The 288,358-nt window shown below is 32.0% G+C and overlaps 6 protein-coding genes across 8 annotated transcripts; 3 read left to right on the top strand and 3 right to left on the bottom strand.

Annotated features, from left to right (window-relative positions):
* The first annotated feature begins 69,153 nt into the window (after positions 1–69,153).
* Sans (SAM_USH1G_HARP domain-containing protein Sans) lies at positions 69,154–103,632 on the top strand. Of its 2 annotated transcripts, XM_088233172.1 has the most exons (10): positions 69,154–69,592; positions 84,811–84,954; positions 94,567–94,788; positions 95,839–96,083; positions 96,647–96,804; positions 97,798–97,994; positions 99,379–99,495; positions 100,787–100,941; positions 102,433–102,711; positions 103,466–103,632. In XM_088233172.1, the coding sequence occupies exons 1-9, from the start codon at positions 69,570–69,572 to the stop codon at positions 102,696–102,698; spliced, it is 1,527 nt and encodes a 508-aa protein (XP_088089298.1). In that variant the 5' UTR covers positions 69,154–69,569; the 3' UTR covers positions 102,699–102,711; positions 103,466–103,632. The 2 variants fall into 2 exon arrangements, with proteins under 2 accessions (XP_088089298.1, XP_088089297.1); XM_088233171.1 differs by having other exon boundaries at positions 102,433–103,632.
* A 2,476-nt stretch (positions 103,633–106,108) lies between these two features.
* Positions 106,109–220,229, bottom strand: LOC148277236 (uncharacterized). Of its 2 annotated transcripts, none has more exons than XM_088233168.1 (7): positions 219,852–220,229; positions 157,452–157,581; positions 114,574–114,679; positions 113,820–113,962; positions 113,360–113,457; positions 111,928–112,093; positions 106,109–108,935 (listed from the first exon to the last, which is right to left on the bottom strand). In XM_088233168.1, the coding sequence occupies exons 1-7, from the start codon at positions 219,975–219,977 to the stop codon at positions 108,832–108,834; spliced, it is 873 nt and encodes a 290-aa protein (XP_088089294.1). In that variant the 5' UTR covers positions 219,978–220,229; the 3' UTR covers positions 106,109–108,831. The 2 variants fall into 2 exon arrangements, with proteins under 2 accessions (XP_088089294.1, XP_088089295.1); XM_088233169.1 differs by lacking the exon at positions 111,928–112,093 and adding an exon at positions 110,806–110,971 and having other exon boundaries at positions 219,852–220,212.
* A 493-nt stretch (positions 220,230–220,722) lies between these two features.
* On the top strand, positions 220,723–224,956 carry LOC148277235 (nudC domain-containing protein 3). Its single transcript, XM_088233167.1, has 4 exons — positions 220,723–220,839; positions 220,927–221,459; positions 221,856–222,053; positions 224,413–224,956. The coding sequence occupies exons 1-4, from the start codon at positions 220,733–220,735 to the stop codon at positions 224,676–224,678; spliced, it is 1,104 nt and encodes a 367-aa protein (XP_088089293.1). The 5' UTR covers positions 220,723–220,732; the 3' UTR covers positions 224,679–224,956.
* A 1,881-nt stretch (positions 224,957–226,837) lies between these two features.
* LOC148277234 ((E3-independent) E2 ubiquitin-conjugating enzyme UBE2O) lies at positions 226,838–254,882 on the bottom strand. Its single transcript, XM_088233160.1, has 22 exons — positions 254,295–254,882; positions 253,909–254,136; positions 251,917–252,180; positions 250,943–251,174; positions 249,906–250,482; positions 249,410–249,547; positions 247,464–247,671; positions 246,783–246,991; positions 245,225–245,360; positions 244,930–245,016; positions 244,477–244,645; positions 243,658–243,788; positions 243,124–243,213; positions 242,385–242,535; positions 240,592–241,224; positions 238,985–239,111; positions 237,515–237,610; positions 235,373–235,548; positions 234,726–234,925; positions 233,562–233,759; positions 230,672–230,822; positions 226,838–227,470 (listed from the first exon to the last, which is right to left on the bottom strand). Exons 1-22 carry the CDS (start codon positions 254,595–254,597, stop codon positions 227,133–227,135), a joined length of 4,842 nt encoding a protein of 1,613 aa, XP_088089286.1. The 5' UTR covers positions 254,598–254,882; the 3' UTR covers positions 226,838–227,132.
* Positions 254,665–273,953, top strand: TBC1D16 (TBC1 domain family member 16). Its single transcript, XM_088233163.1, has 7 exons — positions 254,665–256,059; positions 269,219–269,415; positions 269,869–270,370; positions 271,670–271,814; positions 271,904–272,010; positions 272,276–272,457; positions 273,255–273,953. The coding sequence occupies exons 1-7, from the start codon at positions 255,101–255,103 to the stop codon at positions 273,452–273,454; spliced, it is 2,292 nt and encodes a 763-aa protein (XP_088089289.1). The 5' UTR covers positions 254,665–255,100; the 3' UTR covers positions 273,455–273,953.
* Positions 273,954–281,052: 7,099 nt separating this feature from the next.
* LOC148277232 (putative sodium-coupled neutral amino acid transporter 12) lies at positions 281,053–286,968 on the bottom strand. The gene is made up of 5 exons (XM_088233165.1): positions 286,764–286,968; positions 285,676–285,885; positions 284,975–285,261; positions 284,130–284,347; positions 281,053–282,973 (listed from the first exon to the last, which is right to left on the bottom strand). Exons 1-5 carry the CDS (start codon positions 286,800–286,802, stop codon positions 282,195–282,197), a joined length of 1,533 nt encoding a protein of 510 aa, XP_088089291.1. The 5' UTR covers positions 286,803–286,968; the 3' UTR covers positions 281,053–282,194.
* Between the last annotated feature and the right edge of the window lie 1,390 nt (positions 286,969–288,358).

Genomic DNA, 288,358 nt, shown 5'->3' with positions numbered 1-288,358 from the left:
AAGTTGATTTGTTTTATAAGAGTTTTATAACTAGTTTGAAATTAATGAATCTTAAAAATTTTCGTTGGACTCTTTCAACATTATTTACATGAATTTTGTAAAAAGGGGACCATATGTACACTAATTGGCTTATAATATTATGTCGAGATGGTATAAACTAACATCGATATTTATTGACGGAAAAGTGTTTATTTGCATGAAAATTTAAAGTATATTTGTCGGTAACCGGTAATTGAACATGTTCACAAAAAAAAGTAAACATATTCTATTCTAAATAGGTGCGAAGGTTTTTACGGTCACTGTTATCAATATTATGTATCTTTTTTGGGTGATACCGTAAAACATCTTGTTTTCCCTGAAGATGGCTCCTGCAATGGTAGCCGAAACGTCGGATCAAATCCAACATACACGGTATCACCCAAAAAAGATACATAATATTGATATTCTATTCTTCATACTGAAAACATAATTTTACTTTGTAGATATCTCCATTAGAATACGGACCTATAGATGTTAACTTTAAGAGGGCGGTGCCGTTATCTAGTAGCTGTGATCATCTTATTTTATGTAATAATCAGCTAATTTTATCAAATTATTTAGTGCGGATAGGAGTACGAAAATTTTGTATCACATTGAAATGGCGTCGAACTAAGCAAATTACTTATACATGTTATTAATTTTACTGACAGCTGTGATTAAATAATATAGAATACTTCAATCAAAAAACATCTATTAATAATTCGATTCACCATTGTTCTTTTCACAATTTTTCTAATATCTTGTTTGAATAAATTTACAATAATTATTATGTCGAATGTCGTAAATTCGTAGGGGGCCCACCTTTCTCTTTCCGGCGCTATTATCGACCGAATTATTTTGATATTTCTCTCGTAATTTGTATAATTTATTATGCCATTATCATAATGTCAAAATTTGCAACATCGACGCCATAAGACGGTGTTACCGAGATCTCAATTAGGAGGCAGACAATGGGAGAAGTAATTTACGAGAGAAAAATGTGAAATACATTTCGTGATTATAATAAGTTTGATAATAAATATTTTTGTTTATTGCTATTCTGAAGAACGAGAGAAATCGCCTGTCTAAAATGTATTATTTATCGATATTGATTTCGTTATGTGTTTGAAAATATTTCGAGCCAAACCAACGTAACTTCGAAACCATATAAATTAAATATATGTTCATGATTCCACTAAGGAATAGAAAGATACAACATAGTACGAATACAAATTTAGAGTAAAATTTTGTGCAAAACAGAATATATACGGTGACGATTTTATTTTTTTAATATTTTTTTTTATTGCACGTGCGCAAGATAAGAAAAAAAAATCGTCCACAAGAGTCGATCTCGTTAGTAGCGCTTATATTGAATAATGAATATAAGAATTCAAAGAAGCGCTGACTGATACAAATCTCGGTGTGAAGGTAAATGGTGAAGCCATCAATAATATTAGCTATGCATATGACACCGTTCTTATTGTAGACAACATACAAGACCTTCAAGAACTGCTTGATATTCTTGACTCTGTCGGTAAACGATTAGGTTTAAATATTAATGGAAACAAAACTAAACTTATAGTTTTTAGCCGAAAGTCATCCAAACGTAAATCTCTAATTAAGGGTGTCAATATTGAGAGAATGAAACAGTTCAGGTACTTGGACAGCATTATCACTAAAAATCTAGACCCCGACATTGAGATAGAAAGCAGAATAGAAGCATCCCGAACAGCATTTAAAAAAATGAAAAATCTTCTTTGTGACAATAATATAAACCTTAATATGAAACAACGAATGGTCAAATGATATATATGGTCTGTCTTACTGTACGGTGTAGAGGCGTGGACTTTTAAAGTTAATATTATAAACCACCTTGAAGCATTTGAAATGTGGATCCACCGAAGAATGTTAAGAATATCTTGGACCGATATGATAACCAACAATGAAGTATAACGTAGAGTCAATACGAATAGAGAACTATTCACCAACGTCGAACTCCGTAAGATTTCATATTTTGGCCATGCGTTGAGAGGTGATAAATATGCCATACTTCAGCTTGTCGTGAAGAGGGAGATCGAAGAACGTAGAGGGATCGAAAGAGAACAGCTTTTCTGGCGTCGAAATATCTGAGCATGGACCAGAATTAAAACTGAGAAGGAACTGTTTCCACTGCTCAGGATAGGGAAACCTTCTTCCAACTGGTCGTCAACATTGGGGGGATCCGACATGATACGTGAAGAAGAAGAATATAGTGTACGAGTTAAATGTTGCAATGAATCTTTGTTTTTTTGTATTACATATTATTATCACATATTAATATTTTTTTAAACTTGGGAGTGCACTGCACTTATGCACATACTAAAGAACTACCTCTGATCGTGACCATAAGTAAGATAGTTTTACTATTAGTTTGTCTAAAAGCGATCGGATTTTTAAAGCATTCAAATATTTTCATTCTTGTTTTCTCAATTCCATTCATTACGGTTGATATCAGGACTTCCTGTTTTAATTTCTGCGAAAAACCTTTATTTGGCTAATTCATATCCATAACACAATCAGTGTCAACAGATTTAAAAAATATATTTATTGTACTCATTGGGTTTCTGTTTAATCCTTTTTACGGTAGTTTTCAATACATACGAGTCATTTTTTACAACTATTCAAATAAATGCATTACATAACATTGCAAAATTGATTAGGGTAATATAACAAAATGCCAAACGCTCTCAAAGGGGAACGAAAGGTCGGTTGATGTCTGTCAATAGTCTGGCTTCTCTTGAATGAGTTTTCTGTGGTTTCCTCTTAAAGCAAATGCTGAGAAGTTCCTTAACAAGGCTACAGCCGATTATCTCACCAGACCCTCACACCATAGTCAGAGAAATTAGAAGTAGCATATCTTTTGCAGTTAATATAAGCCTTGTACATAATAATTAAGGCAAAAAATAAGTAATTCCCATATAAAAAAATATTTAAAAAAATATTAGGGTTACATATTACAATTATGTACATTGTACATATTATATAATATTCGTATGTCATGTGACTAGAAGTAATTATGAGCTTTTTAATTTTGACCTTTAATTTGTTGTCAATATAATTTTTTAAGAGTTTGGGTAAGTCATCGTACAGTCAAAATTTGTCTGTGGGTAGTAGGTATTTTAGAATCCTTTATTTTTTCATGTGAGTGTTATTGTTCAACATTATATTTGTTTATGTCAGCATTATATTTCAATTTAGTTACTGTTTTCTTTTATATTTATTCTAAATGTCAATAGCAATACCAACATGTAAAAAAATATTTCAAACAAAATAACAGATATCAAAAAGAGCAAGACCAAAAGAACAAAACTAATAACATATAACCACAGAAATTCATGAAATACGCGTAAATCGTTTTCTTTGTGTGTGAGTAAATGTTTGTTTTAGACATTGGTTGTGAAGGTTAGTGTGTTAGGGTGGATATGTGTATGTGTATTATTGCCCAAGTGTCAAAAATATATGAAATATAAAAGAATAGATATAAAATTAGATTTTATTAAAATGAAATGGAGAAACTACTAGTAATACATGGGGAAAATGTGTGTTTTAAAATGCGCATTTTATATGTCAATTTATTACAATCAAAGTTATCAATAAGGGGGAAATTCAAATTATACTCGCGAGCTAAACGCATAAGTAGAGAGTTCTGGGCATAGTTCGTACGAACTGCTGGCTTATGAAATAGCGAGCTCGGCGTGTGACGGGTTCGGTAGCCTGGGGCATTTAATGTAAAACTTTTAGGTAAGAGCCGGGCTCACAAGCCGTTTTATCATCGACTTGTATAATTTCCGTTTCAATTTTCGTACATTTTTTAACAATTCAATGTTTGTCAAGTATTTAATCTCATAGAAAAACCTATGTTTAAAATGTTAAAGTTATGTAGCTCTTCCTTCGCGCCACAAATAAAGACATCAAATCTGATTCGCTTTGAGATGCGTCGGCACAGTAAAAATAACACAAGAATAGGGCGTAAATCGAAATCATTGCAATAGCCTGTCTACCCGCGATAGCTATGGGACATTACTTATACTTTTACGGCGTGATACTATGGGAAACTGGGCTTAGAACCCTATCTCTGTAGACTGATGCACGACGAGTTAACTCTCTCTAATGAATGAGTTAAGTAAGATGGCTGCTATTTGGAAACCAATAGAGTTCATGTTTATTTCACGAAATCCGTGTTAGCTGGGATTCAAATCATCCCAATCATTCCCACCTAATGGTGCATGGATGGTCATGGTCAAGGTCTGATGGATGTTACCAGACCAGTCCGGAATCCTGACTTACTGTATTTTTCAGACCATAAGACGCACTATTTACTCTGAAAATTCAACAGAACATTGGGGTGCGTCTTATAGCCCGACGTGTCTTATCGTCCGGTATTAAAATATGGTAGGTAAAAACGTTAGGAATTTCAGATTATTTACTTAGTTTGTTAGCTTTTGAGTTGAGAAATGGGAGATTCTCAGGGGTGCCCAATAATCTTCTAATTCTTCTAGGTCATTTAAATTTTACATTTTTTCCAGGGAGCCCAATGTCTCTGGGTATAGACTGAGCTAATATTAAGTACCGTCTTTTCCCATCAAAGGGAAGTAATGTTGCCACCCTTGGTGTTGAAAATGTCAAACGTAGTACCTTTCTATTAACAATCCTTTTATTGTGACTTTATTAAATGTATGTAATCAGTTTATTTTGCTTATTATGTTTACGATGATAATTAGATTAATTACGTTTTTATTTTCTTATTATTTTATTTTATTTATTTTATTTTATTTTATTTAGGAAACATACAGTACAGTTACAAAGTTTAATATTTTACACAATTAGACTTAATTCTAATGGACCAGTAAAGTTTCCATATTATAAAGCAATTACGTTTAAGTCTTTGTGGGCATTTTTTCCAAATTTAAGGCCATGTTTATTTTTAGAATATGTATTTTTTCTCTTTTTCTCTTCTAATGTTTAATAAATATAATGTATAAAATATGTAATTTAATACATGCATAATATGTAACAGTATGGAAAAAAAAAATTTAAAAAAATATATATATATATATATATATTTATAAGGTTAATTATGAAAGTTGTTTAAAAATTAAAATTTAAGTGAAAAAAAGATATTAAGAAAATTTGTAAGAGTAATTAAAAATTAAGAATTGAAATAAATAATGAAAAACATGCACAGATGTAATGATTTTTTAAAAAAAAGGAAAAACATAAATATACACATATTTATTTTAAGGGATTCAAAGAAACGATGAGAAGAATCTGAATTATGTTAACTATGTTAAATAACTAATTAAGGATTAAGGGCATGTTTCATTATACTTATTGCCAGTGAGTAAACATTATACTGTAAAAAAAAAAATACAAAAATAGTAAAAGTATAAATAAAATAAATAACCTTTAAATAAGCTGTGCTACATGCATGATTATGGGATTTATTTTTTAATGACTTATATGAAATGCGTAATGGTATTCAATTTATAATATTACTATTGTAGACATACGCTTTTGTGATATAATTAATTGAAGTTTTAGCTACCATTCGTATTAGCAATAATATGGTCAATAAGAATGAATGACAATATCCGACAAAGGCCCTACATATAATTTGCCAGACTCATAGAAAAGGGGGCAATGAAAGCAGTAGAGTTCAATTAAAATCGCAATATGTGAAATTAAACATATTAAAAAAATACCTTTTTTATTGACAAAATCCATTTATTTTTTGTATGAGTGAAGCCAATAGGAAGACCCGCGGTATTTAAAACGGTCTCGGGTATGTGGAGGAATGTACTTATACACAAAAGTCACAGTGTATCGAAATCTTTTTTACATGAAAAGCAAGATTATCAGTCTCGCTTCAGGCTGTATCAGATAAAAAATATATGAAATCATGCCATTATAAAGGCTGTTATTTCAAAATCGCGCAGTTACAAAATAAAATAAATTAATATCAGATAAAAACAATCGTTTTCTAAAATATTTTTAATTAAAATACATTACTGTTAACATTAATTGTGTCCGTATTTTTTCAAACTAAGAGAACAAAAAATGCAACAAATTGTCAAAAATATTTTAAGTTTGACCAAATTTTTATAGACAAGGATTCAACTCCCAGAGGAGCTGTTAACTATAACAACAACAGATATGAAGAAAATTTTAGAGAAGGTAATACAGAAGTCTAGGCAGCTACAGGGCTTATGACCTGTCATTGGCTGGTTTAAGTGGCCACTTTACATACTGTGCAACATTTACCATTCTGCCCAAATTTGAACTCACAACTTCACAAACATCAACAGATGAAAGAATTGAAGGAATACACTCCTACTACTAATACTACTAACACCACGCCATTTCCCCGTAGGGGTAGGCAGAGTAAATGGACCGCCACACACGTCTATCCTGGCATATATTCCTAACTTCCTCCACATTCATACATCTTGTCATCCATGCCCTTCGGTTCTGTCTGCTTTTGACATGACCAGACCTAAGATTTGGTGCCGGCGTGGGATTCCCCGGTTCGGCCGACACCGGACGACAGTAGGCGCCGCGATTCTAATAGCAGACACACTTTTACACGTTGCTTTATTCTATTACCATGTACGCGAGCAGCATATTACGTGTGTGGAATTGTTTTCGAGTTAGTTTTCGTTTAATTTTTAAGAAAAATAAAAGGTATGATTTTATTTTTTATTTTACTATTATTAAAATTAAGAGAATATTTAAGTATTTGTAGTTTACGCTATAATTTAGAAAGAAAGGAAGCAACAATCAAAGCAAATGAAATTGGATGCTTTTTTCAAAAAAGTGTAAAAATTTAATTTAGTACCGAAGTGCAACGAACTGGTGAGTTAGTATTTATTTTAAAAAAAACATTATTTATTAGTCATAATTCACGTTCGCTTCCTAGTTGGAGCATATGGTGTCCACAAAGATCCTCCGAGCATCTATATCGGCTGCCAGCTCCTGTGCATCCTCCCAAGTCAGGTTCGCGTTCCGTAGTTCTGACACAAACTGCCGACGAACAGTCAGCAGTGGACGTCCAGAACGTCGAGAACCTGATGCCTTGTAAAGTAGGGAAGCGTTTATTTCAGGAGATTATTATTTATTTAAAAACGAATTTGTACTGTATTTATTAAATTTATTTATAATTTATTTTGACTATGTACGATAGATGCACAAATTATCGACAAAATCAAGAAAGGAGCTCTGCGCTGGTTTGGACATGTACAGCAAATGGACAGCGAAAGAACGGCTAAGAATATTTACAATGCGAATGTTGATGGATGCAGAAATAGAGGAAGACCGAGAAAGACATGGCATGACCAAATCCAACAAATACTTGAAGATGGACATGTCAAAAGTTGAAGTAATCGGCGCGCGTGCATGAATAGATGTATGAATGTAGAGGAAGCGAGATCTGGATGCAAAGAAAGAGTAATGTGGCGTTCTATCTTCTCTGCCTACCCCTACGAGGAAACAGCGTGATGGTTTTGTTGTTGTTGTTATTTTGAATATATATAGGATATGTTCTTAGAATTTTGACACGGAACCTAACCTTAAATCTTCCATTATATTTGTGTTCATTTTACGCCGGTGTCTCTCGGAACGTAAAACGATGTTTACCTGTATTTTTCTTAAATTCTAGAATAAATTATTTATCCCTTCATGAAAGAAAATATTTTTTTCGAAATCTTTTTTATGGAATTGTGTGTTTTTTTGTTTTAAGAAGACTATTTTTGCTGTGGACATTTCATTTCTACAGCATGGTTTAATCATGTTTTCGAAATATCAGCATATGTATTGGCAAATACGCATTTCATAGATACATATTTTTATTTCTTATTTTTCGTGATAGTATATGCTTGCTTGTTTATTAATTTAACTTAAAAATGTCTTTCTTGCTTACCGTAACACTTTATTTATTGTTTGCCTTACAGAATTTATTTCATAAGCTTATATTTTTGCATTTTTTGTTTATATGCTTACTGTTTTTTCTTGCATACCTTTGTTATTATTGTTTTTTTTTTTACTTTATAATTTTTTTTATCATATCCTTTTTAACTAATTTCACAATTTTTTTCTGTATATTCTGTTTATTATTTAGTATGTTAGCATGTATTAAATTTTTGTAAATGCCTTTTGGCCGTTAATGAACAAAATAAATAAATAAATATGTTATTTTGTTTTTTTTTTCTTTTTTTTTTCTTTTAATTTATTTATTTTATTAGGTAAACAGTGTGTTCACATATATTGCCAATTTCTTTGTATATTAGTGTAAAAAACTCATGCACGCACCGATAAATATTTTTACACTTTTTTTTTTTAGAGTCTTTATTCAATAAAATATACATATTATTACAATATTATAAAGAAAACAAAGTATTGAGATATATTTTGTCCCGATAAACTATTCAATAATAGTTTGTCATCGGGTGCTCAGACATTAGTTTTAATTAATAATCAAATAAGAAGAGTACAGACATAATACTGTATACGTATAAAATAATAAACATAAAAATAGTTTAAAGATTTTTTTTTTTTTTAAGTAAGAAAATAGAGTAAAATAATACAATTAAAATTAAAGAATAGTAATTTACTTAAATATATTTTAAATATAAGAAAAAAAAATAATAAAACACATATATAATAATACAATAATTTAATATATGTTCAATATAATAAATGTAAAAGCAACGAAATGAAAAAATATGTATATAATGATAATAATAAAGTTAAATATCTGCTTCTCTCAAAATTTCTATAATTTTTGACCTAAATTTACGTACATTGTCATAAAAAATATCAGCCTCGGTAAATATATTGTTATATTGGTCGCATATTCTAGGTATTGTAGATTTTTTCAAATAGTTTGTTGGCGCGTTTTCTGTGTAAAACAGAAGATTTTGTCTTGTCGGTCGAGATGGTACACGGAATGAAAGTCTTTCAAGTAGGTTTGGAGAATCAATTTTATTATTTATCAATTTGAATAAAAATAACTCTTCTAACATTATTCTTCGATTTTTAAGAGTGTTTATTCCATGGTACTGCATACTTTCATGATTAGAAAAATTAATGTTTAACCGGTAGTCGACCTGCTTAAAAAAAAAAATTGTACCCTTTCTAGTCATTAATACTTTATTACATTATAGTAAGGTGACCAAATAGGAGTACAGTCTTCTAGCTGGGGACGAACAAAAGTTTTGTAGAGTTTTTTATATGTCTCTGCCTGTTTAAATGGTTTCGATACTCGCATAATAAGTCCGACCCTTATATATGTTTTTTTCAGGACTGATTCAATATGAATATTAAACATTAGTTTTGTATCAATAATAACACCTTAGTCGCGAATTTGACTATCTGTTATGGAGATCGGGGTGTTATTAAAAGAGCAAGGAAAGCTGATCGTCATTAGTTTGCGCGAAATACAAAATGAATGACATTTACTAATATTTAATTCCAGTAAATTTTGATTACAATACTGAAAAAGTCTGTCGAGATCTTCTTGCATTTTTGCGTTTTCTTGGTCATGTTATACCATATTTATATGCTATAAACTTTTTAATAATTAAAAAAGGAATGGCCCACGCGCAGACGCTGAAGTCTTTGTGGGCATTTTTTCCAATTTAATAATGTTATACCTTTATTTTTAGATGTATTTTCTAAAGTGTATTTTAGTCATTTTATTTCTTTGTTAATAATATATGTATGGATATTTTTTAAATTTAAAAAAAAAAATGCGTTATTAATATCGGCCATTGCATGGCGTTAGGTATTGTATTGTTCGTTTTTTACCAATTAAATCAATTTGTCTATCTAACTCCATATGACAAACAATTCAAATAAACATTTACCTACAAATTAAAAATATACTGATTTAAAAAAAACCCTTTTCGTATTACATTTTTTTAAAAATATGTTTTACACAAACTTGTAATAAAATTGCTGGCATTTTGTTTAACTTTGATTAAAAGATTGAAAATATTTCGTAATGTTATTATACTGTTAAGTCAATTAAACATTTTTCGTTTTATGTCTCAGTTAAGCTTATTTTTATTGTAAATTATGACGTCATATGCGTCTTCATAAATATGCCATTTGTGGACCGAATGCCGCCAGCAAATATTTACATCCAACAAAAGAAACCACTTTGTGAATGGACATAAAAAAACACATTCTTCTAATAGTTTTTTCATAACACTTTAATATATTTATTCACATTTTTCAGATACAAAAAAGGTTTTCCAAAGGGGTTCAATGAGAGATGGGGTAAACATTTTTTTAGATGAACTTTATTATTATTTATAAATCTTGAATTAACATTTCGTCGTTGCCACAGCAACATCCTGTAAAGTTTATTGATAGCAAAAAACACGTAAATTTATTTTGAAAAATTTTGAGTTCATTTTGTTGAAACAAGATTTTGTAACGAATATTGCCAATTTTAAAGTGTGTTGATTATTTTTTATTAATAAAACTAATTTATTTTATAGCAGCCAACAAAATATCATTACATTATACCTACTTACGAAAACGATATATCTTATTTGAAAATAAAATCAATCAAATAAAAAACAAACAAAAAAAATGCCGTTTTAATTCTTTTTTTTTAAGTAGCTACAATTGATTATTGTTAAGGATAAATGATAATGTCCCATTTTTTATATAATACTCAAGGGCGCTTTACAAAGTGAATGTAAATATTGACTTTAATTTTATTTGAAATGTATCTTTTATGTAAAACTTTTTGGTAAGACAATTCATTTTGTCATCACATGCTACGGATTTATTAAAATGAAGCGCAAGTGTATTAAAGAGATTTGTTTTGTTTATAGTAAGTATCTGAAAATATAACCAATTTAATACTTTTTCACACTTCTTACATATATTTCAGATCCACGTGGAATAAACCGAATTAAGTGGATTGATTTTTATTGCATTACCAATAATTATTTTTTTTCGGTCCGTACCCTTGTCCCGTGGCTAGTGTTGCGGACTCACGGGTCAGATATCCTAGGTTTGAGCCCCGCTCTACCAAAACTTGATTCCCAATGTTCTAATTGTGAGTTATTTTGAATTCGTTAAAAATGGGTCAAAAATTGACATATTTTGATTTTATTATTTATTGTTATTTTATTAATTTTTCACGCCCGTGAGGCTTTTACATACATGAAAGTTATATAAAATCTGAGTATATAAACAACATTCAATTTAAAAATACAATAAAAAGTAATGACACAAAGAACTGTGTTTAGAAGTTAATTTGAAAAAAAAAAAAATTTTTTAATATATACATAATAATATTTTTCTATTTTTTATTTTTAAATGAGCTAAAGAAACGCAGTTAAAGGTTTAAAGCAGCTAGGTACATAAAGTTATAAAATACAATATGAACAGAATATTATACCGCGTTATCTTTATTTTTATTATTTTTCTACCTAAGCATGTTAAGTATCAAAATCCCAAAGTTATTATATAGAACATTTATAAAACAACTGTGTAATATGTATAGATATATTGTTATTATGTTATTTCATCATTTTGTCATAGAACACTGTATGTTAATTGTATTTATTATTATGTTTATAAAAGGCATTTGTGCCGTGTATACACTAATAAATAAATAAAATAAATAAATATTAAGTTCTATTTGATATGGAACATATACATTGATATTTAAAATTTACAAGACTCACGTTAAAGACATCGATGTTGTTAGCATATTGGTTCGCGAGTACATGCACCCGCACTACTGGTGAATTAGCGCTGTAATTGGTCGATGATGGACCGCAGTAGAACAGAGTATTACATCGGGTAACTCGACCAGGCACTCGCACATAAAATTACCGATTAAAACGCAAGTACCGATTTCGTTTTTCAATTTTTTTTATTTTTTGAATGATATAGTACTCCATAAGGTCAAATAATACATATTTTTATTTATAATATTTAAAACCCGTTAGGGTTATTTAAATATACATGTTTTATAAAGTTAAGTCATGGGATGTATCTGGTTAGTACAGTCATAATGTATTTTTTAATTTACGTATTACAACAGAGATGAAGAACATTTAAGAGAAGGTTATATGGAAGTCTAGGCATCTACAGGGCTTATGACCTGTCAATGGCTGGTTTAAGTGGCCACTTTACACACTGTGTAACATTCACCATTCTGCCTATATTTAAACATCTATATTCCTTCAATTCTTTCATCTGTTGATGTTTGTGAAGTTATAGAGCTGAAACCTTTATTTATGCGGGTGAGATTCATCTAATTGAATTATTTCACCTACATACTAGGCAACGCCTGAAAATATTATTTTTTCAATTTCTACACTTCTTCATAGACCAGGTAATTTATCAACAATATTTATCAACATGAAGAAGTATAGAAATTGAAAAAATAATATTTTCAGGCGTTGCCTAGTATGTAGGTGAAATAATTGAATTAGATGGATCTCACCCTCACAAATAATTGAAGGAATATAGATGTTCAAATATAAGCAGAATGGTGAATGTTAAACAGTGTGTAAAGTGGCCACTTAAACCAGCCATTGACAGGTCATAAGCCCTGTAGATGCCTAGACTTCCATATTACCTTCTCTTAAATGTTCTTCATCTCTGTTGTAATATGTTAATATAAACAGCTCCCCAGGGAGTTGAATCCTGTCCTTGTCTACAAAAATTTGGACAAACTCAAAATATTGTATTTTTTAAAGTTAAATTAAATTTAGTCTGCAATAAAAAAAATCAAGTGGCCAGGTAAGTCATTGTAGTGTTTAGGTCCACTGTATAGTATTTTTGCCTGTCCTGCATATGTCCTTGTTTTTTTAATGTGGTAAAGATGTTATCATCTGACGAATTTAACATGAAATTAGTCAATAAATAAAAATATATATATATGTGTTTCCTTTTTTGATAAATGATAACCAGGAATATATCTAGAAACCAGAAACAAATACTCTTCTTCTTTGTTTAGATCTGTTGATCCGTTCTGACAGAGATCTGCTACTCATGGGGCGTTGAAATTCAACTCTCCATACATCTTTAAAGCGGTTTACCAGGAAAACGACGACCAGGTGGAATTTCCTTAGCTACGATGTAAGGAATTCTGGAGTTGTCCATTCTGTTTACATGATCTCTTCAGAATCTTATTACTTCAGTGCGGATTCAACCTCTGAGCGTTCTTCCTGTAATTGCCCTTACAGTTTTTGAATACTCAACACATTAAAAATGACGGGATCAAAACCACTAAAAACGAATTGCGCTTTCGTATTTGAAAAAAAAATATTTTAGATATTTATTTACATTTAATATTGCGTAGAATGAGTCAACTGTTTTCCATGTATTGAATTAGACATTTTATAAAAAAACAATAATACCATTACGATATCAAGAACTGAGATCTTATTATTGAATCTTCACAACGATAATATTATGACTAATGCTATTAAAATTTGTAGGTGCAACAATCAAGACAATACAATCAATAAAAGCAATCTCATATTTTTCAAACGCATTTTAAAAATCTTTTTGTTGACGGTCCGAAATGTTATAATACTTTGTTGCATTTAAACACGTAATAGAGAATAGGGGTCATATTATTTATTATCTTAGAGAAAATTTTCAATGTATTTTTTTTTGTAAAGCTAAGAGCTTACGAGAAGTTGATCATAAAATTTCGTGTACGAAGCCAAAAGTTTCATTAGTTTAGTCCCACTAACCATTCTTAATAATAAATAAAAAATTGAGGAGTTAAGGGAGAAGCGCTTTAATTGGTAAAAAAATATCTGAAAGGAAGAGAACTGTACAAATGTTTACTTTAAACCCAGAAACTACAGTGCTCAAATAACAAAAGGCAATTGAAATACACAGACACCCAAATAACATAAAGAAAGACGACGGGCTTAAAATAAACTCCGCACGGTTCCCGATACTTTATGTGACAAAAATGACACTGAATGTTCAGACTGCCGACTGCGACACGGTATAAACTACTAGTATATAAGCACATCCTTTATGGGTCGTTTACATGTGGACAATACAATAAATATGACAAAATTGTCTTGCTCCTTCACAGCGCAGGACAGAACGCTGTGACAAAACGATCATTCAGAAGCAGTTCACACGTAAGCGCTGCAAACGCAAGTTCCTGTCCGTAGTCCGTACGTGGTCACACGGCCACGCGCGACATTGTTCTCGGAGATGGCCTGCCCGTCTATCTCGGTGGCGATGTCTCGGGACAAGTCCTAAAACTCGCAGGTTTCACGCGAAAAATGGTCGAGTCCTGGGAAAAAACGATATTGTATTGTCCCTGTGTAAACAATTTGTTTGTATTACTACGTTTTTCTTCCTTTCCGAGGCGGGATCTGGAGCGTGTCATACTGGGAAATTAGAAAAGGGTGATTGTGCTGACCATGTGTGTTTGATTGATCACAAATTGACAATACTGCAGCGAGGGGTACAAGGAAAGTTTTTGAAGTTTCTTTGTTTTGTTATTTTCGCGGTTTGATTGTAAAGAAATATTAAATTTTCGCTTAATTAGTTTTAAAAAATTGATATTGATATGCGCAACTGAAGAAAGACTCAAGTCTTTATGAACAGTTTCGGGAAAGGGGTGGATGCTTTTATTATGTGTAAACAGCCTTTTATTTTCTACACAACACAATGTTTACGCTGAAGATGGTTCTAGCAATGGTAGCAATAACGTCGGAACAAATACAACCAACCAAAAAATTACGACACATAATGAACAGTTTTTTTACGCAAAATAGGAAATTGCTGCTTTTGATAGCACCGAGCGAACAAAACCATTTATCCGAGTATGCTAATTTGCAAATCCATTATGAACGTTTTAAACTAATATTTTAGAAATAAAGTATTCCTTATCTAGAATTCCCCATTTCGCAGTACATTAGATTAAAAATGATATAATTTCTTCGGGCAATAAACGTAAATTATGCGAGATTATTCAAAACTTTATATTAAAAACATTTGTGTTCTTATTAAGACCAATAATTCTAATGCGTGAGTCGAATCAGTTCGGTCGGACTAGAGAAAAATATTAACATACGAAATGATAGGTTATTATTTTTCCAGCGTCCGTTAATCAATTTGGTACAAATGATTCTAACAAGATATAAATTCACTTGTCAAGAATTATTAATTCTTCTATTCGAATATTTTCTCGAGCAGTGGTGGCGGATATCAAACATTAATTTTAATCATATTCCTTCGTATTTACCTACGGTAGGATTACGCAATAAATTAAAACAATAATATGCTTCTGAAGAGCCTTAGATACTCCCCTTAGGCCCAGTTGAGATATAATAAATAATATATGCAAAAAAAAATATTATATGAAGTCTTATAATAAAAGATATTTAAATCTAATTGCAGATATTATGCGCGCTCCAGATGTCCCCGTCTTTCTGTTTTTAAAATTCATTTAATTTAAACCAATGTATTTATTAATACAATTTTATAAGGTAATTCAACAAAGTTATCTACTGGAAAACAGAAAGTTTAGAGGTATTTGTCGATACAATTTCACATGCATACGTATATCTTCAATTACAGAATTACACAAAATAGATAGAACAACATTTGTTGTTTTGTTTTTTCTTCTTCTTTGTTTAGGTCGGTTGATCTGTTGTTGGCTTGAGGGTGATTCCTGAGACGTTAAGTTCCAGCTGTCTTTCCATATCTTTGGTGGTCTTCCTGGCAGACGGCGACCGGCTGGGATTTCATGGGCCGTGGGTCTGGAGCTGTTCATTCTATCGACGTGATCTCTCCAGAATCTTCTCCTTGTTCTGCTCCACCGTACTATATCTTAGGTATCGCAAGTCTGTCTAATTACTTGATTCCGGATACTGTCCCTTGGAGTTTTTCCTGCTATGCCCGAAGTATTTTCATCTCTGACGTTCTGAGCATTTTTTGAATTATAACTTTTTAGTACTTCTTGTATTCCCATAACTATACTATGATTGACAACCCCCTGCTTTCACTTGTGTATAATATAACATAGTTATTAGTTTAGTCTGCTGCCAGTCTGACAATGTTGGAAAAATTTAAAAATAAAAGTGGTCAAAACAAAATTCGTATTTTTTAAATTACATTTAAAATATAATTCCACCAAGGAATCTTGGTAGAGAAACACAAAAATAATAATAATAATCATGGTTTATTAACAAAAAAATACAATTTCTTTATCTACTACATACATACTTGAAATGGGACAAGATATTGTGGTTTCTCGTACAATGACTCTTGTCCTAAATCTTGGAAAATTTTATTTGCAATTGTAAAATAGTGTAAACGGGGCAGTATCTGAAGTAAAAATTGCGCTTTAGCATGCGCATCACGTAGATATTTTTGGTGTCATGACAGATAACGGGCCTTTTCATAGTTGACAAAATTAGCTCTCTTGTGAGGACTCCTCTAATAAATAATAATAGTAATAATAATAATAATATCATGGTTTATTAACAAATATTACAAATTCTTTAACTACTACATACATACTTAGGTAATAGATTTCTCTGGATTATGTCTAGTCAGCCTTACTAGGTACAATCTCTTTTAAGGCAGACATTTTTATGCATAAATAAACAATATCATGACTACCTACTAGTTAATTTATTATATAGTTATACAATAAATAAATATACTATTTATTATTTCAGAATGTTTTTAAGTAAGTTTTCTGATTTTTCTCTACCCAAATTGAATTCGGGTCATGGTTTTGTAATGTTTGGGTAACATATTGAATATTTTTGGTCACAGAAACCTGAAATTTCTTTGCCCGAATTCAGAGTTTGTGGTAGACCCCATGACCCATCCTTTAGTTTGGCATTTGGTACTATGAGAGTGTTCCTTTTAGGATTTGGTAAAATACAATATATTATAATTTGATTGTTGAATACCATATATTAGTAGAAGAAAGTATCATACAAGTTTTTTTTAAGTTTTAAAAACCTAAAACATTATTTCTCCGTCCTTGGAATATCTCCACATATGATAATGAAGACATCAAGACGCGTGAAAAGATTTCTTTTATTAGTATCGACTAGCCCCTACATCATACCTCCGGTTAGTCAGCCGCAACCGCGGCCGAAACCGCGACCGCAACCGACAAACTCGCGCGCCTGTGACCCTAGCACAGATGACATAAAAGCTTCGTTCGAAAATAATTATTTCAGAAGTACACGTGGTATATCGAAATCAGCCATTTTAGGAGAGCAAATATAAAAAAATAAATATTATAAAATTTATTGATGCTCGTAAGATAATGCACACAAACATTATTCTCCTCCTTCTATTACTCATTACATAAAAACATCATCATCATCATCATTCCCTTTCGCACCTAATGATGCATAGGGCACTGCGTTGGTGCACCAATCGCAGCGTATATTGTTTTTTTTGTTACATGAAGATAAGATGATAATGAATATGAAATATTCTGGTGACCGAGACCTCTTGAATGGTAGGCAAACGCGCTAACCATTATACCACGAGGCCGACAACAAGACAAACAAGAGTTACTAAATACTCCACCCTGATGCTGTAAAAACAACTTAAAATTAATACAACTTTCGGTCAAAGAGAATTAGCCTACTACTCGGTTAAAGTGTACAATCTACTCCCATTGTCCATAAGGACAATTAGTCAGTACTCTCAATATAAAATTGCTATTAAGAAATGGATAGTGGAGATGGGTTGCGCACGGATCGATAAGTGGATCAAGCCAAATAGGTGAAAAATTGTTTCCTGATTATGAAATTTTGTCTGCAAGTTTATATAAATTTATTGTGCTTTTTACTATATTTTTTTTTTTGTTGCTTATTATGTTTAAGATAATAATTAGATTAATTACGTTTTTATTTTCTTATTATGTTATCTATGTTAAATAACTAATTTAAGGCATGTTTCATAATCTTATTGTAAAATGTTTCCCTCGGCACGGGACACTCCAGTGAGGGAACATTATTCTGTATAAAAAAAAATACAAAATTTTAAAAGTTCAAATAAAATGTATATTGTATATTTAAATAATAATGTCCAGTTTTTTGTAGTATTTGCTCATTTGACTGTTAAAATATATGGTTAAAAATATTAATAACTCAAAACAGACAAATTTAGACTTACAACAGTGTAATTTCCTTGTGGTGGTGCAATTTATATGGAGTCAAAAACGAACGCGAATACGTGTCAACAGCATAAAATGTCATGCGTTTCGCAAAAGTCTTTAAATTCGATCGCGTGCCATACTAACACAATTTATTCAAACTCGTATCATGTACGACCATCCTCAAAACGACAAAAACGACAAAAACGACAAATGCTTTTTACGTATTGCTTGGTCTTGTCAAAGTAAACTGTCAAAATATGGCGTATTTATTTAGCAAAATTACCTCGTTTCCTGGTTTATTGTAAATGTACGGCTGCGACACATGGTGCCTATACGAGAGTCAAAAAGAGACCAGAGACTTTCGAGATGTGATCCTGTAGAAGAATTCTGATAAATCTTTGGAGAGACCGCATAACAAATGACTAGGTTCTTAGTGGAATCGAAGAAAGACGGCACCTGTTTATGACCATATCCGAAAGGCGTTCTAGATAAATTGGACACAGAGCGTCACGAAAATCTTATACATGAGATAATAGAGGAATTTTCTGAGGGGAAAAACTACTGGGGTTGCCTTCGTCGAGCATACATCGAGGATTTATGCATATCATTTCAATTCGCCGCATATCATATGAAAACCTTAATAAAGCCGCACATGTCAGACCGGAGAAGCAGCGGAGATAAGAACTTTGCTGTAAACTAATCCATATTCGAGATAAAAACCAGAAATAGAGAGAAAGCAAATGGCGACCTCTATGGTGAAGTGGTTAAGGGTTCCGGGTGTGATTCCCGATGAGATCACAAAATTTTTGTATAATTTTTCTCATGCCTGGGTGTTCTGTCTTGCAATTCACTACTGTAGTTGGGCTTCTTGGAATTTTGTAAAAAAAAATTGACAAAATGTCGGAAAACACTTTTAACAAAATATTCTAGCTTGTTGGTAAAAAATGTTTTCGGTGGAAGTTCATCGGAGTTTATCGAAAAATTTATTAAAACAAACTTAACATTATACCACAAGAATTTAGACACGAATTTCAGATCTTTTGACATTTGATTTCGCTAATTAAGTAGCGAAACTTCGTTGAACCATAGAGAAAAATCAAAATTTGAATAATCCACCTTTCGTTCGAACGATCGTAAACACCTTCGTTTGATTTAATTCATGTTTACTACTCCCCCTGGAGCCAAACAAAACGCCGCAAAGTGATTTGTACCCGAAACACCTTACATATTCAAAACATCGCCCATATTTTAACATTTTAATACTGACCCGGGCTTAACAAGCGTATATCTACATTTATTTTTATTGAATTAATAATATAAATTATCATGTAATCCCCGCGCCGCATAAATGTCAGAATGTCGAATGAATAAAAATATATATCCTGTGGTCCTAGTTCTATCGCTTCCAATATTCGTTCGCTGATCATTCGTTTTCGTCTAGCTATTATTTCAATTATTTTTTGAATATTTTTTTATCTAAGTAAATTAAATAACCCCAATCAATTGTAATTTGGGACACGGGTGAAAATGTTTTTAGAAATGAATTATCCAGAGATAAAATATTTCATTATGAGGTTTTATTTTATTTTCATACTTTTAGTAAAGATAAACTGCTATGTACATTATAAACAGTTTGCCACTGATGACAATGGGGTTTATTGATGTTGAGATATGATTCAATGCTAAATTATTAATATTTTCCATAATTTTATTTTTCTTCTTCTAGTGCCTTGCCGGGTCCCCCCGACTTTGGCGATCACTACAGCGAAAGCATATGTATCTGTCCTGCGCTAATTTTACATTTCGCAGCCAGGACGACTGCTTATTGATGTACTCGCCGTAGTGATTCCTGAGAAAAGATGACCAGAGTGGTTTCCCGTTGCCTTCTCTGTTATAATTTTATAGTCTTATTAGTTATCTAGAATTATATAGGTTATGATTTTTAAACGATACGCGATTTTTAAATGAATTTACGGTGGTAAGAATAATTAACAATCAATAGCTTTAGAGACCAACGTCACACATCAGTTTGGAGGATTTCGGCGTGGAAAAGAGAACAATTTCTCTTGTGCTCTTCTTTTTAATGTTTTTACAGAGCACTCTGTTGGCTATTTATTGTACGATGTTCATGCATTTAAATGATTGGGAGTGCCACAATAATTAGTGAATAAATTATATGTATTCATCAACATGTGTATTTTATTTCAATATAATTAATTTTTCAACTCAGCATTTGACAATAATAGTCGAATGTACTTGTAACAAAATAAGTTCTTAAATATAACTCAAAATTCCGGTTCCTCGTTATATTTGTATAATCTGAACCTTCAATAAAAAAAATTGGATTCCGTTGATCAAACAACAAAAATGTGAATATTCGTTCAAAAGTATTAAAATAGTCCCGACGATAACGATCGTTTCACGAACAAATTAAGATCCGAGTTTTACGTTGAGCTCATCGTTAGCTTTTAGACATTTTACATCTTAATGCGCTCTGAATAAGGTCAGGTATTTATTATTGTTTTTTTTAAATAATATATTACGTAAGTTCTAAATGAAGAGAGTTTAATTATTGAGATGGTGAATTTTGACAGTTATGAGAAATTTTGGAAAGCATAACTTTGAAATTCAATACGTATTCTGTGATGTTAATTGCCAACAATTAGAAGGGTCGTTAGACTAAAAGCACCTTTAATTCGGGTTAATTATAAAATACGAAACGTAGATTTATGAACTAGCCAGACAGAAAAGAAATGCTCAAATAATATAATTATTCTTCAAAAATATTTTTTCAAAATAATTTTTTGACAGTAATTTTATTTCAATTTTAAATGAGAAAATAGTTTATTCAAATATAAAAATAAAAGACGTTAAAAAAATGCTGAGTTTTTCAATTAATAATGACATTCAGTGCTACGGGAAATTGGGTACAAAAAATGTTTGAAACAAATATTAAAAAAGATTTTTATAAAAAATAACTACTTTAAATTACGTCACAAGTTCTTCTAAATCAATCAATGATAGAGTGTTGTGAAAGATTTCCGGTTTCTGGGAAGCCAACCCACCAATCAGGACAACTCACCGAAGAGAACTAGTAAAGTCACGCGCGGAGTAATGAAAAATATTTTAAAACTTTCAAAATGTCGTAGCGATGATAATACGAAAATTATAAATATATTTGTTTGTTAGTTTAATACTTTTTTTTTCAAACCACAGAACTTCCTCATTATCACTTAATACTTTAATAAAGAAAATTGTTTTAAATAAAAATGTTTTTCCGTATAAAAATATAAATATATGCGTTTTTATATATTTTTTTAAAGTAAAAAAGAAATATTTGCGTTCTTATAATTTACGCATATATTTAATTTTGAGGGCCATTTTCAACGAGTTGTAAATAACTCACTATTAGAAAATGGGAACCAAGTTGGGGTAGAGCGGGATTCGAACCACGGATCTTTGATCCGTGAGTCCGAGACACTAGCCACGGGACCACAACCCGATTCGAATATTAGTTTATCAAATTATTTCAACTTAAAACCATTTTCTAAAAGTATTAAAATAATTGCTAGAAAAATGGAAGAGGGGTTCATATTCCAGAAAAACGCTTTATATTCCAATATACAAGACTAATCTGCCAATGGTTATGGCGGGTTGAAAAGGGCTACCGCTATGCTGAACAAAATCGCTCTGGACGTTGATCTGTACCGTGTATCCGAAGGGGTTTTTCGATGCAGGACTCTCCTACTACTTTGTAAAGATTCTCTTTTAAGTATTTAATTATTTTCATAATACAGTATACGTCTTCATTTTAGTTTTTAATGTAAATGTTATTTTAAATAAATGAATTGAAATTGAAAAATTAAAAAAAAAATTGTAAAAATTCGATTAACAATTTTTGTTTTTAATGAATTTGATTTCGACGAATTTACCAGCCCTTGATTTGTGCTTTGTATTACACAAAGGAAATAATAAAATAGCTGTTGCTGACGATGCTTTGTTAGTGAGGACTGTGTATCTATATTATCCAGAGTACCAATATTCGATATAAATTGGTGCACATTCATCAAACAATCAATTAAAATCTTCTTTCAGTTCAGACATCTTCATAATATTCCTTGCGGCTCTGTTCCTGATTTCGTACAGAGAAAACTATCAAGGATGAGACTTGAAAGTTCTTAGACTGACACCGAATATAAGCTTATTTTATTTTATTTGGGATTTTTACAGATATTACATAAAAAATAAGTAAAAGTATATTAACTATTAACAATACTAGAGCTAATTTAAAAAATCCACTTAAATCTAATAATACATAATATATAAGAAAAGAGTTTACGTAATTGTACGTGTGAACGTTTGTATTCATGTGTGTGTATGTGAATGTGTGCATGCGATAATAAATGAGGGAGAGAAGAAAAATATTTAAAAAATTAAAACTTTTAATTATATTGAAAAGGGTACAGGAAAGAGCTTAATAAGAAGTTTGATTATTTAAAAAAAAATGGTTTATACTTTCGAATTCTTTTTGTTAAAATTTAAGTCAAGAAATGTTATGAATCGATTTTTTTTTAAAAGTATTATAAATATCAAAACCTCATTCTGAAAAAAGCATTTTATTTTAAATTTAATTGATACACACTGAATGAATAATGTGCAACGAGTCCCATACAATACGGTAGTTATTAAGAACATTTCATTATTTCGTGCGGAACAAAACAATATTAACGATTTTATTAACTTAAATGTCATATTATTAAGTATTTCAACAGAGATAGTAAACCTCTTTAAGATAAAAATGGGAAATCTAGACATTCGAAAGGTTTATGACTTAATTTATAATCATTTTACCACATACTCCCTTCTTATACACGTTTTCCTTCTCTGTTGCAACAAATTTAGATCTAAATAACTCCAACCTGTCTACAAATATTTGGATATACACTCAATACATTGTTGACAATATTAATATTTTATTAAATATTAAATGATAAATGTTACACCGTGTGTAAAGTGGCCACTTAAAACAGCCAATGACAGATCATATGCCCTGTAAGTGCCTAGACTTCTGTATTCCCATCTATGACGTGTTTGCTATACGTCTCTGCTTTAACATAAAATATTAATATTGATCAACTCCCATGGGGGTTGAATCCAGATCTTGTCAACAAAAAATTGCACTAACTAAAAATATTGCTGTTAAAACCAGCAACCATAAAATCAGCTTCAGCAAGTTCCAGAGTCTCGATTTTTTTATTTTAATCATGAGTATACATTGTACATATCTCATACATTAATAACAAAGTAATTCAAATTTTGATAACAAACATTTTATTATGAGCTTATTGAATAAAATTTTTTTTTTAAAAACTCAATAGAGAAACATTAACGCAAGAGCTTTCATTGCACATAGGTTATTATTTCAGAGTAATGATTTGCTACCCGCTTAAAGATAAGCCTTTACGTTCTATTGCATATACCACAAGCGTTCCAAATGTTTGACTTGGTTTTCGGTTTAACAACAAACGTGTAACGGACAGTTTCGGTAGTCGCTTGCAATTTACCTGCGAGTACCTACGGCCCGTTGTATTTCTGTAAACTGAAGTTAATTTAGTGATTGAAAGTTATCAAACACTGTTTTTTGCCCGTATGGGCGCCTCTGTAAGTGGGTGGCGTACTCTGGGCAATGTCCCTTGGTCTCATTTATTGTGATCTCTATTGATATGAGTGAGACTAATTCACATTATTATTCACTAAAAAACATTTTCAACTTTTTAAATACAAGTAATTTTATGACTGTGACATGTAATTTATTATTTGCATTTAAAAATTTAAAAAAACATTTATTCGTCCCCAGCTAGAATACTGTTCTCCTATTTGGTCGCCTGACTATAATGTTAGTATAAATAAACTTAATCTTAAACCTTAACATTCTCTACCTATGCTGAAAATATGCAGACCATGGAATAAACTCTCTTAAAATAATGTCAGACCAGTTATTTTTATACAATTTAATAAATAATAACATTGATTCACCGAATCTACTTGAAAGACTTCCATTCCGTGTGCCATCTAGACCGACAAGACAAAATCTTCAGTTTTACACAGACAACGCGTCAACAAACTATTTGAAACAATCTACACCTAGAATATGCAAGCAATAAAAATATAGATTATACAAACATCACTCTGTCAGATTTAAAATTTACACTAAAAATGTATTATGTAACTTAGTAGACATTATAATAATAAATATGTACATCTCCCCCCCCCCCTCCTTATCCTCTCTTCAAGCATTTTTGTCCTTATCCCGCCCAATTTACAGTAACTTAATGTTCTTAAAATTAATATTTAAAAAATCTTTGATTATTGAGTACTTGAAAATAACATTTTTATATGTATAAAATGTATGTATTTATTTGATATGTAATATATATTTTCTTTACCAACTTTGTATACTATGTGGAAATCTGTTATTAGTTCTGAGTTTATACACTATATCTGTTTGTTTACTAAAAATATGTATGTAGAACTGTTGATTTCCCTAATAAAATAAAATAAAATTAAATTAAATTAAATATAACAATAGATTTACCCAGGCTGATATTTAAAAATCAAAAAAATCATAGAATTTTCGGGAAAAGCAGACATTAAATTATTTTTACTCTAAAGCTAGGGTTTCCTAGGACAGCGGTGCCCGTAGTTTAACGGCCGTAGTGAACGGTGATGCAGTGGACAGCCGTCGTAACGGTGAATAGAGTGTGGTTTCCTAGGAAAACGGTATTATCAACACCATTTAACACCGTTTACCTCGGAAACCACTCTCTAGTCGACGTTACGACGGCTGTCCACTGCATCACCGTTCACTACGGCCGTTAAAATACGGGCACCGCTGTCCTAGGAAACCCTAGCTTTATATACATATTTTTTCGTTTATTATTTTTAACATTTGTTATATTTAACATAATTTGAACTATTGTCGTAAGTGTAAACATTTTTTTTTGGTGTGTGCATGAGTGTCCTACACTAATATACAAACAAATTGACAATATTTCTGTACATACTGTTTGTTTACCTAATAAATTAAATAAGTAAAATTATAGAAATAAACGACGAGAGATACTCAAATACACAAAATTGTAATAATATGTGACCGCTTTTAAACAAAAATCATGATACTTATTTTATTTTTTAGTCTCAGAACTTAACAGCCCAAAGTATAAGATTACAAGAACGGTAACACCTGTGCTGGTATAAGAGCGCCCGTTCTCATACACTTAATTTATACTAACTTAACACCATCTACAGACAGCTCCAAGAATTGAATATAACAACTTGTTATTTATGGCCTATTCTGAACGGTCCCGGGTCCGGATTAATCCAACAAATGATACCCGCAGACCGCAGATGCAACCAAATATCTCCCTAACAATGATTACACCGCATGTACGTACATTGCGTCTTTAAATTAAAAAGTTTATTTATTATTTTGATAAACCCATTAAGCTTATATCATTTAAGAAATATCATAAGATCTAGTCATGTTATATCGCGTCTGTAGCTTAATCACAAATAACTATCGACGTTTTTAAAAACTAGCTCAGCATTTGAGCAAATCACAATGAACAATAACGAACATGCTTAAGTTATCGCAGTCATAAGACAACGCGTGTGTAATCTCTAAGTCAACGTTCGTGTCGGTTTTTTTTTTGTTTTCTTCGTAAATAAATACTAAAAAAAAAATAAAACAGTAAATTGCATTTGCAAAAAAGTAAGGAGTATCAAATACAAAAAAGTGAACATTAAATTACAATTACTATGGCGACTGCTTTTCTTGACATTTGGCTTGCCAACCACCGGCTAAATGCAGTAAATAGCATAATAAGTAATAAAAAAATAAAAATAGCAGTTTTGGAATCTTTTCCATATTTACACTGGTGAAATTCAAATAGGTGATTGCGCAGCAGGATTATACGTCGCAAAATGTAAATACTTTTACATTTAATATTAGGTGTTCACAGATGTTCCATTGTGATTGCGAATACGATAAACAACCATTGTGAGAAATTTTCATCACGTAGCAAGTCGATAGTTATGTGTGATTGAGCTACTGGTTAGTTTAGTTATCGTGTGCTTTTTTAGGTTAATTTGAAATTCGACTCTTGTGTAATTTTTCAAGAGGTAAGGTACGTCACTGTAGTGTTTAACTGTATAGTATTTTTTACTGTAGTTTGCCTTAGCTTTTTTAATGTGTTTTTATCTGATATTATATTTGTGTATGTCAGCAATTTGGTTAATGTTATGTCATAGTATTATATGTTTTCCAGTGCAATTATGTGTTCAATTTTAGTAACTACTCTCAATTTTCGTCCAATTTTTTATGTCAATCAAGGGTGCAATTATGAATCTTCTCTATCCTCTAGAACCAAGATAGTGGTTAATTTAGGTATATTTATTTTTTCCAAGCGACTAATTTTTGTTTCATATAAGGCCACTCTGATGATTAAATGTCAAACAATACAACAGCTAGAGGCGTGATTCAGAAGCCTGGGTGAAGATCTATGCGACATCCCATCGGTGGTAGGTAATAAAGAACTCACACGAGAGGTAGTATCATACATGGTCAGGCAATTGGTAAAATAAACCAAAGTGGGGAACAAAATGCCTAACACTCTTCTAGTGGACCGGACGGTCTCTTGACTACTGTCAACAAGCCGGCTTCTCTTGAAGAGCTTTAAGTGGTTTCCTCTCCACGTGAGCAAATGCTGAGAAGTTCCTGATTGGCCCACTTTAGTATATCCTTCCTGATCTCAACAGGTTAGCTAAATTTAAAGTAATATATTTTCAGAAAAATCCACTTTTTGGAATATAAACCTTGTACATTAAAAGGAAGGTAAAAAATGAAGCAATTGAAAACCGTTTTAACAAAGCGAAATATCTACAAAATGTAAATTTTTCAGGAGAAGGTTTTTTCATGTTAAAAATAAAACCATTACGATTTTAAATAGAAAAAAAATTACATTTTATAGATACATAAAATCCTTATACATGTATTTAAAATCAACAATATAGAATCAGTAAACTTATTTATGAAAATGTTCTAAATTTACGAATTTTTCACAAAAAAGAAATATCTACATATTTTTGTGATAGGAATGTATAGAAAATTGATGTATGTAGGGAATTGAATACGTTTACTTTTGCGTGAAATCACTTTAAACTGTTTTTTTGTGAAATTATATGTCTACTGACATATCTAGGTTTTTACCTCCTATGTATTTTTTACATACATAATAGCACAAATAAAATGATAACAAAATATATTAAAAATAATATCATTTTATTATTATTATACAGTAGGCCAGAAGTTTCTTCACATCTTCTTTTTTTTTGGCCAAAATCATGTTTTGTTTTGTGATTTTTTTCGATTTTAAAAAACTTAACACCCCAAGAAATATGTAGATATTACGCATCTTGAAATGGTGTGTTGATATTTCGTTTTGTAAAAATTCACGATATTTAAACCGCTACAACGTTGCACATAGATCGTTTTGTTAAAATTTTATTTCACCAATCGATAGAGCTCACATGGAAGAACTCATTTCAATATAAAAACGCATTTGTTTTTTTTTATTTCACTTTGTGAAAACGCTCCTCAATTCGAGAGAAATATTTTCGTACATAACTTTTTTTAAAAGTATGTCCCTACAAAAACGCGACATGTTTGACCCTGATAATTGCGACGTCAAGATTTGTGACGATGATATTTAAATTTAAACGGTCAAAACCAAAGTTCTTAATTCACCCAAATTATGACGCATTAGGGGCGGAGCCAATACAATGAACTAATTTTAAATATTTTTTATTCTACTAATGAGTAGGTAGTAAAAAAGGTGAGTCGGTAGTTTTTTTTACTCGACATTATTTCATAGACCTTTATCAATTTAAAAATATTTTTTTAAAAAACGTGATATTTCCCTATTGGACTACCGATTCAGTGCTTATGCACTATTTGGTGACAGCGAATAATTTGTACGAGTATTTACCTATTTACTTTAATGTTTCCCAATGATTTCTCTGTCGCATTCAAATTTTTTCCTCCAAAGTCTTGCAAGTTTATTAAAAAAGAACAACAATTCAGAAGTTAAAAAAATATATTGACACTGGAAAGGTTTGACACAAACGTTGTCGTTATTGTCTAGATATGTTCTGTGCGCATATTGGTTTACAGTTAAGCTTTCAACTTTCAACCAGCATTGCCGGTTTTGGTGCAACCATCGATTTTGGTAGCAATCTACCGATCAGCGAATTCGAAAGAAATTCTACCGATTGTTAAACATTTTGAACAATGGGGAAATATCAAATACTACGAATACCGATAAAAATATATGAAATGGATGTAGAACAATTTATTGTATTTTCAAAATCAATACAGATATCGTGGAGAAATGTTTTCATATATAAATTTAAAAAAGAAAATATTTAAAAAAGATGTCACTAGAAATACGTGACATGTTTGGCATTGATAGTTGTGACGTCAAGATACGTGACGATGTTCTATAAAATATTGGGAAAAATGTTAAAAATGAACATCAATGGTGACGTATTAGGGGCGTGGCCAGTGCAATGACCGTTTTTGCGGGAATTCAAAATTACAAACTTAAAAATATTTTTTATGCTATAAATAAGTAGGAATTTTTTATACTGGACAGTATTTCATAGACCTTTTTAACTTTAAAAAATAAAAAAAATGGGTTATTTCCCTATTAGTAATTATTCTGACATAATAGCAGCTACCCCTTCCCCCGCCGCTCATCGCGGTTTTTGAACTGTTTCTTCTATACATATGCCTATTGGCGGCCTCCGTGCCGTAGTGGTTAATACCCTTGACTCACAAACATAAGGTTCCGGGTTCGATTCCAGGTGTGACCACAAAAATCTAATATAATATTTTTCAGCCTTTTGATGTAATTCACCACTAAAAAGAGCCAACTAAAGTTTTTTTTTTTAATAATAAAGAATCACGTATTTTTATTTAATTTATGTAACAATTACATAAAAATAACACATATGTATGAGATTTTTTATTAATAAAAAAAACATAAAAACTTTCACAACATTATTTTGGTACGTGTATTTGTACATACACAAATCTGGATTTCTCCCAAGGGGGAGTAGGTATATATTTTTATTTATATCCCTACAGAGATGAGGTAGAATTTTTTCAAATTCAGGATTATGGATATTTGAGCGTTTACAGGGCTTATGACCTGTCATTGGCTGGGTTAAGTGGCCACTTTAAGTAGGTACTACAACATTCCCCATTCCGCTTATTAGCGAATATCCACACAGGTAACATTTTTTATTTTTGTATATATGTTGCTAAACGAGACACTAGGTTTCTAAAAATAAAAACTTTCATTGGGTCCTCCGCAAAATTGCCACATGCCGGCTTGGTAATTTTTTTCTTTCAAGCATCGACATATATTGTAAAGAATTTTTAAAAATGCGGATTTTAACCGTTTAATTTTACTCTTATTTCACACGCTAATTTAAAATGGCATATAGTTAAAAAATAACGTAGATACTAACTATCCTGAGTACAATGATACAGAAGCGGGAAATTAGATAATAATACAATCTATCATTTTTGACAGATTATTTATTATAATTGTATAAGTTTCAAAAAAATAAGGCATCCATCTTACTTATGTACGCCTTTTCTCTATTACGTTGATTTCCCGCCTTTTGTTTAGTTCTCAATTCAAACAATGATCTCGATTGTTCTAATTATCTAGTTAGTTCCCAATTCCCAGTTCCCAGCTTATTATCACTTTTCGTCACATTGAAAAGGAATTAATTTAAAAATTGTTCGTTTTTTAAACTGACCGCTCGTTACCGAAACGGGCGGTGTCCGCGTCCGCCATTATGTCTGTAGATGGTGTGAACCTCGAGGCTCGAATTCCAAAAGCAGAGCGCTTATTCCAATTGCATGTATGTCTAAAAATTTCGAGTTTTCTGGATTTCGTCTTCTGAGGATTTTTAATATATAGATTGGAAAATATTTTCAACATAGAAATATACTCTTTCTGATGGGCTTGTGAGCCGTCATAAGCTGTTTTTTTTAATTAATAATTAAAAAAACGTTAGGGTTATACAAGAAATATTATTAGGTTTAGTCATATTATGTCTCGTCATTCATATATATCTTAAATATAATATATTTATAAAAATGGAGAATATTTTAGAGAAGGAAATGTGGAAGTCTGGGTATTTACGGGGCTTTTTACATTTCATTGGCTGGTTTAAATAGCCACTTTACACACTTTGTAACATTCATCATTTTTGCTTCTGTGTGAAAATCCATATTTCTACAATTCTTCTATATGTTGATTTTAGTGAAGTAAAAAAACAGTTACCTTTATTGTTGTGAAGGCATTCATTTGACTGAAATATATCACATAAACGCAACGGCAACGCCTGAAATCAATTTTTCAATTTTTGTACTTCTTCTTGGACTAGTTGGTTTAATATAAAAATTACTGTTTTTCGATTGTCTTAAAATGTTTGTATACAAAATACTGAATTTCACTTTTTAGGGAGTTATTGAGATTTACAAATCATAATAAAGATGGAGAACATTTATGGGAAGGAAATGTGCAAGTATAGGCATATATAGGGCTTGTAAACTTTTGCCATTGCCATAGTCATTGGCTGGTTTAAGTGGCCATTTTATATATTTATTTATTTTTTGCTGAAAAAGAAGTTCCGTTCTTATAATTAATCGAAAGATTTTAATATCAGGGAGTCCATTTTCAACGAGTCGTAAACTAAATATTAGAAAATGGGAATCAAATATTTTAAAAGCATGAAACTTATAAGTAATTTTTTTTACAAAAATGAAAACCTTAGAAAGTTGTTTTTTGTTGAATGAAGGGTGTATCGAAATGGTAAAATCGTATGATTTCCTTACTTTTTATTAGACTGTAGTCTTTTTCAAACTGTCAGTAGGGTCACAGTGAGTCACATCTTGCTGAAGGATGTGATTCTATAAAATGCTGCGAACGCCCAGATGCATTCCACCGGCAACACTACTGACTAGTCCTACTCGTTAGCGTCTACGGCGCAAACCCCGTGCAATGGGATAACACTCATAACGGTGTGATCACAGAAGATAACGAGAGGATGAAAGGCGAGTTTTTGGAGCCTCCAAACCTGAACTAACGAGCTAAGGAAGGTAACCCCGACAGAAAAATCCACCAGAGAAGGCAATAGAAAACCACTCTGGTCATCTTTTTCCAGGAATCACTATGACGAGTACATCTAATAAGCACTTGTCCTGGCTGTGGAATACAAGAGTAGCACAAGACCAAGATGCTTTCGCTGTAGTGATCGCCAACGTCGGGGGGACCTGACAAGGCACCGCAAGAAGAAGTAGCCTTTTATCGACTGGGTCCCTATTTAACTTCAATATTTTTTTAATATAACTTATTTTAATGCAACTGGCCCTAAATATTCTATGGCATTTCTCTGAAAGAGGAGAAAAAAAAATCGACGGACTCGTTGTGTAATTTCCGCCATTAGAATGAAATTATTGGGCGCGAGAAGTTTCCTTTTTTCACAACAGGGGGCGACACATTCGCTCCATAAATCATGCGCATTATCACCGCCATCACCGGCCAATGGGAACAGCCTTCCTTTTTCAAATCCCCGTTCCCTTTACGAATGTGATGGTATCTCGTTAATGCTATCATCTTTATTTAATAATTCGATTCATAATTCTGATATATGGCCGTACAGCTATACCTTCAGCCAACTAACGCATAGCGCCCGGAGCGAGGTAATAAAGACCATAAGCCGATTTGTTTGGTCCGACAAAACTACTAAAACTTTATAATTGATTCGATTTTTTAACCAAATTGCTGGAATGAGAATATTTTATTTAATCTCTAAGCCAACCCTTTTCCAAAGAACTCAAAAATATAACAAAAGTCAAAAATTTTATGTTAAAAATAAACAGAAAAAAGATTTATTTTGCGTACTGCTAGGGTTTTTAAAATACCTGCATACTGAGAACTCTTTACAACTCCTTGGTGCGAAGTAGACTCGAGAGTGGTTCGATGATTTGGGGGCCACATGTACTGAAGAACTCTCTTATGATAGAGAAAATCCAATAGAAGTTTCTGAGATATCTCTACATGAGAGAGTCCGGGTATTATCCTTGGCTCTACCCGACCGAGCTTCTCCGGGGTATGCATGGTTACAACAGTTTAGAGGCTAGAAGGAATTTGTATTTGACTACACATTTTTATCGATTGTTGCGCGGTGTGGTTGATAATTCTGAGATTATGATGAGCATCGGTTTGTATGTTCCTGATAATTACCTAAGACAGCGTCAGCATAGATTGTCTCATATTCCGATATACAGGACAACCTGCCGATGATTATGCCTGTTGGAAGGGCTACCGCTATGTTGAACAACATCGCTCTGGATGTTGATCTGTTTCACGTATCCGAGGGGGTCTTACGGAGCAGGATTCTTCTAATAATTTGACATAAGTCTCTTTATGTATTTTTGGTATTTTTATAATTTGTACGACTTGAATTTTATTTTGTTTAAAATAAATAAATAGAAATTTAAAAACGGTGGTTTGATAAATATCAAATGCCAGTATGTCCACAACAATATATTACAATGTCCATGTAGACCTACTAGCTTCTGAATTGAAACATAGTTTTTTGACAGTGTTTTCATTGTAATAATGAGGACTTGTTTTAATTTAAATAGTAGTGAAATTAATTTTTTGTTTTCTCTACACTTTGTAAAACAAATGTCAAAAAAAATGGATGTACTTACTGGCGTTTGATATTTATCAACTAAATTTATCAATGACATATGTAATAACCGGGTTGTGGTCCCGTGGTAGTATTGTGGACTCACAGACCAAAGGTCCCAGGTTCAAATCCCACTCTACCACAACTCAATTTCCATTTTTCCCGCACAAGTTATTTACGACTTTTAGAAAATGGCCTGAAAATTTAAATATTTGAGTAAATAATATAAATTCTAGTAATTTTTTTTCTTTTTAAAAAAAAATAAAACATTTTTATTTTATTATTAGTATCCTTTTATTTAGCATGAAAAACAAAACATAAAGAAATAAAAAATAAAATAATGGATGTTCAAACATGGCAAGGCAAAATGGCGAATGTTACACAGTGTGTAAAGTGGCCACTTAAACCAGCCAACGATAGGTCATAAGCCCTGTAAATGACTAGACTTCCATATTCCCTTTTTTAAGGTATTCTCCATCCCTGTTGTAATTTGTTAATCGTAATGACTCCCGAGGGGGTAAAATCTAGTCTTTTGTCTACAAACATTTGGACAAACTCAAATATTGTAATGAAACCAACTGGTCCAAGAAGAAGTTCAAAAATTGGAAAATTATTTTCAAGCGTTGCCCTGTTTGTGAAATAAATCAGTCAGATGAATCTCTTCACAACAATAAAGGTTTCAGCTCTTTAACTTTACTAAAATCAACAAATGAATTTGAGGCCCAGAAACCTGAAATTTCTTTGCCCGAATTCAGAGTTTGTGGTAGACCCCATGACCCATTCTTTACTTTGACTTCTTAATGCATCTGTGATTTGAATTAATTACGTTTTTAAAAGAGATATTCGGGTTTCTGTGATTTAACTAAATTGTTTCATTTTGGGGACATTTTTATCTAGTAAGCACCTTCCTAATTCTGTTTTTTTCATTTTTTGCCCCTCAACAGGCCAAGAAGCCCAATTACAGTGGAGGAAACCCACTTTTTTTTGCCACCAACTTTCTCCACTCAATTTCGACCTGAGAGTAGCCATCGAGTCGAAAGCACTAATCCAGGATTCTGGATTTATTTCACTTGCAGAACCGCATTTTTAACTCGCTCAAAACACAGAGTTGTTCAAATACAGGCAGAGTAAAAAAAGTACTAATGATTGATCTCAGTATTTCATGCACTGTTGTCCAGAGCTCCAACAGGTACGCTACCACAGACATATTAATTAAAAGCTCACAGGTTGATAAATCGGAAACATAATGAAAATCTTTTTTTATTTATTTAAAATCCTTGAAGGTTCAACTGTCCGCTCCTATTAATTATGAATTCTCTATGGTCAATGGAACTATTTTACATATTTGAATAAACAATTTTCTCTACCATAAATAAAAACACCCCCGTATATATTTTGGAGCGTGTTTAAAGAATCCGTATTTCTTGAAAATTCCCTTTACTCTTTATTTAACATAGCGACTCAAAAAGAGAGGTAGAATCACTACAGAAATTTAAATTGTTTATTTATTCAATTTGTTTTTATTTAGTTAGTTTGTAAATTTACAAAGTTACACGAATTTACTTACACTATACCGTTTGACAGTCAGCCAAAAAATGATCGCGACTTATCAAAATACTTAAAATATAAACAGGAATCAAAAAATAGATCAATAGATGGAAATGAAATTGATCTAGAAACTATGGTCACCATATAATCCAAGCTACAAAGATATTTGATTTGATGCTTTAATTCTTTTGAGTAAAATAATGATTTTATTTATTTTTTATTAACATAAACGGCAATCTGCCTTTTACAAACATTTATAATACTACCTATTTGGCTTAATTAAAAAAATTAAAAAAAATATTAAAAAAACATAAATTTCCTTATACACAAGATTTATAAAAATATAAAAAATAACCTAAAAATTTTACAGCATATTCAGTAGAAAGTTTAAATAATAAAACATTCTATAGTAATACAACAAGAAAATCGTAAGCACTGTTTCATACAGCTGGGCAAAGTGAACAAAAAACTGTGAATGTTATGAAATGCATAAATGAATAAATATAATTATCATTCACCATCTTATGATACAAGATATTGGCGGCCTTCGTGGTGTAGTGATCAAGACGCTCGATTCACACACGGAAGGTTCCGGGTTCGATTCCCGGTGAGAACACAAAAATTAAATGGGATGTTTTTAAGCCAGGTGTTCTGTTATGTAATTCACCACTGAAATTGGGCCTCCTAGCATGTTGCGGTACAAAAAAATGTAAGAATAACATTAATAATCAATCCATAAAATAAAATGATCATACTACACAGAGTTGAGATTTATAAATATACATTTGAATTTTGAAATAAATTATTTATTGTATATTTATGTAAAAAATATATTCTTAAACTATTTTTATGTATAAAATAAATAAATCCAAACTGAACTAAATTAGTAAAATGGTACGGGTTTTCCCAGTGAGGAATACATTTTTAACTCAGTTACAAAATTAATGTACGACTTTAGCTTAGAGACATCTCTCCTTTATCACACCGAGAGTGTTCAATACTTTGGAAAAACCATTTTCAAGGGCGGAGTTAAGGAGTGGATTTACCTTAGTGGGAGAGATTCAATTGGGAAACCTCCAGTTGGGTAGGAGCTCTCATGCATCTACATGCATTAAATCCTAAATAATCATAAAATTTGGCTCCATCCAAGTTAGGAATAATTTTAGAGTTTGTAACAATGATTTAAATAAAAAATATACATTAGCCTTGCTTATGACTCGTCATTGCTTCACCAGATTACACGCTGTGTTACATTCATCATTTCGCCTATGTTTGAATATCCACATTGCCTAAATTCATCTGTTGTCTTTTTGTAAAGTTAAAGAAACCTTTTTTGATGCGGATAAAATACATCTGACTGAATTATTTCACTAAGTACCTACTAGGCATCGCCTGAAAAAAAAAATTCCACTTCTTGAACCAGTTGGTTTTAATCAACAATATTTAGAATTTGTCCAAATTTTAGTAGACAAGGACTGTATTTAACTAGCAGTGACCGACCGAATTTTCGGTTTCCGTTTTGGTTTCGGCCAATAAATCGAGTTTCGGCTGCGGTTACGGTCAAAAATTGACAGAAACTTCGGCTCAGCCGAAACCTGCTGTCGGGTTGAGTCAAATTACGTTCATGTGTGTACCTAAGTAATATGTACAATATAACAATGAACCAAAAAGCGCTAAAAATTAACAAATTAGCTCATTAAATTTATGCCTTTTATTTTATTATACATTTTATTTAACGGTTATTTTATTCAACGCGTAAGGCTAAACAATAAAAACGTCTGATTTTAGGCGTTTTAATTTTATTGACTTAAACCAGACAGGTCACTCTTTGATGCGCCTGAACTACTAAGCTCAATAAAATTAAATATCCCAACTAGAAACCTCAGACAAAACTTACTAATTCATACCGATAACTATAGAACTAACTATGGTTTTCATACCCCTATGCCCAGAATTCTTAGGTCTGCCAACAAACATACTAGTCTTGATTTCTTTGAAAAAAAGTTCTCTTCTTTCAAATGATCACTGAATCAAATTCAATTATAAACACCTCTCTCCCGCTTCCATTCTCACCAAGTCTACTATATACCATTGTGTCTTTCTACTTTCCTTTAAAATAATTTTCCATGTAAAAATATGTACTTAAAAATGCCTATTGGGCGTATATATAAATAAATAAACAAATAAGCCCAATAAATGCCTTAACTTCTAAATTCCCTTCTCAAAAATGTTTTCGCTCTCAGTTGCAACAAATTTAGCTTATAATGTTTTATATCATCTCAAACGGTATTATTATTTATACTAAAATACTTCCTTTCAAGGTAATGGCACTGTATGACATCACTAACACTATTTCAAACATCATAAACTTTTCTGCTCACACAAATTTAAAACTTACATTTAATCATGAAATTCACAACTATAATACACGACATGCAAAAAATCTTCACATTTCTAAATTTTGTTCCACGAAGTTCGGCAAAAGGTCTCTGGAATACATTGGTCGTATACAATTTAATAAACTGCCTGATGACCTTAAAAATGAAATGTCGAGTGGTAAATCTCAAAGACCAGAAATGAAGACCTATTTCTTGAATCTTTTTGAAAGTGATAGTTTTTAGCTCAGTTTCTGTGAATAGTCTATATATTGTGTTTTAGGTTTAAATGTTTTTCTTTTCTTTTTTTAATATTAAGTTCACAGAATGTTTAAATGTTTTTATTTTCTTTTTTAATATTAATTTCACAGAATGTTTAAATGTTTTACTTTTCTTTTTTAATATTAAGTTCACAGATTGTTTGAATGTTTTTATTTTCTTCTTTAATATTAAGTTCACAGATTGTTTAAATGTTTTCTTTCCTTTTTTAATATTAAGTTCATAGATTGTTAAAATTTGTTTAAATTTTTATTGTTTAAATGTATACTATGTATTGTTACAAGAAATGTACTATTTTTTTTATGTACCGTCCCAAATGAGTTTTCTCGTACAACTCCTGGGAATATAATATCATGATTTTCATGTCTTATATGTTTTATTAATAAATAAAAAAAAAATATATAAAAAAAAATATCGCCCTTTTTTCAGTATTTAACTGTCATCCACCCTTTATCCCTGTACACATTTGTTTTTTGTTCAAGTATCTTGGAAAATACTTCCTTAATCTCAAATTTTATTCAACAGAAATGTAGTTCGTGTGAACTGCCGTCAAATGCCATTATTAATTTAAAACACATAAAAATGTATGTACATTCGTCCTTTATATCCTGTACCATTTACATATATATGAAAGTAAACGTTTATAAGAAAGATAAATCAATAGATATGTCATAATTAGCATTACATAACATTAAACGGACAATCTTGGGTCATCCGAAACGACTTCTAGTTAGATTTTAGCAAATTTATTTATCACTATCAAAAACTATAATTTAAAAAATCACTAGTGAAATACCTTAGCACCTTAGTCATATTACTGCCTAATACATAAGTTAGTACCCCGCAAGGAAAAGGTGCATATTAAAAAATGAAAAATGGCCCGTTTCGGTACAACTATATTATTGTGAAGTTCCGACCTAGGCGCTTTAAACACCGTCATCTCCACATTTAATTTCATGCGAAAACCTACCCTAGCGCGGGAGAAATAGAAGCCGTTTTCCTTCGCGTGGGTGTGAGGACTTTGGGTTTTCTGGCTTCAGGAGTCACAGTCAATTTTGAAATAAGAACGCGCGTTACAAATCCTCTTGACAGATAACAACGTTATTATTATCACATTTTGGCGGGAATATAACAACTCTATAGGCCGCTCGGAGCGGGGAGGTTAACACAAAGACATTAACCGCGCACAGGACTGAATTGGTTTATGAAGAATATTTTTATTAATTAAAATTTATTATGCCCATAGTCAGTGGCGCACCCAAGGAGATGTTTTGGATGTCATAATTCCCCCCCCCCCCCCCAAATTAAGAAAGTGATTAATAAATACCAAATAAAAATTCATAAATTACCTAAATGCATATGCGGACGTAAATAATCATTTAAGTGCAGTTTTGTATCATTTATTATGCATCATCATTCCCTTTCCACATCTAATAGTGCTTAGGGCACTGGATTGATACACCAATCGCAGCATATCTCGATCAATTTTGTTACATGAAGGTAAGGTGATCAGTTTTACGCCTCAGGTACCAGTACAGGTACAATGAAATTCTTATGTAAAAACACCCTTTTTAAATAAATATTTCATATCAACCATGTCGAAAATCGAACCCGAGACCTCTTACATGGTAGGCAAACGCGCTGACCACTACACCACGAAGCCGACGATTTATTGTGCACTCGACCTTAAATCATTTTATTTCATGGTAACAAATAATTGCATAGAGTTGCACTAAGTGCGCCTTTTAGTCACGTATAACCTAGCTTTATTATTTTGTATTTATAACAATTGTATATTATGTTTTAAAAAAAACAAAATAATAATTATAATTAAACCCCCGTTCCTTCCCCCGAAAAAAAATCCTGGGAGCGACACTGCCAAAAGTGTTATTACAAGAAAGGTTAGTTTTATCTAAAAAAGTTAACTTAAGTCCAAACTCATTTCTAAGAAAATGTAAGTTATTTAACCTTAATTTAAGCTTGGTTCGCCCAACAGGAATCCGTGATCTATTCCCGGCGAAGTTTTTATTTTGCTTTATTTAATTTGTTTTTAAAACCGTAACGAATTTAGATATTGAAACTGGAGTGAGTAGCGGGAACAGGGCGAACGTCCACTAAAAACAACCTTTTGTACGCAGTACTTGGCGGACTTATGGCTGCATATCAATTTCATCCAACCATACAACCGAGACAATGACATAATATTGAGCAAAAATTCTGACATACACAAATATAATAGCGGACAACAACAATACTACCACATTTAAGAGCAAAGACAAACATTGATCAGGAAAAATGTTAAAAAATAAACATGAACCGTGTCGTATTAGGGGCGAGGCCAATGCAATGACTGTTTTTGCGGGAATTCAAAACTACAAATTTAATTTAAGAATTTTTGTGCTAGGTACTAATAAGTAGCAAAAAAATATTATTTTGCTAGACAGCATTTCATAGACCCTTTTTACTTTAAAAGTGTAAAAATAAAAAACCTGATATATCCCTATTATCATGGACAACTTATACAGCCCATTTTTTTTGTAAAATAATTCTAATTACAAGTATAATTCTATGCAGTATAATATAAACTTGTCCAATCCAATTACAACATTATATGAAGAAACATACGTACAAGAAACTAAACAAAAGGAACTTAAAACTATGTATGTAGGCAATAAAATAATGGTATTAAATATTCAAGAACACGATTAACATACAGGGTGTTCTTTAAACCCTGTCATATCCGAAACCACGATGATCAGTATAGACAAGAAGACATATTGGCATATTTCAAAAAATATTTAGAACGAAGAAAATTTGTAAAAATTAAATATTAAAAAGAACAAATGGTTGCTTAGGGAAGAAGCGAGGGGAGCGCGGCGGCGCGGTTAATGGTGTATCAGACTCATTCTCCCCCCTCCTCGTTTCTCCCCTACAGAAGTAAGCAACCATTTGTTTTTTTAAATATTTTATTTATGTAAATTTTATTCGTTATAAAAATGTATTTTAATGTGCCAATATGTCTTCTTGCTCATACTGATCATCGTGGTTTTAGATGTGACAAGGTTTAAAGAACAACCTGTATAAGACTTCAAACTAACCGTAATGAATTTAATTTAAAATGATGTTTAAGTAAATAGGGGTATTAGGAGCAAACTTTGAAATCTCCACTAAAGACTGAAAATTAGTTATTGATACCAAAATAAACTATACATAAAAACCTTCCTACTTAAATAATAGCGTAATTTAAAACCGTCTCTAAATCTTACAAAAACAAATTTCAATTATACTACTTGACACCGCAAACTTAGCATTCTCCATTGAGTAAGTCAAGCATAATTAGAAACCTCACAATTCTTTTTTCATAGTTTATCGCAAATATCTCAGGAACTTCTTCAATGGAGATTTTTAAGTTTGCCTCTGATACCTTCAAATCATAGAATTATGAATAGTACAGAAACCGCATCAAACAGAAGACGACTAAACTACTCATAAATGAGTAGGTTTACGTTTTGACCGATTAGTTTCTTTGTAGACGTCGCTCACTACGCAACTCCTGATTTGAATTCAACTATGCCGTGTTGTGTCTTTTTAAAGTGTAGAAATACTGCTAGGACCTTAAAGAAACAGGATGCAATCACATTTCATGTGTAATTAGCAAATGAATGTGTATGTAACAAATGAATTACTTAAAAATTAAATTATTTTTACGTCTGTCAGATTGTCGAAGAAACAAAATGAAGTAAAATTTTTTTACCCTACTTTGCTCATCTAATGAGAGAACTAATGAAAATTGGATCTCGGATTAAACCACTCTATCGTGGACATTTGATCGACATTATCTTTAAAACGTCAAATATTATTTAACATAATATAAGGATACGTTGTATATAAAATAAAATTTGTTTTTTATTTTAAGTTTAAAGTTCATCAATTCAATTACTCTTATTAAATGACCCTTTACTTATCTACTCTGTTGTGTCAATCAATATTTCCGCGTACACAATAAAATTTTAAAGAAATTAACATATTGCTTTTTTTTAAGCTTACATTTGTGTTATAATTATATTTTTTCCCATCGTGCAACATTACGCGTCGGCATCACAAATGCACGCGGCGATAGTGAGGCATAGTGAGGGAATTATTGGACACAGTCCGATGTATTTAAATATGATTGTATCGAGGGGTAGAGACCACTGTATGAGATTGCTTCGGGAATAAATATATAACATCGCTGCTGTCTTAATTTTTATCCTATACGTATATGTGTATATCATCACTGTCATACGTATTATTATACAACTTTTCTACATTCCATTTTTCGACATGTATAAATTTTAATTATTTATATTTTTCTATTATTATTTTGTATATTGTTTTGATTAGTTTGCATATTGTTTTGATTACATGTAAATAGTTTTAATATGTAAATAAATATTTTTGATTTATATATCGAAGAGTCCCGACTTAACACCGAATTTTCTATCAAGTCGGGACATAAAAAACATATAATTGTGTCTGTGTAAAATTGTGTATTTTGTGCATTAAATAAATAAATAAAAAATTCTACGCTCCTTCTGGACTCTTCTTAATTCTATGCCTCAAATATTGGTTTTTTGTTGAAATATCTGGCAATAGTGAAAATATTTTCTTATTTTCTAATACGCCCCTGGACTCATGTGTGTATACATATTCACCCACACACTATTGTTAACGCATATGTATGAAAAAAAGCAAAAAAAAGTGTTTTTTACATTTGAGAAAAGATCTGTCGGCATGACTAAAAGAAGTTTGTAAAGCACCTTACGTTTCATAAAAGGGGCCATTCAACAGCACGTCTTTTTTAATTTGATCACACATCCAAAATGCGCATTTCAATTCGGATATTTAATTTAACCAGTAGTTCAAAGATACCTTGTTTTGTGGGCAATACAAAAGGGCGAAAAAACAATAAACGGTTTTAAAAAAAACATTCACGTTTCTCATTTAATAAACTGTTTGTGATTGATTTTCGACCAAGAGTTATGAGTTTTTGTTATTATAAAATTACTTAATTATTTAAGCAACACATCCCACGTCCATTAGCAACCCTGGAAAATATTAATTAAATTGGTAATCGAAAATCTTCGGAACAGAAGTAGAAGGATTTATTCCTGACGAGTTAAATTGTTTATTTATTTGAATTAGTCCGAATGATATTTATAGCGCCATTTTTGTTAAAAATCAACCCAAGGGCGCTGTACAATAAACATCCCAACACGCCTTGCAGCTACAGAGCGCATAGGCGGCTGGGATTTTAGTTCTCCGTTTCCATTAGATTATTTTTAATTTAAATCTTTATTTTTTTTATTTATTTTAAAGAAACAACCAGTCGACAATGATAAAGTAACATAAAACAATACAGTTTAAAGACAGACCAGAAAAGTTTCTAAATAAGATTCATACATATTATTAAATTGTGTTACAACAAAAGGGTGTGTTTATGTGTATTAGTGTAGGAGTAAGTGTTCAGGTGTGTGTAAGTGTGAGCATCATTAAATAGTAAGTGGTATCGTATCGCAGCCAGAAATAAGGAGTCTTAATTTATTTTTGAATAAATTTAGGAGCATGTAAAATATATCACTATGTAAAAAAAAAGCATTATAGTTAGAGCAAGAACGATAGAGGAAAGAGTGTTGTGCATAGTTAGTGTTACAGACTGGCAGATGGAACAAACACTTTTTTCTTGTCACGCAAAAGGGAACATTAAGATTAATTTTGGAAAGCAGGTTAAAATAGTATACTTTATTATTTAATAATTTATGTAAATAGCATAATTTAGATACAGTGCGTCTATTTTCAAGGGTAAAATATCCATTTTGTTTGGCAGATTGGCTGTAAGTACAAAGCGTTTTATTGTTTTTACAATCTAGGTATTTAAAAATTTTTCGTTAAACATTTTCAATCCTTTCAATGTTTGTTATGTATTGTGGGCTCCACACAACGGATGCAAACTCCAAATTACTGCGTACAAAAGTGTTGTATAAAGTTTTTAATTTATTTGGTTTTTTAAAAGGTTTGGAAATTCTCAAAATGAAGCCCAGCATATTTGGTAAGCTTTTTCAACAATAGAATTTATGTGAGACCTAATGAGAAATAATACATAGGAACTAGATAAAACATGTCTTGCAGCTACATAGCGCACGGATAGTAACAATCTACTCCCATTTATATTTTCCAAAAAAATACGTGTTAAACAACAACAAACCATTACACAATTAAAAAAAAAAAAAAATGGAGTTAAAAAAAACGAGAAAATCTTTTAATAGTTTTTAAGCTAAATAACTAACTAACTTCTTTTCTTAAATATTATGTGTCATTATATTTACAGTGGATTTTTTAAATTGGCTTTAGTATTGTTAAGATTTTTCTAATTATTTTGTTTATGTAATAGCTGTAAAAATACCAAATAAAATAAAATAAAATAAATAACAGAATTAAAAAAGGAAAAGTTCGAAAACTCCACTAAATCAACGTTCAGGGATCAAAGGGTTAAAGGAGGGAATATCATAGGTCTAGGCATTCACAGGGTTTATGACCTGTCATTAGCCACATTACAAACTTTACATCCACATTTCCTATTTTAATCCACATGTTGATTTTTGTGAAGCAAATATTTAAAACCTTTATTCGTGTGGGTGAGATTCGTATGACTGAAATATGTAATTATTTATGATACTCGTATGTGGGTACGTTGTAATTGGCAGGTTTGCTGTAATGTAGCATTTAAGTTTTCAATAAATAAATTGCACGTAATCAAAAATCGACAGATGGAAGAATTGAACAAATTTAACAAACATATTTTTTTCATAATAAATGCAACCAAAACAAGATAAAAAATAAAAATAAAACACCACAAATCATTTTTTTAATAAATATCTATAAAAAAATCTAAAACAAGTAAATTAAAAAAAATTGCAGAAGAAAAAAGGTTAATAAGAAAAAGAATATGTGCTGACGAATGATAAAAATATTGATTTCCTTAATAATTTTCTTTTTTTTTTTTATCAATTTTAAATCGAATATATTTTATTGTGATGGAAATTCTTGAGTCACAAGAATCACAATAAAAAATCTGTTGTCTGTAATGAAAATAACTTGTCGACAATTCTGGCAAAAAATCGTCAATTGCGAGGTTAACACATTTTTTCAATATTGTTATTATGTTAGCCACATATTGTTCTTTCACAACAATAAGTTAGGCATCTTAAAGCAGTGCTACATAGTTGTTAGTCCAGTTGCATGGTTTTTGGTCACATCGAGGTATTACAGAGAATTTGCAAGTTGAAATTCATCGAACTATTTTTTCAAAGTAAGACTATCACCTTTGGATTTTGTTTCTGAGACTTACTATTTTTTTTCGATTTTGTGGCTTGACAAAAATGTTTGCATAACACCTTTCTTTAAATACCAGATTTTTTCCTTTGCCACAAAAGTCACAAAATATAATGTTTTGCTGATTTGCATATTTCATTCTTGCTCTTACTCTTAATGTTGTACACAATTCGACACGCATTTAGTACGCCATTGTTTCGAAATTAGTTGATTGTTTTATAAACAATTCATAAAAGTTACAAAAAAGCATCACTCAAATTATATGGCGTCATTTTACGTGCAAATTTGTGAGGCAAATTCCAACCGTGTTTCGTATATTTATTGCGTTACAATCAGTGGGTAATTCGAAAAAGAAAATACGCTTTTCCTAATACGTCTTTAAAAGCGTTACCTGTAAGAATATTATTACCTGTGTTCCATGTCAGTCAAGTTAAAGTTGTCTCTTGTGATTCCTAGTTTGTAAGCTTTTTTTCTTATAAATTTAAACAACTAATTCGATGCGATTTATATGAGTAACATATGAAGGAGACCATATTACACAGGCGTATTCAAGAATAGGACGAACCCAAGAGCAGTAAAGTTTTTTTAGGGTAAATATATTTTTTAAATCGGATGTAGTTCTTACTCTAAACGAACCCAAAGAGTTTAAGTGGTTTTTGCGTGATATAGTCAATGTGTTCATGAAAATTAAGTTTTTTGTCTAGAATCACTACGAGATCTCTTATTAAATTTACAACGGAAAGGATATGGTTTTCGGTTTTTAATCAAAGGCAATCTATTATTTCTACGGTATAAATGATTCAATGGGATCGCATAATATTTATTTTTTTTGGGAAAAAAACAGGAAATAAGAATACATGAACCAAAATTGTGAAAACAGTCAGTAAAATTTGTCCACAGTGGTGTAAGATATTGATTAAGTACATTATCGGTATCAAAATAAAAGCAATTAACAATTGTTAGGCACTTAGAAGTTGCAAATAAAATAAAAATACATGTACTTATATACAGTTACAAAAATAAAGTTATTAGAAACAAGATAAACTTAAATTTAAAGAATAAGAAAAGAAAAAAGTTATATAAAAATAATGTAAAAGATACAAAAATATAATAATGAACATACGAATACATACATAATTACTGACATCGTAAAACTAAACGGGTGTACTGTCTATAAGGATTTTTCTATATTTCATATAAGAGAGATGAAAAATGTCTGCGTGACCGGAGAGAACAGTATTTAAATTATTATCCTTAACCAATTTTATGATTCCTTACTTCGCAAATCGCATTTTTTTTTTCAATACCGTTGATTTTTTAGATACCAACCGATGCGGAAATGGAATGATAATGATAAGAAAAAAAACCTTAATTAAATTTATTTTCCATGCGTTGAATTCAAGACCAAAGGGCTAATTGCCGCTTATTTCCACAGTACATCTTACTTATACGCGCCATTATGATACTAACGCGGAATTCCGTGGCTCAACATCGCGAAGGGCGTAAATGCCTCGTAAAAGGGCTTAACGTTCGCCCATAATGGGGCAGGCCGAAACAATACGGCCGTATTTTAGCCACGGCCCAAATCGTCTCGGGGTGAGAATAAATAATAAATAAGAATAAATAATAAGAGTGAATAATCCCCGAGAACAATAAAAATAAAAACATTGAAATAAGTTGTTAAAATATTGTAGTTTATGTCAATTTCTTTAGGCGCGTCGTAAATAGTATTGTACGCCCCTTTCGCCAACAATAGCCAATAACTGAATGAAATAACATGCCCAGCTTGCGAGCAGCGAGCGAATATTAGCAATAGCAGGGCTGACACATGGCACATACTTTTCAGACCCCAGAAAAAGTTTATTTTTTGCGTTTATTTACAAACTTTTTTTTTTTTTTAAAGAAATATTTGCGTTCATATGATTTACCCAAATATTTAATTTTGATGGCCATTTTCAACGAGTTGTAAATAACTCACTATTAGAAAATGGAATCGAGTTGGGGTAGAGTGGGATTCGAACCGCGGACCTTCGGTCCGTGAGTCCGAGACACTAGCCACAGGACCACAACCCGATTAAATAATAATTTTAAGAAAGATTTGATTTATTTTTGTGCCGTAACCCTGGGTGACTTTACGCCATAATAAGCGATGATCGTAAATATAGAAAAATCCTACCCAATGTATCATGAATAAAATAAAACATTCATATTTAAATGGAAGAAAAGTGTATGTATTCTACATTTATTGAGTAAAAACAAAAAAAATACTAGCAGAAAAAAACAGAAAATGCGAAATTTGAAGCAAGTATGATAATGATAAGAAAAAAAGCATATATGGCGGGGATACTTTGCGTCAGATTACATAATACACCAAAAATTATTCAAATAATATTTTCCCACAGCGTATACTTTATGTCAAAACATTTTCTATAAAAATTGAACACACAAAAATGTCATAGCGATAATACTATTAAAGGAGAAATGTTGAAATTTTACCATAGACAACTAACAATCTCAGGGAAGCCAGGGTAAAAAATATTTTACTTATCATTACATACACAATATATATACATATACAATATGTATACATATAAGGGTGGGCATATTGCTTTAAGGCAACTTCTTCCTACCTATCCAAACCGTTCAGTTTGAGAAAATTATAAATACATGGACATATTGAATCTTACAATTTTATACAAAAATTAAAAACAAATATTAACAAAATAAAAATATATTAAAGAAATTAACACTATTTATTGTTTATACGTAAAAAATATTCGCAGCAAAGTATAGTTTAGGCGCAAAGTACGCCAGGCGGGCACAAAGTATACCAGGCAGGCGCAGTCACCTCGGTTTACGGTATTTATTGACAATTTATGGTGGAATTCTAGTGTGTTTAGGTAATAAACTTTTGATATACCTAATATATGCTAAAATGATTCTGCTAGACAGATTTGGAGATGGACATCGTCATGCCCCAACTCGGGGACATAAATTTATATAAAACAAGTGCAAAAAATAATATCATAGTCAATATTCATCCTCTTACATAACACTTGGTCAAAGGTGCAAACCAGTAAATTCACAATTTGTTAGCTTCAGGACAGACTATTGTCTAATTGGGCGACAAATTGTGAATTGCAAAAGTTTTCAAAAAATCTAGGCATACGCAAATTGTTAACTGTTTCATCTTGTTTATCTTCTTTTCAATGTATATAAATAGGTTTGTATATTTGTAAATCTAAATAAAAAAATGAGACGCAAATAACCAACGTAAGTTTACATAGATAGGATGTGGCGAAATGGCATAATTTCCAAACCCTTATTTTTTTTTTAATATTTAAAAAAAATATATTGATGAAATTGTTTAGGCACAAAATTACAAAGATTTTGTTTGTAAATAATTAATAATAACGTTTCTACCTCGCCAATAGAGTTAAGACTTATGTTTAGACTTTATATTCCTTTGTATGATTTTAAATAAATTCTTTAAAATTAGATATTATATTCTAAAAGAAAATAAATTTTCTGCTCTACGGAGTTCAGGATAGGGTAGTCTCTTGTGTTTTTTTGATTTCAAGATTTCTGGAAGATTATCAAAGGTTTTTTCCCCCTCAATAATGATTTCAAGCTGCAGTTTTATTGCATCTATGCAAAATTAAATTATTTAAATAACTATGGTTGCGAGAATTTCTTAAATTAGTGTTTTTTTCTTTGGAAGTTTGTATTTATTTATTTTATTTATTTATTCATATTTTTCGCTTACAAACTATAATTAATAATAAAAATAATGTGACCTCACTGGGGTTTCCCGTGCCGGGGACACTTAACAATTTAGTTTTTTTTATAACATTTGAGAATAAACAAAGAAGACTCTATATTATTTATATTACAAAACACACAATGAAAACAACAAAAACCTAACATAAGCCATACAGTTGTGGAGCAGTTGATTCAGCATTGGTATGGGCGAATGAGACAATCCATTTTACTTCTACCTAGCTCCACTATCCATTTTTTTATAGCCTTTTTAAACAACTAATTGCTTTAATAGATAGTGGAAGTAGGTTATAGATTTTAATTGAATAATACTCAAAATCCCTTTGTCTGAAAGTGGTATTAGTTTGTATTTGTTTAAGTTGTTTATGTGTTGAGGATCTAGTGATTATATTATTTGTATGTGATGTATTGTGGGGGTTATGTCTTTCATTTGAGTAAGAGTAGTTTTTGAATCTATAAGTGAGTATTGTTTTAGCGTATAATTGTTTTGGTGTCATAATATATGCCTTTTTAAAGATGTCATCAATTGAGGGTACATCTAGCTGTTTAAAAGCTAAATTTGAAGGGTAAGTTCTAGGTTTTTTTTATATAGATTGTTTTTGCTCAATCAAAAGCAAACGTAAATTTGACTTCTAAGCTCCTCCCCAACCTAGAACATTTTTCTTTTCTCTTCGTCCAGAAGCCAATCGTCAATCTTATGTGAATTAAATTTAGTTTAAGCATGTCGTAAGATAATAAATAAGTAAGATTTACAGATTTTTCTGCTCGTCCTGGAAGGGTCGCCAGAATTTTTTCACGTAAAGGGGTCGCGTATTCAAAAAGGTTAAAAAACATTGTTCTATATTCTTATTCTTATTATTATTCTTTCACTGTTCCTAGACATAATTTTATACCAGGTTTATAATTAAGGTCTCCATTATTGGAGGAGAAATCTTACACTCTGAATTTTAGATGTATCTAGGTATTAGGAGTTAAGTAATTTCATACACGGGTTTTAAAGGCCATTCATATGAGAAACATTCTCAAAGTAGGTACTTTTAAAAATATCCAAATGTTTTTTTTTTTTTAAATCTCGGTTTTTTAATTTTATAAAATATGTAATTAAAACGTATTTGACCAACGGTAAATTGTGATCAGGGTGAGGAATATTTTAAGGGATGTTAATCCGAGAATTGAAGGATTGTATTTATTTTCAAATTAAAATAGTGTTTTTTTCACAAGAAAAATAAGAGTATTTGGAAAAACAAATATTACATATTTTTTAAGGTAACCATGAAGAATGTTCCTCTGAAGTTTTGCGGGCTTGCCCTGAAACACCGCGTATTACCAGGGGTGCTATTCTGAATCTTCTCGCGGGGGTAGAGAAGAAAGAAATTTAAGAATTTTGTTTTTTTTTATGATGCGAACTGTAGTTGCATCCAAAAAATAAAAATGGCTTGGCTTCTTTCTTTAAGAATATTTAGTTTTAAAAAAAGTATCAAAAAAATTGAAGTTATGCAGTATACGATTTTTCCTGCAGTTCACTCTTTACAGGTGTATTATTTATTTATTATTATTAAAAATATTACAATATAGAACAGTTAAAAACATTAATAAATAAGAAAAGAAGCATTGACAAACATGAGGGACATCAAGACAAGATTTGGACTATTTATTTAGTGCTCGTTTAAATTTCTGTAAACTTAAACCAAAAAAGTCCAGATCTTGTTTTGAGTTATTAATATGAAAAAGACGGGTCATTGGAGAATTAAGGCCATAGTTTGTTCTATGCTGATCGATGAACAGTAATTCATTGTTTCTCAACCTACGAGTTGGGATATGGAATTTTACATGTCCCAGTAATGATGGCACATCGATTATACCATTTAGTATGCTGAACATATATATGAGGTCAATATTAGTTCTACGTTTTTGTAGACTAGAAATATTTAACATTGACTCTATATCAGAATATGAATATTTAATTCTTTCTAGTCCAAGCATTCAAGCAATTGCAGAATGAACTCAGCAATCATCATTTTGATCAGCGATAGATTAATTTATTATTAGTTATCCTTATTGGCAAATCAATCTGAATACTAATAAATACGCTGTAATTATATTTAACCAACCCCGTTATTATTTCAATCCCATATAAACTATCGGCTAGTCAAACAATATCCTATCTCTGTCTTCTTCTAACGGACGCGTCGGTAATGGAGGCGCGTGAGATGGAGCTTGATTGATTCGTGGGTGTAAGGTGGCAACGAAACAATGGACAAAATTTAATTATTATTTTTAATCTGCATATTAATACGGAATTCAAATTAGTCTGAAGACAAATTGATACCTACATGCGTTATTAAAATTTCAAGAAACGGTGATTAATTTAAGAAACCCGTTTTATAAAATGCTTTCGCAAGTTAATTTTACTAGTCATAAAATCGTATCAAATAGATAATCTAAAATATTTTTAAGGAAAAATATTGACCTTCTGTTTTAATTACTTAACTTAAGGTGATTTTATATCCCTTAAAATATTAGACTTCATTGTTTAATTGTTAAAAACATTATTTGAACAAAATAATTGGTTTTGTTCAATTTTACTCTCAATAAAAAAAATTGTCGGAAAAAAAAAAAAAAATTATGAACATTTTCATTCTTGATGAAATTTGAATAACTGTCATAAAAATAATATTTTGTTAAAAATATTGGTAAGAATTCATTATTGAAATCTGAATTAAACAAATTTTAATTTTAATTTTACCTTTTGACATTATTATAGATGTAGTCCAAATAGCAATCACATTAGTTTTGTTTCGCATATTTTTAAGGTATTTCTTTTACCATTTTAAATGCTATTTTATAATAATATCCATATTCACGGACGTATTTGTTAACTGGACTGTTTTGTCGACAGTTTATATCAGAATTATGGGACCTGGGCCTGGTTTGGAAGGATTCCAGGAGCTGGCAGTCGACGGAGATACTTGAAGGCTTTTTTGGACACTTTATGCTCCAACTAGGAACATTTAATGATGAATGTTTTTTTAAGTACATATCATTAAGGTAAATGTCAAAAATTCATAGCAGGTACGTGTGGTGCTCTCAAAATCAATTATATCTAATCGACTGATAAATTATACCAAATCACGGGAAACTCTCCACCACACATTCGACGAAAAACACCCACAGAAGCAAAGAGGTACAAACAAATCTATGATCTTAGACATCCCCTATACCACCACCCACCAACAGCCTCGCGTCTGAGATCTAGAAACAGTTTTATCAAAGCCACCTCCCCTATTAAATCCTCACAACAAAGGAGAGAGGAACTGTGGAAACAGGATCTTGGAGCGAAACTGTGGATGGATCCACACGAAGGTATGCAAAGAGGTGAACGTCTACCCTATTCCTAATGGATCGCCCTCAACAGACTAAGGGTGGGTGTTACACAATGTAAAAACAATATTCAAAGTAAGGAGTATCTCTCTGGTGATGATATCTTGTGTGACTGCGGCGTAACTCGGGACGATAGCCACCTACTGACATGCACCATTTTATTGTAGCAAATGACACGGCGATATGCGTCACCGCATATAGGAGTCGTAGAGTATGATTCAGCCCCGTGTTAAGTAAGGAAGTATATTCAGTGTAAACTCATATTAAAAGGGGGGAGATTAACCCCCCTTTTATACGTTGTTGCCTGTATTACCAAAAAAAACGTTAAAAATCATGTTTCTGAAAAATGAATGCATTTGCCATATTAATTTTACTGCAGAGAAACTTTTGACAACAGAAAATTTCGATTCAAAACTAAATTGAATATTAAGATGTCACAGAAATTTTCTAAATATAAATCGTACAAAAACTCTTTCAAGATCTACAACGTTTATACAAAAGGAAAGATATAATAATAAATTATCTGCCAGCCTCGCACTCAAGAGGAAAGTGACTACTAAAAAAGAAATCTAGAGTTCGATTCCTGACATGGTTAGCTTATTTGATTGAAAATATGATTTCAGACTGCAATATTTCATTGTCTGTAGAACAAGCACATGAAGCGTGAGAACAATCATTTTGCCTAATTGAAATACGCTGCAATTTGTGTACCGTGTCAATTCCCTTTGCACCATTCGGTGCGAATATTAAAATAACGATAGTATGTCTGCATATAAAACTAATGCAAAACGTAAAACTTTCTGCATCCTGGGGGATAAAGAATACAGTACTGTATGTCAAATAGAACCCTGGACGAGTCTTTTCAACTCGGTGGATGGTCTCTAGTGAAAATCCTGAAATGGGAAATCGAGTGGTGAAGTCCACCTCATAGTGTCGTGGTTGTCGTATTTTACTACCAAGCTTAGGTCCCGGGTTCGATTACTTGCTGGGTCATCGTGAAATATTGCTTTAAATGTGGTTCTAAACGGCAATATTAAATTGTTTCTGACATGGCACCTGGACTGGTATTCTAAACGTTCTTGAGGCGGTAGATAACGCGTTGCTAGGACTTTATTTGTGTACTTTTAATAATAATAAAAAATAAACGCTTCAATAATTATTGTACAAGAAAAAAAAACTTACGGACATGATATTTTGTATGTAACAAAATTATTGCGTTTTTGCCCCATGCTGTTAAACGTTCGTAAACAAAATATCCTCTTAAGTCAAAACTGACTGCTTAACGTGCAAAACAACTGTTAAAATTATTTACTCGCAATAATAAATAATTAAAATGGATAAATTTTTAATTAAAAAACACACTTAAATAATGTTGTATTTAATTAAGCCATCCATTACTTGCACACCTTTTAAACGCGCCCGAAGTGTATCTAATTTCATATTCCGCTCAAAGATCGCGATATCGCTTTATCACTCTCGCACTCTTGTATTCATTTGTAAAACATCACATTGTCGTCTCGCTCTGGCGATGGTTTTATTTCATGCAACGCATAATTAGTAGGGGAATCATGAATCAAATGAACGTGTGTTTTTTTATTTTTCTAACTTTTCAAATCTAAAATCTTTTTAAAATTGCAAAATTAAAATACAAATTTAAAATCAATATTAAAAACCACATAATGACTACTAACCGGACGAAACATAATATGACTTGACCTAGTATTTTAGTATTTTTATTTTAGAAGGTAAACATGAATAGAAATATATATATACTAAAGTAAAAGTACTAAAAGCATACGTATTTTTTCACAAAATTTATATACAAAAAAATAAATAGATGACTGTTAACATAAAATATTTATACAGCCTTTATATAATAGCCATTATAATATAAAGCCTTGTTACATATAAGCCATTTAATTTGTTTTTTCCTTACAAGTTTCTTCAACATTTTCTTTTAAGATCTGTTTAGGAATCTTATTGAAAATTTTAGTAATTATATAAGGAAGTGTATTGTATACCTTATATATTATATATTATACCTCATATTTGTATTATACATGTATGTAACCCTAGCGGGTTTTTAAAATTGTAAATAATTTTTCATAATATATCTAAATACCTACTGTTTAATGTTGTATATTATAATACGTTGAAAAATGGTAAAGATTGGAGAGTGCAAAAACATAACTTAACATACCTTTTATTAAATTCATTAATTTATTTGACAGTTTTATGCAATGTTATATACATATGTAGGTTCTTTGTTTTAGGAAGTTGATTACAAGCGCTATCTTCATTGGTATGTATCGAGACAATATACTATTCTACTACCTCTATCCACCTCGGTATTACGAAGCCGGCTCTACCGCAGTGGTGAGCAGTGATTTTTTTATAAGTTGTCTACAAAAATGTCTATCAATTTGTACCTGCATATAATTATATAATATACAAGTATAGCTATTTTTTTCTGTGGTTCTATGAAAATCTACTTAAAAAAATAACTTTGCGATAAACATAGCTCTATTCTACACTATTTTAACACAACACTTGTTCAAAAGTTAATTTAAAAATACCACAATGACATTAGCAGATATTTTCATTGTGATTAAAATGTCAACACCAAGCACTAGCCGATTCCCTTTTAAATGAATAATGACAAAAATGGCCACTTCGAACGCCACATGTCTTATGTGATACGTAATATTTTAACGGTGTTCTATCAAAGAAAAACAGTCCCTCGGAAATAATGTTTGAAATGTTTCTAAATAGAGAATCTTCAAATAACATTTGTACTCTGCATGCTTTTTCCAGTGCTAAAATACCGCGACTGGGTAAAATAAAGTGTATTTTTTTATGGAGAAATAAGCTGAGTTATCATTCAATATTTTTTTTTTATATATCGTTAATGTACCAAACATTTTATAAATTTATAATTATTATACTTAAATATAATTTATTACTATTGAGTTTTAAACCCTTGTACAACGAGTTTTGAGAAACTGTTTTCCTCTTATTGGTTTGCCATTGTTATTAAAATTTTATATTGGTTTTTTATTTATCTTATTAATTTGTTTTTGAATGAAAATTTCCACAAATTTATTTCAAATTCGTTACCATATCATTACTAATTAAGACTTCTTGACCGGTTGCATAAAAAGTTTATTTTTCTTCGAAACAGATCGCATGAAAAAATTTGGAAAAATTAAGCAATTCTTCAATTTTCTATTAGTAAATAAACTCAAAATATTCTTCATGAATATTAATATTTTTTCATGACAAAAATATTTTTTACTAATTCATTTTTACCTCATTCCCCTATTTAATCCCCGTCTCCCTCTCTAAAGTGTTAATAAAGACATTAACGTCACAAATAGCCCGCCGCAAGTTAGCTAATATTTTGGTGGCACTCAACAAAAAATCGTGATTTGAAAATATCGGTTATTACCTTTAATGGTTCTAATACCGTCTCTCTTTTGCTAAGAAAACACTTCAGTAGTATGGCGTATTAGAAAAATCTTGGCAAACATGCTAAATAATCATCAAAGTTGCTTTCAAACTGCAATATAATTTGATGGATAGATAAACTTGTTTAATAAATTATTGACATAAAATATTAATTATTAATTCTCACATAATCGAATTAAAGGCTTTAAGATGTTTAACTAGATAATCCTTTACATCTACCAGGCTATGGATATGGTGTATAAAAAACTATTAAACGGATAATTAAGATTTTTTTTGTAACTTTTTGTCTGGAATGTATGGATTATTGATTTTTTTACCCGGCTTTGCTTTAAGCTCACCCCGATTTAAGTTCAATTTTCATTCGTTATAAAAAAATAATCACATCCTGTCATTTTTTTTTTTTTTTTTAAACATCTTGTTATGTAATTTTATCCCGGAAAAGTGAAAACATTTTTGAAAATTGTAAAATTATTCGTCGAACAATTTACCGTTAGTGGATTGAATTTCATGCCGAAGATGTGACTTTTAACTTATTTCTATAAGTTTTTATTACGGTTTCCACCAAAACTAGAAGAGAAGCCGAAATTCTGTTTCGGTTTTAGCTGAAAATCTTGTTTTGGTCCATCACCACTTATTTATCATCATTCCTGGACCCCGATTACAATGAGAAGTTAACAGAGTTATCTTCGACTGTCTTTAAAGAAAAAGCTATATTTGTGTACGAAAGTTATTATATTTGCGAGAACATTTAAAGTATCTTCATCGGTAACCTATAATTGAACATGTTTAGAAAAAAAAGTATGCTTATTCAGCTTTTCATACGGAAAACTTAATTTTACTTTGTAGATAAATGTTAACTTCCCTTTGTAATCCCTGGAGACTGTCGGACGTCGTGAAGAGCCTAGTGATAAGGTACAACATACTTAAATTAAAACATGTCATTTTTTGAAAACTTTAGCATCGCCAAATTCAAAACATTTTTATCATTTAAAGCTTGTCAATCTATAATTAGATTCATAATTTTTTCTCTTTTAATTTATCTACCTGTTCTCTTAAAAAATCAAATGGTTGTGTCTTTCATTGATTTAACTTTTATTTGCTCAAACGTGGACGTCTCCCGCGTTTTTGATGACATTTATCTGTAAGCTCATTCTTCTGACTGAAGCTTAATGACTTTTTTGGTGCAAATGGCCGTTAGAGGTACAATGTGACAGTCGTAAAAAGGAGCATATTTTTATGTTAAATTTACTTGTTAAATATAATCAACTCCCACCCAATGACGTATTCCTTTAAAAATCTAGTATAATCTGATTCTACTTTAGAAGTATTTACTAACGAATGAAGTACTACTAACGCATTTTAAATTATACGTCCTAGTATGATTGTGAAAATAAATGTATTTTTCCCTTTTGACCGCGGTCGTTGGGCGTGTCCCCTCACGTTGCAATATTACACCCGATAAATTACGACCTCTAAATACGATATAAAAATAAAAATATAACCCCTAACTCTAGGCGGGACCTCTGTAATTTGTAATTTAAATTTTCTAATTATTTTTTAATTAGCAAACTTCGAGGGGCAAGCGCCCGACGCCAAATTATGGCAGTTGAACTAAATGATTTTTATATGGTTTTATAATTTGATATAAATAATTAATAATTTAATTGATTGTGTTTCTAATTCCTTCAAACATCAATAAGTATAAACTGGTCATACATTTTGAAAACCTACTTAAAATACATATGCATTTTGTACACTATATTTTCCGAACCTTATCTTCCTTAGTTCTAGATTACCGCTTCCTCTATTATTTGAATACAGTGAAAAATTTCAACCCTTATCAGTTCATGGTTTACCTCTTCGTTCTAATTCTCAAGGCACTCTCTTAATACCCATCCACAATTCCTCTTTCTTCTCTAACTCATATAGTGTCCATGCGGCTCGACTGTGGAATCATCTCCCATCCACCATCAAAGATGTTACTACATTATCTCTTTTTAAATCACGTCTGAAGAAACATCTCCTTTCTCTTCCTTAATCTCTCCTCCTTTCCTTTTTCCTCTTCCCTCTTTTTTCCTTTTTCCCATTGAGTAATAGTTTTGATTTAAGGTAATTTATAAACAAATACGTTTTTTTCTATTTTTATATTTTTTTACTTTTTAATCTTTTTTTTTCTATTGAATATGTTCTGTAACTTGATTTATAAAAATAAAACTTTTATTTCATTGGTTGGTTGGAAGAAATTGCCATTCGGCAATAAGCCCGCCAATGCAAAAATAACATTACGTACAAAAAGTTAAATAAATAAAATAAATAAATTATTGAAAGCATTTTTATATATTTATTTTGTTTGTGTAAGAAAAGGTTTTTGGCTTTTATATGTTACGATGTATTTACTTATAAAGGTGTTAAAATATTGCATTTATTAATCCTTTCGAGAAATATCGCAACCAAGACGAAGAAATTTTCTTCTGGTTGTATTCACCATTCTGTATACGTTTGAACTTCAATTTCTACAATTTAAGAACCGTGTGATACTTATTGTACGTGTTCGTCTATTTCTGCGTATGCGTGTTTGCATCTTAACTCCGGGAACTGAACATAGGAGGAAGACTAACATCCATGTGCGAGAAAAAAATCCTGCAGTTCTTTAGGCATATTTCCAGGGGGAACAGTTTGGAGAAAACTATTCTTCTGGGAAGTGTCGAAGGGACAAGGTCGCGTGGACGTCAACTGACAAGATAGAGCGGCACAGTCACTGAATTATCAGAATCATCACTGACGAATGCCTATAGAAGAGCACAAGACCGTTCCAGGTGGAGGGAGACTGTCCACAGACGAGCCATTTATTTATTTATTTATTAACGGACATTGTCCATGTATACAATTTATAAGGTTAAAATATTACAATAAAAGAATAGTTTAAAACATTTAAAAAAAGAAAAGAAGCATTGACAAACATAAGGGACATTGAGACAAGATCTGGACTATTTATTTAGTGCTCGTTTAAATCGTTGTAAACTTAAACAAAAAAGTCCAGATCTTGTCTTGAGTTAACAATAGCCATGCCTGGAGTCAGGCGTTATCACCATTCTCAGACATGAGGCACAGATTGAAGAGAGATATACTTATTAGTATGGAACATGCGTACAAGTTTCTGACAATTACTACCTGTTTTTTTTTTTAATTATTGGCTGGTTTTTGTTTTAATTTTGTTAACTTGCGAGTTATTATTCTTAAGGTCTTTTTTTCTTATGAAGGCGGATTATTAGAATTGATTTTTAAAATTCATTTTATGTTGTTATTGACTTTCCATAATTCAACCATGTTTCTGGATGAAATTATTATGTTATTTTAATCACTATAATTCACTATAACACTATCACATTACTTAAATGTTTTATTTACTAAGAGTTCAATTTGCACATACAAGGACATAATATGGCAACTTATAGGGAAATTGCTGGAAACATCGAGACAGAATTCTGCTTAAATGCATTTTCTGGAAAAGGACAAGAAACTAGGGGTGATTAGGAAAGGAAAAGATGGAGGTACTGGGAAAACGAGATGGAAATAGGTGGACAGGGGGCTGGAAATTATGTGAGAGAGGGAATTATGTGCCTTTCTCCGTCGTTTCGAAACTAGGGGAAAATTATCAGCAGGCTGCACTAGGCTCGGAAAGCAAAAAGTAGGGTTATTTTAGGCCTCAAGCAATTAATATAATAATAAGAACAATACGTAATACAATCATCATAATTTTACCTACCGCGCAAATATATGTTTAAGGGTTAGTTGCTCCATTATAAGTTAAGTTTAAAAACTTAAAATTAAATACCTACTTGTAAACAAAATACGATGTTTTATCTTCCTTTTTTGAGGCAACCCATTTTGACAAAACGCAACAATAATTCTGTGGCTTGGGTCTAAAGGGGCCAACGTCGTAAATCACAACATTACAGCAGGGTGATTTTACAGGTACTTTGTGGCGTTGTAATAAACTGTTTGAGGTGTTAGAAACTATTTTCGACTACGAAATATGTATGTGTAAATATATTTTTTAAATTATTATGTATGTCGATGACATTGGACTATTCTATAAAAACCAAACAGACGTATTAACAAACAATGACATAAACGAAGACCTTATTATGTTGAATGAATGGACAAATACAAACATACTTACACTTAATGAAAAAAAATGCAATATTATCAATTTTTAATCTAGAAAAAAATTACACAAAGTAGATGCTTACATAAATAATGAACGACTAACTGAAATTGAACATGTTAAATACTTAATACTAACAATAGACAGACAATTGACATGGACTATTCATATCAACAATTTAATTAGCAAAGTGGCGACTTTATCGAGTCTTTTTTTAAAAATCAAAAACTTTGTTCCAAAAACAGAAAAAAATCTAATGTATGAAGCCTATGTAAAAACTAAATATATGTTATATGCAACTACTATTGGGAACAGGAAATCAAAATGACATAAACAGACTACAAAGACAGCAAAATAAAATATTAAAGTTAGTATATGACCTACCCTATCTAACAGCAACTAAAGAACTTTTTGAACAAACTAAACAATTAAATGTAACTGAACACTTTAAACTAGAATACTTAAAATTTATTCATAAATTGGCCACTGATGTAATTGTAGACGAAGAATAAAAACTTCAAAAAAAAAATTGTAAATATGAACACAATACGAGAATATCAGAAAAATATCATACACAACCTTTTAAAACGAGAAAAGGACAATCGAGACTAATAAACCATGGACTGAAATTATACAATAAACTACCAGACAAAACTAAACAAAATACTCTGACAACCTTTACAAAAGATGTTTAAAATATTAATATTAACAGTAGAATGTGAGTTTTAAAGTAAAAATATTTTGTTAAATGTATGTAACCCGTAAGGGTTTATCAATAAAAAAAATAAAAAAATGTCTATTTTTTAATTGACATAAACCCTTTACAAAATGCTGGCAAAAAAATAAATAAATCTGACATTTGCTCTTTTCGACCCGGGGCACTAGTGCAACCGCCTCTAAGTAAATCGAATTATATATATTTTTAAAATATCGTTATCGTAATTTCTCTATCCGCACACATTAGTGCATAGGGCACATTCGTACTCTAATGCAATGTGTCCTGATCATCTAATACATGAAGGCAATATGTCAGTCGTACGCTTCAGGTGCCAGTATAGAGGCAGTGAAATGTCGCAGTGTTAAAGAACCCTTAACACTAATATTTCATATCGGCCCTGCCAGGAATCTAACCCGTTAACTTTAGACCACGCCCACTTACCCCAACTCGATTAGCTTTTTCAGGATTTTTATCTGAGAGTAGCTAGCCACCGAATCTAAAAAACTTATCTGTAAAACTCAAATTATCCAGATTAATAAGTGCCAGATTTTAATGCTTTTGAAATAATACGGCGAATTTGAATCACGTTGATAACTTACTTAAACGTGTTAAAAAATTAACATAAAAACTCCTGTTTATTCCCGGATTAAGATTTGGATATTTGGCAAACCGGATGACGATTTCGGATAAATGGAGTTCTACTGTATTTCACTTCACCCGCCTAGACACAGAAATATTGTGTTCCATATAATGAGGAACTTCAACCCATAAAATCAAAAATGGTCCAGAAGGAGCATAGAATTAAGAATGGTCCAGAAGGAGCGCAGTCATATTTGAATACATCGGACTGTGTCCAAAAAACCCCCCACTTTGCCACACTTTCGCCGCGCCCAAGTGTAAATTCGCCGCGTAATGTTGCCAGATCGCGAAAAATATAATCATAACACAACTGTAAAATTTTTTATTTTTTTTAAAAAGCAATTTGTTAATTTCTCTAAAATCTTATTGTACACGCGGAAACATTAATTGACACAACATAGTAGATAAGAAAAGGGTAATTAAATTAATGAACTTTGAACTTCAAAAATAAAACAAATTTTATTTTACATAAAACGGATATTTTATGTTATGTTAAATAATATTTGATGTTTTAAAGATAATGTCGATCAAATGTCCACCACGGCGTTGTTAAATCCGAGAGGTCGAATTTTCATTAGTTCTTTCATTAGATGAGCAAAGTAGGGTAAAAAAATTTACTACCCCGGCAACACTAATCAAATTTTAATTTTGTTTCTTCAACAATCTGACAGACGGAAAAATAATTTAATTTTTAAGTAATTCATTTGTTACATACACATTCATTTGCTAATTACACATGAAATGTGATTGCATCCTGTTTCTTTAAGATCCTAGCAGTATTTCTACACTTTAAAAAGACACAACACGGCATACTTGAATTCAAATCAGGAGTTGCGTGCTGAGCGACGTCTACAAAGAAACTAATGGGTCAAAACGTAAAACTACTCGTTTAAGGGTAGTTTAGTCGCCTTCTGTTTGATGCGCGTCTACGATTTCTGAACTATTCTTAATTATATGCTTCAACCCTACAGAATATTGGAGGTAAAAATTAGAGCATTAAATTATAACGCTAGTTTCTTGAAAATGCAAGAAAAAAAAATATTTTTAAAAAAAACGAACTAGTTTGAACGACGTCAACAGTTCGTTTGAATCAACCAATGTTAAGAGAGTTGCGGAAGATTTTCGATTTACTTACCGTCAACGGGCGCATCGGCAGAACTGACCGAGAAGAAGCGGCAGAGAACTTGAGAGAGAAAAAAATTCAGAAATACAAAACTTTAAAACATTTATTTATTTAACTTTTGTACATAATGTTATTTGTACATTAGCGGGATTATTGCCAAATGGCAATTCCTTCCAACCAACCAATAAAATAAAAGTTTTATTTTTATAATTCAAGTTACAGAACATATTCAATAGAAAGAAAAAAAAAGATTAAAAAGATAAAAATATATAATAATAGAAATAAAAGTAATTGTTTATAAATTACCTTAAATCAAAACTATTACTCAATGGGAAAAAGGAAAAAAGAGGAAAGAGGAAAAAGGAAAGGAGGAGAGATTAAGGAAGAGAAAGGAGATGTTTCTTCAGACGTGATTTAAACAGAGATAATGTAGTAACATCTTTGATGGTGGATGGGAGATGATTCCACAGTCGAGCCGCATGGACACTATATGAGTTAGAGAAGAAAGAGGAATTGTGGATGGGTATTAAGAGAGTGCCTTGAGAATTAGAACGAAGAGGTAAACCATGTACTGATAAGCGTTGAAATTTTTCACGCAGGTATATAGGAGCGTTAGGACTATGAAGTACATTGAACAGAAGTGAGAGAGAGGGAGTGATAGTCTCTCCGCTGTCTAATTTTGAGCCATTTCAGTTGCCTACGATAATCAGAAATGTGGTCATATTTCCTAAGACCAAAAAGGTACCTTATGCATGTATTCTAAAGTCGTTCAAGTTTATCGAGTTGCTCACAGCTTAAATCAGTCATGGAAACATCAGCGTAATCTAGAATGGGTAGTAGTATTGCTTGTGCAAGGGTGCATTTAGTATTAATGGATAAGAATTTTTGCAACATTCTAAGTGAGTGTAGACTCAAAAATATTTTGCGGCTTAATTCATTAGTATGACCTCGCCAGCAGAGGTGTTCATCCATTTGTACTCCTAGATTATTTACGGATTTCCTGTATTGAATATTGGTACCATTGACAATAAGAGGATTAAGTGAAGGTATGTCTAGCTTACTAAGCAATCTTTGACTATCCGCAAACATAATTTGTGTTTTAGATGGGTTTATTAGTAAACCATACTCTTTTGTCCATGTTGACACGCAATTTAGTGTATTAGTCATCGATTTTATTGCTTCACTGGTGTTTTCAGGTCTGCAATGAAGATATAATTGTAAATCATTGTAAAACATCATAGCGCCAACAATACAATACATTTTTTATTATTTTTTTAATTAACAAATATTTTTTTTTTTTAATCACTAAATTTTCTCATTCCACAATACATACAAATTTTTCTTATAATTTACAAAACGTGTAAACATTTTCGACCCAAAATAAAAGTGTGCACAGTACTAAATAACGCAACATGTTCCGTATAAATGCAAATATAATATTATCATACTTTTTCATATATAATGGTACTATTTGCTTATTTTTAAATAATAATACATAATTATTTAATCGTTTATTGTTATTCAAAATTGTTTCAATTCCTTTATTAATATGTTTTTTTTTACAGGTTTAGAATATTTATATTTTCAAATTATTTTTTTTATTAATATTTTCATAACTGTTAATATACTGTTTTTCTTTTCGGACTTTTGATTTTGTAAATAATTGTTTAGTATTTAGTATAATAATTTATTGTATTTGCAACTAATATGTAAAAGTCACTAAATGCCATTTATTAAAAAAAAAATCTGTGTATACCCGCAACAAAAATTTTCTTTAGTATGAGAGTCTAAAACAGATTTTTTTTTTTTAAATGCCACTAAATATCCTTGACCATAATAAGTAAGTAAATGTCTTCTAACTGGTGGATAGTGTGAAAATATCCATTACCAGCATAAAGCATTCTCCCCTCGAGGGGGCGCCTGTGGGCGGCTCCTAGTGCCAAATAATGTAAATTGATGCGCATTTGATCGCCCCCGCCCTGACCGACCGCCGCCCTACTCCTTCGCTCGACGTCTACTGTTTTCCAAATATGTCTATTATTATTATTTATAACTTATGTAGCTTCATTTTTCCCACCGACGAGATACAGCTCAGAAATAGCAGTGTAGAATTTTGTTCAAATGATTTTATTATTATCTGCAACTGATAATCATCTGTAACTATTATTGTCGGTAACTATTAAAGAAAAATGGACTGTAGCGAAAAAAAACGAGAATTTTATTCAGTTTTGTAAAAGGTTGGGAATATTTGAAGAAAGGAAAGGAACACGGATTATGGACCTACTTTTAATACGATGTGAATGTTCTTTAATTTTTGCACTGGATGATGAAATGCACTATGATTTATACATGATAGGTTAAAAGGAATTCAATAAATTACCACAAAAATTGAAAGTATCAATTTCAAAATACAGAAACAGGACGTGCGAATTGAAGAATTGTTTTTATTTTATAATTGAAGAAGTACTTTGAATAAGTAATGTTAGTTGATCCAGAGAATGCGCATTTTGAACATATAAGTATAATAATAATATTTTATCGGTTTTTTTTGCTTGTATATGTAATTTTTAATACGTTTTAAATTATTTTTATGCTTTTTCGTACTTTTTTAGCTTGTATTTTGTATTTTTAATAAATTTTAAAACACTTTTCATACTTTTTTTACCTGTACTGGACACATAGGGTCAAAGCACCAGTCGGGGCCGCACTAGGCATGCATATAAAGTTTGAGTCATTATCGAGTAAAGGTTGATTAAAATTGTATTCTAAAATAGCAACGTTAACTTTGAAATTGCATCTCAAATGACGTGTCCAAATTTCAAGCCGCTACGACCCGCCGTTTCAGAGATGTGACGGACAAACCAACAAACTCAACACAGGACTTTGGTTCCATGGAGTTGGGATTTATGTCTCAATAAATGTAACATATTGTGAATGAAATGAATAAATAAATAAAAAATAAACAAAAACATGTATTTTCAGTTTTATAAAAAAATATAGGCGAATTATAGAAAAAATACATTGGAATAACCCTGCAATAATAAATGCACAGGTACATATTTAAAAGTATTTACAATGCAAATTGATATCCATTTGGCAATTCTCGACCTGAGTACGGCCCATTATTTTGCTGCGAATTGTAGCTTACTTAATACCCAATAGTCATAGAATGGTTTTCCTACGTTTAGGCTCCTCTATAGCTTGGCGCATTATTACTCTGAAGTTTAACCTGAGAGCAGCCATCGAATCGAATACTCTCGTCAAGGGTTCTAGTTTTATTTCACACATAGAACTGTATTCTTCATCGCAGAATTGGACTCGTGAAAGCCTTGGGTCAAAGTTCTCTTAGAGCTTTTTATGCTCTTTTATTACAAAATAATTATTAAAGTACGTTTTCAGGACGGTAAACAAATTATCGCGGACGCAAGAAGCGTTTGTGTCTGTTCTGGTTGAACACGATAAAAGGGTGTTCGAGAAAGTACTAACTGACGCCTACCTTATTTGTTTACGGCAAATACACTACTCGGGACTGGGAAGTGAAAAACATTACAGAAAACGTTTAAATTAGTGATGCGAAGTACCGATTGAACTGTGTTATCGAGCTATTCATAACCAGTCGTGACAATATCCGATGACCTCCCGATAATCGATTACGAAAAAACAATTGTTAGTATTTGTTACTATGATTTATGAAAATTATTTGTTGATAATCCTACATTATTTATCTTAAGGGCCCGAAATAAGCAAACGACTGAGGGTTTACTATTAGCATCGAGTATAGTAATAAAGTAGTAATATTATAAACAAAAATACTTTGTACAAATACAAAAATCGGGTTGTGGTCCTGTGGCTAGTGTCTCGGACTCACGGACCGAAGATCCGCGGTTCGAATCCCACTCTACCCCAACTCGATTCCATTTTCTAATAGTGAGTTATTTACAACTCGTTCAAAATGCCCCTCAAAATTAAATATTTGGGTAAATCATAAGAACGCAAATATTTATTTTTATAAAAAAAAAAAAAACTTACGTAGTGTTTAAAACTGTCAGCATTTTGTAATTTCTCTCTATATATTAAATCTTCCTTGTATATTCTCACATGTGAAAAATAAGAAAAATGTATTGTTAAGAGTCTTAATTTATTATTGATTATAAAGTGAAAAAAAATAATGAATAAATAAAGTATTTTAAAAATATGTACGCTAACAAAAAAAAGTAAAATTCTCCATAAACAAACGGGTTGTTGGCCTCGTGGTGTAGTGGTCAGTTAATTAACCTAACATGCAAGAGGTCTCGGGCTCGATTCCCGATATAAAATATTTCTTTTTTTATAAAGGTATTTTTACATTGGAATATTAGTCCCTGGACTGGCACCTTAAGTGTAAGACTGGTCATCTTACCTTCATGTGACAAAAAAAAAACAAATACACTGCGATTGGTGTATTATTGCAGTGCTCTATGTAACATTAGGTGCTGAAAGGAAATGATGATAAAGAAACTATTATTTCTCTCAGATTAAAGACGTGAAAATATGTTATATTATGCAACTACTATGGGAAACAGGAAATAAAAATGACATAAACAGACTACAAAGACAGCAAAATAAAACATTAAAGTTGGCATATGACCTTCCTTATCTAGCAGCCACTAGAGAACTTTAACAAACTAAGCAATCAAATATAACTGAACTCTTTCAACTAAAATTTATCCATAAACTAGCCACTGACGTAATTGTAGACGAAGAACTAAAACTTGAAAAAAATTATAGTAAACATGGACACAATACGAGAATATCAGAAAAATATCATACACAACCTTTTAAAACAATAAAAGACTCAGACAAACTTTTCAAAACATGTAAAACATATTATTATCAAACACAGAGTATGAATAAAATATCATATATTATTTTTGTAAAATAAATGTAATAAATCCATAAGGGATAGTAAATAAATTTTCAAATAAAAAAAATCTTGATGGATACAGAAAACAAAGAAGACCGAGAAAGACATGGCATGACCAAATTCAACAAACACTTGAAGATGGACATGTCGAAAGTTGGAATAATTGTTACGTCAGCGTGCATGAGAAGATGCGTAAATGAAGAGTATGAAAATGAATCAAGTATACGAGATTCGCATGCAAAGACAGACTAAAGTGGCGTTCTATCCTCTCTGCCTACTCCTACGGGGAAACGGTGTGATGGTTTTTTTATTATTTTCCGTCTGATCATTCAAACAAAATTATTATTTTATAAATAAGAGAAGATACAACCGGTTACGCGCATCACTAGTTTAAACGTGTATTGCAAATTATCTTTCTACTGGCAACACCGACCTCCCCCCTTTGAGTAATTCACCCCCCACCCACCCCCTCCAACTCCCGCTAGAGCTACCCGTCCTGAGGAAGGAATTTACTAAATGCAAACGTGGCTCGTGAGATGTTTTACAAACTTTGTTAAACACTCTATTATTAAATGAGCTCAATTTTAAATGGGAGTCCTTACAAACTTGAGCACAATCAGAAACGTATTCGAGAAATATTATTTTTGCACCTCAAGAGCAACGGAGACTCAAATAAAAAATAATGGTTAGTATTAAATTGATATGGTTTGAACTGTCATAGATAGCGGTGGCAAAAAAATGGAACAGTTGTTTTAAAATAGTTATTCTCCAGAAATAGCTGCAACAGTTTCACAAAATTAACGAAAAACTAAAGCTCCCGGAGTCAGGATATTATTAAACCATATCGATTTAAAAATGTTTACAATTATTACGTTTATATCTCTATAAAAGAGTAAAACTGGAGTTCTTTTTACATTAATTTTTATGAAACAAATCGAAAAAAAATCAAATCACTTCACTGGAATTGAGTACATTAGCATTCTTCAAAACCAATGTTTTTCAACTTTTTTAAAACGCGACCCCGATGACGAGTAGAAAAATATCTGGCAATATTCACGAAACAATTTAATTTGTGCAGCGGTTACTGTTACTGCTACTCTTATTAAATAACCGAAACTTCTATCTCTAGTCACAGGCAATCGATAGCTAAAGTCGTTGCCTGATAAGTATGCCTACGTTAACACATATTTTACACTGCGGTCACTGTGTGAGCGTAGGCCTTCTTATCTGGCGGGAAGTATACCTAGTTGTTTAGATTTTCATATTTACTGTCTTCAAAAATTTCCATTTCCATTGAGAGCTATCGTAATCAATTTTTAAAGTTCTGTATTATTTTTATTAAAATGTTGTTATAATATAGTCTAAAAGGGCCAATGTCGTAAATCATAATATTAGGGTTGAGTAATTTTACAGCTATTTTGTGACGTTATAATATGGTGTTTAAGGTGTTTGAAATTATTTTCAATGAAAAAACACTATTACATATGTATGTTAATATTTTTTTTTAATATGTGTGCTTTTTAATTAACATAAACCCTTTAAAAAATGTTGGCCAGAAAAAAATTAAATCCATAATACCCAAGACACAAACATATGACATGATGTATATATTTATTATATTTATATATAATATATTCTAGAGCCCGGCATCCAACTGGAGCTGTTATAGAGTCCTGAGGCACTCTATCAGCTGCGCATAGAGGAAATAAAGTTTCCAAAGGAATTGTTATAATATATAATAAAGTTGTGTTTTATTTTAATCGTACTTGTAAATAAAAACATTGTAAGGTGTAATAATTTTAACTAAATGGTTTGAATGTGTCTGCGAATAAATAAATAAATTGGAACCTACATAATCGAGAAAATTAATTACTTTAAAAAAAGAAAGAAAAAACAAGCAATCAAATCCCACAAATAAGAAAATAAATATTATTTAATCTAACAACATAGATCAAAATAAATATTTAACCGAAGTAAAAAACAAATCCTGTCTAAATACCTCATAATAAATTAAATAGGCCATCTTGAACTCAAAACGATACAATATTGTTCTCCCTTATAAGTCATTTTTATTTTCTGATTGGTTTCCCTTTTTTATTCGCTCAGCAACGCACTGTATAATTTTAAAACCTTGTATACACTGTGTTAAGTTTTTATACCGAATGTAATTATGGATAAAGGGTAAGCTTTTTGCATAAATTTTATTATTTTTATCAAATACATCCAAGTTTTAAACCACAGCAAATTGTACATAAATTTGGAAAAAATTGGTATAAAATTATAATGCTACTCATTCATAGGTGTCTCTAAACATAAGATGAGCCGTCTTACGATGCCGCAAGATGGCGTTGGCGATCATTTTTTATGCCGTACATTTTCAATGAAATGGTCGTTTTAAAAACGAGATGTCGTTCACGCATTCTTTATCGGACTTTTTATATTCGTCCGGTATCGTGTATCGCTAGGTAAGTACGTAGGGGGAAACGCGCTCACCTGAGTTTTGTTCAAGCAGGTGTAACTGTTATTTGTGTTCTACATACTGCATACAAGTGAGCCGTCAAAGTTTATCAATATATCGTCGTGACAACAAAACACTAGAAAAGTTACCAAACAACCCGTGCTACTTGCATTTAGCGTCATTACACATTGCAATGGACATAAAAACTTTTTATTTAGATATTCAGTGATGATTTAATGTGGTTTAATAAATGATAGTGGTGCGAACATGGACATGATACACATTTAATAAATTTCGAAGTGACTGTGAATAAGTCAATCGTCCAAAATGACTACGGACAGATTTCATAAGTAAGTTTAAAGTTTTCGTAATTTATACTCGCACCCAGCTGTCAAATACTTAGATTTTTTTATAACCATTTACGGTGTGTTATTATAATTTTTAGTGGGTCAAAATACAACAGGACCTTTTTTCTGACATAAAATACCTTCAATTTGCATCTGACGTAGATTAATCGGACAAATATTTCATTTCTTATCGATCTTTTATCAGTGATTCGAAGTATTAATATCGCTGAAACTGATAAGTTGTATTAATTATAAATATTTCTCTACATAACTACAGTCAAATAAAATTATTATTTTATTTAATGTTTGATAATTAGTTAACACCTACTTTTAATGAGACGTTAATAACTTAAAGCGTTCTAGTTTGAATCAATGCCGATTCTCATAATAAAATTGGTTTATCGAACGAAATATCAAGAGCCCTTATTATTATTTAATTATTCAAACATTAATTCATTTTAGTATTTTGTCACTTATCAGATATTTTTTTGTAGTGGAATTTACAAAAGCACCAAAGTTGTCATAAAATTAGGAATGTACCAGAAAATCAAATCATTATGTTGATTTAAGTGAAATAAAAAGTCGTTGTAAAAAAATAATTAACTTTCGCTATTTATTTTTAGTTAATTCAATTAATTCGCACTTTTGTCTAGCAGAGTTAGGCTCTAATAATTCCAATGTTTCTGTCTAATTACCTCTTCGAATGCGAGGTGAGAGTCGACATAATCGCGATCCACGATACATAACATTATAATCAATTTGTTTTTAAAACAATTTTCGGTAAATCAAATATGGAAATTAATTATTCAAGTTAGTAATTGTTTCTGACTGCCATTTGCACATTTTTGTTTGGGATCCCAAGAGAGCAATGGTCAGTTGTGCATAATTCAAAATATACAGAGTTTTTCTAAATATTTTTAGTTTTTCTAAATATTTTTAGACAAAGACTAGATTTCACTCCCTAGTTATTAAGATTCGCATATTACAATAGAGAAGGAAAAAAATAAGTCTAGGCATTTACAGGGCTTATGACCTGTCATCGGCCATCGGTTTAAGCGGCCACTCTACAAACTGTGTAACATTCACCGTTCTGCCTAAGTTTGAACATCCGCATTTCTTCAATTCTTCCATCTGTTAATTTTTGTGACCATTCGTGTTTGCAATATTGTCATGAAGATGAATGACAATATCCGACGAAGGCCCTTCATATAATTTGCTAAATCACAGTAAATAGGGCAGAGAAAATTGTAGAGTTAAAATCAGTTAAAATCGCGATATACATATGAATATTAATTTTTAAAGAGTAACTCGTTCATTAAAAAAAAAACATTGCTTTTTGTATGAGTTCAACCGAAAAGAAGACCCTCGGTCTTTAAAACGGTTTCGGGTATGTGGAGGAAGTACTTCCACTGTTGATTTTTGTGAGCTGAAACCTTTAAAGGTCGTTTACACGTAGACAATACAGTTTTGTCTCAGGACTCGACCATTGTCCACGTGTAAACAGCAATTTGTAGGACAAAACATTATCCCGAGATATTGCGACCGAGACAGACGGGCAGGCTATCTCCGGGGAACAGTGATTACCCTCCATCGCGCGTGGCTAACGTGTCGCTCCCAAAAAAATGTCTGAAAACAATCTGTTTCATTATTTAGTTCGTCCTTTAACAATTTCAATACATCTTGATATAAATCATGAATTCGCTCGTAATAAACGCCGTCGTGTATTTATTTTTGAATTTTGCCGAATTTTCGTATTGTCCCAGCGTACTGTCCCGCGCGGTCGAGGCTGTTCGCGCAGCTCGGACATGACAACGTTGTCATATCTTTTGTATTTAGAGAATACAAACCCGAAAATTGTTATTAATCCTGGGAATTTGTATTAATCCCGGGATACGATCATGTGGTTTGACCTTTATTTTTTTTATAAGGTAGTAGTAACGTAACATCGTATGAAAGACACTGACAAAAAGGTCAAAATTAGGCATTTTCTGTATAGTAAACAAAAAATATTAACTTGTTTATTGCAAATACAATAAAATATAATTATAAGACAAAACATTAAAAGAATAATCTATTGAAATTCCTAAAATACAATTGCAGAAATATCAAAGCATCTAATGTTTCATTTCTAAAGCTAGGGTTTCCTAGGACAGCGGTGCCCGTATCTTAACGGCCGTAGTGAACGGTGATGCGGTAGGCAGCCGTCGTAGCGGTGAATAGAGAGTGGTTTTATTTTTTAACGGTGTTATCAACACCATTTTTATAGGAAACCACTCTCTAGTCACCGTTACGACGGCTGTCAACCGCATCACTGTTCACTACGGCCGTGAAAATACGGGCACCGCTGTCCTAGGAAACCCTAGCTTAAGCCTGCTTCTTAGTTTATTGCCAACTCAAGCAGCAGCTGAAAACGCTCGCTCAGGTTCTACACTGGTTAGAGATATAGACAACAGATATTTCTCCTCCATTTTAAATAGGTTCATTTCACGTCTATTGCTATTTAGCAAACCTGATTCATTTCGTGCATCAGGAGGATATTGGGGTTCCATACTCTTATCAATTTCTAGTTGTAGTTTTTCTTCAGTGACAATTGGAGTTGGGGGATATGTTGCCTTGGTTCTTCATCATAAGATTTATTTGGTTGTCTTTTTTTTCGTAATAAAGTGCCCTCAATGCAATCTAGATAAGGCCATTGTCAAGGCCCAACTGAATGCAAACAAGACCTGTTTGTTGCAATTCCGAAAATCCCGAAATTACCCAAGTACAATCCCGGGTTTTTCGGGGCTTGAAAATGACCGGGTCCCGGGATTGTATTCTCTAATAAGGAAGTTCAATGGATTTTGTATATTTTTTTTATTTGTTAATAGACTATTGAACTAAGCCAATTATTTTTTCCAATTTTAATATATCATATTATCAGCGCTATGATTTTTCAAAGTGTGACGTCAGAGGTTCTCTTCTGCTTATTCTCTGTCAGTTCTGCCGATTGGTCCGTTTACGGTAAGCAAACCGGATATCTTTCACAGCTATGTTATCATTGATTGATTCATATGAATCAGTGACGTCGTTCAAAATAGTTCGTTTTAATTAAAATATTTTTTAGATTTTTTTTCGTACATTTTCATGAAACTTTACTGTACAATGTAATGCCCTAATTTTTACCGCGCGCAAGAAAACATTTTTTGTATCCAATTTCCCGTAGGGCTGAAGTTCCTCATTGTATTGTGAGCTTCAGAATAGCAGACAAATGCGCTGATCTCCACTCGATTTCCTTTTTCGGAATTCTTATTTAAGAGTAACCATCCAGTCGAAAACACTCATTTTTCATGCAGCACTGTATTCTTTCTTCCACCCGGAGACGGAAAAAAGTACATTATAATAATAAATTATCCACAACAACGTGTGAAGTTACTTTAGGTAGGCACTTCATATATAATGACCATTGTACATACTCTGTTCATTTGGGTTAAATATGGCAACACTACTTATCAAAATAAAAAAGAATTCGTGCAAAAATAGTAACAAAAAATATTATTCTAAAAAAGAGCAACGTTGCTATGAATTATTACAAAAATATATGTGAAGAATGATATTAGTGCTATGTATATATTTTTATTTTTCTAAGTAGCACTTGTATTAGGGGTTAACATAAATTGTGCCCGTTTTTTTTTCAAATGAAAAGTTATAAATGTCATTCGAAAAAAAAATTCTGCTCTACAAGAAATTGTGTCTGATTTAACGTTATATATTATTTAATCACATGCCTTCAAAGGGAAAGTCAATTGGACGACAGTGAGCATTTTCGACACCTCCTTATGTACGCGTTTAATCGAGGAAATATAGGAGAAAACAAATAAGGAGAATACATCATTGACTAGTTTGCTGTAAAATAATGGCGGTTTACAGTCATGTGACTACAATTCATGCTCTTCTTTTGCTCAGCCGATCATTCGGTGGTTTGAAGTGGATCTTCATAAAAATATGGTTTAAGCGGTCCTCATCGAAGTCCACTGGTCGTCCGGAACGTCCCATGTCTTTCAGGTCGAAATTACAGTCTTTGAAACGCAAAACCCATCAATGAGCTGCAGGCTTATTCTGTCTCAATTTCGTTTCGTAAGTTCGTTCGTTCGTCATATACTTATCCGTCTTATTCTAACGCAATCAAAACCATATTTCACTCTCGTTCCCTCTCTCATACGATACGAATAATTTTACGAAACGAATTAGCATATTAGCTTGTATTATGTTCATTTTGTAATTTTTTGAACTTTTTTATACTCTTTTAATTTTTAGTGTGTGTATCTTAATTACTACAAAATAATACTACAGTTTTCAAATATAAATACGTCTTTAAATAAATATCGTTATCTTCATGTCCCTAAATGAGTTTTTTTACAAAAACTCCTTGGGAATATTATATGAAATTAAGTGAAATTAATGTTTAAAATTAAAATTTAAAAAAAAATAAAAAAACAGTTACAGCATAAGGCCACTGTCCTTTCATTCGTTACATCTTCGCCGTACACTTCGCAAATATTGCGAGCAGCTTTATTACCTCAATTGAACGCGACAATGCTCATTTTGTCTACTTGACATTATATTTTGAAGGCTGCTAATGAAAAAAAAATATGTTTGTAACGTAACAGCAAACACAATATCTTGTAGAACAAAACATTTCCATTCGAATCACGTATAACCTTTATCATTTTGTTATGCTCTTGGTGCTCATTTTTTTTTCATTTGAAAAAAAAACAGACAACGTTTGTTGACACCTAATATATTATTCGCCGCAACTCAACAAAGGACTTAAGTTCCACGGATTCCCAATAAATTAATTTAAATGAAATAAAATTGTGAATAAATAAATAATAATAATTTATGCACTAGAGTTTTGAAAGCAAATTTACATGAAATAATAACTTTTTTTTTCTTTATTAGGGGCCTTCTACCAAAACTTGAAAACATCGCCCAAAAACAAGTTACATTGATTTACAATTGACATAAGAACAACATAAACAGAAAGGAATAACAATATAGATACAAACAATAGACAACAAAAATATAAGTACAAGAACAACATCAAAACATTAATTGTAATAATAAACATATTACTAAACTAACAAAAATTTCAAATATCCGTGCAACTGTAACTATTATTTTGTTTTTACGTTGGTTTTGTAGTACCTACTTTTACTTTTTAAGTTCCATGGATTCATTAAAAGTTTTTCTAGAACAGTTTGAACGTATGTAATTTAAAGTGTTAGAGATCGTGGGGAACAAATACACGCCCATTTGGTGTGAACAAAATCACAGTACCCTAGCCTAGCTATTAGTGGGGTGTCATGCTTGATGACATTACTAACTACCGTACCGTACCTACTAACTTACTTAACACGTAGTACTGGTGGTTTAACTTCAGCTGGCGCGTTCAGAAAACTTACACTAACGCATCATGTACTATCTGTGTACTATTTTAAGAGTAAGTGAATGTCCTAATATTAACTTATTTATAATAATTATTAAAATATATACTAATTATTAACATTTTTAAACAATACATTTACAGTTGAAAGCTATCACGAAAAATATTGCAAAGATCAAAACATTTTAAACAAATTCACCATATTACAAAAAAATCTTTAAGAATAATCCCGAGAAAAAAAAACAGATACATAATGATAAAGTTGATGTTAAATTACTTAATTAAAGGACTTACTCCTTTTAAACAAAGAAAACCCCTTTAATGCAATGATTTTCGATAAAAACATCATTAAATCATTATTTTGGAAAACCCACAAAAAAAACTTTTTTAAAGCCAACCCAAATTCGATTACTTTGAGCTAACTTATCTGCTATACACATTTTTTGTAAAACTTACATTTAAATGATTATTTTTTTTGTTCTCTTATTTCAAATGGTAGTTATGTGTCTTTGTCTTCTTACGAAATGGCAGCCTTACTTCATTTTTATTTCTAGTTTTATATCCGTGATCACATTCATTAGAAAAAACCTTTTTACTCAAGTCTTTTATTAGGAAATGTAAATCCAGTTAAGGTAGAGTGGGGCTGGAACCTCGGACCTCTGATTCGTGAGTCCGCAACACTAGCCACGGGACCCCAACCCGACTCAATTAATATTGTTAAACATAACAAGAGAGATTTTAATGATAATTTTATCAAATTTATTATTAGTACTCTTAGGTCCTGCAAAAGGAAATCGACTGGAGATTAGTAAGTCTCATGGTGTACTGATTGTTGCGTTTGCCAGGCATTAACTAAATAAATAATTGTAACACAATAAATATCAATTCGCTGTATTGTATTTTATCATGCCGTGTAGATTTTTGCCGCGGTGTGAAATGGGCCACAGCGGTCCAGTCTCCGTGAATGTTCTTTAGACATCTACCATCTACGGCCTATGGCAATATGGCAAAGTCTCGCCTACTGGTGACGGTACACCTTTGCTTACGCCCGGCCCGGCCTGTGCCCGTGTGCGGATTGCGGATATGTAAAGAGGTCACTAGTCACTATTCTACAGTCAACTTAAGAAGAGACTTTGACGTTTGCACGCTCATGAAATTCTGTAAATATTGAAAGTCGACTTCATATTGAATATTGAATTATAATGTGCGTGTTCATTTTATGGAGCTCGCAATAAGACTAATTTAAATTAATCGAAGATAATTTTGACGTTGACCTATTACGTATTAAGCTATTTAGCATAGAATTAAGAACAGTCCAGAAACCGCATACGCACATCAAACAGAAGGCGACTAAACTACTCATAAATGAGTAGGTTTACGTTTTGACCCATGACTTTCTTAATGTTTTCATGTTTGATTTTTTTTTAATACGTCGCTAGAAAAACGCGGCATGTTTGGCCTTGATAAATTTGACGTCAAGATTCGTGGCAATGTTCTAAACACATCTGAACAGTCAGGAACAAATAAACATGAATCGTGACGTATTAGGGGCGTGGCCAACGAATGATCGTTTTGCGGGAATTCAAAATTACAAATAAAAAAATATTTTTTATGCTAGATACTAATAATGAGCAAAAAATTTTTGTTTTTTACTGGACTGTATTTTATCGACCTTTATTACTTTATTTTTATTTATTTTTTTAAAAAAGAGATATACTAGAGTTCTTATTATTTACTCAAATATTTACATTTTCAGACCATTTCCTAAAAGTCGTAAATAACTTGTGCTGGAAAAATGGAAATCGAGTTATGGTAGAGTGGGATTTGAATCTAGGACCTTTGGTCCGTGAGTCCACAATACTACCTCGGGACCACGACCCGATTCGCTATTAAATATTTATTACTTTAATGTTTTAAAAAAACGTGATGTTTCCTTATCGCGAGTGCGAACCGAAACCGTCCATTACACGTTTGTTGTTAAACTAAAAACTAAACAACAAAACCAACAATTTGGAACTTTTTTGTTCTATCCAATAGAGCTTAAAGGCTTCTCTAGAGAATTATTACTCTGAGGACGCGTGTGATTTTCTTCAACTTTACATGAGAGCGGTTTAAATATTTTTTTGACACTTCATAACTCGATAAGTGATACTTAGTTTAGTTATATTTGTTTTCAAACCTGGAATATAAAACTTTTTCTAAGATCAACTACTATGGGGAACAGGAAATCAAAATGACATAAACAGACTACAAAGACAGCAAAATAAAATATTAAAGTTAGTATATGACCTTCCCTATCTAACAACAACTAAAGAACTTTTTGAACAAACTATACAATTAAATGTAACTGAACTCTTTAAACTAGAATCTTTAAAATGTATTCATAAATTAGCCACTGATGTAATTGTAGACGAAGAATTAAAACTTGAAAAAAACTGTAGTAAACATGAACACAATACGAGAATATCAGAAAAATATCATAAACAATCTTTTAAAACGAGAAAAGGACAATCGAGACTTATAAACCATGGACTGAAATTATACAATAAACTACCAGACAAAACTAAACAAAAGACTCAGACAACCTTTTCAAAAGATATTAAAAATATTATTATTAACAGTAGAATGTGAATTTTAAAAGTGAAAATATTTTGTTAAATGTATGTAACACGTAAGGGTTTATCAATGAAATTTAAATAAAAAAAATAATAAAAAAATATAAAAAGGTCAAAGTCGCATTTTTCGCACGTCCATCGCTGTTCTGATCATGACAAAATGTATATATTTCAATTTCAATTTTTTCTTTACACTGTGTTATTTCGTAACCGCGTTAAACGAGTCCGTTGTAGGTACTTAGAATTTTCCTAGGTTAAGATAGATTTGGGTTAATGTCATAATTTATCATTAAACATTATTGGAACAACAACAACTTAGATCAGTAGCTGTTATACAAGGTTCTCAAATATTGCAAGGACGGAACTTCAAATGGAACATGGAAAGCGGTGATGGGGTGCTAATCTGAACCGCTCTCGCGGCACGAGAAAGTAGTTTTTCTTGTGTATTTACATACATGATACACGATAATACGGCCTCGAGAGCGTTTGAAATATCACCCCTGTAGCTCAAATCATAAATAACTATCAAAGTGCTAAAAAACATGCTAAGCATATTTGAGCGATCACAGTGAACAATAATGCTTAAGTTATTATTAAGATTTTTAATTTATTACATTAGATTAGCTAGGCATTCATATTTAAGTAGTTTTAGTTTTTCTTTTTTATGTTATTGTTTTATTAGTATAGGACTACTGATGCTCTAAAGATAAAAAAATCTCCATCTTAGAACAGGCTGAGCCATGTTAGATGGAGACTATCATAAACAGACAATACTCCGTTTTCATTTTACATTAATTAGTTTTATATAGATTCCATGTTATTAAGTATGTATACATTTTTTTGCAATAAATTGATTAAAAAAAAAATTAAAAAATGAATAAATAAAAAAAAGCGTCTGTAATCTCCAAGTCAACGCTCGTGTTGGTTTGTTTTTTGTTTTCTTATAAATAAATACAGTTCACTGGCGAAAAATCGGCGTTTACTATAAAAAATAATACAATATACGTGTATGATTCATATCATTAATTGTAGTGCTTTCACACTTATAGATTACGCAGACAGGGTATAGTCTAAGCTTATAACCGAGTTGGAACATAAAATATATTGCATTTGCAAAATAGTAAGGAGTATCTAATACAAAAAAGTGAAAATTAAATTACAATTACTATGGCGACTGCTTTTCTTGACATCTGTTAGGGCTTGCCTAAATAACAAATAAATAAATAAAAATAGCAATTTTGGAATATTTTCCATATTTACACCGGTGAAATTCAAATATGTGATTGCGCAGCAGGATTACACGTCGCGAAACGTAAATATTTTGACATTTAATATTAGGTGTTCACGGATGTTGCATTGTGATCGCGAATACGATAAACAACCGTGGTGAGAAATTGTTATCATGTCGCTTATTAGCACGTCGGCATCGATAGTTATTTGTGATTGAGCTACTGGGTTGATATTATACACTTGCCACGTCTACCTAGATCATGTCATTACTATACCTATTGTGCATTTTAATAGATTTCGTATATTAAGTTAATTCATTGTATTATATATTATATCATTGATGCCAATCTGTTAGGGCTTCCATAAGCCTGTTGATTGGATTTACATTTAAAAATATATATATTCTATTCTCGATTATCAACACCTATGCATTGAAAACAATTTTAATTCAGTTGTAATATTCCAAAGAAGAAGAAAATGTTTTCTTACCGCTGTCATCTTCTTCACATCTTCTTGAGCCATCGAAGTACAGTCGTATCACAAAGCACAACACAAAATCACTCATAAAAAAATTCACTAATATTAAAACACAAACTGTTGAAAACGTGGTTGTTTCAAAACAGATAGATGTTAGATATTCCATCCTTTTAATTTCAATAACATTTCAAAGTAAAAAAGTAGTTTCAAATAATGTCGGTTGGGTATGTAGTTTTTAAATTTGTATTCCGAACACAAATAATTCATCTATAAACACTCGAGATTTTCATTGAACACGAATATCGCAATGATAGGGTATTTTTACTTTTTCTTAATTTTTAAACAAATGAAAAGTTTTATTGATTTAATTTTTTTAATTAATTTTTTGTAATAAGTGCGAAATCGGATAAGTTTCCTACAAAAGTTTAAAATATGCATATTTTTAATTACCCGAGAACAAGACATGCGCCCTGTGGGACAAACGGCACGTATGACGTTATGACGCCAAACTTAAACGCAATGTTTATTGAAGCCCAGTCGGCGGTCGTAACGCGTGACGTCAAAATGACGTGATGCCAACTGAGCGCCGTTTTGTATGAGCTAATTTTTAAACCAGAAAATTATAAATGAAAACTCGTTTTGAATACATTGATAGTTGTATTATTGGAATCGTAAAAATCCGCTCTAAAGGTGTATTATATTTTTAACGTTATTCCTGACTTGTGAAAATAACCTATGTCAACTAAATCAGTGGCCTTATTCTGTAACTAATTAGTTTCGTAAATTAATTCGTATCGTATGAGAATGAACGAGAGCGAAATACGATTTTGATTGTGTTAAATCAAGATTGATATATATAACATTATATTACGAAAATACATGAAAATTTAAATATTATGGTATGTTGATCAGAATGTATATGTTTATTTGTTCCAATACACTTTTAACGAAGATTTATAAAACTGACTCTAAATACGATATGCCTACTTAAGTATTTAACACCTTTAATTAAATTAAATACACGAACTGAAAAATATTACGCAATAGTTTTCCAAAATGTTAATAATCTCGTGTTCATTGTTAGTTTGCACGCCACGTGTGTTAAAACTCTGTTTTCATGCAAAAATATTCCGATTTAAATGTTTTTAACACTATTTAAAAAGTCAGTCAGTATACGAAGCACTGTACTAGAATTAGAGTATCAATTGAATTGTTAATTGCTTAATCGTAAATTACATATCCATATAATTACAAAGTTACCAAATAATAAAAAAGTATTTTTAATTGAAACTATTCTTAATTTCCCTTCCGCGCACACTATTAATTTTATATTATTGTTTATTTCTCATACCTGTAGTAACATTTCTAGGTTATTTTTTTTAAAAATAGGTTACATTTTATTGTAAGCGCTAATTTAATAAATATTTTTGGTTATTTACTATTTTGAATTACCTAATAACCATCACTGAGACTTTTCTTAGCAGTTCCGTATTTAACGTGATTTTTTATTTAAACTTTTCTATAACCAAAGACACAAAAACACTTAACACATTTATATGACTTATTGTTATGAAAGCACCGTATTTTATCATTTTTTTGTGTAAAACTAACTTTCAAACTGAGGTGTTTGTTATACATGGAAGTAAACAAATATGTATCGCATAACGTAATGTAAACGCAGTCAAATGTATAGGCTCAATGCAACAATAAATAATACGATGGTATTATAAAACAATGCGCATGCCAACTGAAAAACGAATTGAAAATTGCAACAAAAACAGTACCTACGGCAAAAACGTGTAGCTAAGTATTTGTTTTCTTGTTGCCAAAAACGTATTTTTTTGCAAATAGGGGACAGGGCCTCGATTATTATGGGAAGTATTTATATTCAATTTCTACAAAGTAAAAATAAGTTTTGTGTTTGAAAAATAGAATATATTTACAATTTTTTCTAAACGTGTTTAATTACCGGTTACCGACGAAGACACTTTGAATTTTCGTACAAATATACACAGTTTCGTATCTAAATATCGATATTAGTTTATACCGTCTCAGTATATACCGATAAAGATAGCCGTTCATAATCGCGGCCCAGGAGGCCCAATTACTGTTACGAATTACGAAACTACTTTCAAAAGATTCAATCTCTGAGATCACTATTAAATTTTATAAAAATATTGAAGAAATATGGATGGTCAGACATAGGCAGAATGGTAAATATTACACAGTTTATTCTAAAGTATTCTTGGCTACATTATTCCCTTATCAATAATCTTTTCCCATATACCTTCGTTGCGATAAATTTAAATTTTGATTTTTATGCATCTTTTAATAGAATTTCATTGAAATTGGGTAATAAAACTTTTATGTATATCCACATGTTGTTAAAAACTTGGTACTTAGACTTCCACTTGTTCATTATACCAATTGCTTCTTTCCCTTTCTTACGGGCATCTTCAAACTTGTTCAAATAAACACGGTAAACGTTATAAATATTAGTAAAATTAAATATAAAAATAATAAAATTACGTACGTATTTACATACATAATTTAATTATTTATTTAATTATTATTTAATTATAAGTACATATAGTGCGTTTGAATGTTTAATATACATATGTTAACGGTCAAAACGCACTAGCGCGGCGCGTCGCGGCAACGCGAAATATTATTTTCACTGTTTTGTACGAAAGAAATTGTAATATAGCTGCGCTTCAGTACGCGGCACTCCATACAAATTTTTGTCGCGCCGCACTATGGAAAATGGTAGAACAACGGCATATCATAAGGGATTTTTACCAATGTTGCTACTGTCACATTTCAATATACTTTTTAAATAGTTTGAGAGCCAAACTATAAAATTCTAAAAATCTTATTTATAATACATTTATTTTCAATGTCACAAACTGTATTGTTTTACGGATACCATTTTTAATATGTTCACTTCATCACTTTAAAAGTTGATTTCTTATTAAACTTTAGAGGAATAGATATAAAGTATTATATATATATCTAAAAGTTCATCTTAAACATTATAAAACAACTAAAACATTTTTTTCATACATTGAATAATTATACAAAAATATATTATTAAAAATTTAAAAAAAGTTCTTAGAGACTTTTGACAGTCACCCACGTTTTAATAAATCATAAAAAACATTTATAAAAATTAGCTGCCAAAATTTGCCTATCACGAAGTTATTATGAAAAATGTGATAAAAGTCAGAAAACCAAAAACCACTATCTATGGCGGTTTCAAATTAATGTTGACTATTCATGAAAAATACTTTCGAATTAGTTTGTTATTCACTATCGAATCATTTATTGATATTTGTGTACATATTATAATCAAATGAATACCATATTTTATGCTTTCAATGTTATTTTTAATATTTTATTGTATAAAAATAAAAATATTATAATAAAATTTATTTCGTTTAAAGCTTTTAAGACTATTTTATATTCGTGTATTATTTTTAATGTACCTTCCTCTAAAAATAAAAAAAAACTTGCTGACTTTTGATCCGAAGCCGATCTTTATTTTCCACAGTGCGCCGCCTCAGTGCGTTTTGACCTTAATCCGTTAGAATCAAGTAAACATACTAATTATGTTTAGTTAGTGGGAACACTAGAACATTTTATTTTAAAAAGTTCTGTCACACACACATAAGCACAGGTTTATTAATTTTTTTTTTTTTTCAAATTCAAATTATTTATTCACAAAGTAACAACAAATTACAAAGGATTTAAGACGTTAAATTGGAACTTTATATCAAACCAAGAACCCTTGAGCAATGGTTCGACATTATTAAGGTATAATACTCTCTAATAGCAAGAGTATTTGCCTCTTAAACATAGTTTCACTAATGTGAAAGATGTCGATCTCCAAAGTGATAATGTTCAGCTGCTTGACTGCTCTTCCAATCGGCATGACCAGAGGCAGGTTGGTTCTAGAAACCGGGAGGTAAGACAGTCTGTGCTGACGCTTTCGGAGATAGCCATCAGGAACATAAAAATTGATACTCTCTAAAATGGCCGAGTTATCGATGAAACCCCTTAACAGTCTGATAAAATGGGTCAGTGTAGACCCATCCCTTCTAAGTTGCAAACTATTAGTCCCAAGCATACCCAAGAGGAACCCAGTGGGATAGAGCCACGGATAGGCTCTAACCTGGGTCCATTGTTGTTCTCAATTTTCATTAATAATATTAAAAATGTAATTTTGAACTCGCGTTTTCTGTTGTTTGCGGATGACTTAAAACTGTTTTTAAAGGTGACAACTTCTGACGATTTTCGTCTTCTCGAAGCGGATATATCTAATATATCTGAATGGGGAAGGCGAAACAAACTTGGGTTTAATGTTTCCAAGTGTTCGGTCACGTCCTTCACTAGGGCCCAAAAAACTCTTTTTTTTCGCTACAAAATAAATGACCAGAATCTGATACGAACATCGAATGTTAAGGATCTGGGCGTTAGATTTGTAAGCACTCTGACATTTCATGAACACATAGAGACAATCAGTGGTGATGCATTGAAGATGTTAGGATTTGTTCTGCGTACTGCCAGGGTTTTCGAAAATACCCGCGTACTGAGAACTCTTTACAACTCCTTGGTGCGAAGTAGACTCGAGAGTGGCTCGATGATTTGGGGGCCACATGAACTGAAGTACTCTCTTATGATAGAGAAAATCCAAAAGAAGTTTCTGAGATATCTCTACATGAGAGAGTGCGGGTATTATCCTTGGCTCTACCCGACCGAGTTTCTCCAGGGTATGCTTGGCTACAACAGTTTAGAGACTAGAAGGAATGTGTATTTGACCACACATTTTTATCGATTGTTGCGCGGTATGATCGATAATTCTGAAATTATGATGAGCATTGGTTTGTATGTTCCTGATAATTACCTAAGACAGCGTCAGCATAGATTGTTTCATATTCCGATATTCAGGACCAACCTGCCTATGGTTATGCCTGTTGGAAGAGCTACCGCTATGTTGAACAACATCGCTCTGGATATTGATCTGTTCCGTGTATCCGAAGGGGTTTTCCGGAGCAGGATTCTTCGACTCCTTTGACATGAGTCTCTTTCGTGTATTTTTTTTCCTTTTTTATAATATGTACGTATTGAATATATTTTTGTAATGTATATGTTATATTTAAAATAAATAAATTGAATTGAATAACTACCATACTCCCTCATGTAGAGATACCTCAGAATTTTTTTCTGAACCCTCTCCAACATAAGGGAGTATCTCACTTCCTGCGGACTCCATATCACCGATTTTCATCAAACACCCGCATTTCCTCCCTCCTCGACTCATTTCTGACTCTTCTGAACTGGCCATATCATTCGTAGTTCGCATTCCTTCGATTTTATCAAGGCGGTCTCGTCATCCATAGTTGTTTCTTACCTTATTAATTTGTTTTCAGTGTTATTATGCGCTTTGGAATTGTCTAAATTTGTCCTACCGTTTTCAGAGCCGCAAAAGATGGGTTGCTGGACGTTCTCAGAGAAGCCAGTAGAAAGGAGTGCAATGGTCGCGATGAAGCTGGTATGACTCCCACACTTTGGGCGGCATTTGAAGGCCACCTGGATTCTCTGAGACTCCTTTGTGGAAGAGGGTAAGCATTTTAAACCAATGCATTATTTCGAGATAATTCTTATAAAAAATGTTAAAATTAGAGCATAAAATTGTACGGCAAAGTTTCTTAAAAATGTATGAATTTTTAAAGAATAAAAACGAACTGTTGTGAACGACGTCACTAGTTCATATGAATCAACCAATGATAATAGAGATGTGAAAGATTTCCGATTCACGGAAAGTCAACGGACCAACTGGCAGAACTGACCGAGAAGAAGCGGAAGAGAACTCGAGACGTCACACGCGGAGTAATTTCAGAAATGAAAAACTTTAAAAAATCATAACGCTGATAATACGATACAGAAAAAAAAATGGATTAGTTTAATAGTCTATTTTTTTTTTAAACCACTGAACTTCCTCATTCCATTGTAATTAGGTAATAACATCTTCCTTTTAGGTTAAAAATTTTTTTCATTTTTACATGTGGATGGGAGTCAGTGCTTTGTAAATCTCTGTTGTAATATGTTAATATTAACAGCTCCCCAGGAGTTGAATCCAGTCCTTGTCTACAAAAATTTGGACAAACTCAAAATATTGTTGATAAATCCACCTGATCCATGAAGAAGTATTGAAATTTAAAAAAAAAAAAATTCAGGCGTTGATATGTAAATATATATATATATATATATATTAATATATATTTGGATAATTTATACAGCGCTGTTTTTTGTGAAAATCACCTCAAGGGCGCTGTACAATAAATTAATATCCCACCACGTCTTGCCGCTACAGAGCGTATAGACAATAAGAAATCTAGCCCCTATTTACATTTTTTATTTTTTATTTGACAATAAAGTTTAGAGATTTAGTGATATTTAAAAAAAAAATTAAAAACAAATTTATAATTGTAGAAGTTAGATTACAACAAGTCTTGCAGCTACTGAGCGCATGGATGGTTGGAATTTTAGACCTCATTTACTAAATTTGGATATTTGATAGTTGATAGCATTTACCTATTGAAGCTAGATAACTAATCGTCTTGCAGCTACAAAGTGCATGGACGAGTAAAATTCTGGCAACTTAAAATTATCAATAAATTTACAAAAACAAACATTGAGCATAATATCAAATTTGTAAAGTGTTCGTGCTAAAAAGTAAACAATAAAAAACTAAACAGATAAAGCACCGTTTCAACACTATGGATAACAGAACGTATAAAAATATCCGAAGGGTAGCTTTCGTAGATGTTGGGTAGTCACTAGTCACTGTCGCAGTGTCGCACATGTGCAAGCACATGTTGTTTGCTAAATTCATAGAAGATGGTCCGGTCCACGTGTAGTTGTCGGAGGAGGGAAAGAAGCCTATTGTTCCAACGACTTTGTATCCACTTTAGTCTGTATTATTTCGTTTTATAGTTAGTACGAAATTCCCGCTCAATTTTATTCATTTTTTTCTTTATTATTAGACAAACGTGTGTATGAGAGTGGTTTGAGGATTGACATATCATTTTGTATGTACGAGTATATTGAAAAGTAGTATGTAGGTGATATAATTCAATTAGATGAATCTCACCCACATAAATAATAGGTTTCAGTTATTTAAATAGGTTTCGGTTTCGGCCGAAACTAGAACAGAGGCCGGAATTCAGTTTCCGTTTCGCCTGAAAATCTTGTTTCGGTCGCTCACTATAAATTAGTTTTCGCGCTCCAAACCTACGTCATACTACTGAGTGCAAGGCGAGTGCTCTGATATCACAAACATAAGCAGAATATTCCCTTCTTGGTCTGGTGAGACATCGTCCTAAAATTTGATTGTTTCCTGCGTCACTATTTCTAATCTTCATGGACAGTGAAGGAGCTACATATAACCATATGTGGATTGTAAGAATGTGATTCAGCAATACAATAAAATCGATGGAATATGTTAAAACCTTATCAATGTTGATAAAAGTAATCTTGCATTGTGTTAGTATTTATGATAATGAAATAAGTACGACAATATGGTGATCTATGTGACGATCTATGTTTCGATTTCCAATAAAATACATATCTTCATACATATATTCTTTTACGCATCTTCTTCTTTTCTACATCCGCTCCTAAGTGGTGCATGTGGACATCACCAGTTGCCTCCAGGATACCCTATCGCCAGCGAGCACTCTCGCTTCTTCCCATGTCAATCCAGCGCCCCTTAATTCCGCCGCATAAAGTCTAAAGATCGCCATTGACGGCCTTCCAGGACGGCGTGATCCCGCAGGTTTAAAAAAGAGGCAACTAGGGTTTAGGTTCTCCTGAGGCATGCGCAGCACGTGTTCAAGCCAGGTCCACCGCCGCATCCTCAAGACGCTCGTTATAGGAGGCTGCTGCGTCCGTTTTCGGACTTCAATGTTAGTTATAAAATCGAACTACCTTATACCTAATATTCTTCTCAAGCACTTACTCTCAAAACTCAGAAGCTTGGTGTTTTGAGCTTTGGTAAGGTGCCAAGATTCGCACCCATATAGGATAACTGGCATACAAGAGTTGAATAATCGCCTTTTTTTTTTGACCGAGTATAGACTAGAGTTCCAGACAACACGCATCATGTTAAACGTTGCTCCAGCAATTCCTAGGCGGGTTGCGAGCTCTTTATGCATGCTTCCATCCTCATTATGTGTACTCCAAAGTATTTAAAGCTGTCAACTTTCTCAATCCTCTGTCCATTATTATAGAAAGGCTAATCAGGGTCAGGACAGGATTTGTTGCACATAAGCTGAGTCTTTTTTGTATTAATATTAAGACCCAGACGAGTTGAGTTTTCCTGCAGTGTGCCAACAATTTCCTGAAAATCACCAACAGATTTTTCAAAAAGGACTGTATCATCTGCATTTTCCAAGTCGCACAACTTAAGGAGGGAGTTCACTTTTATACCTAGATCAGGTGGTATTTATTGGCATAAGATAAAATCTATCAGTATGATGAATAAGAACAGTGCAAGGACGCAGCCCTGCCTCACTCCAGTGGAGACCCCGAACCAATCAGTCAGAGAGCTACCGTTTCTCACACGACAATTGGTATCTATGTGGAGTGCTTTATAACAGCAATAATCTTTACACATCTAGTAATCATGTTACCACTGTAACTCTCCAAAAAAGAGACTAACTCTTGTGCTTGGAGAGTGACTTACACTGTTGTAGTTGTTTATTGATTAAGAGTTTATATAATTTTTAAATACGAGTACATGAGAAAAAAATAAAAACATAGGATACATAAAGAAAAAATATAAAACAATTATACAATCATACTAATTAAAATTTAGTGTAGTTTTTACACGTGTTCAAAAAATGTCTTTAGATTTACTCTAAATTTATTTATTGATATATTATTTTTAATAGCTTTTAGTTCATTGGGAAGATTGTTATAATTTTTTACACCTTTGAAGACAAAGCTATTTTGACCATGACTTGTGTGGAATTTAAGAATTTAATATTATTTTAGTATCTGAGTGACTTTAAAAAAAAATATATATATATACGCCCCACTCATTAGCAAGTGATTTTGGCTCTTAGAAACAAGAATAAGAAATTTAAAGAATATACGTTTTAGTGAACGACAAAAAAAAACCATACCCACGAAAAAATATTATATAATGTGAGGTAGTTAAAATCAGTATGAAAGAATTATGTGACAATAAATATTATTACCGTTTAAATTAAACGTAAACATAACATGAAATTTTGGGCCAAAAGTAAAGAGGGACATTCAATTATACTTATTATTTAAATTTGGCAAATAATATCAAACAAATTCAAATATTTTTATTATTATTTGTCCTTAAGAATTTAGTCAGAAGTAAATAAGTATCCAAACGAGTGGAGGCGTATAAAAAAATAAAAATAATAATAATAATAATAAGTATCCAAATCATTCTGAGCGAGTAAAAATTTTTCGTTCACGTATTATATTCTTCACAAATATCTGAGTGACTTATTCATCTCAAATTCTTTTTTATATATTTGTACAATATAATTTATTTTATAAAGAGTCTACTGTATGAACCTCAAATATTTTAAATAGACTTTCCGTATTGAATGTTGAGGGTTTCTTTAGAATTACTTTAATAATTAATCTTTGTATTATTTTAAGAGGGTTTAATATATATGCGTGTATTTCTGTAAATGTTCAATTTCGTGAATCGAGATTTTTAATGAATTGAATTTAACCTCTACTACTTTCGCTGCCCCTTACGTACACGGCACGTAATACGTTACCGCGCCATACTTGTAAGCTATGTTTGTTAGAAGCGCACTCGGCGGGCATGACGTGTGACGTCAGAATGACGTGGCGCCAGCTGCGAGCGTCTTGTATATGCTCGTTTTTAAACTGTTTATAATGTAGGAATCTTTTCTAGGTTTTTAAAAATATTTTTTATGCGATAAACTATCGCCAAAGTTATCGTTTTGTTAAGCTACTTACAAGATAACTGAAGATTCACATACCTACATAATACACTATACCTTTATAACCGATAGCAAATATTATTATTTAAGGATTATGTGTATTAGAGTTTATTAAATTCACAAAATATTTTATTATAATCTCGCTATCGGTGATTACCTTTACGGATAAACACCAGTTTCTTATCAAATATACTTGTAAGTTATTTTGTTCTGTGTGTGAATTAGAACCAGAACCCTGGACGAGTGCTTTCGACTCGATGGCTACTCTCAGGTATAAATCCTGAATATGGAAATCGAGTGGAGATAAGTCCGCTTCGTTGTGTAGTTGTCGGCGCGTTCGTCTACCATGCTTGAGGCCCCCAGTTCGATTCCTGGGAAGGTCGACTTGAAATATTGATTAAAAAGGTCGTTCTATACTGCGATATTTTATGGTTCTGAACTTCGTGTAACAAATTATCGATATATGCTGCATTAATACCCGCATGCAGAGACAAACCTTAAGGTGAGGAAAGTACATTCTATTGTCTTTACCCTCGGGTTATTCTCTGCATTTGAAATTAGAATGTACTTTCCTCACCTTAAGTTTTGTCTCTGCATACGGGTATAAGTGTACCAATGCACAATCGGCTGTAAACAGGATGATGATGATACTAGGAAAATTAAATCTGGACTGAAATCTTATAGTAAAATTAATAAATTTCCAGTATAATTATTGACCCTTTCAGCCCGGATGTTCATTCAAATATACAAGAATTCCAAAAAATTTTCACTCTCATAGAACCTAAATTCAAAAGCGAACCCCTAAATACTTCTCTATTTCTTTGCTTACGACGGTAATCAGTACTACACAAAAAAGAACGTTTTTTTGTTTGTATTGAAGCGAATTCTTGTCGTCCTTATAAATTATGTGTAAGGCAAGTTTTAAACATGTATTTTAGTAAAATCAAATTAATTTGATCGAATAAACATATAAATTATTATGAAAATAAAACTTTGTTATTAGTGTTAAACAATGTTTATTCTTTTACAAGAACACTACTACAGTTTCGGGAGAGCACTCTTCCCATCGACAGGTGATATAAAACTTATATAGTAAACACAGAATATTGTACACAATGTCATTGAATTTAAACAAAAAATAAAACAAATTAATCAGTGAAATTTAAAGCAGGGGGGTCTTTTCCCCCTTATCTAAGGTGTTAGCATATACAGGGTGTTCTTTAAACCCTGTCACGTCCGAAACCACGATGATCAGTGTGAGCAAGAAGACACATTGGCACATTAAAATATTTTTTTAGAACGAATAAAATTTATAATAATAAAACATAAAAAAAAGCAAATGGTTGCTTACTTCTGCAGGGGTGAAACGAGGAGGGGGGAGGGGGGAGTCTGACACTGCGCCGCGCTCCCCTCACTTCTCCCCTGCAGAAGTTAGCAACCATTTGTTTTTTTAACATTTTATTTTAAAAAAATTCTTTGTTCTAATTATTTTTTTAAATATGCTAATATGTCGTCTTGCCCATACTGATTATCGTGGTTTCGGATGTGACAGGGTTTAAAGAACACCCTGTACATGGATAGTTATCTAAAGTATAAATATGAAAATATGATCAATGAGAGAAAGGACATATAAACATATATTTTAAGACGCTTTTTAATTATTATTTTTTTTTTAAAATAAATATTTGCGTTCTTATGATTTACCAAAATATTTAAATTATTTTGAGGGCCATTTTCAACGAGTTGTAAATAACTCACTATTAGAAAATGGGAATCAAGTTCGGGTAGAGTAGGATTCGAAATAACTTCCTTAAAAATTTTTCACTAACAAACTTTAATTTTATTTGCATTCGATTGATGCATTCTTTTTTTACAAACAGATTTATCTTAAGTACTGTGTTTTTCAATACGTGCATTTGAAATCAATTCGCTCTTTCAATAGAAAATATTATAATGTACATTCATTTAAAAATGTGTGTCATAGATTTTGCTACTGAATTACCTACTCGGCTCCAAGAATTTTACTTGATAAAAGATTGTGATTTATATCTTAAGAGGTTTGTGTTGTAATATCCACAACTGCGGCAATTTACTTGAAGTAAACAATTTATATACTTAAAAGACAGACAGATAAATTTTTTAATTGTAATAGCATTACATATCTGTGTCACAAATAGTAATTTAAAAATACCTAGTAAAGTATACATTTTATTACAAGAATTAATAAATACACCACGGAAATAAGGATATAGTGGGTTTAATATGATTATGTATTTATTTGTTAACGCCCAAAGTGCTTTTACATATACAGAGGTTATAAACAGTTTACAAATATAAAAATACAATTTAAAATGAAAAAAAAGAAACAAAAAACAAATTAGAATACTAGAAAGTCAATTATTATTAAATACATTCAAGATTATTAAAATTGGTTCTTGGAGTTTGATAAAGTGATAGCAAATACAGCGTTGATCGCGGGGATACGTTCTGGACATTTATGCATTTATTTATTTGACGGACTTATGCAGTCCATTCTAACAATGGTAAATACAATTTCTTATAATAAATACAGGCACTAATAAAATAAAATACAATTAAATAAAATTAAAGCTAGGACAAAAAAATATAAATTATTACCTCAAGACAAAATCCGGTCTATCTTAGTGAATTTTTAAATCTATAAAGACTTACACCAAAAAAGTCCAGATCTTGTCTCGAGTTTACAATACGACACAATCGGGACATTGGTGCATGCAAGCCATAGTTTGTGCTGTGTTAATCGAGGAACAGCACATTATTATTTCGCAACCGGCGGATCGGAACATTGAATGGCCGCAATAAGCGAAATTTCGGATCTCTATCGGATATTCTTCAACTGATTTCGTATCTGCACTAGCCGATTCGCCAAACATTTTAAGGCAATGGGAGTTTGATCGCGATTAAAACCGATCAAACCAACCATTACTCGCTTTTTTTTCAATCGATCGCGCTGTAGACTCCGACAATTTGAAATCCCTACCTACAACTGCAATTTTACCACCATTTTCTATCATATCGATTATTTTAAGTTTACTTTCTAACAACTCTACATTGCGAAAAATATCGCATTATAACGAATCCGCACTCGCTGGGGGAGGTCGCGATCAACAGAGGTTACCTGTGCATCTATTTTTTGGTCATCAGTGTGTTTGTTCCCTAGAGAGTGTATTCTCAGGAACAGAGAATTAATGTGCGAATTTGACTTAGATATATTAACATATCTAAAATAATATGATGCCTGATTGACCTATTAGGCACATTGAAATAAATACATTTAACCAAATTAGGAACATACTTTACTATTACTTTACTAATTTTAAGTAAATTTAATGTACGAGTATATAAAATAAGATTATTGCTTATATTTTCTCGCGGTAAATGCAGTTACTAAGTCTCTTTTACACTTGGACAATACAACAGACATGACAATATTGTCTTGTTTCCTTGAACTACGGTGACCCTGTCATCAAGCGGAGGCGATACGGTTAGCTTGGCCGTACACTGCGAATGCCTCCTGAGAGCCTTAACCACGCTTGCCTATTTTACAAGGCATCAGGTTCTCGACGTCCTGGACGCCCGCCGATGTCTGTTCGTCAATAGTTTGTCAGAACTACTGGGCGCGAACCTGACTTGGATGGATGCACGGGAGCTAGTAAACGACAGGGATGCCCGGAAGCTCTTTGTAGACGCCATATGCTCCATCTAAGGAGCGGACATGGAATGATGATGTTGACAATAATGTTGTTTTGTCAAATTAAGTTTTTCTTTTACAATGCAATGATTTATAGGATTCTCCCTATTCAGTAATTCCATACCGTAAAATCGATTTTAAACTGAAAACATAAGAATGTCAACTTGAATAAAATGTCTACTTAAACAATAAATTCTGTCAAAAACACGCAATGAGAAAAAAAGCTCTGTAGTTTTTTTTGTATTTGTTAATAGACTATCAAACTAAGACAAATTTTTTTTTAAATGTTTTTTATGTACATATCGTATTATCGGCACTATGATTTTTTTAAAGTTTTGTAATTTTTAAAACACTGTATGTGACGTCGCAAGTTCTCTTCGGTGAGTTCTGTTAATTGGTGAATTGGCTTCCCGTAAACTGGAAATCTTTCACAACACTATTATCATTGGATGGTTCATATGAACCAGTGACGTCATTCAAAGTAGTTTGTTTTTATTAAAATATACCGTAAGGGCGCGTCCAGGGTGCGGGCCTAGTGCGGTAGCGAAATTTCAAACATACGAAAACGTATGAAAAACGCCACACATGGCCATAGTGGGAGGCCTGTGGCGGGCGCGACAAATGAACGTTCGAGGACTAAAAGGGAGCGGTTTTACCATACATTTCTAATCGCTCGTTACCGCCGGTTCCTCGGGCCTAGCTAGCGAGCAGCAAATACCCTACCTTTGCATGGTCGCGCGGTGAAATCTCAACTATAATACGCACTCGTATATATTACGCATGCTTGATTTTGCGTAGAATTATGCGAAAAATTAAATTTGAATATAATACGCACCCATAACTTTACAATATTTTATTCTCAAAATTCAATTAATGTATTAAAATTTATAATAAAAAGAACAAAAAGAACAAAAAGTCAAATTCGATAGAAAAGCAACTTAAATTAAGAACTCAGTCAATCACTATCACTAGAATGCAGCTCATCTAGTGTTGTTGCGTTTATTTCACAATGATTGTTGCCGTCGTAATAAATATCACCATCATCATCTTCGTCTGATGACACCTGCCCACTATCCCATAATATGTCGTCCTCACTACCGTCCAAATTATTCCATATTCGGAAGCCTCGTTTAATAATAGACACATCTAATTCATTCCATGTCGAAAGTACCCATTCTGCAACGTCTAAGATACTCGTAGTTACGCGGTGTAAAATCTGAAAAAAAAGTGCTATTATACTCGAGATTTTACAGTACATATGTTTTCATATATTTTCAAGAAACTTTGCCACACAATTTAATGCTCTAATTTTAACTGCACATAAGAAAACATGTTTATATCCAATTTCCTGTAGCACTGAACTTCCTCATTTGTAAGGCAAAAGAGAATTATTCATTAATTTCTTTCACGCTTTAGTTTTTACATGCAAACTTGTATAAGATTAATATTTTTTTTTAAATAACTAATATAATTCTTCTTTTCAGTGGGGATCCAGACAAAGGGGACCATTTTGGCAACACTGCCCTGCATTTGGCTGCAGCCAGAGGTCACAAGGAATGCGTCACGTTCCTGGTGAACTTTGGGGCCAATCTGTACGCTGTGGACATCGACAATCACACAGCTCAGGAGCTGGCCGCCATCAATGGCAGGGATGACATACTCAGATACCTCGACTCCGCCGCCGCCAAAATGGAGAATACTGATAAGTATGTTAAGAATCTCGTAGCCTAGTGAGCTGGGCGTATGCGTACCATGTTTGATGTCCCAGGTTCGATTCCATGCCATGAAATGTTTGTTTCTTACGTTGATAAATGTGTCATTGTCCCTGGATTTGCACCTGAGCGTAAGACTGATCACCTTTGTCATCGTCATAATTAATCAACAAAGTAATTAGCTTTCATGAAACTAAAATGAATCGCCTTTAAAATATTAATGAACTTTGATTGCGTATGCCCTCACTATCGAAAAAAGCAATGATCATGATCTTAACGTTTGACTTTGACTGTCGTACCTTCCTGGGGTTAGGAAAGCCACTTGTTTTCCATTGAGAACTCTAAATATTCATCTCAGGGTCATAGCCATACACCCAACTTTCATCTCCAGTTTTAATTTTGGCTATAAAGCCCAGATATGCATCAAGGCGATCCTTCAATTCCGTGCAAACTGAAGACTAACGATTTCCTTCTGTTCGTCAGTCAAAGTCTGGGAATAAATTTTGCATTTACTCGTCTCATTTGCAGATTATCATTTTAAATGATTTGTTCTTACCCATACAAGATGTCCAAGCTCTCAAATAGTCAATCGCCTGTTTAAACTAATCATTTTTGTCACATTTTGCATCTTTTTTGTTTTTTTTTAGAGTTGAAGGATGTCCCGACCATTGCTCATCTTCAACTGACTCATTTTTGCGTTTAAACTACTCACACCACTTGTAAACGGTTTTCAGAGGCTCTACATTATCGCTATACACTAACTTTAACACTTCATGAGCTTATTTGTTTTTTTTTACAACTGAATACAAAACTTAATGTTAACATGTTATTCAAAATCCATGATGTGCAGCACCCAGTAAACAAGAAACTCACTCTTCCGGCTCTGAAAGCCAACTGACAAGTCACAACTTCTTCAAACTTGACACTGACTATCCCATGCAATCAAAAGACACTCATATATCTTGATTGTTGGTTTAATTATTGTCTTTCTCATATTCTTTTTTTTAACAACGGCGGTCTCTTAAATCTCGACTTTTATTTTAGGAAAAAAGCAAAAGCCATGAGAGAGAAATCAAAAAAAGAAAGTGAGAAAACATTAAAGGCCTACAATAAGCGACAGACAAAGGCCGAAGTATTAGCAGACAAGGAATTGAGGAAACTCAACAGAGAATGGGACTCCGACGGACAATTCTCTGCTAATATAGAAGACAATATAAAGCCCATGCCACACAGGCCTAGTACCGTACTCATGGCTTTGAAACAGAAGATCGGCCGCTCAACTAGTCAAGGTAATATTGTTTTTCTTTATATTTATTCTTGTCAATTCTTGATGTAATTACTACAATTACTTACAATAACTTCAAAATCAGGATTTTTGAGCTAGCCGCTAAAACTCATCTTTGTATCTTCCTTCATGAATGCTACAAATAGACAAGTTGTGATGCATTTAAATAATATTATGGTGATTAGATTTGATTTCCTAACCCTGAGAATTCATAATCCAATTGTTTTTTTATTTAGCTAATCAACAAGCTGACGACAAGTCAGTGCGTGAGCGTTCGCGTACCATGTTTGATGTCTCAGGTTCGATTCCTGGGAAGGTTGACATGAAATGTTTGTTTCTTAAGATGATAAATGTTTCATTGTCCCTGGATTTTTTAGTTTTTTAGGATTGTGACATCACGAATCAGACATCCAAGGTACACATTAGACAAGGAAGCTATCCACGAACTATACATTCCCCCAATGATTGATTCATGTCTGTTTTAAATTTAGATAAGTCGTTCGGATCGAAAGTTCTCAGGCTGAGATTTGATTTATGTATATGAATATCAAATGTGTGTTCTTCCAGGTAACTTAACGGCTGTTGGTGACAATACTCCTCCGACTTTCAGCGCTCTAGTGGGCACGGTGTCTGGAGGTCCCCGTGGTAAGAGTGCTGTACAGAAGAAAGCCTTTGCCAGCAAATTAAAGAATGGCACAGTCAGCAAAAACAACGATGACTTTAAGGTCAGGAATAAAATATATTCACAAAACCATTATAACACAGTGACTCTATGGAGCACGACGCAATTGAAAATATGTATTTTGTTTATGGACTGTATGTATTGTAACAATAGAAAACATTAATAAAATTAATCCAAGAACTTTCGAAAACCCCCGGGACAAGATCTGCACTAACTATGCTTGTTATTCTCTACTGATGGCTTGATAAAACTAATGATTTTTCATGGCCATTATTTGCAGATTTAACAAATTCCATACTTAACCTCTGGCCACAACATAACTTAAGATAATATACGGAGCCAGACAATTTGAAAATTGTTTTTCTGTCCCTCTCTCACTCTCTCACTCACAAATGCCTCCCCAATACTGTGCGAGAAAGATAAATGCACGTCGACAAATTAGTCATGTTTTGTTTATTTTGCTTACACTTGGTTTACACGAGGTTTGTGTTGTAATATCCACAACTGCGGCAAATTACTTGAAGTAAACAAATTATATACTTAAAAGACAATTACTGAAAAATAAATGTTTACTTGTAATAGCATTACACCTCTATGTAACAAATGGTATTAAAAAAATACCTAGTAAATTATACATTTTATTACAAGAATCAATAAATACACCATGGAAATAATGATATAGTGGGTTTAATATGATAATTTATTTATTTGTTAACGCCCGAAGGGCAAGTTTACAAATATAAAAATACAATTTAAAATGAAAAAAAAGAAACAAAAAACAAATAAGTATACTAAAAACTCAATTATTATCAAATAAATTCAAGATTAATAAAATCTCCGATACTGTGCGAGAAAGACAAATGCATGTCGACGAATTAGTCATGTTTTGTTTATTTTGCTTACGCTTAAAAATGTCTGCCTTAAAACAGGTTGTTACTAGTCAGGCGGATTAAAATCTATTACCAAAAAAAATTGTAGATAAAAAAATTGTTATGTTTACTAATAAACCATCATTATTATTATTAAATTCCCGAAGGTAGGTGAGGTGGAAATGGATGGTCGGCGCTCCATCCGGTCCCTGACCGGTCTACGCAGAGACTCCGAGGTCATGTACGTGGGAAGCTTCTCCGCCACGGGTCCTCACCAGAGAGGGAAGATCGCCGATGTGTTCTCTGTGGAAGACGAAGAGTCGCAAGATAGTGCAGAAGCTCCCAGGAAATCAGTACTTATGAGGTCAACTAAATTTATTGCTCGCCGTACTTAATTTATCACTTTCATTAATTACTCAATGGATTCCACACCAATGAAGATTCTACTTTATAAAAATCAAACGATGGAAGAATTTAAGAAATTTTGATGTTTAAACATAGACAAACCGGTTCATAAACTTTCACAGTTGTTCAGATGCATAAATAGTTTTTCTGGGTCATTATGCCATGTGTCACTCGCACTCTTGACCCTTTCAGCCCAGGTAGAAAATTTAAGATTTATTTACTCACGTACCAACCAAAGTTAAAAAGAGGCGAGTTCATTTTTTTAATTACAGGTATCCCTGAGTATGTCTCTCTTTTTGGTAGTCGGCATGACACTTCTTTTTAAGTTTGACAACTGGCGCTTCTGCCCTTTTTTTTTATTACGAACTCTATTTCTGTTATGAGCTCTCATTTCTTCTATGAACTCTCAATTCTTTTGTGAACTCTATTTTTACTATAAACACTCATTTCTTTTATGAACTCTATTTCTGTTATAAACTTTTCTACTACTGTTATGAACTCTGTTACTCTATTTCGGTTTTGAACTCTATATTCCCTTTGGAATCCAGAGGCATTATCCCACTGAGTGGGTATGCTCGGTTACAGCAGTTTGAAGACTAGAAGGAATGTGTATGTAACTACGCACTTCTTTCGATTGTTGCGCGGTATTATTGACGACCCTGAAATTATGCGGAGCATTTACTTTTATGTTCCTTAGACAGCGTCAGCATAGACTGTTTCACATTCCAGTATACAGGACCAACCTGCCAATGGTTATACCTGTTGGATGAGCTATCTCCATGTTGAACAATATTACTTTGGACATTGACATTTTTCACGTCTCTGAGGGAGTTTTTCGTTACAAGATTCTCTTATTTTTTTTACATATTATTCTCTGAATAGTATGTATACTTTTGTGTTATTTTTATATATACCTAATTTTACCTAATTATTTAAATTTTTCTATATGTTTGAATTAAAATATTTCATTTTGTAATGTACATATATATGAATAAGTAAAATTGAAAATTGAAATGAAAACATGAACTTTATTTCTGTTGAAATGTCTGTCAATTATTTATTTCATTTTCAGTACCTGATGAACTTACAAAAATATTCCATTTATTACCCTTTCTTTATCACTGATTAAAAGTAGGTAGGTGGCTGTCGTCCTGGGTCCTGCCGCAGCCACGGAGGATATCATTATTAGATAATAATATATTTAAAATGATCTATCATAAACATAGTTTCTTATGCCACAATAATATTCATTCAGTCATTGCTTTTTAGATCTGGACTATATTTTCACTTTTAAAATCTTGTTTGTCTAATTTCTATTACATTACACCATTGTCATTTTGCAGATCTGCTAGTCAACCAGACTTCCTGGCAGCAGATGACAGTGGCTTGGGACAAGAGGTGATGCTGCAGGAACCGGCCAGTATATTCGACAGACCTGGCTTTGGAAGTGTTGCATTTAGGTAAAGAAAGAAGATATCTAACTAAAGATCTAATGGTTGTGAAAAAATATTATTCCTTGCCAAAAAAAATTACTTATCTTGAGGGTTTACAATGTTAAATTATTCAATGCTAAGAAAAACCCCTAATTAAAAATACATGTTTGCAGTTTTTATAATAAATGTCTATCTCCTAACTTACGTTAAATAAAAACAACAATATTTTGAGTTTGTCCAAATTTTTGTAGACAAGGACTGGATTCAACTCCCTGGGGAGCTGTTTATATTAATATATTACAACAGAGATGAAGAACATTTAAGAGAAGGTAATATAGAAGTCCAGGCATCTACAGGGCTTATGACCTGTCAATGGCTGGTTTAAGTGGCCACTTTACACACTGTGTAACATTCACCATTCTGCCTATATTTGAACATCTATATTCCTTCAATTCTTTCATCTTCAATTCTAACATCATTGTTGATAAATTACCTGGTCCATGAAGAAGTATAGAAATTGAAAAAATAATATTTTCAGGCGTTGCCTAATATGTAGGTGAAATAATTCAATTAGATGAATCTCACCCGCATAAATAAAGGTTTCAGCTCTTTAACTTCACAAACATCAACAGATGAAAGAATTGAAGGAATATAGATGTTCAAATATAGGCAGAATGGTGAATGTTACACAGTGTGTAAAGTGGCCACTTAAACCAGCCATTGACAGGTCATAAGCCCTGTAGATGCCTGGACTTTTATATTACCTTCTCTTAAATGTTCTTCATCTCTGTTGTAATATTACGTTAAATATTTGATGTCTAGAATTCTGTGCAAATCACAATCATTATTTTAAAAATCTGTGCTTTTTAACAATTATTTTATAAAAAACACAAATAGTTATTTGATACTGCTGACAAAATTAATGGCCAAAATGAATACTAAATTAAAGTGGGGGTTGAACAAAAATAATAAGACAGACTTAAGTGAGTCCTCACCAAAAAAGAGTCTGATAGATCTTTTAGTTCTTTAAGAATTTTCAAAGTTATGTAAAATAGCCGTTATCTCCGATCTACAACCTTCAAAATATCCTACCGTTGCGTTTTTTTTTAAATTTGAAATTTATTTACATACCCTTTCAGATTACATTCATTTTACAAAATAATTTTTCTTTTTTAAATTCATATTCTATTGTTAATGATAATGTTTTTAACATCTTTTGTCAAGGTCATCGGAGTCTTTTGTTAATACCGATATGTATATTATTTCTTGAATACCCTGTTTTCATAATTTTCAATCAAATAAATTGATTATATTCCAGGCGTTCAATAACAGCCACCTTGAATTCTATGAATCCGGGACATGGGGGCCCACCTGGAGTAGCCCCCGGAGAGGAACTTTCCATTGGTTCAGCGGGTTCTCTAGCAGCGAGACAACGCTCCATCAAACCGCGCTGGAGTGATGACACCCTCACAGGTAATGCTTAATACTTCTCTATTTTTCTGATGAACTAAATTAAAAGCACTGTTATTGAAATCACGAGGAAACGTGATAGAGACATACAAAATCAGGTTATGTATCAACACAATCCATGCACTCATTAGAGAGGTTATCATTAGAAAATCTCTCGTCCTCAACCTTAAGAAAATTTTCATATTTAGCAGGGTGGTTTTAAATAATAAATTGTAATAATAAAACTAGAATAATTTATCAATCAGTGTTTTTTTTTTAAGTATAATTTGGTCGCCTGCAGTTAGTACACTGCTTGGAACTCTGGGAGAATCGTAATTTTTTGCCTTTGAAAATGGGGAAATCGATTATAATATGACCTCCAAAGGATGCTTTATAGATTCTACCTTACACCACACAATATAATATTGAGATATCTACAGAAAAAGTCAAAAGCCTCACAATATCAAAGAACCCAGTAGGATGTAAGAGGGCTGTAGATAACAAGACGATAGAGCAAGTGATGAAATTTAAATACCTCAGAGTTGACATCGGTAACAAGGCAGATCTATACAATAAGACTCTAAAACAAATAAATAAAGCTGCTTCGGTGTCTGGGTGTCTCAGAAATCCTGTATTGAGGAATAGACACATGAGACTCGATAGTAAGGTCAGAATCTACAATGCACGTGTAAGGCCGGAATTGAGGCAAGAGCAGATACCTCCAGAACAAAATCTCGCCTAAGGACCTCGGAAATGTGAACTCTACATTGTGTCACTAGAAACATGCTACAAAATCGCATAAGAAACATGGGTATTTGAAGCACATGAGTATGAAAGACATTGTGAGTGGAGAAGACAGCGAAGTTGATACTCAAACAAACATGTAAACAGGTTTCCACATATCGCACTTCAAGGGAACCCCGAAGGCAGAAGACCCCAGGCAGACCACTAAAAAGATGGTGGGTAACCGACTTCATATGAGACGGATGCAGCGGCACAAACAGATCCTTCGGATCCATAAAAGAAAGAAGAAGATTCTGTTTTTTTTTTTTTTTTAAGGATTAACCCGCTAAGCCTCTATTTAGAGGCTTGTCAGCAGGTGGGAAATGGAAGGAGGTTATGAAAAATACACCACAACACCTAGACCAATTGAGAAAAAAATCTTTCTTGAATTTTTTTCTTGCAACTGGCGGGAATCGAACCCACGTCGCCAGTTTCACAGTTAGCCGTCTTAACAAACTACGCCACGGCGCCTGACTTTGTAAAAATGGTGATTGGAAACATTACTTTAATGCTTCCAATCACCATTTTTACAAAGTACAAACACAATGGTACGTAATCATCATCATCATCAAACTCTTATCCACACCTGGTGGTGCATAGGGTACTGCATTTGGGCAGTATTACGCCTCAGGTACCAAGCCAGAGACAGTGAAATATCGCAGTATAAAACCGCCTTATAAGCAAATATTTTTATTCCAAACCTTTAATAACTTTTCTCACACATATTTCCAGAGAGTTCTTCCGGATCGTCAGACGAAGGGGAAGAAGAATCCGGAGCAGCTGCCCTTCAGAGGTTCCTGGCAGCCTGGGGCCTCGCCCAGTACGCCCCCAAACTTCTGCAGGAGCAGATCGACCTCGACTCCCTCATGCTGCTGACGGAGACAGACCTCAAGTCTCTCGGCCTCCCGCTAGGGCCCTACAGGAAGCTGGTGAACGCGGTACAGGAGAGGAAGAGTGCCCTCGCTAATCCTGGTCCCCTGGTAGACACAGTACTCTAATTCTTGCTCAAAAGTAGGGAGTTTTTATATACATATTAGGGACAATGTGAAAATTTTTAGGAAATGGAAAAGAATACTTTAAAATATCATGTTCATTGTTTTTGTTAAAATAAATATAATAATAGAAATGTCTACAATGCTCGTTAAGCTCAAGAGACTCGTTAAGCTCAAGAGAAGGGTTTCCCTATTATTGTTACTCTAGATCATCTTTTATATATACCTGCCTGTAGTTTCTTTCTTGATATTTGTGTTTTTCTCTAAGTTTTTTTGTAATCATAAAAAATTACAGACCCAGTTTATTGATATAAATGTACACTAGATGCAGCAGTAAGCACACTTCTTGTGTTCCATTCAACTTAGGTTCCGGAATAGTCAATAAATATGAAGCAGCGTAAAAAGGCGCAACAAGCAGCTTTGAATTCACAGTAAACTGGCATAGAGTATCAGTATTTTTTACTCTACTACTAACATAATTTGAAACTATCGTTCTATGAACCATCATCTCTATTTCATTGCCATATTTTGCGGATGATAAGATGGATCGGACCATAAGACGCACCCCAAAATTTATCTATCAATTTTTAAAACAAAAATATGTTTTGAACAATAAGAAGCATCAAACCATAAGATGCACTCTAAATTTTAATTGAATTTTGAGAATAAAAAAGTAAGTCTTATGGTCCGAAAAATACGCTGTACTTTATTCTGTATTTATTGCTAGTAAGTTTTTATGACAAATTAAATCAAAATAAATTTTCGTTTTTTAGTATTTGTGCAGTGAACTACATATTCAAATATTAACAAAATCAAGAAATACAATCAAACAGGCCATCACGCTATTTCCCCATAGAGCTACCCTGGGAGGATTGAATGCCACTATAATCTGTCTTCGCTTGCTTCCTTTTCATTAATACATCTTCCCATGCACACTCAACAATTATTCTTACTTTTGTCTTGTCCGTCTTCAAGTATTTGTTGAATTTAATCATGCCATGTTGTTCTCGGTCTTCTTCGTCCTGTGCATCTATCAACATTGATATCGTAAATCCTTTTTAGTCATGCTCTTGCGGTCCATTCACTCTATATGTCCAAAACAACGCAGAACTCTTTTCTTGATTTTATCAATATTTTTTTTTCAATTTCAATTTATTTATTTTATCAAATCAAAATTATCAAAAATTGCAAAATATTTCAATGCATACCTAACACGAAAAAATTAATACTAAAATTTGAATATACAAAGATGGTAAAATAAAAATACCCAGCAATTATAGAGAAAGAATGTTTTTCTCTTAGAACTGTTCTTAACTAATATGAAAGATGTCAATATCCGAAGAGATACGGTTGAGTAAAGACATTGCTCTTCTTACTGGCATTACCATCGGCAAGTTGGTTCTGCAAGCAGGAAGATAAAACAGCTTATGCTTTCTATGTCTAGGGTAGTCATTAGGAACATAGACGAAGAAGAAAAATACTCTCCATTATACCTATGTTGATTGTAATACCACGGATCAATCGGAAAAAATACATAAGCAAGTATGCATTTCTTCAGAAATAATAATGCTTATCTCAGCCTCATACAATGCAATGTATGAGGCTGAGATAAGCATTATTATTTCTGAAGAAATGCATACTTGCTTATGCGCACATTCGCCTGAGAAATAACATTTGGACAGCATTCAGCCTACTTTCATCCTTGTTTTCCAATCTCTTACTCCCCTCCCTTATGTGTATACAAGGGTCGGCATCAGGACGAGAAATGTGTTTTTTTGAAGCCTTCTTTTCCCGCTCCTAAACAATTTCACACTTTGTTCCTCACCGCAATTCAAATTTCTGACAAAAAATAATAAAGGTACATAAATAAATGATAGAACAAAACAAATGCAGATGCTTTGAATCCATAGCAAATAATAAAAACTTTTAAGAAAACAACCATTGTACTCGAAAAATTAACATCATGTTTTAACGAAACATTTTAAAACTTTTTTTTCCCAAAGCCCACTAATACAATGTTTTATGCAGGAAAACAATCTCGCAATGAATCAGTTTCTTTTTTACTGCAAAGTAAAAATATAATATTATCATAAACTCCAATAAATGTGTCTTAAAATTTCAATAATGTATTGTTTGACCACATATTACCATATTTTCAATGCTCATTCATGTTCAACTACAACATAAAACTATCTTCTTTCATTAAACAGACAGTATATAAACATTTTCATAATTTTAGATATGTATTTTTACATAATATATTATAATTATTTATTATTCCTTTACTTAATTGTCCAAAAAATATGTTATATTATTGAAAAGGTGCTATTCTTGCCATATATGCCTTAAAAGTATTGATAAATTATTTTTACATCAATATTATGTAATTCACCAAAACGACGTAGATCAATTTTATAACAAATAATAAATAAACTTATTTTATCACATTGTATTATAAGTATTTTTATTTATATCTTCATTGAGATATGAAAAGGAATTTATTTTAAATCTAAGGCAATTTGAAATTTTCTGCCTCCTTTTTTGTCAATTTGAATAAATAAATACTAAAAAAATTAAGCCATTTTGTTTTCATTTTAAATTTAGTTTGGTTTCAAATATTTCTAGTATATCCAAAATATTTTAAGATTGAAGACAATAGATTGAACAGGAAATTTAAAAGACAAAGAACTTTAAATTTGCACAAATTTGTAGTATTTTTCTTTAATTCTAGATTAAATAATTATACTTGGTAATCTGCTGGTCGAAAGTTAATTGTATTTTTTTTTTTTTAAAAAAAGGAAATATTTGCGTTCTTATATTTTACCCAAATATTTCTATTTTTGGGACCATTTTCATAGAGTTGTAAATAACTATTAGAAAATGGGAATCAAGTTGGGGTAGAGTGGGGTTCGAACCTTGGACTTCTGATCCGTGAGTCCGCAACACTAGCCACGGGACCACAACCTGATTAAAAATATTTATTAGTTGTATAAAACTTCAAAGTATACTTTTTAACAAAAAATACCTTAGAAGATTATTGTTTTTAACTAATGTTCATTTACTTTTATTTTCATCAAACAATTTTACAAAAACCGCAAACACCTTCCTTACTTTTTGTCAGACTACAGCCTTAATAAGGACCTGATTCTGCTCTTTCTGTGCATCTTATGGTGATTAATATAACTCCATATTATTCATTTATTCTATTCACTAAATTCCTGTTTTTAAGGCGATTCTGGAACACAGCTGTTCCTTCGTCAAAGCATAAAACCAAACTTAGTATTATTTGAAATCTTACATATTGTAATTTAGTAGTTTTACACTAAATAAATGTGTGATTATTATATTCGTTTTATGAAAGTCGAAGTGTATCAAAATAAAAAATATAAAATATGTAAAATAAATAATAACAACAATTTTATTAAATATGTTTATTTAGTCTTAACACTTAATTGAATCATATAAAATTACATTTATTTCTTAATTAAACATAACATTAATTGAACTAATAAATATGCTCAAGTTTTTACAGCGGAATATAATAAATTTAAAGAATTCGTTCACTAAACTACATCTACCTAACCTTTTACTCAAATCACTAAATAATCGTAAACTAGCCATGAATACTAATAATAACTTGAGCATAAAAAATTCTACATTCTTAATATTATATGTATTTGACTTGTTGGATATATTTTGAATTACATAGAATAAATCATAATTAACGTTTCGGAAAAGCCAGTTTTCTCAAGAAAAATAAAGCACCAAATAATATTACAAAGATAAAACCTGATACACAAGTGTCACTCTTATTACATTTTTTTATCAGGGGTTTATTAAAGAAAAATAGTATCTACCCACGTTATTGTCTATGGCTGTTCAGATTTTTTACAAATAGAAATGGGTTGGTCTTATGGATAATTCTGTATTCTAGACAAAATTACATTAGTGTTTATTACTTTTACTGTTTGTGTACATTTTGTTATTATTCGTCCTTTCTGTTTTTGTTCTCTATATTCTTATTATAATTTTTAAATACATGTATCTTGTCTTAGACCGATGATAAAAAAAGTATAAAATAATATTTTAAAACGTTAGATCAATTAAAATTATGTTTCTGTGGTCTCGGGGTAAAAGTTTTTAAGCTAAGTTTTGACCAAAAATATTTTATTTTAGTAAATCTATCTATGTCATAAGACATTTTAAAATTTGAATAGATTTTCTTTAGATAAGCTACGTGTCTATTATATTATATTCTACATAAGAGGTAATAACGTGAATAAAACATGGCAACTTACATTTTTCAATTCGGTACTCATAAAAATGTTTGTTATTTCCAAGTAAAGATCTATGACATAAGACTTTTCACATTGCACAGATTTAAGAAAGCTAAAAAATCTGATTAGACAAACCCCTGAACAATATTGATGAATAGTAATTAATTTAATATGTATAGGTAGATAAATTCATATTTATTTTATTTCGTGTTGCATATATGGTAGAAATTATTAAACAAACAATGGTAACACTGATGTGAAAAATGAAATACAACTAAATACAAAATGATCTGCCAAAACTGTAAACTGGAGAATGAGATTTCATCCACGGAAAAAATAATTATATCATTACTAAATCCTAAACTAAACGTAACTAAATTGAAGTATATAAATTATTTTATGAACAAGTCACGCATACATCTTCATTCGACCCACTTTCACAAATCCCAACAATATTTTTATGTGAAAATTTTTACTTGCTTTCTTAATAATAAAATTCATCTTCTTTAGTCAAATTATGACTCATTTATATAAACACCTGTTTTTAGAAAGGCACATTTATCTTTAAACCGATTTATCCGATATGTACTTATAAGTGTTCAATCTCATTTGTTCTAGTAGTGGAAAGATTGAGACGACACTTAAAAATATTTCTCCGAGCATTTCTTATCACAGATTTGACATTTCTGAAATAAAAATACCAAACTATACACATAAGAAAAGCTGATCTAATCTTTAATCCAGTATTGAACACTTTTGTTTAAAAATGAATATATATAATATCTTATTGAAAAGAATTTGTAAAAATATGAATATATGTATAAAGGTACTATTAATCTCATCCATGAATAGCTGATATGCAGTCTTTGTCCGAGAAAAATATTTAAAATTAAAATTATTACATTTTTGTCGGAATCAAATTTTGATTTAAACCTACTTTCTATGGCGCAACTTTACTAATTATCCAAATTCTAAAAAAACGTTTTTTCAATCATCAAAAGTAAACCCAACACATCACCATCATCAAGTTTGACGAAACTACAAAGAGAAAAAGAAAAATCAATTTTGAAATATTACGTAAAATAGATTCACTCTGCGCTCTTTGCATATCGCAATTTGTAAGTTACAACATTCACACAGTAAAAATACTTCCAATTTGATCAGTACAAGAAGGCTAGATACAAGTTATTGTACGCTACGAGTGGAGGAAGGTCAACGATGTAACCTCCAGGGGCCGCGCGGACTGATCTTAACTCCGTAGGATGCAAAACCCTCATCGCATCTTCAGGCCTCATCACCTGATGCGGCATACAACTGTACACTGACCTTCTATCATAATTCCTCTCCGGTTCGTGAGGCCTCAAGATACAATTTGGATTCTCGGAGGAATGCCGACGATAATATTGACTTCTGTCGTAATGACTTCCGATCGGGACTTCGTAACTCTCATCGCGCATAGGACGATTGAGCGTTGTGGATGAAAACGCGCGATTATTTGACCATTTTTGAGTTCGCTTTTTATACAACTTTTCAGCAATGGACGGGACACTCTGAGTTTTACTCGAGTGACTTGTGTATTTGTTTCCCATGGACGGAATTTCCTCGATCATTGAAAGGTTGCTCATCGCATTTGCTGTGTATTTAGAAGACCTGTATAGGGAATGAGCAGTGGAAGATGATGGGGCGTCTCGCCCAGGTTTTCTGAATGTAATTCTTTGGGAATCATCTGTGGAGTAGTCAAATTTTTTTTGTTTTCTGCGAGATGAATGAAAGCTAGCGAGGGAGTTCGACAGGGATGAATTAGATGACTCTGAGTGTGCGGTTTGTGATGCCTGGTGAGGTGTATGGAGTTGCGCCGATCCTCAGTAGTTATATGGACCATACTGGGAGCCGTGGTAGTATGGGCCTGGAGGATAATGCTGTGGTGGGTATCCTGCGTACGCGTATTGCTGCTTTTGTGGGTACACTAAACAAAATAAAAACAAATAATATTAGTTTTTAGTAGAATCAAAACATAATATTACTTGCGAGTATTGGCAAGTTCTATAATTTTATGATAAATAAAAATGTTTGGCTAAGTCATTATTTAACATGATGTTCAATTACATTTTCCACATTGGATACAAGAAAATCAAATGAAAAAAAGTTTGGATAAATGATGCTGTAATTAAATATTGTAATTACCTATGTTTTGACATTTAAAAATTTAATTGACCTAACCAGAACATGAGAAACTCAAATTATGTATGTATTTTATGCATTTTGGTTGCGTCATATTATAATCTTTATCACTATTTAAAAATTGACCTTTTTAGAATGAAGGTATTTCTATTTGGATTTAGTCAAATAATATGGGGTTATTGTTGTAACTATCTATTAGATAAATATTTAAAATTGTCGTTTACCAACCAACGTACAGAAACAGCAATATACAAGATACCTTCAACATCTTTATTGTCGTCAGTAAGTCAATCAATTAAAAATAAATAATAAAAGTCACAGAAAACTTCGACTACCTTAGCACTTAAAACCTTTTAATGATTTCAAATAGTGAATGTTGCAATGTGAATGCTCCCCAGTAATCCTCACTAAATGTGCACAATATTTCTACGTCATTTAAACCCATGCAAATTCATTCCGTTTTGTAAATAATATTTGTGCTAAAAATTTTACATAAGGAATGCAAACACCATTGAAAAATGTGCAAATATTACTGTACTAACTTTTAAACTCATTTTTGCTTTGTTTGCCAAGACACTGATTCAGTATTTTTTTATATTTGTTTAAAACTAACAGTCAAATTGAAAACCACCTATTATTACATGTTTTTTTTACACGTTAAGTATAGAAAGTTTATATACAAATGCTTATTTGCAGAAGTGTAATCACCGATCCCCTAAATGATTAATTGACTAAGATAATATGAAATGCACATATAAAATATACAAACGTAAAACATAATTTAATTAATATCTAAAAAAATATCAAACAAATTCTTTAATCTCCAATTAGTAAATCCATTCTTATTGATAAAAAATAAACTAATGTTTCCTATCCTGTCAAACTCTTTAATACTTTAATAAACAATTTTATAACAATTGTAATCTATGTACAATAATTTGAACGATATTTGTCAATATGTATCGTCTTTTTTGATTGGTCTTGTATGGGTTTGTTCTAACGTTTCAGCTGCTGTAGCAGGAGCCATCTTCAGGGTAAACTTTTGTTGTGTAGAAAAAAATATGCGCTTATATACTTGTAGTTTGTACCGTGTCACAATCGATATGAGATACATTCAATGTAATTTTTTTCATGTGTAGCTTCGGGGAACCATGTTTAGTTTCATTTAAGCCCATCATCCTTGTTTATGTTATTTAGGTGTCTGTGTATTTGCATTGCCTCTTTTATTATTATTTTTGAAAAAATGACCTTTTTCAATTAAGTTTTAATAAAAGAAATATTAGCGTTCTTATAATATATCCAAATATTTAAATTTAAGGACCATTTTCAACAAGTTGTAAATAACTCACTATTAGAAAATGGAAATCAAGTTGGGGTAGTTGGGGTTCGAACCTCGGACCTCTGATCCCTGAGTCCGAAACACTAGCCACGGGACCACAACCCAATTAACATTATTATTTCTACGCAACACTTAGTTTACTCTGAAGATGTCCTGCAACGGTAGCTGAAATGTCAGAATGAATTCAATCCAAACAGAATCACCCAAGAAAGATAATTCATATTGATAACACTGACCGTGAAAAATCTACACACCAATTTAGTATCGGTCACTTTAGGAAAGCGAATGTACGCATATGGTCAGAAAACAAACATACCAGGCATGAGGTATTGCATGGTCAGGGCTTCTTCCTTCTCGCGTTCTCCCCTCAAGCAAATGGCCGCCGATGAGAACAAGATGGCGGAGATGAGGCTCAGCCCGACACCGCACCACGCGACAACGTAAGACCAGTCATACCAAATGCGGCAGTTATTGCGAAGCACCTGTTATCGTTTAACCATGCGTGTGTTTCCATTTGTTTCGCCAAATGTTTGGTCAATTTCAGCATTTTGGGTGTTAGTTATTTCGTATGATTGTTACCGTTGGATGATTTGGATTATTATCCAGTATGATATTACAAGCAAATTTACAACACGCATTTTATTCCATTTTTCATAATTGTGAAGAGTAATGCAGAACAGATAGAATACATGAAAAGAAAGAAAAAGCATTTGTTAGTATATTTATTATTTTAAAAATAAAATTATGGTTAATCGGATAATTACGTAATATTTCATGTGGCTATTCGAAATATCAAATTACAACAGTCTTATTATATTATGTGAGAAGAAATACATTTATATCTCTTTCAATTATGTAATACATTCGATGTACAATAAATAGTATAAAATAAGTCTTTAAATAATGAAAATATAATAAATTATTTGTATATAATATGAGAGTGTTGCTTGAAAGGATACAAATGTATGTCTTGACACCGAGCATTTGGCCTTTTTATTTATTTGTTTAGTTTTATTTCTTGTAAATAATAATTTGATTGTTTACAAAGTAAGTTACATCGATATTGTAATTGTGTATAACCCTCCGTCCAGACAAAGATGTTTATTTCAAATGTGTTAATAACAACATAATTATAAAAGCAAGTAATTAAAAAAGCCAAATACATGTTAACATTACAGATATTAGAAATATGCTCGAATGAAACATTTCGGTTTTCACAGATGCATTAAGAACACAACTGCTGATCCACATTTATCATATTAGGTTAATTCAAGCATATTTCTAAAGAACAGCGTAGTGAAATATGTTATTAAACGGCGTTATATATTACAGCGCTGTCTGCACCAACCCACGACGAAATTCCAAAGCAGGCCACTATGCATTTAACAAAACCGCCATATTCCTTTAACGAGCGAGCTAGAACTAGATATTCTCGGACCTGGCATGATGTACTGCACATTGCTGGCTTGCTCCTTGCGTTTCTCCTTACTTAAGCAAGTGGAGGCACAGAAAAACATCACCGAACTGATAAATGACACGGCGACACTCATCCACGCCAGAATATATGACCAATCGTACACCACAGAAGCATTATCTTGTAGAACCTGTATTAACATTAGATTGTGTTGGAGTTTAATGCTTAATTTATTTATTTAGGTTAGGTTAGTGGGATTCTTGAGATTAATGCTGAGACCTAGTATGTATATTTGAATCATTTCATCATAATTGCCAGACAATGATTTTCATTTTATCAACATTTTAGTAGATTTAAAAAAAATATTTTCTGATCTTTATGAAAAAGAAAGTCATCTTCATAATTTAGGGCCTTCATAAATATATGTAGTCACATCATTTATGTTTTAATCAGTATATTTTAAGACGCATAACATTTTGTTTATTTAAATGTGTTTACGGTATAATAAAAACTTTTTAATAGATCTATAGTCTTTATGAAACTATTAAATGATTCTGTGTTTTTCAAATAAAGTTGCAAATATTTTTTTTAAGTTTTACAAATCACATTGAAAACCACCAATAAAATGTCATTTGGAAAGTCCATAGTTAAATAAACTTAGAATTTATTAGTGTCAATGAGGAAGTTCAGTGCTATGGGAAATTGTATGTTAAAAATGTTTTCTTACAAGCGGTAAAAATTAGAACATTTAATTGCACAGCGAAGTTTCTAGAAAATTTATGAAAAAAATAATAAAAATGAATTTGAACTACATTACAAGTTCTTGCTAATCAATTACAATGTTGATTTGTTGATTAGGTTTCCGGGAAGCCAACTCACCAGTCATGAAAACTCACCGACGACAACTAGTGGAGTAAGTCAGGCTGAGTAATTTCAAAATTACAAATCTTTAAAAAATCATAGTGATGATAATACGATACATTATAAAAAAATTGGCTTAGTTTGATAGTCTATTAACAAATAATTTTTTTTAAACCACACAACTTCCTCTATAAAATCAATTAATAAAACAAAACATTTTATATTTGACACTAGATTTAAAGCTGTAAATAATATAATGTATAATAGTCAAGTATGTGGGTATTTAGCAATTTAAATGATTCCCAATTATCGAACAAGTTTAAACAAGCAAAAATGTCCTTGAGATATTATTCAAAGTATTAGATGTTATCTTTGAAACTAAGGAATTGCTTTTTTATATGTGTACCTACATATATTACATATCATATTATAAAAATATAACATATTATACACTGCTGAACAGTAAAATTCAACATGTATCTTATATTTATTATATGTTTTGATGGTAATAAGCACTATGCAGTGACATTTTTACTTGTGTAAAACTCAAATCCTTCGAATGGTGTGATGTGAGTGTGTTGAAATTTGTACTTACACTATTCCACTGTTGGTAATATTCTTCTCCGACAATCTTGTCCTTTTCGTAATATTCAACTCCGTGCCACAGAGCCATGGCACCGGCTGCTAATAAACCTAAAATAAATAAATAAGGTAAATTTCATTTATTGGTTCAGTGTTTCAAAACAGTGTTTATTTAACATATTAAAAGGATGCGCGGTCTGACTATTCTAGCAAAGTTAATTCTAGCAAGGTGTTTATCCAATGTGCAGTGCCCTGTAAGGGTTCTAGTGATAACCCTCACTTGATTTCAGCTATGATTATGTCGAAATCAGTCCTTCATTAGTGTGTTTGAAAACCTATGCTTGGAGGGCGAAATTCAAATAATATTACCTCATCACAATTGCTGCTCAGGTTGCAGTGACATCAGCAACCTTTTAAGCACTGACATCAACTTCAAACAATAAAAAATAATAAAACAAAAATATTTCACTTACATGTGACTAGCATCAAAATGGCGGTGGCTGTGACGTTTCCTGGACTCCTCTTCCAGCAGCCGACAACTCCCGTCCAGAAAGCCACAAATACAGAGAAGAAAGCAACAATGAAAAGTGCCACAGTAGACCTGGCCATATGCAATCTGAAACATAAATCGTTTAACTGTTATGTAACATGTTGAAATATACAGAGAAATTAACTTTTACTATTCTTCATTCATGTAAATGGGGGTCAATGCCAAACGAGCTCCTGGCGTCACTGCGACCCGTGTAGATATATTGTGACGGGTCCCCGTAAATTAATTATCACCCTCCAATTCTAAGTCTTCAAGTCGGGCTACTTAGTGGACGGCGGGTACTCTCATATCTATTGCTAAATCTCCTCTTTCGAGCCCGAGTTCTAAAAGTAACTCACATCCTCAGGTTTAAATAATGGTCCATCGAGTATACGGCTTATTTTGTGATATATACGCACCACATTCACATAACACGTGTTAAGGTTTTTCATCGTCTGCACTGCAGAACTTACATCTAGATGTTTCTGAGAGAATAACTACCTATTTACATTAATTTCTCCCCCTGATATACTAGAAAGTTATTTTATTAAAATCACTAAATTCACCAGATAGAAAACTGAGATAAGTGTTTATAATTCATATCCTTACATTTCCCAGAGAGTAAAAACTGAGATAGATATTTAGACACATATTAATTAGACTTTTTCAGAGTTAGGACTTTTAAAAGAATTCCTTACCTTGCCATGGCATCCTCAGAAAGTCCTTTGGTGACATTGTTCTCATCGGGAATGAAGTAATCCACATTGTTGCAGTGGGTCTCGACTGGCGACAGGTAAGTTTCCACTGGAAAGAGGAAACAATTAATTAGCGCCATTAGACAATTAACAGACACGCAATCTACTAACAATGACCTTCTTCTACCACTGTATGTTTAATCATTATTCATCATGCCGACAGAGATGAAATGAACAGAACCTCTTTTGAGAATGAAGAAATATGAAGGTTTGGGCATTTACAGGGCTTATGACCTTATTGGCTCTAACGCTGTGTAACATTCTCCCTATGTTTGATCATCATTATTTTTTAAATTTTAAAGTAATGGCTAAGACGCTTGACCGACGCATGGAAGGCTCCGGGTTCGATTCCCGGTGAAAACACAAAAAATAAATGTGATATTTCTCAAGCCTGGGTGACCTGTGCTGTAATTCACCACTGTGATTGGGGCTTCTGGGCTGTTGTGGTATAAAATAAGTAAATAAATAGGCGCTGTATTTGCATAAACTTTCATTTACTCTTCTCAAAGAGGTTCTCTATCATTTTTGAAATATTTGGCGATCTCAATAGACTCCCCGAGGGTGGCGCCCCTCGTAGTACACTGGCAGTGACTAAGACGCTTGCTTCATGCACGCAGGCTTCCGGGTTCGTTTCCCGGTGAGATCACAAACAAATAATGCGATATTTCTCGAACTTGGGTCTTCTGTGCTGTAATTCACCGCTCTTTAGGGTTTTCTAGCCTTTTGAGGTGGAAAAAAATCCAGTACCTAATTAGTTATTCGTTTTTTATTTATTGATTTTTTAATACAAATCATACGTACGTGTATGTATGTGCGTAAACAAATGGGATTCTTTAATGATATGTTAATAAATTTATCATTAAAAAAAAAATTTTTTTTAGTTAAAAGACAAAACCAAAACCCATTTTATTATGTCCGGGATTAAACCACCATTGGATATTCAACGCCTAACAATCGATACAAAACCAAGAGAAGATCAATTTATAATGTTAACTCCAGTGTCCAATTGGCTAAGTTAAATATAATCTTAAGACTGTTTTTCTAACTAGAAACTAGTTTCGTCTTAGTTTAAATTCCACTCGGCAAGTTTGCGAACGCCAAAACTAGCCGTTACTTAATGTTGCCGAGTTTATTACTAAATACCGAGACGCATTCCTGACTAGGCCGGTTACAGGTTGGCATTTCAAATGAATGCAAGAAACAAGTTAGTATTAGAGTAATCGTTTTACAATGGATGAATGTAAATTTGAGGCATGGCACTTTGTGAATTGAAAATCTTGTCAAATAATTTTTAAATGTTGTTTTAAAGCAAAACTGTCGTGTTTTTATTACGTTATTTTGGTGGCACTGTGATTTTCAACAATTAAATGAGCCATCACGCCGTTTTGGTATAGACGTAGACAGAGAGGATAGATCACTACACCACCATTCGTTACATTATAATATTCGTATTTCTAATTAGAAGAAATACGAATATTACGAATGAACTGATCCCTGTGTTTTTAAACGCGAACGCGAACTAATCCCTATGTTTTTAAACGCGAACTAATCCCTGTGTTTTTAACACATAAAAATGGCAACAACTGTAAGGAACATGTTTAAGTAAGTGTTTAATATTTTTCCAATTCACTGTATTATTTTAAAAGCAATAAAACCTGGCACTCATTAATCCGGATAGTTGCAGTTTAATTGCATTATATAAAGAGTCGCACCATAGTCACGTTCTCATGTAGTATTAAATTAATTTGATAAAAAGTTTATTTTTCACTTCAGTTTAAGCTAGGGTTTCCTAGGACAGCGGTGCCCGTATTTTAACGGCCGTAGTGAACGGTGATGCAGTGGACAGCCGTCGTAAAGGTGATTAGAGAGTGGTTTCCTAGGAAAAAGGTGTTAAATGGTGTTGATAACACCGTTTTCCTAGAAAATCACACTCTAGTCACCTTTACGACGGCTGTCCACTGCATCACCGTTCACTACGGCCGTTAAAATACGGGCACCGCTGTCCTAGGAAACCCTAGCTTTAGCAAGTTCAGTGCTGTGGGAAATTGAATAAAAAAAATGTTTTCTTGCGCGCGGTAAAAATTAAAGCATTTAATTGTACGGCGAAGTTTCTTGAAAATGTATGAAAAATAATCTGCTACTTTGATAACGAATAATAAAGTGTGGTGATAAATTTCCGGTTTCCGGTAAGCCAACTCACCGATCAGCCAACTCACCGATCAGCAGAACTCGACGACGAGAACTTGTGACGTCACGGGCGGAGTAATGTCAAAAGTACAAAACATTAAAAAATCATGGCGTCAATAAGACGATAGATAAAAGTATTTAATTTTTTTGTGGCTTAGTTTGCTAGTTAAAAGATAAAAATAATTTATAGAAACCATTAAACTTCCTCATTCTGTCAAATGAGAGTATTAAAAGCAAACTTAGAAATCTCCACCAAAAACGGAAAATTAGTTATAGATGCCAAAATAAACTTTATATAAAAACCTACCCACCTAAATAATAGCGTAATTCAAAACCGCCTCTAAATCTAGCAAAAAACAGATTTCAATTATACTACTTGACACCGTAAACTTAGCATTCTCTACTGAGTTGGTGAAGCATAATTAGAAATCTCACTATTATTTTTTAAAAGTTTTTCGGAAATATCTCCTTCAATGGAGTTTTCTAATAAACTCACCCTGATAAAGGAGCAGGGGTGCTATTCTGAACCACTCTCGTGGCACGAAAAAACAATTTTTCTCGTGTATTTTATATGTAAATACACGAGATAATACGGTCACGGGAGCGTTTGGAATACCAGTCCAGGGGGTCTTACTCCACAAGCCATTAGACATTATATTATATTAGAATTCGACGGTGTGCCGCAATGTGTCTCTCGGGCCGCCATTTCCCACGTCTGCAAATATTCCATTCCATTTGATGCGTGATGATCAAATTTGATTGGCAATCGTGACTATTTTAATGTCAAATTATTATTATCAATTATTTGCCGAAGATACATTAATCTATATAGCGGGAGAAAATTATACAGAGACTTTACAAAAATTAAACGAGGACTTAAACAGAATATCTGAGTGGCTCAAAATTAATAAACTTCAGCTTAATGTTGGAAAAACAAAATACATGGAGTTAGGAAGGAAAAAGCCAAACCCAAGGATGAATGTACTTATTGATAATGAAACCATAGAAAAGGTTAATGAAATGAAATATTTGGGGATAATACTTGATTCAAAATTGACATTAAATGCAAATTTTGAACACGTTAATAAAAAAATATCAAAAAAAATATTTTTCCTTAGTAGATTGAGAAATAAATTAAATAAAGATACTGCAGAACTAATTTACAAAACAATCATTCTTCCACATATAGATTACTGCTCAACAATATTATTTTTAGTAAACGAAGGAAATTTAAATAAACTAGAAATTTTACAAAATAAAGCGATGAGAATAGTTCTTAAGAAAAATAAATATAGCAATTTAAAAAAAATGAGAGATGAACTAAAATGGTTATCTGTAAGAAGGAGACTCAAATTTAATATGTTGATATTTATACATAAATTTTTTCACGATAAATTACCAAAATATTTAAAGGATAAAGTTGTCTTAAACAAAAATTGTCACGAATATGCTACTAGACAAAAGGATAAAATAAGACTACCATTATTGAAAAGAGCTGAGTCGCAAAATTGTTTGATGTATAAGGGTTTAAAAATGTATGATGAGATGCCTGAATGTATGAAGAATGAAAAGTGTCTGAAAGAATTTAAAAATAAATGTATAAGTTACTGTAAGGAAATGTAAATATATATAGATGATGTAAATGTACATAATAGTTTATATTAGTTTTAATATAAGCTTACTTAAGAAATGAATTTAAAAAAATTAAAAAAAAATAACATCAAATTCCAACATAATTAGCAAGAAAAATAACAAATTAATTGTGACGGCACAAAAGTTACATTTAAAAGTGAAATGATATATTTTAAAGTTCCTGGACTTCTGAACCGCTCTCGCGGCCGTAGAAAACACTTTTATCTCGAATATTTTGTGTGCAAATACGCGAGATAAAAGTGTTTTCTACGGCCGCAAGAGCGTTTGGAATATCACCCCTGAAGACTTCATTTTTAGAAGATTCCTTTTTCCATTAAAGACCAGCATCGATATTTTTATCTATAAAATTGTGTACACGTATTGCTTGTTCTATTTTAGAACACCATATATTTAATTTTTATTCGCATACGTTCTGAAAGTAAAAAATAAATAACACCTTTTATTGTATTAATTCGATCGTGAAGTAAGGTCGGCATCGTGGTGTAATGGTCAGCGCGTTTGCCTACCATGCAATCGGTCTCGGGTTCGATTCCCGACATGGTTGATATAAAATATTTATTTAAAAATGTGGATTTACACTGATCTTACCTTCATGCAACAAAAAATATCATAATACGCTGCGATCGGTGTACCAATACAGTGCCCTATGCACCATTAGGTGCGGAAAGGGAATGATAAAATGATGATGATTTCTTTTGCCATTGCAAATTGCCATTATTGTATGAAAAATTAAATAAGTAAATAAATAAACACTAATAAAGACAAATCATCTCTTCTTCATGTATATTAAAGATACTCAACATTTGGGGTAGGTAAGAATACAGTGCCCTATGCACAGATAGGTGCGGACAATGTGATTATTATGATAAGATTATGTTAGTTTACGTAAAAAAAAAAACATTTTAATAGTATTTATCCTCAAGGATTTCTTTTTAGCCATTTTGATTATCAAATCGATATGTAGATAAATAAACTTTCTACGTCTATTGGAACATTATGTGCAACTGTGGCATAATCTAAATCCATGTTAGATATTGCCTTAACATACATAAGCTACATTCATGGAGCTATGTGAATAAGGTTGCATCTTGCATAACAGAGCCGAACTGGGCTGAAAATATAAAGTAATTCGTTAAAAATAATATTTTTCGAGAAACAAATGTGATTTTTCTCATGCCTGGGTGACCTGTGCTTTTGTTTTTATTTTCAATACGGCAAAACTGTGTTTGTTAATTATATTTAGTTACATATTGCAATTTTAGTAAGGTACCCACTAAGTCTAGAGACTTTTCGGTCAGACACATTTTTACAGGTCTGTTTTACACATGCGTATACAATACATTTTAAAATTAACATTTACTAAAAGGAGGTAGTTTTTTACTTCTCTTCACGGGGTCTTTCGAGTAAGTAATAGTCTTCGGGAAATTATTGAACAATCTTGTAAGAACGCAATTTAATGTTCGTTCTCCGATCTCATCTGTAGTTTGGGGAACGACCAAGGCCGCGATTACAAACGCTATCTTCATCATCATCATCACTCCCTTTCCGCCCCTAATGGTGCATAGAGCACTGTATTTGTACACCAATCGCAGCGTGTCTCGATCATTTTTTGTAACATGAAGGTAAGATGATCAGTCCTACGCTGCAGGTCCCAGTCCAGGGACTATGAATATTCTAGTATAAACCTTGTATATTATAAGCAAGGTAAATAATAAAGCAACTCCCATATAAAAAATAAATAAAAATATTCTAGTGTAAAAACGCCTTTAAATAAATATTTAATATCAACCATGTCGGGAATCGAACCCGAGACCTCTCGCATGGTAAGAAAACGCGCTGACTATTACAACACGAGGCTGACATAATCTTAAATCTCCAAAATCGCATTTCGATTCAATAAACAGAAAAGGCTCTTCATCTGAAGAACTTGAAAAGCTTACCTTGTAGTTACCTTTTTTTTCGTCGTTTTGCTGGCGACGACTTTTTTCGGGTTCCGAAATAAGAAACAGTTGTGTATCCGAAAATAGGACACTACCAAAAATATTTTACAGTTTGCATGTCCACATTACCTCATAAACTCTGGCGTAAAACCGACTTAACACAGCAAATATACTATGACACATTCATATTAAACTATGTATGTAATAAAGTATATGCTTACTACTTGCTGTCTAACTCTGCTCGAATTCTGTATCGTCAAAAACTAGATTTTCTCAAAAAACTTTGAATGTTTTTCGTCCTTTACTTCAATGCTCATGGCGAGTACAATGTGTAAAGGTGCAATATGGCGGCCACAGCTCTAACAGGCAATGGTTAACAGTGCCATCCATATAATGGTGTAAGAATTATGACGCTATCCGAAATTAGACACTACGAAATATGGGTACTTTTATTTTGTTCCCCCTACATAAGTTCTTAGGTTCCCTTTGATAATGTTTAATGTGTAAAATACCTACGTAAAAAAATACATAATAAAGTTTCGATTCCGGATCTGAATGTATCGCTATAAATTCTCTCGATGTAGGAATATGCACGTAATGGTGTCGGCTATTTGCATTCGTGGCAATCCCGCTCGATTTTGCGGCCAGCGATTGTTTTGACAATGGAATTCAGCCAGAGAATTAGTCACAGCACGCATGTTAATTATTATTCAATGAGAAGTGTCTTATTTAAGAAAATTAGACGTATTAATCAGCGGTGCACTTAATTTTTATCATATGATTCGGAAACTACAGTGTTTTGACAAGGAATAGAAAACTTCTAGTTGATAATACATTATCTCTCGTAAATCATTAAAAACTATAAATGGAGAGGTAAATATTGTAATAATAATAAAACAAATATAGAAAGAATCGTCTTAAAATGAATTATTATTTATTTCTCGTCGCATTGCACGTGCAACATATGTAGGGTAATAAGCAAAAAGGCTCAACACGTATTTCAAACTATTCCATTGAAGTCTCAACATTTCTTATTGATCATTTATTTGAATATCTGTTCTTAGAGTTTCAGCTTACGGGGATTAAATTACTGGGATAGCAATTCGCCCCGTGTAAGCAGACAAAAGTTGTAATGCGAAAAATCATACAAAATACTCGACCTTTTGCATTATTCGTGCTCTGACAGAAATAATAATTATATTAATAATTTTAAATTATCTGTCTTTACTGTTTTTGTATAAATACATTGAATTTTATAACAAAGATAACAGTCTCGAAGATGTAGCGAAAGCTATAAAACCAGTCACTAGTTATTCCAAATTTGTGGATTCAAGTATCACTCGTCTTTAATTTATATTCCGAAATTCTGCTCAAGCACTAAGAAAATATCAAAGTCGAAGCATAGTATCATGTGCCCGTTCTAAGGAATTGTGGAAACAATTTTAATAAATACAAATATCAGCGAAATGAAATTTTAATGCTCGAATAGTGAGTCACAGGACATCCGGTGTTAGTTAATTTCCATATTCCTAATGCAGCTGTATGCAACCACTTTCTTTGTCACTGGCTTCCTGGAGAAAATGGTGAAATACCTCGGCGACCATTGCTTCTGCAGGCCGAGTTTCCTACGCGAGAATATGACGTGACCACTCACTATGCATTGAAACTATGCATCTCTCAGTTTATGTAAGCGGAAGGAGATAAAGAAGAGATTGAAAGTGTAATCTGGATTAGTTTGATGTGTATCATGTTATGAAACCTACCGGTTTCAGTGAGTTTAATATTACGTAGATTTTTAGTTTCAACATAGAGAACTCTTTCCTGTCATGTGTAATGAATATTTTTAAATATTTATTTCAAGAAAACGACAGCCGTTACAACAAAGACTCAACGTTTACAAATAAAATTATGAGCTAATTATAGTTTTCTATATATTACTAAATACATAAGAATAAAAAGGTGTAAAGTCACTCCGTATCACCCCACTAGTAAAAAAAAATGTAATAGTAATAAAATAACACGTAAATATGAAAATATTTTTTTTCGTTGTTAATTCGGTCTTAAGAAAATATTTCCTCAACGGATCCACCTGGAGTGACCCCAAATTAGCATTTATTTGTCCTTAAAACAAGAGAAAATAAATATAACATGAAATTATACAAAAAAGTTGAAAATACGTCAAGTTTGTTATATACAGTTAGATTAAATTTCAATTATTATTTGCAATTAGGGCTCTAGAGTTTTCTTTATAGTTGTTTAGTGGGAAAATATGTATCAATTTTAGTATTTTAAAAAAATAGCATTACAATGTACATATTTATGAGTATTGTGAATTAAAAAATGGGTTTATATGAAAATATTATATTTTCTTGTAATAGCTGCTGTTTTCTTAAAATAAATCAGATTTAAAAATAAAAAAAACAAACGACACACGAAACTGCCTTAAAAACATGACAAATAGTACTCATGAACATTTGCCATGTGAGATACGAGTACCATACCTATATACATACATACTTCAAACCGTCATTACATGGTAACTCTTTTATATTGCGTGCGATCAACTTCCCATCCCAAAAGTACGATGCACGATGCATGCTCAATCAAATGTGAAATTACCTCATGAGAGTGATGTGATGTTACCTGTAATAACGTGTATTGGTTTGTCGTCTGTAATCACATGCTCCGGTGATATTCTATGGACGCTCCATTGCTCAATCGCGCAGAATGGGAAATCGACTATTTAATAAAAATGCTTTGTACGCACCTATTAACGTACGTTTTCAGTTGACAAATTGTGACTTTTTAATGGTTGGCCAATATTGATGTCACCAGATGTCAACATATTGAAAAATAGCACGAATAACGTAATGTTTTCCCTTTCAAATCATCAAGCACTTTCAAAGCATTTCATTTAGATCATTGAAGGGATAGGCTACATACTGCATACACGTGACCATCGGAAATCTAACATGTTTATTTATTTATTCGTTCAAAGGCCTTGTTATTTTTTTCAAAATAACTTTTTTAGAGGAATAACCCGCTAAGTCTATACTTTAGAGACTTGTCAGTAGGTGAGAATGAGATTATATGAAAGGAAGTTCTGAAAAATATACCACAATACCCTAACCAATATGTAAATATCTCAAAACAGTGGCTAATACGGATATGACATAAAAAAACATAAATATTTTAACCCAATATTGTGTCCCTTTAAAAGGGGTAATCTGAATAATAAATGCTTACAAATATTTTTTTTAAAATTTTATTATAAGAGGCTATATCACATAAAATGGGCCGGGACAACGATGAATGATTATTTCCTAATTCATAACTCAGTTATATTTTTCCATACATTTTCTATTATTAAATTCATTTTCTAATGTTTTTCGTGTTGTGTTATTTTCCTTGAACGTGTTTTAGTCATATATCATCATTTAAAAAATATTATTATAGATTAAATAATAATACGTGTTATAATATATCGTAATATCAACGTTTAAGCATGAATCGCATGCGTATTTTTAATTCTTCTTCTTCTTCTTATGGTTCCTCTCCCCGATGGAGGTTGGAAATCTTCATTGCGATTCTTACTTTATTGGCAGCTGCTCTGAACAAGGACTGAGTGCTGCAATGGAACCAGTCGCGCAAGTTTTTAAGCCGAGAGATGCGCCTTCTACCTGCACTGCGTCTCCCTTCAATCTTTCCCTGTAGAATGACTTGTAAAATTTTATATTTTTCGCCTCTCATCACATGCCCAAAGTACTCAAGTTTTCTTTTCTTTATAGTCTTCAGTACCTCTTTATCTTTTTCCATCCGTCGGAGAACATCATCGTTTCGGACTCTATCCACCCAGGAGATTTTTAATATCCGCCTGTAGCACCACATTTCAAAGGCTTCGATCTTTTTTGAAGTGTTTTGGGTGAGTGTCCACGTTTCGACGCCGTAAAAAAGTACCGAGAAGACGTAACATCGAGTAATGCGCATTCGGAGGTCTAAATTAAAGTCTCTACTGCAAAGAAGGTCACGCATCCTGAAAAAGCAGTCTCGCGCCACCTCTATTCTGACTTTGATCTCTTGCGAGTGATCCCATTTATCATTCAGCCAGCATCCTAAATATTTATATTGATGAACTTGCTCAATAACCTGCGCTCCAAGTTTTAAAGTAATTGGGAAAGTTTGTGGCTTTTTCCGAATAACCATACATTTAGTCTTGGAAATATTCATCTCTAGCCCTTTATTCAAACTTGCCGTGTTAACTTTGTCCAATAATAGTTGCAGGCTTTCCATACTATCTGCTAGAAGGACAGTATCATCCGCGTATCGGATATTGTTTATAATTTGTCCATTTATGCTAATGCCGTTTGTTAGTTCATTTAGTGCATTTCTAAAAATGGCTTCCGAGTACATATTAAAAAGGAGAGGAGATTATTTTTAATTATATTTTTATTTCAAACACTACGAAAATTGATACCTAAAAAGTATTTGTTTAGTGATCCACCGTCTTGTACCCGTGTGTCTGTGTTTGTATATTTTATTGTATTTTACATGTAGATGTGCGCCTTTTATTACATGTTTTACCGAACACAGAAGTGATCGGGCGATTGAATAAATTCCACTTATCTTTATTCCAGTTTCTCGTTTTATACCTACATATATAATACACATGACATGTATGTACTTATTCGTAGTAGATTCCGGTTTCGCATTCCCAGCTGTATCTAGCGAACGCTGTCTACCGCCTGCCCATCTCTTATACAGCGTAAAGCGAAGAGCGAAGAAAATTACTACAGCACTTAGATACAAAGTTAAATAGTTGTTTTGTGTCCAGGCGGATAAAGAATACAGTATATTTATTTAAAATTTATATGTACATAACAGCACACCTGCCAATTACGATGTACGATACATACGAGTATTAAAAAAAAGGTTTAAAAATGCAAAATAGAACATTGAAAGGTATACAAACATAGAATCCTTAAAGCAAAAAAAACAAACCGAACTTAATCACCAATACACATCACGATGCATAGAGAAAAATATTATAAAATTGGCGAGTTCGCCTACCATTTCATTTTTTCTGGACCGGCACCGGAAACGTTAGACTGATCACTTTAACTTCTAAGTGACAAAAATGATCTGGATACGCTGCATAATTCAGTGCATTATTCGACACTGGGTATGGATAGGAAAATGATTATGAAATAGTTATAGATACATAATGTTCGGAAGTCTGTAGGTAAGTAATCATTTCAAGATATTTATTTTTTGTTCTAAATGTTTTTAGTAAAATTTCTATGATATGTTTTTTAGTTGCTTAAAAATGTCCGCAAGCTGAATACGTAATTAAAATTGATCAAATAAATTTTCATTCGATTCAATTCAATTGGCAAATCAGTGACTAATTTATTGAAATATATGTCTCTTACAGAATCAGCACATTGATTGTGGTCAAGACGCCAATTAAATAAAATACTATTATGCTAAATTGGTAAATTGCTGGCGTCATCGGGATTTACGATAAAAAAACGCCACGTTTCATCAGAACCATTATTTAAAAGGGGTTTTTAAAAATGGATAATATAAGATATTATGTAGAACGTTTACAAATCCTATCAAACTAGCAAGAAAAAGAAATTAACATAGCCCAGAATAGTCTGGGCCCCGATTACATTGAAAAGTTAACAGAGTTATCTTCGACTGTCTAAGAAAAATCGATATTTGTGTACGAAAATTAGTATATTTGCATGAGCATTTATAGTATCTTCATCGGTAACCTATAATTGAACATGTTTAAAAGAAAAAAATGTATGTATATTCTGCTTTTCATACATAAAACTTAATTTTACTTTATAGATGAAATTGAAGATACACGTTAACTTCCCATTGTAATCGGGGCCCTGATCGCAAAGTGTCACGCTTGTCTACTTTACATCAAGTTCTATAGATCTGGGGTGATATTCCAAATGCTATCACGGCCGTAGAAAACGCGAGATAAAAGTGTTTTCTACGGCCGCGAGAGCGGTTCAGAATAGCACCGCTGTGCGTCTACTGCTAACTGCTGCGGAAGGACGAACAGGAGCTAACAGAAAATTTGAAAGTATTATTTGTTCACAAAATTTAATCCGAATAGGGAGTGGACTTTGGCGTTAAAATTCATAATTCTTAAGAAAATTTTTGTATGTAACGCTATTTCTCTAGTAGAAATTATCACCTACAACATACTAATCAACACTAAAGTATAACGCTATAATACTTACCGGTAATCCGACAAGTTATTCATATTCGTTTTTTTGCGTTCTTATTATTTACCTAAATATTTCGATTTTGGGGCCATTTTCAACGAGTTGTAAATAACTCAATATTAGAAAATAGGAATCAAGTTGAGGTAGAGTGAGGTTTGAACCTCGGACCACTGATCCGTGAGTCCGCAACACTAGCCACGGGACCACAACCCGATGTATTACCGGTCGCTAAATATTAAAAAATGCATCAATTCTCTGGTTCTCCGGGCACCTGACACCAAAAATGAGGTAAAATGACTTTATAATTTGTAGTTGAACATACCCTCAGTTCTTAGGGAACGATAATCTAAAAAGATACGAGGAAGTTTAGCGGTTTATAAATGTTTTTTTATTTGTTAATAGACTATTAAACTGAGCCAAAAAAATGTATTTTTAATTTTTATATATCGTATTATCAGCGTGTTGTGTTTCTGAAATAACTCCGCGTGTGACGTCAGAGGTTCTCTTCATTGGTCCATTGACGACAAGCAAATCGGAAATCTTCCATAACTCTCTTATCATTGGTCATATGAACTAGTGACGTCGTTCAAAGTGGTTCGTTTTTTTTTTGTTTTTTTTTAATTTAAAAAAATTCGCAAATTTCAGGAAACTTTGCCGTACAATTTAACGCTCCATTTTTTGCGGCGCGCAAGTAAACATTTATTTTTTTCAATTTCCCGTAGTGCTGAAGTTCGTCATTGACTGTCCTGAATTACTATCCAAGCTCTGTATTAATGTTCTTCTAAAAGTTCTTAGAAATAACGCCCTTCTTCTTGTTTCACCATTGAACGCATAATTTAGATTTATGGCGAACTGTCACCAATTTTAATACAATTACAAAATTTTGAAAGATAGATTTGAGATTAATCACATTACCGTGGGGCGTTTGCTTCCCCCGAGTGATACATATTTTTTTTCTTTCCGATTTAGTTAACTGCTTATTACTTTTATGTTTGAGATAATGTTTTATCTTACTGTGGTGCTACTTTTGAAAACCTGTAATTGGCTGGGTGGGCCGACCAGATCAGAACTGAAACGGGCTCTTCAGCGACCGCAGCCATCCGCCCGGACAAATCTAGTTCAGGGACGACCGCGACTGGAGAAGCATAGCTACAAGAGTTGGAGCTGAAGATGTCTGAACTCAGTAATGAGAAAACGATGAACGAAGAAGAAAATGGTTGAAATAATAGGAATTAATGCTATGCGATGAAAATTTCTAATGACGATCTAAGATCTAAGGAAAGTAACTCTACATAATAACAGAGTAATGGCTTCGTTTTACGGTCTAGTGGGCAAGTTTTCTCCGGCACTTGGATTGTGCATCTAGACTGAAAGCAAGAAGAAATTACCTGCAACGATGAGACGAGAGGATGGAAATTAGGAATGAATGGACCTGCATATGGAATGTGAGCCCAGTGTAAGTGTAAGAACCGGTCTGCAAAGTGTTACGCGCGGATTGTTACAAGTTACACTTGTTGCAGTCACGTCGCTTGTCCCACAAAGAGTCGAACGTCTCTAGAGATGACCCGAGAGACTTGAATTCAAGACTTATAAGACGTTGGCGTTTTTCAAATTATAATATTACTTTTATTCTCCCCACACGCGGATGAAGAATATAGGTATTTGTGTGAAATAGAACCAGAACCCTGGACAAAAAAAAAATATCTTAATTTCTGTTTCGTACACTATTTTGTAAAAAAGACCTAAATTATATTGTTATGGTATTTGTTACAATCAACATAGTGTAAAGTTTCCGCAAACCAAGTTTTGTAAAATTTCCATTGAAAATAAACGGAAAAATGGCATTTTTCAATAAAAACTTTTAAAAGCGCCATTTGCCATTTATGTACGAAAATGTGTATATTTGTTTGAAAATTTACATTTTCTTCGTTGGTAACTTGTAATTGAACATGTTTAGAAAAAAAATGTAAACATATTCTATTTTTCATGCAGAAAACTGTTTTTTTCTTTGTCGATAAAACTGAAGATAAACGTTAACTTCTCATTTTAATACGGGTCTAGAGCCGCGATTATAAGCGGCTATCTTCATCGGTATATACTGAGACGGTATAAACTAATATCGATATTTTTGTACGAAAGTGTGTTTATTTGTATAAAAATTCAAAGTATCTTCGTCGGTAACCGGCTATTAAACATGTTTCCAGAAAAAATGTAATTACATTTTTCATACAGAAAACTTAATTTTACTTCGTTCATAAAATTGAAGATAAGTTTTATCTTCCCATCATAATACGTACTCTGGTAGGGTGGATGTGAAGTACTGATTTTGAAGATTGTTTAAACTGAAATCTGTTCGGCATCTGAAGCGTGGGCCTGGTAACCTTACCTTCATTACAGGTTATCGAAATACGCTGCATTTGATTTACAAATGCAGTGCCCTACTGAGTGTGGAAATAAAAATGATGATGTATGCATGACTATTATTATGCAATATAGCGATCTCTAAAGACGCTCTTTTGCTGGTATTATCATATACGATATGGTTGGAATTTTATTAAGGCATTTGGTTGAAATTTAAAAAAGTAGTCTATTGAAGAACCAGAAAGGCAGGTAGATCAGGTAGCTAGCTTAAAATTGGGACGGGGTATACAATAATATTCGTGCTTGTCAGCATTTAAGGCCATGACTTGTGCAAAAAATATATGCGGCTTAATCGCTTACAAAGAACTTAACTTATTTTTATGATCCATCTTTGACGTACGTAGTTATTATTAAATAAATATGGTTAGACAACATAATATAGAGCAGTGATTCCCAAAGTTGTCTATGACAACCCGCAAGGGGTCTACGTCAACGAAAAAAAAATTTGGGGGTCCATGATAGTGGATCTCAACATACACTAATAGTACTTCTGTACTTCTGGCTGCAAAAAAATATACCCGTTACTTATCCTGTATTATGGAATATAGCGAGCTAATTTTTAATTTCCTTTCCATCGTCATACCTAGTGGAAAGGGGGTTCAGCGCTGTTGCCAATCTCCTAACGAAAAAAAGAAACAGACTGGACATCATTGGCCGAGGAGATTTAAGATTAAAACTGACAAAATTGGCGACAAATGTTTATAATTTATTATTAAAGCATCAGGTTCATCCTTCCCACTAAAAACATTTACTTATTGCCTAGTTTATTTTATGTTATGTTTGTTTTATAACAGATACAAAATTTTATTTTGAGTAGTTTTAATTTAAATTCAATTAATAATTGTATAAAACTTAACATTTGTTTTAACTTTAAGTTTTTAACACTTAACTTCACTGCAGTTAGAAATTTCTGAAAAATCAATATCAAGTAAGTAGGGGGTCTACCAAAAACCGAAAAACATGGCAAGGGGTCTACAACACAAAAAAGTTTGGGAACCTCTGATACAGAGCATAGACTAATATTAAAATGGTACATATTTAGTATCTATGCATTCCATTTCATTTTATTTATTTATTATTATTAATAATTACATGGCATATAAAGTATATAATGTAAAGAATTTTAATTTCATGATATGATATGTCATGAGTTTAGTTGAGACACAATAAAATCAAACACAGTTAAAGCCTACTAAAAAACCTGAATGTCTGTATCAGAAAGGATATTTTTAAGAAATGATAAAAAGCGTAAAGATTAATAAATTGTATAATGATGAAAGGATAATTTTAAAATATAAACCTGAAGTAAAAATAAAGTAACTAAACGACGTATTGTTAATTCTCAAGATACAAATATTTCCGAGAATAGCCGCCGTGAACACATTCAAATTTAATTTTTAAATATCTCCTTGTTCCAGTTTGTATTTACATTTATGTTTCATGTTAAAATTGTCAATGGTTTATTTTCTATTTTTTATTTATTCTTTATTTTCTTTTATTTTCGGTATGTTTTTTTTTTTTTTTAATGTGAATATCATTGCTTTGAATTGTTTAAACATCATTTAATGAGAAATCACATTGACAAACACACTGAAACTTGCTGAATTTTTTTTGGTTTGTCATTTGAGATTTTTAAAACAAGGTCTTCAATTATCCATACTAATATTATAAATAAATGCGCAAGTGTGCTTGTACTTTCTTAGGATATATCTTAAGTCTTTAGTTTCCTTCACGCCTCAACGAAGGAACCAATTGACCTATTTTTTACACAGGTATAGCCGGAGATGTGAGATGTAAAAAAGAATACTTATTTTTCATCCCGAATTAAAAAAAAATCAACAAAAAATTTATAATTTATCAAAAAAATAATCTATTAGAAATTAATTCTTTAAATTTCTATAATTGAGTTGATTTATCTATGGTTAGTTCGGTTTGCTTTTCGTTTTAGTTTTTGTAGTAGGATTTTGGATTTGTGAACAGAATAACGATGCTACATCGCCATAGTAAGACGGATCATCGTATATTTTTCATAGCGATAGGCGGAAGACCAAGCTACTTTCAATCCCGATAAAATGTGTCATCCCATCAGGAAAATTCTTATAGATAATCAAAAACTCTTGATAAACGAAACAACTAATTAATTAACTTAATATTTTTTTCCTAATAACACGTGAGCGAAGCCGCGGGTAAAAGCGAGTAATATTATAAAGCAACCTTGCTAATTCTTTCATGGTGAGCATCGATGACTATTACATACTTGTAATCTATTGATGATTAGTTAATGCAATTTGCCATTAAGAGCGCATACTCTACGTCTCACACACCTGAGTAGGTCTATTATCCCACTAGTGGCGTGCTGGCGAATCTTGCCACGAGAGATCTTCCGATTTCGCCATCGGCATCGGCATTCCACAGAGGCGAGATTTACACGGAAACGACCTCCGTAGCAATGCGAGTAATAAACTTATATAAATATACAATTATTCGGTCCAGCATAAAAGATACCAGCTCGACTCGAGTCATGTTCAAACCGCCGCGAAATGCCGAGTCATTTTGATCGCTTGATTGAGATACGCTGCTGTGGGTACCTTCAGTGGCCCATACACCATTAGACGCATTAAAAAAAACATGTGCCATTTTGGTTTCTGGGTTTTCAGGTTTGTGTTATGTACTACGAGTATTATAGATTATGGAAACACAACACACACTGCGATTTAATAACATTTATTCTGTCGTCTCTTCCGGTAGCGGTAATTGCAATAACTATTCATGTAATTTCTGTAATGAATGTGTACATTCGATACGGAAAATCTATCTAAATTATTTAAAGTTGATACAGTAGACACTATTTACAAAATCAATTATTTTATACAAATTTACACATATGAAAAAAAGGAGAATTTGAGATGAATAAGTCACTCAAATACCAAAATATAATCAAAATTCCTAAACTCAACACAAGTCATAGTCAAAATAGTTTTGTTTTCGAAAAATTAAAAATTACAATAATCTCCTCAGTTAACTAAAAACTATTAAAGGAATTTTTTTAAACCCGAGTAAAAACAGCATTCTATTTTAATTAGTATTACTGTATTATTACTTTTGTTTTCGTTTTTATTTCGAAAATATTTTTTTCTCATGTATATTTGAAATTATATATCTTCAAATTACTTAATAACTACAATAGCGTAAGTCACTCTCCAAGCACAAGAGCTAATCTATTTTATGGAAAGTTACAGTCATAAGATTAACTTAATATGTAGAAGTAGACTGTAATAAAAAAAAACATGTGTCATTTTATGCAACTATATAAATTAATATAAAAAATGTAGAGTGCCATTAAAATCTATAACCTGCTTCCGTTATCCACCAAGATGAAACGCCGTCTTACTTTTCTTCGTACAAACGTATTCCCGTATTTTCATCCCTGGATTATGGCACTAGAGCAGTTATTTTTTTAGACACTATAGAATTACCATTGGCGCGTTCGTATCGTTTTATTTTTTTGATAAATAGTTTATTATGGAAACTAGGACCATCTAAAAACCTTTGAAAGCACTATGTTTTATCTGCCGTTTTTGAACGTTCGGTATTTAAATATGATAACTATTTAAATTTTAAGTTGCTAGAATTTCACTCGTCCAGGCGCTTTGAAGCTGCAAGACGATTGGTAATCTAGCTTCAATAGGTAAATGTTATTCTTCTTCTTCTTCAGCCTTTTTCTCTCCACTGCTGGATAAAGGCCTCTTTCAAACGTCTCCATTCCTTCCTATCATCCGCTTTCATCATAATAATAATGATGTTTGGATAATTTATATAGCGCCATTTTTGTGAAAATCACCTCAAGTTTCCTCATCCATGTTTTACCTCCTATAGAAGCAATTTTATCGACCCATCTTTTTGATGGCCTTCCAACACTTATTTTGTTTGCCCGTGGTCTCCACTTTATTATTCTGGGTCTCCACCTCCCATCATTTTGCCTCGCCAAGTGTCCCGCCTACTGCCATTTCAATTTTTCTGCACGATCCATGATATTCACGACTCCGTTTCGGCACCTTATTTCTTCATTATAATTCCTTTTGTTATCAACCATAGTCCATGCGCTCAGTAGCTGCAAGACTTTTTGTAATCTAACACTTTTGTAAATTTATTTTTTATTTAGATTTTTAAAATATCACTTAACTCCAAACTTCATTGTCAAATTAAAAAAAAATGTAAATGGGGGCTAGATGTCTTACTGTCCATAGGCTCTGTAGCTGCAAGACGTGCTGTAATCTAGGTCCTATATATCATAGTTGTAATATATCATAATTGAAGACAAGAAACTAGAATCCCAGCTAATTATCCAAATATAATAAAATAACTATTTTCAAAAAACCCAAAATGTACCGACATTGAAAATTTTATCCTAATACTCTTTCTTGAAGAAAAAAACTAAATCGGTTTAGTTTTAGGGTGCGGAAATTAGGACAGCGAAACGTCGATTTTAGTTAGGCATGATCAGACTGACGTGCAGTTGTTTTTTCGCGCAGTATCGGGGAGGCATTTGCGAGAGACTGACGGAAAAACAATGTTGAAATACCTATTCATCAAAATTCCTAGTCATTGCATAATATCTTCTTAACAATAATTACAATTCATAATACGCCTTCAGTGCAAACAATTTTATTGTAATGATTATGTACAGGAAGGAACCGTTTTGTTTATTTTTTGCATTTGAAATTCTAATTAGATATTCGAGATTGCATGTGAAAAAAATATATCATGGTTGCAAGGCCGTTGCTTATCCATAGTTGAGTTCCGGGTTCAGTTCCCCATCCAAGAAAATTAAATAAATTTCTGCATATATCGCAATTATCAATCAGCTGAAAATGTCAGTGAGTATTATAAAAATATTATTGCCTAATCAAAAATATATTAATAAACCTTAAAAAATATTTTTGTGTACCCGTTTCGGAACACATGATATTTGAAATTAACACTAACATGCACTGATTATAATAAATAAAAAAAGTTTGATATTGTCGTAACAATAGTGGAAAAGGTGGATGGGAAGGAAGGGAGGCATATTATTTTAGTAGGTAGGTACTAGAGGTGGGCGTTTCGGTTATTTAAAAGGAGTTGCTAACTTGTCGGCCTTGCGGTGTAATGGTCAGCGCGTTTGCCTACCATGCAAGAGGTCTCGGGTTTGATTCCCGACATGGTTGTTATGAAATACTTATTTAAAATAGTTTTTCACACTATAATATTTTATATTCCCTGGACTGGCACCTGAAGAATGATCAAGATGATCAAGATACGCTGCGATTGATGTACCAATTCAGTGTCCCATGCACCATTAGGTGCGGAAAGGGAATGATGAAAGAGAATAGTTAGTTCAAGTTTTTGACTTTACTTTTTAAGGTTTAGAAACCGTTTTTTTATAACAATTAAATATTAAGATATTTAATTAAGACTAGTTTTTCTTTATATTAACAGTTTAAAAACGATTTCAGCTACTTTCAAAAAACAACTATGTTTGATTGACATCTTAACTTTTTCTGAGACCGTTGCAGAAGAACAACTGTATTAAAATAACTGTTTCATTTTTTTACCACCTCTAGTAGGTACAGGATGACCATTATAATGAAACATCGTTTATAATAGGCTATATTGAACGGCTATTTGATTTTATTAACTAAAGTGACATTCTATTTCAAAGCCTTCCTAAATCGTACCAATGTAATATGATTTTGAATGTGGAAATGGTACCTTAAGATATTCATTAAACACACAGGGACTGGGTGACCTCGGTTCTGTGAAAGAACAAGATGATATTTTAGATTATCACCGGTTTAGAGCGCCGTTTAAATGGATATTTTGAAGCAGATCAATCGATAATTTTATCGAAAGCGATTCGGGATAGGAACACACATTTGAAATAGCGTTGTGGTAAAATTAACCTGATTGTTTCGGAGATCGAAAATGGAAACTACGATCTTAAAACTAGTAAGAAGATTTAATGAGAGCATAAAAATACCATCATCTAAATCATATTCCTGTCAGCATCTGACGGCACATAAGGCACTGCATTGGTATACTAAATGCAGTGCACATCGATCATCTGTTACGCAAAGGTAAGGTGATCAGCCTTATGCTTCAGATGCAAGTCCAGTAACATAAGATATTGCAGTGTAGAAACACCTATTTAATTCATGTTTCATGTCGACCTTCAAAGAAATTGAGCCCGGGATCTCAAACATGGTAAGCGATCGCGCTAAACACTACGCTACGAGTGTAGCCGTCGAGTCAAAATCACCCAACTGGAATTTTGATTCTATTTCACATACAGAACTGTATTCTTCACCCGCCCAGACATGACTAAAAATTATTGTCCTTTTTAAAATAACACGTGAATCTCAGAAAATCTCGCCTACATCAACAAAGCTTGTAATGCTCTTGCTTTAAAAAAATACATAAACCCTGCTGAAGGACGCTGAAATTCGTTCCGAAACGTCGGCACAGAATGCGAATGGCACAATTACACAAAAAAAACCTATTGTGCATCTGAACGGTCTTGAAAATCGAATAAATGCAATTGAATTCAATTCTTTTTTCGTTTTTCTCTGCACAGTATAATGAAAACTCTGTCCCCAAAAAACAAGCTGCAAAAAGTAGATTGGTAAGATTTAGTTTTTTTTTAAAATAATATACTATATCTTGTATTACTTGTTGTGGACTCACAGAACAAAGATCCGAGGTTCAAATCCCACTCTACCACAACTCGATTCCCATTTTTCCATCGCATTTTATTTACGACTTTTAGGAAATGGTGTGAAAATTAAATTGAAAACAATAAGAACTCAAATATTTATTTTTCTAAAAAAAACGTGTTATTCAAATTTTTATTTTGATGTTCAATAATAAATCATTATAAATTATGTATGGCTCCGAATGCTGGGCTGGCTGTTAATTTGTACAACTCTTACGCTATTGAACTCGAAACAGCTAAAATGCGAATGCTTAGATGGTCTGCAAGAAGAGTATGAGAAAGTTCAGTGTTACGGGAAATTAGATGTTATTATGTTTTCTTACACGCGGTAAAAATTAAAGCATTTATTTATACTGCGAAGTTTCTCGAAGATGCGTGAGCAAAATTAATAAAAATGAACTACTTTGAATTATCATTCGTCACATACATAATTAAATAATAGCGTAAAATAAAAATTAATTATGATTATGTAATAATTGAATATTATTACATAAACATACATATATTTCAAAGGGCATCTGGACAACACGCTTAATAGTATATAAATCTATGCAATATCTCGCAGCAGTCTCCTGCAATGGTCTCTTCCCTTAGACAAAATCCAGACTTGTTCATTCCTCCTCAAAATGGCTTTCGTTTTGGAGAACTTAATATGATCACCCAGGATATTGAACACTCTTGGGGTCACAAAAGATAAATTCCTCTGAGCAAACGACGTGCGTGTTTTTGGAATAAAATAAGTAAAATTACAGGAAAACCTCGTACGAGCATTCTGCTGGGATGTTCTCTTGTAGCCGCATGACCAGAAATGTGTCAATGACTCTTTTGAAATAAATGGCTTATCGGATTTTTTTATACATAAATGTTATGTTCCTAGTTTTGTATACATTTGAAGTTAATTACAGCTAATTGTGAAAAATTGATCGCGTATTTCACAGATACGAGGCGACCACCAATGTACAATATATTGACTCGACTATTTGAGTGGTAAAGGAATTGTGATAATATTTTATGCAAACATGAAAGCAGTCGGTAGTACAAACTATTTTGGAACAAGTCACGAGTTGAAGGTGTATTTTTTACATTAATAGCGTATTTAAAGTGACAACAAACAGCATAGTTCAGATTTACAGTAATTAGTCTAATTAACATTCAGGTATTTTTGTTGTTAACAAAGCTAGTTAGTTAAGAGTTGGAGTGTTGTCACAACTGATTTAAACTACCACTCACAGACAGTCTTGACACAAATTTTAGTCTCGAGACTAAGACGAGACACGAAGACCAACTCTCGAAATTCCTAAACTTTTCGATACTTCGAGACCATTTGGTAATAACGATAATTCGCGTAAAAAATAGTGCATGTAGTAAATAAATCACATCGTAGCATACTTTTATTATATTTTTTTATTTAAATGAATACAAAACATACCAACCACTCTCCCTATATTACCAAACATAGATCACAATAGCCTAACTAAAGCAACATAGCAGAAAAATGTTCTTAAATCAACAACTAGTTATGGGTGAAGTCAACTAGCAACTAGCAACTTACAGTCATCACGCTCGTAGGAGCTAAGATAAAATATGTGAAGCTTTAGCATACATTCAAGCAGTGCCGCACTGATCCATCCTCGGTCTAATTCAAAAAGGCAGTTTTGACATAGCGAGTGTATTTTTTGCTTTTTAGTGTTGTCTGCGCCATACATTATTATATTATACTAGCGGACCCGTCAGACGTTGTCCTGCCCGAACGTTGGCTTGCGAATAAGACTCGTCGGAAACAGAGTTTTCATTGACAAGTAGGTAATCTAGGTATTTGTTTATGGTTGAATTCCAAAAGGTGAGATAATTCATTTTCAAAAATAGAATTCTTTTTGCAAATGTCTAACTCAACTCTTCTCGCCAACAGGAGTGCACTTTATTCATAAATGCGACTTTCAAAAATGTATTGAATGTTAGTTAATATTATTTTAGTATTTTCAAAAATCCAGCGAAAAGAAATAGGAAAAAATTATAAGGAATGTAAGGAAAGAATCTAAAGCAGCATCCTTCAATTTTTTGTAAATGCATTCTCGTCGAATGCAACCCTGGTAGGTCGATGGAAAAGAGATTTATGCTTCTAACTATTTTATTACAGATTCGATTGAAAATTTTAATATCTACGAACACGCGCGACGCAAAGATCTACATTTCTTCGAAAACCACACGTAAATCGGTTAAGCCGTTTAGAAGGAGTTTAGTGACATCACACGTACAGAGGAATTATATACATAAAGATAATAAAAAAGTTTTAAAAAGTATTTTCATCGTTATATTTTTTAATTATTATGTGAATGTGAAGGACGTATCCTAGAAACCCGTTTTTTACTCCCTAGGGAGCGTTTAGAATCGTACTGCTAGTCTCGAAATTTCGAAAGCCTCAAGTCCCAAATGGAAGCCCTAACTACCACTGCCATATATTTATGATGGAGTGAGGCAGACAGGATGGAACACCAGAGATTTCTTTTAACCTTTATCACAACATGGGCTATCTCTTTGTACTATTCCCGAGAGAACCATTTTTATGCTCTTTTACGAAGACGTCCCTTCATTGCTCACGTTTAAATTACGGTTGAAATGTAACTATTTGGATATCTTATTTTTTCCTTTCCTACCCACTTCTACCCCCTCCTCTACTCGTAGTATTGGTGTAGATTTTTATAGTGTAGACTGAAATTAATTAGATTTTTTCCTCGTTTTTTACTATTTAAACGAAAATATTTTTTTTTACTATTTTATTTTATTTATTTCGAATACAAACAAAGGTACAGGTTAAATGGTTATGAATAAAAACTATAAAAATGTTTAAATAAAAATAGTAGGGCCTGCCATTCAATAATATGTATTCACTAAATTATACTACAATAAAGCGACGACGGGTTATACTATTTAAAGAATAAATATATTAAAAATAATAGAAATATAGACAAAACAAAGAGATAGTGAGAAGGAAATTGATAAGGAGTGGTGATGAATGAATGAAGGAAAGTAGTAGTGGAAAATTGTATTTGATTTAATGATTAAGAGCAAGAAAAGAAACAAAACGTATATTCTCTGTTATTCTGAATCAAGCCTATTAGTTCTCTTTTTTACCTATTATATTAATATTCTTGTTAAATGCTTCACATTTACGAGGAATGGTAGAATGTTTCCGATGATTAGTTTTAATGTTACGAATGTAGAAAATATCAGACAGTCTAGTTAGTCTGGTGAAAATGATTGTATTAGTAGATATTGTTAATGTAATATGTTTTTATTTAAGTATTATGTACATATATTAAGAAATGGCCAAGAAAGACTAGATAAAGAAATAAAATTTTCGCAACAAACATGAAATCCCAAAAGAATAATGATCATCATTACCAAACTTTAATCGGCACTTAATGGTAAAATAAATTCAGCGTATGTCGGTCATCTGTTACGGAAATAGATATATTAAGGTGATAGATTAATGATATATCAGTAGATCGATAAATTACCGATATATTTTTTATTTAAAAACGCGATCAGATCTAAAACTTGGTGCTCTAGCATTGAATAACATTGAAAATTTTGTACATTTGTAAAGAGAGTAAGAAATGCGTCTTGTGATAAGAACTTCTACTATGCAAGCATGTTTACCGTTGTTTGACCGGGACCGTAGTTACTCACACAATGAAAGCACCTGTGAGAGTGTGTGGAATCTATGGATAAATGTATGAATATGTATAATAAGTACGTGTAGAGAATGCGTACATGTGTTGGACAGTGAAAATCGTTAAATTAATAATCGGGTTCTCGAACCTATAATACCCAAGGAATTTAGAATGAGATCATGAAGGTAAAACATGACGCCCATGTTATTCGAGCCGTGTGTTTTATTAACATGTCACCGTCTTTTTGCATTGTTTATATGTTTTTTTTCACCACGACTGGCAAGGGGCTTGGTGGTGAATTACAGCATAGATCATTCAGGCTTGAGAAAAAACACATTTATACTATCGTGATTTGGCTGGAAATTAAAACCGCATCAAAAAAGGTTAGTCAATTAAAAAAAAAGTTAAATAGATTCGTTTTCGTCATAATAGGACCGGTCACCCTATCCATAGCATGCAAGGCGTTACGAACAGTATTTTAATAAAAATAAGAAAAAAAATATTCAATATACATAAGTATAAGATTATAAAAAAATAAAACAGGAAACCGGGATGTAGGAAAGGTTACTGAAAATATTATAATCAAAAATAATATTCAAAAACATATAAAGACACGAAAAGTACTATATATGATGTAAAGTTATATTTTGAACTAAAATACTATTTTATAAGGGCCGGATGCACCTAAAAAAGGGAAAAAAACGAGTTTTTATCGCAGAAGTTTGATCGTCTCTTACTTGAAGGTAAAATGTTAATGAAAAAATGAAATATTGCAATTAAATCGGGTTGTGGTCCTGTGGCTAGTGTCTCGGACTCACGGACCGAAGGTCCGTGGTTCGAATCCCACTCTACCCCAACTTGATTCCATTTTCTAATAGTGAGTTATTTACAACTCGTTGAAAGTGGCCCTCAAAATTAAATATTTGGGTAAATCATAAGAACGCAAATATTTTTTTTATTTTTTTATTGTTTTATTTCACGTACACGTTGCTGGAAATCGAATCCAGGAGGTAGGCGAACGCGCTAATTACTACACAACGGGGCGGACTTATTTTCGTTCGATTTCCTCATTTTTACCTGAGAACAGCTATCGAGTCGAAACAGTTCAGTGTTCTGGTTCTATTATACACACAGAACTGTATTCTTCATCCGCCTTTACACGGAGAACAAAAAGGTATAACAAAGTATAACGTAACGAAATGCTAATAATTAAATTATTGTCGAATCTAAACTATGTTTAACAACCGACAAAAATAATTCTAAGTTTTATATGTGTTCCTATTTGATATATTTTTTAGTGCAGAATACCTGATGTAAACGGGTTTTCAAATATCATAACTCGAATACAATATGCATAAATATAACGTGGTGTTATTGTACGCATTTATTTCATACTTCTTATAGTAGTAAGCCGGTATTAGTAAACAAATTTATACACAGACTTGTAAAGTGGTTGCGGTTAGAACCAGGAAGTGGTAGGTTGCGGGTTCATTCTATTATATCGAGGCTATACTAACAGAATGCATTAAGTTAAGAGTCTTTTTAAATTTAAAATATTTTTTAATATAGGCGCAAGAGGTTGATTAAAAGTTCAAAGCATAAAATAAAAATAAAAATTGTGGGAGAAATGATGCGTCAAAAGAATAAAAAGCTTAAAATGCGATTTTACCGGAACTTGTTTTAAGGAGTTAATGCATTCTGTCAGTATAGCCTCGATATCTAAGACAACTACTTAGATGATGCTTGTTACGAATAGATTTTTTGTAAAAATATATTAAAAATAAACTGGTAAAATAAATACGTCATTCCACTTGAGGAAAGAAATGAGATTATTAGGTAGTTAACAGGGTTAAGAGAATGTGCGGCCTAACTTTTCATCATATAAACGTATTCCCGTATTTTCTCCCTAGATTATGGCACTTAAGCGATGATTTTTTGAGCACTATAGATATTCACCATTCACCTATCGTTTGTTTTCTTTTACTAGGTGTGCCGTCATCGGTTATACGGTATAAAAATATAACTTTTTTTAAAAAAAGCAAAACGTGCCGACACAGATTTTTTTTTCTGATACTCATTTTTAAAAAAAATATATACTTGGTTCAGTTTTTGGGTGCGGAAAACGAGACATCGATTTCGAAATTTTTAGTTAGTCATAATCAGTCTGATGTGCAATTGTCATTTTCACGCAGTATTCAGGGAGGTATCTGTGAAAAAGTGACAAAAAAAAACATTAATCCATGTTGAAGAAAGGGTGTATTGTGAATGCTGTACTCATATTGATGATTAATATCTAGTTAACCGATAATTAGATTTCAGTTAATACTATAATAATAAATGATGTATGTACTATTTTAAGATGAAATAAATATTATTGTGATAATGTAGGTACATTCTCAAAAAATAAATAGTTTAAAAATAAGTTGCCCAAATCAAGAAATTACAAACCAAAATAAAAACATCCTACCAATCGATCAATTTTATTTAATAATATCTTGGCCTATTTAAAACAATGCTGTGTTCCAGATTCGAAAATTGAAACGTGTGGTTTAGTCATTATAAGAACTTAAATAAACAATAGCAGACGAAGAAAATTTGATATTGTGAAATTAGACCAATCGTCTTTATTTTAGGAATAATATATTCCTACCATTCAGCCATTATAATATCTTTATATTTATGTAAGCTAAAAAATTTGCTGAAATCTGATAAAATGTACGGAAGTCATCCGAATTTTCAATTTGCACGTTCTTTCAAAATTGCACTATTCAAAAAATTAAGTAAATAAATAATCCATGAAATTAATTATTTTCTAGGATAGTTCTTGTATTATTTTTAAAAATATGCTTAAAAGCTACAAACAACTAAAATATAATACTTTTCGACCGGAAGACTACACCTCTTGGAATTTAGACTAAACTAAGGTATATCGGTACTCATATAAAGACAAAGTATTAAAATTCTACTGATTTCAAGATAATGAACTCAAAAGGAAAGTTATTAAAGAAAACAGAAATAGAAGGGCATTGGAAGCAAACTTTTAAATCTCCATTGAAGGAGTACTGAGATATTTACGAAAAACATTGAAAAAAGAGTTGTGAGATTTCTAATTATGGTTCACTAACTCAACGGAGAATGTTTGTGGTGTCAAGTAATATAATAATCTGTTTGAAAGAAAATTTAAAACATTAAAAGATTTAGAGACGGTTTTGAATTACGCTATTATTTACGTAGGTATGTTTTCATGTAAAGTTTATCTGATATCATATTTTTTAAGAATAATGTTTTGATTGGTAATATTTAATTATTATGATTTTAGCAAAATTTCAATGCCGTCGAATGGCTGATATGAATATTAAAATTTATCAACTTGTCGTGCAACAAATTATTAGCTACATTTTTCATGACCTTTTTTATTCTAGTTTGCCTACTGAGTAATAAAAATTTGCCGACTTCACAACAAATTCAGAGAATCAACAGAAGGTGATTCTATTCTTGGAAGTTGGTCTAAGAATCATAAACAGCATTTCTGAAATGTTGCAAGTTCGGCCACATAGCACATACTTCATACTACCCACTTTCTCATTCCCACGTTTTGAAGAAACCAAGCTTCGAAAAACGTGTTCCTCGCAGTTAGTTTACTTGAAACTTTTAAGGAAAATAGCTGGTATTAGGCACGCAAATATATAAGAACAAAGCGCTTTTTCTTTCACTTTTCCATCTTCACCTGAATAGTGAATAGCATTACATTAGTTACGCAAAATGCAAGCAAATGGAAAAATAACATTAACTGTGGACACCAGACCAGGAACTAAAAATAATGTTACGAATAACTGATAAAATGTATATTATAAGTTCGATTTTTTCCTCTGTTATTTTTAAGACGTCTAGGTACTAATATAAATATAAATTATTTTGTAATATAATAGACCACATATATGTTGGTTATAACTAAACCGCTTAGTGCGCAAGTTCAGTGGGTTTTTTATTTTGATTATTTGTTCATATACTATTAAACAAAGCCATTTTAAAAAAATGTGTCGTATTGTCAACGCTACGATTTTTAAAAGTTTTGTGTTTCTGAAATTACTCCGCGTGTGACGTCTCAAGTTCTCTTCCGCTTCTTCTTAGTCAGTTCTGCCGATAGGTCCGTTTACAGTAAGTAAACCGGAAATCTTCCCCAACTCTTATCATTGATCGATTTATATGAACTAGTGACATCGTTCAAAGTAGTCCTTTTTTATTTCAATATTTTTCAATATTTTTTTCGTACATTTTAAAATTTTGCATTAAAATTTATTGCTCTAATTTTTACCGCGCGTAAGAAAACATATTTTGTATCCAATTTCCTGTAGGACTGAAGTTCTTCATCTAACCAAGTAGTATCTAACCCAAATAAATTCTGATATATGTATTCACCTGCATATATATATATTTCAATTAAAAGGAATTTACGTTCTTATGATTTACCCAAATATTTCATTTTTGGGACCAGTTTCAACGAGTTATAAATAACTCACTATTAGAAAATGTGAATCATGTTGTGAAATCATTATTGAAATCAATATTTAAATTAATTGCATATTTATATCAAAATGTGTTTATTTTAAGAACTTAAGGTACCCAAATAATCGGTTAAAATTGATATTTTTTTATTCTATCTGCAATTTTTTTTTAGTTGTTTGAAATAAAAAAATAATATCATACTAACTTTAATTATTGTTAATATTGTCTAAGCTTTTTAACACTAGGGCCCCGATTACAAATGAAAGTAGACATTTATCTGCAATTTTAACTACAAAGTAGAATTAAGTTTCCTGTATGAAAAGCAGAATATGCTTACATTTTTTTCTTCTAAATTATAGGTTACCGATGAAGATACTTTAGATGTTCATGCAAATATACTCAGTTTCGTACACAAGTATCGGTTTTTCTTTATGGACAGTCGAAGATAGCTCTGTTAACTTCCCATTGTAATCGGGGCCCTGATGATTAACTGTTTTTCGGGGCGTGATGCTACTGTATAATTTTACATTTGTACAAGAAATGCGTATATTTATTCTTTTAAACAAAGAGGCTAAAACAAATTATTTTATATTTAAATTTATTTCAACAGAGAGGGAAAACATTTTTGAGAAGGGAATATGGACGTTTAGGCATTTACAGGGCTTATGACCTGTCATTGGCTGGTTTAAGTGGCCACTTTACACACTGTGTAACATTCACCATTCTGCCTACTCAAACATTGTTGAATTACTACCTGGTAAAATAAGATGTATAGAAATTGGAAAATTGTTTTCAGGCGTTGCCTAGTAGGTGATTTGGTTCAGCCGGATGAATCTCACCCACGTGATAAAGGTTTCAGCTCTTTTGCTTCACAAAAGTCAACAGATGGAAGAGTTGAGAAAATGTGGATGTTCAAACATGGACAGAATGGTGAATGTTACACAGTGTGTAAAGTGGCCACTTAAACCAGCCAATGACAGGTCATAAGCCCTGTAAAGCCTTGGCGGCCTCCGTGGTGTAGTGGTCAAGACGCTTGACTCACAGACGGAAGGTTCCGGGTTCGATTCCCGGTGAGAACACAAAAATTAAATGTGATTTTTCTCAAGCCTGGGTGTTCTGTGATGTAATTCACCGCTGTAATTGGGCCTCCTGGCCTGTTGTGGTGCAAAAAAAAAATTTAAAAAAAATATAAAAAAAATATAAAAAAAATATTAAAAAAAAATGCCTAGACTTATATATTCCCTTCTCAAAAATGTTTTCCCTCTCTGTTGAAATAAATTTAAATATGAATAACTCCCTAGGGAGGGAATCCAGGCAGTCTTCAAGCATTTGGACATACTCAAACATTGTCAAATTATTTTCATTTATAATTGAATGAACAGAAAGTGAGATGTTCTTGATATTCCCACGATTTTCTGTTACAGAAACTGTATGTGATGTTGTCATTGAAGTACAAAAATGTGACAACACTCTTCATTAAGACATTCCTCGTAGTACCAGAACCAATTGACATACATAATTGGAAAGGCAATTTGCAATGCCACGCGTTCATCAAATTTGATCCAATATTCAATTTGAAGCATTTAGGTGATTCGCATGGACGATTTTCAATCATATAATTTCCCAACAATATTCTCACGTCCTATTCGGTAAGTCTTCGAGTTTTAAGATAATTTTATTTATTTATTTTTAAGAAAACAACATTCATTACATGAAAAATACAATATTTAAAAAAAAGCGAAAATTGTAGGCCTTCACTTCTGTGCCTAATCACTTCTCAAATAACACAGTTTTTTAATTATTTTATGTAACTCTTAAAAGGCATTTGTAAAAAAGTCTCACCTATTTTTTAATTATTACATATTCACATTCCCTTATTTGTATTTTTGCTAAACTTTAAAACATTCTAAAACTTGTGGTTGATATGAATTCTTGCAAATTGTCATTGACAAATCTAACTTGGCTTTAAGACTTCTTCGTTAACTTGGCTTTTTGCCATTTTGATTTCTAGGTTTCCAGGTTTGGGTTATGTAGATTATGGAAACACAACCCACTCTGTGATTCAATTCCATTTACACTGTCGCATCGTCGCACAATAACTAATGCACTGTGCTATTTAATCTATAACCTGCCTTCGTTATGCATTAAGAGGAAACGCGGTCTCACTTTTCTTCGTACGAACGTATTTTCGTATTTTCTCTCTGGATTATGCCACTAGAGCAATTATTTTTTTACGTACTATTTACCATTAACATGTCTATCGTTTTTTTGTTGTTAAATTATTTCTTATGTGAGCTAGGACTATCTAAAAAAACCTCAAAAACCCAAGAAAGCGCCCAGCTTTATCTGCAGGCTTCGAATTTTCGGTATTCAAATACTACAATTAATTTAGAAAAACGGAAAATGTACTACACAAAAAAAATAATATTTATTTACGGTTCCTGAACCTTTTACCTAATTACAATAAAACCAGTAAAAAAAATACAACAAAAAATAACATAATAAGTATTAAAAAAAGAACAAAAACATCGAGAAAAGTATGCAATGGCAAACAGTATTTATATATAAAAAAGAAATATTACATCTGTAACAAATATAAATATTTACAAATATAAATAAAAAAAATAGTAGTTTTTAAAAAAGAGGAAGAAATAAAAAAAAGAAAGTGCTTTAAAAGGAAAGTTAAAAGGTTTACTTCATGGTTTATATAAATATTAATATTAAACAATGATATTTTTTTTAAATAATTATGCACACAAGAGTAAAGAGTTATGGCAAAAGTGAAGAACTAATCAGTATTTGAATTTTAAATTGTTAATTATTTTTCAAAACACAGGACTTGATCATCAGAGGCGTGATATAAAATAAATCTAAATTATCACTGTATTGATTTGCAAGTCGCTGCATGCGAATAATCTGCGAATCCAATGAATAATTAGTACCGTGATGATGACTGTAAAACAAAAAATTAAGTCTTGTTGGTCCATGTGGACACGAAAGTTTATTAAAGTTAACAGTTCGGGGCAATCTATTTTACTATTTAATAATTTATAAATAAACAAGAGGTTATTTATTATCCTAATTTAATGCAAATCCTCTTTCTTAAAAAAATAATAATAACTAAATTGGTTCAGTTTTGGGGTGCGTAGAACGGGACGACGAAACGTCGATTTTTTCAATTTTAGAGACAAAATTAGTCCGACGTGCAGTTGACTTTTTCGCACAGGGAGACATTTGCGAAAGAGTGACTGAAAAACTATCTATTCATCAAAATTGTCAGGCATCGCATATTTTCCTAATGATCTAATCAATATAAGAGGTAAAACACAAAAAGGCAATTAAAAAAATGGATTATAAAAGTAGACATAAAATAAACAATTGACTGTTATATTATTAGCCCCGCCTTCACACGGATTTCATTTCTAGCAAGTCGGAGAGAGGGGCTACGCTACAATTAGCGAACCAAGTTGCAATGAAGTGCCCTTCGCACCATTTGATGCGGATTTAGGCAAGAGAAGACAGTATAAATAAATTTGCACACAAATAATAAAGATAATATCACCGTTAAAAATAGTGCTATGACATTTATCATGACACCATAATTCCATCCATACTCCATACATACATAATGAGACGAATATCATTATATGTACAAGTCCATACTCAATACTGATACAGGCTGCATGCTGGTTCCGTTTAGTTCTTGGTAAAATAGTTGACTCATCAAGGAATTAATATCGAAAACTAGCGATGTTTTAAAGGAAAATTTTCGGGTGGGGTCTTTTTGTGTTCATTCGTCGGTTGCGTTCGATCATATGATGTCAAGATGACAAGTAAGTAGAACATACCGAGGTAGATACAGATGGTACAGAAGTTAAGTATACCGTCTCGTTATGTACAGATGAAAATAGCGTTCATAATCGAGGCCCAGGGGAGCAATTACAATCAGATGTTAACAGAGTTGAATTCAACGCTTTTTTCATCGATACATACAGGGTGTTCTTTAAACCCTGTCACATCCGAAACCACGATATTTTAAATATGCTAATATGTCTTCTTCCCCATACTGATCATCCTGGTTTCGGATGTGACAGGGTTTAAAGAACACCCTGTATAGAGGTCGTATAAAGTAAAATCAATATTTATGTACGAAAATGTGTTTATTTGTATGAAAATTTTAAGTATCTTTGTCTGTAATCTGTAATTGAACACAATCAAACACATAATAATGTATACAAATCATAAAAATATACACATTTTCGCACATAAATATAGATTCAACTTTTTAGATAGTCGAAGGTAACTCTGTTCACTTCCGATTGTAATTTCCCCCCAGGGTCGCGATTATCAATGGTATATACTGTACGAAAGTGTGTATATTTGTATAAAAATTCAAACTACCTTCGTCGGTAACCGGTAATTGCACATATTAAGAAAAAAAATTGTATGCACATTCTATTTTTCATACAGAAAACTTAATTTTACTTTGTAGATAAAATTGAAGAAAATTTTTAACTTCCCATCAGAATACGTACCCTGGTATAGTGGTTGGTGCTATCGCATTCCATTCTTAAGGTCCCGGTTCTATTTAGTGTACTTACGCAGTGCGTATAAAGTTATGAAGACGCATTTTATGTAAATTCTCAGACAAAAGAACATTTTTTAATCACTAACTTGTTGGGTCGATTACTATATCACGAAGTAGTAATTATCGTTACATATTTTAATTACATTCAGAACATAATTTATACATTACATTAATAAGGTTTTGTGTATCATTTATTACTTCTTCAAAACATCGTGTTCACGTTATTTTTCCTGAATTCCTCCGGGACCAATGAACTTAACGGAATAATAATTGTTAGTCAAGTAAATAAAACCTGAACATAATTTCTCTAAAAAACATTCATAGCGGAATTGTATGCAGTGATGCCATGATATGCTGTTTTACACATTTTTTTGCTAACTTCTTGTACATAATAAATATATATACACCGGAAGGCTTATCTACTAATGGTAATTTCTTCCAATCAACAAAATCTATGTATCTTTAAGTTTCAAAACGTATTCGAGCGAAAACAAAATAATAATACAAAATATGCAAATAAAATAGCAATAGGTAAAAGTATATGTAACATTACTGCATTTCAATGGGAAAACGGAATGAAGAAAGAGAAAAGAAGGAGATTTAAGGAAGAGAAAGGAGATATTTCTTTAGGCGTGACTAGTATAAACAAATAATGTAACTGTAGTCCTTAAAATATAGCTTGATTAAAATGACAGCTATCAAACTAAAGTCACTAGTGATGGGAAATTATTGATCACTGATCATGTACCGATCAAATCGATCTTATCAGTTTTTTCATGCAAACATGAGACTCTGTTTACGAAAATTGATATAAAAACGCAAAAACAAGCCTATTATAGTGTGTTTAAGACAATTATTTACTAAAAAATAATATATTAAATACTTTTTTTATGAACAACAACAAATGAATTATTTTTTATTCGATCGATTTACATTGATCAATTTGTCTCATCTCTAACATTTTTGCAAAATGACGTAACCTTGTAAGAACGTCGTTAATAATTAGGTATATTTTAGTTTTAACGCTGATTTTATATTATAATGTTGATTTATATGTCAAGCATTGTATTAAAAAAATTAATTAACATACCAGATACGAATGATTTTTCGTGTGTCAATATAAATCACTCCTTAGACGTTACTACAGAGTTATGTCCTCACTTTTGCTGTCAACTGTCATTCTAATCAAGCCATATTTTAAGGACTATAAGTACGAGATACAGGTACAAAAATACAACATGAATTAAGAGTAAAGCAATAAAAAAGTATGATCTGTTCTTTGCGACAAATAAATTAAATCGGTGTCAATAAATTGTATCAAAACTTAGATAAAACAACGGATTGCCATTTTTTTTGGACTGCCATTTATTCCTTGTTACAGCTATTCGATAAAAAATATACGAATTATAAATCAAAGTCAAAAGTAATTATTTGTTTGATTAAACAATATACCTGACCTAACAAGTCAGCGGTTCTACTGTTATTTTTAACAGCTAATAAGTAGGTTTTGCTCGATCATTTACGAGTATATTTAATTTTACTAGGTCATTCGTTCGGGATACAATCTCATAAAATATAATAATATAAGCTAGAGTCTCAAAAATTTAATAATAAAAAAGAAACTTGAGTTGATTGCCATGCATATTTTAATTACAGAACCATTTGAATTTTCAAGCTGCAAATTAATTTGAGTTATAAATTAAAATGATTAGCTAACCGGCTAATCGTTTTTGTTTAACTATGTATTTAATTTCAAAATGTCCATGTAGATCTTGAACAAATGTAATAAACACGTTTACCCAATATTTGATCAAAACAGGTTTCCATGATAATTAAAATACTAGTTTTAGGCGAATCAGGAAACAATAAATATTACCAAAAATATTGTTGAATGAAGAAGTTCAGCGGTTTTTTATTTTTTTAATATTTGTTTATAGGCTATCAAACTACACAGTGTGTAAAATGGTCACTTAAACCAGCCATTGACAGGTCATAAGCCCTGTAGATGCCTAGACTTCTATATTACCTCATCTTAAATGTTCTTCATCTCTGTTGTAATATTTTAATATAAACAGCTCCCCAGGGAGTTGAATCTAGTCCTTGTCTACAAAAATTTCAACAAACTCAAAATATTGTTGAAAAAAAAATGTATAGTATTATCAGCGCAATGATTTTTTAAAGTTTTCTAATTTTGAAATTACTCCGCCAGTGACGTCACAAGTTTTAGTTGGTAAATTCTGCTGATAATCCTTGAAAACCGAAAACCTATCACAACACTCTATCATGGTTGATTCGGTAGAATTTGTAACGTACTTCAAAGTAGTTCGTTTAATTATTTTTTCATACATTTTCGAAATACCTCGCCGTATAATAAAATGCTCTTATTTTAACCTCGTGTAAGAAAACAATTTTTATGTCCGATTTCCCGTAGCTGAACTTGAACTGCACCTAATCGTGCATAGGACACTGAATTGGCACACCAATCGCAGCGTATCTTCATCATTTTTGTTACATAAAGGTAAAATAAATATATATTATTTATAGGTTATAAAAGTCTTATTTCTTTTTTTCCCTCGCAATATAATTCTTAAACCTTTCTTTATATTCAATAATGTTTTCCTTTTTTTCTTTTTCATATTTATGTATGTATTTCTTTAATATTTTTGGTTGCTTATAGTACTACTTGTAACTATTGTTATAGCTATGCAATTTTATCATTTTTTGTTATGTATTTATTTATGTTTTTTTTCATACTTATGTTCAATATATGTTAAAGTATAAATATTTCATAGCAACTATGTCGGGAATCGAACCCGAGATCTCTTGCATGGTAGGCATTCGCGCTGACCATTACACCACGAGGCCGATGAATAGGTACGATGAAATGCTCCGTTTTTACCTCCCGTAAGAAAACATTTTTATATCCGATTTCCCGTAGCACTGAACTTCTTAATTGCGTTGTATTTTAATTTAGGTAAAAATATTATGATGTTCATCATCATCACACTCATATCCCTACCCGATGATGTCCACCAGACCACTGCATTGTTACATCATAAAATCATCTGACATCTGAAGTTACCTCATGAAGGTGACGTATCAGTCATTAATTTCAGGTCCCAGTCCAGAATTTGTTAATATAAAACATTGTAGTGTGCGTATCACACAAACAACACATTTGACGCGTCTTATATTTTCCTGGATTCGATACACACGTTTCAACGACTTACTTATGGAGCTCTGTTTTTCGGAGCATCGAATAACGAATTTAAAAACACGCATAGGCAATAATATTATATGTGTAATCCTCTACAAATCAGTTTCGGAGTACAGAACTTGACGCTCATCTAACAGGTATTACGAGTTAATCACCACGGCCAATGGGAAACGCGTAAGCCGGATTGATGTAACGTCTGCGAATACATACATGAGTGATCAGTGATCAGCAAATCGTCCTTCAAAAGACCCACACTGACTCACGTCGGTGGTAGAGGAATGCTAAATTAATCTCTACAATGTCACGACCGAGGCAGAAGAAACTAATTAATTACTATTTATGAACGTTAACAGACGTACCGACAGAAGAAGTGGAAAATAATAAGTCATGTGACCAGGGTTGGAAAATATCATGATATTTATTTAAATATCAAAATATCCGATGTCCGATGTATATCAAAGAGCGATATTTAATTTGTATGAAATATAAAGGAAAATAGACGTTAACATCACAGTTTAATTTGGTAATTAATTACGAGAAAAACAAGAAAATTGTAAATGATACAACATTTTAACATAGGCAGAATGGTGAATGTTATACAGTGTGTAAAGTGGCCACTTGAACTAGCCAATGACAGGTCATTGGCTGGTTTAAAATGTTTTCCCTCTCTGTTGCAACAAATTTAAATACTATGATGCTCGCGATCATTATTATGTATAACGAGCATCAAGTTGGTTCTAAATTCATAAGTGATACTCTACAAAACTTGAAAATTTACCTGCCTACATAAATTTTTAAATGTTTAAATTTGAATGGCAAATTATAATTGTGTTAACAACTCACAGACCCATTGAGTTGAATGCAAACATGACCTTACGCAAACGTTTTACCGACCAAATACTCAAGGCTGAACAATCCAAACAGTAATTTGACAAATTGGATTCTATTGTGGGTAAATTCTCAACTCCTCCACATTCCACTTGAAAGAGTACTATTGTTCTGCTAGACGGTTTTTTTAACTTGTTGGTATAATATGTCTATATTTAGTAATACAGAGTCTGACCCTATGCCTTTCTTTCATGTCTAGTTCCGAAGGTATATCATTAGCGCGGTCAATTTTAAGCGTACCCATTTTACAATACTAACCATAAACGAACAAACGTTGTTAGCTGATCAATAAGCGTGTTTGAACATTTACATTTTCTCAACTCTTTCATCCCAAACACTTTGACTACCTGGTAAAAGAAGAAGTATAAAAATCGGAGAATTGTTTTCGGGTGTTTCCTATCAGGTGAATTGGTTCAGCCGGATGAATCTCAACCACATGATGGGGGTTTCAGCTCTTTTACTTAACCAAAGTCAACAGATGGAGGAGTTGAGGAAACGTTGATGTTCAAACATAGGCAGGATTGTGAATATTACAGTGTTTAAAGTGGCCACATCATAATCATGAATAACGAGCATCAAGTTTGTTCCAAATTCATAAGTGATACTCGACAAAACTTGAAAATTTGCTTGCCTACATAAATTTTTTAATGTTTCAATTTGAATGGCAAATTATAATTGTGTTTCAAAATAAATTCCGCGAGATTTTAGCTTCTTATATCCTGGAGATTCTCGGAATTCCGGGAGAGTTGGAAACCCTACTAGCAACAAATAAGTTCATAACACAGAGTTAAAAAAACATCTCAATGAAATCTTATAAAATTACCGAGCTACCAATCAATTCAAAACCGTATTTTTAAATAATGAATACAACGGTTAAACATTTTTTTATGGGTTATTGTTTCCCGAACGATCGTTTCTTATAAAATTCTCAATATAAGTTCAATCGTTTAAATAGATGGAATACCTTGACTTACGAAATGTTAGAAACTTGCCCCATTATTCTATTTCCCACATAATTCTTCTCTATTATTTATTACTGATTGTTTGTCGCATTTCTCGTGAGTTTTTACCGTGAAAATCACTCTATAGAATTAGAAATAAACGTTTTTTGCGGCTACCCAAAGAAAAATAGCCAATAAAACCACAGATCATTCATAAATGGGCAAATCACAAAAAACTAATGATACTTACAAACATCGAAACCGCGATAATTCATTTTTTGTGAAATCGCAAAGATGATTTGATAGACAAGACAACATTTAGGAGAAAATGTACGTTGTCTCGATTTTTACCTATGAAGAGCCGAAAACACTCGTCCAGGGTTTGTTTCTAGATTTATTTTATACGCATAATTGTATTATTCATCCGCCTGGACACAGACAAAGATAAGAGTCCACAATAAAGTAAAATCACCATACTCCAGTTGGTCGTTCCTATTTTCGTATTATTTTATATAAATTGTCTTCTATTGTGAAAAGATGGAAATTTTTCTTCGGGTTGCTAATACCAAAGTGACGCTTTCTCAGCTAATCAATGCTTTAATGCGACAAATGAAAATCGGATCAGCATGCCTACGACAGCGGGTAGTCTAACTCTTAATAAAATTGTTTAGAAATCCGTGCCGAATGCCGAAACGTTTGATCTCTCTTTTAATTTTCGGCTTCCATAAGTGGAAAGAAAATGTCACAGTACTGGATTCCTAATTGCTTCGGCCAACCTAAAATGCTTTGCGGATGCATTGAAAATTAACTTGTAATTGAATCGAATAATTTAGGTTACAGAGAAAGTGATCACATTAAATAGTGATTGTTCAAGTAGGTCTAGTTTATTTTCCTCAGAGAGAATGGAAGATAATTACGATAGTTAGAAGCTAGGCGCAGTTTCTATAATAAATTCGAAAGGCAATAAAATGCAAAAATATGATCTTTAAATTATATTGTATTTAAGCCAATGGTCTGTGCTTAGATTAATCGAGTTTATAAGATCGTCGCTTGATAGCACATAGCTTATTAATTCTAGTAGCCAGTAATTAACTCAACGTCCAGATGCATCAAAATTTCACAGAAAACAAAACTAATAATTTGCCGGAAAATATTACCAGTTATACAGTAATGTGCTTAATAAATCCCCAAAACATTTTATATACTAAGATTTTTTATTATAATTATGAATGGGGTAATTATTGATGTATTTTGGCCATTTTCATATAGTATATAGACACGCCCTACAGAATAAGATATTTTTTTAAATAGTGACACAAAAACGTACCCATGTTCTAAGTTTGTTTATTTATACCAGGGCTGCAATCAACTATAATGCATATGCTACCAAAAATTGGAGGACAATCATCATTCGTTTTTGGTGGATCTAATCTAATCAGGTTCTTTCCTTAAATTCCTTATGATTTCGACCCATTTTTTAGATTTTGGGGAATGCAAAAATAATATTAACTCAGGTTTCCTATATTTTAAAAACGTATTTTTATCAGGGCACCCTTGTAACTAAGATTAACTAAGTTGCTCACAGTAAAGCAGCAAATTAAATGTAATGTGGCAATTTTTACATATAAAATAATTAAGGGGATGATTAAAATAAAACAGTAATAAAATTTAACCAACAGTGTCATACATATGAGACAAGGGATATAAAAAAGATAAGATTACCAATGAGAAGAAAAACAGATTCTCAAAACTCATTGTACAAGGGATTGAAGCTGTACAATGAGTTACCTGAATAAATAAAGGAGATAGAAAAGATCGAAATATTTCAAATAAATTTTTAAAAATTAGTATAAATAAAAATGTAATGTTATTAAAGTTTATATTAGTTCTTAAGATGTTATGAACTAACTAATTAAAGCATAAATACATAAATTTGTTTAAAAAAATCAATATGAGCAGTCCATTTAATATATTATATGCAAATGTAAGTTATTATATAATAATCACAATGGAATTCCCTACCCTCAACCTTTTAAATTCAAGTTCGTCCTTCCATCCTCTTTCCCTATTTTTCAACTATTTATCAAACAACATAAAATATTTTCACGCATGTTTGCCCTAATGTATGTGCTTATTGAAATGCATGTCGCGTTGGTTTTATATGTCTGTGAAGGTGTATGGTGGGTTTAATTGGTGTCCTGACGAAGAGACGGTTACGTCTCGAAACCGGTAGACATAGAAAAGTCGGTAAGCGGTTATATACAAATATTTAATAACATTTAGTACAATGGAATTCCATTAAGAGTTGTCAATAAATAACAAAGGTTATCAATATTCATTTAAAATTACGTTTGTACGTATCAAAAGCCAGTGAACCCAATGATTGACACTCAACGATACAACTGAATTATATTTAAACCGGTCAATTAGCTACAGAAACCGAGTCGAAACCTACTAATGACCACTGGCACCTGACAATGTAAAAAACGTCTAAATCATCCAATAGGAAAATAAATCTTGCATCAAATTAACTACTTTCATAACAATACGAGTGTAACGAAAAAATAATAAGATTCTTATAATCATGATATCATAATAATTTTAAAATATGATTACAAACAGATGCTTCCTATCCACGATTACATCATTCAACTTTACAAACGAATTTTTTACTTTCTCAATCAAATTATTTATTAAGATGTTGTTTTGAATTTAATACTCACGTAAAACGGTTGTAAAAAATCGAGAAAGGAAGACAAATAAATCAAAAGTGCAAATAACTGATTGCGCAAAAATTTAGCATGATTTGAAATTTAAATTCTGATTGAATTACAGCGTACAAATATATCGACAGGATCACTGACCATAATGACAATTTAATGAGTGTGTTTATTTTACTATCCAACAAAACAGTTGCACTGAATCATTGGATGCTCGAAATTTTATTATTAAACTGGATATTTTTTAAATTTATTTACTTTATTCACAATATACTGATGTAAGATTTATTAAGACACAAATTCCAAGTCCTGTGTTGAGTTGGTACAAATATATACATAACACTTTAACAACATGCATTCATGCATATAATATACAGAACAAAAACATGATTAAAATCATCATATCAACATATTATAAAAGAACATACTCGTACAATGATATCATCGATGTTTTCCGACGGTTAATTGATTAATACAAGTGATTTCTCAAAACGAAGAATACTGCTTCTGTCAAAATGTGACATTGAAATAAATGACAAAAGTTTAAAATGGAGGCTGGTTGTGGACGGATTATCAAATGAATCGAACCGAGAAAGTGAATACTTTTAATTATAGTTAGTAAAATACGTTAGTCGGTTGTAATCACCTTTTAATTTAATTAATTAAATTTAAAACCGGGTTTTATCGTGACCGTCATCACCAGACGACTATTGTATATATTTATTTATACCATTATTTAATTTTCTGGTGACAAAACAATTTTTTTTTTTAGAATTTTTAAATAAAAAAGGTTTTTTTAAACATTTGAAACGCTAAAGTAAAATTAATTCCTAATAATGAATAACCTACCTATTATGCTATCAAGGTATTTTGCCTATGATGCATTAAGGTTTTGGTTTTAACTCCTGGCAAAGTCATGAAATGTACATTAACTTCATGTTTTATCTGAAAATGTATGACGCACAAACCTTTACACCACGAGGCTGGAAACATATTCAAGCAAAATTGAGCATTGATTCGTTGCAGATTCGATCAAAACTCGATTAAAATTAATGAACGCATTTTTAGTAATCATTTTTTAAATCCTTACCGGTTGGTGGTCTCTCCTTAGGGTAACAGATCCTAAAGAGGCCCCTCGTTCTCGTGTAGTAGTAATATTTCGAGTTGAGATGCTGAAGCAGTGTCTGAGAACTCGCATCATTTGTTTTCGCGGCGAAATTCTAAAACAAAAGAAATACAGTTTTTAAAATGAGTTCAAAAAACACAAATATTTAGCAATCATTTGAAATTATTCAATAATTAGAATGGAGTTATTAGAACCGACAAACGGTTTAAATATACTGACGCCATTTTTAGCTAAATTTAGTTAAATGTACAGGAGTTCTGAGAAAGCCCTTATTTATAAAATTTTAATTTTAAAAATATATTTTTCAAATTGTTAACGGGGTTTTTTAAACGAATTTTCTCTCACGTTGTATTCTTTAAAGAACTTTATAGCTTTATTTCTGCAGATTTGGGTTTTGGTCTGTTGGATAAAAACGAACTGAGGCGACGATATATTGTATATACGATATCGTCATTTTGTCATATAATTTATTCAAAAGAGCGATGGTTCACAATAAATTTATTTTTATAATAAATATTTCAAACAGTAAGAAAATATATAAAAGTTAATATTTTCGCCTAACGTACATCATCACCTATCATTAGTCAACAATTTATCAATATTTTTTAAACAGAAGATTGCGCATTGTGCCTCTCAAAATTCTAGTGATTACACTCATAAACAAGTTCACATTAGACAGGAAGACAAAGATTACCCTGGACCCTGGACATGACCATTAGGTATAGGACTGTATTCAAGTTCGGATGTGAGGTTCTGACACTGGTAGTAAAGTCCGCTGGAGCACTGGACATATTTGAAATGACAGTTCTTCAGCGAATCTGTGGTCCCCTGAAGGACGGAAAAATGTGGCGCATAAGACGAAAAAATGAATTGTACAACATTTACGAAACCCCCAGTACCTCAACACATAAAAGACTACTCAGTGTGAGATGAGGTGGACAATGTACAGAGAAGGCCAAATGCGGGGGAACCTAAAAGAATCATAACTGAACATCCAGGGGGTAGAAGAAGGAGTTGAAGACGTAGGTTGAGGTGAAAGGACGACGTAAAAAAAGATGCAGCACAGTTTCTACAAGTTGCAACTTTATGAACATGAAAAAACTTGGACAGTTTCTATTCAATATTCAAGGTATAAAAAAATAGTTTTATATTTCGCTGTCAGGTACTTCAAAAATAACTATAATACTAGGCACCTATTTGTTGTTGTTGTTGTTTATAAATTATTATCATTCTATATTTTATTAAAACCAGACAAGATTAAAATTATAATATTTTGATACATGACACGGGAATTCAGTAGAAGTGAGCCCATGGCAGTCTTAATATATTCAAACTATTTATAGTACAGTTTTTCAAAACAAATTATTCACACTTTAATATCTAAATTATTTTTGTTGTTTTATACACACTCATGTAACCAACTATTTTTTAATTTATTGTGTTTGATTATTGAAGCCACGAATAATTTGATTTTTAAACCATATTTTTAATCGGAAGACGGCGGCGGCGACTAAAGACAGGCGTAGTTGGAGACAAAAGTTTACGAAAGTGAAAGCACTATTTGGACTGTAGAAACATCAAAGAAAAGAAGAAAAAAAAATATTCAAAGTAATAACATAAAAATTCTCCTTGGAACAGGCAGAGCCATGTTAGATGGAGACTAACCTAACCAGAGGACGCTCCGCAATTATTTCCTAATTTACTAGTTTTATATAGATTCCCTGGTATTAAATATGTATACTTATTTATGCAGTAGATTTATGATAAAACAATAAAATAATGATAAATAATTTAACCCATAATTACATTATGGCTCAAAGAAAATCTCAAAACCGTGGAAATAAAATATTATATAAAGTTTTTTAAATCATCAATATTTTGAGTTTGTCCAAACTTTTGTAGACAAGGACTGGATTCAACTCCCTGGGGAACTGTTAATATTAACATATTACAACAGAGGTGAAGATCTTTTTTTTTCGACGAGCTTTTTAAATCAGACAAATTTAGTCCAACATTGTTTCTTTACTCGAATTTTAGTTATAATGTTCACCATTTCACTGGAAAACCTCTTTGCTTAGTAAATCACTGAACATATTTATCACTTTATATAGATAGTCAAAGAAAATATTTGAAAAACTAATGATACATTGCAGAACGATTCTTGATTTTAATGATACCTAAAAATTCATAACGTGAATGCTACGTAAAAGTATACTCGGCTTGATCAAAACGTACAAGTATATAATAAATGCCTTATAATTAAATTTTTGTAATAATAGCAAACATAAAAATACAATTAGTGGCCAACTTTATAAATTGGTACAGTCAAATCTCATTTCCATGTAGTCGTTAAGACAAGTACATTTCTTTGTTTCGCTATCAAGTCGGTGTCGCAATTTTAAAGGTTCTAACATTATCAACACTTTTTTACTTTCATCTTCATCAATAATAATAACTAATGCGATTCCACGGCCTAACGATACTAATCGAATTCCCACCGAGTAACAAAAAACGCGATAAAATCTTTGAAATACAATCGGAATGGATTTTTATTAACAGACTATTCAACGATGGCAATTCGCTCTCAGAGATTGAAACAAAGGAAGAAATTGCGCAATAAAAACAATACTGTTCTATCTCAGGACTAGAGACAAATAAATCAATCATTATAACAAATCACAATCTGTTTATCACTTACTTGTCGTGTGGAAAATACATGTATAGCAGCTAACATTGTGTTGTGTAAATAATACACAATTCGGTTGAAATCTTGTATGCGATCGATATAAAAACGTGTTCTTACACGCGGCAAAAATAGAGCATTTAATTTTACGGCGAAGTCTGTCGAAAATTAGAACTACAGTGAAACGTCACGGGTTCAGGTGAATGCGTGTTTGGAATAGCCAATCAATTGTGTGCTGTGGTAGATATCCGGTTTCCGGGCAGCCATGTTTAGAGTGTTTTGAAGGGTACGGGGCTCTCTTTTTAAATGTCAGAAAAAAATACCGACTCGAACTCGTGACGACACGGGAGGTGTAATTTCACAATCACAAAACTTCAAAAAATCAAAGCGATTATAATACGAGACATTAAAAAAATATACAAATAAAAATTTCGCTCAGTTGGATAGTCAAAAAACATATTTTTTCTTTAAAAAAACACTGAACTTCCTCATTGAAAATAGCAAATGCTGGTTCAATTTTCAACCCGGTTTTTGTGCGCGTAAATTCGTAAAAAAAATGTCGCCATTATATTTTAAAGACAACGTTACCTAATAAGAACAACGTGTTTTCTGATTAAATTCCTTTTTTTTCATTCAGATTCTGCGCTCAATGTTCTGCGCACAAAGCCAATTAATTCCGTAATAATTACTGCGCCTGCCCATTTACTAGATTTAAATCAGAAAATAAATCGTGCAAAACATGAAGTAAATTTTGCAAAATTGAATAAATTCTTGTTTGGATTTATGATTCGTCCAATAGTGTATCTAAAATTAAAGCTTTTAGACATAAGTTTTGCCAAGCATTTATCGAGATTTTAAATGAATATCTTAGGGCTATTATGAACTTGTAAAAACCGTAATAAATTGTAATGAAGTTTTGTTAGAATGGATTTCGAACCTCGAATTTCTGTAAAAAAAAAACTTGACGCAATGGTTAAGTTTTTACGTAGACCGATTTAAAATAAGTTATATCAATAACAGAATCATTGTGATATTTATTTAATGACGAATTTTCGCTTTATTCAAGGATAATCACAGTCTATGTTCATTGTTTAAGAACACAATGGCGTGTGCCGAATTTTAATTACCCGAAGATTATAATTTAATTAGATTCTTTTACTTAAAACAAAGTGGGACTTATTACGAAACTATTTTTCTAAAGGACACTGGTTATGGGTTTTCAAGGCGGTACGAATCCCAGTATAATTACGAGTATATTGAACAATGAATAATCCAAAAATTAAAATAGATTAGAAATTATATTATATTTAATATAATCCCATTTTCTTAATAAGTCTTTACCAACGTTGGGTTATTTATTTTGTTTTATTTAATTTTATGTTGTAGAAAAGCCAAAAGATTGACAGTTTTATGTTCTAAAATAATTCATTAAATAAATGTCTAATCGCATGCTTTTTCTGATTATTTCATACTAAAATTGTCAAACATAAAACAACTATTCTAATCAACTATAAACCAATTTTTTAAATACACAGTTAACTATATTAAAGTACCATACATACGTACACATCAATTTTACTATGTTTAATTAATTCTGTTCTGATATAAATATTACATATTTTGGAAATCCCTTGAAGTTTATTTTAACAACATTAATAATGTACAGGATTGATTAAAGACAGTTATTTAAAAATAAAGCATATGTAAAAACGTATGTATTTATCAAATACATCTAATTAATGGGTAAGAAGTGGCAAAAAATAAAACTTTCATATTTAAAAAAAATAAAACTATACTTGATGCTGTTAGGAACTAATGAAATGTTGGTAAGAGTAATTGTTAATGGTTTTATTTTTAGGTACCTAACTATCTATTGCTTATTATTATTTTTTTTTTATTGTGTATTTACGAGAGTGACAGACAGGACAGACAAAGTTCCAGAGGACCGATTAAACTTGGCTTGCTGGGTCAACTTTTTATTCAACAGCTCTGTAAATACGTAAACTTTTCATATTCCACTTTATTATAGAAATAAATGAAGAATAAAACCCTAAATTTGGAGTAACCAGTGAGCGGTTTCATCGGTTTCGGAGCTTGTTGGAGACTGGTATCATTATTGTAAAAATGTATATATATATATAGTTGGATAATTTATAAAGCGCCATTTTTGTGAAAATCACCTCAAGGGCGCTGTACAATTAATAAATATCCCAGTACGTCTTGCAGCTACAGAGCGCATGGACGGTTGGGATTCTAGTTCCTCGTTTTCAATTAAGATCAATCAAAAAGTATAATAGATAGGAGCTAGATTACAGGACGTCTTGCAGCTACAGAGCGCATAGACAGTTAGAAATTTAGCCCCCATTTACACATTTTAAAAATTGACAAATAAATTTAGTGTATTACAAAATAATAATAATATGAATAGTAAAAAGGAGTAAGATTACAACACGCCTTGCTGCTACTAAGCGCATAGACGATTGGAATTCTAGACCCCGTTTACAAAATTAAGGTATTTTAAAGTTGAAATATGAAAGCTAGATAACCAATCATCGTGCAGCTACAAAGCGCATGGATGAGAGGAATTCCAGCAAAGTTAAAACAATATCAATAAATCTATAAAAAATAGAGTATAGTAGTAAATTGGTCAAGTGTTCATAACAAGAAGTAAGCAATAAAAAACTAAATAAATAAAGCACTGTATCAACTCCATGGTTAACAAAGGGAGACAGATGTCCGAAGAGAATCTTTTGTAGACAGTAGGTAGATATCGTCACCATGTGGTCCACTAGGCTGCTGGAGAATTTCTGGAAACGCACGTGTGTAGACCCCAGGATTACGCCTATTGTTCCATTACGCCATTATAAAATATTGTTCCATTATAAAAATGTATGTATTATATTTAAACAAAAACGGGGAATCAATCGTCTTTTGTTGCTATGATAAATTACAGCGAACTTTCACTAAGAATTTTCACTAGTATACTTGAATCTATCATATTCCCTTTACAATATTTTCTTTATTTTTTATACTTCTTTCTCTCGTAGCATGTTTTATTTTACCAAACATATAAATGTAAACGATGTCGCGTGTTTTCAACTCCCCTTCGAATGAAATAAACATCGGTATTGGTTTCATGGATGAATAGGTTTGCGGTTGGTTGGTTGGCTATGGTTGAAGGCCTTCCGTCCGCAGTATTAGGAAACTCGTGAGAAATCGAGATGGTTGGAAAGAAAAAATACTGAAAGCGTTGATGGCGGGACCAATCAATCAGTCTTAAATGAAACCTCATAAATAGATTTAAATACACACGTAACTCATAATGATATAATACATTATGTATATCCGCTAAGCTCCTTCCGTCCCGAGCAAACTAACTCAGCGCACTCTTCAAAAAATATTTTTGAAAAGGGAAGAAAAAATACATTTTTAAAGATAATATAATACGAAAGTCTAGGCATACAAAGGACTTGTAAACTGTTATCGGATGATAAATGATCACTTTACACGCTGCGCTGTGTAAATTAGACCATTCTGCCATATATATATATGTATATACTAAATGCAGCACTAATCGCCCAGCCTGTGGCTTATTCAACTTAAGTTCCGGAACTAAATTTGTAGTCATTAAATGTAAAGCAGCGTAAAAAGGCGCGATATACAGCAATGAAGAATTCACAGTAAACTGGCATAGACTGTTAGTCTTTTTTACTCTACTACACGTTTACCACTGCAATGTTGACGCGACACGCTCATTTATCAGAACATAATTTCAAACTATCGTTTCTAAAAAGCTCGTCATCTCTGTTCAATTATATTACATTGCATTATCCATGTTTAAACAACTATGTATAGGTGTTTTCTCATTCATTCAATCTTGGCAAAAAAATGTCTGTCACAAGAGGCAAAATTAGCAGTTCACAATGGAGTCCTGGTCCCGACCCTGATGTATGGGAGCGAAGTATGGACTTGGAAAAACAGGGATGGAAGTAGGCTGAATGCTGTCGAAATGGGATCTCTCGGGCGAATGTGCGCGGTAAAACTATGTACGATAGATGCACAAATGTTAAGATCCGTACATTATGTAAGGCTGAGACAAGCATTATCGACAAAGTCAAGAAAGGATCTCTGCGCTGGTAGAGCGAATGGACAGCGAAAGAACGGATGCAGAAATAGAGAAACACTGAGAAAGACATGGCATGACCGAATCCAACATATACTTTTTTTTTTAAAAGAAATATTAGCGTTCTTATGATTTACCCAAATATTTAATTTTGAGAGCCATTTTCAACGAGTTGTTAATAACTCACTACTAGAAAATGAAATCAAGCTGGGGTAGAGTGGGATTCGAACCACGGGCCTTTGGTCTGTGAGTCCGAGACACTAGCCACGGGACCACAACCTGACTACTTGAAGATGGACGTGTTAAAAGTCGGAATAATCGGCGCGCGTGCATGAAAAGATGTATGAATGTAGAGGAAACGAGATATTTGTGCAAAGATAGAGTGGTGTGGCGTTCTATTATCTCTGCCTACCCTTATGGGGAAACGGCGTGATGGTTTGTTGTTGTTGTGTAAGTGTTTTTTCAATACTTTTCGTTGGAATCTTTTATTACCAGTTTAGACCCATTCTCTCTATGATGTGATGTGTATTGGTGATTAAGTTGTCTTCATTGTTTACTGTTTTTACGGACTACATGTTTATTCCTCTGTACCTTTATATCTTCTATTACGCACTTTTTTCATATTTTTTAATACTCGTGTGTGCTTTGTAATTGGCACGTTTACTGTAATATACATGTAAGTTTTAAATAAATGAATTCTTGGTGTTTCTTTTAAAATATTATGCCGTCATGAAATGAACACCTGTTCTATACAATTTGATAATCTTTTGATATCCGTGTCAACTGAATACTTTGCGGTATTGTTTTTCGGAATATATGCCGAAACGGCGTCATTTCCATACCAGTCCACGCAGAGCCGGAGGAGACTAAGACTCGTAGCTGGTACTGGTGGATTTTTTAAGGCTGGCGCGTTCGCAATACTTACACAAACGTATTGTGTAGTATCTGTGAATAAGCTCATGGTATGACATTCCACGGCATACGCATTATGAAAATAATCTATGTCTCTCTCGCGCTCAAACGCACTTGTGATACAACTATTGCTTTGTTAAATGCTAATGATATGGTAATAAAATATACACAGGATGCTTTTGCGTTCGTCTAAATTTCGCTGCGATTCTAAATAGTAAAAACAAAATAATATGTATTCGATGTATATATATTATACTATGGATTAAAAAATATTGGTTTACAAATATATTTTTTCGTTTAATCAAATCATGAGGTCGATTATCCAGTGCTGGCGCTTTCACAAAACTTACACAAAAACATTTTTAATGTAAAGAATATTGATTTTAAAAATCTTGATATTTTATATAATGTTTTTCAAAATCTCTTTTGGATCAGAGCAAAAAAAGCAATCACTTAAGAAAATGTTATATATTTATTTTTGTTGAAATAATAATGTTTTTTATTTAATATTTTGTGTTCATTATAATAATAGTTAATACAGTGTAATTAAAATACACAGTACAAATTATAATGGAGAAAATATATAGGTTATATGTGAAAAAGACGAGAGCGGAGAAGGGGAAGATGTGCGATCAGACAGTAAATACCACGCGACGTTAACCTAACCTAACCTACCTTTTTTGTAAAGATTTTTTTAAATGAGTAATTGTTAATTTTAATAAAGTTATTTTTGAGCAAACATGAGCTGTTTTATTTGTTCGTCAATTTATAGGTAGCGTAACATAACATTGATAAATATTGACCAAATCTATTTACTTTACATATTGCCGGTGGACCAGCAGGTACTCTATACAATCCCTAGGAAATGTATACATTGCCTAAGCAAAGTAAGTAACGGACAATAATATTAATAATATTTCATACATTGCTTGGACACCCCAGGTATTCTATGCATTGCCTAGGTATTGTATAGAATACCTGAATTATACCGATTGCCGGTAACATACACACACTTATTGATAAACAATAAAGATAGCACATTTGGTTGAAATTTAATTTAACCTTTTTTTAAATCAATATCGTGTAGATTTTTAATTTTATTTATTTACTTTATTTTATTTATTTCGAATACAAACAGATGCACAGGTTAAATTAATATTTAAAAAAAAAAAACTATAAAAAATGTATACATAGTAGGGCCTGCCATCCAATTATATGTATTCACTAAATAATACTGTAATAAAACGACGACGGCTTGATGTTTAAACTATATGAATAATAAATATACTAAATATTAAAATAAGATAAATATGAACAAAACAAGGAGATAGTGGAAAGGAAATTGATAAGGAGTGGTAAAAGATGATTGGAGGAAAGTAAGAGTGGAAATTTGCATTTGATTTAATGATTAAATGAATTATGAATGAAGAGCATGAATCAAGCCTATTAATTCTCTTCGGTACATATTGTATGGAGTGTTAAATATATCAAGACTATTAATTTATTTATTTTTTAATGCGTTTGTGAGTTTTGCGAACGCGCCAGCTTTAATTCAACAACCAGTACTCGTATTGGGCACAAGTTCGTGAAGTGAGGAATGTCAATCCCCTTCCCGCCCTTCTCTGCCTCCCTCCGCTCGCGGCAATATCTCTCTTCACCACCGTGCAATCCCCAAACCGCATTTTGCCCACTCGAATAACCCGCTTTCCAGAAAAACGTTAAAAAAAATTCAAACAAGTAAATCGCAAGATATTGATGCAATACATTTTTTTCAAATTTCATTATAAAGCAATTGCGATAGTAACGCGTGTCATGTAAGTCAAAAAAAGTTTTGTAAATTTGCATCGGCTACTGCAGATAAAAAGTTGCCCTGAAACGTTAAAACGCAATTTTAAAACTTAATAATGGAAAATAGCTACTTTAAGTAATTATTACAGCCTAAAATTGAAAATTTCATAAGGCTTTCAGCGTTTTAGTTAGTATTTGGGGAAAACTAAAAGCAAAAGTGCTATTCTGAACCGTTCTGGCGGCACGAGAAAACAGTTTTTCTCGTGTATTTTATACGTAAATACACGAGATAATACAGCCACGAGCGTTTGAAATACCACCCCAGATAAAGTTGCCCCGAAACGTTGAAACGCAGTTTTAAAACTTAATAATGGAAAAAAGCTACTTTGAGTCATTATTACAGCCTAAAATTGAAAATTTCACAAGGCTTTCTGCGTTTTAGTTAGTATTTGGGGAAAACTAATAGCAAAGGAGCTTTTCTGAACCGCTCTCGCGGCACGAGAAAACGGTTTTTCTCGTGTATTTTGTACGTAAATACACGAGATAATACGGCCGCGAGAGCGTTTGGAATACCACACCAGATACTTACTTTGAGTATAAGCAGTTTGAATTAAAACACACATTGATTTTTTTTGAAAACATAGTTTATTTATCAAATTATAATGCACAATTTTTTTTTAAAGCGTGACGTATTTACTAATAAAAATAATTTTCAAACATGCATTTTAGTTAGTATTTTAATCGTTTATGGGCTAAAAACTTTATATTTTATATACAACCTTCCAGTTTTCTTAGCAAAAAGGAGTTGAATACACTTTTTGCTCATTAAATGCTGATCATGAATCAATAAATAACTTAAAAACGACAAAATGTGAGTTACGGCGGTTAAGTCTCCGCCCGGCAGTACAGGTCCGCCTAAACAAATAATAATGGCGGGCTTGCCTGTACAAAAAGAGATAAATCGACTCAAAAGTAGACAGTGGCTTACCATCGGTTAACTTGTAAGCAAAGAAACGCGGTCATACTTTTCTTCATACAAATTTAGTCTCGTTTTTTCTCCCTGTATTATGGAACTAGAGCGATGATTTAATTTTACACACTAAATATTTACCATTTGCGTGTCTGTATCGTTTTGCTTTTTCAATTTTGTTGCTAGGATTATTTAAAAACCCAAAATAGCGCGCAGTTTTATCTGCCGTCTTCGGGCGTGCGATGTGAAAATAATTTTGAAAACGAAAAATTTCTGACACAATTCTTATACTCTTTCTAAAAAAGTATCTAAATCCGTTCAATTTTGCGGTGCGGAAAACGGGACAACGAAACGTCGATTTTGTCGATTTCAGTTGACCAAAATCAGTCCGTCATGCGGTTATCTTTTTCGCACTGTATCGGGGAGGCCTTTGCGAGAGAGTGACAGAAAGACAATGTTCAGAGACATATTCGTCCAAATTCTTACCTACTGCATATCCTCTTAAACTCAAGATACTTCTAATTAACTATTATAACACCAGAATTAAATAAGAAAAATTCGTCTTATGTCCTCTGATCCTCTCCTATCCCTTCCTTCATACACCTACATACACACTATACACGAACACCATTTAACATAAGCTATACACTTATTATCATCGTCATTCTCCTTTGTTCAGCACCCAGTGGTGCATACACTCGTATTAAAGCGTATGATTTTTTTGTTACATGGAAGGTAAGGTAATCAGTCTTATGTTTCAGATGCCAGTCCAGGAACATCGATATACTGCAGTGTAGAACAACTTTTAAAACCAATATTTCATGTCTATCCTGCCAGGAATCGAATTCAGGACCTCAAAAATGGTAGGCAAACGCATCAACCAATACACAACGAGGCGGACACTAACTTATCTTTTTATATAATATATCGTGGAATCGTGCAATTAGCTTTAAATTTTATGTATATTTTTTTTTCTATAGTAAGCTGTAGGTATAATGCCCCCTTAAATAAATTTAATAAATAATAGTACGTAATATTTTGTTGTAAAATGCATGCAGAATTCATATCGAAATTATTTTACTATGTAGAAATTAGAGGCATATTTTAAATTCAATTAAAACTTTGCAAAATCTGCCTCTAATGTTTGAAAGTTTCTCTTCTAATTGACATTTAACGATAAAAAAAACTGTTTACTGTTTGTGAATACCCAGTTTTTTCACAAGTCGGCCTTGTGATGTAGTAGTCAGCTCGTTTGCCTACCATGCAAGAGATCTGGGGTTCGATTCCTGGATTCGTTGACATAGAGTCCTGGGAGTATAATATCTACTTCATGTATTATATGTTTTCTTAAGAATAAAAAAATAAATTAAATTCAAAATTAAATACTCGCATATGATATAAAAATAAAAACATCTTTATTAAATTAAAAACTACTACTGATTTCAAATAAACCTTGCTTAGTTTTAACGCAGAATTCTTTATGGTACTGTTTCTCCTCTACAGTAATTAAGAACTTACTCACACAATGTAAATCTCACATTTCGTGTTATAATATTGAATATCACTGTAAGTAGTATAAGTTCGGGCAACAGATGGTACCCAATTCCATGAAATAATTCCAGTTATGAAACTGTATGTAATTACATTTACCAATTAATTCGAAAAAAAAAACACAACGAGAGGAAAGTATTAAATTAAGGTGAATGTATATTTGCGAATGAAAATTAAAATGATGATAACGTTGCAAGCGTCGCTTTTGATTAATTAAATAATTTATTTAAGGCGAATAGTTAAATACAATTAGCCATTATGAAACAAACGTAATGTGGCTCTGAATCATACTACAGCTGGTAAAAACAATAAATAAACATTATTACAACAAATTAATGTATACAAAGCGATAGATTTATATATTTAATTATTAAATAATAGCAGTCTTATTTTCAAATATTTTTAATAAAATGTGTCATGTTCGAGGGACCGGTTGCATTAATTTATAAACATTAATTAATCTAATTTCCCTAATCTCCTTAAAAGACGACAAGATAATATATGTTGTTTTTACACAGAGAATACGTAATACTTCAATAAAAAAATAAATAAAAATATTAAGCTGCATGGACTTGAGCTCTTTAGATAAAATCCCGTGTTAATAGACTATTAACAAAGCCATTTTTTTCTTTTTTTATATATCGTATTATTAGCGCTTTGATTTGTTAAAGTTTTGTATTTCTGAAATAACCCCGTGTGTGACGCAGAGGTTCTCTTCCGCTTATTCTCTGTCAGTTCTGCCCATTGGTCCGTTTACGGTAAACAACCCGGATATCTTTTTCTGCTCTCTTATCATTAGTCGATTCATATGAACCAGTGACGTCGTTCAAAGTAGTTCGTTTATATTACAAAGCATACAATTTTTTTTCGTACATTTCAAGAAACTTGCCGTACAATTTATTGCTCTAATTTTTACCGTGCGCAAGAAAACAGTTGTAACCAATTTCCCGTAGGGCTGAAGTTCCTTATTAAATAAATAATGATACATAGAGCAATAAATCGACCAAGGTCAATATTTTTAAGTTAATTATAAAAAAAACGTTTAAAAGCTATAAAAATTTAATTATAATTTAAAATATTGAATATTAATTTAATTATTAATTTTTTCTTAATATTTGAGGCATTAACTTTGTGGTCAAACATTTTACTTAATGTTATTAAATATTTGTAAATAACCACTTACCGACTTTTCTATGTCTACCGGTTTCGAGACGTATCCGTCTCTTTCCAATATGCAAAACCCACTCTTATTCGATACCTACTTGTTGATGTATAATATATTTTGGTGGATATCTGTTATTAGTTTCATTTTGTGTGTTTTCCTTTGTACATGTGTATATTTGCTGTATTACTGCTGACATCCCAAATAAATAAATAAATATTTTTTAAATCTGCTCACATTACGTGTTTAGTGTTTATTTTTGTTTTTTGTTTGTTATTGTCTAGGTTACCTGACACGTAATGTTGGCAGATTCATACATGTGTTTTGTAATAAGTAAAATATTGAATGCTATTTTATTTTAAGCCTTGAGGAAGGAACAGTCATGCTTTGAAACTGGTCGGTATATTGACACTTTGTATCCCGGAGCCGTGTAAACACGTGATTATATAACCACGCGTTGTGTGCCGGTCCCGTGTTTTCACGTGGTTTACCAGCTGTCTAAAAAAGTGCACTTTTTTGACATCTAGTGACTTTTATTAATACTCTTTCGCTGCTTGTAAACTACGTGGAAACACGGGACCGGGGCACAAAGCGTGGGTATTATGATCACGCGTTTACACAGCTCCGGGATATAAAGCACAAAAAAAGGAATGAAACCCTGTATTTATTTATTCATTCAAAATTACTAAATTACTATTTATGAACTTATTAAGGCTTTTTAGGCTATGCCCGTGTCAAGCCACAATAAATAACAATAAAAATACATAGTAAAATTAAATAGATCAAATTATTATGACAGAATAACAATCTAGAAAAAAAGGTAAATGTAATAAATAATCAAATTCCAAAGAATACAATGCAAAAAAGGTAATCAGAAATAATTTTTAAAATATAAATTTAAAAAAAAAAAACAAAATAAGAGTATCATTTAAATAAACAGATAAAAATATATATATATAAAAGCATAATTGAAATGATAATTGAGATATGTATTCTAGAAATATTTATATGTGTGAACATTGGAATGTGGCTCTCCATAAAAGCCAATGTTGGCAAAACTATCACAAAAAAATTTTCGAATTGTTTCAAATAAATATGAGATGTTTTAAGTGATTGAATTCATATTTTTTATAATTATGACACTTTTAAGAAACCCTTCACAAAGCAGGAAATTTCACAAAAATGGGCCGGGCACAGGGAAAATTCTATGCGTATTGGGCCGGTACTCAAAGTGTTAAATACATTTAGTGATTTGGCCCACACAAAATATTTATTATGTTATTTAACATTGAAAATTTCAAAGTTACTTCCTCAAATATTGGTTTTATTGTTACATCTTAGCGTAAATAATTTCTGGGTGTGGCAAGGGCGCCCGACACTTACTAAAAATGAGTTCCTACACTGTACATTAGAGTGAGCCGATGATGTATGAGGTTTTTTATTTTTTTAGACATCAAAGTGAAAGGGGTCTTAAAAGTTGCATTTTGGATCGCAATATTCCATACTACTTTTGGCCCTCAACCGAGATTTGAAGTTTATCACTGTCTGAATATTTTGTTGATTATCTATATTGATAAAATTATTTTGTATTAGTAAAGAAATAACTTAATCACATTACAAATTCGAACGCGCTTTAAAACTACCGAAATGGAAAAAGTTTACACTCCGCGGAACTAATTTCGTCGAGCGCCTGGCTAATATTGACGAAAACAATGGCATATTAAAACAATGCTAACCATTTATTACAAAACAAAGTGCAACTCACGCCCTTAGATGCTTATTTAATCAGATTTAATGCACATTGTAACATTTAATTAGACTGATTTTCTTACTTAAATACGCAGCCGGTTTACTCCGAAAAATCGACTTTTTCGAAAACTTCAAGCTCTGGTTAAGGGGTAAAAGTAGGATCGAATATTTAAAAAAAAAATTTTTGCATTCTAAATAATCCAAAAGGCAACTTTTTAGACCCCTTTCATTTCAAAATTTGGAAAAAAAATTATCGGTCCACCCTACTCTACATGATGTATCTTCGCTTTATCATCGCCTAATAAAATAATTCCATTTAACCCGATGCTGAATACAACCAGTTTAGTAGGAAGTTGTGAGAATGGGTGACATAATACAGTCATAGAATAATAAAATAAAGGTTGTGTTGATGTGCGTAAGGTATACGGTACCGGGTACCAGGTACCACATACATGGACGTGAGAGTTTAAAAGAAATTCCATAAGTCCCACGAACGTTGCGTTTCCTGCATCGGTACCCAAATCGGGAGTTGTGAGTAGGAGTGGGAGTGCGGCGTCCTTTAACTCATTGTCTGAAAAACAATGACCTAAACGGATTGAAATAAATTCAATTATTGACATGTATCGATAGTCAAGAACAACCGAGTACCTGCCTTTAATATTTTATTTCATCAAAATTATTGCAAAACATATTTTGACAGATAAAAAAAATGCTGTTTTAAAAACATGATTTTCATTCCCAAATCGTTCACCTCACTTTTTTTTTAAATATTTATTGTAAGTTTTTTCTTACTTAATTTATTATTTTTTTGTATAATAAACAATGATGAATATTAAAAATCATGTCACATTACATAGCATATAAACATAACATAAAACAGAATAAAATAAAAAATCCCACAAAGGCATATCCTGATCCCGGGTGTACATGATTTTATCAATTTTATCTTGCAGCACGTACACGTTGTTCTTAAATATCCCACAATTTTTAAATAAGTTAGTTTTTCAATTCAAAATAAAGTTATTTGCGTTTTGGTGATAATTAATATTTTAAATCATTAAATAATAGTTTAAAAGTAGGGCTTTTTTTATTTGTTCGTAATTTCTCTTCGTTTTAATATGTTGTTCTTGATTGTCACATCGATTGATTACGATTACGATTACGATTGACTACCGTTTATTATGTTAAATTCGATTTAATATCCTCCGCGCGTTATGTTGGATTTGGATTTCCTAGGTTACATTATTTTGCAATAATGTTTTTACAATATTTCATTGTTTCCATGGAAGTAACCTAAAGTGTAAGACTAATCGTATATGTAACAAATATCACAATAAGCTGCAATTCGTATTGAATATTAGATGCGGATATTAAAAGGATAGCAGGATAAGATGCATAAGAAATAAAATAAACCATTAAGACTATTTATAACAAAATGTAATAATGATTTTCCATCTAGTTTGATGCTATTTTAATCAGTATTCAAACAGTCGCTAAAAAAAAAAAAAAAATTATATAAAAGTTTTGACCGGGGCTGGCTAAAAAAACTATGCATAAAATTGATTCAATCGTTTTAAACCGTTAAGAGTAAAAAGGAAAAACATAAAGTACCATTAAACAGGGATAATTTCAAAACACCTCCTTTGTTAAAAGGGCAAAACATTATGTGCCCATTTATAAGCATTAAATTTGATCTTATTTTCTTGACTTTGATACACTGTTTTAAAATAATTTCCAAATACCATTTGCCTATGGAAATTACACCAAATCGGTCAAAAGTACAAAAATATGTCAATTGCGTTTCATTGCAAATCTTTGTTCTTTAAAAAACAAATGAATGCGTTCTATTTAAAATCCCTGTCAACCCTCGAGATTTTTTGCTCTGAAGCTCCTACCTGTGAATCTTTGTGGTCACCGCGTCTACCTGGGATAGGCACAAATGGACAACAAGAGAGATTGTATAGGAACGTCTTATACATTATACCTTATACAATAATCTCTGATCCATTATCCCTCCCCACACCCACACAACGGACTTTATGAAAGCAAAACCAGTAAAAACAGGTAGGGTTCAGAGAAATTGGATGCGGTGAAAAATATTTAAAATTAATGTTATTTAATATACGTGTGCAAACTGCAGTTATTTTATCTATATCACTGTAGATCACAAAAACAATATGAACGAATGCATTATTTTTTTCATAATAGAAAATCTTGAGAAGGTATAAAAAATTAAATATATTTTTTAGTACCTAAAAAAAACAATACACTTCTGCACAATAAAATAAACGTATGCTCGATCCATTTATAAATTGATTATAATAATGTTTTTTTATTTTCATTACGAGTGCAACAATACAAAAATAAAAATTATAACACAAATATCAATTTCTTATCACAACATAACGACACGCAGCACTATGTGTACACTATATTACGATAAATAATAAATAAATTTAAAAGCTACATAACAAAAAAAAATACATATTCATACGATAATTACACCAAAAAACCTTATTTATTACAATAGCAGTTTTTATTTTTTTAAGTATTGAATGAATTTAGTAAAAAGATTATTTCTTATTTTTACGTCAATAAGCTCTTACCGTTTTAAAATTTATTTATAATCATCACAATTTCAGCTTTCTTTAGCTGGTAAATAACACATGTCCATGCTTGGATTGTTATTTTTTATTAACTGATTTTTAAAGTTTTTATTCACTTTTACTGTACAACCACTTATTTTTCTGAAAATATGGTTTTCATATATTTATGTTACAAATCGTGTTTTTATCTAGTAATATCGTTTTGACTGTCTTAGAACAGTATTACATACCGTAATATCGGACAGTTAAAATAACTTTGTGTTAATGTTATTACTTTATATATATAAATATATAATAAGATAAATTAATATTATCTATGAAATTATAAACAATACTTGTACATTATAGTGATTTTTTCAAGATTTTTCTTAGACGTTTTTGTTTCAAAATATCTTCACATGACACGTCCTGTGCGTTCCTTGATAAGGATTATAATGTATAATATGTACTAGTATTTTCATGGAATTTTTCACTCGCAAGGTCGCAAAACATCCTATAACCGGTCCAAGGATAAAGTTAAGATCAGGTTTACAAAGATAAACAATGGTCAAGGGCCTCAAGGATGGCTGGCTAACGTCTACGTTTACATAAATCAATAATAATAATAGTATATACATAGCGAAAAACATTCTGCTTTATTCAAACAATTTACATCCATATAATCATCCAAATCATTATAATTTACATGGGTGCAATAAAAGTACTGCACAAAATTACTTCTTTTACGGGAATTTTTTTAACGCTCTCCCATAAGATTCATAATCATTTTTAAAATATAATTATTTAAAGGATATCTAAAAAACCATGTGAATTATAATTTCAATCATCTTATTTTCAGATACACAGTAAGGAAGTTTGGCGTTTTTTTATTTTTATATTTGTCAATAACTAAACTTTTTCATAATATTTTTATGTATGGTTATCAGTGCTATGATTTCTCTAAGATTTTTGATTTTAACATTACTTCGCATGTCACGTCGAGTTGTTCTGATTACTGGGTTAGCTTCCCGGCAACTGAAAATATATCACAACACTTCATCATTGATTTCGGAGAACTAGTGACGTCGTTCAAATTAGTTAAATTGTAAAATAAAAAAAATTCGCTAAGCTTTTCCGTACAATTAAGTGCTCTTATTTTTACAGCGCGTAAGAAAACATTTTTTACATACAATATCCCGTTGTACTGAACTTCCTCATTGATATATATTTTTACTGTACCTATGTTTAAAAATGTAAAATGGTGAATACAAAAAAAGTTTTACGACCTTCCTCTCTAAACACGAGTAAAACTAATTATATATTTTTTTTTGGTATTTTAGGCATATTTAAAACATTATTTTTTTTAAATATACATATATTTTTTAAGTAAAATTATATTTAAATTACGATGGCGGCAATGGTGAATTACATCCACAAAAAATACACATTTATTTAATTATTATTTTGTCTTTCTTAATATTTTATTTTCTTACGCATAATTACGTATAATTGTAATAATTGGCGTTTTAAAAATATTTCAGTAGGTACCTACGTAAGTAAATAAATCTTAAATTTCGTGTATTATTTGAACAAACACCCGAGGCGAAAAAACGCTTTAATTTACTATGAAAGCTTCAGTAATAATATTTACTATAGGATAGTTAGAGAATTCGTTTTCAATTGTAATTTATAATTTCTCAATTACGAACACTTTTTCCCAATCTGAAAACTTTAGTTTCGACAATTTAATATGTATTATTCCGTTACAACTTCCTTCATGGTGCAACTAATTACTGACAATTGACAACTATTTTATCTCAATTCCGTGCAAATAATTTGATAAATTAAATAAGCATATTATTGGTTTGCATGTTGTGACTAAAAGTAATTTGCATATTACAATTTGTAATGCAATAAACTGCTGTTAGATGCATAGCAGGGAAAGGCCTTGTATCATCTTTATTATAATTATCGTATCCAATGGAGGCTATTGTACAAAGCAAACGGTGACAAGTAATCCAAAAGTTAAATTTTCTTTTGTTTGCTTACACCGCAGCTTACTTACAACTCCGGGATTTGACGTTAATAAGATCGAGGGTAATAAGATAAAACCACCGTCAATTCGACAAGTTCAAAAATTTTGAAGGTTTTCGATCGAGATTTATTTTACCTTTTTTACTGATTAATCATTTGATTTCTCTACGTACGCCATTTTTTGAGTTTTGGAATGGCGTGATAAAATGACGTTTCTTTGTTTTGTGTTTAATAGTTTGTTTGCTAAAAATCTTCCATAACATTGTTTGTTTTTTAAACGAATTCAATAATCCATTGTTCGTGTGTTGTGCAAATTACATAACAGCCCTTTTGAAAAAAAAATAACACCTTTCCGGTCTACGTATTATTAATGAAGTTAATAATGTGTCCGAAGGGCCAAATTTATATAAACTCTTATTAACGGAGGTTCGAAGGGCCGAATTTTCTACACCATAAACTTTACTACTTGCTTTCATCGCATCGTTCTCTTTCCGCACCCAATGGTGCATAGGGCACTGCATTGGTACACCAATCGCAGCGTATCTTGATAATTTTTGTTACATGAAGGTAAAATAACCAATCTTACGCTTCAAGTACCAGTCCAGGGACTATGAAATATTCTAATGTGAAAACACCCATTTAAATAAATATTTCACATTAACCATGTCGGGAATTGAACCCGAGACCTCTTGCATGGCAGGCTTACGCGCTTGTTGCACTACTTGATTTACTTAACTTTAACTCTAAACACTTATAAACTTTATTAACAATAAATGTATCTAACTTATATTTTTTTAGATATAAAATGATGCAAGCAAGATAAAAATTAAGGTGTCTTGTAAATTAAAGTAAAATAAATAGACACCATATTTCCTTGCTTAATGCATCTCAGTTATGCAAAATATTGCGTTACCCTCAACAATTTGGAAAAACGGGATAGCAAATCACACAATGTATATTAATGCTATAATTATACGCGAGTCTATTTGATTATACGTTATTGGTCCTGCCCCTTGCCACTTGAAACTTGAAACTTGAAAACAATCAATATATTTTTTACTTGTGTGATATTATGTATAAGATCGCATGCATAAGCATCGTCGATACACAACCTGCAACAGATCTAGTAGCAATAGACGTTTATTATTATAACATTAATGAGTTTAAACTAGTCTATAATAATATTTTGGTTCCAAAGTCAGCAGGAGTTAAATATTTACTGCTCTGCTTGAGACGTATAAACTAAATATACAGTTTTGTAAACAACGTTTTATATTGTGATTATGTTAATTAAAACACGGAAGCAAGCAATGGAAAATTTTGCAATTATTTTTATTTGATATGAAAAGAAGAATATTAAAAAATATCTAACGAAACGAAAAAAACGTCAAGACTTTGAAGTAGTGTCCTTTGTTTCATCGTTCGCTTAATAATTAAACATGATTAAAATAATACACTCAAATAAATAAATCACTTTTTTCTTTGAAATCACACATAAGTTTTTTTTTGAGATTCAACAGGTTACGGATACACAAAATTATACATCATCAGAAGTAATAAAGGTAAATAATCAGTTAAAAATAAAATTTAGGTATATTTCGTAATAGTCGTACAAAAATAAGAACACGACAATAAACAATATGTATTCTCCAACATCTCTAACTGTTTGGTAATTCGTTGATATGAACTGTTGAAATTCCTGATTGGATAGGTAATATATATATTTTATAAAATTTAATTCTTTGTTTTTTTGTTATGTTATTCTTTTTTTCGCGGTTCTGTGAATTTCACTAATATGATAAAATCTCTGAAGATGCTGCAAATAAACAAAGTTATTTTCCCATAAAAAGCGTATTTAACGTTTTATTTTAATCACCATAAGAAAATATTATACATTTTATAGATTCTGAAATAATAAAATTAACATAACAGTTTATTTTTTTATTAATTATTACTGCTTACATTAATTGCCCATTTCACATACTTCGTGAGAATTGAAGAAACTATCCGCTGCTTTCTGAATTATGTTTTATACCTAATAATGGTTCGCAGAAAAGAAGGTGAGGTAAATAATTAATGAAATCACATCCGTGAAATATTTACCACGCTTCGGTCACCTTTAAGACACAAGAACTAGTATTGTTTCAAACGAAAGAACTCCACTTGTAAATAAATAGTAAAATCAACATTCATTTCTGAAAACGCGATCCAACCACCCACGTGAATATCATTCCTAGAGAAACCAAGTACGTACATAATATTTAAATAAAAGAACCTATTATTAATTAATGAATAAATAATACAATTCTTTTTTTTTAAATGAACCAAAACCCCGAACGAGTGTTTTCGACTCGATTCTACTCTCAAGTGAAAATTCCGGAAAAAGAAATCAAGATAAGATAATCCTACTCGTGGTGCACTGGTTAAAGCGTTTGTCTACCATGCTTGGGGTCCCGGATTTGAATCTCAGCAAGGTTAACGTGTCATATTTGTTAATTAATTTAAATATTTAAAAATACTGTTTTATCGGGTTGAGCGCATTTCAGCTTTTTAGGTGAAAACCTGCGTTGAACGGAAATGTTTTAAAAGGGAATAACTCAATATGAATAATTTATCATTCAAAATTTTAGAGAAATCAACAGATTGCTTTTTTTTACCTTCCATTTGTGTTATAATTATATTTTTTTCCCATCGTGCAACATTACGCGGCGGCATCACGAATGCGCGCGGCGAAAGTGAGGCATAGTAGGGGAATTATTGCACAGTCCGATGTATTCAAATATGATTCTACGCTCCTTCTGGACTATTCTTAATTATATAATATTATATTATACTAAACCTGTTTATCACATATTCGAAATGACAACAGTAAATAATATTATTAATATATCAATACATACTTATACCTTTAATAAATTAAATATTCTTTGGTAACCACAAATTTAAAAAAAAAACATTTAAATGAATTAACGTATTACAACAGAGATGAAGAACATTCTAGAGAACGTGATGTAGAAGTCTAGGCATCTACAGGGCTTATGACCTGTCAATGGCTGGTTTAAGTGGCCACTTTTTACACTGTGTAACATTCACCATTCTGCCCATATGTGAACATCAATATCCTTCCAATTCTTTTATCTGTTGACGTTTTTGAAGTTAAAGAGTTTCAATAGATGAAAGAATTAAAAGAATATAGATGTTTAAATATGAGCAGAATGGTGAATATTACACAGCGTGAAAGTGGCCACTTAAACCATCCATTGACAGGTCATTTGCCCTGTAGATGCCTGGACTTTTATATTACCTTTTCTAAAATGTTCTTCATCTCTGTTTTTATATTTTAATATTAACAGCTTCCTAGGGAGTTGAATCCAGTCCTTGTCTACGAAAATTTGGACAAACTCAAAACATTGTTTAAATGAATTATAAGTATAAATGCACAATTAATAAAAAAATATTTTTAAAACCATAATGTATTTAAAATGTGTTTTTTCACAGAGTCCCTAGAATAGTGTTTTAACCTACTGATAATCTCGCCTTGCAGAACTAATCCATGGCCAGTGCAAAGAAAATTATAAATTTATAAAATTAAACTGTACCTAAGAAAATAAATAAACTGGGGAATTAAAACATGCAAAAATAGTCCGAAAAAAGCAACAATGAATAATTCTATCTTTAATCGCTTCATTAGGTTAATTGAGAATCAAAGTTCAACCTGGTAACAAAAAATGTTATTGTGTATTTTTTTACTAGTGGCCGTAGTTTTATAAGTTCGTGAATATTGTGTACTCGCAGCCTTGAGTCTATATACAATTAGATGTAGTTGCGTAACATCCGCCCATCGAAGAGTAAAAACAAAGGTTTGATGAACAATGAGAGGAAACGCGGATGATCAATCTCTAGATGATATTAGCAGTGGCGGCACTTACATAAAAGCCCGAAATTGCATCTTGTCCAACGAAAATTAAACCTGTAGTTCAATCACAAATAACTATCGACGTGCTTAAAAACATGCTAAACATTTGAGCGATCACAATGAACAATAATGAACATGCTCAAGGTTATCGCAGTCATAAGTCAACGCTCGTGTCAGTTTGTTTATGTTTTTCTCGTAAATAAATACAGTTCACTGGAGAAAAATCGGCGTTTACTAAAAAAAAAATACATTATATTGCATTTGCAAAATAGTAAGGAGTATCTAATAGTAAAAAGTTAAAATTAAATTTCAATTACTTTGGCGACTGCTTTTCTTAACATTTGGCTTGCCAACTGCTGGCTAAATCCAATAAATAGCATTATTAATAATAAATAAATAAATAAAAATAGCAGTTTTTGAATATTTTATATATTTTCACCGGTGAAATTCAAATATGTAATTGCGCAGCAGGATTATACGTCGCGAAACGTAAATATGTTGACATTTTATATTAGGTATTCACGGATGTTCCATTGTGATCGCGAATACGACAAACAACCACGGTGAGAAATTGTTATCAAGTCGCTTATTAGCACGTCGATAGTTATTTGTGATTGAGCTACTGGTCTTCGATTATAATGAAAATGTAAGAGATCTACCATGTTTGGCAATACAGTCTATTAGAATTTTCTCTCCAAAATATATATGAAACTTTCAATTACTTCTAAGATTACATGGTATCAATTCAGATAAAAAAAAACAGATGATGTTTGCTTTTCGTGTAATCTAGTTTTAGTGTAGTGTAAGCTAGTGTGTCATCCATTTTGTTAAATTCATCCATCTTGTCAAATAATATAGCTTGCTGAACAAAACAAGAACCTTCTTATGTATACTTAAAGTATTAATAGCACTTTTTAGAATTGAATAGAATCAGCCTTATGTTGAGAGTTGATCGTCTGCAAGCTAGCCCTTACTCTATATGTGTATCTAAAGAACATCGATTATGTTTATTTTAAATTCTTGTGTCTATTAATAGCGTATTGTGTCCTTATGATTTCTATATACGCCACTGGATGTTAGTACCTATAGTCTGCCAATTGCCATGAGCATTATGAACCTTTAACTATCAATGATTTGGCGAAGTCTCTCATCAAATGCTTCAATGACATTAAGATAGAAAGCTTGGAAACTTTCTTAAAGCGAAACCTGACAACTTTCAATTTCAAAGGAAAGAACCACTCCAAAAATACGATTTAAAGTGTATGTACATAATTTTAACTCTAGGCTGTATGCCACAGGGCTCCTATCGAGGACTAGATTTATTTCATTTTTAAAAAGGAGTTGTGTCTAAATCAGTCATTAAAATCAAGAAATATTATTTTTTATGCTCAAATCACTACGTGGAATATAACTAGAAAAACTTTGACGGGATACCCCATCGGAAATAAACACTTCAAGACCAATCACGGGGAGAACGCTTAGAAATTGAATCCGCGATAAAGAAATAAGATGGACTTACGACACGAAGATGTTTTGCGATGGAGCAGAGCACGAAGAAGATTATGGAGAGATCATGTTAACACAATAGACAATTTCAGAATCCCTTACATCGCAGCTAAGAAAATTCCGCCTGGTCATCATCTTCCTGGTAGATCGCCTAAAAGATGGAGAGACAGTTAGATCTCAACGTTCCAAGAGTAGCAGCTTTCTGCAGGAACAGATAAACAGTTCTAGACGAAGAGGAAGGAGAAAAGAATGGATACCCCTAATGATATTCCACGGGCCTCTCATAAAGGACTTGTATTAATGTATTAAGAAATATTAGTATTATTAGATAATTTGCTCTTTAAAACTATTACATAACGATACAAATGTAACAGTACATGTTTAAATGAGTTCATGTTAATAAAAATACTTATCGCTATTCATCTTATTTAAGTTTTTTATCATAATCTGGGCTTTGTGTAACCTAACCTTAGCCATTAATAGTTGCCTTTATTGAATACCCTTTATCCACATGACATACGAGTACATACAATACATACATCATTTTCTTAGTAAGTTAAGCACAGTTATTACAGAGCCATCTAATTAATCATCGGGGCTTAAATTTTTTACATTTATGAAGGGCATGTGACCACTAGAATGCAACCTTTAGACGGTATTAAAGTCATCTTCTCTCAGCTTGCGCAATACAAGTTTTTGTATGTACGAGTTGATCTCGTTATTGCGAGAAATCTCTGTTTAATTACTTCAGTTCTTCTGAGAAATAATTCTCAGTAGATGAAACTATTTTACAAAGTGAGAAATGGTACTATGATGCAACCGGCATCACTCAAAACAAACGTTAATGCGTATTTCGATTAGATTTTCTTTGTAATTATTGCAAGATCCGATTCGAAAAACTCCGAGGCAGAAGGCATTTTCATATTGAGTAACTTAGACACGATATACTTCACTCAGAGCGTAATTTATTTAGCTACAATTTTTTTGCTTACATTTTTTATTAAAAAAACGAAAAAATCTTCCACAGGCGTGGCCTGTGGGTGTATACTAAATCTAGAATACATTATGAAATCTATAGTGTAGATGCATTTGTAAATACATTTTTAAAAAAACATTTAAAATAAAAATTCAATGTTACATTCTCTTAAAAAAAATAAATTGAAAAAATAAAAAATAGGTGTAGAGTAAAAATTGACAAATTAAAGTTAGATAATTTTATTAAGGATAAATACGAAAACAAATAAAAAGTTTACCTGGAAAAGAAAACATTGACATTTATATTTTTAACCCAGTTTATAAATGAGTTATTAGAAGAACAGAGGCCTAAATGATAATTTTCCGTTGTGTCTTTAAAGTGGGAGTTATACAGTTTAGGAGCAAGGGCATTTGCATGCCAGTCCTAGTGCTGTTTTACAAAATGGAATCTCAATTTCTTCTTTGACTATGGATAATACTTTTACTAATTCTAATGTAAAATAACCAAATATTTTTATTCACAGTACCTTAAGTACCTACGTCAATAAAAGGGTTATCAACATTAAAATCAAAAAAATTGTTTTAAATAAATTCATAATAATTATGGAGCATTGCGGGGTGAATACCAATTCGATAACTTTTTATTTTTTTTAGTATACTTAATATTTGTAATGCAATGATTTAATTATAAAAACGTCCCACATACACGTGACTGAAAAAATTAAAGAGATTCTCATAAAAAAAAACTACACAATATTATATGGAATATGTAAGTTGTTACTCAGATTACGTCAAAAAATATTCGAGAGTGTTTTTTTAGCTTGTCATTGAAAGTGTCTTCGAATTTTCGCATTCTAGCTTTGAAGAGATTAGTAGAGATTCTGTCCATTGTTTATCACGACATGGCGTGATTTCCAGCACTTAAATTCAAAATAATATAATTTTACAAATAGAAATGGATTTAAAAGCAATCAGCTAAAATTACAATTCGGTATGTGAAAATATTTCAAGCATGAGAAATTTCGAGTCGTTTTAGTATCTCGGTATATAATGAGATATAGGTACGAAAACATTTTATTTATAAATTAAATCAATTTGCTGTTTACCGTAACCAGGAATTATTTTAACCCTTTTGAACATTGTGATGTCTTTTTTATTATTATTAATAATTGAAGACATGAATGGATGGAGGAGGCATTATGTCACAAATTTCCAAAAATGTACTTTTTTTACATAAATAAAAATTTTATGTACAGCCCTTTCTCATAAAACCAACTACACCGTCGAAAAGTAGTAGGAAACCAATTTTTACATTCATTGAATCTAGGTTATTATTATATCAATATTTGTACTAGTCTTCAAAACTTTGACCAAAAATTTCCCTGATTTTTATTTTAATCCACTCAGGTCAATATGTATTAATTAAATTTTTAAGTGCTTTTTTTTGAGAATAAGGTTTTGAAGTTTACCATACTTTTTAAAAATACAATTATAACATTATTTAACTAAAATATTTTCAAAAAGGTTTCGAAAGTAGGTACAAACTATTTTTTTTAACAATCAAATATCTTACTAAGCTCTTTTCTATACCCTTTTCTATATAAATACACGTTTCAAATTATACGTTTTTTTTTACTTACGCACCCACCCTTATTCATTCACACACGCACATACAGATTCATTCACATGAATACAAACGTCGCACACATACAATTACGTAAAGTCTTTTTTTATTTATTATGTATTATTAGATTTACAGTGGAGTTTTTTAATTGGCTATAGTTTTGTTAATATACATATGTCTTCTTATTTTTTATGCAAAAGCTGTAAAAATCCTAAATAAAATAAATGAATAATGTCATATGTTACAGCCCGAATAAAAAAATATAATAAAAATAAAGATTCTTTTATTTTGAATTTCATATACATCTCCGCCTTGTGATTAAATGGGTAGCGCGTTTGCCTACCTCGCAAGAGGTCTCGGGTTCGATTTTCAACATGGTAGCCATAAAATATTTATATAAAAAGGTATTTTTACGCTGGAATATTTCATAGTCCTTGGGTTGACACCTGAAGCGTAAGACTAATCATCTTACCTTTTTGCATCGCCCTAGGAGCGGAAAGGTAACGATGATGATAATGATGATGATACATAATGTGTGTAGAAAATAGAAAGTAGACCTACAAATAACATTATGACAAAAAAAAATCGAGAAAGAAAATTAAGTTACTGAATAATGAAAACAAAGCCAAATCAAATATTGTATAAAGTAGAAATCAAAACATGTTAAAATGGAAGAAAATTGAAATATTAAAATTTAATCAATCTAATGAACAAAATTATAATTGGAGGGTTGATTTCTAAAGGTTTTTTAATGCGATTGAAGGATCCAAAGTGTTGAGTCGTTTGTTGGGTCGGGGAACTTTTTCTCGTTATCTGTGATTATTGGTCCGCTTGTTTAATCTGAGAAAAGTAATAACCAATCCGGCGCAGATAACAACCCGAAATATCCCAAGTGGAAACAATGGCGTAGATTTCACTCGTTCGAGAAATTTAATAATCGCCCGAAGCATCAACGCGCGGTCAGGCGGAGAGACGAGCCACGTGCGCGGGCTGTGCCAGTTGTCATAAATAACTCTTTCCTAAAATCCGCAATACCAGGAAATTAAAATAAAGAGGAAATACAAAATAAGATCTATTATAATAAAATATTTATCACATGTATTTGTGATAAATATTTTTTTTAAATGTAAGGTAAAGCTTCATTTTTGGTTTCAATCCCGAGGATTGGTTTGCAGTACACCTTATCTTGTTTATTAATTTGGTTCTCTGTAGGTTGTTTCAACTTGGCAACATATTTTGTTTATATTTAAAAATTAAGTACAAAAATTAAAACACTTTGGTAGGCCATATCTTCTAGCCAAATCTAACCAACCGAAAACAGATTGGTGAAAAGTTGGTAATAATTTGTACTTTTTGATATAATATTTTCTAATACAGCTGTTTTCAGTGAGCAAATAGAGCTTGTACGTAAAGATGTATAAAAAATACCTACTTTTGTAATATATTATGTTATTACATGATATGGAAAGGAATGCATAGAATGTGAGAACGGGTAAGGAGTTTTTGGGTTAGGACGAGGATTTAGTATAGGAGAGGAATGAAAATGAAGCGAAATATGTTGTGTAGTTCATATCTTATTTCATACTCGTACTCTTGGCGCGGCGGGGGCATTCTCTGTGGTTCAAACCTTCTACAATAGGGAAACATCACATTTTTAAAACATTTTAAAAGTAATAAGGGTCTATGAAATACTGTCCAGAAAAAAAATATTTTTTGCTACTTATTAGTACCTACCTAGTGTGAAAAATATTTTTAAATTATAAGTTTTTAACTCTCGAAAAAACGGTCATTGTATTGGCCACGCCCTTAATACGTCACGATTCATGTTCATTTTCAACTTTGTTCCAAACCATTCAAATTTTCATGGAACATCGTCTCGAATCTAAACTATCAATGTCAAACATGTCGCGTTTTTCCAGTGACATGTTTTTTTTAAATATTTTCTTTTTTAAAGTTATATATGAAAACATTTCTGCGCAGTATCCATATTTTTTTAATTACGGTTAATTGTTTTAAATTGATTTCAAATATTTTTATCGATATTCGTGGTATGTGATATTTCCCTATTACTTTCATATACGTACATACAATAGCATGCAAAGCAGTTTCATCGGACGGATATAATCGGCACCTCTTTTTTACATATTGAATATAGCAAGATCAGATATTTGCTAATTCTGTCAAGTACTTTATCATTTGTAATATGGTATCTCTATGTAGTTCCTCGTATTCTTCTCTGGGATCACATTTTGAAGGCTTCTAGACTACGCTTCTCAGTTTCACTAATGCATCACTTCTTGCAGCCATACACCAAGATTTTTCACACTTCCGCGTAGGTTGTAGGCTATTTTAGCTAGGATATTTTCAAAAAAGAAGATAGTTTTCTACTGCTGTATATGAGACAACACTTGAAAATTTTAGAGTGGCACACAACACAGTTAAATAAATGCCTATAAATTTATTTGAAACATTGATAAAATTAAGTTTTTCAGTTTTAGTCATACCTATTGCTGTGCAAAAAAGAGAAAATACGTATTTATATGTAGATCAATTTAGCTAATTTTTATGTGCCCTTTATTGGAGGGAATTAAAACATATGAAATACCATTATATATCGACCCTTTACTGACAGAATGAATTAAGTCTTCAAAACAAGCTCCGGGATAATCGCATTTAAAGCTTTTTTATTCTTTCAACCCATTATTTCTCCCACAATTTTCTTTTATTTTGAAATTTTTGTAAGCTTTAAAAAAGTTATATTTATTCTAGGCATAGCATAAAATTATAAATCAACATCTTGCACCTATATTTAACAATATTTTAAATATATAATTCATTTTGTCAGTAAAGCGATATATTTCAAATATTTTTTAATGCAATATGTTGATTTCAAATTTTATACTATTCCTAGAACAAAGATTACTCTTTTAAAGGTTTAAAAATAAAAAATAATAAAAATTGATGGAGAGATAATCCGTTGAAAGAAAAAAAGCTTTTGATTCGATTATCCCGCAACTTGTTTTAATGGCCTAATGCATTCTGTCAGTAAAGCCTCGATTTATAATATTTCCACGAAAGTTTTGCATCGTCCAAAGTTTTGACAAATATTTTGTATTCAATGGGAGTGCACGAATAAAGTTTCTTCTTATCAAATAATTGCGTAATTGATTGAGGAAGTCGAGTATGATATGTAATTACTACACTAACGTCTTCCGTAATCAAAAAATGTTCACGCGGAATTGGTAGATACCAATACGAAAGTTAATCACTTTCTATGTTCGATTACTAAGTAAACGCCACACGGTTTCTAAATTCCACATTAAATATGGTTGCTGCAATGGGTGACATATTAAGTACATATAATATACCATGGTATTTACTTTTAAAACGAATTTGCATGTTTAAGTACGCTTTTTATGCTGTTTGTTTGTTTACATTGCACTTAAAATATTTTTATAAAAGGGAAAAATAAAAATGTTCATAAATGAAATACGCAAATGAAAAGAAATGAGATTTGTTTCATGTTTAAATAAACGACATTTTCAAACTAGCCCAAAAGCTATTTTTTAACATTTTAAATCAAAAGTTATATAAATACTAAGAGAAAAGGAAAGTTTTGTTCGCCAATAATAAAAAATATGTAAGTATGTGGTATTTTCGGTTGGTGGTATTTTAGTTTTACAAAGATTTTGCTATTGTTTTGAATCTTTGTGACTCAAAAGCTTCTTGGAGGAATTTGCCAGGTGGATGTTCTAATACAGTCACATCAGTCTACAATAAACAATATTTTACCTTTACATTAACTTATAAACATAAAAAAAACACACAAAAAATAACAAAATAAATAAAGCCCAATTTGAAAATTTTATTTCTTTTTATGTTTTCATATTCCTAAAATATATTCTTACACGAAAGTTGAGCTACTTAGCCCAAATTATATCTTCCACTATAAAAAAATACACAGTAAATATCGCATAGATAGAAATCCAATAAAACTAGGACTGCGCATTCTAGGGTTCTCTTCTAATATTTTTGTTTTAATACATTTTTGTATTTTAAGAATAAATGTATTTAATAGTATAATTTGATTTATCAGTATTAGAAACTTCAGTCATTCTTATAGAAATGTTATCGCATGACAACACGCGGTTTGCTATGGGAAATCACGTTAGACTTGTTAGTTAGACTGTTTGCTCCACTTGTTAAACACGAAAAGAGTCGTTGGTGGATAGTAATAACTTCATTTTCTTTTGCTCTGGACATTCATCTTAAGTGAAACTCAATACAATAGTCGCATTTATAAACAGGTTCGTAATTTCACTCACAACTTCTTTTTTTGTGAACGATGTTAGATCAGGTTCAATCGCAATATTTTCAGATGAATAATTTTTAATTGTTCATCTGAAAATATTGCGATGGTTAAAACACTGAAACTTTTATATCAAAGTTTAAACAAACGAAAGAAGAAAATTCGGAACATGTACCTAATACTTACATTATATTATTGGTAACAATTGTTTACAACCCCGGCCGGGGTTCTAGTTTTATTTCTCACAGAATTATCTTTTTCTTTTGCTTTATCTTCTTCCGATGGGAAGTTAAAATTTATATTCGATTTTATATACAAAGTAAAATTATTTTTATTGAACAATGTTTGATTATGTCCAAATGCTTGCAGACTGGCTGGATTTCTTCCCTAGGGAGTTGTTCATATTTAAATTTATTTCAACAGAGAGGGAAAATATTTTTGAGAAGGGAATATGGAAGTCTAGGCATTTACAGGGCTTATGACCTGTCATTGGCTGGTTTAAGCGGCCACTTTACACACTGTGTAACATTCACCATTCTGCCTATGTTTGAACATCCACATTTCCTCATCTCTTCCATCTGTTGACTTTTGTGAAGTAAAATAAATGAAACCTTTATCATATGGGTGAGATTCATTCTTATGAGATTAATTTTTCTGTGAATTATTTTGTTTTATATACATATAAGGGCGGGCATATTGCCTTAAGGCAATTTCTTCCTACCTACCCAAACCGTTCAGTTTAAGAAAATTACATGTACATGGTCATATAAAATCTAATGATTTTATACAAAATTAAAAACAAAGATTTACTTTTTTGTAGATTATATTTTCTGTAGATTAACTTTTCTGTAAATTAAGTTTTCTGGGTGAAAAATAGAGCATGTTTACATTTTTTTTCTAAACATGTTCAATTACCGGTTACCGACGAAGACACTTTGAATTTTCATACTAGTATACACATTTTCGTACATAAATGTCGATAATAGTTTATACCATCTCAGTGTATACCTATAAAGATAGTCGTTCATAATCGCGACCCTTAACACGGAACAATAAGAACAAAAAAAACATATCAAAGTTATTTAGCAATGTTATTTTGAAATCACGTATTTCTTGTTTTTTTATTATTATATAAATTAAATCGATACTTGTATTAATGATGATTTAGTATAAATGAGTTTGTCTCTTTTTTGGAGAGCAATATAATTACTTTTTTAATAAAAAGAAACATTTGCGTTCGTATGATTTGCCCAAATACTTCCGTTTAAGGGGCCATTTTTAACGAGGTTTAAATAATTTACCATAAAAAAAAAGTTAATCAAGTTGTGATAGATCGGGGTACGAACATGGAACCTTTGATATGTAAGTTTAAGGGACTAGCCACTGGGTCACAACCCGATTCATACATATGTATTAAAACTGAAGTGCACCTACTTTAACTGTATTTTATTAAAATAAATTAAGAATAAAAAAAATATTAAGTTTTTCTAGATCCGATTTCATCGCACTCGGGACGCCGCGTCGCGTCGTGCGACTGGGGCGATTTTCAAAAAGTTTAAACTATATCTAAAGGCCTTAAAATGCATCTATGTGGTGGGGGAGCGTATTTTGTAAAATATTTAGTGTTTTTAAAAGGGCGATGTTTTTTCAGGCGAGATTTAAACAGAGATACTGTAGAAACATCGTTGATAGTGCATGAGAGATGATTTCGGAGCCGAGCCGCATGGACACTATAGTATGGTTTTGTCGTGTGTCAATAACACTTTTGTCGATTTTTTTCTTTATTTGTAACATAAAAGAAAATATTGCCTTTATCTTTGATGGCAGCTAACAGCTGTAATTTGCGACTAAAAGTTAGGAGCAAGAACACGCCTTCTAGCCATGGTGTACGAGTAGAATGTACTCGTACATTGTATGAACTGGTTTCCCGCGACACGCCCTTGTCTCTTGTTGGCGTCTACTAAAGGTAGCAACACAACATACCGATTTGTACTGACATTATACATTCCATTACTTACCTGCAAGTGGAGAGCAGAAAATTATTTATCGCAATAATACGACAAATAATAACGCAAAATCTGCATTTATACGAGGGTTCGACGAATATATATCGCAAAATATACGACGACTCTTCCTCTTTCCATAATCTGCCTTCTCTCACCAAACGAAGAACTATTCCTGACATGTGCTTTCTATTCAAGATCTTAAATAATACAATTTAAAGTATTTATCTCTTAAAAAATGCATTTAAACTGCACTACCAGATCCACCGGATAAATCTGTCATTTTTACAATCCTGCACACATTTGATAACTTCGGTCAAAACTCCTTCATTAATTGTAGCTGCACAGAATATAACAATATTAGTTTCTCCATTAATATATTTCATTTTAAACTTTCTAATTTGAAACATAAAAAAAATATCTCTGTCACAGATAACTTTTATGGATAAACTAAACTCCTCTACAAAATCTCTTTTTTCCTATACTATCATAATCCCAATATTTCCTTATCCTTAACATTCCTTCTTGCGCCTTGCGAACGTAATATATTTTTTTTTAATCGTTCATATGTTAGATTTGTAAACACTCTGACATTTCATGAACACATAGAGACAATCAGTGGTAATGTATTGAAGATGTTAGGATTTGTTCTGCTTACTGCCAGGGTTTTCGAAAATACCCGCGCACTGAAAACTCTTTACAACTCCTTGGTGCGAAGTAGACTCGAGAGTGGCTCGATGATTTGGGGGCCGCATGAACTGAAGTACTCTCTTATGATAGAGAATATCCAAAAGAAGTTTCTGAGATATCTCTACATGAGAGAGTGCGGGTATTATCCTTGGCTCTACCTGACCGAGTTTCTCCAGGGTATGCATGGCTACAACAGTTTAAAGACTAGAAGGAATGTGTATTTGACTACACATTTTTATCGATTGTTGCGCGGTATGATCGATAATTCTGAAATTATGATGAGCATTGTATGTTCCTGATAATTACCTAAGACAGCGTCAGCATAGATTATTTAATATTCCGATATTCAGGACCAACCTGCCTATGGTTATGCCTGTTGGAAGGGCTACCGCTATGCTGAACAACATCGCTCTGGATATTGATCTGTTCCATGTATCCGAAGGGGTTTTCCGGAGCAGGATTCTTCTACTACTTTGACATGAATCTCTTTCGTGTATTTTTTTTCTTTTTTAGAATATGTACGTATTGAATATATTTTTGTAATGTATATGTTATATTTAAAATAAATTAATTGAATTGAAAATTAATTGAATTGAATTTTTTTTTTATCATTATATGTTTACAGAAAGTGTTGCATACTCGTGAAAAACTTTAATTGGACTCATACATTACTATTATGATGTGAATTGTTTATAAATCTTCTCTTGTTTTTCCAAATACATAAAATAAAATTATTACTGATAAAATATAAGTTATATTTATAATTAAGTGTCTTTGTTTTTAAAAGAGATTTTTGTTTTTCTCCATGTTTAATGTTAGGTACTGAGATTCCCCGGGCACCATAAAGTCCTGTTTGTTGCGTGTTGTGGACCGGAGTGGGGATTCACCGGTAGCAGGCAAATAATATGCAGCAACAGCTGCTCTAGAGATATGATTTTCGTTCTTTGGTTTGGTTAGGTTCAAAATTAAGAATAAGTTGAATACTGAGCATATTTTTTTATTTCAAATCCAATTATTCCAAAACAATGTACGTAAGACAGGTGTTTTGTAAAACTATTAGTGCTATGCGAGGTAAACACCAAAAATCAATTTGTTAGTTTTCTTTTATTTTGAATTATGATTTGGGCACACATAAACATATTCTTATGTGTGCTCTAATAAACAATCAAACAACCCATCACGCTGCTTCCCCGTAGGCATAGGCAGAAATGATTAAACGACATTTCACTCTGTCTTTGCATACATACCTCGCTTCCTCTACATTTATAAATCTTCACATGCACACACGTCGATTATTCAGGCTTTTGACATGTCCGTCTTCAAGTATTTGTTGGATTTGGTCGTGCCATTTATTTCTCGGCCTTCCTCGTTTTTTGCATCCATCAACATTCACACCGTAAATCTTTTAAGCCGTTCTTCCGCTGTCCATTCGCTCTACATCTCCAAACCAACGCAGCACTCCTTTCTTGATTTTGTCGATAATCCTCGTCTCAGCCTTACATAATACACGGATCTTAACATCTGTTCACCCATCATATATCGTTTTACCACACATTAGCTTGAGAGGTCGCAATTCGGTCGAACTCCATTGTAAACTACTAGTTTTGCCTCCGGCGACTAATATTGTATATGTATATATTTATATATATATATATATACAAGGTGTTCTTAACCACGATGATCAGTCTGAGAAAGAAGACATATTGGTACATTAAAATATTTTTTTAGAACGACTAAAGTCTTAAAAAATAAAATATAGAAAACAAACAAATGGTTGCTTACTTCTGGAGTGGAAAGGCGAGGGGGGCGCGGCCGTGCGGTTCAGACCCCCCCCCCCCCTCCTCGTTTCACCCCTGCAGAAGTAAGCAACCATTTGTTTTTTTCTATATATTTTTTTTTAAATTTTAGTGTTTCTAAAAATTATTTAACTGTGCCAATGTGTCTTCTTGCTCATACTGATCTTCGTGGTTTTGGATGTAACATGGGTTTAAAAAACACCCTGTACATATTTAATTTATAAATAGTTTATTTGATGTAGATAAATTTAAACAAAAATTAAATAAATAGGTATAACGATCCAATTTTTCTATATGAAAAATTCTAATCGAATTAAACAATGCAAACGGTATTAAATATCGGAATGTTAATTAACTACAGCAATCCAAGGGCAGTTTACAATTCACCTGTCTGACATAAGAATATAGATTTATAATGGTCAGCAGTACACTTCACAGCATCTTGGGTTACCTACTTTCGATTCCGACAGTATAAATAAGGAAGGTTAAACTTAAACGTGTATTTAATGATTTTATTTATTCATTTCAAATTAATTTTACACACTCACGAACTTATTATGGCTTTTCAGGCTGGTGTTAAACCATAAACAATGAACATAAAAAAATCGAGTTAATTAAAAGAAGTAATTACATACTATACAAAAACCATATTGATAATACCAATCTAATAATAAAACACAAATAATATATCGTATATTCAATTCTGAACTATACTAAAATACGCCAAAACATAAAATATGCAGGAAAGCGATTTTTTCGACTTCACAAACGGTACGTTCCAGAGTATTGTAAACGCCATGTTACTGTAAAATTGTTAAAAACGAGAAAGTCCTGTGAAGAATTTAAAGTACTCGTATAATTGCCTTTCAAAAGTATCTTAGGGGCTTAGGATAGTTTGGATGAATGATTTTAAGTGTTTGACATTTGGAATAAACAGAAATGATTTAATAACTTATTTGTTTGACGTCACTAGTTCTTCTTCCAGTCAACTGGCCAATCAGCCAACTCATCGAATAGAAGGGGAAGAGAACTTGAGATGTTAATTTTTTTTTTAAATACAACGCTTTAAAAATCATAGCGCTGACAATGCGATACATATTTTTTTAAATTTTGGCTCAGTTTAAAAGTCTTTTGACAAATAAACAAATATATATATAATACACTGAACTTCCTCGTTGAATAGACGATAGATGTGATATAATTTATATATAGTTGAAAACATAATTCAGAAAAACAATAAAATGGAATGAAAATAAGACAAATAAATATGGTTAATGTTAATAATAAACGGTGTGATCCATGAAGTATAAATACAGGATCAATACAGTAACGAAATAACCGTTTTTACAATACTAAACAATAAAACAAAACAAAAAAATAAAAAGGAAAACAATGAAGAAGTTCAGCCCTACAGGAAAATTGGTTATAAAAAATGTTTTCTTACGCGCGGTAAAAATTAGAACATTAAATTGGATGGCAATGTCTTGAAAATGGATGAATAAATTTTTGAAAAAGATTTTTCGCTAACGAACTGTATTTATTTACGAGGAAAACAAAAAATAAACCGATACGAGCGTTGGCTTAGAGATTACACATGCGTTGACTTATGACTGCGATAACTTAAGCATGTTCATTATTGTTTATTGTGATCACTCAAATGCTTAGCATGTTTTTAAGCACATCGAAAGTTATTTGTGATTGAGCTACTGATGGAGCATAGGGCACTACGTAGTTAAGTTAAGGCAGCGTATCTCGATCATCTGATCATCGCCTCAGGTGCCAGAATGATCATCGTAAAAATCACCTCATAAACAATGTCTTTCGTCCACCCTGCCGGGAATGGAAACGATCTGGGATCTTAAATATGGTGAGCGAACGCTCTTACTACTGTTACTCAAAATGTCGTTTTTCAGGATTCCTACCTGAGAGTGGCCATCGAGTCGAAAACACTCGTCCAAGATTCTTGTTCTATTTCACACACAGGACTGTATTTTTTACCCGCCTGAATATAGACAAAAAATATTCATATTATTTTACTTAAACTTGTTAAGCAAATATGGATCGATATAAACATTTGTAATTATAAGCGGTGTAGGTTCAACTCACAGTCATTAAGTGATTAATTTTTACTACTTGAATCTGTTAATGGTCTCCTACCTGCATATTTTAGAGTTATCTGAATATATGCAAGCACAAAAAATCTTACTAATGAAATATTGTATCGGTACGGGTTTTGAAAGTTGCCAAATTTGAGGTCATTGCATTGTGAATATAATTATAGAGTAGGTACATTTGAAAAATACCTTCCGCCTTCACTTTGGTCCCAAATTAAAAGACGGAATGTATCGAAACTCAAAGACCAATAGAGTCAGTCAAATATTATAATTATTTATTTTTAAATCACCTTAAATAATTTGCAAAATTCTCCTTTTTGCACAAATTAATATTTCACTTAAATTTTTGATGAGCAACATTCCATTACTTGTGACCATGTTGTAAATATTTTGTAGCGTGTATTTATTTATTAACATTTAATTCATTTATATTTGTATTCATTTTAAGGCCCACAAGGCTATTACATATAAATAATATAAAACAATAAGCAACATTTAGTGCAAAAAACACAGTATAAAGAAATGAAATAAAGTACAGTATTTAGATATGCAGTACCTAGATATAGAAAAATATAAAGAAAAAGAATATGCTGTATTAGAAAAAAAAACTAAATAAGGAACACAGTGAATCCGAAGACGACTTGCAATGCATGTTTTACAAATTCCATATTTTATCACAAAGGTTCAATATGTCTATTTCAGTTTTTAAAACAAAAAGTTTAGTTATAACAAGACAACCTACGAGTAAAGGGTGTAAACTGATTATTGACAATGCATCAATAGAACAAATCGCAAGTTTTAGCTATTTAGGAATTTATTCATCCAGCCATAATGGTTTGTACAACAAAGTCTGAGATCAAGTCAACAAAGCCTCTTAAGTGTCAGGATGTCTAAAAGCGTTTTTATTTTTTATTTTTATTTATCAAAAGCATACAAAAAATAAAATATTAATTATCAAGTCCCACTGAACTGCATAAAATGCACTTCGTCAGCAGGTGCTTATAGTTAAGTTATAATATACAGGGTGTTCATTAAACCCTGTCACATCCGAAACCACGATGATCAGTATGAGCAAGAAGACATATTGGCACATTAAAATATTTTTTTAGAACGAATAAAATTAAAAAAAATAAATTATCAAAAAAGCAGGGCAGAAACAAGGTAGGGGGGACAGGCTGATACTGCGCCGCGCTCCCCTCACTTCTCCCCTGCAGAAGTAAGCAACCATTTGTTTATTTTAAATATTTTATTTTTAAATGATTTCTTTGTCCTAAATATTTTTTTAAATATGCTAATATGTCTTCTTGCCCTCACTGATCATTGTGGTTTCGGATGTGACAGGGTTTAAAGAACACCCTGTATGTACATAATATCTCTAAAATTCTATATAAACACTCTTATTATCTTATTATTATAAAAAAATATATATTCCCATATACATCGAAAATAAAAAAAAATGTCCAAATAAAAAAGAAAAGTACAAAAAAATCAATATAAAAAACCACGTTCTAAAAGACAGATTTTCGGTAGACGTCTTTCTCTTGAGCCAGATGAGTTTTTTTGATTTTTTATAATTTTGATTTTTTTATATTTAATGATATGGAAAAATAAAAACATGCGGATTTAAAGCAAAATGAGAATATTTTAACATGTGTGAGACTCATCTTGACATATTTCGTAGGAATACTAGCGGACACCACGAGAACGAAGAACCTGCTAAGAACATCAGCGATGAGGATCCTCAGATCGATTACGAGAAACACTCTGCACGACCGGGTCAGAAATGACTATACGGGAAACGTGCGAAATCGAAGATATAGTGCACTGGAGCAGATCTCGTAGAAGATTCTGGAGAGACCAGAAAAACAAAATAGTGTCCACAGCAGTCAAAGAATTGCCTTCCGGGTGGCGCCCACCTGGTAGACCCCCTGAGCGATGAAAGGATAGTTGGGCCTCATCACGGGAGTCTGAGTAGTCTAAGTAGAACAGATCGACAGATCTACTAGAAGACAAAGAAGTAGAAGAAGAAAAAAAAATACCGTCCAAACTCATTTTTTTAAATTGAATTCAACTTACAGAAATACAGCATAAAATTTTAAACGGGTAGGCACGAAATTTTATGGCAACTTATATAAGTCATGAACATTAAATATTGTATCACATAATCTTATTATGTACAAAATATAATTTGTGTCCTTGTTTTTGTGTTAAAATTGAAGTGGTATTTAAAGTGTCTTGTTTTCGAAACAATTGATTGTTAATAAGATTCCTTGGCGAGTACGGAATAATAAAAACATGAAATGATAAAAAATCGTGTTCCACGATGTATCGTGTCTGATTAGTTATAACACGTTACCCGCACCAAATTTGAGGAACACAGTTATTTTCGACAGAGGCAGATATACATATATTGACCCTGTAAGGTGTTACAATAAACGTGTATTTTAAATTTTATTTTTCAATTTAGGTGTATGTTGTAATTGGAATCATTCTGTGTTCCGGTGGGTGAAGGATACAGTTCTGTGTGTAATATAAAACCAGACCCCTGGACGAGTGTTTTAGACTCGGGCTGCGGTGGAGATGATTCCGCCTCGTTATGTAGTAATTGACGCGTTCATCTACCATTCTTGAGGTCCATGAAATATTGTTTTTTTTTTTTTGCAACAACTGCTATATTAAATTGTTCCTAGACTGGCATCTGAAGTGTAAGACTGATCACCTTACCTTAATGTAACTTATGATCGAAATACGCTGCGTTTTGTTTACCAATGAAGTGCGCGCCTGGCTGTAGAAAGGGAAGAATGATGAAAAATATTTTCAGACACTAAGTGATCTACAAATTGATTTTAGATCTTTTTGTTGATCCGGAATATAAAAAAAAAGTTTCCCACACTCGCAACACTAGATTAAAAACTAAGGGATCCCTGATCGTTCCCCGAATTACTAATTACTTTGGAGAGCGAACATTAAATTGCGTTATTCCAAGGTTGTTCAATGATCTCCCAAAAACCAACATCAACATGAAAGATCTTCAAGTGGAAAAAAAATAACTGAAGAATTATCTTCTTAATGCTTTATAGTGCCCGTTAATAAATAAATTAATATAATATAAATATAATAATGTAAAATAAACCTATCATTAAAAAAAATGTGTCCCACCAAAAAGTTTTTAGACTTAGTGGATAACAAATTGTTTTATGTATTTTTAATTATTAAATAAACGCTGCTCTGCAGCACTGAAACACTCAATTTTTATTAGTAGTTGATAACAGGAACGTAAATTAGTTGTAATTATACATAATTGAAAACAAGCAATTATTTATCATTTTTTTCTGAAGTGGACCATCGACTGACGAAGAATATCATAAAATGCCTTAAGCCATTTAACTTTTACCTGCATCAGATACAGGAGTTATTATTTTTAAATCATAGACAGTCTCGGTAATAGAGTTGAGATTGAGCACAAGATGGAGTAGAGAGATCGATGACCTGAAAATTACATGCTTGGCGGAAATTGCAATCAACATTAAATGTCTATGAACAGTTAAACTGTACTTAAGAACTTCACTCCTGCGTGCTTTACTGGCCATAATGAAGCAAGGGGTAATCAATAACAATCATTATGCGTTTATTTAATAACCGAAGGAATAAAAAAACAAAAAGATTACAAACTTTGATAGTAAAAGCCAGTGGTGGTTTTGCCTTATGTTCATTGGGTCAATGACGCCCCAAAATTTGCTACCAATTAAAAAAAAAATTCTTGTACCTATTATAAAGAAAGTTTATAACATAATGTAATTAGGTTTTATAATGTAAAAATATTAAACCTTTAATTAAAATTTTAGATAAAGGGCATAAATTATCTTTAACCTGTACATCGTACATAAATATGGAGAAGAAAAAAATACGTCTGTGCATAATACTCGTACAAGTTAATAATAAAAATGCGTAACTAAAACATTAGTTATAAGTAAATACACATAAGAAACCAAAAATATTACAGAAACGTATACATAAATATGAAAAAGCAAAAAAGGAAAACATCAGAGTAGTTTTATAACTATTAAGTCCAGAACCAAATATATCAGTCTTATCCTTATACTCATTACCATATCTGGGGAGCCTAAGGATAGGCGATTTCATGTGATAGTTGGTCCTAGAACTTGCAGAACAAAAAGGAAATCTGTGGTGGATATGTCAACCAGGCACACGGAAACACGCCAACTCCAGCAAATCTGGACAGACAATGAATGAATTGATCACTTTATAAAGTAATATTAGGTCTGTTAGAATTCTTCTATCGGAAAGTTTTAGAAGATCTGTGAAAATATGAAATGTGATTGATGTTTTTCTCTAATTTAATAAAATTGTATTAAAAATTTGCTGACATGTTTGTGATTCAACGAAAAACTTACTTTCTCCGTGCGTGTATTATTTTTATCATGTTATATATCGATGGTATTAAGTCTAAACAAATAGAGTTAAAAAGCACGATACAAATAATTAGGTTTAAAGTTACATTTCTACACATATTACCTACAAAATACTTGAGAGGAAACACGAGCAATGATTTTATTTCACTATAAAAATAATCAAAACAAACGTTTTCTAGGAGAATTTAGAAAAATACTGACTAAAAATTGTTTGTGTTAACTAATAATATTTTGAACTAAAACAAAACCGGAAATATTCTATAACACTATTAGACTAATTGCCTTAGTTTATTTAAAAAATATTTTTAATACAAACCGCTCTGCTCGCATAGCTTCTAAAGGTTTAAAAAATTAAGGCAATTTACCAGTATTTCCCTTTAGTTTACGAAAGTATTTCTACTCACAGTTATAAATTCTGTAAAAGGAAATCGAGTGAAGAAAAGTCTGCCTCGTAGTGTAGTGATTAGTACGCTCGCCTACCATGTTTGAGATCCTGGGCTCGACTCTATACAAAAGTTAAATATGTGTTTTAAAGGTGGTTCTACATCATCGTTCCTGGACTGGTACCTGAGACGTAATGCTCCACTGAGTGGGGATAGGGAAGTGATGATTATGATGTTAGTAATTAATATATTTTTTAAATCTTTTGGCAAAGTTAAAAAATAGAGCTTTAAAAAAACGTAAATAGTAGGTACTCTTTATGTTTTTTTAAATCATTTTTTTTTAGTCAGCCTTGTGGTGTAATGGTCAGCGCGTTTGCCTACCAGGCAAGATGTCTTGGGTTCGATTCCCGACATGGTTGATTTAAATTATTTTTTTAAGAAAAAAAATATTTGCGTTTTTATGATTTACCCAAATGTTTAATTTTGAGGGCCATTTTCAACGAGTTGTAAATAACTCACTATTATAAAATAGGAATTAAGTTGGGGTAGAGTGGGATTCGAACCACGGACCTTTGGACCGTTAGTCCGAGACATTAGCCACGGGACCATAACCCGATTTAAAAGGGTGTTTTTACACAAGAATATTTTATAATCCCTGAACTGGTACCTTAAGCATAAAACTGATCATCTGATCTTCATTTAGCAAAAATGATCAAGATACGCTGCAATTGGTGTACCAATGCACTGGCCTATGCACCATTAGGTGCGGAAAAGGAATGATGACGATGACTCTTTTGACATAAATACTGACATTGTTTTTCACATCAAAATTGTTTTTATTGATTACATTATTCGATTCTCAGTTTCGCGTATTAATATTTAAATGGGTTTTTATTTATTATGAAAACCAGTTTTTTCTATTATTTGTGCATATAATTCATTTAATTGTTTTTTTTACTTGTGACTAAGTAAGAATATTGTTTCATGTTTGAAGATATATATATATATATATATATATGAAGGTACTACTTGCAAACCCGGAAAAATCCCAAATCTAAAAAAAAAATAGATATTAATTTAAACTTATTCAGAATACAATTTGTACAGTAATTATAACATTATCAGTTAAAAATACGGCTTTATTTGTAAGAACTTGACTTTTAAATTCTCGGGTTTGTTGCAAACATGGCAACCTCTACTTGAGTATTGTAAAGTTGGAATGTATAATTTTAATTTATTATTTCACTACTGTTTCTTGACATAATACTGCTTATATCACCACTGCTTACGTGTAAAATATTTACTGATTATAATAAAAAATTGAAGTATAAAAAAAGTTGAAGTTAAGTATTGTATCGGTTTATTGCGATTTGCTCAAAATAAAGAAAGATGGATTTTGCCGGGTTTGCAAAAAGTACCATCATATATATTTTATTATTATTATTTGTGATGATCATTTCGAATATGGGAACAAGCTTAGTCTAATATCATATTGAATTATTATTAAATAAAACATTTCTACTCAGCACTGGTTTCACCTACAGAGCTGAAATGCACTTAACCCAATAAAACTGTATTTAAAAATATCAAAATAAATAAATAACCTCCATAGATTGAACGTCGAAAGAAATAAACATTGGTTATCTTCTCTGGGTATTATTGTCGTGTGGAATAATGTGGAAGAATTCCTCTAAAGAAGAATCGATTCGCTAACAATGAAGAAAGTAGACAAGGAATTCTCACGTGCTTTAAATCAACTTTCGTGTATTTGTAAAACCTTAAGTCAATATTCCGCCAAACGGTTTTGTAAGCGGATCACGTATTGTGAATATACTGCAATATATTAACGCAGGCAATGAACTTGTCGCCGTGATATGAGGCGACAAAATGCTGACCAAACGAATAATGTAATAATAATAATAAATAATAAATTTCGACAATTTTTATAGCGCCATTTTCGTGAGTAATCATTTCAAGGGCGCTGTATATTATACTTAAATAAAAAATAAGGTATATCAATAGGCCAACTCTTAATTACTATTTACTAACAGACAAATTTTACAAATCATGTAATACACATAAAATGGTACTTCTAACAATTACATCTAAAAAGTAGCACTTTTCGTGTCAGGAAACGATTTCACAAATAAACAAGTTTTTAATTCTTTTTCTGAAAAGGGATTCAGTTGCACAATTTTGAACTTCTGAAGGCAAAGCATTCTACGCCAAAGGTCCGGCTATTGCAAAAGCCCTATCACCAAATTTGGAAGTCTGGTTGCGTGAATGAGGTAGTATCACCTTCCCTACAGCAGAACAGGAGGCTGAGCGGAGAGTGAGGCGCCTATCTGCCAGCTCGCCGGAACGCAGAGTTCCTTAAGGTATTGAGGAGCCGTGTTATGCATCGCCTTGTACATTAACCAACACAGCTTGTACTCGACCCTCTCTGGAAAACTTAACCAGTGAAGACTTTGAAGCAACGGTGTAATATGATCGTACTTTGATACACCAAATATTAACCTGGCAGCTGCATTCAGAATGGACTGCAATAGCTCCATTTTACATTTAGGTAAGCCAGCATATATTCCATTGCAATAATCGACTCTAGATATCACAAATGCGTTTACTAAAAGACGGGCTGCTTCATTAGGTAAAAGTTTTCGGATACACTTAATTTGCTTTGGCTGATAGAAACAAGCACTGATTGTCTTGCTGATTTGCTTTTCAAGCGAAAGTACAGAGTCAATGTGAACCTCTAAAAGCTTAACAGTGGGTATAATATCAGGTCCAGTGTCTAAGGAGAGATCTTTTAACATATATTGCCTTCTTGGTGGGGCAACCCAAAGGTTTTCTGTTTTTGATGCATTAAGGATACGCCGATTTTCAGCCATTCACTCACCTATTTTTCCAATGCACTGAGTGATGGCTAATTGTAAATTGTCTTTATCGATTGGCTTACAGAAAAAGTATATTTGGGTATCATCAGCATAACAATGAGCCCATAATCCGCAAGATTTAATTATTTTTACCACATCTTTTGTATATAGGAGATACAACAATGGCTCTAAAACCGATCCTTGCGATACTCCTGTTGTTACTGGGTGTACTGGTAGGTTATATACAATGTAAAGATATGATAATTAATGTTGCAAGCATTAACTTCGTGGTTGAGCATTTCACTAAATATTTAGAAACCGACTCTTCTATATCTACCGGTTTCGAGACGTACCCGTCTCTCCAACAGGTTTCATCAATTCATACTTCTCCCTTCCTCCACTACCCCTTTTCTATACCACAACAGGCCGGGAGTCCCAATTACAGTAATGAATTACAGTAATGAATTACAGTACAGAATACCCAGGCTAGAGAAAAATCACATTCATTTTTTGTGTTCTCACCAGGAATCGAACCCGGAACCTTCCGTACGTAGGTCAAATATCTTAGTCATCACCACGAAGGTTTTCAACTATCCCACACAATTAAACATTTTTTTAAGTAATAATTAGTGCACGTTGGTGTATGCTTCTAATAGCATGTGTCGTATCAGCACGTTGGTGTTATGTTTTTGTGCAACTACTATGGTAAATGTGTACAGTGACATCTACATGTTATCGTAATTAATTGTAATTATAGTAAAAATATTATATGTATGTGGTATGTAGGCCTTTCGAGAAAACCAATAATGTTTTAAAAGCGATTTTTGTCTTGATTTACTCAAATTTTTCAATTTTGGGGCCATTTTCAACTTCATACCTATTAGTAAATAAATTAATGCTTAAACCTCGGACCTCTGGTCTACGAGTATGCTAACTGGTGAATGTTTTATGTGGTGCATAATTATTTAACATGTTAATATGTACACCTTTTATTATTCCAGGAGTTACATAAACTCGTTCAGGACAGAAAGAATCATTTACATATTATAAAATAGATTCATAAAAAACACAAGAAACAGACAAACACAAAGCATAGTATGTTTGCATTTTTTATTACATTGAAAAGCTTTGTGTATAATAATACCCGTAACAAGTAAGAAAAATAAGTGTCAGAATATTCTATGCATTAAAAAATAAATATTTTTTTACATTATAGTATTACAAAATATGAATACATTATTAAATGTACTTTATATAAAAAACTAACAATAATATAAAATTAACGTCGATATTGTTGAGAACTGATTTTAAAAGAAGTCTTTAAGAAATACTCTGGTATTTATATTGTATTTTTGCTTTTATTTAACCGTGTAGTTTATTTTTCAGCGACTTTTAACTAAACTTTGATGATCAAAGCATTATTAAACATTCCCATTTGGGTAAGCTGATATTTTGAATATTGGTGACATCGTGGAATGGTTATTTGAATGAAAATAATTTTATCTGACTGCAGTGGTCCTTTATATGTGTACATAAGAAATAACGCGAATCAAACAATATAAAAAGCATAATTAATTTTCTTCGCATTTTCTATACTAAGCTAGACCTCGCAATATAGTAATTGCACATGTAAGGTTATTATTTTATGATAATTTAGTTCCTAGTATTTTGAACAGTAAAGTTGCGTGTTAGCAGGTGTAATCTTGAATTTAATAATGGATGAAGAAGCATTAAGATTTCGCATTATAGTTTTTATGATTATTTTTAAAATAAAAACCATCATAATATTACAAAGTACAAGGATAGCAAAATATGATAAATGATAAACAAAATAATGAATACTTGAGAATTATTGATATTTTTTTAAATAAGTTTTTTGTCGGGGCTTTTTAAATTTTTTGATGTTTTGTTTCCTGTATCGTCATTTCGAGGCATCACTATTTACTGTGAATGTTTTTTGCACTGTCACATACCTATGTGTTACTACTTATTAAAATAATTATTATTATTTCATGCACGTTTGCTTGTACCTAAAAATACTATTCTCATAATCGCCTTTGTGTTACTTTACTTTCATACAAATACATAATACATACATTTTGTCATTTTATGTGAACACCTCACAGGGCACAACCCACGAAGAGGTACTCACGTATAATTTATTTATTAAGGAAATCATACAGTCTTTTTTATAAATACAAGGTACAAAATAACAATTTTAAAAAGTAAGACTAATTACAGACTTCACTTTGTTTTAAAGTAATTAAATTAAAGTAAAATAATTTTTTTAAAGTTTTAAAGTAATTTAAGTAACTACGTAGAATGGAATGCGTGTTTAAAATGAGAAGGTTAAGGATTCCTTGATGTTTGTCGATATATTTTATCGATAAAACAGTTACTTAGTTTTTCTTACAGCTTCCTTGTAAATGCTATTATCGCTGCCTTAATTTTTTTTTTTCTTTGAATTTATATATGAAGACTTCCAAGAATACAATTCGTTTTGCCATAGAATTCCTTACTTCTTCTTAGAAAAACGCACAGGCTTTAGAAAAATCACATTCGATTATTGCAATGTCACTGGGTATTGAACCTGGAAACCCTATGAGCGAGGCAAGCGTTTTTGCCATTAGTACCATTAAGTCGCGCCGTTTCTCTAAATGGATACGAGTATAAATATTACCGATACCAGGGCCCCGATCACAATGGGAAGTTAACATAGTCATATTCAATTGTCTACAAAGTAAAAGCGAGTTTTCTGTATGAAAAATTAAAAGTTCAAATAATATATTTTTAAAACATCTTCAATTACAGGTTACTAACGAGATACATATTTTAAAAATATGTTTGTGGTCCCGTGGCTAGTGTCGCGGAGTCTCAAGATCAAAAGTCTGAGGTTCAAATTCGCTTTACCACAACCGGATTCCTATATTCTAATAGTGAATTATTCACAACTCATCAAAAATGGCCCCCAAAATTGAAATACAATTTGAGTATATCATAAGGACGTAAAAATTTATTTTGAATAAACTTTCGCTTCTTCTCTTTTCATATGCAAGGCAAAATGTAAGATTTTAGTGTTTCTTATTCTTGTGTTTTATTATTTCATCATCCATTCGTTCTACATGACCAAACCATCTTAGTAATGGAATTCTAATCTGTTATTTTTAATATTTTAGCGAGTTGGGTAACTTATTGGCAATTTCCTTTTTTACATACAGCATAGAAAAAGTGGTAGTGGGTAATAATTCCAGTTCAAATCTGGCCGTTTGCGTCTGGTGAAACCATCTCATTGCAATAGTTACTTCTTATATTTTTTGCTGATCACTTTCAACACCACTAGATATATCAACAAACTTTTGCAATCAATAACACCTCATTTATTATAGGATGTAATTAATTAACGAGAATTGAGTACAACTATCGTAGTGGAACAATAATTTTTCTATTACAAATCATTCGGACATTTTTTGAAATTTAAATAGTTTTTTTTCTAAATTGGCATAAAGCTAAACTAATTTTATTTTTCCGATTTAAAAAAATGACTGGTTTTAACAAAATGACGGACATAAATTATTTAGGAAATAAAAATACATTTTTTTTTGATCTTCTGCAATTATTATTTTTGTTTTTAATATGATTATTAACAGCATTTTCGCCTTACGATAGGCATCACCAAGCTGATTGATGGCGATTTAATATGTAAATTATTGCGTGATCGATAAACCAATACGATTAGTTTTTATTGTAAAGTTAAAATACAATTAATTTTCTGTCTGTATCAAAACTAAATACATATTTTTTTTATATTTAGGAAATCGGTCCTGCTTACGTGAATACAAATTATTATTCTATAAGTGTTTTATGAAGAAAAAAAAACAGTTTTGTTTTACTCCGCTATTAAAGATTGTTACAATTACATACATTTTCAATTTTTTATGTATGTAAGTTTAGTTTAGTTAAATAGTTTTTTATTATTATTATCAAACAATTGTACAAAAACATTATATTTTGTAGTTCAAAGGAAACACAGGTATTTCATAAAATCTACTTTTAACATTTTTGTACTACCAGGATTTAAAGTTTATTATTAACTATATTGTAAAACATTAATTCATTTTTGAATTACTCATTTTACTATTTTTATTTTTGATTTTAAGATATTTCAGTTAGAAAAAGTCAAATAAAGTGTTCTTAAATGAAATAAAAAATGTGAATATTAATTGACCAAAATTATTCAATTAAAAAAATGCTGTCTTGTAATATATAAATATTCACTACAGACCTCGGGAATTTGATACGAAAATAAACCTACACGTTCTACAAAACTTCACTGAAAAATGTATAAAAGTATTAACAAATATATATTATTATTTTTATTTTATCAAAGCTCCGAATACGAATGTGCATCAAAAGGAAAATATGAACAAAACATGTACATATATGTATAGAAACGTATTGTGTATAATAAATAAGAAGACGTTTGGCGGTAAATGTGGTATGATTTAGATTTCTGGCATTTATTTGCAATAAATTTCGTAATTGTAAATTTGGTGGAAATAATGGAGAGAAAGTACAAGAAAATGTGAGAAACATTCAGAGAATGCCATGGCCAAATAGTGCTTGTTTGATTGATGCGATATTTGTGATTTTTTCGATTGAATGTAATTCATATTTTTCACACAAGACCAATCACTTTTATACTAAAATAATTACAGACATTCACAAAATAAATACGTTTTAAATGATATACTATTCTTCTTCTTGTACCAAATCAGGTGTCCCCGACGTTGGGAATCATTTCGAAAAGGCCTCTGTGTTTTTGCGCTGCCCGGAAAAACTCTTCTACACATCTCATTCCGGTCCACTCATATCGCGCAGCCAAGACGTTTGCCTTCTGCCAGGTCCACGTGGTCCCTCAATCTTGCCCATTAGTATAAGTTGGAGGATGTTATACTTGTCTCCGCGCAGGACGTGACCAAGATGGTGATCTTACGGAACTTTATACATTTTAACAACTGTCTGTTGTAATTAGCTCTCCTTAGGACCTCTACATTGCTGACCAAATATGTCCAAGGTATACAAAGCATTCTTCTGTGAACCCATATTTTGAATACCGGTCAGTGTGTGCTTTCAAAGTCTAGGTTTCTGAGCCATACAACAGAACAAACCAAACATAACATTTAACCATTATCTGCCTAAGTTTTGAATTCAATTTATCATTGCAAAATATTGTTTTCATTTTGTTGAATGTGCTATTTCGATCCTGCATTTCACCTCCACATCTGAGTCTACAGACTTTGTAGAATACTGCAGAGGTATTTAAATTGGTCCACCATATCCTGCAGTTCATTATTTATGTGTAAAGTAATGCTTGAGTAGTCTAAATAATATCTACCGAATAATGTTTCGGATGTGCATATGTTTATACTATATTTTATATGTAAAATTCAGATTCGGCATCTTCTTTTGTATAATCACACGATACATTTAAAATATTTTGGATTCCTACTCGATGGCTGCTCTCAGATAAAAATCCCGAAAACGGAAATCGAATGGAGATAAGTCCGCCTCGCTGTGAAGTGGTCGACACGTTCGCCTACCATTCTTGAGGTCCTGGGTTCGATTCCCGGCTAAGCAGATTTTAAATATTGATTTTAAATTTATTGATAGACGGGCGCCGTGGAGCAGTTGGTTAGACGGCTAACTGTGAAACTGGCGTCGCGGGTTCTAACAAGCCTCTGAATAGAGGCTTAGCGAGTTATTCTTTAAAAAAATAAATTGTTTAATACTTCATTGATCCTGGACTATCACCAGAAGCGTAAGACTGATCATTTTACCAATATTAAATTATAAAAAAAGGTGCATTTGATTTACGAATGCAGTTGCCTATGCACCACTACTGTACGTAAAGGGATGTGATGGATGATGATGGATCATTTGTTCGAATGTAAAGTACTATCTAACATTATTTACCTTATTGAATGAGTATTATTATTAGGTGAGTACATCAATTTACGACGCTTTTACCTGGCTGTAGGCATTTATACAAGTACGGCGAATCATTTGCTGCCTTTCGAAATTCGTGTGAATAGAGCCTTATTCTCTTGGTAAGCCATGGGAACTGGGGCTGAGGTGTCAAAAGCCTCCCAACAATCCAAGATCGAAATTTCTTTCTTGATTGCAAATTAAGATTTATCTTCTGTCACGCAGTATAATTTATGAACGAATATTCATACCGTAGAGCTTGATGTTGTACTGAATATCGAAAAGAAGAAAAATAGCTCTTTCTTTTTAACAAAATTTACTTTTTCAAATAAATAAGGTAAAGCAAAAAAATCAAGTAAAGCAATAAAGCCACCAAGTAAATATTCATTTATAAATTTATTCATTTTTTTCCATTACAAACAAAGATTAACAAAAAAATCATGTGACCTCACTGGGGTTACCCGTGCCGAGGACACTTAACAATATACTATTTTTTTAAATATTTTTACATGTGAGAATAAACAAAGAAGACTTAATATACTTAACAAAATGTTCAGAAAGTTTTAAACACTACGTATTTAAGTTTATATTTAATTTATGTACATCTATACTATTTATATTATAAAACGTACAATTAAATAACAAAAACATAACATAAGCTACACATTTGTGGAGCAGTTATATCGTATGTCTGTTTAAACAAGAATCTTTATTATTAATTATTGTTGTAGTGGTTGACGCGTTCGCCTACCATGCTTGAGGTCCTGGGTTCGATTCTTGCGAGGGTTGATGGAAAATATTTGTTTGTGAGGTATTTTTACTTAGCAACATATCAGTCCCTAGACTGGCACCTGAAGCGTAAGACTGATCACCTTACCTTCACGTGACAGATGATCGAGATGCGCTGCATTTAGTGTTAGAGTGCAGAGTTCTAGTAGAAATGATAATTATGTTTTGAGTTGTTTTAAATGCTACTTTCTGAAGTTACCTGCATATATATAAAGATTTTTTAATATCGTAATAATTTCAATAGTAAGGTAAGAATTATTTAATAAAATCGTATTATTGATTTTTTAAAGAAATATTTGCGTTCTTTTACGTAAGATATTTATGACTCGTTGGAAATGACCACCAAAATATAAATATTTGGGTAAATTATAATTGTCGGCCTCGTGGTGTTGATGGTCAGCGCGTTTGCCTACCATACTAGAGGTCTCGAGGTTGATTCCCGACATGGTGGCCTCCGTGGTGTAGTGGTCAAGACGCTTGACTCACGCACGGAAGGTTCCGGGTTCGATTCCCGGTGAGAACACAAAAATTAAAATGTGATTTTTCTCAAGCCTGGGTACTCTGAGATGTAATTCACCACTGTAATTAGGCCTCCTGGCCTGTTGTAGTGCAAAAAAAAAAAAAAAAGAAAAATGAAATATTTATATAAAAGACTGTTTTTACACTAGAATATTTCATAGTCCCTGGACTAGTACCTGAAGCGTGAGACTGATAATCTTACCTTCATGTAACAAAAAAAATCAAGATTCGCTGCAATTGGTGCACTAATGCAGTGCCCTATGCACCATTAGGTGCGGAAATGTAATGATGATGAAATTAAAGAACTCTAAAATTTCTTCAACTTTTTTTTTAAATTGCATTTATTTCAGGGCTGCTTATCTCTTATTATTTCAGTGGTGATGTTTTTTTAGTGTACAAAAAGTTTTTACTGATTTTTATCAATCTGAACCTACAAATATTTTTTTTTGTCTATTGAGAAAGAAAAAATATTTTTTTAATTATTACATTTTCATAACATTTTTTAAATATGTTATCATGTGCCCTAATCCAGCCTTGCTTTATAAAATAATATTCATAACATTATAGAAGATGACAATTTTCACAAAGTAAATGTCACGACATATTTCACCATGATGACCTGTCACGTTACTTGGGACTGGAAAAAATAAAGAAATGTCTACAAGAGTGCATAAATCTTAAGGAATTTGAAAATCGTGACGTTTGGCATTTAATTCACAATGAATGTGGTTAAAATCGTGAATCTTATAAATGTAAGCGGATATTCCAACAAATACATAGTCATTTGAATTAATTATAATTAGCTGTATGAAACAAAGAAAGTATAATTTGAAGAAACTTACACGAAAGTGCCAGTATTGACATTTCTAACATTTATTCGTTTTGCAAGAGATCCCGGATGGTCGAAACGAAATATTTATTGAAAAAAATATTTCTCACGTAAATGTTAACATTTTTTCTGAAATATTAGAACAAACGAACCGCGCTGGTGGTCCTGTGGTCCCGTGATATATAAATCTGCTTTTATTTTTTTAGTTTGTATATTTATAATGTTGCGAACATTTATTTACTCACTTATTATTATTCTTAGAGGTAGGAGTCAGCGCTGTGCAAGCTCCTGACGTCACCGCGACCTGTAAAGATCTATTGCGACGGATCCCCGTAAATATTTCTCACCCTCTAAGCCCCAGGGTGGCCCCAGGGATGGTATTCCAAACGCTCTCGCGGCCGTATTATCTCGTGTATTTACATACAAAATACGCGAGAAGAACTGTTTTCTCGTGCCGCGAGAGCGGTTCAGAATAGCACCTCGGGGTGCAATTATTATGAATCTTCTCTATCCCCTAGAAAGTGATTGATTTGGGATATTTATTTTTTCCATGCGACTAATTTTTGCTTCATATATGGCCACACTAATGATTGAACGCCAAAAAATATGAACACGTGAAATAAAACATGATGGTTTTCATTTAGAGCATTATTGCGACCTTAAGCATTACCCAAAACACTTAATTAGGTTGAATTGACCGAACCGTATTAGTTTTATTTCCGTTTTAGAAGCAGTTTTATACACTATTTGACGTTTAATCATCAGTGTGGCCATTATATGAAGCAAAGTGTCGTCGCACCAAAAAATTATTGTTTAAAAATTGATTACTCTATAAGGGGTAGAGGAGATCCAGAAAACCACCAGGTCTATAAAGACCCTGGCTAATGTGTGGAATGCGAGCCCAGATCCGTAAAATATCAGACCGCTAGTTGGGGGGCGAGCTCTTTAACATCCTCAGGTTTAACCAGTGGTCCTCCGAGGATGAGACTCCTTTTATGATGTAAAGCATCACCGTCACATATCACATTTTATTTTTTTTCCTTTCTTAAGATTTTTAATTAAATTAATTTATTTTTTACTCTAAATTATTTTTGGAAGTCACCAGATCTGTGTATCTGACAGGACCTATAACAGGGCCACGGATAGTATCGAAAAGCTCCATTCGGTAATCACGGAGAGGGGGAAAGGGACAAGACCACAGAATGTGTTCAGAAGATTGATTTGGATATCTGCAGCAGCACGAAGAGGAATAAACAATATTAAAAACAAATAATTTTTCATCAAATTTACCATGACCTGATAAAAACTGCGTAGTCCAGTGATCAGGGATAACCCGAGAAGATTATAAGCGCTGACGGATTGAAGTAAAAAACAGAAGGTAACCCTCCCTGAAGAAAAGTGTATTTTTTTTTATGTATTTTTATTTTCTTAATCTTTGTTTTTAATTTTTTAATGTATTTGTAATTTTCTCAAACTGAACTTATATGTATATAAATTTTTAAATAAAAAATAAATAAATAAAATAAATTTATAATAATAAATAAGAGGAAGATTCCCATCGCGATTTCCAAACATCAAGAAGAGCATTTAAAGTCACTTATATAATACAATTAATTAACTGTTTATTACATTTTCTTTATTTATTGATTACATTTATGTCGGTGCATATCAAAATTGGTTAAATCCAAAATTGTTAAAAAAACATTTTTTGTGGAAACACGATTAAAAGTTTAGTTTTACATAGAATACTTATTTCAAAAATGGGAAAATCCAATATTATACCATAATAATTGTTGTCAGAAGTTTGATTTTATATCAAAATCGGCAACATCCACTCAATAACACTCAAATAACACAATAACACTCAAAACGATTAGTTTTATTTATTTTTTACTTCGTAAAAGTGACAACCCTGACACAGACATTCAATGATAGATTAGATCAAAACTGTTTAAATCCACGAATTAATTTTATCAAAACTAGTTAAATCCATTCCGATATATCAAAATGAGTTACATCCAAATTATATATTAGTTTTACACGGAAACTACGTCTAATCAATCAAATCAAATAACGTAGAATACTTTTATTACCTACGTCAGACCTACATATAGTCTAAATAACAATTTAGTCGAATAGCAATAATCAGTATCAGAAAAGTGTTCTTTGCGAAAAAATGCTTAGTCTGGATATATCCATTTTTGATGTTAACCGACACATTTATTTACATTTATATAATAAATTTACTGTTTAAAATAGCATTTTACAAACACAGAACAAATTAAATCATCCCGCTATAAGCACAATCTAATAAGGAAATTACTCTGGCTATGGCCATCGTGCACTATGGAAAATGTAGAAAAGCGGAGAAGATGCCATCGGCATCAACAGACAATCGACAATAAAAGCTTAGCACACCGTGTAACTTAACTGTGGCTATGTGCGCGAAACACAAATACGTAAACACTCGAGCATTAGGCAATGGGCAATGGGCAATAGGCAATAGGTGCCGTCGGAATAATAAATAAAGGAAATCTTAATAGTTCGAGTGCGATTTTCGTTGGATAACGGCTGGACGCGTCCGTAGGTAGGTACTCATGCAAAACTTTCTAGAAGCAGAGCTGTCAAAGGGCCACTAAACTGGAATCCTATCTTCGGTGGAGGCAACGATTGATATTTTTATTACATTTATTAGCATGCGAAATTTATCGTTTTATCGTACGTAGAAATGATTTTCTCATGTTAAATAGCTAGATATATTTTGCGGTATTTATTATAAACGCTCTCGCAGCCGTAGAAAAAGCTTTTATCTCGCGTGTTTACGTACAAAACACGCGAGATAAAAGTGTTTTCTACGGCCGCGAGAGCGCTCGGAATAGCGGCGCAGGCGTATGATACAAATTTGTTTGTGAAATAGAACCAAAACCCTGGACGAGTGTTTTTGACTCGATGGCTTGTCTCGGATAGAATTCCTGAATAAAAAATCGAGTGGAGATAAATCCGCCTCGTTCCAAATATTTTAATTTCGAGACCATTTTCAACGAATTGTAAATTGTAAATCTAAAAATTAGAAAATGGGAATCATTTCACAAGTTTGCCTATCATTCTTGTGATCCCGGTGCGATTCCTGGCAAGGTGGACGTGAAATATTAATTTAAAGGGTATTTTGAACTGTAATATTTCATTGTTCCTGGGGTGCTATTCTGAACTACTCTCGTGGCACGAGAAAACCGTTTTTCTCGTGTATTTTGTATGTAAATACACGAGATAATACGGCCACGAGAGCGTTTGGAATACCAGCCCTGGACTGACACCTGAAGCATAGGACTGATCACCTTACCATCATGTGACAGATACTCGATATACACTGCATTTAGTGTACAAATGCAGTGCCCTATGCACCATCTGGTGTGGACAGGGGTATGATTTATTTCTTTTTTTAATATTTTATAATTTATCATTTTTTTAAAATACTTAGCGACAATGTTTCTGATACCTACGGTTTATTTTAATTTCTGAATTTATTGTATTTTAGGTTGAGAAGCTTTTTTGGAGGTATCTACTTTTTTTTGGAAAACGCAAAAACAAAAAATAGATTGTATTTTTTAAAACTGCTCGGAAGTTTACCATGATGTATTTATGCGTTTTATTTCCTTTTTATAAAAACATAGAATAAATAATTAATTCTTAACTTGGTATTGAAATATTTTTTACTAGTTAGGTGCCTAGTACCTACCTACCACACACGAATGCGGAAAAGCGCTAAAAGCAATTTTATTTTTTATGTATTGCACTGCAAATTTAAATCTGGAATGCAGTCACCAGCCGAGGTCAGTTGTTAGCATTTCCATACTCAGGGCGGTGTATGTAAAGTAGTACGAACCACCAAAATACAGCCACCTAAAAAAAAAGTCCTATATTGTAGAAAGTCGACTTGCGATTTATTGACTACCTTACAAAGTGCCCGCCACTTAAATTTCACTAGCACTTCTGAGTCCCGCAAGCTCGACCACAAAATTAAAACATAACTAGTAATTTTTATGGTACGAAGTAAAAGTTTACAACCATTTATGAGCAGTTTTTATTCAGGGTGTAAGATTCTCTTCCACTTGGTACGCACTGGGCATAGTTTAGCGACGGTGTGTGTTTACAAATTGAGGTCCATCAGAAGGCGACCCCGATTTCTTCACAATACACGAAGCGGACAGGTGAGGCTGGCAAGGAGTCCGGAAGTGACGTAGAGCGGACAGTAACCCAAATAGAAGCAAGTTCCGAATTCCAAAATCAAAATTCGAACAGGTACTGACACTGATTTTCTTGTGGAATATAACCACTGCTCGATTTTATAAAATTAAAATAGGCATTCAAGACTTTAAAAAAACATTTTGTACTAAAGGAACTACATATTTTTGAGTTCCTAAAAATAAATTGAATGTAAAGTACTTTTCTTCAAATTCTTAAAATAAATATAGCACATTTCACTAGCATTAAAACAGAGCTAATTAATTATTTTAAAAAAACTAAATAGGCTGAGCCTATATCTCAAAAGAGTCAGATAAGTTATTTTCAGAAGTAAATACGGAAGTCAAGGCATTTATTTATTAATTATATATTATATTACAAATAATTAAGTGACATTTATTACAGTTTTTATTACATTATTTAAGTTGAGTATTTTGTTTTTTTTTTAATGCTGTTCTTCTCCAAAAAAGAGACAAGACTTATTCTGAGTTAATAGTAGGTACAAGTATTGTAAATATTTTAAATATACAATTGTATTCAAACATTTTCCGTTAGTCCTTTATGTCCTTAATGAAGAATTTTTATGAACAAGTTTTATTTTTGTGAAAATCCTAGTAGTTATTTTTTTATCATAACAAAACCATCTCCTGAAAGTTTTATTTTTTGTAGATGAGAATACGGTCCTCAATTGACACATAAAGGTGGGTATTATATTGCAAAAACGGCGCTATATAAATTATCCATAAAACGTGTGCGCAATAACTGCATCAAGTAACTTTTCTACGAATAGAACACTACTTTTGTAGAGATTTTTTCCTGAAATCGTAGGTAAAGAATTCACTGGAAAGGTTATTTTGGTAATCCGTGTTCTATAGATTTTCAACTTTTTATTTTAAGTAAGGACTTTTTCGGCAATTCACTATTAAATGGACGTTTTCTAAGTAGGCACTTGAGTACCTACCTGAATTATTAAAATACTTGGAAAAAAAAATATGTGAAAAATAAGGCTTAGACAAACAGTAAAACATTACTTACCATGAGGAAGTTCGATGCTGTGGGAAATCGGATATAAAAAAGTTTTCTTACACGCGGTAAAAATTAGAGCTTTTTTTATTTTATTTATTGACTATATTCACAATATGTTCATTTAACATGTATTGACACACAAGTTCCAACTCCGTGGAATAAAAGTACTGTGTTGAGTTAGGAAGAATATACACTTTAACAGTCAATATCACCATATTTACTACATATAACAAAATCATCGTCATCATCATTTTCATTCCGCACCCATTGATGCATAGGACACTGCATTGGTACATCTATCGCAGTGTATTTTGATCGCTTTTGTTACATGAAGATAAAATGAGCAGTCTTACGCTTCAGGTATCAGTCCAGGGACTATGAAATATTCTAGTGTAAAAACACCCTATTAAATTAATATTTCAAGTCAACCATGTCGGGAATCGAACCTGAGACTTCTTGTATGGTAGGCTAACGCGGCGGCCGACAAAAACAGCGTTAAAAAATACATGGCATATTAAATATAAAAAATGAACATGCAATAAAAACATATTTGAAAAAATAAAATTTTAATAAAACCATCACAAATATTTGAAAAACCATCGAGGAGTTTCCCTCTCAAATCCCTCCCCCTAAGGAAGATCCAGTCCTAAAACTCTTTTTTGAAAATCGATTTTGTCCTTGAGAGCCTAATACGCTCTTCCAAAATATTTAACTGTGTGAGGTGTCTCCGAGCAAAAGTCGTCCGGGTTTTGGGTTTAACATAATTCATTCCCTGGGAAAACCTCGTACAAACGTTTTGCTGAGACCTCTCCTTATTGTTCGAGCAGAAGTGAGTCAGTGCCTCTTTTAGGTAGAGTTGCCTCACATCCAGTACCCTCGTGCACTAAAATAACTGTTCTGATAGATATTTACATCTCTTGGAATATAATGTCAATTTTATGAACTAAATAAAACAAAAGAACTAATAATGAATTTTATGAACTAATAATAACGCAAATGTCAACAATTATTCTTTTCTCATTTAAAATTCTTTTTTTTTTTTTTTTTTGTCAGATTTAATGTTTATATCTTTTTAATTTATGAAAACTTAATTGGTCTTTTTATGTTTAAAAAATGTTGTTTTTAATACTTATTTTGTACGACTGTATGTTTTCTGAATAAAATAAAATAAAAATTAACAAAAGATAAATAAAATTAAAAACTCATTTTATGGCCGAAACAAAAAAATATTATTATTTTACGAAGTAAATGAAAAATTGAGACCTTCACGTAGTCTAGTGGTCACCGCGTTTGCCTACCGTGTCAAGTTCGATTCCCAGCGTCGACGGGAATCGAACAGGTGCGGTATATATTTCATCGTCACTCTACTGGCACCTGAAGCGTAAATATTGAAGATCTTGCTTTCATGTTTTTTACAACAAATTATCAAGATACACTGCGTTTGTTATACTAGAACACTGCCCTATGCGCCATCAGATGATGATAAGTGGATGATAATTATAGATGGTAATGTCTGGCAGACAGCATTATTTTGTGAATTCACCAATCGTCAGACTACACCGGCTCGGAAACGAGTATGGAAAAATGTATATGTTTCATTTTCCATTGTCAGTTTTCAGATTTAAAATTCTTACGGCGACAAAATCAAAATAACTTACATTGTTTGAAGGCTGATAAAATCACTGACTTTTTGTATTTTACTTACAATACCTTTTGTTTACTTATTTTTTCCCCTAAAACTGTTATAATCATTTTAAATATTTAATAACGTATCTACTTACGTATGTATGTAATATTATTATGATATATTTTATCTTTATTTATTTATATTGTAATTCGATCCTTTAAAAAATAATTATTTATTCATTAGATACATATTTATTTTGTAATGAAACGCTTGAATAGTTATTTTATACCTGTCATGTAAAAGCCCTTTGGGCGTATTTAATAAATTATTTATTTGACTTAAGTAAAAGTATACTGTTTTTCCCTGCCTTGTGGTGCTGTAGTTGGGCTTTTGAAATGATTATTCAATCATTATGCTATTTTTTATATATTATCTGTCACTGCTAAAATTATTATTGAATAATATTATTAATAAAAAGTGGTTGCTGAAAAATCAAGTTTCGGAAGGTATAATTATTTATTATACTCTGGTGAAGTTTAAGCTGTTTTATATTTTATTGTCAATACGCAGGTACCACTCAAGCAATGAAAAATAAGCAGGCGTATGAATATAGGCACCTACCAATAATATTTCTTACGAGTTGATGACGTCAGTATAATATTATTGTCTATACCTATTCAAAATATTATTGGATAACCAAGTTTGAGATAAAAAATCATCTGGAAAAGCGGAAAAAGAAAAAAATGTAAACCTACCTACATCGCTTGTGTATGTTAAATAAGTAATATCAATAGTATTTTTTATTTCTACTTCTGTAGTACTGTGTTATTGCGTTTTATTTCAGTAATAATAAATTTAAAGTGTTTTCAAAAAACAGGCAAAAACAAGCTACCTTTTTATCTGTATGTCGTACGTACGAAAATCATTAGCTCTCGTTTAATATGAACTATTTTTGTAAACAACTGTAGGTATATTGTACTCCATAAATTATTATATGAGGAATTCCTTCTTACGTAATTGATATTATTTCAAAATAAACATTATAAAATAACACATTATCATTTCATATAATAGTTGCACAATTCAAGCGAGCGTTTTTCCGACATTTGTTGTGGAATTTGATCAAACGCTTCAAAGAAATTGAGGACAAAATGATGAAAAGATTTACCTGAATACTTGTTCTCCTCACTTCGATGTACAGCCAGTTGTCGGTTGAAAAGGCTATTGCCATTAAGGCAACCGCAACGATGGCAGTTATAGTGGCTAAGGATAAAGTTACCGCTGAACAAGGCATCTTGAAACTTTTAACAATGTATTAATATTATTAACACAATATATTTCAATATGTTCTTCACAATCACAACACGGAGAATATAGAAATACCAGTGTGACGGCACTTTTAGAACATTTTTTCACACGCGACAAACAACCTGCACAACGATCCAGCTAAACTAAATCTACCTTGCCTCACGGCACGGCTCGCGACTCGTGTGAATCGTGTTTCCTAAGAAAAGTAAACTTTCCAATTTAGCGGCAACTTTACAGTGTAGCCATATCAAAAAATACATTTATAGGAAAAATATTTTTTAGTAACACGAGGAGCACTGAATTTTATTATTGAAAATTAATTTCTTTTGACATTGTGATTTACGGATATTTCTTTTTCACAAAAATGCCTCAAGATCTGTCTATTATGCCATATTTTAGAGGAAAAAGAGTTTTTCTATTTAAAATATGTTCGCTTTATCATTTTATTTCTTAGAGGGTAATATTATTATACTGTTATGTATAATAGATTTTCTCTGCACGCGTGTATGTAGTAATTTTATACGGTTTAATAAAATAAAAACAATTTTTTTTGTTTTGGCAAAACTGATTAAAATTTATAATAAAACCATTTATTTATTTTGGTACGATTCACGGTGGATACCAAAAAAAAGCAATTAAGATAGGTACCAAGAACCACTGAGAACTTTCGGGAAATTTGTTTTTCTAAACATTTTTTGACGTTTGTTTCAAATGTCATAGTCGGTGATTCTATGTTTGAAAATGGCCGATACAGCCGCCAATAATGACGATATTTTAATGAACATTTTGGTAGAAAACAAAACACTCGTAGGATTTTTGTTTTCTGTTTTTGGTTTTCTGTCAAGAAGGTAAGCGTTGTTTTTGTATTATATTTTAATCAGCCTGTTATACTATCATGCACGGAAAATAATGGTTTCAAATATAACAATTTTTAGAACTGACTTTTATTATATACGAGACGAATCAGTTCCGGAGAGCGCTGGATTTCCTCCCGGCGTAGCCGAAGAATTGGTCACAAGAGTGCTTCGAAAATGTAACCCTTTGAATAAAGATGCTAGCCATGACATTAATGTGCCAGAGAATTGTCATGATCTTATCGATGACAGTGAATGCATCGTTCCACCCGTCGCTGAAGAAGTAGAAATCGAAGCTACTGAATACATCAACCCCGATGAACCGCAAGAAATTCAGGAGGAAATTGAGATATCTAACACCGAGACCACATGCGACTCTACAATCTACGATGATATAGATTCCGAGCTATCCGAAGCGCGTTTCGAATCATTAACTATCTCAGACAGTGCAGAAAGTTATATTCAAATAGGAAGTAAATGTGCAAATGATAGATTAAATAATCAGCCGGAAAGAGATGTATCTAGTAATCAATCACAATACCAGTCAAATTTTGAGACATACAATGGTGCCAAAACAGATCATTACAGTTGGTCACAGACTATTGGAGACTTAGGTAATATTCTTATATTCCATTATATTTAACACAAATCTGTATGAGTTCTGTAGAATAAGGCATCCCCTGTGGCTTCAACATCAGTCAACACTAGCATCTCGCTCGATCTTTCAGAGTTCGGTTTATTTATTTTCCTGTACAAACATGTTTATTGCACATTGGTGCTTAGCAAACAGGACCCAGCAGCCTTAAGTGTATGCATATGGACCAATTGCCTACCGTGGTGCCAATGAATTAAAATATTTGAAGAATAAAGATAGAACTATCTAGTGTTCTTATTTAAGAAAAATATTTCTCTTATTTTTTAAAACATTTTTATTTATCTGTGTTTATTTAGAAGTTATTAAAATCATTTTATTTAAAAGTGATTAAAAAAATATTTAAACGTATTTTCAGATGTTACTGTAAACCTTCCATTAGAAATAAATTCATCAAAGCAATTAAACCTAGTCACAGCATCGGACTCCATTGTGCTAAAATGTATAAATTCTCAGAAGGAATGGAACACATTGATAAATGACAAATTCTCAAATAAAATAAAACAAGCTGAAACTATATGGACCATGAGTGAAGGAAAACTAAGGATACATATTGGTTTGTATTTATATAATTATAGTTTATTGAATAGGTGGGTATTTGAAAAATTGTGCGTTTCTGATGTAACTATGGAAAAGCATTCATCAATACAGTATAGTCTCTATAATCCGAACAATTAAAAACCGAGCCTGTTCGGTGTAATGAATATTCGGATTACCGATTATCTTTGAAAATAAAACAAACTTTTCGCATGTTGTTCATAAATAAAATACACTCATTATAAACCATAGTAGGTATAAAATGTGTGTTAATTGCGCATTTGATATAAGAAAATCTGGATTTTTTTCTGACAAACGCCTTTTGCATGATTCTAATATTATGCTTTATCACGCAATTGGCGCAAAATCATAATCTGATGGGGTTCCACATTGTTTTCGACTGCCCACTGCAAACAAGTCTCAAAAGTTATAATGGCATATTTGAGAATCAAATCTTCCAAAAGTGATTTGTCACAGAAATATAGAGTTTGAAAAATGAAGAAAACCTTTTTTAAACAACACTGTTTGTTTAAATGTATGAACTTTATGACATTTTTTTATAGAAAAAAATTGTTTTGAATGAACAGTGTGTTTTTTTTTCTCATAGATTTAGATATGAACTATAAAATTTGATACAAGACTATTTATTTTTTCCTTCATGAACCTACCCTATGTAGGCCAAACTTTCTGCCACAATTTATTAATTAGATTAGGGGTTACTTTCTCCCAATATTCTACCAGTAGTCGCCCTCGTGGTGTAATGGTCAGCGCATTTGCCTATCATGCAAGAGGTCTCGGGTTCGATTCCCGACGTAGTTGATATGTAATATTTATTTGAAAGGGTGTTTTTACACTTAGAATTTTTCATAGTCCCTGGACTGGTACCTGGAGCGTAAGACTGATTATCTCACTTTCATGTTACAAAAATGATCAAGATATGCTGCGATCGGTGTACCAATGCAGTACCCTATGCACCATTAGGTGTGGAAAGGGAATAATGATGAATTGATTAATATTCTATCAAGTCAAATACTACACACTACATTACATACAATGATTTTCTTGAGAATAGATAAGATGCTATCTTCTTCATAAACATTTTCAAAAGGTGTTTCTTGCTATATTAAATTTTCACAGCCTGAATAACATTTTGTTTCACGGGCTTCATGAGTGGAGTATAGTTCGGAGGAAGAAACATAACCGTAATTTGTCCATCACCACTTGTCAAATCGCTGCTATTTGGATGGGCAGGAGGAGCATTATCGAGTAACAATAAGACTTGGAGGCAGCTTTAGTTCTTTAAGTTTTTCTCCCTTCACCCGATGGTATGGTTCGGATTACTGAAGGTTCGGTTTATAGTGTGTTTGGATTACAGAGAAATTAAATAAAGTTTTTTCATTTATCTTTTAATCACAACACTCAATGGAACCTAGCTATAATGGTCAGTTACAGCACAAATCACTCGGATTTAAGAAAAAATACATTTAATTAATGTGATATCGCCATGAATCGAACCTGGAATCCCTCAGCTTAAGGCAAGCGTCATGGCCATCACATTTAAATATTTCAACTATCCCGATTTATACAAAATCACTATGAAATAATTACATACAAATTTCTCAGATAACCATCCCTGTATGAAAAAATCCACATCTCATTTATCTCATCGGCTGTTTCTTGAATCAATTACTTAAGCAATTTTTCGTACCTTTTGTTCTTCTACATTCTTGGATTAGATAACTTAATATCGAATGTTGGAAATACTAATTTCTCAACATTGTGTGTTCAGTAAAAAAGTTAATAAAGTTAATTCAACTTCCTTTACATAGCTGATTTTCACAAATTGATTATTACTGAAACGAGGTTATAAAAGCAACACGGAGATGTGTGACTCACTTCAACTATGAACATATTTATATTTATTTTTGTAACAGCTCATTTATTAATTCGAAGTATGAAATTAGAAAAACAAGGCTCAAAGTAGGCCAAATGTTTTCAAAATTCGATCTCTCGGGCGAATGTGTGGTAAAACTATGTATGATATGCACTAATGTGATAGTTGCACACAAAAGAAAGGAGAGCTGCGTTGATTTGGAACTGTTGAGGGAATGGACAGTGAAAGAATGATGAAAAAGATTTATGATGCGAATGTTGATAAATGCAGAAAACAAGGAAGAAATGGCATAACCAAATTCAACAAACACTTAAAGATGGATATGTCAAAAGTCGAAATAATTGTTCGTGCATGGGAAGTTGAGTAAATGTAGAGGAAGCGAGGTATGTATGCATAGACAGATTTATATGGCATTCTGTCCTCTCTACCTACCCCCACGGAGAAACGGTGTGATGGTAAAATAATAAAAAATACTGATTTTCAGAAAAGCAATCTGAAAAATGGTGGAATGCTCTTCTACAAAGTGAAGATAAAATTGATACAACCAAAATAGACTGCTCCAGACCATTAGACGAACTTCCCGAAGATCATATGGCTAAAGTCAGAGAACTGCAGTGGAACCAAATACAGAAGTTGGCTGGAAAACCTACTTCTGATGAACTCAAGAAACAAGATATTCTTAAAAAAGCTTGGAATATGCCTGGTTCACCTTTTGCAAATACTCCCTATGATCCAAACGTTTTTCAATAATCCGTGTAAAAAAAATACATTATGTCTCACTTATGCAATTGAATGATCATTTTCCACTCTGGGCCCATTTTAAAATGATTTATTTTCATAAAATCCCATTAGCTTTTACATAATGTTTTATAATAGAGTCCAATTTGATCAAATGTACAATTTTTACCAAATAAGTTTTTTTTTTTTAAATAGTGTTGATTTTGATTAAATTCCATATTTTCTGTACATAATATTCATTTACATTTTTAAATGTTTTTTTTTTTTTTTAATATAAAATTTTATAAAAATCTTCCTTTTTTATAAAAGGTTATTGTTTTACTAAATAAAATTGTACCACTTACCCTAAGATGATTACATAATACGCCAACAGGCTAACTTGTCAGGTCCCCCCCACGTTGGGGATCACTGCACCGAAAGCATCTTTGTCCTGCGCTACTTGGAACAGGTCCTCAACTCTTATCTGATGTACTCACCAAAGTGATTCCTGGGAAAATATGACCAGAGTGGTTTCCCGTTACCTTCTCTGGTGGATGTTTCTGTCAGGGTTACCTTCCCTTAGCCGGTTGATTCCGATTGGATACCCATATACTTGCATAACCAAGTCTAATTTCTAGAATATTGAGGCTTATTGTCATTAAGTTCACAATGCAGAAAATATTTCCGATATATTTAATAAAGAGGGGGGCGAAGGGAAGCAGGAATAAAAAATAAGACATTCCAGTAACAATATTATTTTTTATTTAATTTGTGCATATTTCTTATAACAACAAGTACCTGATATTTCAATGAGTAAAATGTTTATTTTCTTCAAGTTTTATTGTAAAGTTTTTACTAAACCACCATTACAATATTTAATTGAATTTTATTGCATAAAAGCATTTATGATAATACTGGTCAAGCTATATGCATTCGGTGTATCCATGCACATAATGTGATATTGTTATTAAAAGGTTAACAATCATTATATCAATTATAAGAATTGTTTTTAGAGAAATGTGTACTAGAAATGAACAGAAATATGAACATTGGGATGACGAGGAGATTTATTTATTTTTATTACATTAGTTTTTATAAATACATATTGAACAAACAAAAAATAATAACCGAAAGTCTTCTTTAAGCGTTAAACAAAATCAATTTTTCAAGAATTATAAATATTATGAATAATATCACTTAGGTATTTTCTACAGAATCATGAAAATAATATACTATTAAATACAAAGTGGACAAATCTTATATCAAAATGAGTTTTAATAAAATATAGTTCTTGAAAAATATACTCTGAAATGTAGACACGTTACGATACATCTAGAATTGAGAGGCGCGTTGGAGAACAAATAGATAGAAAGTAAAAAGAAAATAATCATTGGCACATGCCACTCTGAGCGAGTGAAGATTTTAACTAATAATACATTTATTGTAGAAATATTTGCAATGTTACCAAGAGTCCACATTGCCCAGCAATGGATAATGTCAAATGGAAATATCATGTATTTGTAAAACACTAAATAAAAAGCCTCGTACAAACAATTAAAAATACATACACTAATTCAACGAGAGATCAAAGAATTTATTTTGACATGCTATCTACATAATATTACTAAAATGAATTTGAATAGTTTTCAATGGAGGGACAATATTACTAATTATCACTTAGGATTTATATACATATCATCTCACATCGGATGACGGTGTAATCCATTGTGGTGTGATGCGTTAATTACTGCAACAGTGACTATGTCTACATGTATATTGCTTTATTAGCTAACAGTTCTATAACTACTAGTCATATTGAGTGTAAATTTATCCACGATAAAATTTGATGACTGGCTGAATGTAAAAATGCTTCCTTAATTATAGATGTCTGTTATAGTAATACAGATACTAATTTAACAACGGAGAGTTTGCCACTAATAATAAAGTAAACTGATAATTTTGAGACAAGAATCAACGTTTTGGTTAATCTCTAATAATTCTTTTTAGTTACAATAATTATAAGGTTATTCTTCATTTCATTACCCTCAGAAATCACACCGAATCAAACAATGTCAAGCTAAAATTTTAACTTACTAAGATGAAGAAATATCACAAAAGTAACACCAATTGACATAAATTACCACATGACAAATTATATTAATAACCAACTTTAGATAAAATAAATAACAAAGTTTTTTTTCCATGAACGCTCGATTAAAGTAACAAAGCGAGCGATAAAAATATAACAAAAATAAATAAAATTTAAACTAGGGAAATTTTCACATTCAATGAAAATCTATCACTTTATAATGCGTAGACCCGTTACACGGACATCTCCCGACCGAGCGAAGGAATAGAGGGAAAAGCGTACACGGTAGGTAGTAAAACAAGGCAACATCTCAAGGCCCGATCCTTGGACAGCGGATCACAGCGCAGACAGTAGGTACATTATGAGACGGTCTGTCGCGCGCCGAGGCACAACCGCGACTATAACAATTTAGTCACTGCGATACCCACTTTGCGGAGGGCGCCGCGATAGGCTTCCAGGGAGGAGTCCAGCGTGAGGCAGAACCCGCGGCTCACCGGTATCAGGGGGTACTCTGGTGGCGAGGTGGTGGGAGCAGGGGCGGAGTCGGGGCTCTGCGACAGGAGTATCCACTTCTCCAGCCGAGCGCACAGGCACGCAGCGTGCGTAGACTGGAAGGAGAGGATCTCCTGCCGGAATACTTCCGGCGGGTTCCCGAGTAGCTTGGTGAGGGACTGCACCAGTTTGAGTAGCACCATTTCATTATACATACGAGAATTTTCATTGCCTTGCTGTGATCCTGTTGAAATTTTTTTAATTTTATTCGGTCAACATTACAAATTACGCAATTGATAGATTGAAAGAAAATAATTATGTATTTTAACACAGCAGAAAAGGTTTCTAAAACTTATACATAAAATTGTTGACAGAAATTTTAAATGCTGCAAGGGACTAAGTGTAAATTGTTTAAGGTAGAGAAGAGAAGAGAAAACAAAAAAAAAACATATTTTTTAATTATGTAAAATTATATAGAACATGTGGGATAAAGTAGTTGAGCGTTGGTTGGGTTGGAGTTCCTACCCCAGTTAGAGATTGACCGAGAAGACATGAGATTGCTGTTTAATGCGTATTTATTACATGGCGAATAAGATACAGCACTTGGTTGTGTAGCACAAGCGTAGCAGCGATGATGGGTTGAAGAAACTGCGCTTGAACTACATGCTGGAACTGAGTGACGTGAATTTGTTGGGCTGACTGACTTGAACTGCTGACTAACGTTGGCTGCGTCCTGTGGTCTCTTTATAGACCATATTTCTTAGTAGTTCATTTCTTCATAATAGGGACGATGTGAATGTACTGCAGGGCGACGATCCCGTCTTTATGAGCAATATTGCTGGAGTTGCAATATAAGTTGTATTGGATTCGATAGAAAATGATGACATTGCATCGTCGGTCATTAGTTTACTTTAGGTGATCTAATTTAACACGTGTGTATCATCGACTATGGACTATGGACCCTCTCTTGATAGCAAAAATCTTCCTGAGAATAATAAAGGAGCAGGACCAGACAAAATTCCTCCTTCATTTCTTAAACAATGCGCCCAGTATCTAGCAGCTCCTATTCAAAGGTTATTTAATCTTTCCTTAACCACAGGTACTTTTCCCGATTTGTGGAAGCTTGGTCACATAGCGCCAATACACAAATCCAATGATACCAGTGACATAACCAATTAAAAACCAATATGCATACTCTCAACCATACCCAAGCTGTTTGAGAGTATTGTGTTAAATAAAATCCCATCCAGTTTAGTAGTGCCAGTTATAGCGGGATGGGCGACCACTACGGACATGCTTTTTATGAAAATTATATAATACAAACCTTCAAATCACAATCTCGTCACAAATCACAAAGTTGATGTAATATTATATACGGACTTGTCTAAAGCCTTTGATAAGGTAAATCATATTATACTTGCAGCCAAATTAGAAGCACTAGGAATTTGTGGGACCATCTTAAACTGGCACATAAGTTAGCTTAGCAATAGGAGAATTGCTATAAATCTAAATGGCTATCGCTCATGCGAATTTACAGCTAGATCGGGGGGGGTACCACAAGGTTCTCATCTTGGTCCATTTCTTTGTACTAATGATCTACCTAAACAATTTTCTTGCGATATGCTGATGATTTGAAGCTATTTAGAGAAATAAAATGCACAAATTACATACTTCACCTTCAATAAAATATCGACACACTTCTTAAGGCTGTAGTCTGGTAAAATGAACGCAAAATTAGGAAATAATAGGATTTTGCCATGTTAAAAATAATGTGTTTTTAAATCGCGCAATAATAAAAAAATAAAAAAACATAAATTAGATAAAAATAATCTTTTTTAAAGGTATTTCTGTTAAAAAATATACTTAAAAGTTTTATGTAACTAAAATATAATTACTTTTAGACCGGCAGATTACGCCATTTCAAATTTAGACTAAACTATCTAGGTATCTGGGATCTCAATAAAGACTAAGTATTGAACTAAAATTTATTGTAATAATTTAAAGATAACAAATTGAACATGAAAGTGGCCGAAGCCAAATTTTAATTTTTTGACTTTGAAAAGAAATACAAGCAGACTACAGCCTTAAGTGGTGTGAATCCAACCTTTTGTTTCTAAATGAAAACATGTCTTTTTGTCTTTCACAAAACCACATTCCATCACCATACTCTAATAACGGCACTTTAATAACAACTGTCCCAGATAACTTTTAATGAAAAGCTAACCTTTATGCACCATAGAATGATAATTGCTAATAAGGCTATGCAGACGCTGGGCTTCATAATCTGTAATGCAACAAATTTTAGTAGCATCGTTTCAATAATATCTGATCCCATCACAGCTGTAATATGCATTGTCAGTCTGTTGCCCTTTGTACAATAGCAACTCTTTTAAATTGGAAAGAGTTCAGTGGAAGTTTTTCGCTACAAACAGATAAAAACAGGTAAACCTGTACATGAAGTTTGCTACCAAACTTTGATGTTTGAGTTGAAGTTAATATTGCTCTCCACCAGAAGGACAATTGCTGACCTCACTCTAATGCAGAAAGTGGTATGCACCCTAATAGATTGCACAAAATTACTGTCCCTGATAAACCTTTGTGTACCCACAAGCACCACCAGACTCCATCACATGTTCCAATGCGAGTACAACGGGACAAACGACACTCACCATTCTCCCCTGGCTCGCATGCACAGAACTGCTAATAATTACGCAGAGCTTTTGGACTTACTCCACACCACTCCTGCTGCAATTAAATCAGCTATCCCATCCATTGAATGGCCATCCCCACGATTCTCCTCTTTTCAATATGTTTTTTGTTTAAATTCTTCTTTACTTTTTTCCTTTTTTTTAACAATTAATTACATATTTATGATTTTCCGTTATTTGCTATAATTATATACTTTAAGAACTTTTAAATTGTATATTGTAAGAGTCCTCTGGGTGTTTAATAATAATAATAATAACATTCTACAACACAAATTGGCATTTATATATATACATATATACGAAAACAATAAACCGAATTTTTCTTTAATTTTCTCTTACCCCTCTCAAACAATTTACACTATTCTCCTTAAAGAATTTTAAATTTCTGCCAAGGATATGTTTTGGATTCAAAATTCTATTTAAAATAAAGGCTAATTTTTATTTTATTTATATGTACTGTTTTACATGTGGTTGCATTTAATAAAATAAGTAGTTTTTTTCGTTATCCTGTAAAAAGGACAAAAATGACTTATGCGGTGTTGTTAGCTAGACGACGATATGTATTTATTTTTCAATTTTAATATCAATAGTATGTGATAATAATACTCGGAATAAGCAGTATTTCTAAATAAATTTATAAACTTTGTCTTCGTTATGAAGAATAAGTTGACTCTTTCAAAATACAACTACATAATATCTCTAAATAAATTACCAACCTTTTAATTTTTTAAAGTTACCTTTCTGTTTATCATATCCAGCTTCATTGAAATATGGTTCGGCACACAGGATGAGACCCTGAAGAGATACGATAACCTGCAGCAGGGAACTTTCCTTACCCCAAACCTCCACACCGCGACCCGACCATGTTCCCAGGAGGGATACACAAACCTGATGAAATAATAAATCATAAATATAAAAAATATCTCTCGGAACCTAAAGAGACGCCATACAATTAGTTGTGTTGTTTGTTCTGTTAAAAAATCTCCACATACAGAACACCTTGGAATGCAGCAAACTGAGTACATATAAGTTTTATAAATATTGAATATTCTATTTTGGATGTTTTGCACAAACTTTGTGGTTCATTGTTACATTTTAAAGAAATAAATAAAATTGCTTCATAAAAATAAATCACTTATTTATTGTTGCAACCGACTAGTTTCGGCAACTCACGTTGCCCTCTTCAGGGTTATATAATGACTAAATTCAAATTCAATAATTCAAATTCAAATTATTTATTCACAAAGTAACATAACAAAGGATTTAAAATGTTAAATTGGAACTTTATATCAAACCAAGAACCCTTGAGCAATGGTTCGACATTATTAAGGTATAATACTCTCTAATAGCAAGAGTATTTGCCTCTTAAACATAGTTTCACTAATGTGAAAGATGTCGATCTCCAAAGTGATAATGTTCAGCTGCTTGACTGCTCTTCCAATCGGCATGACCAGAGGCAGGTTGGTTCTGGAAACCGGGAGGTAAAACAGTCTGTGCTGACGCTGTCGGAGATTGCCATCAGGAACATAAAAATTAATACTCTCTAAAATGGCCGAGTTATCGATGAAACCCCTTAACAGTCTGAAAAAATGGGTCAGTGTAGACCCATCCCTTCTAAGTTGAAAACTATTGGTCCCAAGCATACCCAAGAGGAACCCAGTGGGATAGAGCCACGGATAACTACCATACTCCCTCATGTAGATATACATACGTAAAAGAAACAGTGAACAGTGGGTGTCGATAAGGATAGAGGAGGGGGTAATTGTGTTTAACTTTATAATATTTATAATATTATGTAATAATACGACACTTCATTGCATTATGCCGTCTTTCTTGATTAAAAATTAAATGATAATAATAAATAAAAACAATATTTTAACATAAAATATACACATACCCCCATAATTATAAACCAGATGAAAAAAGAGCCCCAAATAATGAACCATACATATAGGCGCAAATACATATGCAAACGTAAATACCCACTAAAAGATTAAGGTTAAATTTAATAATGTTGCAGTTTGTCAAAATGGCCAAAACTAGTTGTGTATTATCTTTCAACAGACAAGCTATCACATTGTTTGCTGTTAGGGTAAGCGGAGGATAGAATGCCACTTTAGTCTGTCTTTTCATACGGACCTCGCTTCCTCTACATTCATATATCTCCTCATGAATGCACAATGATTATTCCCACTTTTTACATGTTTATCTTCGAGGATTTGTAGAATTTGGTTATGCCATGTTTTTCTCAGTCTTCCTCGATTTCTGTATCCACTAACATTCGCATTGTAAATTATTTCAGCCATTCTTTCATTGTCGATTTTCTCTACATGTTCAAACCAATGTAACCAACTGCTTTCTCGATTTTGTCGATAATGCTCGTCTCAGCTGTACAAAATACACAGATCTCGACACCACACATTTGCCTGAGAGATCGCATTTTGACAACATTCAGTCTACTTTCATCCTTGTTTTCCAATTCCATACTTTGCTCCCATACATAAAGGTTGGCACCAGGACTACATTGCGAACTGCCAATTTTGACTCCGGCTGTAATTTTTTTTTAGCGGGGTTGACTTAAGCGCGACATACACCCTGTTCCTGACACTCATCCTACTTTCAATATCTTTCTCAGTCTTTCCATTTCTAGTAAACATACTACACAAATTCTATTACCTGATTCAGAATATCTCCATTAAAAATGATCACACATGCTTTTATCCCTTTCATCAACATTCTTCAGCAAATCACTTTTCTTGCATATATTGTAGACTTTTGTTACCAAGAATTGCAGGTCTTCTTTGTTGCTAGCAAGAAGCACTTCCTCATTCTTTTTGTCAGACATTTGCTCTAGTTTGTTGAAAACGTAACAATATTCGACTTTTATGCAACTAAACTTTTTTTAGAACAACTGGTCCCAATAGTCCGGCTATGACTCAGTGGTACTGTCACAGATTCCAGGTTAGTGATCTAATGTTCACACCCTCTGTCCAAAGTTGAATGATGAAGTTCAGTGGTTTTTAAAAAAAAAGTATTTGTTTATAGACTATTAAACTAAGCCTACTTTTTTTATTTTATTATATATCACATTATCAGCAGTATGATTTTTAAGATTTGTATTTTTGAAATTACTTCCCTGTGACATCTCAAGTTCTCTTCCCCTTCTTCTCAGTGAGTTCTGCTGATTGGTCAGTTACCTTATCGTAAACTGAAAATTTGCCTCCCTCTCTTTTTTATCAATGGTTGATTCGGAAGAACTAGTGACGTCATGCAAGTAGTTCATTTTTATTATTTTATTCATAATTTTTTTAAGAAACTTTGCCGTACAATTTAATGCTCTAATTTTTACCATGCGTAAGAACACTTTTTTTTATTTGGCGTTATTTATACTGTTTTTTGTTTTGAGGTTTATTTTGTGGAATTACATTACATATTTAGTCGATAGTAGAAATAAAAAATATTTCACCTGAGGATAGATACTTTTATGAGTACGAAACATGTAATACAAAACAAAAAACTTGAGATTTTCTAACTGTTATCTTTAAAAACTGACAAGTCTAAGAATCGAAAATTTAGTTGCACAACTAAATAAAGCACTTTTGAGTTTTTATTTCAACAAGTTCTTACCTTCCCGTCTTCGTATAGGTTAGGATTCAGTCTGTCGGAGCAGTAGGAGATGTAGTGACACATGGGAGGCGCACGAGGAAACTCTCCACCGAGCTGGACATCAAATAGGAACAGCCCATCCTCGTACGGAGTCTTGGCAGGCCCGGCTATCATGATGGACAGCAAATCCATTCGATCCTCATACCCACGCACCCAAACCTATGAAAAAAAATCAGAAAATTGAGAAAAATATTATACATTGCAAAGTAGAAGTGAGAGGTAGACCAATCCTCTCACGACTCTTCCACCGACCAGCTCAATTCAGCCAACACATGAGATAAATATAAAATTACTTTCATCTGTAAATTAACACCAGTAATAGAAATTAAAATAAAAAGCCTTTGATCGGTGACAGTCGGTGGCAAAAACTTCACGGGGTGCAAAAGAAGACTTACTTGACAGCCTTCATAGTGCAAATAAACTTAAAGTTGTGGCTTTAATCCTCGCCTTAGGCTAAGAAAAAGAGAGTTTACCTTTTTTGTCTTTTCGTTTAATTAGATATGTCATTTTAAAAATGTATTTATATACATATTTATGGATACATGGAAAACAAAATAATGTAATAAAGCATATTACAACCACATAACAATACACATTTGTGTATATTTCAACTTTAAATTTTCCGCATAATGCATAATGTTTTTAGTTCGACATAGATTTAGATTTTTTGACACATAAAATTAATTTTAAACATAAACCAGGTTGATGAAAAATATAAAATGTTGGGGGAAATATTTGTATGGGAATGTATGAAGAAAAATAAGACTTAACATTTTGGTGTAAAAGCGGGAAAACGTAAAAATAAGGTTTTACTTTATATTATTTATGTACTCTCATAAGAAAAAATGCATTGTGAAATGCCCTCCAGCTTAGTGAGGACTATATTTTAAAATAATTCAAATAAATAAATATAATGAGCCAGGTTCTGGTTCTGTGGTAGGTAGTGTTGCGTACTAGGAACCAATGATGCAATGTTTGCTCTTGGCACTCTCCAACTTGATAAATACCAAAAAAAAAAAGGTTATTTCACCTGCACAACACCCATCTTCTACTATAGGTAAAATCCTTTATAAATTATTTCACGTACTAGAAAATACCTGAAAATAAAAATTCTTTGTTATTTACCCCCTGTGGCAGATGAGATCGCAGCAGTTTGAGTTCCCTCCGTATAGCCTGCTGGAACAGTCGGGGCTCGCTGGGCTGCAGCAGGGACAGGCGGAAGTGGTGTACTCCGGGGGCGCTCTCCAAGATACAAAACCCTTCTCCCAACTCCTCGCTGGAACAACTCGCCGCCACGCATTCACTTTCTGTTGGTTTTGCCACTTCTGGAAGTAAATATCAAAGCGGTAATTAGCTTATTTATTTCTCATAGGTTTATCAATGTATTTTCATTCTTTCCTGGACAGGGATACAAACCCTGTTCTAAATTAGCATGGAATACCACACATAGATAGATATTTTTTTTATATAAATTTCCATCCATTTGGATATACAAATGAGAAAATAAAAAAGATCTAAAAGGTATTAAAAATGAATTACGAATATATCGTGGGTATACTGGCAAAAAACGTTAACTCGAAAATATGCGGATTTGACTTAATGATGCAGTTTTGTAAAGTTTTTAACGCTCTACAAACTGGTAAATACACTAAGTCATATTTAATTTCATATATCTGTAGTTTTCAAAATAAATTAAAGGTTAAGTTGTACACCAGGTATTTTTTTTAGGCTAAAAGCTTTAAATAACTTAATATAAAATAATATTAGGTCACCTTCAATTTTCAGGATTTCTTCTTTGGCGACTGTACTGTCTTTGGGTTTCTCCTCAGTTTTGGCAGAAACTTCAGGTTTATTACAACATTCCATCTCCTCTCCATCTGCTTCTTTATCATTTTCTTTAGTTACATCTTTTTCTTCAGTCATTGTGACCACAAGAGCATCGTACTGTCTGAAAATTGCATAGAATATAATTAACACATTTTCAGTAAACACAGATATATTTTATTAAAACAAACAAACAAAACATGGTAATGGATGTTCAAACATTGGCAAAATGGTGAATATCATACAATGTGTAAAGTGATTAACTCAAACCAATGACAGATCATAAGCCCGGTAAATGTCTAGACTCCCATAATTCCTCTTCAATGAGTTTTTCCATCGCTGTTGAAATATCTATCAAAAAGTTGACTAGTATAAATATGGAAATGTTAAATTGAAATGTAAGGATGTATGTTTACTTTTTTGGATACAGACATATGCGGTAACCATACAATAAATTGAGTAAGTAAAATATATTTTGGTACATACTCATTAATGTTTCATTAATTCTAGTAATGCATTTGTGGAGGCAAGACACTATGATTTCAACATTATTCTAGGGCAAAAGTGGTGCGTGAAACGGCAAAGAATAAAAAAATGATATAAAATAAACTGAATGTAAATATTGGATACGCCAGTAAAATAAAAATTGAAAGGAGTGCATCACGGACAATACAGAATAATTACACATGGTTCACTTATAATTCTCAAATATAAAAACATTGCACCGGTAATACCTGATAGTAACATTTAAAAAATTGTTCAGGAGATTAATAAAACAATTTTTTTTTTTTTTTCACTTTTTGTACATAATGTTATTTGTACATTGGCGGGCTTATTGCCAAATGGCAATTTCTTCCAACCAACCAATAAAATAAAAGTTTTATTTATATAATTCAAGTTACAGAACATATTCAGTAGAAAAAAAATATTAAAAAGCTAAAGATATATAAAAATATAAATAAACGTATTTGTTTATAAATTACCTTAAATCAAAACTATTACTCAATGGGAAAAAGGAAAAAAGAGGAAAGAGGAAAATTTACCATTTGATGATGGATTTTACTGATAGCAAAAAGTTTTTTTATTTTTTATTTATTTATGTTTTGTTGAAACAAAATTGTATAATCTTAATGAGAAATTAAAAATACTTTTAAAAAGTAAGTTCACTTGACAGATATTGCCCCCGCAACAACGATAATATGTAGTATTATGATTTCGATTTTTAGTATAATAAAATTATACTACATTATATATTTGAGAAATGTAAAAGAACGCAATGCTGCCCTGAAAAACTCAGAATATCCGCACAAATTTAAGAATGTATAATTCGAAGTATTCTTGAATTTATTTTATTTTAAAAATATATTTTTACATTTCTGTATTAAATGCCCACTTGTATTCAATGGTACTGCATATTTGGCACATATCAAGCTTGTGTTTAATAAATTAAGAAAGGCAAATTAATATTGCAATTATAAAAATACCATAGTTCGATATACGGGTTCGATTTCCGACATGGTTGAAATGAAATATTTATTTAAAAAGATGTTTTTACACAAGAATATTTTATAGTCCCTGGACTGTTACCAGAAGTGTAAGACTCATCATCTTACCTTCATGTAACAAAAATGATCAAGATACACTGCGATTGGTGTACCAATGCAGTGCCCTATGCACCATTAGGTGCAGAAAGGGGATGATGATGACGAGAAATACCAAAGAATAATAAACAAATATAAACTAATGAATTAATTTGAAAAGTTTCATAATTTTCTCAATTACAAAACAATTTCTACTAATGTGCCAAGTCAAATTCTGTAGATTATAATCCGAAGTTAAATTTAAAAAGTCTTACAAGTGATATTAATTTTAACTAAAGATTTTTTATATGTCATCAATTTTTTTCTGATTTGTGATATTATTATCATTATTAGAAGAATATTATTTATACTCTTTGACATTATTAGAAGGTGCATGTGGTATTATAAAATAATACAGTCTCAGTATTGAGATAAAATGTGGATCTTTCTGTGTTTATCATGGCAGAAAAGACAAATGCAAAAAATTAAAAAACAAAAATGAAGGCTCACTCAGAAAAGCGGTATGGCAATGGTGCCTCAGTAGAGGTCTGAGCCATTCGGAATATAACTTTATTTATGAAATCCGCTAACACTAAAAGGCGCCTCCTGAAAGAGAAAACAGAAGCCAATCTACATGCAATGTTCACATTTGATTATATCGGTGATATGTATAAAAACACATGCGCGAATAATTGACTTCAACTGTGGTAACATCCCAGTATGCAGATATGCATATTATATGTATGTATTAACCTTAGCGCACACAAACTACATACTTTTTATACCATTATTACACGAGAGAAAACATTATATACAATTTGCCCGAAGATTAGGTCTTTTCCGTCAAAGAATATTTGAGGATTTTAAAAAGTAAATAATTTTTAAATCTGAAATTGATAAGATGGATGTTTTAAAGCCACGTGTCGCTTTTGATTAAATATTTGAGAAATAAGATTTTATTATCATATCAGGGAAGCAATTACAATGTGATGTGAAAAGAGTTATCATTAATTGTCTATAAAGCAAAACCGAATTTTTTGAATAAAATTTAAGTACATATTTATATAATACAAAGTTAGAAATGCGTTCATCGATAAAGTTACTTAAAATTTTCATACAAACATACACTTTATTGTACAGAAAATTTGAGTATACTTTATATACAATTGAAGATAACTCTGTTACCTTCCCATTGTAATCAAGACCCAGGGCTAGGCGGCAAAACTTCAGACAGACAATCTTAGAAAAGAAATTAGATTTTTAAATCTTTGTTTTTCATATTCAAAATCGGGTTGTGGTCCCGTGGCTAGCGTCTCGGACTCACGGCTCAAAGGTTCGCGGTTCGAATCCCACTGTACCCCGACTTGATTCACATTTTCTTATAGTGAGTTTTATAACTCATTGAAAATGACCCTCAAAATTAATTATTTGGGTAAATCATAGAAAGCAAATATTTCTTTTTTTAAATACATTACAAAAAAGAGTTAAGGGAGATGCTAAAAGATTTCTTTGGATTTTCTAAAGCATCATCTGAATTTTTGCAGTCTTGCAATCTATAAATTTTCTTTTCCATTTTCTTTTGTTTTGACGATCTAGTGTTTCCGCACTCCCTAATGGGGATCTCAGACTATGATTTGCGATATTAGTATGTATTACAAAGGTTTACTGAATAATTAGAAAGAATACTGAAATAAAATAAAACACATTCTTATGTAAATGATTGGATAATGTGGATCTGTAACAATAGAAGGTAAATTTAAGATGAAATAGTGAGATAAAACAAGCAATAAAGTGCACTCTATTGCCAGAATGTTGTTATTTATTAACACACAATTAAACCTCTACTAAAAAAAGTAAATTATACGAACTTTACACTACAATCCGACAAATAGGAACAACTATGCATGTACACGAGAGTGATCCAAAATATGGGAAAAATGCTGTTTAGTATAAAGCTGACCGTTTAGTTGAGGGACTGACCTGCTAATTTCTGCACACGCCTTCATCATTTGCACATTTATAAGAGAGCAAAGCTTTTGGCAAACATTTCTAGTGGAGAGTTGCGTTTCGGGAGACGAGGAACTTACGGGATTCACGTGAGACGATACTGAAAAGTAATACACTCAGTGGTCAAATCAGCTCCATTGTAGGCCAATATAACAGGGTTATTTCAATAAGGTTTTTAATATTTTAATGTTTATAAACAAAATGCTATGTGGACATTTTGAACGAGCTAAAGAATTACTCTCTCTTGGATACGTCAATCTAATAGAAGTTTCAGAGTAAAAAAGAATTTGTAACTAGAATCAGAAATGTGAAAACTTTTATTTTATACGCTTTAATTACAACAAACTGTGGGCACCAGAGAGTGAGAGACGAGGATGTTTGTCGTCTATGGCCGCAGTGCCCAATGGACCTATATAAGGTCACGTAACACGTCATTCGCCCTTCTCTGTCTTCACCAGTATTCAAATTCACTCTAAAATATTATTTGTGTAATCTCTGTATTTTCATGTGTAATAAACCAAAAATTGTAAGTAACTTGAATTATTTTATTTATTTATTCCTCGAGGTTAAATCCGTTAAATCCATTCAATCATATGTTTTACATGAACTAACAAAAAGCTACTATCTAGTAGAGTATAATAAAATACCTCTACAAAAATTCAAATACCAATAGATTTAAAATATTTTTTCCATATTGTAAAACCCTATGATAATGAAATACAAAACATATTTTGTAAATTGACTGCAGTTAAAAATTCACGACAGTTTAGAAAAACTGAAATTTCAATTTTTGTAGCTTTACTTATTGGAAATATTATTTACACATTAATAGAGTAAATAATATTTCTCACAAAAATGAAGTGCAACACTGGTGACTGCTCCACTCTTGAAATATTGCTGTTAATATCCTGAAGACGGAGAAAGACATTGCACGTCCAAATCCAACAAATATTTGAAGATCTTGTCAAAAGTCGGAATAATCAGCACGCGTGCATGAGAAAACGTATGAGTGCAAAGGAAGCAAGATATGTATGCAAAGACAGTGATATGGCGTTCTATCCTCTCTGCTTACCCTTATGGAGACACAGCGTGATGGTTTGTTTTTGTTATTGAATGTAAGTGAGTAAGCAGAGAGAACAGAATGCCATTTTAGTCTGTCTTTGCATACAGACCCCGCTTCCTTTACATTCATACATCTCATGCACCATGACAATTATTCCAACTTTTGACATGCCCGTCTTCAAGTATTTGTTGAATTCAGTCATGTCTTCCTTGGTCTTTCTCGTTTTCTGCATCCATCAACATTCGCATTGTAAATCCTTTTAGCTGTTCTTTCATTATCCATTCGCTCTAAATGTCCAAACCAACGCAACACTCCTTTCTTGATTTTGTCAATGATGCGTCCATAATGCGATTACGTAATGCACGAGTCTCGATATTTGTGCACCTATCATACATAGTGTTACCACTTTCGCCTGAAAGATACCATTCAGCCTACTTTCATCCATGTTTTTCCAATTACATACTACACTCAAATCGACTTATATATATATATGATGTTATTAGTACATAGAACTTACTTTGAAGTGTGTTCTCTATATTTACTGAATCTTCAGGTATCAGGTCACTGGAGTGAAAACTACTTTCAAATTCTCCATTAGAGGATCCCGTGTTATTGACAGAGTGTGAGATAGACAATGACTGACTGTCCACTCCGGAATCTTCGCTAACGGTCACTTTTCCCACTGCACCGAGGGGGCTCTTCTCCCCTTGCTGAGCTGTCAAGTCGCTCATACTTCCCACGGGCGTTAAATACTTGCAAAGAGAACCTTCGCTCGATGAAGAGTGAAGACAGGTACTGGGAACGGGTTCTTTGAGATTGCATTCTCCCTCAGAGACAAAAGTTTTACAGAGATTCCTAACACAGTCGATATCTAGTTTCCTAGTTCTCGGAGATTTATCTATGTCGCTGAGATCGTGACAAATCGCATCTGACGAGATGTTCTTCGGATCGTTGCTGGAATTGTTGACTACCTGGACGGAACAAAACACCTTGATGAAGTGATCGCTGACCAAGGCTAGGTTGTCGACTTCTGACTGGGACAAGGGAGTTGGAGCTTCGGTGGTTATCTCTGGAGTAGTTTCAATGGTTGACTGATTTTCCTGTTCAGGTTTGAGTGTTGCAGGATTGTCAACAATTTTTTCGGAACCATCTGGAAACAAATAAATTTTCTAAGATACATAGAAAGTAAAAAATACATATAGGATTAGTGGAATCTTATACATCTTTATGACTCTTCTGTTTTATAGATGCCACTATGTGGCACCTAACTGAACTGAAAATATAAGCCATCAATCATTTAACATTTAGTAATAATTAAATGCTCGTTCAAATACATATCGTGGTGTCAAGTAAGAAATTCTGAACATTCAAATCTCTTGTAACTAAGAATACGGAATTTCCACAAAATATATTGAATATTTACAGTGAATTTTTACAATTCTAATGATATAACTATCGATGTATTGAGAACTTAAATAAGTTCTTGCTGTTTTTTCGTAGAAAATATATATATTTTTTTTTTAAATTAGTAATTAATGTCATTTAAAAGACAGTGTATCAATTTATTGTCTCCAAATTTAAATTCTTAAATAATACTATGTTGTTTTATATTGTATTCTTAATTATTATTTTTCTACATTCTTCTAATTTTAAGATTCTTTTAATATAACCAAAAAAATGAACTTCTGTTCTCTCTACTGGAATATCTGTATGTATGTACTATATGTAAGATTAGTTTTATATATTTTTATTTTCTTTTTCTTTTTCTTATTACTTCATTTTCAATTTTTTGCTACTTTTGTGTAAAATATGTCTGTTCTTTATATATAAATATATGTAAAACATGTAAAAGCCTACAAGGCGTTTAAATAAATAAATAAATAAAATAAATAAACTAAAATTTAAAATACTGTTTATCGACTACTTTCTCGCATTTTTCTGGCAGCATACAAATACCATCTCGAAAGAACGACACATCTTTTGAAGTTATCCACAAATCGAGCCATTTTTTGGCATTTCATGAGAACGGAAGTGCTGCTCAGCCACTTATTCAAGTCCCAACTATGTTTTTTGCTTATTTAAAAGCGATAATTTTTACAAAAACATAGAAAGGCCCTATTAAAATTGTATGTACGATTAAATTAAGTATTTTTGTAGTATTTTTAGGTTAGTTAATATTACATGGGTATATCAACTAATATTTACAATGATTTAAATGACTATATACTATTTTTTACAATTATCAGTAAACATATCAATTAATTAAGCTATATCAATATTGGAAAGAGTATATCTAGTAATAACTGTTACCAGTAATGGTAGAAGGTTGGGTGGAAACCATCTGTGCATCAGATTCATCGTGTGAGAACAGTCTAAGTACTTGGTTATGAACTCTTCTAGAACCTCCACTGGCTCCCACATCACGGCTTCCTCCGCGCTCGCGTACTCTCTCCAATAAACCCTTAAATATATTTTTTTTATACAGAGATACACAATATATATTAAATCCTAGTAATATAATATTTTATTTATTTTCATATTACTGATCAAAAAATATAGAAATGTGAATCATAAAATTTGTATCAAATTATAAGCATCATTCTTTATCATACTATGAAAATCATGAAATTTCTTAAAAATTTTATTTTAAACTATGGAAAATTTGAGTTTAATATTGTAAACTGTTTTTTTAAACCTTTGTAACCAGCTCTAATCAAAAAGGCATATTACTATAATAAGTAATATTTTAAATGATATTTTTTACTACACTAAAAAACGGATTCATGTGCCAGTTCATGGTCTAAAATAGCTTGTACTAGGTAACTTTAAAATCAGCTTTTTTTTATTACCCACCAAAAACACTCATTTGTATCTTCCTCCGTGATTGCTACAAATGGGCATTGTCGTGATTCATTCAAATCATATGATGATTTGAATGCATGACTTGTCTATTTGTAGCACGGGAGGAGGATACAAAAATGCTGATTTTGAAGTTACCTAGTTGTAGTAATTAGTAGGAGATTATAAGAAATACGGAAATGCTACATACCTGAAAGTGGTCTTCGTGGAAGAAAGATGTTCCCAAGAGCCTGTCTAAGAAACGACAATCTTTATAGAGATTCAATAATTTTCTCATTATCTGAAAAAAAAAAAAAAAAATTAACATGCAGTTCTTTGTAAATAACGATTTTTGATTCAATTACTACTATAAGGAAAAAGTAATGAAATAGAACAATTGAGTGGAGATAATCCCATCTCATAGTGTAGTGATTTCTGAAAGATTAAACCATCTTTCTACTGCACTTACACTGCAATATTTCACTGTCCCTGGAATAATAATAAGACTGATCACTTCGCCTACATGTAACAAATGATTAAGATACGCTGCATTTGGTGTAACAATGCAGCGCCCTATGCACCATCAGGTGTGGATAAGCATTACAGCTTTTGAAAATGTTTGCATTTGCAAAAACATTGCAATTTCCTGAATTTGTCAATTTTGATAGAAAGTACAAAACATATTCTTCCTGCTTAGGCAAATTTCTAAAACAAATAACTAAAACAAACAACACAAGATACTAACTTCTTGATTTTGTAGAGCAGGATTTTTAGAAAACATCTCTTCAAGTTTGGCCATAGCAGCTCTTCCTCTTTCTATGTGTGCCGCAGCTCGAGGCTCCAGGCAACGGGGTACTTTAGGGAACTCGCCGGAACCTATGAAACATGTAAACATAAAAAAAATATGAAAGTGAACTAGCGTTATGGAAAAAAACTAAAAATGCATTTACATGCGAAATCTTTTGAACAGTCTTTTTAGTGCTTATTGATAGTGTAATTTAGTTTCTTCAGTTAATGTTACAATCATTTAAAGCGCCCTTTTGGTTATCTATACAAAAATGGCAATGTACATTTTTGTTATTCTTATTATGGTTCATCAAAATATAGCACAAATCGGCAAAAATTGCAAATTGAAATTGCAGTGGTCCAGTACCTATGTCTAGTGTCGCAAACTCACGAATCAGAGGTCCGAGGTTCAAATCCTTACTATATTTACTTTAAATAAAAGTCTTTTTTACGCTGGAAACTCTAAATTATAAGTGCCCTGCTTTGTGATTAGTTATGAGAAGGTCGTGATATTTTTTTTCAGTACAGCTATTTCCAGAAGTAAAAACAGACTGCATCTCACAAAAAAAACACATTTTAAACGGAGTTACCATTATTTCATTAATTTGGATTCAAATCAGCTGATTTCATTGACTGGATTCAAATCAACTGATTTCATTGATACAAATTAACAATTTTTATTTCAGTAAATAAGACTACTGTTCTATTCTATTTAATTATTATCTGTTTCTCAAGGCTACATTATACTGTTTAGTATGGTAAAATTGATTTATGTTACTTTCAAGGTGTGCATATCCATCACTGTTTCCATCTCCCCCTGGCTGGTCCCTTTCCCTACCACCCCTGTCCCCTGTAGACCCCCCGGAGTACTGCGTCTCCCAGGAGTCTTCGGATCCAGTGCCATCTTCGGCCCAAAGGTCCCCCTCATCAGAGTCGTATTCCCCAACCTAAAATAGCAATAAACAAAAAGTCTCCATATACATACATAATATGCATATTAACAGGGACTTGAATAAGTTCCGCCTAAAAACCGCCTGCACGAACACATGAATTCATAAAGTATTTCATTTACATATTTAAAACACAGTGCATTAGATGTACACCCATCAGATTAATAGTTGTGAATGTGTAATAATCTAACTTTAAACATAGAACTAATTAAAACAAATAATTTTAAAAATGAGGTTTTGGAGTGGCTTAAATTAACGAGTAAAATTGTAATGATGATTACCTTGTATAGATCTTGTGGCCAGCACATACTAGTGTGGCCATCGACCCACCATACATTCACACGGCCTGAAGGAAAGTTGTCAATGACCTGTAAAGTTACATACAATAAAATAAATTATTGCAACTTGTGCGTGGTAAAACAAGTAGTGAAAAGACTTCATTTTAAGTTCAATGTGCACATTGAACATGCAAGAAATAGTATTTTCGCTACTGGTTTTGTTGTTCTTCTCAAAAACAGTGATCAAGAACAGGGGCATTTTCGCTTTTAGCCCCCTCATATTATGTCATGGTCTGACCTGTCCGGCAGTACAAGCAGCCTCAGCTCCAGAGAAGTTAGCCACACGGATGACCACCGTTCCTGGTCGGTATTGGAAGTCTGGATGGTCCTTCAGATCGTATACACTCACTTCACTTTCTGATATCAGCTGTGGGCTGTAAAAAAATAAACCTCATTTTTAGAGTTTGTGCTAATCTTTGTAGATAACTACTAGATTTGAATCCCTAGGGAATAATTTCTCAAACTTAGAGTCCGAAGCCATGGGGATCGCAATATGTTAAAAAAATTAATAGAAATATAAGAAATACTTTAATTAAATATTTTATTGAGAATTTATCACGGTACCTTTGAATTTGAAGATGATTTCTGGAAAAAATGGGTAATATCAACTGACAAAGTCCTACAAGTGGAACTGATAGAAACAACACGAGAACAGAAATTCAAAGGGTTTTATAAAAACATGTTTTGTGATTTGAACTTGAAGCTAATCGGCATATGCGGCAAGTTTAAACTTATTTGAGAATTTCAACGAATTAGAGAAGTATAAGTTTAGGACTAGTGTAATGAATGAGTGGGAACTCCAAGAGACAGGATGGAGTCGTCCTAGGTATATTTGGGGATGAAAGGCAGAATGATAATGGAAGAACATTGCTAGAGCTATATCTGGAATGGAACCTTTTTGTGTCAAATACATTCATTGATCATAAGAAAATCTACCAGTACATGTGGGAGAGAAATGATGAAAGATCTAATATTGACTATGTAGTCATTGACTCCAGATTGAACCATGCAACAATTGATACGCTGTGTACAGAGGAGCCAAAATGGAAACCAACCACTTCTTGGTAGTATCAAGAGTCATCGCGTTTCAAGGATGGCGGTTCAAAGCCCGTAAAGTACAGGCGCCTTATAGAGTCAAAGTTAAAAACCTCCAAAATGATTGCATAAAAGATAATTTTGAAAGGGCTGTAAATCGCAGACTGATAGATGAATGTGTGGAAAGAGTATTGATGATATGTAGGAATGTTTGAAAACCGGTATGCGGGAATCAGCAATGGAAGTATGAGGTATATTAAAACAAGGAAGAAAGAAAGATGATGCATAGTGGGATGATATATTTAAAAAACTAGTGCGAGAAAAGAAGGAAGCATGGTTAAATCCTTGGTTGAACATGTAGATCGAATGGACAGAACGGCTAAAAAGATTTATGATGCGAATGTTAATAGATGTAGAAATCGAGGAAGACTGAGAAAGGCATGGCTCAATTGGTTGAGATTGGATTGGATTTGGATCCAACAAATACTTAAATATGGACTTGTCAAAAGACGGAATAATCGGTCTGCGTGCAGGGGAAGATGTATGAATATAAAGGAAGCGAGGTCTGTATGCAAAGATAGAGTGATATGGCGTTCCATCCTCTCTGCTTACCCTTACAGGGAAACGGCGGAATGATTAGTTTGTTTAAACACATTCTTTGTAGTAAGGATAGTAAAATTTACACTAATTGTAATTTCTAACAAACCTGAAAATATTTGGTGATGCAATTTTTGTGACCGCTACAGTAAGAGATTACTTACACTGGCTCCTGGCAGCTGGTGTAGGTCCTAAACCACTTGACCACAGCCGTGCGTCCGTGGTGATCCACTTTCTGTACCACTCCGTAGTCCCGCAGGGAAGGGGAGCCACTACCGCTGACCACAAAGTCGCCCGGGAAGCACTCCTGCCCGTCCAGGTGGTGGATGGGGTACAGCTCTATGGACGGAATCCCAAGCTCTATCGTACCATCCTACAATAATAAATGTAAAAATGCAAATTAACCTTGTCTGAGTATAGCAACATGTGTCTCTCTGTAGAACGTACTGCTACTAAACTGTATAGCAGCCCTCAGAGAAAGACTGGAAAAAAACGTAGATGCTATAATTAACTGGTGGAAAGCTGCCGGGGATTGAGTATGTGGCAGCCATTGGAGCAGGACACTAATGTATAATGTCTTAATTAATATTATTTTAAATTACTTACAAAAATATTACTATCTTTAAATGAGGTTTTATTTTGCGTTTTAATTTATTTGATTTATTATTCTTGTTTATATCTTATGTATAGTGTATACCTACTGGTTATATGGCTGGTTGGGTATTGCATTACCTGATGAATGGACCTGCGCCGCGAGAATTGAAAAAAAATCAGTACCTAGAATAAAGCGATCGCTTAACCCACCCGATGACAGTAAATGCCTAGACTTGGACAAATCGCATTACCTGCCAGACAACGTTGGCTTTGCTAGTGGTGGCGAGGGTCTCCACCACCAAGCGGTCCCCGGGCTTGGGTTTGGGGTGGCTGGGCTCGCGTTGGGCACTCCGTTTGAGGCGCTTGCCCTTCAGGAACTTGGTGACCAGCTGCGGCAGGCGGCGCCCGCGCCACGAGTTGTTGGGGCTGGATGAGCAGTGCGAGGACCAAGTGCCGCAACTGGGAAATCAAATATTATCATTAATAATACTCTGGATTTCTCTGGATTATATGTAGTCTGCCTAACTAGGTACAACCTGTTTTAATGCAGACATTTTTATGTGTAGATCATAAATAACAAAACATAACTACCTTTAATAATCTTTTTTATTTATTTATGAATGTATTTCAGCAATTTTTCTGACAATTCTCTTCCCCAACCTAACAAACATTTTTCTGCAAATTTATTCAATTGAATCCGGGTCATAGTTTTACAATGTTCAGGCATGATTAATTTATTATTTAAACATTTGAAATTGATGTGCAATAACAATAACTAAATCTCACAAACTTATATTCAAAATACAAAATGTATTTGTCATCGTAGATTTTGAATGTGTTAATTTTTATTTTATTATTAATTCTTGTGACGTCACATCTACGTCACTCTTATTTTTTTTTTAAATAATGATTTCGTAATTTGCTATAACAGGCCTAATTTATATGATTATGATTATTTTTATTAATTTTGGAGAATAGATAATTAAACAGTATATTATGTATATAGCAAAGTCTTTTAAGAGTTAAAGATGTATTACATAGAATCAGTCATGAATTTTTAAATTACGATTTTTTTACTAAAAACATTTAAATTTGTTAAAACTTAACGATAGAAGAAAAATTATAGAGCTTTTAAATTTATTCAAAATTGTAAATTCAATATGGGATTGCCCTGAACTATTATCTCTCATCAACTTCAGGGTGCCTAGAAGAATGACTAGACAGGTGCCACCGTTTTGTAGCAACAATTCACAGACAGTGTATACTTGTAATGCCGTATTAAATAGACTTCATGAACTCAGCAATAGTTATTCCCACGTATCTGATATATTTAGTGTAGGGTATTGTTCCTATAGAACAAACCTTTTGAACTTTTTCAAAGATGGTGAATAGTAATTATATTTATTTATTCATGCATTTCATAATACATACAGTTTTTTGTTCACTTTGCCCAGCTGTATGAAACAGCACTTATGATTTTCTTGTTGTATTACTGTAGAATGTTTTATTATTTAAACTTTCTACTGAATATGCTGTATAATTTTTTAAATTTAAATCGTGTATAATTTTTAGGTTTAATTTTTTTTTAAATTTAAATCTTGGGTATAAGGAAATTTATGTTTTTTTAAAAAAATATATATATTAAGCCCAATATGTTAGTATTATAAATGTTTGTGAAAGGAAGATTTGCCGTTTATGTTGTTTATTTCAACTCAAAACACATTGTTTTTTGTAATACACAAATTGGTTGAAATCTTGTATGTAAATGCAAAATTTTAGAACACATTATAATTTTTATACAGATTCTGTGCATGCATACAAATTCTACGAAAAAATCGCCACCATTACATTTTTAATACCATGTTATCTAGTAGAAAGAATCTAATTATTTTCTGATTCGATATATTATTCATTTTTCAATTCAGAAGCTGCGAGCGCGTACATTCAGATTTGTGTGGAAAATGCATATTTATTCCTTATTTCGCATATACACAAATGTGTATTGAGTCCGAAAATAAAGGAATACGTAAAGTTAAAGTTTGCAAAATTCTGTTCACTATTCTGATTCTTGGAATACAGACACTCTGTATGCTGTCATTAGTAAAATGAAAATAAACCCATTTTCATGAACTACTAACATCACGCCATTTTCATTACATTTCATTATTCTAGAATTTAGAGAAAAATGTAGAATAACCTGTCTGAGTTAGTTTCTTCATCAGAGCTGGTGTTGTCCCAATTGTCGGAGTCATCCAAGTCTGTTCGGGGTGAGGACATCTTGTGGTCACCGTTGACCACATTCAGTTTGTCGTTGGAACTGTTATTGGACAGGGATCTACACACACCACACAAAAGCAAGTCAGGAGAGGAAATAAAAACACTTTGGAAATACTAAGTTCCATGTGACTTCAAAGGGAAAACCAAATTAGACAGTGGAGTATAAATCGGGATAAGTAATTTACACAGCAGTATCATACACTCAATTTTATTTTAACTTTATTAGAAATGCAAATGAACAAGTATAGTAAAGCACTCAATTATAAAATCCATTTTCATGTGGAACAAAACAGGTTGCAAATATATTTTGTTTCAATTTAGACAGATAAGTGGATTTAATTACATACTTAAGTGGAACTAGGTCGAACCAAACTTTAAAAAAAATACAAATAAATAATTCAATGTAATTTACTTACAGTTTTGACTTCCTAAGTTTCTTGTGTTTCTCGGGAGTTCCAGAAATTTCCGGTGTAGAAGATCGGTCCAGACTGCTACTCTTCCTGCCGTTAACAGTGAAGTCTGGAATATCTAACCTGGAACTGACGTCGCAGAGCAGCGGAGATATGGAAGGTTTACAATCAGCATCCACATCTTCCGTTGATTTGGTACCTAGTTTCTCTATATTGCAGTGGTCTTCGCAGATATTTGTCGTTGCTGATTCACCATCCACTATAACAATATCGACTTCCATCTTTGACTGACTATTCGTCTCATCTTTTTTGGTGCAATCGGTTAAATCCTTACTGGTACTATTGTGGGTTTTGTCTTGTACGGTATGCGGTGGAGCGTTGTGTACAAAGACGGTTTTAGCGTCTCTGTTGTGTATGGAAAGCCTCTTTTTGTATTTACACGAAATTCGGAAAGTAAGTTTGTTTGTGGAGTTGGTGTCTTGTGTTTGGTTATTGGCAGCAGCATCTTTAATATCTTTAGTATCTTTGGTATCTCTAGATCTTGCTGGTCTAGTTTGGCGACGTAGAGCTCTGTAGAGTTTACCTAAAATAAAAAGATCAAAAACTATACCATCAAATTTTAAAACAATCATTATAATTATCATACTTCCATTAACCATATTATCTTTAAAGTCAATTACTTTAACAATATTATTTATTATTATTTTTATATTTAAGAATAGTACTACTGTCACACATTATCATCAAATCACATTCAAATAAATTATTTATTGTATATCTAAAAAGTCTGTTCTAAAACTATTCATTGTATGAAAAATATATCAGACTAAACTAACATTGAAAAATTTCTTGGGTCGGGAGAGTTAAACCAAACATGCCACGCTTTTGTTCTATGTAATAGAGCAAATTGACATCTCTACAGCAGTAGAGCATTATTACTCAGAGGTTAAAAAACGTTTAAAGAGGTTCCGTATATTTTTAAAGCGTGTTAAAAAATCTGTGTATAACAGGAGTCAGGTTTATAGGAATAAATAGATAGTTACTTTGCGCTTTTTTCCAGTGTCCCTTGGTACTGAATAGGTCGGTGCTGGAAACAGTGAGGAAGTTCCTGGCGCCAAGTTGCAGCGTGCACGGCTCAAACAGGTTGAGCAGCTTCAGGCGGGACAGCTCATCTCCCTCCACTAGGAAGCGTGGCTGCTGAGGGGGCCCGCACCCGAGGGCCCGGCACTGCCACTGCACCCCTACGCTCTCAGTCTCCACACTCTCAACTGTGAACTGAACACAACATCGGCGATGAAGAAAATCAGATTGTGTTCACGTATCAGTCAACCCTCCTGGGAATCAAACCCAAGACCTCAAGCATGGTAGGTGAACATGCCAACCACTTCACTAAGAGACAGACTTATATCCACTCGATTACTTTTTTCAGGATTTTTACCAGAGAGTAGCTATCTAATCAAAAACACTCTTCCGGGGTTCTGGTTCTATTTCACGCACAGAACTCTGTAGTGTGATGGCAAAAGGGTATATCTGTCACTCTCTTTCGAAACAGATAATTTTGCATAAAACATGCTTGTTGAAATGTGAAATTTAAATAAAATTAAGTTACAATAAACAGAAAACAAAATTCATCCCATGTCTTGTTAGTCTTATCCCCAGAGGCAGTTTTGCACTTGTCCAAATTTACTGTTTACTGAAATATTTGTGCATTTAAAAAAAATTAACTCCAAAATGTTTAAAGCACACTGTATGGCACAAATTAACCATATTAGGATGGTTGCCTTAACCAATAAAAAAAAAAAAACAATTTTGTTTTTTTTTTAATCCCAAAATGATTTTTATATAAGGAAATCTATCCAGCATTGTTCTTTTTTAGTTTACTTTTTTTACGCGGTACTACGTGGAACGTATTCCCCGTGTAAAAAGAGGTTCTGATGTACTTACTATTAGACTGTTAACCATTGCTTGGTCTATCTATATAACCTTTGGCCGTTGTGCAAAGGAAAAAGATGAATACCTTCTGCTCCCTCATTTTGTGCTTCCTGGCAGACTTCATCTCCTTGGTGGTGTGCAGCCAAGTGGCCTCGTCCAGCATACCCAGCGGACCTGTTACCACCTGACCGGGATAAAAGTCAGGCGTATTCAGGTAGCTGCCCCCTCCCGAGCTACGCCCCCCTCTCCGCCTCCGCTGCACGTAGTCTTCCAATAGGCAGTTGTTTACATCGGGGAACTCTATGCGGGAGCCGTCGCTGGAGACCAGGCGCATCTTGCTGTTTACAATCTGAAAAACAAAGGAATCAGTAAATGTATATTATTTGTTGCATGAAGGCAATCTAACGCTCCAGGTGCCAGTCCAGGGAAGTACAATTTTTACATAAATGGCGCATACTTAAGCAAAAAGTATCATTAAATAAAAAAAACTCTGAGGTTCGAACCCCACTTTACCACAACTTGATTCCCATTTTCTAAATGTGAGTTATGTACAATTCGTTGAAAATAGCCCCCAAAATTGAAAATGAAATACCACATAAAAAGGAGGCAAGCTCTTCTGCTCTGGGGGGAATTATATACATTTGTTTATTTACATTTAACAATGGTTAATACATTTCTTTGTAATATATACTTACAGGTACAATTGGAATAAAATACAACTGAAGAAAATTAAAGCTAGGACAAAAATTAAATAATAATTACTACCTCAAGACAGGATCTGGTCTATCTTAGTGATTGTTTTAATCTAGAAAGACTTATACCGAAAAAATCCAGATAAAAATATACTAAATTACAATCGAATGTTAAAAGAAAGATGTTTTTATTTTGTTAGGAATTGCTAACCATAGTCTTTTGAACATGAAGAAATCATATTGCAATATATATTTTTTTTTTTTTAAAAGCTAAAAAGAAACAATTGATTAAGTTGGTTTATAAAATATGTTTCATTTTAGATTAAATTTAGTAAACACCTTAAAAAGTTTAAGTTTATTGGCAAGCTATTAAAAAAAGTTCATTCCTTTATATTTAAAACTGTTTTTAAAATGTTTAGTGTTAAATCTTGGTATTTAGATGGTAATGTTTCTCAGTTAATTTCAAGAACATTCCAAATGTTGTACTAATCAAGCTGACATATTTCCAATACAATTACTCAACATCAGTGAAAAAAATATTTAAAGGTGATCATTAAATAGTTTCTTTCTCATTATCTCTGAACTTGTTATTTGGAGAAGTTTTACTAACGAACTGGACGAGAGAAATTAAATTTTTCTAATTATTGTTTAACACATATCAATGGAAGCAAACATAAGTTTTTCAGAAAAGCCGATTAAAGATATTTAAAAGAGCTTATTATAGACACAACATTTTTAAATCATATGATTCACATGAAATCGAAGTATAATCCTGAATTCAAATAAGGTATTTTTAAATCATAGTAAAAGTTAATTTGTGAGTCTTTAATCAGCTCTCCTGAAAAGTTGTTGTAGATATAGATATTTTGATTTTATAAAATGTATAGTAGATATAGATATTTTACACAATTCCGTAAATTGTTAAAAACATATTCTGACCAAAAGTAGAAAAATTGCAGTCAGGCGAATTGATACTTTTAGCACATGAATGCAGTTTTTGCACCAAAATGTACACTTGGAGAATTACAACATACTACATTAATACAAGAAGTGACAAACAAATTGTAAAATGCTTAAAAAATATGCCTATACGCAAATGATTTAGGCGAGTTATATTTATTTACTTATCAGAAGATAACCTGGGAATTTTTAAAACATGCTACAGTGAAATGTAAACAAAGATAATGTAACAATAATAACATACAAATACTGCATAAAATAAAGACATTGACAGTAATGGTTGGTATTTTACAACAAATAATATAATTTCATATCAGTTAACATTGCGCAAGTAATTAATGTTAATAGCTAGATATTGTGAATATGTTTAAGTGGCTATTTAAATTTAAGTTTAAGCTGTAATAATAATTTGTAGAAGCACTTACTTTTGATGTTCCGACCCAGGAGTCCAGGCAGACTGCAAGGTCTGTTGTAAATTCTTCTAGGGGCTGTAACCTTTCGCTGGACACGGCCGGTAGAACCAGATTAGTCCCGACAATTTGCACTGCGGCTGAAACTATGATGTCCCTGCAGTAACCTCTTTGAGTATCTTTTCCTCTGATCATTCTCCGCACCACATCCCCTGGCATTAAAGATCTATCCGCCAAGCCGACCTTAAAAAAAAAAGAAACTTATCAAAAGAAAAACATACCAAAAAAAACCTACCCCAGACGAGTTTATTCTATGTGTCAATTTATTACAAAGTATCGCAATCACACAAAAAAATTGCTAACAATATGTATTATAATTGAATATGATGCTTGATACTTACAGCAGGAGAAATCACTCTTTCTATTCCTGAAGGGTGCCAAACTACGCGAATTTCGCCCTTTTTTACCGGAGATTCGTCCTCGGTTTCTTCTTCGCTGGAATTCGCTTCGAAATTTTCCATAACAAGGCCGAATACAACTTGACCCCCTTTATTAATTTTGAACACTTCATCTTCGTAAAAATATTGGAATTCTGTCGTCGAACCGGGATTTTGACCCGCCATGTTGACGGGAATTATTAAAATAAATTCACTTGTTTTTTGCGTGCCCCTTCGGTGTGACAGCTGACTGACACAGCGGCGCATGCGTCGACTACAACTACAGAGACATCTATATATAGATTAGGAAACCAGGAAAAACGAATGCAAAAAAATATCTAACTCTCTTGTTTTCCCGAAGATTATTCATTAATCCATAACGATTTTTGTATCCTATTCATTATTTGAAACAGCATTTGTGGAATGTACAGCATCTACTATTTGAATTGCATTTTTCAAAAGAGATTTATTGGTTTTGCTTTGACTTCTGATTTAAATTCCATTCACGAGAAAAACCGACGTTACTCGAATTAGATCGTATTTAGTTCGTACGCATGCGTACCCATACTTACGAGGAAAAAGGACGGAATATGTTTAGGTAAATGCAATCAATATTTCTTATCAGAAAGAAAAAGTCCTGCGGTACGATTACGCGAATATATTTTAACCTAGTGCTCGAATTAAATATGCGATGTGAGCTATTGTTGGATGTATTATAGATTTTTAGACTGAGTGTAACCAATAAAATAGTACATAATCAATAAATAAAAATGCCGATCAGCAATATATTTCGCCGCGCTTCGCACTATATCCTCGGAGCTGAAGCAGAAGGTAAACATTTCGACGACTATGCTGACAACGAAATATTGTTTTGTAAAAACAATGTGTGTGTTCACCCACCGACATTCGTGCGTCAAGAATTTGACATCATTCACTATCCGGGCTATCTAACAATAAATACTAAAATATTTACCGATCAGCACAACAATGTCAGGCGACCGACGTTGTTTTTGAATTGGATACCGAATTGCACCCTCAGAAGATGTCCATCGACAGTTGAAAAATGTTACCCAGAAGATCTCGATTACTCAAACGGGCATGTTATAAATATAGATGAAAAATATACGGATAATAAATTTTCATATTCTGAAAGCCTCAAAAATCCAACTCACAGAGAGCACAATAATGTAAGTAAGAAAAATATTATAAATGAAGGAAATTTGAACGCTTTTTCTGACACCTCTGAATCTGTCAGTCTGAGCTCTAATTCTGACAAATTCAGCGTTAATTCCGCTGAGCTAAAATCAAACAGTAACATTTTGAATACAAATGGTGAAGACGATTACTGTTTGGATTCTAATCGGCGCTGTAATGACGTAACCCAGCAGGAAGTAAAAGAAAAAAGCGACTTGGACTCTGAGATAAGGCCGCTGATTCCCGAGGAAAATAAAATAAACTCCAACACTATTGACAAGTTTATTAGATCGCAGTCGATGACGTCGGTGAACATAACCATCGCTAATCCTACAATTGAGAACATGGAGTTAACTCCGGAAGGGCAGATGTCGGACAGGTTTTGCAGATCCCTGTCTCTCAGTTCCTGTGACGAGAACAATCCCAACTGGATGTCCACTCCCGAGTTCTTGGCCTTGAAGCACAACCTGACCTTCCCCGAGAGTGTCACAGCCTCTCCAGTTGTTCACAGAAAATCGCCGCCAAAATGCAGGAGGTAAATATAACGCGTTCAATATTACTGTAGGTATTAATAATAAATAAAAAGATGGAAGTTTTCTTTTACTCACTGACTCGACTGAAAAAAATCGTCATCGATACAGGGTTCAGTGCTACGGGAAACTGGATATAATAATGTTTTCTTACACACGGTAAAAATTAGAGCATTTAATTGTACGGCAAATGTTTCTCTAAAATGTACGAATAAAATAATAATAATGATTTTCATAAAAACGAACTACTTTAAATGGCGTCACAAGTTCTTCTTAGTCAACCAATGATAGAGTGTTGTGACAGATTTCCGGTTTCCGGGAAGCCAACCCACCAATCAGAACAACTGGTGAGTTTTGTTTTGATTCAAAAGAAGAGACCTAATGACGTCACGCGATGAGTAATAAAAATAATACAAAACTTCAAAATCGTAGCAATGATAATACGATACAAAAAAATAATAAAATATTTGTCTCGGTCTATTAACAAATACTAAAATAAAAAAAACACTGAACTTCCTTAAATATATTGTGCAAAAAATATTCAACTTCCTATACAGCAAAAAAAATGTGGGAGAGACAAAAGACTTAGTTTGCACATTTTAATTAATTACATCCAGGTTTTATTTTGTGTTTGTATAAATTTTGATTCAATTTACAGGGTGCGATTTTTAAAAATAGAAAATCATGCGTTCTTATGGTTTAATATTTTCTATTTATTGCATGGGTGGTAAAGTTGTAAAACTTTGCGTAATTCATCAAATAAAAAACACAAAAATTTTAATATCATCATCATCATTCCCTTTCCGCACCGAACGGCGCATAGGGCACTACATTGGTAAACCAATCACAGCGTATCTTGATCATTGAACTTAATATGATCAGTCTTACGCCTCAGGTGCCAGCCCAGGGGATAATAAAATATTTTAGTGTAAAAACACCTTTTTCATAAATATTTCATGTCAACCATGTCGATAATCAAACCGAGACCTCTTGCGTGGTAGGTAAACGCGCTGACCGCTACACCACGAGGCCGACATTCATTATACTTTTATTATTTCATTTATTCGCGTGTCGGCCTCATCATAGAAAATAATACAAAAGAACAATAATTTTTTAAATATACCTACGTATATTTTATGGAGTTTTATAACAAAAAGTGTATTACCTACCTAAGTATGGAGGTATAGAATTAAGAATAGTCCAGAAACCGCATACGCACATCAAACAGAAGGCGACTAAACTACTCATAAATGAGTAGGTCTACGTTTCGACCCGTTAGTTTCTTTGTAGACGTCGCTCAGTACGCAACTCCCGATTTTAACTCAACTATGCCGTGTTGTGTCGTTTTGAAGTGTAAAAATACTGCTGGGATCTTAAAGAAACGGGATAGGATCACATTTCATTTGTAATTAGCAAACGAATGTTTAAGTAGCAAATGCATTACTTTAAAATTGAATTATTCTTCCATCTGTCAGATTGTCGAAGAAACAAAATGGAAATTTCGTAGTAATGGGTAGTAATTTTTTTTACCGTAGGGTAAGTAGTTTTCTCATCTAATAAGAGAAATAATGAAAATTGGACCTCGGATTAAACAACTCTGTGGTTGACATTTGAACGACATTATCTTCAAAACATCAAATATAATTTAACATGATATAAAAATATCATTTTTATGTCAAATAAAATTTGTTTTATATTTTAAGTGTAAAGTTCATTAATTCAATTACTCTTGTTAAATGACCCTTTACTTATCTACTTACTCTGTTGTGTCAATAAACATTTCCGCGTGCACAATACAAGTTTAGAGAAATTAACAGATTGCCTGTTTTTACCTTACATTTGTTGTATGATTATTTTTTTCGCATCGTGCAATATTACGCGGCGACATCACGAATGCGCTCGGCGAAAGCAGGGCATTGTGGGGGGATTTTTGGACACAGTCTGATGTATTCAAATATGATTCTACGCTCCTTCTGGACTATTCTTAACTCTATAACAGGAGCTCCTCCTTTCGGTTAGTTTCCCACCAGTCTTGCGATTAAAGTCACGACGAAACCCGGTCACTATTTTTTTATTTTTTTTATTCAAAGTGATCGAAAACTAAAAAGACTTATTTTATTTATTATTATTAAAATGCAGTTCCACCAAGAAAATGTCAGTAAACAAACTCGTCTACAATTCAAATGGGTTAACTTTTACTAGTATCTACTTTTAAATGAAAAAGTACTAAATAATTCGACGGTCCCTACGAATAGACACGTTTTTCACGCAATTCTACAGTATCTGATATTATCTCAGAGTACTAATGCGCCAAGCTATAGAGGAGCCCAAACGTAGGCAAACCATTCTATGACTATTGAGTATTAAGTTAGCTACAGTTCGCAGCAAAACAATGGGCCATACTCTGGTCGAGAATTGGTATATGGATATTCATTTGCATTGTAAATATTTTTAAATATGTACCTGTGTATTTATTATTGCAGGGTTATTCCAATTTATTTTTCTTTAATTCGTCTATATTTATTTTAAAACTGAAAATACATGTGTGTGTTTATTTTTTTATTTATTTATTCATTTTATTCACAATATACTTATGTTACATTTATTGAGACATAAATCCCTACTCCATGGAACCAAAGTCCTGTGTTGGGTTTACATCTCCGAAATGGCGAGTCGTAGCGGCCTGAAATTTGGACACGTCATTTTAGATGCGATTTCAAGGTTAACATTACTTTTTCGAGTAAAATTTGAATCGACCTCTACTCGATAAAAACTCAAACTTTATATAGTGCAGCCCCGACATATTGCCCGTAATCAACTGTCATTATCAACAGTAAACATACAAATTTATCTCCAAAATTGAGAAAAAATTGTAGCTGAAGTAAATATGTTGATATAAAGAAAGTTTTTAAGCAACATAATACACGTGTCGGGACAATAAATGCCAAAAATCAATGTTAATCATGGGAAAATATTAGAAATCAATTACCTGTGAAAACTGACTCCTTTAACACATTTGACGCTCCTACTGCTGCAACCAAATATACTGCAATTCACCATAGTCAATTTTTATTTATTATAACGTAAATATCCAAGTTATTTACAAACAAAGCCAAGCACAGTTACAAAAGCATCCGATCGAAGCATTATGTTTATGTTGTCAAACAAAACAAAATGGCCACCAATTGGTTGCTAACCAACAAGCCGTCATCGCTTGCGTTCTATGAAACATAGTGATAGGGCTTCTCTATAGGTTCACGCATTATTACTCTGAGGATATTACATCAATAAATTATCAAGCTTTTTTTCCCTCCCGTCTCTCAACATCGAAAAATGCAGTTTCGATAGTATAAGGGACCGTCAATTTCAATCATAAAAGTAGGTGCCGTGCATAAGTTAGAGATGTAATCACTATTATCTTATATTTTTTAGAAATCCAAAATCCTACTACAAAACCAAAACGAAAAGCAAACCATACTAACCATAAATAAAGCAAGTCCATTATAGAAATTATAAAAAATCATTTCAAATTTATTCTTTTTGACATCCCGCCTTAAGCTAGGGTTTCCTAGGACAGTGGTGCCCGTATTTTAACGGCCATAGTGAACGGTGATGCGGTAGACAGCCGTCGTAACGTCGACTAGAGAGTGGTTTCCTAGGGAAACGGTGTTAAATGGTGTTGATAACACCGTTTTCCTAGGAAACCACACTCTAGTCACCGTTACGACGGTTATCCACCGCATCACCGTTCACTACGGCCGTTAAAATACGGGCACCGCTGTCCTAGGAAACCCTAGCTTTACCGCCTGCTCATTTTCAAATAATGATGCCCATTGTTGAATTATTACATATTGTTTTCATTGTCCTTTTTTTTCTTAGGGTTGAAAAATAAGTATTATATTTTATTTCTCACCTCTCCGGCATGCAAAAAAGTATGCCAATCGGTCGCTCCGTTGAAACGTGAAGGAAACACAAACAAACACATTTTTGCATTTACAATATTAGTATTAGTATAGATGGATAAGTATAATGTACCTAGAGAAATGTGGGTATCGATATTTTATTGATACCTACTAAAATGTGTAATATTGTAGGTACCTACTCGTATTACGTTTGTTTTGTTAAGCCTTTATCAAATTGATTGAAAAGCTGTGGGTATGCCCATTCACCCAATATTTATTAAAAAACATATTATTTTTTTGCAGATTTATACATGCTGTATAAATAAATATTGGTAAGGTTATCACGCTACTCTGTCGTATTTTACAAGCCGTTCAAAAAAACCGTAGTGAGCGGCGGGGGGAAGGGGTGGCTGCTGTTTTGTTACACAAAATAGCCAATAGGGTATTTTCATAAACTGGGGATATGATTTTTAATGTATTCAGTATTTAAAGAATATTTTTACGATTCGAACCATATTACTATCAAAATCTGAAACGAATGTTTTCATTTATAATTTCCTATTTAAAGTTTGATAGAAATAAAACGGCCCGTAACTGGCCAAAAGGGTTGATGACGTCACGCGTGACTTATATATCCTACGTTCACTCAAATCCTATACTGAGATACTTTGACGCGGGCGGCTTGTGGCTTTTTATTTGTTTTTTCTAGTTAAATTTCGTCTTTTCCTTTGTTTTTTTTTTTGTTTTCATTTATAAACATCCATAGCATTATGACTAAAATTGTTTTTTTACAAGGAAAGCCCGATAACTTGCCCAAAATAGATATAATCATGATGGGTATTTTTTTCTCATCCAATACAAACTTTTTAAGTTCGAGTATAGAAATGTAAAGGCCGTAAGGTAAGCAAATATATAATGTTTGCTTCCAGAATGTATTCATTCAAATAGTTGTATTATTTGCATGTACTATAAATATATTGTTTAGCGTACATTTAATGCAACATAATCCTTTGACACAACATAATCCATAAAATACCATTGCTTGTAAACATCTCTGTTGCTCGAGTGCGTGTTAATGCCTTTTTTTATTAAACGTGATTTACTTATTAATATATCAGCTAGGGTAAATTACGGAGACAGTGACAGTGTAGATTACATTCAAGTAAAACGGACGGGTGATATTTGAATGGTAAAAGGTCGAGTCACCCCAGCAGAACTTAAAGTTAGAACCAAATCGTACTCGGTGACGTTGATTTGCGATGAAGTCTAGGAAATAATAGATTCCTGCAAGTGTGAAGACTGTCCAGCATCTCAAGGTCAGTTGCCATTTTGTAAATGCAATAAATTTCACAGATAAATAAGGTAGGTTTTCATACAGGAATTTTTTCGTAATTTTATTTTTTATTCATATAGAAAACTAACAGTTCCACAAATTAAACTAAGTAACATAAGTACAGAAATATAATACAAATATAAACAATAACGTTCAAAGAATAAACTATTTTAGTATTGTAGTACCTGTCAAGCTTTATAAGTGCTAATTTCAGTACCTACTGTTAGTAAATGTTTATAGTCTACAGTCTACACCATAAAATATAGTATTTTGTACTGAACAAGACCTACGAAAAAAAGAATAGTGGTTTGTTTTTTTTAACATCTCGTTTCATAACGTTCAAATGCGTTAAACCATTTTTTCTGCATTTTTTCATTAGGCACTAGGAATGGCGAAAAAAGCTTTATTTTGCGTCTTCACCGTAGTGTTTGTGCACATCGGAATTAAACAGTACTTGTATCTTATAACTAAAGACATTTTATGCGCGTTAATTAGTTAAAACAACCAATTACAACAAAAACAACACGTAGGCTATACAAATTCGTATGAATTTGTTTGGACGGTCAGTCAAATTCGTAACGCGTGACGTCACAAGCCCATACGGCATCCGAATGTTCGTTTTGGCGCCAATTCAAAGTATACGTTTTTAAACCGCTCTGAAAAATTAACGCGTGGACATAAAAAAATAAAAACTGTACTGTTACCATCGTAATTTTTTTTTCTATTTTTTTGCAAAATAAAAAAAAAACGTGAAAATACCCTATTGTTCAAGATATTTAGTAATCGGTAGAATTAACATCGTACGTAGAATTACTAATTCAGTAGATTGTTCTCAAAATCGCTAGAGTTGGCAACGCAGAAGTCATCCGTCGTTGTAATTAAATTGTCGAAGGGTTTTCAAGAATAGCATAATGACAAAACGATCGATACGACCATTCGACTACTGTCGAGTGGGTGACAAAATGTCACATCTTTCCAGCATAAGGCCCCAGTATGACGTATTTGAGCGCCGCCGTTCTCAAACAGTGTCATATGTTAAAAACTTTTTTACGGCAATCAAGATTTTCTTTAAAAAATATTAAGAGCATTTTTTAATGCAAATCTAAATATAATATTCCTAATTAACGCATCGACATTGCTTTAATGAAAAGATAATAAATATAAACAACGAAAAATACGTGATTTGAAGACAACGTGTTTATTTAGTTTTTAGGCTCTCCTGGACATTCTGTTTTTTTAGTGATGACTATTGGCTATTATCTATGCGATATATTACATAAAACAGTAGGTAACGTTTTCCGAACTCCACGAGACTAAAAGCCTTGTGTTGAGTTAAGATCATGTGGATTGTATGCTGTGCTACAGTCACAATTACAGTTTTCCTTTCTGTTTCATTGCTGAAATATCGCGTTTATTGGCAACAAATAGTACCTACATAATAATTCACTTGCAATACAAAATCATAAATAAATAAATAAAATTGTTTACTAAGTTTGAAGTTAAAGTTAAAATGGTTTTTTAGCGATAACATTAAAAAAAACAATCTCATTTTGTTCATTGTTACGAAACTATTTGATTCAAAGTCGAGATTTTTAACGGACTTAAAAATGGCAGTAAATCCACATTTTTTGCGCACGGGTAGAAAATAGAACTGTGATCTATGAGATAGGTTAAAGGTTACCCGAAAATACTTGGGTGTAAGTACACAGGTATTCCTCTTTGATCACGAAGCTCACTCGGCCAAGCTTATCGATTCCTAGATAATTCCGATTTCATCATAAAGACATCGGCAATTTAAAAATAGTATCAACGTCATTTCACTATCCTCACCTAGTGGTGCATAGGGCACTCCAATTGCAACGTTTTTTGGTTATTGTTACTACACTGGAGGTAAGGTACGCTTACGCTGCAGGTGTCAGTTTAGTAATAATTAAATATTCCAGTGTAGAACCACCCTCAATACCAGTATTTCACGTTTACTCTGCTAGGAATCGAACCTAGGACTTCAAAAATGACGGACTCTCCAACACAACGAGGCGGATATGATAAGTAAAAAAAAATTTTTTTGGCTTAGTTTAATAGTATTTTAACAAATTAAAAAATGACACTGAACTTCCTCATTAGATCGAATCCAAAATAAGTTCTTGAAAGTTCTCAACCGTAAAGCACGTGTAACTTTCGATTCGTATGATGACTCTTCCTCTTTCCATAATCTGACTTCTTTCACCAAACGAAGAACTGTTTCTGGCATGTGCTTCTTATTCAAGACCTTGAATAATAAAACTTAAAGTACTTATCTCTTGGAAAACATCAATCTTAACTGCCCTACTGTATTTACCAGACAAGTCCGACTTTTTTACAATCCTGTACCATCCAATAACTTCCCTCAAAATTCCATAGCTGCACAGAATATAAAAAAAACTGTTCCTCCCTTGATATATTTGATTCAAAACTTTATCATTAAAAAATAATAATATTAGAACTACCTTAATTGAATATGTATCACTATCACGTTATTCACATGTCTCTTTTTCTTATTGGCATTTTAAGGGTAACTTCTTCAAGAGAATCCCTCATTTTTCCTATTTTATCCTAATTTTTTCTTGTCCTTTTTAACCCTCCTAACTTTTTGGGAACGAAATATTTCATTTAACTCTCGTATGATATTTAAAAAATATTTTTATAAACTCGTACATAATTTTAATCTCATACTTTATATTTATTATAATGTGAATTGTTTAAACATTTTCTGTTGTTTTTACCAATAAAGAAATAAATAAAAATAATAAGAAAAACAATATGGATTACTTGAACAAATAAATGGGGAAATTTAGCAAAATGAGAACTCTGCTTGCTCTCCTCTACACAATAGCCAGGTTGTTTAAAGACCTGGGCTTAGGGGGCGAGAACTGACTCACGGGGACCTGTCACAATAGGTCGCAGTGACGTCAGGAGCTTGTTTCGAAAGTGAGAATAAGATTTTTTTATAATATTGTTCAAACAAGACTGGCACCTGAAGCGTAAGACTAATCACCTCACCTTCATGTAAGAGATATCGAGATACGCTGCATTTGGTATTCCAATATAGTGCTCTATGCACTTCGTGTGCAAATAAGATTGTGATGAGAAAACAACGCGATTTTAATTTATTTGAGAATTATGTATAAAACAATGATTATAACATTGTTTAAGCCATTAGAAACTATAATTCGATTAATTAAAATGTTTTTACTCGGTTTTTAATCTATCTGGAACATTTTTAACTAAATAAACACAGTTCCTTGACCCAGAATTTGTATAAAGTAGGTACCTACACAGCGTAAAATATAAGTACTAATATATCACTAACTTTATATTATGAATACAAGACGAGTGATACTTAAATCCACAAATTTGAAACAACTACTAGGCCGCTATTATGAACTATATCTTCATCGGTACATATCGAGACAGTATAAAGTAAAATCTACATTTCTGTTCGAAAATGTGTATATTTGTAAAAAAATTTAAGTTATCTTCGTTGGTTAACTGTAACTGAACATATATTTTTTTAATGTACACGTATTTTATTTTTAATTCCGAAAATTTTATTTTACTTTGTAGCTAAAATTGAAGATAAATGTTTAAGTCCCATTGGAAAACGGGCCCAGGGCCGCGATTATGAACGACTATCTTCATCGGTATTTACTCAGACGGAATAAACTAATATCGATATAAATAATAAATGCATAAATGCACGAAAGTGTGTATATTTGTATGAAATTTCAAAATATCTTCGTCGGTAGCCCGTAATTGAACATGTTTAGAAAAAAATATTGTAAATATATTCTATTTTTTATACAGAAAACTTAATTTTACTTGATAGATAAAATTGAAGATAAATATTATATTCCCATTATAATCGGGGCCCAGGTCATTCAAAATTTGTGAATCTATGTGTTTTTCATCTTTCGTTTATGTATTTTAACGCTTTGTGGGGTTTTATATGTTTTACATTCATAAATATACAGCTAAAAGTGTATTTTACGAAATATATAGTGAAAGAAATTGTAAAGTTATACCTATGTAATTATATTCACAATACTTGGAATCATCCAAAATTCAATGAAAACCACGTTTACATATTAGTAAAACATATAAATACCACATTGTAAAACGAGGCTAGCACAGAGACATGCATATTTAATAGGCCCAAAACTTTTAATTATTTTTTACTGATAATATTTTATTGATCCCAAACTTTCAAACTTTTCCTTCTTTTGAAAAACACGCACTATCCTGGATTCAAACTAAAGACATTAATAAATTTTTTTTATGATATATTTTGTTACCCTTTGATAATAGGGAATATTTTGATGTTTTTTATATTTTTTTATTTAATTACCATAAAAAGAAACCTTACAATCTTTTACAGAATATTTTCTTTTGTCTTTCTTATTTTACACAAAAATATTATAACTGTGTATTTATTATAGGAGCGAAAATTCATAAACATTTCTTGTAAACCACGAACAGGCCATACCTTTGTGGGATTTTTTATTTACTATTTTTACTGTTAACATGTATTTCATTTCATTGCTATGTAATTTTCTTTTATTTTTTTTAATACTCTGTTTTTCCTCTTATGTTTGTTTGTAAATTATTTTTTTATATATTTATAATAAAAATATAAAAAAAATATATATATAGGTAGGTATACATAAAATATATACATAAATATAGTTGAAAAGACATAAAAGAAATTAGAAAACCGCCTGTATCTCTCGTATAAAATCGATCTTCTCTAAGAAAAGTATATACTGCTAGTGTAAATTAATAATCTTCAGTTACTTTTCTATGTTGATTTTGTATATTTTTATTTAACTATCCAATATAAAATTGTACTGAAGTATGAAGTACGTACTACAAAATATTTGGTCTGGGATTTTTTCTTTCATATTTTTTAAACATAATTTGAATTTGAATTAGGTATTGTTTTACTTTGTTTTATTTGAAAAAAATGTATGGTATATACAAAGGTTAATAATATTATTAACCTTTCCGACTGTTACATTATTATCAAGGATACATTGCCAAGAAAAGGGTTAAACTGTATTTGTCATCCAAAACATGAAAAGCACTTTATTAAATCGCCATCCTTCACATGGATATTTTCCATATTTCATCAGCACAATAGTTCCCCGCATATCTTCCAGACTTTTAATTAAGATTCCAGTTGAATTCTCGGCATTCTCATGAAATTCTTTCTCGGATTCCTATCTCCTTCCATCTTTTCTGTACCAACCTAACCCAATGATATAACCTTTATTATAGGTGCCTACCTACATCGCGATGACGCGACAACCGATAAGTCGCATAACTGAATGTATGCATAGTATTTATTTTTACCTTTTACAAAATATGAAACATTTTTTATATTTTTTTTATTTAAATTTCATTGATAAACCCTTACGGGTTACATACATTTAACTAAATGTTTTCACTTTTAAAATGCACATTCTACTGTTAATAATAATATTTTTAACATCTTTTGTAAAGGTTGTCTGAGTCTTTTGTTTAGTTTTGTCTGATAGTTTATTGTATAATTTCAGTCCATGGTTTATTAGTCTCGATTGTCCTTTTCTCGTGTAAAAAGGTTGCATATGATATTTTTCTGATATTCTCGTATTGTGTTTATGTTTACTACAGTTTATTTTTCAAGTTTTAATTCTTCGTCTACAATTACATCAGTGGCTAATTTATGAATAAATTTTAAGGATTCTAGTTTAAGGAGTTTAGTTACATTTGATTGTTTAGTTTGTTTAAAAAGTTCTTTAGTTGCTGTTAGATAGGGTAGGTCATATACTAACTTTAATGTTTTATTTTGCTGTCTTTGTAGTCTGTTTATGTCATTTTGATTTCCTGTTCTCCATAGTAGTTGCATATAACATATTTTAGTTTTTACATAGGCGAATTACATTTTTTTTTCCTTTATTGGAAAAAAGCTTTTGATTTTAAAAAATAGACTCGATAAAGTTGCCACTTTGCTAATTAAATTGTTGATATGAATTGTCCATGTCAATTGTCTGTCTAATATTAAAAACAATGTGTCCTCACTGATGTAACCCGTGCCATATACTTATATATTGTGTCATAAACCGCGATTTTTTAAATTTAAACCTACTACTTTCATTGCCCCTTTCACAGTGAGTTTGGCAAATTATATGAAGGGCTTATTTCGGATATGGTCATTCTTCCTCATGACCATTTAGCAAACACGAATAAATTATTTATGTTTATATTCCTATTTATAATCCATAATTATTACTTTGTTATTTTACATATTATTAATAAAAGTTAACTTCTGAATGAAAAATTCGATTTAAAGCCGCCACGACGCGACGTCAGCGTCGACGGCATTTTTACGCAAACATAACTATAAAACGGCGCGGCGCGGCGGTGCTGCGGTATTCAAAAAATATTTTGAGTAGGTACGTCCAAAACTCTGTAGAAGAGTTTCAGATTTTACTCCCTGGGTAGTTCGTCAAATTTAATACATCGCACCCTCAGAAGTACACTGTCGTAAGTTTAAATTTGAGACATTTATTTATATTTTTTAGGAAAACCATCATTTCCCAGATAGCAATTTAAACTTGCCTCAAGCTTGTATTGTATCAAGTTTGAAGTATCAAAAGTTCAAGCTTGACCCAAGTTAGAGATTGCAACTCTGTAAACTTGAGGCAAGTTTAAAGCAAACTTCCTAGTTACCATCCAACAAACTTGCATGATGTTTGTTTTTTACAAAAAAAAACAAACATGCAATTTTGGATTTATTTAGCAAAAAAAAAAAAATACAAAAAAAAAAAAATAGAGGAAAAAAAAACAAAAAAAAAACAAGAAAAAAGAAAAAAAAAAGGAAAAAAAAAAAAACGAAACAAAAAAAACACAAACAAAAAAAAAACAAAAAACACGAAGCTTCTTAAAAATATTAATATTTAATAAAATATCTTGTTATTATTACTCAGTATATTTATTTTGAATAAATAATTTAAATTACGGGCTATTTTTGCCAAGAAAGTCAGATGATGTGATGTCAGATGATGTGATGTCAGATGATGTGATGACAAATAATTCATGTCAATTGACTGGAGATCAGAGTCCGGTGTATTCTTTTGTCTCTCAACTCTGAAACAAATAAATAAAACTGTTTTATGACTTACTAGCTTTTCGACTAGCGGGATTTCTCATGGTAAAAAGTATCCGATATTCAAATCAAAATTTGTTGCAACAAAGGGAAAACATTTTGGGAAGAACATATGGAAGTCTATGTATTTACTAGGCTTATGTACTGTCATTGGCTGGTAGAAGTGGCCACTTCACAAACTGTGTAACATTAAGCGTTCTGCCTATGTTTAAACATCTTCATTTCCTCAACTCTTCCATCTGTTAACTTTTGTGAAGTGTAAAAAAATTTGAAAATCCACAAATTAACTATTAAATTATGAAAAAAAAAAATTGTCACTTAATAGGCACTTTTTTGTGTATTTTTATATATATGCTCAATAATTTGGACTGAAAAGCTATCAAGAAATCACAACAAAAAAAAAATATTAAAAAAAAAAAAAGATATTTCAACCTGGAAAGATTTCAGTGCTCGCTACAGTAGGTTAGTTTATATTTTATTATTTAAAAACATTAATTCATTTAAAATATCTGCGTGTGTACCTCAAAATCGGAAATTTCAGATTTATCCCACTGTTGCTTTGGGCTAGCGATCAATCAGCTGATTATATTACCTATAAGCAGAATGGTGGCAGTATGCACTGTGTGTAAAGTAATCACTTAACCCAGCTGATGACAGATCATGAATTTTGTAAATATGTACCTAGACTTACATAATTGCAACAGTTTCACCTGTATTGAAAAAAAAATATATATTTTTTATTTCAGGTTCTCGGTGGACTTGAGTCAGATGCGCTCGCTGCGACTATTCTTCAGCGATGAAAGTTGTACCTGTGGTCAGCTGGTTGTCGCTTCTCGGGAATCCCAGTACAAGATCCTCCATTTCCACCACGGTGGGTTGGACCGCTTGGCACAAGTACTGCACCAGTGGCACTCTCTACTGCATAACATAAGGCTGACTCCCGGTGCGTAGACTAACACACTTGTATTTCTAAATCATAAGGCCCTTTTTTTTTTCATTTTATATCTTGAGAAATGAGGGGATTAAAAGCAAAACCGCCACTGTCCATGATCACTGTTTTTGGTAAGTCGAAGAATACTTGTAGCGAAATGACCATTTCTTTTAAATTCAATTTGCTCATTGAACTTAAAATTAATAGTCTTTTCGCTACTTGTTGTATACCATTGAACTTGAAGGAAATAGTATTTTCAAATGATTTTAGTACACATTAAGTAAACAATTTTGAAAAACCCTTTCCATTCATTTATCAAGAGGAAAAAAACCCCAACGGGCTTCAGAATTGAATCTTGGGTGTATTAAGTTATTTTATTTATCCTAAAGCGTACAGAATTTTGTTTGCTAATGAATGCATAATATTGGTGTCTATCATGATTTTTTTTCATTTACGTGATTACAGGATCTGAAGAACCAAACATGCCTTATCGCCATTTCATGGTATGCAGACCAGAGGTTCAAAAGTCCGAACTTCATCCGGAGGAAGGAAGCGTAGTTAAAATAACCACAGAAATGTTCTTCAGTACACTTCTCAACTCCGATGGCCAGTTGGAAGATGACTTAACTCTCAGAAAAGGTGTATTCTTCGGTGGGTTAGAGAAAGATCTACGCTCTTTTGTATGGCCATTCCTGTTGCATTGTTATCCAAACAACTCTACTTACAAAGAAAGAGAGGCGTTCACAGAAATAAGGAGAAAAGAGTACCAGGAGTATAATAGGAAAAGAACACACGGAATGACTCCTGAAGAACAAGCGAGTTTTTGGAAAAATGTTCAATGCGTGGTTGAAAAAGATGTTGTTCGAACTGACAGAGGAAATCCATACTATTCCGGAGATGATAATCCAAATATTGAAATCATGAAGAATATTTTACTCAATTATGCAATCTACAATTCCAGACTCGGGTCAGTAGTCAGTAGTCATACATTAAACATATGCATTTCATTACCCTAGTATTGTTAACCAACGTGATGTTCTAAACTGTAGATAAGTTACAAATACGGAATAGTGTGAAAGTCAAAACTAAGATATTGCGTTAGTTACTTTCATTCTTAAACACACTTTAGCTACCCTTTCTTTATGATAAAGTATTGTTTTGATTACGAAAACCGCAAATTATATATTATTCTTCAGAATATTATTCTTATTTCATCAGTTTTATTTTAAATTTTATGGGGTGAACGGATAATTAGATATTTAGAATGGTTTTTTCAAATTCTAATTATAACCCTATCAATTATAATTATATACCTAGTATTGCTTAAGAATCGGGTTGTGATCCCGTAGCTACTGTTGCAGACTCACTGATCAGAGGTCCGAGGTCTGAACCCCACTCTACCCCAACTTTTCATTCCCATTTTCTAATAGTGAGTTATAACAACTCATCAAAAATGGCCACCAAAATTATAATATTTGGGGTAAATAGTAAGAACGGTATTTATTTAATAAAAATAAATGCACAAAAATCAAGTTTTCATTTATAATTTTTGGTTTTAAAACAAACACATACAAAATAGCGAGCAGTTGCCGTCACGGCGAGCAGTTTTCATCCCCGCCGAATGTACTTCTAACAAACATTGCATACAAATATGAAGCGGTAAGGTAATACTTACGTGTCATTTGTTCTATAGGGAGTAAAATGTCTCATTTTCAGGTAATTCTAAATATACATATTAAAAACCATTTAACAATATCTATATTTTTTTAATGTGAAAATATCCTATTAATTAACTAATAATGCACTTAGTGGTATGTACTAGTAATTTCATGTCAAAAAGGTTACGGATATTGCAGTAATATACAAAATTCCCCTAAATCATGCACAATTATGGATTTGTTTCTTTAGCCACTGTGATGTCAAATTAACATAACTTTTTTTTGTCAGCAAAGCTCGCAAGAGATAATTATTAGTCTAAATAAAGGATAAAATTACTAATCAGTAAAAAGGGTAAACACATCTCGATAGAAGTTTACTATCCCTGATCTTACTGGTGTCAAATTCTTTAGGAAGAAATAAGCAGCGGAGTCTGCAGATGATAGCTAATACTGGAAGAAATCATACAAAAAATGGATATATTGAATATGTGTCACTATTTTAAACAGTGACAGAGCCTGTATTGATAAAAATAATGATTATTTTTATATTATTGTTTTTAAATATTGCATTTTTATGTCATGCGCTATTTTTTATATTATTTATTTAGGTATACTCAAGGAATGAGTGATCTGCTGGCTCCTGTTTTGTGTGAAATAAATGATGAATCTGACACATTTTGGTGCTTTGTGGGACTTATGCAGAGAACAATATTTGTATGCACTCCTACAGATAATGACATGGATATTAACCTAGTAAGGAAATTTATTAAAATATCTGCACTGTATTTTAAATCAATTTAATCCAAACATGATTATTTTATGCATTGATCTATTTATTTCAGAGTTACCTCCGTGAGCTAATAAGAGTAATGGTTCCACATTTCTACAATCATTTAAATAAATATACTGACGCATTGGAATTGCTATTTTGCCACAGATGGATTCTTTTGTAAGTGTTTAAAATTAAACATCTAATGTTTTTGTAAATGTTGAGTGGGTATACAAGTAAAATCTTTGATTAAAAATGACAAAATTCGAATTTGGAATAATTCCGGAAGTAAAGGAAAAACGAAAAATCATAGCATCCATATTTGGTACCCTAAAAGAAAATCTATTATATAAAAATAATATTGCATTTTTATCTGCGGGGCAAATTGTTATACAAATGCATCCATAATAAGATTTCATGAACAGCTCCAATTGTTATTTTACAGATGTTTCAAGAGAGAATTCACAGAACCCGTAGCACTTCGCATGTGGGAAGCTTGTTGGGCTAATTACTTGACAGATTACTTCCATCTTTTCTTGTGCCTTTCTATAATAGCAGTCTACGCTGATGATGTTATAGCTCAAGACTTAAGGACAGATGAGATGTTACTTTATTTCAGTTCATTGGGTATGTTTGAAATTATGTTATCTTGATTGAAACAAATTTTTGTAATATCAGTTTTGGTGATGAGTTGGGCACTTACATATTTATATTATTATATACTACACACATTTATAACAATACCATACTGCATTATTCACAAATATTAATTCATTTTCAAAGTTTTTTTAGTAGGTAACTGTCATATGCTGATTTTGAAGTTACCGGGGGGTACTATTTTGAATCTTCCCTTTAGAGAGTGATTGATTTGTGGATTTTTATTTTTTGCGTGCGACTACACTTTGCTTCATAAACACACACTGATTATTGAAATAAATTAATCCCAAAACATGATGATTTTTATTTAAAATATTATTGCAGAATTAACTCAAAACAAGTGTTACGTAATTCATGAATAATTAAGGAATTACTTAATTGAGTTGAATTGACCAAACCGTATTAGTTTTTTTTTTGTTTTTAAAACAGTTTTATGCATCATTTGACATTTAATCATTATGAAGCAGAGTGTACCCACATGCAAAAAATAAAAATCCTCAAGTTAACCACTCTCCCTAGAGAGTTACATAACATATAACATACCCTCTAGGGTAGAGAAGATTTAGAATAGTAATTACCCCGCGATACTGTGTCTATTTTCTTATATCATGTATTGTATATCATCCTTGTAAATACCCACTGAGCGTATTTATAAATAAATAAAAATAATATGGTCATACATATATTTTTTAAGAGCGTGATCTATTCCATTCACCAACTTGTGGACAAATTATTTTATATAAATCTTTATTGTACTTTATTTCTAGCAATGTACATGGATGGTCAGCTGCTACTCGGAAAGGCGAGGGGTTTACTCCATCAGTTCAGGCAACTGGTGAGAATACCGTGCTCTCTAGCCAACTTGTGCCAGAGATGTGGTCCCGGTATATGGGACTCCACTCACCATCCCAGTATCGAGTGCACGGGGCACGAAGATGGAGTGGACTGTGAATACGCTGTGCAATAATACCTATACCCTTTACATAATGAAAATGAATATGTAACCTAACCTCAATTTGAAACTAAAACATTTTATATTAATTTAACACAAAACATTTTTTTTTTAAATTCTAAATTTTTAGAATTCTCTCCAACAAATATTTAAACTCTTTTCTAAATTAAACGTTACATTTAAAATTTACTATTAGATTATGTACCTACTGCATCTCTATTGCATTTTATGACATGAAAATACTTAGTCCTGTTTGTAGGAATTTCTAAACTAGCAAAAATTAATAATATTTTAAGTATGGACAAATTTATGTAGATAAATACTCCTTTGAATCCCTAAAGAGTAAATAACACCAATATATTGTGGAGTAATTACTAGTGATGAAACATAGTAGTTTGGCCGGATACCGTATCCGGCAAGTCGCTTTGCCGGATAGCCAGATATCCCGCCCATTGTCTAAAAAAACAATAAAAACAATCCGGTACTCGAAATTCTCTCTTAGATAAAAACAAAAGTTTTACTGTCCATAAAATAAAAAAGGGTATAAATATTTTCATGATATTTTTTATGATCACTTATCGACCAATGAGTTGCATATCAATATGGTTTATAAAATTATTCATTAAATAATTATAATGGTTTTGGGTAGTTTCCCTCTTATGCTTAATTTTTTTCACGCAAATATATTTTTATCAAAAAATCATTTTCAATAAACATATTTTATTTGTGGGTTAAACTCTTTTTCTAGCGTGAACGTTTTTATTGAAAGGGGGTCTATTTTTCAAATAATGAGGTTTACTTTCTTTTTGTTTGTCGATATCAATAAATAAATTTACTGGCGTTGATTTCATGAAATTTTCTCAGTTAAATGAATATCGGATATCTGCTTGATATGTACGCTACTATCCGGTATCTGGCCAGATAGTAAAATTAGGCCAGATACCGGATATCCGTTTCATCTCTAGTAATTACTACAATGAGGTTACTTCAAAATCAGCATTTTTTAGTTAATCACTAAAAACACATATTTGTATCCTCATCCATGAATGCTACAAATAGACTAACCGTGATGAGTCGAATCATAATATGATTTTAATTCTGTTTGACTACCGAGTATGAATTCCAGGATAAGATTCAGGCAAGCTCGATATAAAACATATTTTTTCGATATTAAGCATTTCATGGTTTAAACTGGCATCTGAAGCTAAGACTGATCATCTTGCCTTCATGTAAAAAATGATCAAGATACGCTGCGATTAAAGTTCCAATGCAGTGCCCTCTGCACCGTTAGATGCGGATAAGGGTAAAGAGAGAAGATAACTGAGCTAGTACCTGCAAAGAAAAATTATTAGGCTTATTTAAAAGATATATATAACCAATAATAAATTAATTACTCGTATGTAAATTTGCTTTAGCTTGCTCGAGTTTGCACTAGTTAATAGTTATTGTTACAAGACTTTTAAAATAAAAATTTTTGGATGCTGAATTTTGTAAAAAAGCTTTTTTTGTGGTTTGCTGTCAAATATGAAAATACTTTTAAACAACTTAACAAGTTTGTATTGTATTTATATTAAGTGTAAATCACACAGCGGTATCAAATAATATAAAAATGGTTGTTGTATTGCATAACACCATCCATCTGAGTGACATTATCTTTTTAGCAGCTTTTATAACAGAGAAAATGAGAAAAAAATTGCCCACAATGGTAAATATTTGTTGGATCATCAATAAAATGCAATATCAAAAACACTATAAAAATCTCTGCTGTATTGTAGTGTAAGAGCAGTGTTTAATTTTTTTTTAGAACGTTTAATTTTATTTATAAAACGGTACAATACAGCGTAATCCCTATATTCGTCAGCCTTCATATTCGGTAATCGTCACATTGTGATGTCAAATTTTTCCCCAATGAATATTAGACACTCCCACTGCCGGTATTGGCGCTGTGACACCATAATCAGAATTATAATTACTATTGGCTGTTTTGTTTTAATTGGTACATCTAATTAGTACAATAAAGCTCAAGTTTCGTTTTTAATTAATGACGAATATAGAAGTTCCACTTCCAAGTACATCTGCTTTGTTAAAATTGCACAAATCAAAAAAATCGAGTAAATAACATTCTTTAACAAATAAAGAATTCTAGAACAATTAAAAGTACTTATAATAATTTTGCACAATTTAAATAAAAGCACCCAACATTTATTTTCAAATGTGTTTATGTAGTTTGAATAAGACATTCCACTTTACTTGACAGGTTAAATGCGATCCCTCGGGCGAATGTGTGGTAAAACGATGTATGATAGGTGCACAGATGTCGAGATATATGAACTATGTACGGCTGAGACATGCATTATTGACAGAATCGAGAAAGGGGTTCTGCGTTGGTTTGGACATGTAGAGCGAATGGACAGCGAAAGAATGGCTAAAAGGATCTACGATGCAAATGTTGATGGATGCAGAAAACGAGGAAGACCGAGAAAGACATGGCACAATCAAGTCCGTCAAATACTTGAAGATAGACATGTCAAGAGTAGGAATAATCGGCGTGCGTGCATGTGAAGATGTATGAATGTAGAGGAAGCAATGTCTGTATGCAAAGACAGAGTGATATGGCATTCTATCCTCTCTGCCTACCCCTACGGAGAAACGGCGTGACGGTTTGTTGTTGTTCCACATTAAATTTTATATTGACCATAAGAAATGTTGTATGAATGTATGTTGGTAAGCTTGACTGCAATGTTGAATATAATTTTTTTATGTCACTATTCCTATAATAATTATTATTGTAAGTTTTCTATTGAAATTTTTAAAAACATGTTTTTTAGTGAAAGATAATATAATACGCCTTAAATAGGTACAAAGGTTTTCACGGTCACTGTAATCAATTTGTTTATTTTTTGTTATACCGTGTGTGTTGGATTTGTTGAGTTGAACTGAGTGACTCAGTTTACCCTTAAGATGGCTCCTGCAATGGTAGCCGAAACGTCGGAACAAATCCAACGCCCAAAAAAGAAACAAATTAATACGCCTTAATTTAAATTTATGTAGTTTATTCGTATGCTGTGTTTATTGTTTGCATCGAATCTCAAATGTTCAGTTTTTGTAAAGAGGTATATTATTTCTACCTTCATAAATAAGATTATTTCACATTACATTTATGTTTTATTTTTAAAAAATGCATAAAAACGTGAGATGACTGAAATGTTTTTTGAATATATATTTTTTAAGAAGGATGATTTTTCTATTTTTAATATATTTTATTTAACTTTTTTATTTTACTGATTTTTTTCTCATATCTCATTCACACTTAAAAAAACATAAAAATTAAATAATAGATAATAGGATCCCACGTAGACCTTACCTGTGTATGGATACTAAAAAAATATTATAAGTTCATAAAAATGAATGTAAAAATAAAATTAATGACATCAATTTTTTTAAACAAAAACATGGAACCTCATAATGACTAGGAAACATTGATTATGTTAATAACGTAAATAAGTTGATTTGAGGTATATATCATGCCACGATGACCCCAACCATTTTTTCTATTCAAATTTTGCATTTATCAGAAAAAAAAGTGAAATCATTGTGATAAAAAAATAATATTAGAAAATGAACATTTGTAAATTAAAAAATAAAGTTATCCAAACTATTTTTTTTAAACAGAATCAGTATCTTCTGTACATAACTGTGCTAAAACATATATTACAAACATCTTTCTCAAAGACAATGTTTTTTCAGCCAAACTTATTTGTGTATGCATGTCATTTTTGAGCTGTCATCTGGCAGCTAAATAAAAAATGTTAACTTTGAAAGGAAACTTCATTTATATTTACATGCATAATCAACACAACCCGAATGCATTATACTGTCGACGCAGCAAAATAGCTACAGAAAAAATACTATTCCAAATTACAATGAATGTCATACAAAATAACTACAAATCGATTTATTTTATTTTGGGAATCATAACTGGCCCTACTCTGAACCACAGAGAAAAGTTAACATGTAAAAATGTGTATACGTGTATAAGAGAAAATTCACTTGGTGTTGTTATATAGAATTAAGAAAATAATAATGCTTTTTTATGTGCCTAATTAAAAATACATTTCTTATTACTTATTAATTGTGCAACTATCTATATTTATAGAGAATCACATAAATGTGCAATGTAAAGTCTGTAGAATGATTAAACATAATAAATAGCAAAGTATAACAGTTTTTCATAAGTTTGCTACAGCATATTTTATTACAATATTTATGTGTAAAATGTTTAATGTAAATATCATATTTAACTGGCAAGTTACAACATCAATTTCTAGAAAATATGAAAATGTGTACAAAAATTTATTTTAATGTTTATTATAACTTTTGTCTGTATTTTTAATAAGTTTTATAAATTTTTAAACTATGTACGAGATATACAGAAAGTAGTTCCGTTTGACAAGTTAAAGAAAACAAGTTCATGTTTTTAAAAAATTATATTGTGAAAAAATGTTTAGACCTTAAACTATATTCTACAGAACTCTCACCATTTTGTAGGCACTTGTAATCAAATAATAATAATCGGAACATCGTCGCCACATAGGCAAAATTCGCAATTCGTTTGCAATTTGAAAGTTTGGAGACCAAGAAAAAATCTGATTTTTGGGTTTTGGAGATTTTATGCATACAAATATTCCTTCATGTATTTTTAATCAATTCCAATGGTAACTTTTCCTTTTAGAAGGTTTTTAACTCATGTGTGGCTATGCGGTAACGGATGTCTACCTCGGGTTAAAAACATTTAATAACTCTCTTATTTTTTTAAATAACCAACTCATATTTTTTGTAATCCTTATATGGACTTTTTTACACCAAAATAAGGAAACATTTTTATAAAAAATGCACGGGCTTTTTCTATAAAAAACAATTTCTTCATTTTGTAAAATAAATTAAAACAAACGAAAGAGATGCCAGTATTATAAGTGGTTTATTAAATTTTATAAGAAAGAGCACGAGAATATAGCATATCAGAAGACCGACAAGGACACTATTCGTTAGGGGCGGAGCTTGAGTGACCGAGAAAACAATACCGAAAGAGCACGATACAGAATTATACCACTTGTGGGACAGAGAACATATCAGTCGCGTGAAGTTTTTTGTAGCTGACGCTGTATTTAACACACCGTGTTCCCGAAATGTTTATACAATTTATTCACAATTTATCTGATTTAAATTATTTTTTGACAATTCTTGATGGAATTTCATTGTAATGATGTAATATTTACATACATTTACATATAAGTTATTAATCAAAAATACTTGGTACACTTCCACTCATTTCCACACTTAAGATAATATTTTGATTTCTATAAATCATCCTTAGATTGTATAATATTCGCCAGTCTGAAGATGTCCATTAGAGGGTGAAAGCGCTAATTGGTCAAACAAATAAGTGGAAGTTTACCCAAGGAAGTGTGCAAAGTTATTTCATTTAAAGTGTTCAAAAAATTTATTCGTAACTAGTTTTAAAAAACGTGTTTACGTTGTCATTTTTGTGTATGTTTAATTATGATTTGATTATATCACGTATTACGTACTATTATTTTATTTCTTACAAGTTTTTTTTGCTATTTTTTTAGGTTTTATTTCAATATTATTCTAAGAATATGTTTTAACAGCGTTTTTATTTATTCTAATAAAATCTAGTATTTATTTGCAATAAAAGTTTGATATTCTTTTTTGCATTCAAATAAGAGTTGTATTAGCATAGCATACTTTCTAGTCTCCCGGTTGATCTATTTCCGCTAAATTCAGTCGTAAGTGTAATTCGGAATTCATTCGACAACCAGACGCGGGCGGCAGCGCTCGCTGGCGGGATTTTAAAAGGAATGAACACAATTTCTAACTTTATTTTGCATAAATATGCTTTAATTTTATATTTTTTATGTAACATCTTTGAAGAAAGATCATTTTTAACACATACCATTGTAAATAATTTGGTATTTTAGCTTACATTTCAAAATATCTCGACTTATGCTTGTGGTCACATTGTGTTACACCACCGGCTGCAAAGGGATTATTCAGCACAGTCTTTTAAGAGTTAATGAGGCAAGATGGTTAAAATTTGGTTATGTGCCTTTTGCTCATATATAATCTGGACAATGCAAGGCTATAAGAGCGTGAAAGGAAGGAAATATTCATAATTATTATAATGCTGCAGTTAAATAATAATTTTTATTTTTAAAAAAATAATTTCAAATGTTTTTTTTATGTTTTAAAATAGTCACATATTAAAAAACAAATAATTCGGATTAACACAACTTTTTTCTAAGTTTGATTTGTAAGGCGTTTGCCTCTTAAAGAACATAATTTTACGCTTCGAATGGCATATTCAACTCAAAACAAATTTTTATGGTTAGTGACTTTGGCCTGAACGGCGACAATATGTTCTCTAATGTGGACTGGTTTAATGTTTTTCGCATTAAGGAAACGAATTGCAGACCTTATCTCACAAGCGGCGGGATAATACGGCAAGAAATACAAATGGAACATACTTTCTGGATATACCTCATATGTACCCATGCATCTATGTATTTTATATATTTTGTTTTTACATCTACCAAACCAAATGTTAAATAATAAGATAGGAAATCTCACTCAATTTTAAAATTTATAGCACTAATTTTTAATGTTTTATTAAAAGTATGAATGCTGTTGAAGCAATATAAAAAAAATGGAAGTTATTACTCAAAAAAGAAATAACCGTTTAAACTACAACTGATTTTTAATCTGGCGACACCAAATTATAAGTGGCTTGTTTTGTGATTAGTTATAACAAGGTTAAGGACATTTTATTAAAGAACACTGGAACCTCTTTTTACTCAGGGATACGCGTTCCACACAGTACTGTTTAAAAAAAGTAAATTAATTAAAAAACAATGCTAGATTACTTTCCACACATAAAAAAAAAGGTAACTATTTATTGTAGGTACCTAAATTTTAAAAAAAACATGACATCAATTTACTTTTAAAAATCGTCAGAAAGATTATTCATTATCATTGTCTATAATATGCCAAGTAAAAGAGCGATTTAGGGAAATCCAATAATGATATAATATAAGTATCATTATATTACTATTACATATTGTTAAATTAATGTTTAAAAAAAACATTTCATTTTTAAACCGTGTTATTTCGAAACCATGTCAAACTAAGTTCCAGTGTACTGCTGTTAAAAGGTGGTCAGCATAAGAAAGCACATTTTTATGTAATTTTACTAGCCAATTTTTTTCATTTCTATTAATCTCTTAGACATTTAACATAAGCTCTGCAATTTAAAAAAATAATAAAAATTAATGAATACCCTTTTATCTTATGAAATATCAAATACTGCGTTACCTAATAATCCCCTGCCTTTTTTTAAACAGCTAAATACTATATTGCTATCTATAACAAAATAAAGGCAAAGAACATTATTTTTCAGTGCAAACTGCTTTTTACAAACATTTTTTTATTTCTCACCCTGTATTAATCCGCCTTAAATTTATGACTGTGCATGTGGAGATGTATTGGTTAACATGTATATATTATATCAAAGTGTATAGTTAAATAATTAAACTCAATTGTAAAATATCTGATTTATTAATTTCATATTTTGCACCTGACTCGTCAAAAAAGCAGCAGATCAAAGCACAATATATACAAAATTGAAAATATTCAGTCTTGAAAGGTAATTAGTAGTACAACACTTTTAGTACGTACAATACTTAAAAATCTTAAATATAATCTCTTTTTTATCTTGAGAAAATAAGGTAAGTATAAATAGAATAATTATCTGAAAGAATATGTACTATAATAAAAATTGTCAATAATCAACATATAAAAGTTGTAATATCTGTGGCATTTAGATAAATAAATACATGTCACTATTAGCTAAGTGTGCAGGGGAGCCATTTGAAGTTACTTATCAAATTTTGGATGATATCTTAGAGTAATAATCTGTAAACTTAACCTTCCGTAGACCTTTTAAAGTGGAACTGCATACTTAACTCAGTTTCTCATGTACCTCTTTACCTAAATGCCACAGCTATGTAAGATGTGTCACGAAAGTCAATTTTCTATTTGGAATTTTAATATCATTCCTAAACATATATTGTATATTGAAAGATTTAATAAGATGGATGCCACTAATAACTCAATGGACATAAGATATTGGTACCTTCAGAACTATGGTTTTCTGTACCATTAAAAACTGAATAATCTGGGTACTGTTGTGATACAATTACAACAAAATATTTCAATAAAAAATACAACAGCCTGCTGTGATTAGTAAACATTTACTTAGCAGTCAAATTAATATTAATAAAGAAATAAATGACGTAGTATTTCAATCTGAATTTATTTTTAATGTGTTACATCAATAAAAGGCATGCTAGATGACTGGGTCTATGTATTTTTTTGTCAAAAAAAGCTGGTTTAAGATCGTTAAGATAAAAAAAAACAATTGTGCAATTCTAGGAAAGTTATTATAATTTTACAATAATACTACCAATCAATTACATAGCAAATATATATATATTCAAAAACTAATATTTATGTATTATAATTGCGATGTTAACATGAAAATCTATTTAAAGAAAAATATATTTTAATATAAAATTTAGTAACACTGAGTAAAGTATTTTTCATAAGTCTCAGATTGCTCTCCTCAAAAATATTTATTTCATAATTAAGTCATTTATTATTTATGTATATTATGATAGTTCTAGAAATAGTATCCTTTCACATTTTTCTGTAAGAAATGTAAGGATACCAAGATCACACAAGTGAAAGACCACAGGATAATGAATACTGACCAAAACATGTGCTTAAAAGGACTTTCATATGGGTTTTTTAATGTCGGACCAAATAATCTAGAACACTGTTTTCTGGCTGACAAAACAAGGAAAGTTGGGATTAAATATTGGATTCCAGTACCCGCATACGATCCTGTGAAACTTACTAACGCCGTAATATCTTCGATAAACATAGTCACGAGAATAGGCGGGATTATTGTAATAATCGGGAAACACATTTTTCTCAAAAACAGATTATAAGAAGACAGTCGTGACATATCTAAAAACATGTTTTGTATTGTGTTTCGTAAGGTTATCGCAAGAACAGGAAATGTCGTAGTCAGTGTAAAAACTGGAAATAATTCCAGGAAATAATCTAATACTTTAAAGAACGTGTTGGGTTCATCAATGGGCATAAAATTTAACGTGTACAAATCTTCTAAGTGGGTAAAGGCAAAGATGCCAGTCAAAGCAAGCAGAAGATAGAAAAAAGTTATAATAATGAAGTCCAGGGATAAAAATGTTCCTAATCGTTTCTTGGATTTGATAGGAGCAATCATACCGGGAATGGAGTGATGACACATGAATGAGTAGACGCAGGAACCAAATAATGCCGGAATCCCTTTCATATCAAAGGCCACAGGGTCTCCTTTAGGACCCCCCTCCGCAGTCAACAAACGAACCGCCAATGATATCATTATAATGAAAGCTGAAAAAAAATAAAACAATATTAACATTTAAAAACTATACATTTTTGTGATCCATCAACTCGAGTCTAAGGTCAATACTGCGCATATCGCTAGTCCAGTTTATTAGTCAGACATCTCCAAATTACAGTTTCAGAGATAATGAGAAAAGAACTTAATTAATGATCACATAAAAATGACTATTAACGACGAAAATAATTGACAAATTTATGCATGATTTTTGTATATTTTTTCAACCGATGTTTAGTGATTGGACATTGGAATTGGAATTGAATTTTATTAATAAAATACAATATTTTCTAATGTTCATACTGATGATTAATGAGTAATATTTAGTATGTATGTAAAGTTACAACCGCAATGATTCATTTGTATAGTATATGTGTGCATGATAAAAGGTTAAATCAACATTTTACAATTATGTTTTGACAAACACATACAATATTATGCAATTTAGAGTATGTCAATGACTTTAATGGGTTAGATACTGAATAATTTGCTAATATAACAAAAGTCAATAACTTTAATGATAACACATAATGTGTACATAATATGTCTCTCGAAAACAAACATTACTGTAGGTATAAACACTCACATAGGACTATTAGTAGCAATGTTAAAAGAATGACTTCTTTTTGCTTCTATTTAGAACCGACGTAAAATCCTCTTGCAAATAGTTTTATTATTTCTCACATGAGCGAAGGAAAATTTATTCTTATCTATAAAAATGTCACAAAAAAGAGACAAGTTTTTAGCCGCTAATAAAACTGTATTGAACAGACCAACGTTTTTAAAAGATGCATTATGTGCTTATGGCGTTGAAATGTTTTAACGCTAGACCCAGAGCCGGACCTGCCATAGGTTCAGTTGGCACAAAGAACCAGACACTTGCTAACAAGAGAGGAGAATTACACACTTGTATTAATTTACAAACGTCCCTTTGCAGTGACGGAAGAAAACATTTTTTGTATCCAATTTCCTGTAGGGCTGAAGTTCCGCATTGTAACAGAAATGGACATTTTCACTTTGAAATGAAGAAAGAATATACACGTAGGTAATATTTAAAATTACCATTAGTCATCTGATTTTTTCTTTTTCTTGGAATGTTGAATTTCCCTTAGTTTATAACAATGAGATAACATGATTTTAATACTTCACCTAGCCATCTCATAACGGTGGTGAACATCTGGAGATATTTAGTCTTTTGTACATTGAAAAAGACAAAGGGTCCGAGAGTGCACATGAAACATATCAGCACTATGCGGTAGCACCCAAATCTGGATAGCACCAACTGTCCTTGAGCCGCATTACTTATATTGAAACACGGAAGATCGTTGGGAAGATTGTTTGAAGAAGTGTTATCTGGACTGTATGTGCTGAAATAAAAATATTATTGATAACTTCAGAGCATCAACAAATTAAAAATATACGTATTAAATTAAGGCCATATTACACGCACATAATAATTCACAGTCTATGAAAAATATCTTAAAATAAGAAATAAACTACATTAATGTCTAATTATTTCCCAGCATACATAATCTAAAATCTATTGAAACTGAGAAGTGCTCTCCTGTCAAATTGTGTATTTAGTGTTTAGGACAGTTTGACAATAAATTGATAATTAGGATTTGTGGCACATGGTAAATTTTCAGAAGAACATATGTATAAGTAAGCTTTGTGGGTAGATATAAAACATATTTAACTCGTACATAAAAATATAACATCCGTTCATTCAAAATAAAAAATAAATAGGATAATTTATTTATCAAAAACTGAGTAATGTGCTTCAATAAATGGGGTGTGCGTTTTAAAAATATTATATTACCATTTTTATTTTAATATCAAATTTCAACTAAATTGCTATAATATATTAAAAAAACAGCATTAAAAAATATTTTTTCATTTCCATGATCATTTAGAGCTTTGTTTATTTTTTCAAACAGAAACAGTTTGTAAACAAATAATTTCTTAAATAATTACTAAAATAATCCTGTAATTACCAAATGACATCCATAGTAGATTTGGATATAGCGACAGAGTAAATACTCAAATCACCATACAGGTAGATAATCATGACGGCATAAAACATCATTCGCCCGACTTTGTTAAATAACATGGTGGCCATCTCTCCTAACTCTACTTTGGTATCCAGATGGTAATATCGAACAGACAGATTGTGTGGGATGAGATGTTCTTCACTGTCTGTACTTCCGTGATTCGGTTGGCTCTGATTTATCGGAGTGTGTTCGTCCGACTCGGCGTACCCCTCATCGTCGGCTTGAATCGACTGAAAAAACAATTGGTTATGAGTAACGACGATGACTAAATTAAACTACATACATCATGTCTGAACTGAACTCTACTGAACTACTGGTGTTACTGCTTTTAGTAGTTTTTCATAGTTTTCTCTTCCGAGAGGGAAATTGATGTCATCTTCCCTTACTGTCGGCAATTTGACATCCATGCTAGGTATTCCGTTGTTTGTTTTTTTTTATATTTTGTTATTTATGCACAAGAAATCCACGAAACACCTTCTGAACCGTCCTTAAGACGATAGCAGGAGTAGGCAACAGTAAAAATTGTTTGCGGGTGAGTCCCACAAAAATACTCACTTAAGTTAATGTTTAAAACAATAAAGATCCATAAGGCTATATATCTCTTTTTGAGTGGAAAATAATAATTTACTTCTGGTTACACTCACCCGACTTCGAGGAAGGTCTATACTTCTCCATTTGGCCAATGCGTTGACACACGCCATGCATTCGATTACGTATGTCGCTGTGATAAAACTCACAAAGGCGAGGAAGAGAATGGAGATAGTCCCGAGTAGCCATCCGGCTTTAGCGAATGCAGCAGGAAGAGTGAGGGCTCCAGTCCCTACTATTATATTGAAAATAAAAACTAACCCCACCTAGAAATGAAATGTAAAAAAAAGAGTGAATCATAAAAACACACATCGGGGCGGAATAAAGGATATCAGCATATAGTTCTGCCCGTGAAATATGTTATAAATAAAAAGATATCGACCGTGTTCAGGAAAAATTGTTTTAAATTTTTTTTTTTTTTTGTTTGAGACTGATCCTCTTGCTTTCATGCATAAAATGTACCAGAGGACCAATACCTAATATATACTATAGCAACAGTTTCTATGGGTGTGAACAGGGAAATGATGATAATAATGATGGCTCGTAATAATATTTAAAAATTCATTATTTTCATAACTTACCTATTTACTTAATCCATGTTCATTCCCTATGTGGAGAACATGGTATCCACAAAGTCTACAGACCTCTCTACGATTTGCGAGTCGTCAGGTTACAGAAAAGTTTGGAGAATACTTGTGGACACCACTAATGAATGAATATATTTATAGATTTTATCACATAAATGTCTAAGGGCTCTTAGAATATGTGTTTTATAATGAACGCGAAGTATATACTATAGCAACAGTTTTATAATATAATTGTAATTTAAATTATAATCATTATAAAGAAAACAACGATAGGAGAATAGTGTATGTATGCAAAACAAACATATTGTACCCGCATTTGCAAGTACTTTTAATCTGGCATTGTCACAATGTATCTTAATAAAGTGTATGACTAATACAAAAATACATGATCGATATAAAATCATTTGAATTGGTGATTCATTTTTTTAATTAATTTAACAACATATGTAGCACTGAATACACAATCGCGATGCACTTTTTAATCAACAGGTTCGGAGTTAAATGTAATAATTACGCATGTGAAATTTCCAAAACAATAACAATACAATGTCACTTACCCATAGCGAATAATGATTTCCAGATTCTACTTGCGGCATTCTCGAAAAACTAAATCAGGTTATTTAAATCTGAAAGGAGATTCCCATTGTAAAATAATTTTATTTGTGTATCAATTCAAAAATTGAGAGTCAAAGAGTTTTATTTATGATTGTTTGCACTGTCAATTTTCTTCGCTGTCAACTGACAACTCGCGATCGGAGGAATAAAAGGTTTTGACACATGGCAGACCAACTAGAAACAGAAAATGTAAAATTTCAACTGAGTTTGCACATCGAATAATAGACTTTAATGTAATTGTCATTAAGGACTATTTTCTACAAAAAGAACCCCATCGGAATTAAAACATATTTATAGTACCTACTTGTTCTATGTTCCTATTTTACGATTTGATAGGCTCAAAAAATTTAAAACTTTATTATTAGATAATTCTGAACACTAACTTACCATACTAAAGATTTCTGTTGAGAGCGTTCTTGGTAAATAAGTTGATACGAGCTAAACATACCTGTTAAAAATATTCAGGAATTAAAATCTTTTGTCCCCGTAAAAATAAGCAGGTATTTTCGTTCTAGATTATAAATTAACCTTTGTTTGTATTGGGAAAAAACGCGGCGATGTTTCAAAATATTTCAATACGAATTTAAATATAACTTTCCAATACGTTCTATTGTTTTCTCTAATCTGGGGTTTCTCAGCAATAATGCATTTAAATATAACCTTTTAGTTCATGCTAGCCGATTCCGAAAAGAACCCCATTTTAATGACGGCCTTTACAAATAAATACATTAAAATAAATCCCCATTAACCAGAGCCGTTACTAGGTATTTACAAAGATTTCGTCCAGGGTTAATGTCAATTACGTTCTCGGGTTAAATTCAAATGACCGAGCGGCGAATTACCCGGAATTCCAAAACCCTTTCTATTGAAAATAATAACTTTAACAATAAATATTGACCCATGTTTACCGCTGGGGAAAAACATAATCTTTTTAATTATGATTCGCAAACCGATGGCCATTAAAATAATATTTCTATTTTAAAAACTTATAACGAAGTAAAACGCATAATTAATTCCTCTATGATATATACAAACCTTTCTTCTTCAAATCTCATACATCTTCATTTGTACGCGTGCCGATTATTCCAACTTGCCACATATTAACTTAAAACTCTAATTAACTTTTGCGCCATCATTTTCTAATTCGCGCCCGTGGTACATAAGGCACTGCACCAGTGTTCCAATCGCAACGTATCAGCGATTATTTAATAATATGTATGAAGGTATTTTACATCCACCTTGCCAGGAATTGAACCTAGGATCTCAAGTATGGTAGGCGAACGCACCAACCACTACACTAAGAGGTGGATCATTTCTAAATTATTAATTCCTTTCGTTAGTTCAATAATTTAGTTTTCTATGTTTAGTGTATGTTTATTTTTAATTAATAAGTTTAAACGTATTTAATTTTATATACATTCTAATCTTAGTTAATTATAATTTAGTTTTATAAGAAATAATATGCAGAACATAATATTTTTGTTTTAAATATGACGAGATGTTTACGAATAAGTGTGGAAAAAAGACAATGAGTTTT

Source organism: Micrasema longulum, unplaced genomic scaffold (genome assembly GCF_059751315.1).
Source record: "Micrasema longulum isolate JH-2025_06_02 unplaced genomic scaffold, ASM5975131v1 h1tg001067l, whole genome shotgun sequence".
Classification (NCBI taxonomy): domain Eukaryota; kingdom Metazoa; phylum Arthropoda; class Insecta; order Trichoptera; family Brachycentridae; genus Micrasema; species Micrasema longulum.
The sequence above is the reverse complement of the archived record's forward strand: the minus strand, read 5'-3'. Positions and strand labels throughout refer to the sequence as shown.

What these genes read in the sequence shown, in the direction of transcription:
- Sans (XM_088233172.1), top strand. Translation starts at nt 69,570, where the DNA reads ATGACTACGGACAGATTTCATAA. An exon ending in AAAATGGAGAATACTGATAA is followed by an intron (nt 94,789 to 95,838) that starts GTATGTTAAGAA and finishes CTTTTATTTTAG; the next exon opens with GAAAAAAGCAAAAGCCATGA. An exon ending in CGGCCGCTCAACTAGTCAAG is followed by an intron (nt 96,084 to 96,646) that starts GTAATATTGTTT and finishes GTGTTCTTCCAG; the next exon opens with GTAACTTAACGGCTGTTGGT.
- LOC148277235 (XM_088233167.1), top strand. Translation starts at nt 220,733, where the DNA reads ATGGCCGATACAGCCGCCAATAATGACGATATTTTAATGAACATTTTG. An exon ending in TTTGGTTTTCTGTCAAGAAG is followed by an intron (nt 220,840 to 220,926) that starts GTAAGCGTTGTT and finishes AACAATTTTTAG; the next exon opens with AACTGACTTTTATTATATAC. An exon ending in ACAGACTATTGGAGACTTAG is followed by an intron (nt 221,460 to 221,855) that starts GTAATATTCTTA and finishes ACGTATTTTCAG; the next exon opens with ATGTTACTGTAAACCTTCCA.
- LOC148277234 (XM_088233160.1), bottom strand. Translation starts at nt 254,597, where the DNA reads ATGCGCCGCTGTGTCAGTCAGCTGTCACACCGAAGGGGCACGCAAAAA. An exon ending in AAACTTAGGAAGTCAAAACT is followed by an intron (nt 249,548 to 249,905) that starts GTAAGTAAATTA and finishes TGGTGTGTGTAG; the next exon opens with ATCCCTGTCCAATAACAGTT. An exon ending in AAGCCAACGTTGTCTGGCAG is followed by an intron (nt 246,992 to 247,463) that starts GTAATGCGATTT and finishes TTATTATTGTAG; the next exon opens with GATGGTACGATAGAGCTTGG.
- TBC1D16 (XM_088233163.1), top strand. Translation starts at nt 255,101, where the DNA reads ATGCCGATCAGCAATATATTTCGCCGCGCTTCGCACTATATCCTCGGA. An exon ending in TCGCCGCCAAAATGCAGGAG is followed by an intron (nt 256,060 to 269,218) that starts GTAAATATAACG and finishes TTTTTATTTCAG; the next exon opens with GTTCTCGGTGGACTTGAGTC. An exon ending in TAACATAAGGCTGACTCCCG is followed by an intron (nt 269,416 to 269,868) that starts GTGCGTAGACTA and finishes ACGTGATTACAG; the next exon opens with GATCTGAAGAACCAAACATG.
- LOC148277232 (XM_088233165.1), bottom strand. Translation starts at nt 286,802, where the DNA reads ATGCCGCAAGTAGAATCTGGAAATCATTATTCGCTATGG. An exon ending in TAGACCTTCCTCGAAGTCGG is followed by an intron (nt 285,262 to 285,675) that starts GTGAGTGTAACC and finishes TTGTTTTTTCAG; the next exon opens with TCGATTCAAGCCGACGATGA. An exon ending in CACCGTTATGAGATGGCTAG is followed by an intron (nt 282,974 to 284,129) that starts GTGAAGTATTAA and finishes ATTTTTTTTCAG; the next exon opens with CTTTCATTATAATGATATCA.
- LOC148277236 (XM_088233168.1), bottom strand. Translation starts at nt 219,977, where the DNA reads ATGCCTTGTTCAGCGGTAACTTTATCCTTAGCCACTATAACTGCCATC. An exon ending in TAAGGAGAGACCACCAACCG is followed by an intron (nt 114,680 to 157,451) that starts GTAAGGATTTAA and finishes TCCTCTTTCCAG; the next exon opens with TGGAAACTTACCTGTCGCCA. An exon ending in ATTACCAACAGTGGAATAGT is followed by an intron (nt 112,094 to 113,359) that starts GTAAGTACAAAT and finishes ATGTTAATACAG; the next exon opens with GTTCTACAAGATAATGCTTC.